General features: G+C 34.6%; 4 protein-coding genes across 4 annotated transcripts; 1 reads left to right on the plus strand and 3 right to left on the minus strand.

Annotated features, from left to right (window-relative positions):
• Positions 1 to 40,955: 40,955 nt before the first annotated feature.
• LOC107187167 (HIV Tat-specific factor 1 homolog) lies at positions 40,956 to 171,614 on the minus strand. Its single transcript, XM_015575218.1, has 7 exons — positions 171,481 to 171,614; positions 170,547 to 170,882; positions 170,105 to 170,461; positions 71,574 to 71,743; positions 52,943 to 53,129; positions 42,315 to 42,451; positions 40,956 to 41,319 (listed from the first exon to the last, which is right to left on the minus strand). The coding sequence occupies exons 2-7, from the start codon at positions 170,838 to 170,840 to the stop codon at positions 41,049 to 41,051; spliced, it is 1,416 nt and encodes a 471-aa protein (XP_015430704.1). The 5' UTR covers positions 170,841 to 170,882; positions 171,481 to 171,614; the 3' UTR covers positions 40,956 to 41,048.
• A 1,465-nt stretch (positions 171,615 to 173,079) lies between these two features.
• On the plus strand, positions 173,080 to 189,858 carry LOC107185762 (X-linked retinitis pigmentosa GTPase regulator). Its single transcript, XM_015573555.1, has 11 exons — positions 173,080 to 173,110; positions 179,274 to 179,399; positions 181,557 to 181,649; positions 182,811 to 182,873; positions 184,459 to 184,782; positions 186,023 to 186,175; positions 187,004 to 187,168; positions 187,582 to 187,703; positions 187,804 to 187,893; positions 188,112 to 189,168; positions 189,737 to 189,858. The coding sequence occupies exons 1-11, from the start codon at positions 173,080 to 173,082 to the stop codon at positions 189,856 to 189,858; spliced, it is 2,346 nt and encodes a 781-aa protein (XP_015429041.1).
• A 1,475-nt stretch (positions 189,859 to 191,333) lies between these two features.
• On the minus strand, positions 191,334 to 197,777 carry LOC107187496 (protein yellow-like). The gene is made up of 6 exons (XM_015575648.1): positions 197,752 to 197,777; positions 195,056 to 195,319; positions 194,438 to 194,637; positions 193,820 to 194,027; positions 192,622 to 192,957; positions 191,334 to 191,530 (listed from the first exon to the last, which is right to left on the minus strand). The coding sequence occupies exons 2-6, from the start codon at positions 195,315 to 195,317 to the stop codon at positions 191,334 to 191,336; spliced, it is 1,203 nt and encodes a 400-aa protein (XP_015431134.1). The 5' UTR covers positions 195,318 to 195,319; positions 197,752 to 197,777.
• Positions 197,778 to 202,041: 4,264 nt separating this feature from the next.
• LOC107185860 (organic cation transporter protein-like) lies at positions 202,042 to 220,236 on the minus strand. The gene is made up of 9 exons (XM_015573669.1): positions 220,188 to 220,236; positions 211,122 to 211,444; positions 209,624 to 209,727; positions 209,354 to 209,508; positions 206,755 to 207,065; positions 205,514 to 205,826; positions 204,463 to 204,644; positions 202,690 to 202,826; positions 202,042 to 202,531 (listed from the first exon to the last, which is right to left on the minus strand). Exons 1-9 carry the CDS (start codon positions 220,234 to 220,236, stop codon positions 202,474 to 202,476), a joined length of 1,632 nt encoding a protein of 543 aa, XP_015429155.1. The 3' UTR covers positions 202,042 to 202,473.
• Positions 220,237 to 261,932: the final 41,696 nt, after the last annotated feature.

Here is a 261,932-nt window from a genome sequence, read left to right on the forward strand (position 1 = left end):
ACTTAGGTGTTCGGTGTTAGATGGGACACCCTGTATATGTGTATAGTGAACTAAAAGTAGTTCTTGGGTTAGTGAGATATGTGACAAATCGCTGGCGAATTTAAATGAGGCGCTTTAGTGTCTCATCCCTCAATTATTCGTCATTCAATGGAATCGCGAAAGGAAGAAAAAGGCGGACGTGAATCACTCTGACCAAACATAGAGAGAGACAAAGATAGAATGCTCGACCAGGTTTTTGTCTATATTTTCTTGAAACTCGGTCCGCAATAAAAGTGTTCTCTCGTGATTTGGATGACGTCATTTTACAATGTGTTATCAGTTTTACATTGTTTGAAAAGTACAAAATGAAAAAAATGGAATTTGGGACAATTGATATTGTCTTGATCGATGTAATCGGGATGTAGTATAAAAATTAATGTATAAATAATTAAAAATAATACTATTACGCCTTATATTTTTTTATTGTGATGATGGTTACGTGGATATTGTCAGATTTTCATTATCTATGGAAGTTCTGCAAAATATTACACGCTTATAATGTTATCCTAAATCGTTCCATCGTGTATTCTATTTTTGTTGTATAAAACGAAAGAATGTGTTATTAAAAATAAAATATCCCAAATACCCTATTTCTTCCTTATTTTTGTTCCAATTGGAAATTCTTCGACGTCTTGCATAAAAATACACGAATCTGATATTTTATGGTTATTGATTCTCTAATACTAGTTCTTTATAGCACTACTTATAAACATTTAACATTATTTTACATATAATAATTTAATTTAATTGTTTATTAGATCTATCTTTTCCAAATATTATCTCTGAATCCTTAACAGTTGCATTTATATTGTATGTATTTTAAGTTTTTAATATTAAGTCCAATGAACCTATCAATGACCACCTAGGTAAGATTTTCATTAACCCCACAAGACTATTAATACTTTGAGGATCAGCATTTATTTCTTAAAAATTAATATTATATACGCTATGTAAATTACTGAAAAGTTGTATATGAGCAATGAATATAATTTAACTCTGGTTTGTGTACATAAATCTTGTATCCTATATGTTCATGTATGTATTGGGTTCCTCATAATCTTGTGGTTTAATCGGATTACGTTTAATAACAGTACCTTCTTTTCATTAAATCCCCCCTTGCACATAACATTATATTTCCATCCTATATTATATTGAATTTTACATATTCTTGTTTAGACTATTCATTTTCATTTTGCTTTATCATTTCTATTTTATTTCTGTCTTACGTTACTTTATCTGTAATAAACACGATGTTATTATTATTAATCCCTGAAGAGTGTAAACGATGTACATTTAAATCTGTACATGTTAAATTTAAATCCGAGTATAAACATTCAAATAGTAGGGTAAAGCCTGCTTATTCCGTGATACTGTTTCATTCATCTTTAACGTGAAGTTGCCAGGCCTAATGTAGATCAATCAAAACTAACAAATAATGTTAATATTCTATGTAGTATATGTCACGATAAAAAAATCAATCTGTATGCGTTCTAGAAGATAAATAGGACATCGAAAATGCTGAGAAGTGATGGTGAAATAACACGTTAACAAGACTTATGTGATCTTAAAATTATCATACAAAAAAGCATCAGTTCTCTTTTTAGTTCTTATCAGTTCTCATCAGTTTCTTACTGCACTGTTCGAGAAAAACTGAAAATATGTACATACCAGAAACAATGACAAAAGAAGAATAAAATAGTAATATGACTAAAACACACTAAAATGATAAACCTAGAATAATCACTTATTAATAATACAATTAAACAACAATAAATAAGTAACTGATGAACATATCTTGACCTAACAAAAACTATCACAGGGTGACCAAACCATTTCTTGAAAATTCAATTTTGTATTTCTTCTTTCATTCAATATACTCAATAAGATTCCCTTAATCTATTACTTGTTTGTATGATATCTGGACCTATCATTATATCCTTGACTCACTTTCAGAATTACGTTAAATATCAGCGGTCAACAGAAAAATTCTAAAACTATCCCAGGCTTACCAGAGTTCACCCTACATCAAATTCATTCCTTATCATGTAACAATCATCATTTCAGTCTGATCACCGTCAAGCGTTTAATTCTTGTCTTCGTATCGCGATCCCGAAAGACATCTTAAAAACGAACAGCGCCGAGAGTCACCTACTAAAACCTCCAACCGTGCAAAGGACGAGCATAGAGAATTATCCCCGGCGGAATCCATGCTCGGCCGCAATAATCGTCGTTCTCTCTCCGTTCCCGCGGCACAAGTTCCCTCCCCGTGCAACACACAGATATACTCACATCACAGACAAACGCATACACACACACCACACATACACAGCCATGGTGTCCGCTCGCAAGGGCTCGCTCGTGTTCAACTGAAATGCTCGCCATACGTCCACACTGGAACAAATTCATTTCAGTTCGCAATTGATCCGAAGACTGACCGCGAGCAGATTGTAAGATAATGAATAGGAAGAAATAAGTTTGCGCAAGTCCTGCTTTTATTGTGCTGAAGTTAACTGCAAAAAATAAAAACCAAGAAAACAAGATAAACGATGGTGGCAAACTACACTGTTTAAAAACAGACAACGGTATTGTGGAAGCCATATGTTAAGGAACTTACAGGAAGAAGATGGATATACAATGTTCCGAAATTTCTGCAGAATGTCGATAGAAAATTTAGAAAAATTACTACAACTTTTAGAACCAAAAATAATTCAAAGTGACACAAACTATAGGAACGATATTCTACGATTCTTGGCTACAGTAAGCCTTGATGAGTTTAATAATGTTTTCATTACACCATTTAATTTTTATTTCACACTGAATGGAACTTTCCCTGGCAGAGCAGTCGAATGGAACAAATGACCGTCTATACCAGATGAGCGCGAGCACGTCTTTCTTTTGATGTACCGACACAAGTCGGATCATTCAGCGAGTACTGAGTAAAAATGCTCGCTCGCTCTTGTTCGCTCGTGCTCGCTCTCTTGGTGAGTACGCGGCTTAAGGCCTACTGTGTCAGGATGACTACCTCGCGCACACAATACGAATAACATAGGATGACTCCGAATCACTGACGAGGTATACACCCCTCCCTTTACGGAATACCAGGGGCCCAGGACTAGGCCCAGACTATACACGGTGGCTCACATAACTCTTAACAGGTCAATATTTCGAAAACTATGCCATGCATTTTAAAGTTCTTAGTTTTAAATTACATGAATCTGAAGGGCCTTCCTAACTACATACACGTGAAGTGGCCCCCCCTTCCCCTTTAAGGGGGGCGGGGGTACCTTTCTAATTTTAAATGGAACCCCCTATAAAACGTTACATATTGAGATTCTATAGGAAAAAACAAATAAATTTTGTCAGAAACATTTTTTTGTCAGATATTTCCATGAGATATAACAGTTTGAAGTTTCGACTTGTAGGTACTTACTTGAAGCGCTCGGAAATTGCGTTATTGAATTATACGCGCCTGAGTCCTTTGCTTATTCGTGAAGAAATAAAATGTTCTTTAAATTAAATGTTCAAAACGTCCACCACGGGCTTGTAAACATTTATTTACACGAAACATCAAAGTTGTTCTAACGGCCCTTCAGATTCATGCAATTTAAGACCAAGAACTTTAAAATCGATGACATAGTTTTCGAGAGATTGAGCTGTTAAGAGTTATGTGGGCCACCCTGTATATTACCTTAGGACACTACACCAGTAGTCATTAAGTTACCGAATCTCTCAGCACGCGCATCCTGTCAATCAGTTCTTGTAAAATACAATTTGAGGATTGTACTCGTTTTCCGACCAATTAGTTGTATCCTAACAATTTATCTCGTGTTACTGTTTGGAAGTAAATATTAGAAAACGGATATCTCCACTTAATTATTTATTCAACCCAACCACGTAAAAACGCGTTAGCGTAGCGTATAACATGACGATTACGCTACGCTTGAGTTTGTGTCCATTTGAGCGTATTGGAAGCGTATAACAAGAGTACAGAAGGCTTCATTTTCCTCATTTGCAAAGATGCCTTATGCCTTATGTTGTAATTATATTCGACGGCGTAAAAGTTGGAAAAAATATTGGTTACATCCTTACATAGAAAAGAACATAAAGTGTAGACTATTTGTTGCTGCGCTGGAATTAGCGAAAGATGATCATGTATTTAATTCTGTCTATAGAATGAGTACGTGCAAGAATTTAGTGCGTTTGGTAGCTCTGCGAATCAAAAAACAAGACACTAAAATGCGATATTGTGTTAGCCATGTACAAACACGGGTATTTTTTCCATTTTTTAAAATATTTTATTGGTAACTTTTCAACAATCTGTACGAATTTCACGGCCGACATATTTCACACTCAAACACAAATGAAAATTTTGCATCCTTCTATTCTGGAAGCGTCCTGCAAGCGTCAAATGTCTATGAAGCGTCTATGACGAGACGCCTTAGTGAACAGTAGACATGGCGTGCAAAGTAACTAACGGTGATTTATCACAGTGATCACCGAATCACGATCACGGTCGTGATTTATCTTCATTTACGACCGTGATTGTAATTTTTTGATCTTGAGTGAATTTGCTCGCTGCGATCGTAAGTCCTCGATCTTTAAACAGAAAAACGTATTCAATATGATTTTACGATAAATTACATTACTATTTGTATTTGTAAAAATCAGTAGAAAAAATAAGAAATTCTAAAAGAATGATTTGCTAGGTAACATGTAGATTATAATTTATAATCATTAATTTATTCATTATTCATCATTGTTTCTAATTATTCCTTCACTTTATACGATATAACTCGAATTTTTGTTTTGATGTCGTTAATATAAAATATACAGATTATGTGTCGCGTGTAAAGAACTGTTAGGTTTCTCCATCAATCAGAAACGATCACGAGAAATCACGAATCACTGTGAAAAATCACTGTGATTGGGAACAAACATGATCGAATGACGAGTGATTCACTAGTAGCAGTTCACGCCATCTCTAGTGGACAGTAGGCCTAAGGGGACACGTCTCGTGCGACGCGCGGCAACTATGAAATTTCAGCGGGGCCGTTACCGCGAATTCATTAAGGGAACTTTTCTCTCTTCGGGGCTATACCTGCATATTAAACGTAATTACGCTCTCTCTCTCTTTCTCTCTCTGCACAGCTTTGCATTCGAATCCGTGCGCGCAGGCACACACACGCATACAGCGAGAACCGGGTGTAATATCGACGAGCACGTGAGCGCATGCGCTCGCTATATATTTTTACGTGCAACCCTCTTTCGGTCCCACCGGGTTTCTGCTGAGAGAGAGGCTTTTAAAGCCCTCCTACTTACTCACTCTCTCTCTCTCTCTTTTTCTCTTGCGCCCCAGGGGGAAACGCTTCTCCGCGCGTTTAATTTATGTAGGAAGCTAGGAAAGCCGACGGAAAAAAGACTGAACATGTGACGCCGCAAAAACCCCGGCCGTCGTTATAATTTATACGCTAAACGCCCGCGTGTAGACGCGCCCGCGCGAGCGCACTTTCTAGCCGGAGGTTTTCGCCCGTTTCGTTGAGTTACACCCGGTCGGCCCCTACGGTTGCCACGTGGTGGTACACTCGCGCGCCGTTTCTTTCCGCCCGTCGAACCACACCACGATGAAACTTCAGTTTCCTCGTGAAACTAGCGATTCTTTCTTTCCACCTTTTGTACAGGAGTTTTCTTTTAGTTTTGATTTTGTCACACCTTCCCCCAGGGGGTTCGACAGGGAGGAATGACAAGTTGCTCGATACGTGTTACTTAACGATGAAACAGGTCTGAATGAAGAGAGAGGTGGAAATTAAAACTTTTTGGCGGGACGCTGAATGGGAGAAAGCTGGAGGATGAAGAAAATCTGGGATTTCGAATGAAACTGAGTCTATGATCACCTGTGATCGTGTTATTCTTGTGTCTTGGTTTCAGTATATTTAACTATTGTGTGTGTACATCTTTTTTTGCAAGTTTGGAGTCGTATCAATCGTAAAGATTGAAAATTGTAGAATTAAGAGGGATGATTCAGCAAGGTTTTCATGTTGTTGAAAATTCGAATACTCTTGCAGAATGTTATCAACGTGTCCTGGTACGATGTCGAGAATATTGCTTCGGTGAGGTTGTCCTTAATATTTAATCTTCTTGTTACTTGGTTATATTTTCCATATTCCAGAATAATGTGTTTGATAGTTATAGGTGTATTACATATTTCACACAACCTGGGAGGGTTATCGTTAAGAATATGTGAGTGTGATAATTTAGTGTGTCCGGCTCTGATTCGAGTTATTGCCATTTGTTCTTTCCTATTAAATTTAGAAATTGTGTTAGTCATAAAACTTAGTAATTAATTTATGGAGTTGGCTTGCTTTATAGTTTTTCCATGTTCGGTTCCAAGAATGTTTACACAATGATTTGACGTTTGTGCATTTTTTGTATGCACAACTCGCAATGATTTTTTATTGTGGCTTATATCTTAACTCTTAAGTACAGATGACTCGTCTTAGAGATGAATAAACTGACAACGACTACTTTGTGACACTTATTAATTAGACGGCGGATTTTTATGCAAAATGACATTTTACAAAGTAATTCGTAGAGACAAGGACAAAAATAGAAGTTTCTACCTCGCCTTATCTTTGTAACACTTTCGTTTTTTATCGTATTCCATAGAGTCTGTTAATAACGAGCTGCATGTTATTTCTCGTGATTGTTTCGGAAATAGTTGTGCTGATTACTGCTAATTAAAAATGCTCGAACGTTTATACACCTTTCAAAATTTTCCACTAACTGGTGATAATGAAAGAATAATTCGCAATAGTGAATATGCTAGGCGTTAATACAAATGTGGGAAACTCTTCACAGGATAGATTCTACAAGCCACACTAAAACGAAAATCAAGAATGACGAAACTGCGTTGAATGCTTCGTTTCTGAGGTATTAATTGTTGAAAAAACAGGCAAAATACGCGTGAAACCAGAAATCTCTTAAAGGAATACTAAGTTGTATGTAGACGTACTATTCAAAGTTTGATGATTCATTACACAAGTGTATTTAAATGTCTAACAAAAAGTACTTTTTCTGCTTCAGAGAAATGTAACACTAGATTTACGAGACGTGTCATTTTGACACATTTCGAATGCCTTCTAATCTCGAAATTCTCTATGTGGTAAACCTATCTCTAGAGATACACGACAATTTGATACTATTGTAAATTTAGTATAAAAAAAATAAGTTGTTTTTTAAAGAAAATATGCGGTTTCGTTGACGCGTGTCCGTAGAGATAGGAGTATAAGAAATGTCCGTAAACTTAGTGTTGAAATATCTCTTAACCATGAATCATCATCAGACACTACAGTTCCGGCCTATCAAAAGAAATAAAATACATTAATGTTCGTTAATGATATTCGAAAAGGCAGTGAAAAGTAAGTACAAATCAAGCAATCATCCAAATGGAAAAACAACTATCACATAATTCGATTTTCCAAAAATGTTTGCTCCCTCGAAGCACATTTAAATCACTTTAAATTCTAGTGTTTTATTGCGAAGGGAATCGAGAAAGCGAAAAGAGGACAAAGTCGTCATCGCTAGAAGATTCTGTTCTTGTAGAGCCGCGCGACCTCAGGCCGCGCCACGTGATCGTCCCTCCGGTTTTCTGCCTTTTTTTTTGTTTTTATAAAAGAAAGAGGAGCGGGAACGGGTCGAGAGGGAACACACGAGAAATGGCAAAAGAAACGGTGTTATAAATAAAACTGAAACTCAGCGGTACATTAAAGTACGTGTTTTCTCCGCGCGTATCCAACCGTTCAACGCAGCGATTTATCCGACAATCAAGAAGCCAGAAGGTGGAATAAAATAGAGGCGACACAGCGAGGAAGTCGCGGCACAAAGAAAATGAAAAGCTGACTGCGCGGCGAGGGACACGCGTTTCCTCCGTGAATTTCCACCGGCTCTGACAAACTGTACCCAACGATCAAGGGGAAATAGTTCAGAACAGAAAAAAAAAAACGTAAAGTAAGTAAATGCGGAGAACGTGTGGTTTCGAATTTGCATAGGAAAATGGTTTCTTAAGGGTTTCCTTTGTGAATCACCGACGGGATAACAAAAGACTTGAATGCTCGGGAAACAGTAGGTTTTTCAGACCCTCGAGAGTATTTAAAAGATCAGTGAAGTTACATACATTATAATTGAACATTCCCTTGAACAATACATCAACGAATCAACGAACTATGTAATTCTAATTCTAAAAAGTAAAACTATTCGTAATTCGTACGAAACGAAAAATTCTGTTAAGACCCGTTTAAGCGCTCGCATAATTTACGCAAACTGACTTGTACATTCATTTTTTCGCAAACAAATCGTTGCGCTTAGATCAGTGATGGGCAACCGAGCCCGCTCGGGCATGTTGCCCGCACGGGCAAGTGGCGGGCAGCCGCGGGCTCCTGTGAAGGCGACGCGAGGCAGGAAACGTAACGACATATTTGCGTATTGGGATTCCTTGACCCTTCTCGCACATTTTAATCTAAACTAGCGTATCACTCGTATAGATTAATAATCATTTATGTTTCTTTTTATTCAAAACAGATAGAAGCAACCTGATCTTGTGTCGGCCACGCGAAAATGGTGCCTTTATATTAAGTAGTATTATGTATAAGTAGTATTTAAAGCAATCGTTATTAAATTTTTACAAATACCATTGTAAATTGTTTTTTTTTTACGATTTTTCAATAAAAAAACAGTCAAACCATACATATGCGTTATTCAATAATACCGCACTATCTACACTCCTATTCCTAATATCAATTAACGAAAAAAGTAATAAAAACTAATAAATAATAACAAAATAATTAATTCTAAAACTTTTAAGTTTTGGAAGAAGTTCTGGAAGTAGTTCCTATTTTCGCCACCAAAGTGGGGGTATTTTAGTGGGGACGCCACGAAATGTTCCATAAATTCCCAAATTTTTATAGCCATACATCCCAGCACTAATTCCTTCGCGTATCAGTTCTGCGAACGAATGAATTCACCGAATCAGCCGAATCGATCATCAATCGCCAAAAGGACACCGCATTCCGCTCAAATCACCGTCATCTAAAAATCGATAAATCACCGAATCAATCAGTGCCATCATCGCGACGGAACACCGTTCCCCGTGTTCGAATCGAAGATCGAGTGGCCGTGTGTAAGCTCGATTAAATTGGCAAACGAGGTCATCGTCTAGTGGACCAGGCAACAGGGACACCGCGCGCAGTTGTCTTTCCCACAGAGACAGAGCTCGGGCGACGGGGGGGGAGACCGTTCCTTCGTTCGTTCCCTCCGGAGAGGAAGAAACGCTGAAGACAACGGGAGCAACAAGACCGTGGGGCGGAAGGAAAAGAGAACTAAGAAAAAAGGCACACCGTGGCAAGAGGCTGCTTTAGGCTGGCCAGATCCCGCCCGGACGATAACGGGAGGACACATCGCCACCTCGACGCGACGATCGTAAAACTTGGTCAGGTAAAGGCGCGGTTCGTTTGAGACCTGCTGCCAGAAGGACGGACGGGAGCTGGTTATAGTTTAGGTATTATAGACCGAACGACTGCCCCTCTCCGCGCAGGGGTCTATCGCGAGGGGTGCGCGCGCGCGCGCGGAGGCTCGCGCTTACCGTACGTGTTCCCTTCGGGGTGGTCCCCGCGACGACATCGGTTCATTAATCGGCGAGATACCCGAGAAAAATGCGCTTTTACGGCCCCTCCGCATCTTCTCTTCGGTGGGCCCCGATCATCCGACCACGGAGGTGCACGCTTTGACGCGAACCACCAGCTCCGTTAGTAGCTGGCCCCTTCCCCCCCGCCTGGCTACTTTATTATCCCCAGGATGATTGCTAGCAGATAACGCTCGATTACACTCGCGCTGTCCATTTAAACAGATCGAATCGGCATAAGCGGTGAATGAAGATCACGTATTACCGACCATCATCCGTTCGTATCCAGCATTAATAGTACTGCTGGAGATCGAGCTCTTTTCTCGGTTGATGTTCCTGGGAGTGCGTTAGGCTGTTGGGTAATTTGAGGCGGATATGGAATAATGAATTTAGTCGTTTCAGTATTTTTTTGGCTACGGGCAAGGTGTTCGATTTTATGTTATTGATGTGTGTTATTATTTTGGATGGAATATTCAAGGTGAAGGGAATTGCATTCTTTTCTAATATCTTACTCCAGTTTTGTCAAGTATAAAGGCAAAAGCATTTGTCAAATTTAAATTACGATATCATTTTATTCACCTATTAACGAGAAATGTCGAGTTATATTATTGCATTCCGTAATTTTCCACGAGCCAAATAATATGCCCAACAACGCAGTAGGTTCACGGGAAAACGATCATAAACCATTCGAAATCGGAATGGAGATACTCTACATTATATGTTAGAGCTTAAAAAATGCTATCGAACTGTAAAGTAATGAAAGGAAAAAATGAGCACAGTCCAGAAAAATTAAGGGCTAGAGAATTCTAGATTCGAGGAGGAACGATCAATGTGCGGACTATAAAAACAAATTTTACTTTCATAAAATTTATGAACAGACTTCTTAAGAACATCCGAAACCATTATAAAAATAGAAGAATATTAAATTTTGGATCGTGTACTATTGAGTACATGATCATGTATTATTGAGTTCATGGAAAATGATAGAATGCAATAATGTAACTGGTCTTCTCTGGTTAAAATTTGATAAATGATTTTGCCCTCATGTTTGACAAAACTGGAATCTTGATTTTCTTGGAACATATACATATAGATGGCAGGCAGGAATTTCTTTCATGGTAAATAGGCGTTTGAACATCCTTGAATTACTGTCGGTCTCCTATAATTGAAAAATACGTAGAACTTTTTCAAAATTTCTTGCAGCGTGATAAAGATTAGATTTTGCAGAAAGACAAAGTTTTGCACGTGTAAATATGAATATTTATTTGAATTAATAATGAAACAATTGAGGTACTTTGTACTAGTATATGATAAAACTGAACCATGAATTCTAAAATATTTAACCAATTATTTTTACTATTCACAAATTTGAACTCCAAAAGCGGAACTTTGTCTTCAGATTCCTTTAATTTAGCATTAAATTCACATATTTTACGAATTCTCATGCGATGCGTGTGATTAGTACTTCTAACGCAATAATATGATTATAGCTGCTTGACGAGCGTACGTACATTAATTAACGAACTGTAACGTGTTCATCGAATGAAGAAAACGGCGTCGCTATTTTTATTGATCATTGGCTACCCTGAAATTCGACTCATCAAACAGGCAGATCTCTCAGAGAGATACATCTTTACGGTTCTCTTCTTCGATAAATTCTAATCAGCTGGCTACCATCTTGAGACGAGGCTATACCAGCAGTTCAGCCAGCAATTAACTGTCATCCGTTAATTATTGGAGACACAGACCACGCCGTATACAAAATCCTGACCATTTTTCGAGCCACCCAATTATAAAGAAAACAATGCTGTTTCGATTCTTCTTTAAGTTTCAGGCGGTAGAGATTTTTCTAAAAATACATCGCTGGTTTCTGTGGATCTTTGATGATTAATTTACCCACAGTGTAACCGAAATTAATGGTATGGTCTTTCAAATGTCGAATATTGTGATTCTTGTGTGTTTTTAGGATGACTAAGATTAATGTGAAATTCTGTTCCTGCTTTCGAATATTAGAGCGTGTATAAATTGAGCTATGCGTCTATTTTATTTTTAGAATAGGGTAACATGCCCGAACAGTTGTAATAATAAGTTAAACATTACAACTTCCTTATTAGTGTTAAAACTTTCCTATGGCAAATTAATACCATACTAACTTTTATATTAAACGATTGACTGTCTACGGAAGAATAATTTTAATAAATTTACTATAAACAATAATGGTATATAGCAAAATAGTTACAATAGTACAATACCTTGAAATTGGTTGAAGCCTTAGAAATAAGTTTTATCTATGAAATTAAACGAAGCGCATATCAACATGTGTTCATCCAATTATTATCATCCCAACAAATTTATTCACGTTAGTTTTAAGTACATGCAGACAATAATTCATGACAAGATCAGTTTTTTTAAATACATTTTGAGGTTCTGGTGAAAGTTGTAAGCCTTTATAATAATATATTAGATAAGACTCCAAATTTGTAAAGAAAAATCTACATTCGTAATCATACTACTGCATTTTTGTAGGCTTGTGGGAATTTGCAAATATATTCATACATTTATGTGTTCTTGACATTACTAATGTGTGAATTTTCTCTCATAACATTGCCTCCTTGATCCCAGAAATTCCCATTCAAGTTTTACTAGTTCCGTAAAAAGAGACTTCAAAAAATGCCTATTTTTTGAGTCTATAGACACAGCAACGTCGTTAACCAATTTTGCTTAGTTTATTATACAGGAAGCAATGTTTGCGGTTAGAAATGCGTACAATCTGCAGTCCAATAAATCCACTGTATAAAACACACGTCACAATCAGAAAAAATCAGATTCGATAGAATTCGTACACCAACCTAACAGAACCCCACAAAAGTAAGCGTTTTCGATCTTTCCTCGATTTCATACACCTCATATCCAAAGCTCCGACTGAATATCACGCCACGCTCTATATGTATACCATTCCCGTGCCCGAGAAAAAATTGTTAAAGCCTACAACAATCAGTAGACTTCCGTAGACACATCCTAAATTCCTGGCAAATAGCACCATCCCAATTAAGACTCCCTCATCGACCTGGAGAACAAACGTAACAATGCCGTGGGGGCACAGCGCTTCAAAGCGAACCGCGTGAGGAACAGCGACCGCGTCAAACCCGCAGAAATGGCAGTTCCTCGCCCGATACGCGTCCGTATCTAAAGAAACGGCAGGCCTCCGTAACGAGAGTGCTAATGAAGGATAGCTAAGTTCTTGCCCAGGCCCCGCGAGCGAAGGCGGCCTGCACCTGTCCTCTCCCTTTGTACACGAAGCTCTCGCGTCCCGATGAGACCAGGGGCCTCGTCGACCGAACCTATACTTCTCTCGGTTTCTTGTTGACTAATTTCTTGCCGGGCCTTCCGCGCCCAAGGAATTTATACGCGAAACGCCCACGTGACGTGCCGATGAACGCAGCCGTGAGTCCCGGGGCCTATCGTTTCGTCGGACCTTGTGAACGCCGAAGTGTCCCCTTTATGACTTTATTGCGCGAACGATCTGGCCAGATTTTATATGAACTCTTGTCCTCGTTAGGAATGCTAGTCGAGAATCACGTCGTTGCCTCTGATGGATTTTTATTGGGCCCCATTCGAAGTTATAATGTACAGTCTGCGCGGGAACTATTCGTTCGATGAACGTGAATGTTACTTTTTGGATCGCTGATACAGTAGAACCTCGATTATGGGAACTTCCCGTTATCGGAACGCTCTGTTAATCGAACATTCTATTAATCGGAACGTTCTGCTAACCGAACTTTCTTTCATGAGAATGTTCTGCTAACCGAACGTTCTTTCATCTGACCGCTCTGTTAAACGAACGTTCTTTCATCGAAACGTTCTGTTAACCAAACGTTCTTTCATCGGAATGCTCTGTTAACCGAACGTTCTTTCATCGGAACGTTCTATTAACAGAACGTTCTTTCATCTGACCGCTCTGTTAACCGAACGTTCTTTCATCTGACCGCTCTGTTAACCGAACGTTCTTTCATCGGAACGTTCTGTTAACCGAACGTTCTTTCTTCGGAACGTTCTGCTAACCGAACGTTCTATTATCCCAACAATGTACTCCAGACTTTAAGTATGTTCCAAACAACACTAGGTATATATCCTGCTACGTACATCTACATCAGTAAACACATTTCCTTTTATGTATACTGGGTATTAAGAAAGATGTGGGACACTTTCACATGATGGTATCTACGTTTCAAATTAAGACGAAAATAAAAAATGACGAAATTACGTTCAGGCTTCGTTTTCGAGTGATTATTATTACCCGCTTCCCAGTTGACACACTGGTTCCATTGAAGACCTACTGAAACTAATGAATAAAATAAAAAGAAATTAATCAAACCAACTCGTGAAACAGTTGAAGGATGCACCTCTTAAGTAGAATAACCCATCGCGTCAGACGTATTGGACGCGTATTTTGCCCGTATTTTCAACAATTAATAACTCTGAAACGAAGGCTCGAAAGCAATTTGGTCATTCTTGATTTTCGTCTTAGTTTGGTGTATAGAATCCACCCTACGATACTGTTCCACATTTTTGTTAACACCCTCTGCATAGAAATACCGATTTGAAACATTCTGTCGTTCGCCACTGTATTTGCACGATCACGAGGAATTAACGTTCTATCCCCTTAAATATTACGAATTGGTTGTCTTGCACGCGAATCACGGTTGCTCGTGGTCAGGAGCCTCTGCGAGCCACGGGAGCCCCGCTGCTATCGGCATTTAACGTTCTCGTCGCTGGCGATGGTAAGATAACAAACGGCGAAGCGTTAAACGGGCAACCACCTGAGTGCCGAAGCCGGGACCCCGGTGGTCGTGGTTCGCGCGGGAGTCCCGTAACGCGATAAAAATGATTAAGATCGAATAACGCGGAGTCCGCGGTGCTATTACGACGGATGATCTATCGACGGGCTTCCGTCCCTCGTATTTCTCCTGTGGCGATACAAACTGCGCAGCCGGACATCGGACATGAAAAATAACGCGGCTGTAAATGGATTTTAATCGCGTGTCGCTACTGATTCACTCCGCCGCCAGGATCGCCGGGAATTAATAATCTCGATTAACGACTGTGTGTGTCACCGATAAGATTATCGTGCAATCGTACCGTTCGCGAAGTTAAAGGATGCGAATCACGACGCTGAATTTCCAAGTTGAATTACGCGATCGTGGTTTTTATCGTTGTTTAATCTGATTTGTTACGACCGAAAGTGCTCGCGACACTGTTAACCTGTTGTATCGTGACGTTTAGTACCTTTCTTCGCGACACGTTTTATGACGCCGGGTTTCTTTGGTGGGCGAATGGTGAATATTGAAGGTACGGTACGTGTTACTTTCGGTTTTCTTCAGATTGCTGGACGTTTACACAGGTTTTGAATAGTTGTAACGCGTAATTCTTAGTGATTAATAAGTAAACTCCGGATGTTTATTGAAAATCATAATTTTGCATACTAGTTTGACTAACGATGCGAGTCCTTAATAGGTCAAAAAGTTGCACTTTCGTGACGAGTACTACTCCTTTCACCTTTGACATTGAGAAACAATATTTCGACCATATATTCTACACCACCTGTAGATGTGCACGATCTATAAATAAGTTCACCACTTTAAAAAAAATTAACATCTTAATTTTTCACTGGCAACTGTACATTTTCCCCTTGATCTGTGATTTGATCTGTGTAACAGTTGTTGGTAGCAAATTTCATTAACATATAAATTAATAATACTTGAAATAAACAATAAACAACTTTATCTCCTAACTAACCAATCGCTATATGTTAGTCCTTTAAGGCATTTGCTGTTTAGCTAGTTATTATAAAAATCAGAATTGAACTGAATTTTCTTTCTTGCACTACGGATTTCACATATGTTATTAGATTGCGGATTTTATGCATTTATAGCCTACAGAGGTCTGTAAAATACAATAAAGGATCAATCTTTTATCACATCCAACGAGTTCTCTTTTCTATTTGGTGCCCATTTGATACTTACGAGAAGAAAAAGATTCTTACATTTGATCTTGCTTCTACGAATTACTTTAGGTAATACCATTTTGCATAAAGATCTGCAGTTTAGTTATTAGTGATACATAAATACTATTAAATTTGATTAAAATCTTTGTTTCAGTATATTTTGCGGGCTAGGAAATTCTATAAATGCATAAACATCCGTAGTACAAATGAGTTTTCTTAATGGTATAAATCACTTGATTTTTATCTAATTGTAAGTTCCGACATTAGTCCAGTTAGGATGACTGGATGTGTAATTCAATAAAACTTCTATTCGATGTATGTTGAATGTTACAAAGTATCTGTGATATAATGATTTATAGAGATGACTCCAGTTAGCAATATCGTTGATACACGATAATGTTCTCGTAATAAAAAGTTCTTACTAATATAGATCATCTCATTCTCACATTCTCACTACTTGAGAAGCGTATAAAGAAATTCTAGACGATCTTAAGACAGATTAATTCACAATTGCAAGTTATTTATACAATCTCAAAACGATTTCAAAACTGTATCTATGGTTATAACCACAATATACAAATGTACAACGTGCTTTAGGATAGTCACGGGTGTCTCTAAAGTAAATGTGCACCACAACTAACAAAAATAAAGTTTTATTCAAACAAAAACAAGAACTAAACAATCACAAACAATAACGAAACTATAACAAAACCAAAACAGCTGATAAAAAATAAGCAATACAATAGTAATAAAACTATGAGGTATCAGACGTTGTTATCGGTTCGGCAGTTGACGATGTTCTGCCCGATCTGCCCGTTTCCACAGTCTTCCCATGGTTACACGAGAAAAACACATGTCTCGTTTTCCCAAGACTTTCCCGAAAAAGAGAAAGTTCTCCTTCAAGCACTTGGGAAGACGGCGACGTAATTCAAACCTACCCTGAACCTCTGCCATGCAGATGTTATGACATGCTAGGCAAAAATGCGAGAGAAACACCGAAACTGTAAAGGTCTGCAACAGTGCAAATAATTTGAATGATCAGTCGCTCGTCGATCTAACCGAAAAGAAACCGTTCATTCCACCCGTCCAATACCCATGTACCCGCCCTTAACATCCTGTAGAATGATCCGAAGCACCAATTCCCTTATCACCGACAACAACCTGACGCGAGAGGCGAATCAACCCCGTGTCCACGAGCTCGTTATCCAGAATCAAACATTCTGGCCGGAGATCCCGGCGGAAGCACCGTTACATAGACCCCAAAGAGGGAGCCGAAAAACGCGTCTCCGTCCTCCCCTGTGTCGGTCGCATTCTCGACGATCGTCGGATAACGGAGGAAGAGAGAGCGTTAAAGCTCGCAATCGCGGGCGCGGCAAGGTCGATCTCGATCCTCGGGACAGGTTTCGCGAGAGAGTTCGGGTTGCGATCTTCACCTCCCGTGGCAACTTTTCTTCGGCTAAAAAACCCCCATCCCCCCCCCCCTTCCTTCTCTTCTCTCCACTCGTTTCTCGCTCGGTGGAAGTTCAAGACGCGGCACGGCGGACCTGGTCCACGGCGACACGAGTTTACTTTTATTTAAACGTTCCTTCCCTTCCTTTTATTTAGGGCCTGACCCGAAGCCGCTCATTTTGTTCCTTTGCCGGCGCTGACCGGTGTCCACCCGGGCTCGGAATTAATAGCCTCGCGTTTTTCGCCGTGCCGACTAATATACGCTTGCGCTGCTCGCTCGCGCGAGCTCGATTCCGTCTTTCTCTTCCATGTTTCCGTTCTATCCTTCGGCTCCCTCTCGTTTTTCTCTTCCTTCCTGCCCTGCGGCCCAATTCTACCATCCTATACGCACAGACGCGACGGTTACACCAGCCCGTTAAGGGGTCATGCTCACTCAGAAATTTTCGATAAATCGATTTTTCATTTTCTACATTTTCTTTAAGTACAACATCTCGAGAATATTCTGTGCAAGTTTCAAGGTAATCCAGTTAAAAATGACGGAGTTACAGGCGTTAAAAAATGAACATTTTATATAAGTGTAAGCTCGACTTGAAACTTCAAACGCGTTTTTCTCGAAACTACATTTTTTAAATCGGTGATCAATATTTCTCGAAAACAACTGTGTCGATTTACATGAAACCTTTTGCGCCTTATTTCAAATCAGGCAAACTTGTCCTTGAACGAAGGATTTTTTTTTCGTTACATACTTTTATTCTAATTGACCAAAAATGAGTGATTTTTAAGTGAAAATCGCACTTTTCAGGAAAATGTCCGCCATTTTGTTCCTAATCAATATTTCGAAAAACCCCGCGTTCAAGGACAAGATTGGTTCTTCCATTACATAAATTTTACTAAATTTTTAATTTCAGATAAACCGTTACGAAGTTACAGTGATCACGGCAGACCACTTTTTGTGAAGAGACATCCGGGAGATCGCTCACCATTTATTCACTAATAAATATTTTTAAATAAAAAAATTACCTCGTAATCTAGAAACTGCAAACTTTGAAACACAAACACATTTTTTGAAAAAGGTCTTATAGTTTTTGAGAAAAAAATTCCCAAAGAACAATCTTTTTTTCGGCCTCCTGTCTGAGCATGACCCCTTAAAAGTGCTCGAGCCGTTTTCTCATGCCACTGCGAAACTATTGTAAGTACACGCGCGCTTTATTGCCCGGAGAACCCAGGGGAAACGACGAGCCTTTTTTCTGCGTGGTCGACCTATTTCGCAGTTACTCATTTTACCGTCGGTGTTCTCTTGTTCCGAGATTCTGTATGGATGATATCCTGTTTTGTTAAACTGTTTCGTGTGATTGAGAATAACTATTGTTTTTTTCCTTGAAGGCGTAAGGTCGCATCAACTACGGAGTTATTAGCGACAGTACAAAACGATCATAACACTGCCCAGAGGAGACCAAGTAGCTATCAGTCGAATTCAAATAGGACACTCCGAGATCACATATTCTCACAAACAACTTTGAAGATAAAAAAGCCACGACCTACTAAAGTTCATCAAAGAAACTAAATTACTTAATAAAATAATGTAATTGTGAAATAATATACTATAATTATATTATAAAATAATATAATATAAGACAATATAAGTACCACATTGCAACACCTGTGTGGCGAAGGCTATATGTGTGTACAGGTTACTTCACGCAACTGGGATAGGTTGTAACTCAAATTTGATAAAAGATAGAAGGAAACTGTCGAGGAAAACAGTTGAATGGTATGGTAGTGTCTATTTTTCTATGAATTCACTTTCTTCATAAGTGCATCGATGCACTCGAAAAATGCAAATGCACTTTCTTTTTAATCCTCCGAGTACTCGACTCGCAGGACGTCCGAAACCGGATCATTTCTGACTCACATCGATAGATTACTAACACAAAGTCACGGTATCTATGTAGAGCTCGGGGCTCATACCGATACTGTAAAAGTTTTGTCCACTAGAAGAAAGGACAGCGAGTCAAAAAGGAAATAAAGTAAGCCCAAGCCGTAAGTCAATGCTCCTGCGGCGTCTTAGCCCGGCCGTTTTCATACAATGTCACACGTCGATCAGTTCTCGAATTACACACAGCTCCATCACTGTGTACGTATCGCTCTCACGAACGTCTGACGTGTGACTGCGGCACCGTCGACGGAGGACTATATGGAATTATGGGTGAAGCCAGGTTATCAGTCAGGGAGGGGCAAAAATATTAACATATCGACTACCACAGTGAAAAAGGCTGTGCGTAGCCAGACACACTTTATTTTGTTTTTAAAGTCATAAATCGTTGAAAATGTATGCGTTTTGTTAATAGACTCTGTTGGTGGTGTTTCAAATTATACTGCAATATTAAATATTTCGCAAAAATTGTACAACCCTGGAATGCGAGAGGGGGAGGGGGCAAAATCCAATTTTTTTTCTTGTAGGGTGGGGCAAAAGCTATTTTTTCCCGTCCAAGGGGGGGGGGGCACTTGGCCACCCTTGGTTACGCCCATGAATGGAATTGTTCTTTTTAACACGTTTCAATTCCTCGTAATATTGTGCCCCCCGCGAGAGGACTGCTGGGACAGCGGCACAGCTCCACGACCAGTTCCGCCGTAGCTAAAGGGTTAAGAACGCCCATCCGCGCAAGGGTGTTTTCTCATGGGCGCGCGCACTAGTCCGCGGTTAGCACCGAAAGTGATTTGTGCTGTCGGTCGTCGGTCCTCGGGACGCGCCTTCTTTCTGGAGGACGTCCAACTACTACTGCCGGGGCCCCAACGGCGGCAACGACGGCGGCGGCGTTCAGAAATTTCTCTTCACTAGTCCTCACCGTATCAACGATCTACGTCGTTTAGATGCAGTTAGATCTGCTGGCCTCTCATTAGCATATTCTCGGCTCGTATAATTTACCGCATGATAAACAGTTTAAGTAGGCAAGCAGCGTGATACCTCATCGTCGTTCCGACATTCCTCTCAATGTCGGCTAAGTAATGCCGGCAGTTACTTATTATTTATCGCTCTCTGCCAGGGCGTATCGGGATTTTGACGATGCGGCGGCTAAGCGCAGCCAGGCTCGAAGAGCACGCGATCGTATCCCCTCTGCCCGCGAGCTGATAACGCGTCTCGTCCCGTTTTTCCCTGGTTCGCGCCTTCTATTGGATGTTTTTCCGCGGTTACGTTGGCTGGCGCGAAACTCGACCCTCGGTCGAAGGGAAAAACCGCGTTTACTCGCTGGGTCGAGCAATAACTGTGTATATGGTTAGATGAAAATATTCGTTATTAGACTGCGGATTTTTATGCAAAAGGACATTCTATGAAATAAGTCATTAAGACAGGAGCAAATGTAGGAATTTCTTTTCTCCCTTAAGTATCTTATTGGGTTCAGAATGAACCAGAAAACCCGTTGTATCTGATGCAAGTTTTGTCTTCTCTTGGATTTCGCAAAGCCCTATAGGCTATAAATGCATAAAATTCGCAGTTTATTCATTATCCTCTTCAGGGACATATTACGAAGACCCTTTCTCGGCTGTATATATTTTAAATTTTTTTGTGAATATTAATAACAATCTATTGGTAGGTTATCCTTTCTTTGTTACGGAATTTCCGAATAAGTGTTTATTCACAATAATATTCATTGCATCTTTGGAATCGTGCGTGAATGAAGGAAAAATTAAATATACACATATGTGCCAGAATCCCTCGCAAGGGTAACAACATTAGAACCACCGACGATAAACGAATATCTATTTCAATTGGCTGATAAAGATGACAAACTTTTAAACATTTAGAAATTCATAAATTTAACGAACTTCTTCACTTTCATATCGTAATATAAGTTGCAAAAGATACAATAATTATGGTTGTAGGATTGTACAGACAAACCATTTTCACTTGTTTGGTGTTGCTAGGGTTGAGGACTTCGGCGCGATCCACGCAGGCGATTTTTATTGTCACGGCCGAACGACCGATAGACATCCGCGAACAAATTACTGGTGAGCACGACGGAACGGCAATCGCTCGTCCCAGTGAGACGTAACGAGCGGCGTATTTGGGCAAACAACGAACGGAATGAATAGGAAAATGTATTGACCGTGGATTCGAGACATTCCGCGGTGCCAGTATTACTACGGTTAATTGTTTTTTTTCTTTTCTCTTGTAAATGAAGCAATTAGAAGTTGCCCAGATGTTAAATTAGTTTGGATAAAATAATAATGGTTGGAAGTTGTAGGTTCCGACATTCTGAGACCTATCATAAGTGTCATTCACCCGAACAATACAGTGTCAAGGAGGAAACTGGCGTCAAAGTCTGTGATAAGTAGCTCTGCAATGGAGCATCTGAGTCCATTTGTCATCCATCAGAGTCTCTAACATCTGACAATGAATATAAATAAATTTCTTTTTTCTAATTTTCCTCACACTAGGTTTTTTTGTATACGTGCGAATAAAATGACTGAAAGGTAAACAAAAAAATATATAACTTGGGGTTTTTGTTAAGCTCGAATGAAATGGTCCACGCTGTTGATCGTGCAATCTTTCAGAATCTTCTGCCAGACTGGTGAACTGGATAAGCATATCGCTTAAACTGGGAAAACCGGACTTGAACCCCATGTTGCTGTTTTCGGTTTCCTTTCCAGTTATTTTCTTCATATGTGTCCAAAAATAACTTAGTCATAAAAATTATGAAAATATTATTTAAATCGATTTTAGGATCTGCTTATGACAGACTTTGACGCCATTTGTCTGGTCGACACTGAAATTCCATACTAGTGCGATAGAAAATTCTTACTTTCTTTTTGCAGTGTTTTTACTTATACTTATCGTTAATCTCCATAGTTTTAGGTATAAAAAATTGTTCCGCCATTTATATTGTCTTGAAGTGTGTAATAAACTGGCAATAATACAAATAGATATAATTCCGTTATGTAAATAAAAATGTCAACAAAAATTCTAACATTTTTATTGTTTCTTCCATCAAATTGAACATGAAATATGAATATTTCCTTCGTATTTTGAATAGTTAGATAAATAATAATATGTATTCACTTAAACCGAACATACTGTATACTGAAAATGAAAAAGAGTCTTACAGTAGTTATACTGATATTCCTTATATTACTTCAAAAAAAGTCTGAACATGTCAATTATTCACAACAAATATCGGACACACTCAGAAAAATGATTCTTTTCACGCAGTTTGCAGTACATTCGCAAACTTAATAGATCTGACGTCGTATTTCGGAATTTGCTTTAATATTCGTATTTATTCGTTACCTTAACTACCCAGTTAATATTATCAGTCACTACAACTAACATTAGGACATACCACGAAGAAAACAATCACATATGTATTTTTCCATCTATTTCTGTAGCTTATATTTAATTAATCGATGTATACTATATAAATGTTCTCTATAAAAACTTTAATATGAATAATGTTCTCGCATATTCAACAGTTAGAGAAATAATAGCGTGTACACATTTAAACCGTACATACCCAAACATAATTGCACGCGAAATCACGAAAACGCAACGAGAAGGAAAGAACGAAGAAGCGGCCGGGGTTCGAGTAATGTGAAAAACGATACACTCGGTATCCCATGGTGTACGGATGAGTTCACGGGAGGGCAAGAAGTACGGGCAAGACCGGCCAGCTGACATATTAAAATGATGCAGAGAGTGGGAGAGAGAGAGAGAGAGAGAGAGAGAGAGAGAGAGACAGAGAGAATCCCCGCGATGAGACTCGCGGAGATTCTCGTTCGGTCCCTTGTCTACTAAACTATTTCAGGACGCCACAGCTAAAAGCGGGAATTCGTGGACCGTGCCTCAAATGAAGCACCCCAGAAGCTCTCTACGGTTGTTTGTAAACATGTTGTACTAATGAGATAGCCGCCGCTGAATGATAACCGACAAAGCAAAGCTTGATAATCTACTTTCTTCGGATCATTGTAGATCAAGCACCGCGAGCTTCGTGTATTGTATTGGGTCATTAAGTATGAAACTTAACGAATAGAGCATAACATCTTTATTTTACCGATTTCAGCCAAATCAGCTGACATTGTGAGCATGGAAACAGTGAATATCGATGCCAGTTCGAGCATACTTTGAGATGGATGGGGTTCTACTATGGCTCTCAGACTTGGTCTCCATCTGACTCATTAGTGAGATTGAAATCCACAATTTGAATATTTTGAATCAATTGCTCACCGTGGCTTTAGTAGTAGATTCTTCACCAAACACAGCGTTGACATTACGGGCTATCTCCAACACTGCGGTTCTACTGCGGAACTCGTATTCATAAACCACACGAATTTTCGATTTTTCTATAATCCTACTAAAATGCGTTAACCAACAAAACTAATAAAGATATTTCAACAAACACGTATGACTTATGAAGGGCAAAGATGCATCTTTAAAATTAACCTAACTTGATACCAAAATTTGGTGCCAATCGAGAGATAATAAATGTCAAAGTTTGCGTTTTGACATTTGTCAAGTATCATACTATCAACGACCTAATATCAGGTGTATAAATCAGTTCTCACAGTTTTATTCGAAAATATATTCATTAATATAAACAGAACGATCCAATAATTTCAAAGTATTTATCTAATTAAAGAATCTACTATTTTCTGCATTCAAGATATCAATGTGAACTGGTCCGAATGATATAACGCGACCAAAAGGGGTGAGATTGATTTTCGATCAACTTAATAGCGGTATCGTTGCGGAGAAACTTTTTCATAAGAAAGTTTCGCATCACCTGACCACCCCATGACCGTTCGAGCCGCTCGTACGAACGGGACAAACTAGTTCAACCAGTTTCGAAACAAACTCCGCTAATTCGAATCCAGTAGTCAACGATTTATGTATAACGCTTAGGGCAGTTCGAATATCGGAAGCAATACTCGCGGGGCGTCATAATCCGGACACGGGACTTGTCCAACGAGATTTCAACTCTCCTGATGCCTATACCTCGATCACCCGTCATATCGTTGCGGAAATGATTTTTTCGTGTTCACATTAAAACCACTGTTACCGAATCGCTAGTTATTCGATGAATTCGATATAAACCTAGCAGCAAAAGAGGTCACCAATATTATAACAAATATTAACGAAACAAAAACTCCCACATCTTTAACTGATGTATAAGAATACTCTTTTAAAAAAGTAAAAATTATTAAGGAAACGGAATGGGAAAAGACAGCACCATCACATATCCAGATAATCAACAGCAATTTCACAAATAAGGAGAATATACCACCAGACCTAGCAGAAAAAGAATAAATTACGATTTCTCTATTTTTATTTACTCTCGAAAAGTAGTACTCCAATTTGGAATAGGTATAACATACAATCACTTAATTGTGCACTGCAGTAAATATTCGATATTACGACGAAAGAACAACGTAAACTATATCTTAAAGAACTTTTTCATCCATAAAAAAACGTCTACTGGTCCAATTCTTCAAAGAAACAAAAGTATTTACAAATGCAATATAGCTGAACAATGTTGTCGCTAATAATCTCTGGTAGTTGATGCGACGCAAAGGAATATGGGAAAACAAGACAATGTAGAAGAGAAGTAAATTAGAAACTTGATAAGACTCTCGTTTATATACATATATGGGTTGTAACAATGAGAAACTCGCAATATTATTTTTTATTATTCCTGTGATGAAATATGAATGTAAAGTATTTTTCTAATCCTTTGCTTGGTAAAAGGACAGAGCATTGGAGAATAAAATTTAGCATTATTGAAGGAATACAGGTTACTGGTTTAATTGAAGAACTTCAAAACCATCATAACGATTATTTTGAGAATACGATCTATTATATATTACTATCTTAAATATTTATCCATAAAATATTTCTTTAGCCTGAAACAATTATCATAACACATTGAGATGTTTATTTATAAATTCTGAACTAAATTTTCTCTATTCAACTGATATGCATTAAATTGACTGCTTTGTTAAAAATATTACCACGGTTTCCATTACTATTTTAATGAAAGTATTTTCAAGGAATATATTATTCCGTGATATTAGAAAAAAGTACCGAATGTAACAACATAATAATTAAAAATTAAGTGTAAGTTGAATTTTTCTGCTCATTATAAAACATCACCGATCTATTTCAACCATGTCAATATTGGATTAAGTCAGTACTAATTTCCGTTGTAAATAATCAGAATTTAATGAACAATATTTAAAGAGTAGCAATATCAAAAAATCTTAAGTTTATAAATATTTAGAAAATACAATAATAACGGACAATATATAGAGCGAGTAAAAGTCAATGCCAATTGAGGGGCACATAACGAAAACGATCCTTGTCAAGTGTCTCCATTTTTGAGATAACAACAAATTCTAGCAGTTAGAAAAATAATTATATCTTCTGCGATATAATTACAAACAACATCAATCACCAACTGTGTAACACGATGAATATTTAAAACAAAAAATTGAAATCGACTGAACCGAAATTAAACATGTCATAGTATTTTTTTTCTCTCCTGGAAAAAAAATGGACAAACGTCGTTTTTATTCTAAGCCCTCAATTGTCCTTAGAGGAAAAGAACTTAAAAACGAGAAATGGAAATTATTCATAATTAAACTATGGAACTTTACGCAAAATAACATTTTTCTTCCATTTCTTAAGGATTTCACTATGACATGAATAAGACAGAAAGCAGTAATAGATCTGACGTTAGGTCTGATCTAGACTCTACCATTGATCATATTTCACACAGTCGTATATGCTACAAATACATATTAATCGGCAATCTATTCGCAACTCAACTCGATATGTCATTCTAAACATGTTAATCTCAATTATCGTAACTCTGTATCGAAATCTGTAGACCAGCAATAACAGTCGACGCGTTAAAAGAATGACCGTACTCCAACCACAATACCATCCCAAGCGAAAGAATTCTTCTCAGGGTAATCGTTAGCATGATTTCCGAGAGCCATTGTTCCAGGGAACCGATGTTCACCAGCCGAAAAAAACTCGATCGGGACGGAACACAGTTGTCCCGAAGAGGATCGAGGGGAACGATTACGCGAACCGACACGTCGTCCAGTCGCGTTTCGAAGCAGTCTCGAAACGACGAGATGAACGGGACAACCTTGCGATCGTCGTGAATTTAGACGTCAACGGCTCGTCAGGATCCCTCGGTCCCCGACACATTATTCATAACCTTACGTGCTGTCATACGGGACGGTGTATCGCTCGCGCGCGGCGCTTGTCTCGGTCCCGAGATTACAAGCTGCCCGAGCGTTTCAGCGCTGATGCCCGCCTCTAAAAAGGACCAACACGGCCACCGGTGCTGACTGACTTGTCGGCGGGCAATCAGATTTGAAATTCGCCGGGTTTTCGAGAATAACGAGATACAGAACGACCTAGATTACCGGTGATGTGAGGACGAGGGTTTGGACAAGTGAACTCTTCGATGATATCGGTACACAGTCGATAAGTTTACGTTTCTTAAACCCTTTGCCTTATAACATCATGTCAGACTCGTGGTGATGATATAAAAATTGATTCAACAAACATAAATATTATTTGTTTTTTTTTTTAGTCGAGGTGAAATCCTAGTTTGGTGATATTAATATTTAACTTATAAAGTTAATCTACAATTGCGATGAATACAAGAATTCCTATTGTCTCTGGGGAACTATTGACGATAAAGTAATTCTGGAGACTGCAGACATAAACAAATCATAGGGCAAGGGGTTAACCTCGAGACGGCTGGAATTTTTTCGTAAAGGAAGTGGTCTTTTTTAGTCAAAATTTATGTACATATCGCGCACTCGAACATGTGAAAGTACGGTTATGTATGCTTAACCCTTTCGCACCGGTGGACGAGATATCTCGCCACGTGAAAGCATATTATGAACGAAATCACGTGGCGAGATATCTCGTCCACCGGTGCGAAGGGGTTAAAGGAGAGCTTATTTAACGGAGAATTCACCGGTGTATAAGACTTACGGAAATGAATCATTTAATGATTTGAAAAAGTGATCTCAGTGTGATTTCGTAGTAGTCATTTATTCGGGCTGGTTCTGTTTTATCATTTGAAATTGTGCACTAGGGCCGAATTAAACTATCCCCCATATTCCACAGAAATCGCGTCTTCGGTCTAACATCTTTTCTTGGCAAAGGACAATCAGTTGCGAAATTGGCGATTCCAAAATCGACAAGACATCAAAAGGGTAATTAAATCGCTTTTTTGATACCAGAGGGTAAAGGTTTGTTATGAAAGAAATAGAAAGGTTGTTACATCGTTAGGTAAAGGTAATGAAAGCCAAAGGTGACTATTTTTCTGAAGTAGGTAAAGTTTGATCCACATTGTGTACCATGTATCTCTATTCATTAGAACGGCTAGAATTTTCTTGGTCACCTAATATATAACATATGCATTGTACTGAATTTCGAGTTTTGTCAATGTCCTAAAAGGGGTACTCTAGTAGCCAGTAACCTAAAGATTAATCTGTTCATCAGGTAATACTTGAAAATACATTAGGTAATAATGAAAAAAGAACGACATCTCCCATGACATTAATACAGTTGACACATCTGTGATGAATACGAAAGCTTGAAACCTTTTTTAATGTCCCTAATTCGAATGTTGTTCAGAGCACTTGTCACACTCTTTGGAATATTGTCGACACCTTTTTTTTGACCAAGAAAGAGGGTGTTGGGATTAGGCACCCACCTTATTTCTTGAATCTGATCCCTACAGTTTCATACTGTTCCCAAAGCTGACAAATATCATGAATGGTTGGAAGAAAATCATTTTCAAAACGTCGAACACATTCTGGAAGAACGTGACGAGTGCTCTGAATAACATTCCAACTATGGACGTTAAAAAAAATTTCTGACTCTTTGTACTACAGATGTCTCGACTGTATTAAAGTTAGTATGGACTACTTTGTAAGATAAAATATAACTGTTTGCTATCCGAGATGTCTGCGTTTTTTTATTGTTGTAGTCTGTAACTTTGTTGTCGGACCATGTGAATATTCCTATCGTCGATTTAAAAATTAACAAAAAAGGTCTTGTACCATGCTATCGGTGATAAAAGTGCATAAGATGTGATTTAGAATAATAAATGGTGTTAAAAGAAGGTCTCAGGTTTCAAAGGTTTACGTCACTAAACAAGAAGTTTGAAAATTGCTTAACATGCATATTGTATAGGTATATTAAAATTATTCTTTTTGTAAAACGTATTTTTTGGCCTGAAAATATGCGACAAAGTTTACAAATTTAACGATTTAATAATAAGTAGAAAATTCGATGCGAGAGTAGATTAGCTCTACAAAGTTAAGAAAATGATTAAATAACAGAAGATTATCACTTATCGTTTTGTTATAATCGCTCCGTTGCCGATTATTCTAATGTAAAATTATAGACATGCACTTCATTGGCAATGATAATATTGATACTTCGTATGTCCAAATGGAAAGAAGTCAAGTCGAACGGCTCCTGTGAACGTCACAATAATGTTTTGTATTTCACGTCGCTACGCTGATATACGTGCCGGCTATGAGTTGAAATGTTATGGTCCGTTTTCATGAATGAAAATTACCGAGAAAGACCCCCAGCTGATGATTTAATCGCAGTTAAACCTGCCACGTTATTATTACATTAGATCAGGTTAACTACTTAACTGCACATCTTCGAATGACATTGAGTTTCTTTAGCTAGGCTAGCTTAATCAAATTGTAAGTAGAGTGAGGTTAGAGCGTTACAATTCATACACTATTGTAAGGCTTATTCAAACGTAAAACAAATGAAATTCGAAATTGATAATCAATTTTGAACATAGGATACGACACAATATTATTAAAATTTTAAGAGTATATTTTTATAAAACTTCACATGTATAGACAACTATTGTTAAAATTTTCAATCGGTGAGACAAATTTTAATCAGCCTGTATTATAATTTCTACGAAAATTAAGCTTAAGTTCTTGTAACGTGTACGCACGAATACCGTCGCAAGAAGTAAACCTGTATCTGTTCCAAACTAATTGTAAACACAAGTCATTACTTAAACTTACTCGAATTTCATCACAAAGAAAACACAGAAAATCATACTAATTCAAAAGCATAGATGCTTTTGTTCAGAACTTTAACCAATATTATAAAACAAATAAATTTTACAAATTTGATTCATTTTTTCTGGATAAATTATATTAAGTTGATAAGTAACTAGTACCAGTGGTATTATTGTAAAAATTATTCAGTTTTTCTGTTTTTTTTTTAGAAGTGAAATAAATTATATTCGATAGTTTCTGTGTCGAATTATATGTGTGATGCGTGTATCAGTTCCAATTATCACAGAGTGTAAATGTCGAATGATGATTAATTCTTCCATACTCATCAAAAACATCTATATTAATTGACGACATTACAATTTAGCTGTATTTTTGTGTATTGTTTTTATAATATAAGGTAAGTTTAATTTCTTAAATATTCCTCATGAACAATAGTTAACTAAAAATTATCCAGTGTTAGAACCTTAATGTTGTAATTTCATTTCTACGCAAACAAAAAAGAAAACGTATTTTGCGTATTGTGTCTCTAATAATTTGATCACCCACTGTATTAGCTTGTAGTAAATACAGAAATAAGTACTACAAGACTGTTTGTAAATAACGCATCTATAAACGTAGTCTATAAAAGTGTATCGGTAGCCGCCAGTATGACGATGTAATCCGTTTAAAATATGCTAACGGGCCGATAAAAGTTCAGATTGGCACGCAAACTTCGCGCGCGTGCTGGACTCATCATTTAAATCAATAACTTAAAACCGCACGTATTATGGTATCAACAGCGTTTCGGTTAAAATACAACCAAAGGAACGTTACCACAATGTGAAGAGTAAAATTAACACTCGACGGATATAATTAAATTACTACAATTACCAAAGCTAAAACCGGCTTACTACTTCTAACAAATAGGCTACTGGATCTCCGGTTACTAAATATTTTTCACTGACTTAGACATACAATTTCTACAGAGTCGAAATCACTTTGCAACGAAACAGACATTCCGTAAGACAAAGATTAACGTTACACTTCTTTTTCCAATTTTCTCGAATTTCGTAATCCATATGTCTGAAACCCGGTTGTAGATGTTCAGGTATAAATGTCTCGTTTGACATTATGAATTATCTTATTGACAGAACTGCCCTTAAAGGTAAACAATTATTTAAAATTAATCGTCTTAATAGTAAAAATCCACTTAAATGTTTATACAATTCAGATTGCTATGAGTCCCTGTAATCCCAAGTGCGTATCAGCTCGATCGCTTGAACCGTCATATTAGCAAATTTAGAGAACAAACGACAAATAAATATGTTCATTAGCACCAGCCTCCTCAAAAGCTATATTAATATCACGTCCAGCTTGGGCCACATAATGACAGAATTTAAACTCCTAAAGGAAAACTACACGGATTTCGTCAGTATTCATAGCACAGTTGCAAAGAGAATACCCAAGACCACTCTACATTGTTTAAAACAAAAGGTACACGAACCAGAAGAACACATATAGACACTCAATTTTGTATAAACCATACTACATGTAAACGACACAATCTATAATCCATCCAACCAGACGAGTCAGCAAAAATAACCAAAACATTCACGTGCTAAGCCCAGGGATTGACAGGCAACTGTTTCTGTCCCTGTCCCACCTAAATGGTCATCATCTCACTTTGTTTACAATTACTGACTCGACTCGTTGGATGTGATATTAGGTGAAGCAATCGACACGATTCCGAACGGTCGTTTCATATGTTACGATCTAATGGAAACAATAGGCAGAAGAAAATAAACAATTTCCACTCACCCTGTCGTATTGATGCGTCGCCGTGGCCGCCGAGAAGGATTGAAAAGGCGCCGGCCTGGCCGGGCTGTGGTGGGCCGCATGCGGATTTCCGTGGGGATGGGTGTGCGGGGCCGCATGAGGGTGGGTCGGGTGCGGCGGCGGTGGTGGCCTCTGATAGAGGTAAGGATAATATTGATACATCACCTCGGAACAGCTCATCACCCCGCCCGGGCCCGGCACCCCAGAGCCGGCCTGCCGACTTGCGTACCCGAACGTCGCACCACCCGTTAATACACTATTTTTTCTTTCCACTCTGTCCACTCTCCGCCTCTCGATCGTCTCTCCACGACTCACCCACTTGCCTCTGTTGGCCGTCTACAGATCTCTGAAAATCCCGAGTCGAACCGTGCGCGCCGGAAACTTCGGGGAAGTTCTGTCAGGCTGAACCTTGCATCCTCATCGTGAACGATTCATGAACGAATGTCATGAAATGTCACTTCTCTCTGGGCCAATATTTCGTGTTCAGAAGTTTTAGACTGTTAGTTTCGATCCTTTCGTGTCTATTGTAGATAACTGTTAACGGTTGATAGGTGAGAATGAGGTTGTATCTGTGTTGACTTCTCGACGACTTTAGGCTGGCTTCCGTTGCACAGGTGTCTGACACTCGAATTCGATGTTATGTTTGTTGTGTAGCAGAGTAATGGTTATTCACTTGATTGGTAAGATATTGTCTTGATACTTGATGCAATGGGATTCACGAACGATTTTAAGATACACAAAATAACGGTGTGTTTGCATACAGGAACGACGGTTCTATCGGTTCACTGTCGATCACGATTAACACTGACTAAGGTACAAATAACTTAAACCTCGGATTCGTTGTCAACGGATGAAGATGACAGCACGACACTCTCAGTCAGATGATACAGTAAAAATCAAGTATTTAAGGGAAAACAATAACGAACGTCCCCTCAGACTTTCGTTCGATATTGTTTAGTTTCGTGGAGGTATCGAACGATCTTCAACTTCACAGTATTGCACTTCTGTTTCTCAAACCTGTCCTTGCATTCTCACTAAATTTCTTCAGAATTATCCTACTTGGTCAGCTTCGATCGAAGCTTCCTCGAAATTCAACTATAATACACCACCTCCATACATACATCACTCTAACCACGAGAAGTCCCAGAAAGGGACCAATCGGAGTAACGTGTCACCGTGCCAGGACACTCGTTCGTAATCATCCAAAACACCTCGTCCCACGTCAGAATCACCTAAATTCTCATTATCCCGCGCGCGGAATCAATCTTTCACTCCAATCCACCCGGCCACACACTTCCGTGACACCACGGTACCGTATCAAATGCCGCGGCTTGCCGAAAACGTCCGTGGGCGCACTGTCAAGTTCAAGGGCTCGGTTCCGTCCAAGAAGCTGATCGTAGTGGTATATCTCGTGGGAACACCTGGTCTGCAGGGAGCCTACCCTCGCGGCGAGAGACGTAACCGGACCGTATCGTGGCTGGTGATGTGTCTCTGATGGGCGAACACAGACTGAACCCCCCGGCCTCGTGTCACCCTCACCGTAGACCGGTCCGCCGTCTTTTTCCAACTGCACGGCCGGCGTTGCCTCCGTCTTTTTCGCTTGCCGCGTGTACCTCTCCTTCCCGAGAGCTCGAGGGTCAGGGCCTGCCTCTCCCCCTTTCGTTCACCCCGACTACAGAGGGGCTAGAGCGAAAGGGACCGCCTCCTGGTAGTTCCGCCGTCGGCCAATCACCGGGCGGGAACCGCGCGTCCAATGAGGCGACGTTTGCCGCTCCTACGCCCAGTCGTCTCTGTATTGATCCCACAATGAACCCGACTGCCGTCGCGCGGTATTAAGAAGTTCCTACTCGGGTTAAACCATCCACCTTCCACCATCGCCTCCACCTCCACCTCCACCACCTCCTCCTCCTCCTCCGACTCTAGACGAACCCGATCTCGCTCCCGTTGCGCTCTGCCTCGGCAAGCTACCGCGCGCTCTCTCCCAACTCCTACGTCTGTTTTCTTCCTTCCTCTCTCTCTTCTTCTGCTCTTCGTGCGTGTGGCTCGGTTCGCCACCCTTTCGCCGCTTCCAACCCCAACACTCCGGACGGCCGGAACGAGCCCGCGCGCATAATTAGTCTTAATTAACAGTTTCGCGGTGTTTTGGGAAGCTTAATTTGCCGCGGCCCGGCGAGCCTCGAAGGAGAGACGAACGGTCCCCCGACCGACTTTCCACGGGAATTTTCTCCTGGTAGGCACTGGAAAATCTGGCTGCCTCCTCCCTGCCACTCCCACCCCCCTGCTGAGACTTCCGTTGGCGATCGGTCTGTCGTGAATTGATTTGACAGGGTGAATGAGAACGGGGATTTTCGATCGAACGACGGTGGGACGTTTTTTTCTGGTTGGCCTTGCAAGAGGAATTGAAGACATTTCATGGAAAAACTGAGGATCTCAATTTATGACCATTTTTAGATTAGAACGGATTGTACTGATAAAAAGGAAACTCCGTTGTTTGGTGTAACAAACGGGGAGATACTTCGAAAATCAACCGTGAAATAGAAGAACTTAACAGTGTCCTTGTTATTCAAAACTCAGATTTATCCATTTGAAATAAGTACGATACAATTTCATTAGAAATTCTTTCCTTATCTCTGAAATATAGAATATCGTTGGAAATTCTCTCGTACTTTTATATATTGGTGACTGATAAAATTTTGCTAAAATTAATGTATGAGATGTAAATCTCATAGAAATAATAGGAACAATCCCGTTTTTCGGTAAACTGTATTTAGTGTACACTTTTATCTTCTAAAATCTATAATATAGAATCTCTGTCGCTTTTGTAATTTTGTAATATAATTGTTTTAAGAATTTTCTACAATTGCTTATTTTTGTCCCAATAGTGGGGTGAAGTGAAACCTACGCGGGGCAAAATGAAACTTAAGGCACAAAAGAAATAAGTCAGGGAAAATGAAATATTTTGATTCAAAGCAAGTTTATAAAAAGTACGTTACAACTTTTTTGTGAAAAATAAAAAAAACATTAAGGATATCGAAAATTGAAAAATCCATAAAACAATATAAACTGCTGATTTGTTTTTCTTTTATAAGTACTGACCGTTTTGAAGTTAAACAAATTATAAACTTATTGCAGTCTTTGAAAGGAAACTGTAGTTTTATTCAAAATGTTGAAACTTCAAACTGTTATATCTCATCATGGAAATATCTGACAAAAAAATGTTTCAGACAAAATTTACTTGTTTTTTCTTGTAGAATCTAAATATGTAACGTTTTATAGAGGGTTCCATTTAAAGTTATAAAGGTGCCCCCCCCCCTAAAGGGGAAGGGGGGCCACTTCACGTTTGCATAGTTAGAAAGGCCCTTCAGATTCATGCAATTTAAGACCAAGAACTTTAAAATCGATGGCATAGTTTTCGAGATATTGAGCTGTTAAGAGTTATGTGGGCCACCCTGTATATGAAATTTTTAAATTTTGTATAAATGCTCTAAGCACCTTGCTTAACTAACAGTTTCGAATATGATAGTGACTTATTTTTGTTAGATTGCAGGTTTATGCACTTATAACATGCACGACTATCTGAGACTCAATACTATAAGATGTATAACAAAAATTAAGGAGGGTTTTATTCAGAACCTTACAGGACCGTCTATAATGAGAACAAATTCTTCTTGGATTCGGTAAACTAGTCCAAAAAAATCTATATTTGCATAAACATGTAATACAATTTACTTATGAAAATAGTCGCAACACGACATTGCTAATAGCGTATGCAAAATTATATTTCACCTTGCCCTGGTTTCCTCTACATATTTGTCCACCAAACTTTGACGCCAAACTCAAGATACTCTTTGTAAAAAACAAGTCACTGATATGTTAACACTAGAACTACCAAGCTCGTCAAAATGATTTGTCAATACACTCTTACAACAACGATTAAAATGTCACGACAATACATTTTCTTAGATCCTTTGCACCTTTTATTACGATACGAAAGTGAAGAAATTAGTCAATTTCTAAATTTCTAAATTTTCAAACGTTTTTCACGTTTATCCACCGATCGAAGCAAATATGCGTTTATCGTCAGTAGTACTAGTGTTAAAATAAAACAAAATACCTTTTTCCAGTATATAATAAATAAACAACGCACCTGCCTGACATTGAAGATTTCTCGGTTCCAGTCCCCAATACGTTAACCATCCCAACAAATAAAATCAGTAACAGGTCAAAAAACCGATCGTCGTCGCCCCATACGTCGAGAATCACCAAACCCGTACCCGTCGAACCCGTGAAAATGATACGAGCAAATAGCATCAGGCTCGCAGACACTTGACCGTGGCGAATCGGGTCGTATCTCGTATCCCGGGCGGCTAATCTCGCGTGTAACTCGAGCAGGTCCGTGAAGAATACGCCCCGTGGTGTCGGCTAAATCCAATAACCGTCCGACAAGTGTGACACGAGCCTCTTTTTTTCTTCCTTCTTTCTCCCTTGTCGCACGTTGTGTCCCGGGGGTTAGGACCGTGGACGATCACCATATACAGAGGGCACATCGCACGAGTCCGGCTCGCCGATCAAACGTTTCGCCTTCTACGGCACGGAACAGTCATCCTGCACGTGGCCACTCGACAATACGGGGGGAGGTGCACCCCCGCTGCTAATAGTCCGGGGCATTAAATTTGTCGGTGATATTGCCGAACGGGGTCGCGTCGTCCCCCTTCGGTTTGGCCCCGTTGAATGGGCAGAGGACGTCTGAAATATGCTTCCTCGCGGACTCACCCCAGAGGGATGCGTGCACCCGGACGAATAGTAGACAATGATAGGGGCGAGGGAGAGAGATAGAGGTGGAGACAAGGGTGGTGGACGATGGATCTTGGAACACGGGGTTGCACGACGGTTTTTCGAGTTGGCCCTTTGAATGGTCCTTTCGAGAGGATGCTCCTCTCTCTATGGTGACTGTAGGCGCCCGATCAGCCTTGTAATAACTGACGTAATTTTGGGATCGTCGCGGGACCAAGGTTCGATGAGTTTCCACGCAGGGGTCGGGTTATTAATAGCGCTTTTGTTCCGATTGTGTATTACGAGCGTCCACCACCGTGTTCGCGCGAATGTAGATTTTCATGGAGTATAATTCGCTGAAATTTGAATTAAACGGCGGTGTGTTTTACTTTATTACGGGGGTCCTATTTTTGGGGGATTGAAACGATGGAATTCTTTTAGGAATTTTCGGAGTGTATGGAATGTGTAGAGTATGTCGGTAGATTTTGTTTCTTTTGTTTCATTGAAATTAGGTTCAGACTCCTAAGAAATATATGTTTAATAGTTAATGATGTACTGTTAGAGGTATTTTTTATAAGGGGATGCGCATCGAAATCTGCAGATATATCGAAATGTTGTCTATAAAAATACAGACAAATTTGCTGAAAACTATATTTAAACGTGTGAAAAAAAATTCGTACATATGACCCACTTTTCAGAGGATAAATTCTTTCTTATGAAAACTAAAAATAATATACAGTCTCCTCGGAAGGTTAGTTAACGACCAACCGTATTTAATAGAATATTTCGTTAAAATACTGCTAAAGTAAATGCCGAATAACTAGTGAATCTTCAATAAATGGGAAAAGACACACAAGAGTCTCGACTCACAGCACTACGATGTTCATCATTGTTTCTGAATTAGATGAATTAAAGAAAGCGTTAATTTATCTTTCCGAGGCGACTGTATGTATTACACAGTTCTATTCATATTTAAGTGATCTTATTATAAAAATACATTGGACATTCCAGTATTTTCTTTAATTAAAATAATGAAACCAACATTGACCGAATTATTTTCGCAACACTGTAAAAATTAATTTCCTAATTAAAAAAAGCTGGAAAGTTTTATTGAAAAATGTGAATTGAATACCTGTATACAGTGGCAGTCGCCTCGAGTTGTAATAAATTCAAGAATAGTGCCACGGGGATTCGATTTAAAATGCACTTATTCGACCATTGTGTTAAATATGGAACTTTGAAGTAGTTATTGCATGCCTGCTGTGCAATTTTCCTCAATGTGTAAACGAAGGACGCGAAGGACACTTTAAGGTATTAATTTCCAACGAGAACGGCATACCAGTCGCATACTTTTGTATTCAACGCTTGAATGTTTCATCAGAAATTCATGTCGCCGAGATGCATTCTTTTTTCCCCTAGATATTGCGAATGATAGTAAAATTATTTTTTCTTCGCTTAAACTTCCATTAAAGCAAGAATGTTATTTTCAGTAAAAATTTTAATTTTGGCAAACCCCTAAAAGTTCTACGATTTCATTCGTTCTATTCTTCCAAGAACAATTTACAATACTTTACTTGCAAAATCTGAAATAAAGGTTTGACTTTATCAAGCATAGGATGAATTTAGTTTCTGTACAACTTATCACATTATGAAAAAAATTATTATCTAGAATCATCGAAGATGATTTTTTTATATAAACAAACAGTTTTATTCAGTGATATATTGACCATTTTGCTCCAACACCTTTTCCATCTTTCAGGTAATGAAGTGATACCACGCTCGCAGAACTTGTCCTTATTAACAAAAAACTAAATTAAGTGGTTTTTCATACCTTCATTTGAATCAAAAGTTTTGCCAGTCAAAGAATTTTGCAGCAACCGTAACAGGTAATAATCGAATGGTGCCACATCCGGTGAATATGGTGGATGCGGTAGCACATCCCATCCGAACTCAAACAATTTCTGGAGAGTCACCAAACATGTGTAAGGTCTAGTATTGTCGTGAAGAAACACTACACTTTTTCTGTTCACCAATTCTGGCCTCCTGCTTGATGGAATCATTCAATTTGTCCAATTGGTGGTACTACAAATTCGAATTAATTGTTTGGTTGTTCGATAGGAACTAATAAAAAAAGCAATCCCTTTCCAATCCCACCAAACAGAGAGCATCACCTTCTTTTTTTGATGGATGTCATCTTTCGATGTGCTTAGAGCTGATTCATTACGCCTGCTCCATAATTGCTTACATTTAACATTGTTGTATACAATCCATTTTTCATCATCAGTTATCATTCGCTTCACAAATGGATCGTTTTCCTCGCGTTTCAACAGCATATCGCAGATGGTAATGCGAAGAATCAAATCTCCTTCTTTGAGAACGTGTGCAACCCAAATATCGAGCTTTGAAATGAAACCAAGTCGTTTCAAAGGCTCATAAACGGTTGAATTCGATAAATTCAACCTCCCAGAAATTTCTCGTGTTGTTATCCCATGAATGTCTTCCACTGTCTTTATTGGGTCTTCAACAGCCTTAACTAGCCTTCCAGAACGTGGTGCATCTTTGACATTGAGATTACCAGAACTGAATTTCGAAAATCAATGTTGACACTGGCATTCACTCAACACATTCTCTTCATACATGGCACACAATTTTTTCTTAGCTTGCACTGCATTTTTACCTTCACGGTAATAAAAAAGCAAAACATGCCGAAAATGCTCACTTTGGTGTTCCATTTTTCAGGCGACAAAAAACAAAAACGTTTTAACAGATTCAACAACAATTTGTTTTAAACTGAAGCTCGAAATGTCAGGTGTTAAAATATATAATGATTTTCTAGATTAGAAAGAAATTGTCTTCTTAATAATATGATTAACGACATCTACCTGAAAAAAAAAACGAAATTACTTTCCGAACAACCCGATAGAAAATGGCGTTCCATCGTGAATGGAATGTGCTGTACCCCATTGAGTCGGCCAGAGGCGAAGTAACCGGGGCTTGTAGGTGTGAAAACCCGCTAGAGCGACGCGGAACAATAGATCATTACGAGATTAAGTTTGTCGGAAGGGTTCGCGCGGGAACGGCGGGCAGAAGACGGATCCGCGTTACGCTAGAGCGGACGAGGACAAAAGCGGAGGAATCGGGCAGAAGAAAGAAATTGAAGGAAGACAGAAGATCTCCTGGAATTCTCTAATTTGCTACAAAAAACGCGATTCCGTCGAGCCCTTCTTCTGTGGCCGAACCGCGAAACGGTCGGATGCTGAGGGCCCCGCCGATGGGAAAGACCGGTTCGAAATCTACGATGAAAACCCTTCAAACGGAAGGAATTCCATGTCCCCTCGGGGGGAGGATACTGCGCCTGTACGAAAATTATACGGGACGTTTGTGAACTATGGATGTGAACCGAACCAGTTCGTACGGTGAACGTCGTAAATACACCATCCCTGGAAAAACGAAATATTTGTAGTTTTATGTAACAGACATTCAGCAAATTTCATTTTTTGTTAGCCCTCGGACACCACACTTGTGTGAATTTGCACCAGCGAAACACTATTTCGTTAGTTCGTTTTGAAATTTACTATTTCTTTAAAATAAATTTTTCTTTTTGACTTTGTCAGGCAAATTTAGTCTGAAAGATATTTTACGAGTTCAATTTGCTGTTATTCTGTTCAAGCTGTTAATTATTAACAATTCAAAATTCCAATTCGCACTAGTGTGGTGTTTACGTATGCCGAGGTGGGGCGTGGTTTTTGAGGGTTAATACAAAGTGCTGAGGAAGTATAGTAAAAAGATATATTCTAATGAATTATAGGTATAGTTATTTTAGGTGTAGAACATTGGTATTTCGTGTGTTTTGTAAATATGAAATATTGGGCGTTTTTGCTGGTCAAAGGAAAATTGTACGTTAATGATGTTCCTACGTTTGTGAATAATTTGTTACTATTTTGGAATGGAACTGATGAGAATAATCTTATACTTATGGAGTATAATACATTCGTGTGACAGAGATGGGCAAATTCATTATCTAGATGAACAGTTTCGAATAACGAATAAAAGATAAAAAAAAAGTACTTCGCCACTTTCAATTGATTAAACGTGGAAATTACAATTTTCGTTGTAATAAAATAATAGTTTTTCTTGAATGAGTAGACACTTGGCAAACAATCGTTTAATTTCATTGATTGTTTAGAGGTCAGCATGACGCTCTTAGATACTGTTGCATTTCACCATGTATTCGAATAAAATTGTGCCCAACTCTGTCGTATGTGTCAGTGCCGGAACCTGATTCTGGTTTACAGATAATGGTATATCACGTTTAGAATAACTGACTTCAAATCTAAATCGTGTTAAAAATTTGTCAGACACTACAACGTGTTTTCTTTAGTAATCACCAATTGTAAAGTATGAACAAGCTAAAAACATCGATTATCCAAGTGTGGGATAGTATGGATAAAAATATTTTAAGAACCTGACTAGGAGTATGACGAGGGATAGGAAGTATAGAATATTTAAAGCATGAAAGGTGATATAACAATTATTACATACAAGTTATTAAATGGAACATTAAAGAAAAATCAGTTTATTTAGAACTGATATATTTGTGACACACTATCGAAACAATATTTTTACAGTTATATTTAATGCCCATGTTAATCCACTGTACTTATTACCGAAAACTTACTGTTTTATCATTGAGTGTTCTTAAAACGTAGAAAATAGACATATCTAGGATTGAGCTTATAAAAATGTGGTAAAAATATGTAAAATACACTGTACAGAAGGTCGAATGAAATATACTCTACCTAAAATACAGAAGACCTTTAAGCTGCTTTTTTCTTTTAAGTAATGTGTGTTGTTTTAGCTACAGTCCAAATTACGTTGCTCATTCATTTCAAATCTTCAATTCAATCCTTGCTTACTTATTTCATTCTTACGTAATTTTCTACAATATTCAACATTCTTCTTACAAGAAAAAAAGGGGGAAATAAGTAAACTGGAAAAGTACAAGCAAAATCATATTCATTTATTCTATTCGAGCAACGGCAATGTATTACGACGTAACTAATGCCACAATATCTGGATGTTCAACAAGCATTACAAGCAGTTATCTTGTAACCTGGAAAAAATATTTCTAATTGCGATCGTCAACGTTACTCTTGGTTAGTCTTGTTTAAAAGTTTTTTATTTTGTTATTCTTCTTTACTATTTTCGGATTATCTAATCCGATCCCTCAGAATTTGACGATGATTCTGCTTTTGGTGTCGTTTTAGGCTTTCTCACATTTTTTAGGCGTTGCTCATCAGTGTTTTTCGATTTTTTCGTCGTTTCAGGTAGGTCGGGTACTTTTGTTTCTGACTTTTCCTCACCTGGCTTCTGCTCTTCTCTTCCCTTCTTACGGGACTTTTCTTCTTCCGCTTCCTCTTCGTCGTCAAGATACTTAGACCACTTATCAATTCGGGCTTCAATTTGTTCGTCAGTTTCATTGACCCTAAAAAAAAAAGTTCACATGAGCAAGGTTCTTAATACACTTTAACTTTCCAGTATAAAATACAGTAAAGTAATAATTTGTGATAATTCAAGATGCAAAGAATAAAATTGTATTAAAAAATCGCAAATATAAACATTAGAAATTACAAGCAATAAGAAACATTTAAGTTAATCAAATGTTTCTCAAGTAACTCAATACAATATTCTAAGTACATTGTTAATTGTATTACATATGATGAATCGAATCACAAGGTTGTAAAATAAAGGTTGGCAAAGGGGAATACTACTTATGGTAACAAAGTGCATTGAGAAATATTGTATAATAATTCCAAATCAATTCAATAAATATTCCTCATATAATGATAATAATATGAAAAAGATATGAGAATGTAATTTTAAATATATGTATAATAAATTAATTTTAATAACTTATGCCAATGTAAGGCTATTATATAAACAATACAAAAGATCAGTACTCTTTGTGTCAAACATTATTTTGCAATGGAAATCAAATACAAATAAATCATACATTTCGCTGTTTTTTAGTATGTTTATAAGTTTATCAGCAACTGGTAATATGTATCTCCCTTTTATTTAATAAAGCAAAAATTTATTGTAAGAATTATAAAAGAATTTAGCAATTTGTTTACAAAGAACGAGTGTCTAGCAGCAAGTTTAATAAATTTTTTGGAAATATAAATAACAAAGAACGATAAAGAAATTAATCTCGAACGTAACCAACTTTTTCATAGGATAGAACATTTTCATTAAAAAAATATAAAGAAACTTACAAAGCACACTAAAATATAGTTGAATTCACCAAAAAATAATAAAAACCAACGTTTTTAGATTAAATAAAGTTTAGTATTGCTGGTAAAACAGTGTTATAGACGCAGAGTGCTACGTTCCACAGGAATCGAATTAACCGGCACAGGGTTCAACATCGGTTGAGTTAGCAGACTAGTCGATAAAGAGGGAAAGCAACCGGTAACTTACTTGTATTTCTTCTTCCCATCCCAGATTTCAGCAGATATTTTCCTCTGACTGAACCAACGGCCGTTCAACAGCTGGACACAAGCTTGAGCTTCTGTAGGTTCACGGAATGTCACCTGTGCAACACCTTCTGGATGTCTCTGCAACCATGCAATAGTGGAATTTGAATTTTCAAGATTGGCCGATATCATAGATTTTCAATAAAAATTTTGTATTAATCAGGAATCGCCTTATTTTACTAGAAAGACATATTTATTGTGCAACTTGTTGCATTTATACGACATTTTATCTGGGGCTGTTAATAAAATGGGAATGAAAACATTTAAATAATTTTTAGGAGAAAAGCTAACACAAAATAATTTGCAAAAGCATGAAAATCAATTTCGAGCTGCAGGTATCACGTTATTATTTTTTTTAAATGAAAGCGTCCACATTTTCATCATAAGTACTTATAATGAACTATGCTTCTAATATTTGTTATGAATGAAGAACGGAGTTTGTGTGTGCATAGTATTTTCAATTATTAGAATTTCGATTTTTGTATTTAACTGAAAAGAAAAACTTTAGTCCAGAATGTTAATTCTTGTCCAGGATTTTTTATCTCTCAAACATTTGGTTAATACAAGCGTGAATTTTCGCAAAATTCAAGTTTAGTTATCAATATGCAAAGTTCAATATTTTCGACAATTTTTCAGTGTTCTTTGTAAAAAATATTTAGTGCAATTTTGACGTGGATAACACGATTGCAAAACTTTAACAATATTCTAAGTACAATTCTTCACGAATAAAGCCAATGGTATCAGAGATATACATCCTTTCATGTGTTCATATTGTTTATATTATTTTTTCTCTTTTACAGTCGATTGGAGGTTCTGCTCTTCAGAGTTTAATCTAACACAATTGTTCGTTAAACGTATACAACGTTAGCCCCTTTTACTTTACGCTCGAAATGGGTGCTGATAAGGTGCATAATTAAACAATGGCTTCCGTAATCACGCGAGGATGGATGCTGGTCGTCTTTTCACTTCCATTACGCGCGCTTTGTTGCTCGACGACGCCGAGTCGTCCTCCCGTTTTACGACTTAAAGCTGTTTACGTCGCCCACAGTTCTCCATAACACTTTTCACGTCCCGACTTAAACCGCAATTTATGAGCCTTCGGTTTCAACATTAATTTTACTGTCTGACCCCGGTCACGACACGATATTCTTTGCGCTCCTGCTACGCCGCGACCCATTCGATCGATCAATTTGTTTCTTTGCCTTATCGTAAACTTATTCCACGATATGTATAACACATATACGGTCTGTCACCACTCTGGTTGTACAATCAATAAAAAACCGATTCTGTGTGCAAAAAATAAATCGAAAATGTATTTGGCTGTTACTGACTGGTATATTTGCTTAGGCTTTCATGGATGAACAATAACAGCAACGGTTCCCACTTACGCGTTGTGTGTACAGTAAAAGTACTGAAAAATTTGATGTAACGAATTATAAAAAATAGTGGGTCAATGTGAAATTCGGCTGAACATTCTTATATTTATCTAGATATAAAAATTTTTAATCGATCTTCAATTTTAGTTTTATCAAATTTCATTTAAGTTTTTGGTAAAAACTATTTTATAATAATGAAATCGTTCATCGGACAGGCAGAAGTGATAAATGTTTCTTAGAGCACAATTTCAAACAGAAAAAATTACTTCTCGGAATTCTAGCTGTTAATAATATTGGTACAAATGTACCTGTTTCGTCAACAAACGTACAAAATCTTACTTAAACGAATGTAATTATTTTAGAAAAATTACTGTGCTTTCATACAAAATAAAGCTGGACTAAAAACACTGACCAGAAACTATTATAATGAATTCTGCAATATTAAGTGGCGTTCAAAAATTTGCCATTTTATATACAATAACGTAATAGTATAATACACATTTACATACAGTTTCGTTTCCGAAATAATAAATTCGAGAGATTTGTGAAGTTTTTTCAAATATTGCGGATATTGTGTACAACTATTGCTCACTATTTCTACAGACCAAATATGTTAATGACTGTACGATATTTACTATTTTATATTTCTCTTATTAGCTCCCTGTCGTCTCAATTTATATCGAATAATCATCAGAAACAGATAATATCACATCGATATACCGATGCTTATAAATATTAAAATAAGTGGATATAATCGGTAATGAACAGACACACAAGCCAGGCGATGTATAACTGCAGGAATAGTCGTTGAAAGTTTAAAAAATATTATTGTATACCCTCGACTTATTTACTCCCCCTCATGTTATTGAAATTTTAATATTCCGTGCCTTTAAAATAACCCGAAAGAAATGAATATGTATATTGCGACAATGGCAGCAGTTCAATGTTTGAATCGTGAGTTTTCAGTTTTCCTGAATTCTCGGTAGTTGAATTTATTAAAATTCTCTAAATTAAGAAACTATGAAAATTATACCTAAAACTGTTTATTATGCTTACAATTTTTAACAGATGATTAGAAAATGTTTTGTATGTCTTCGATTTTCGAGAGAATGAAAAAATGAATTAAAACATTTATAATTGCGCGAATTATTAATGTTATTAGCAACTTTTCTTATTCTGTTCACATTTTATGTTATAAATTAGTGTTCTTCAGGAAATCAAGTATTTTTTCTACGAATACATAGTTACTAGTTCTTTCAGCTCTTTGTTTATTCCTGAGGTCGAACTCGGTCTTTCAAATATTTAACATTCTAATAATATATATTCTATAATGGACTGAGTTTCACATTGATATTTTACATCCATGCGGACTTGTTTGTTCTATAATATTATATAACTGTAACTCATTTTTCTGTGGTCTATTCTTAGTTTTATGACTACAATTTGTTACTTTCCACCACGATTAATCCTACGAAATGTCTCATATGATACAACTCGTTAACATTCATGCAATGACTTACAGAACAGGACAAAAGCAAATCAAAAGGAAAAAATTGATAAAATACTTACTGAAAGAAGCAATTACTAAAAAATGTCACTCCATCGTTCATCATAAATAAACATACAATGCACTCGTACACAGACGCAATCTGTCAAATAAAACATCCACGCTAAAAAAAAAAACGAAAATCGAAATAAAAGAAATACTAGAAATTTTTCCATTTCCTATTAATCGAAAAAAAAATTTCGATTACGATCGTGCGAGCGCGTTTCGTTCTCGAAGCGTTAAAAAAAACGAGAACGGAAAAAATCCGATAAACAAGGGAAACCGCCAAAAATAAAACGAACCAGAGGAGAAATTACGACAAAATGATATTCCCTGAATCGCCATGGGGCCAGGAAGTGCCGTAAAACGCTTCGACCGTGGCCATCGAGGGTCCTTTGAGCATTTTTTTTTTCCTTTTTTTCGACCTAGCGACCTGTGACCTCTCCCGTGTTACACGCGTTCCGAAAAACGGCCGGGAAAATACGGCACGGGACACGACACTCCCGGAATGGCTGCAGCGCAAAAATTTCCTTTTTCGTGCGGCGTTATCGCTTTTGATCTCGGCGCGACGTTTCTCGCGGCGAGCGCGATCAAGGGGGCCCCGTAGACGACGGAATTCACTTTGACATTGAATGGATTCACGGTTGAGACCCGTCGACTGGGAGTGTCCCTCCTCGCGAATTTATGGGGTTAGGTCATCCCCTTTCGAAAGTTTATTTGCGTCGGCCGAGGCAGGACCTTCCAGGCGAGTTCTTTGTGATCGCCGTCTGGCGCGTCTTGTTCCCGTTGGACCGCCATGTTCGGTTGTTCCGTTATACAGTCAGGTAATAAGTTCTGTCCCACACATACGATATCGGCAATAAACGAAAAACGGCCAATATTTAGGGGAAAAAAGTTATTAGAAAATATTTATCATTGTTAACACTAGAACTACCAAACAAGTCAAAATGACTTGTCAGTACACTCTTATAACGATGATTAAAATGTTATAACATTACATTTTCTCAGATTCTTTGCAACGTTTATTGGAACACTAAAGTGAAGAAATTAGTTATTTTATAAATTTGTATATTTTCGAAAGTTTGTCATGTTTATCGACCGATCGAAATAGATGCGTTTATCGCCGGTAGTTCTAGTGTTAAGTGGAGAAAGCAGTTTTATCCGTATTGGCTGCTACTTTTGTTTACAATTTGACGTCGAAAAAAATAGCCGTCACGTCACTTTATTTTAATAATATTATAAGAAAGGAAACACTCGTTTTGTTTTCAAGTATATTTAAAAAATTGGAAATTCGTGTTCAGCTTTTTATAGTCAAGTACTACGTAGCGCGAAAATTTGTGGCCGGTTAAGGGGTTAACACTTTACTGACCGATATTCTGTTAATGGATCTTTAAATTTTAGATAGGACCCTATTAATTTACGCTTACGTCAGGGTTAAAGAAGAAATCGTCAAGTTGTTCTATTAGAGCTCTTACTATTTTTCATGACTGTAATTTTCTGCTGTTATTGAACTGTTTAATAATAGTTCCTTGGTTGGTTATTGTTGGATTCTACTAAATATATTAAATAGCAGCCGGTAGATAATGTGCTAATGTAAGGATATTTATATAAATTATTCGAAATGTCGTCTTTTTGCAGTTACACAAGCTGGTAATCTGTGCTGCCATTTATTACTGCTAAACTATTTTCATGCTTTGACGCTCCACTCGATCATTATTTTCCATTTTCGAAGAGAAACCTTACTGGTTTCGAATACCTAACGACTCGTACATTAGCTCTTCGTGGCCCCCGTTATTTTTACTACCTCGGTCACAACCCTGGGTCCTTTTATATTCAGACCTATTTTTTTATCTTCTAAACTTCAAAAAAATGTGAAAAAAATTTAGGGATATTTCTTAGGGTCGCTAATACATGATCTAAACGTTTTTGACGTTGAATGTTAAAAGGTCTTTTTAATAACAATCCATTAGTTTTGAAGATACTGGAGCGCGAAATTTCGCTTGTGCCATAAAAGATTTAGGGGAGTCACGGAGGGTTAATATAAACAAACCTAAAAATCGGAAACCAGAGCTACCAATTTAAAATTTCATACGTAGATTTTGTGACAGAATTTAATAATTGATTGTACCGGAAATAGCGTCAGGAACGACGCAGAAGTGATTCTTCAGCCAACAGTAAGTCGAAACTGAGAAATGATATTTTATGTGATATATTTTGGAGAAAATAGGTTTAAAAAATTTATCATTGAAAATCGATTTTAAAAGTTGATAATCGCGGCGGTCATTTGTGATCGACATCGTTAAATTACATGAAGATACATTGAATTTCTAAATGGCAATATTTGCAATTTTCTAAATATAATTAATAGTAACGTTTCAATATTCCATCAAATAATGAGCATGTAATTCAATACATAAATGTTTATGTTTATAATTGTATTGTAGGAATGTAAATAGAAGCAGATCATTACGTTATTGTCATAGTAGCACAAAGGTGAACAGTCAACAAGTTGAATACCGGTATAATTGAGTATGACTTGTTTAATGTAACTGGTCGTTGATAGTTTTTGTTTGTGTTACAGTTTATAAACACTGGCAGTATTATGACATGTTCTGAATGCCATAATATTTCAACACAAAATATTAAACAACCGTGTTATTGCCTTCTAACAGGCATTTCCTTCAATATTTGCTTCACAAACTATGTGTTTGGTTTATACAGCAATTTAATTACATACAAACGTGAATTAATTTACTTTAGCCAATCATCAATGTACAAGTCAAAAAAACACTAAAATGAAATAGGTCACGATCGATACGCAATGCGTTAATTAGAGTTCGTCGACGTGTGTTAATACGCTAACACTACTTCTGGCAAAGAAGTATTCAATCAAACGGGTTAATATGATCACTGCATGAACTTTTCACGTACTTACACATTCAACAAGGAATCACACGTAACGGAATGCAAAATGTGATCACGAAATACAGTTTTGAAAAGAGATATTAAAGATGCCTTTGAGGTATTTCCGATTTGTGCATTCCATACAAAGCAGGAACACTGGATTCGTATTAACGGGAAATTCAAATTTAATATTATATAATAGAATTTAAACTAGAAATACAGTTCCAGCTTTCCACTAATGAACGGTCCGTCGTATACTGTTGCATCAATTAAACGAAGTTTTAATGGAAATGCACTGCGAATTCACTCGGCTATTTTTAAGTATCTCATATTAATAATTAAGTTATAATTGGAAATGATTGTTGTATCAGAAGAAATTTCGCATAACGATATCGAGCATATTAAACTGGGTCGATTGCTAGAAGGTGTTACCAAAAAACACATTCGAACGAAAGAAAAAATATTTGACAGTATAGGATAGCATGAACTTTAAAGTATTAAACACAAAATGTTTAGTAGATAGGTATGTCTGAATTATCTAAAAAAATACAGCAATGATTACAAAGGAACGAAGTACCACACTTTATATTCGTACCGTTTTCAATCATTTGATGAATTTGAAGTAGTTGGTACTACATCAAAGTATAATTAATTTATTTACCTGATCATCTAATTACTTTGAACAGTGCATATACTACTCTTAAGGAACTATATCCTAATATTGACACATTTGTAACGACCCTATATATAATTTAAATAAATCTACAAAGTGTGCGTAAAATCTACAGAATGTTGCATTCATCCGATCTCGTACAGTTATTGTAATATTTTCATATAATCATTACATGCTCATAGTAAAAAAATGTTAAAAACTCAAACCACATTCATAGCTATTTATGTTTTACTCTGTTAATAAAAGTTACTCATCGTTCAATATGTCGATTAAATAATAAACTGAATGTGTTTTAAGACACGGAAACAAAACAGGTCTGCACACTGCGTCATCATTGAGACGTACGGTAACATGATTCTATTTTAGTATTGTTTCTTGTACATTACATTGTCGCTGCTGTCCCGAATAGCTACTATATGTCAGAGGGCTTGAAGGAATATGTCGATGATTGAACGGTGACATACGCAGCACAGAATGTTTCAATTGTCAACCTACTCTCAGCAACATTAGGATGACACATGCGCCGTTTTAAAATAAAATGTATTCTTAGTAAAATATGTTCAAATAATATGAAGGCACAAACAATGTTGATAATAGTAACAAATGGGTCTAAGTCAGAAGACCATTGGACCAAGTATTCCAAGCCCATGAACTTCCAATCAAAAAAAACAAAAGTGAAGCTTGAAAACTCTCGACACCGAGTTATAGTACTTCGAATTCAGGGACACATGTTAGGTGACTCCTGACCACAAGTATTGAAGGCAAAGAACTCTTGAACTCAAGGAATCCAATTAGAGTACCCTTGGACTTAAGGATTTAAGCCTGGAGACTCTTCGACGTAATTCTTCGCATGTGGTCAGTGATTCTGAATGGGTTCGAGACGCATTCTGCGGTTCTGGGGCAGTTCCATTCAAGTATTCCGATTCTAGATGGGTTCGAATCAAGTCTTCCAATCCTAGATGGATTCGATTCAAGTCCTCCGATCCTAGATGGATTCGGATAAAGTCTGTCGATCCTAGATGGATTCGAACCAAGTCCTCCGATCTTAGATAGATTCGAATCAAGTCTGCTGATCCTAGATGGATTCGAATCAAGTTCGTCAATCATAGATGGGTTCGAATCAAGTCTTCCAATCCTAGATGGATTCGATTCAAGTCCTCCGATCTTAGATAGATTCGAATCAAGTCGGCTGATCCTAGATGGATTCGAATCAAGTCCTCCGATCTTAGATGGATTCGAATCAAGTCTGCTGATCCTAGATGGATTCGAATCAAGTCTGCTGATCCTAGATGGATTCGAATCAAGTCTTTCAATCCTAGATGGATTCGATTCAAGTCCGTCAATCGTAGATGTATTCAATTCAAGTCTGTCGGTCGTGGATAGATTGAATTCAAGTCTCTTGATCTTAGATGCCACTTAATCGAGTCTGTCAATCACGAGTTCGTCCGAAACATATATTTCGGTCTTGGATAGATCGAGTCTTCTTATCTCGGACGAATGCGATTCGGATCTCTCGATCTTGATTGCCTTCGTTTCCAGTTTCTTGGTCTTAGGTTGATCCAATTTGCGTCCTTCGGCCCTGAATTAATTCAGTTTGTGTCTTTTGATCTTGGATATATAGAACCAGTTTCTACCAATTCTAAATTGACCGAATTCGAGTTCCTTGAACTTGTATTTAGTTTGTCCATCGTGAATTGGTCTGAATGGAGGTTCTTAATTTCAATTTGATCTATTTCGTCACAGCTTGGAGCCACTCCACTCTTGCGACTGTAGATCGATCAGAGTTGAGTCTTTCCATTTTGAATTGATTCGTTTGTCTTTTTCAATCCTAACTTAGTTTGATTCATATCTACACTAACTCTAAACTTGAATACCTACGCTTTCTCAAATTTCAGAATAACTTCAAGAAGTGGCAAAAAAAAACGAACGATCGATAATTTTCTTTTACCGATTGTAACGACGAATTGTTAGAGTATAATATTATGCCATAGAAAAGATATATTCACCTGATGTGGTCACAGAGACAACGAATGTTCTATATTCTACAATTAGCGTTAAACATATTGTGGTCCAGTTTCAAAGATAGTAAAGATGATAATCATTGACTTTTTTCATATACTTACAGTTTAATCCTAGAACTTCACGCAACGACCTCAAAAGATACTAATATTCTCTTTATATATGCCAATGAACGATAAGAAATGTCTGTCATTTTTCATAATTTAAATATTTCATAACATAATAACAAAAGGGGCGAGACTTCTAGATATTTCTATCAATTATACAACCACAGAATTTAATGACCCCAAAACGGTAGAAATTTTGAACAAATAACACGATGTCTTTTAACGGTTTATCATACGGTGTATCAATAAACTATATTATTTACTATAAGCAACAGGAAAGGTGAATAAAGTTTCAAGTAATACACGAAATTCACGCGACCTATTTTAAAGTACATTTTCATAGCTGTTGCTTATTCCCATTCTCGTGAAACCATGAATCCATTAAATGAGAGGAACAAGGTTTTCTACTTCGTAACTGCAAGAAGATTCTTCCGTAGATATCTCCGCTCTACATGGACGAATTCATATTCATACAGCTCTGGTGGTACGTCAAAACTCGTCAACGATGCAATAATCTATGCAAAACGGGGCACGTGGAACGGAGATAACGAGCGACTCTAATGCGCTTTGCTCGTTACGTTTAGCCGACTGTACATTAGGACGATTAATAAAGTCCGAGAGCCTAAAAGACGATTCCTTACTTCTATACTAGACAACCATCTCGTTTTACTTATCTCGTTTAATTGAAATTTTCTGGTTTTGTTTTCGTCCATAGAATTGGATTTGGACGAAATTAGTAGGTAATTATCCTGCCTGATTTGCTCTAACTTATTTATAAAAAATATTTTGCACTAATAATTTCTTCAAAGACATTACTTTTCTATAATATTACTATTCTATAGTAGGTGATGTAGTTTGGCTGTTAATTCCGAAAAGGTCTACACTCCGATTTTGATGGAATTCAGTAAAATTGTTTCAAATACTACGAATTGAACATATGTCAAAGGTTTTTTGGCACATTTCAAAATCAACTGGGATAACGTTAAAATAATTTGAGTAATTATTCATTGTCAATTTAGGTAAAGCCCCTCCCTCTGCACTCCGCTAAAGCGTCTTTTGTATCGCTCCGCGTGGGTGGGTCACAGATATAACAATTGATTTAGGTCAGTTTTAGAAAAAATTATTGCAGTACCACGAGACGTCGTGTGCCATCACTTCAGCTGCAAGGTAAGTGGGTGTTTCTAGGTGCTACGGCACTTCGTGTGTTTAGTATATAAAACTATATTTATTGTTTTCGTGTTATCTCAGCTAATTTTCAATTGCGTCAAAAAGCATTTTACATATGTTCATCTGAGAATATTTGGGAAGATTTCACCAAGTTTCATGAAAATTGGAGGATGGATGTTTTTTGAACTACATACTGTATTTTCAACACCAGAGCTATAAAAGCAATCAAAAGCGAGTGGTTCATGTTTTCTATAAAACTACTAAAATTCTTAACGGTGTACTTCCTAAATCTCCGAAGATTTTTCATGGATCTTACACGAACGCGTAGCTAGTAAATTAATTGCCTTGTTAGCTTGTACTTTCTCAGAATGATTACGGAGGGTTATAGTACTGTACTGTTGCGCGAAAATTTTTATTTTCACCAAGAATTTTAATTAAAATTTTAATTATCGCGGAGTAATGATTACATGAAAAATTAATTAATAAGAGAAGAAAAATGGTACTAAGCCCAAAAAGTTTAGTAAAAACAGAACTAAGGACATAACGAATGTTATGACAATCAATATTTTGAAATGTTCAAAAGGGTGATAATTAATGTTCAAGGCGTGATAACCAAATAAAAACACAGAGTTAGTTATATTATGTTTTGAACTTTAAAGTTGTTCCTCTATAAAATGAGGAAATAAAAAAAAAAATTAATCACAATAGTTAATTGCAGTTTCTACATAGATTAAATATTCTATCTATATACGAGCATCGATTCAAATAAGAGGTACTCACGTCGTAAATAACAACTTTCCGGACATCACCGCATTTTAGGCATTCGGATCTGATATCTTGCTGATATTCGAGTAACAAGGCAACTTCTTTGTCGAAATCCTCCGGCGAAAAGAGATTTTTAATAATTACAACTCTTTCGTGCTTCAGCGGTTCACCTAGTGCACGTTCTGGTCTCCAATCGAACAGTCTGTAACAAAAATATGCGGGTTTCATAAATAATCCGTGAAAACAACCGATTTTCACATTGAAATGAAATGTTTCATGTATCACCCTCTTTTTTATTCAAAGTTGTAGCTATCATTATTTTAAATGTCATCCTTTTGTAGTATTAAACTTTAAATAACGGATGCGTGGTAGTAGTTAAACAAGTTTATATAATAAAAATGCTGAAGGAAGTAAATGTCATCAGTAATTTTGGAAAATACAAATATGTTACCCACAACAAGTTTCTGAATTACTTTTTTTGTAGCAGAGAACGATGTATTTTTTCATGAATATGATGTATTTCTAAGAAAAACGATGCATTTCTGTCACGAACAGAAATGTTTTAAAGACGAATTCATGTGTTAGGTAGCCACTTTCCTATAATATTTTATCAGTGGACTACGAATTTTTTAGTAATTTAGATTTTCCTAAACTATTTTACAAAAATGAGAATTAATCAGAAATGTATTACTTTATTAAGGACATCGAGACGTTGAAAACAAAACAAGAATATTATTTTGTTGTATCCTGCATAGTAGCACCAGCTAGAGGTGCCTAAAATCTTTTTGAACAATTTTGAAGAAACTATAAATATTAATTTTGAACATTTAAAAATGTATAAGTGTTGTAGAATGGTTCCAAAGGAAAGTGGATAAATTTAAATGCAAGCAGGTAAATGAGTTTATCAACCGTACTCTTTTACTAGTTGCTCACCGAATAATTCATTTGTTATTTTATGACTCAACAGCTTTCAAAAAGGTAATATGCATAGATATAACGGGACAATTTCCATTTAAATACAGAGAATAGTATGTAACATGATTTTAAAGTAGATTCTATGTAAAGCATTTTATAAATTGGCACGAATAACGACAGGTTGTATCGAATTGCAGTAATTTTACTGTGACGATATTTGTCCACGTCTTGTTCTATTTGCATTGCAATTATTCCTGCATATCGTGAGTTCTAAATTCCTAGAATAAAAGACAGTGTCAAGAGAAGCATTTACAATACTGAAGATGGTTTGAATGTCCAGTAATGTTAGGAATACACGCCGTTTAAAACTTCATTACATGAAAGGAACTATAAAACGAAGAAGATTGTCAAAATGACCTTAAAATTGCTGGATTAATTAAACGATAATTATATTTTCACGTGACAACGGCTGTGGATTAAATAAACGTAAGTTATAACAATGAAATAAAAACGAATGCTTGAAAAATGTAACAATTCAGTGCACCAGATAAGTAAACCACTATTTCTTAAGTCGGTATTCGTTTCTATGTAATACAAGAAATCAAGGATCTATGCTATTTAAATTATATTCAGAGTGATTTTTTTGCATACATTGATATTCAATTCAAGACCGAGAAAATACTTTCAATTGAAAATATGTCGCCTGACAATTTAAAAAATAGTGGACCAAGTTATCGATACACTTGATACATACATTAAAGTTGCATCACTTGATTTTAAATTCCTAAACTGAGGTCGCCGAAAAATCACAGTATCGTCTGATATTGAATTCGTTTTCACATCAGTTACAATACTCTGACTTTTATGGCGCTATTAAAAGAGATACCGATCATCTTTGATTAACTTTGAAAATAAAGAATAAGTGTGTCCCATTTTGTCCTTTGACACTTCTCTGTAATTTCAAACCTAGTAGAGGTATTTTGGTATTTCATTTAATGTGACTCATCGTGTACTTATACATTCTTATCCATTTTATTCTGTAGAGAACAGGAAGCCTATTTTCAAGCTCCAGAGAGGTGACTCATTTTTCGTAGTTGACAAATAGATAGAAAATCTAACTCGAAAATATAAAAAGTCATTAAACCTGCTTGTCTTCTAAAGGTTAATCCTTTTAAGACTTTCGGTGCATACAGGGTGGGTCAATAAACACTACTATCTAAAATAACTCGTTACTTGTTAATTGTATCAGAAAACGTAATTAATTATGTAGCATTTTAAAAGATGCATCGGATGGATACAATTTAATGTTTTGTATCTTATTCTTTTTTTAGATATCAAGGTGACCTTGAGTTTTGTCAAGGTCAATGCATCTTTTTTTTAATACCACGTTGTTGCCAATAGAAGGAAGAATTCAACGACCTGTAGCATAATGGTATTAAAAGAAGATGCGTTGCCCTCGAAGAAACTCAAGGTCACTTGATGTTTAAAAAAAATAAGACATAATGAAATCAAATTGTATCCATGCGATGCGTTTCTTAAAATGCTATATGTATAATTCATTAAAACGTTTTTTGATACAACTAATAGGTAATGAGTTATTTTAGATAATAGTTCTTATTGACTCACCCTGTATAAACAATGTTACAGCACCAGTAAGTGTGTTTTTCCAGTGACTTTAAATATCCCAATTTGAATTGGTTTATAAGTGTATAGTTGACGGTACTGATATAGTGAGGTAGTAACGTCAGTGGTCCTATAAACAGAAGCTTCTTTTCCGAGGATGACCCAGATAGGGTCCTCAGGGTCAGGACGGTTTTCAATATTTCTATAATTCCGACGACTGGTGCAACAGGAGAACTAGTTTATAATGGACATGCCTTGCACACAACTGACCAAGGTCTGAGTTAGGTATCGCTTGCCTAATGCCATGGTACACATTGATGACCAGCGTACCCAAACCGGTGTTTATGTTCACGCTGTTTACTGATTTCAGTATATCATTACCGTCAACTATATCAGTCGATCTGACAGGTATATATTTCTTGTGCTACCTATTCGATATTTAGGACCTCATATATTCGGTGTACCAATAAGTAATCTTTAAAACGGTAGGAGATAGAAGAAAATTTCATTAGGCAAATTTAAGTGGTATTGTGCGATGCATGACATGGCGCGCGTGTCTACCCCGGAAGTGGAGGCGTTTCAGAGATTTCAAGGTCCCCTCTGTTCTTTTAAATAGAACTATATATTTTTACATACATCAATTGATGTTTTTTTTCTATACCTTTCCGATCTTTTGCCTAGTCAAAATGGCGAAGAATGATGCAAACAAATATTAAATACTGTTAGTACAGCAAAGTGATTTGAATTATTTGGAAACAAACACAGAAATTCACAAAAAATAGTGGGACTACTTATTGGTACACCTTAGTATGTAAGTTTTGACATGTGACAATTAGTGAACGCAGCAAAAAAACATGCAAACGTACCAACAACCAACGAAAAATAACGTTTCGAAAGTGTTGATCATGAAAGTATGTATATCTCTTAATATTGCAAATTTATAATTTTAAACGTAACACGGTTTAAAATGTACAATTGAGTAAGAAATTGAAGATTATGGCTATTTCTGAGCTGACGTTCAAGTGCGTGAAACATTCAAGGTTAGATATGATACAATGATTTGTATAATATTTAGTGCTATGTTCTACATTTGTCTTTATTGTAACCATTATTCTCGCAATAGATCCCCGAAGAACAGATCACGAGCGAATAAAACGATGACGGATCAATCGATTTTTCCAGCTTGTATCGCGAGCATGGATCTTGCTTTATCCTCTCATAAGTACACGGCTCAGTTTACCAGGCCGATTAATGAAGCGTAACATTTCGCGGCATCGTGTGTGGTAGACTCCCAACGAGCTCCCGCATTGTGGGAAGTCTTAACACATTTGTTCGACAACACATTCCAACCTGACCGTTTAACCTTTTTTGCGGTTCGGGGAAATAAAGCTTCACTTCTGTCACGTTTCCAGGAACAATTCATAAACTTTACATTCGTTTTCACGCCTCGTTCGTTCACGTCAGTTTGTACAGTTCTGTATTTTGCAGCATACATAAACAATTGTATCGAATTTGAATAGTATATCTGTCGACTCATAGCTCTGTATGTACATACATCTGTTCGTTTACACAAGAAGGCCATAGGAAAAAAACATGATAAGACCATTTCTGTCGATTTTCTAATTTTTATGTTATCTGATAACTAAATGAGAGTAGGTACTTCAATATGGCATAGGTGGAAAGGGGTCCAATCTGTGAGGTCTAAAGATATAAGCCTTTTAAAACTATATGTGCAGGGAAATAACGCGACAAGCCCAAATGAAACAGGGGAATAATTTTGTTAGTGCATGAAAAATTCAATATTAAAAGCTCAAATTAAGAAGTTAACTGACAATTTAAGGGTAACCTGAGGAATGGTTATTTGAAAATATAAATATTAAGAGGGAGACACCGCTGAAAAATCCACGACGCATTTTAAAAAACCGCAGGCATAACTAATGTCATGGCAATCAATACTTTTGAAACGTTCAGGAGCGTGATCATTAATGTTAAAGAATGTGATTAATCCAAAAAATAAATAAAAAACAGTTTCGATGATATGGGATTGACTGATAGTGTTTTCAATTTTAAAACTATTATTTAATTAACATTGTCATGTTCTTCCCCTGTGATCTTCATATTTGTCTGTTTATTGATCCATGTATCTACTGGTACACTTACCCATTGTTGGATGTCTACATACACACTCACGTATTCACTTCTTTGCCCCATTCACAAATCACATATTGATCTGTTTAACATTTTCAGTCAGAGTGTTATTAATTGATATTAATTAATAAAATTAAAGTTGTCAATATGGAGAATATTCTTTACACTGTGTCACCAAACGGCCAAGAGTACTTAGGCAATGGGTTACAGATTATTACGTGAAAATCACAGAGGAAGAACACCTCCCATTCACGTATCCATGTATTCCATTCCCCTTTCATCCATTCGGTTGTCAATCTATTTACTTTCTCACTCAGTCATCTGCCCACCTATATAAGTACAGGTATATGTTTTCAGTCATTTATCTACCTCATCTACCTACATTCTAGATCAAAACTAGAACACCGAAGCTTGCAGCTCACTCGTATAAACGGAAGAGCTGACGGATATAAATCATCTCCACTTTACGAACCGTCATGCTACATCCTCGCGTCTCAATCCCAGAGACAACTAGACCCTATCCGGATCGATAAATCAAAGATTCCTCGCGATAAAAGAAGAAATTATAATTCAATTCCATTATCCATGCACAAATTTACACGGATAATTAATTACAGATTTGATCCCCGTGATCGATTAAGGAGGCACATACACCTAGGACGGCTAAAAAAAGGTGGATTTATGTGAATTTTTATGGAGAAACTAATACATTTCTTTATTTCTCGTTCTTTCTATTAAGATGACCATATATCGAACAATCTTTACAAAGATTTATATAAGAAAATAACGAAAAATGTCCGTGTTACAACCAGTATACAAGACTTCTTCTTTTTATAACACCTGAACAGTGAACACATCTGAAACATAAATGGTGATCGTACCTTTAAAATATACGAGTAAATTTAGTCCTTAACGTAGGATTTCTTTGATCTGCAGTCTAGTTTCTTTTTCAAAGCCAAAAGTCGAGCAATTTTTTAAAGAAAAATTAATACCTTAAACAGCCACCATTTAGATAGAAATCAATACATCAAAAAACAGCTACGTTAAGGACTAGATTTCCTCGTATATTTCAAGGAAATGATCAGCGTTTATGTTTCAGATGAACCCTGTGAAAATGCTGATTGGGACCGCAAACCGAGTTACCCAAAAAGGGGTCTTGTAAACTTGGCTATAACACGGAAACTGTTCGTTATTTTCTAATATTAAATATATAAGGAGACTAATCAGCTGGTGGAAAAAATTATATAATTGGATTCAACATTTTTAAAGAAAATTTTTTATAAGTACATATAACATTTTTTAGAGTTCAAGGGCATTTCAAGGTCATACTAGTATGTATGGATAAATGTATACTGTAGGCTATAACATACGACAAGCAAAGTTATGTGTATATACGTAAAAAAACATGGGTAACCTTGAAAAACCCATTAAAAAATGACACTTATACAAAATTTTTGCTGCCATCCGATTCGTCTCTTGAAACCATTTTAATTACGTAAAATATATTTCTCGTATGATCACAGATAGAGAATATATTTAGGTGGCCTGTTTTAAGTGGAACAGCCTGTATATAAAAATTCTTTGGTATATTAGCAGTACCTACAATAACAAAAAAAAACAAGAAATTAAATATGTATTAATTTCTCCATAAAATTTACAAAAATCGACCTTCCTTAGACGTTCTGGGTGTACATATATGCGTCTTTGAGAGGATATTGGTTCCAGAATCAACTCAAAACTTTTCTTTTTTTCTATCGTTTAAGTCCCTGAAAGTTAATGAACCATGAAAAAATTATTAGTCATATTTTAAAGTGCCGCTATTTTTTCAATTGTCGATTGTTTTCTTTCGTTCTGGTACCTGTCATAGCCTATCTTACCCCAATTAAGAATCTTTTTTACTTTTTATTTAAAATAAGCAGAACGACAGGAATCACGGACACCGTGTATTTATAAGCGATTGTATACGAAGGCATGCACTGTCACGAATTTTTATTTTCTCTCGACATAAAAAATTACAAATGTTCTTGAAATATGTATAAATATACCCTGAATCGTTGACTGAAAAATGTGTTATAGTTTCCGTGCAAAAAAATCCCAAATGTCTCATTGAAAATGGACGTCTACAGAGATACTACTAGGTCCCCTTAAGCTAATCGAAGATCGAGCGGATATGATATTAATTAAGACGACATGGCGGTATCGCTGCTGATTAGAAAGCCTCTCTCGTGTCGAGACTTCATTGATATTCAATGATTTCCACCGTAATTAACCGAGTGTGAAATCGACAATGATATCACTGGTAATGCGGCGAGCTGCTTCAATAAAGTTTCTGCCCCGTTACCGGCGCAGGTACGGGAGATATATATCGGTAAAGTGTCACCCCGCGAGGTTTATTGAGCCCGTTCGTGCGGGCAGGTTATTAAATACGATAATTTTGTATCGTACAAGATTATACTGATACATGGACACGCACGGTACACCGCGAAATGTGTGTACCACATATGCGCAATAAATCTCTGTCGCTGGAAGGACATTCTTCAGATAGATTTACGATGCTGGACTGACAAGTTACCATATGTGGAGGCTATTTCCCTTTGTTTCCTTTTCTCATTATTTATTGAGCGAGTCGTTCGTACATGAAAAGTAGGTGGTTTGTTAACAGTCGAAAGTGATATTCAAGTTTGTCCTCACGTGATAATTTTACTTCTTACTTATTCATTTACTTAACACTCTCATAACCGTCGTCAATAGAAAGTGGACTCTTACGATATTGCCGCGGCCGGAGCTGTAGGAGAGTAAAATGCTCGGAAACGGCAATACGTCGAAAGGCTCCTTCGTGGCAACGGTGTACGCAACGTGGTGGGAGAGCGAATTTGTATGGGTGAAAGTACGTATGCAGGGGAAGTGCTTCGCGTAGCAATGGGTCAAGCGGCAATATCGTAAGAGCCCACTGTATGTAGTTACAGGAACGATCATCAGCGGGCATTGGCGTAACTAGAATTTTTTTAACAGACTTTCGCCCATAGCACTCCCCATCAGACACCTGTACGTATTTTATACCACGTACGTGAGTTGCACAAAGTTACACATTTTGCAATAATTATTTACATGTTTATTTAACAGTGAGACTAAGAATAGAAGAATATGAACATAACTCTTAAAAATAGAAGAAATTTGAGATTCATTAAAATCAAGAGTATATACTCTTGTATTATGTGCAGATACCTATAATTAAAATGTATCATATATAAGCTTCAATTAGATGTTTTTTTTTCTGCAAGAATATTTTCCACATTCTCGAACGCTAGTTCCCTTAATTGCATCCGACCCTCCAATTGATATTGCAGGATTATTAGTTAAGTAGAATGTAAAAATTAAACAGTTTAATTTTAATACAATTTTACTTAATACTTTAATGTAATGAGAAGAGTATTGTATTTTTTGTACTTAATTGCGTTGCGTATTGTATTTCGGCCTAAGTATTTATTTTTTGTTCCATAAGATTTTACCAACTGACGAATGTTTTTTTTACATATTTCGACAGTACGTATTCTGGGGGGCCAGACCCACCCTGGGCCCTGCGTAGTTACGCCACTGTCGACGGGCCTTTGTAGACGCACGCCTTATGATCGTAATATTTACAGTCAGGGACAAAATTAAGTGGACACCCGTATATTATGGATAAAAAAGAATGTACTTCTGTGATTTTTCCCAGTTAATTAATTTTTTTACTTTCTATTTTGAATATGAATATTTACCAACTAAATACGATTAAAACAGTGTAGACAAAATTGAATGTACATCTTCAATGTTTTGTCTGCACTCTTCTCTCAAAACTGAATGGACACCTTCCTTTAATATTTTGTATTTCTTCCTTTAGCCTTAACGATCGCTTGTAAACAACTTGGAATACTAAATGTTCAATTAGTGGAGTGGAGAAATAGAAAAATCTATTGTTTCTGGTAGTAATAAATATACAAGTATATTAATTAATATTCAATAATATAATATTAAAGAATTGAATACATATAATACATAATATTTGAATGTAATTCAAAGACTGCGAATTCTATATATTTTACGCATATGCCATTGTCCAAAATTCAATACGGATAAACTTTTAATAAACTTTACCGTATTTTTAATAAGGCAAACTTTAATAAGGCAAACAAACTTCTATTTAACTTCAATCTTTATAAGTCAGTCCCCAAACATAGATATTTGCATAAACGTCCGCAGCTTAATAATTAATCATGTAAAAACCAGAGATCCTTTATTTCCACATTCTAACTATATTAAAACTTTTGCTCGTTACTGTATTGTAGTTGGTTGATTTTAAGAATGTATTGAAAAAGTTCGATGAATTAACACAACAATGATACAACGGACAGACAGTGGTGGTCAGCAATGATCGAGTGTGTTAATCAGTCTAACATAGTTGAACCTTTTATCTTAAATAGTTTCCGTTTTGTTAAAAGATATTTTTAACATCGTTCTGAGGAAATCGTTAAAAATCTGCGGTTCGCCATCGTTTGAAGTACAGAAATGGCGATAAGAATCCCGTTCAAACAATATTGGGTCATATGTACATTAGTAACAAGGACATATTGTAGGTAATACATTTACCGGGGAAAGTAAATGTTTGCAGTGATGGAGGAATGTGTGGAATGTGTTATGTAGTTAATTTGCGAGTGAAATCATCGCAGAATTTCAGGTGCGGATGACTCATGAACCCGAAGCTTCGACTTGCGTTTTTAATCATGTCCCAATTATAATTTTAATTTCCACGTCATCTTCATTTTCGAGTAAAATGAAGAACGTTGTGAAATATTATCTTCTCCTATACGATAGGAAAAATTTATAACGTAGCTGGAAGCTTTTTATTCCGTGCATATAAGAGATAATTACATAACATAGTTTTAGACAATTAATAGATTGAGTATGATTATATATCAATGTATTTATGATTTAATCTCTCGCAAAAATTTGTAAAATTGATAATGAAATTTGTAACTAGAATCATAGAATAGAAACTTCATAAGTTGAAGACATGTAAATTAAAAAATTTACTATAATTATACCATGATAAAGGTTAAACGAATACATTTTGGAAAAAGCCTACAAATTATTTTATATTAAATTATTAAATATAGTATGTACGATCTTCAATTTGTGTAAAATTCAAATGGTACAACGGCAATACGATCAAAGAGACACAACTAAATTAAATTTTATATGATACAATTTCATATAAAAACAATTCTAAACGTTGAGACAGTTATTACATTTTTTCAAACTAACGTTCGCAAAACTGTACTCTGCATCATTTTTCAAAGTTAATCCCCAATTAAGATTCCAAAGATTAAACAGCTCCAGAAATTCAAGTTTCATTCAGAATTCAAGTAGATCATCATATGTAGTACCGGACAAATGCTTTCGGACAAAAATCTTTTGCTGTACTATTTGAATTCAAGATACCATTGATGTTCCATTAGTAACCACCGTTTGCCTTGTCTAATTGCTATCTTCTTAGGTCTACCACATTTCGATACATTTTCTAAGTGACCTCGTTGAACAAACCGTTCTTTTATTTATGCTGATAAAAAACCTGGGCCTGCTCCTGTTTTTACCGTGGCAGAAGTAACGGAGCTAGTTACTTGGATTTTTCACTGTTGTGAAAAAGGATTTCCTGTAAGAAAGGCTCAATTACTAGAAAGTGTTCGAGTGATTTGTGATAATTTAAAAAAAAAGAATCCATTTATTAACAATACACCAGGTAGAAACTGGTACAATGGATTTTTAAAACGACATCCAGAAATTGTTAAAAAAATTTCTGAGAATATTTCTTTAAATAGAGCAAAAGTGTCAGAATGCAGTTTGCGTGATTGGTTTCAAGAAGTTTCTGAATATTTTATTAAGGAAGATATCCTAATGTCGATCGAACCAAATAGAGTTTTTAACTGTGATGAGGCATGTATTAAAGAGTAAAATTTATTTAATGTTGGTTTATTGCTTTATAAAAAGAATATATATTATTTATAAGAGTTTCTCTAAATCCAGTGTCTTCTTCAGTGCTTGCACCAAAGTGTTGCAAAAATGTTTATAACATAGTTAATAATAACGAAAAAGCAAACATAACTGTATTAGTCACAACCAATGCTACTGGTAATCTTGCTCCATCATTTATACTTTTTGCTGGAAAATCTTTACCAGATAATGCTTTAGAAATGGCACCTCCTGAATTTGCATTTGGGTTTTCTGAAAATGGATGGATGATGTCACAGAATTTTTATGAATATATAGCAAACATTTTTGAGCCTTGGTTGACAGAAAATAAAATAAAACGTCCAGTAATTTTATTTATTGATGATCATTATTCGCTCCTAACATTACATTTAAATAGATTCTGCTCAGAGCACAACATAGTACTTGTTGCCTTGCATGCAAATGCTACACACATTATTATATAATAAATTAATACTTTCTGTCTTGTATATTATACCACATCCTTCTTACAAATAAAGTTAAATAATTTTTCTATTTACAAGATATAGGTATTTATACTAATATTTTGCTTAACACAAGTCCGCAGTAATATACGCGCAGTAATGGGTATTTCGTTAGTAACTGGCACATAGTAATGCATGCATGTCCGCAGTAATTCCTGCAATGAGATGTGGTTTTAATTTCTTTCATTTCTATTATATCCGTCTATTAGGTACCCCGTTCTCATTTTTTTATGGAATTAATATCATCCAACTTTCTTTAGAAACCAGAAAGAGGGACTTTCATTCATTTGAACGTTTTATCGAGCACTCTAAAGTTAACCTATCCTAAAAGACCGCAGTAATATCCACACTTACCCTATGATGTTCTCATGAAGATATGTTTCAGATTACAATTTACGTTTGCAAATTACCCCCTTTTGACGCCCATACCCTTAAATCGTTATTTCAAAATTATGAAACTTATACAGGGTGAGACACTTAAAACCGGCCACCTGAAATAACTTGGCTGCTATTGGTTATAGGAAAAGATGCATCAGGCCAAAATTATTTGGTATCGAGGGGCTGATCATCCCATGTTATTAGTTGTTTGATAGGTGAAGGCGTCAAGGAGATATGAAGGTCATCTCTGTTTTTTTAAACGGAACGGCATGTTTTTTTACTTACATTCTGAAAGAGTATTTCAAGACGAATACAATGACCTATTGGAAAGCTCATTCGTGGTCTGGGTTAAGCCAATTGTGAAGGAAAATAATTTACTTTAAGGACATGATCAAACACAGTTGATTGATTTATCTAACAGTAATACATGACTAATACAAGTGTTCAAAATGGTGACCTTGAACATTGATGCATGCTTTGAAGCGTTGCTTGACGGATAATTCGGCATGTTGAATTTCAGTTGTGTTTATCGCGGCACAAGCTCTCTTTTATACTCTTTCATATTTTCTTTAGTTGTTGGTATTTCATTATACACTCGCTGCTTTAATTTTCCCCACAAATAGAAGTCCAGAGGTGTTAAATTTTTGTTATCTACACGTCCAGTTTCTGGAAAACTTTTAATAACATTCGTAAATGCAGATCGTGAAGGTGTGACACGTTCGGGAAACCGTTCAGCATACAAACGGACTGTATCTCTTACAATTTGGCGACATTCCCCATAAACGAAAACCATATCTACTTTCTCCGCTATTGAATAACGCGTTTCGGAAACTTGAGATACACTTCGCTCGGTAGAGATTCTCATAAACGGCTAATCATAGTATGTACAGATGAAGCGTACAGCGTGATTGAATGTTTATTTCCATTCAATGACCCATAGCAAGAGATTACGAGACAGAGATAAAGTAATAATATCAACAACCAGAGACGGCAAAGAAGTGTTCGACCATTTCCTCGAAATAAATTATTTTCCATCAGAACTGGCTTAATCCAGACCACGAATGACCTTTCCAATAGGTCATTATATTCGTCTTGAGATACTCTATCAGAATGTAAGTAAACAAACATACCGTCCCGTTTAAAAAAACAGAGATGACCTTCATATCTCCTTGACGCCTCCACCTATCAAAAAACTAGTAACATCGGATGATCAGCCCCTCGATACCAAATAATTTTGGCCCGATACATTTTTTCCTATCACCAATAGCAGCCAAGTTATTCAGGTGGCCGGTTTTAAGTACTTCACCCTGTATATACGTTGTATCTTGTTATTTGGAAGGCGAAAATATAGGTATTAAACCGGCCGACTTTTTAATTTCTTTTTGGAAAGAATACTTGAATTTCTCAACTAAAAGCGTGGAGACCTACTTGATATCAGTGACACTACGGATCCTTGCTGACAAATTTAGACATGCACCCGCGACAGAACTTAGCGCCTTTTTAAAATGAGAGTTGCACCGATGCAACACTGTAAATTAAAGGTTAAGTATCCGAACACATCTGTCCAGCTAAGTACAAATAAAACTCATTTTTTATTTTGGAATATATAGGTATCTCTGTCGACCTTTTACGAAAGCCCGAGTCAGACTAACAATACACACTCCGAAGGTCAAAACTTTCGTAACATCACCATGCAACAACAAAGAAGAAGAAAAACATCCCTGTCCGAATTCATTTGTCCCGGTACTGTAGTCGCTCTAGCATCGCGTTACTCACGCGCACCAGTTCCCAGAACTTCGTTCATTCAACACGAGCAAATGACTCGAGTCCAAAAATAAGTACATACTCAGACCGCGGTGTGTCCCCCACAATACGCCAGAAGAAAGCTGGTTCCCCATATATCTGGCGGCCACACGTCGTTGGGCTACGTGAAACATGCTCGCAATCGAAATTGCCCGCGCGACACCCGTGGAATCAGGAAATTCTTGTGCAACCGACGTCGGAGGAGCCGTTGGTGCACGACTCTTGAAAACGTGGGAATCCCGCGAGAGAGATCGACATGGAGGGCAGGTCGATCGATGTTATAGCGAGGAAAGAAAATCATCTGGATAGGAAATCGCTAGATGGCGATTCGTGAACGGGGAAAAGACCGTTAGAACGAAAGACTTCCGGCAAAGTGAGCAGTCGAGGAGGGCCCGGCTCGGTTCGCAAATAACTGGTTTTCGCGGACCCCAGGCCATCGAACTCTGTGCTCTCGTCCTACGACAGACATCCCGTGCGCGACGATGAAGACGGCAAACGGGCTGGGTAACTGATGATTATGGACACTGCGCAGGGGATAAGGGCCCCCTGGATCACGGTGTACCTGAGGATTTCGTGGCGATACGGCTTGTCCGTCTGGACGCACTGATGAACTCGAGGACACTGGGGCGAATGGTCGTCCAGATGTACAGGCATTCTTGCCGCTCGAGCTCGTATGTATGTTGGGTAGATATAAGCGGTAAGAATTGAGCTGTTTTTTTTTTCTAACCCTCGCACGGTGGTGCCTGGAGCCATATGGACTTGAGTTTTTAAGAACATCATCTAATTCATCAACCTATGAATCGTATCCCAGATAGCATCGTTCATCCGAGGGACGTACGTTTCATGTTCAGTTTATATCCGAATGTCATACGTCCATTTTTAACGTCCCTAGGATGTTCGTAAGACTTAAATTTCGGATGTTCTGGAATCGTTCGACTCGAAAGTGCTACGGATGTTCTCGAGACTTATATTTCGCATGTTCCAGGAATGTTCATTTCTTAAGTGTTACGAATGATCGTAGGATTTAAATTTCGGATGATTTCGTTTAGTAATTTTAAATATTTGCGAAAGGTTTCTTATATGTCTTTTAAGACATTACCACAGCGTTTTTAATAACTCTTTAAATGTTCCCAAAAAGTACGAAGAATGGTACTTTTACATATTCGGAAAATGTTCTGAGAATTTTCACACAGAACGTTCTCAAGACGTTTCATTTTGTAAATTGAACCTTCCTACGACATTTAATGATCTTAACGAGGACGTGGAGGGGACGTGTGTACCTTTTCGGGATATCCTTTTAATGTACAGAACATCCGCAACGGATGTTCTCAGGACATACATACGATGTTTTTGTGCTATTTGGGATTTCAGTTAGGAGTTGCTCATATTAACCCTCGGAAGATGGATGGTGTGACACGAACACGGCAGACGAATGCGGGGTCATTTTGTCCCATAGTTAAATTTTCACTATATACAGGTTTGAAGACGGAATTATGTATAAATTTTCATGTACGTTTTCAAATTCATATATTACATCTACATATAGAGTAGACTCACGTTAAAGTAGCGGTGTGGGGCTCTCCAGGTGGGTTTATCCTGGAAACGCTACTTTAACATAAGCCAATAGGCACGCAGGATTTCGTGGCAGTTCGATCGATCGACCAATTGGATCAGAATTTTGGTTACAGATGGCGACCGATAATGGGGTGCGAGCACGTGTGTGAGTAATGCGTGTGAGCTGGGCGTTTCTACCGCTACTTTAACGTGAGTCTACTGTAACTGCACTGAATATGGCAGTAGCTTCAGATGGGTCAAAATGATCCTGCATTCGCTGTACGAGGATCAACCTTCAACCGCTAACGTGCGATCTGCCAAACACAATCGATCATACAAAGTTTCATTTCGTTTGATACAAAGTATATTCTGTGCTGAAGTATCCTCTACTTTACGATATATCATATAAGTTAATAACTCAGTGAGTTGTTGTTTATTTACTGTAGTAAAATAACAGACAACGGTCTGCGATATCTAACGTTAGTAGTAGTCTGAGAGTTTCAATAAATTGTACGCCCTGCTTTTGCGACATTATATGTTTTTTAACAAAAATATAGCTCATCATGAACGAAAACGTTCTGATGATCCAGCTTTTACAGAATGGACGCAAACTCTTCTCGATGAAGACGATGATAACGAATGACAATTAGATTAAAATAAAGTTACAGACTCCTCTCGATTATCGTTGGGCTTGTTGTACACGATTATTGTCCTGACATTATCCCCACCACTGGGGGCGGAGATGTGTTCGGGACGATAATCGAGAGGAGTCTGTAAAAAGTATAGAGCAAAAAACTGCGTGTTGCTGTCGTTCAAAACCTGTATTACAAACACATTTGCTTATACTCTGCTATAAATAGACGATTAATTGCAAATAAACTTGATACACAAAGAAAAAATATTGACTCAAAGCCATTCGGTCTGTAGCTTTCCAGGAATCCAGATTCGCAGGGTTTGACGGCAATAAGCTAATTTAGACCGTCAAGGTTCTGTAGCCGCCATTTCGTGACAACTTTTTTGTGTAATATTACCTCTGCATAAAATTTCACCCAAGTTGATGCATACAAACTGTATAACGTTTCTCACATAATAACGGGATGTCAAATGTAAAATAATTGAAGTGATTAAGCCAGGTAGATTGGCTGAACGAACCGAAGAATTGCAAGAAAATAGCTCCCACGTCCATCATTAAATATACCTAATTAGTGAGAAAACGTCCGAAAGGAGGCGAAGTAAAACAACCTGTACCGAGACAGCATCGCATGTGTCTGGTGAACACGAGGGGGAGGTGGGGTTGCAGAACAGCGTCTCTTTTTGCTCGTAACCGAGAGGAAAGTGGACGTGTCTAAGAAAGTGCAGCCGGCTGATGCGCCAAGACGCGTATACGTGCGGGCCCGTAGCGTCTTGACGTGAGTAATCGAGTCTCGCAGCTGCTTTTACCGGAACCCGCCAACGCCAAGCAGTCTGGCCGCGTTGCGTTTGGTCCGGGGGCTTCGTAGCGTCCGGTTCGAGTGTGTAAGTCTTTCCGATTCTTTCGAATGAAAGATTCTCGCGGGGAAACCATATGAAAATCAATTTCTAACCGATATAATTAATTACTCATTCGTTTTTTAATACAAAGCACTGCTCTTAACACTAAACATACTGGAGCCTTCAGAGAGATAGGAATTAGAACGACAAAACCGGTCATTTGACCGGTCGTGGTAGGTTTAGTGTTAATTAATAAAATATCTACACCTTCTGAGAGCTGACACTTTAATGCGTGGTTTATAAAAAAGAAACATTGCGACGGCGTTAATTTCTTTCAATTGACGTTGTTTTGAATATGAGTGACAAGACAGTGTACTTTCGAGTAATTACGGTGTACTTTCGAGCAATTACGGTATACTTTCGAGCAATTAAGGTGTACTTTCAAGCAACTATGCTTTTTTATTTTCAGAAAGGATGAGACATGAAACAAACAACAAAAAAGATTTCCTATGTGTACTGTGATGAAGCTATAAAGGAATGAAAATAAAGAGACATGACTGCTCAAAAGTATACCTTCTCGTCACTCATTTTCAAAAGGAGAATTCAAGAAAATGTAACGCCATCGTAAAGATTATTTTTTGAATCAGATGTTGAAGTGTCAGCTTTCAGAATATGTACATATTTTATTAGTCAGGAGCAGTGTTTTATATAAAAAAATGAAGAAGGCCTACTATAGAAATCTGACATTACTTTCTGGCCAACTCAATTCATTTTAAATTGCTAATAAACAATACTATTACTCGACTGTAAATTTTGATGGAAAATCAGATTTTTAGGCGCCTCGGGGTGGTGTTCCCCTTCAAACGATGCCCAGTAACGAGCGGTGAAAATGTTTCAGACGATGTGTTCAGTAAACAGAGGGCCACGGTAAATCTAGTACAGCGATGAAGTGAATCTCGATTTCCCGGAGATTGAGCGGTAAACACACGATACGCATTCTCGGGTGGTCGCCAGCGGGAAGAGATGAATGAACGGGCTTGAATGAATAGAAGAGCGGTAGAAGTGCTCAAGGATGTGATTTCACGGGATGAATCGAGCGTGAGAATTCGCTCTTTCCACGGATTCCTTTCGGATCGAGATGACTGAAAAAACCCGACACCGTTATTCTTTGATCGTACTTTGTTCACGGACGTGAAACGCCTGAATGCATCTTTCTTCATGCTACTAGCGAGTGAAAATTTAAAAAGTACATAAAATAGAGACTACATAGAATCGACGGGGTATTCTAATCTGGAGCGTTACTTTGTAAGCTTTTTCTATTTTTTTCAAAGTAACCATAAGACTTTTTGATATCGACCTTTGCACATATATTTATTTATTTTTTAATATTCACCAATTTTGTTAAGTGAAAATAATCAAAAGTGTGTCGTACTGACTGACACGTTTCCGGCCATTTTGCTTATTTCAAACGAGAAAACCTAAAAAGATTTTTGATTAGTACGAGTGTGTCGGTGGTGTGAACCAGCATGAAAATGAAGTATTGAAAATTTTTAAAATCGCAGCATTTTGAAGTTTGTATATTGATTTTCTTGATTTTTTAAAAACTGAACTTACAAAAATCAGGAAAAAGAAAATCAATTTTTGGTAATGCTGATACTCGATACTAATGATTTGGTGATTTTCATACGATAATCTATATTTTCAGAAAGTGAAAAAAAAATCGATTTTTTCTGAAAGTTTGGGCTAGACTACCTCCCTAAGTATCATAAGGAAACTAAATGCAGGTTGTGTGTTTCGTGAAGCGATCCTTCGCAATTAATTCATAATGAGTGGTTAATAGATAAATATTAAAGTCAATAATTATTTACTTTTCAGTTTTGAAGGGTAATTCCGCCCTCTAAAAACCATACAATTTCACATTTCTATTAATTTTTCTTTCTCAATTGTTTTGTTGAACCGATACCATATTTTATAATTAACGTTGATATGTTACATATCCTAAATTACTATAAAACATTGTAACTGTCATTGAATTCAAATATCTTTATTAACAGTTTAACTTTTAATTGAGTAGAAATTTTTCAATATACGTGATAGACGTTACTTCTGACTCCATTTAACGTAAAAAAGTCTGTTTCAAATTGAATTCACGGGACACGTCACATTGTAATGTACTACAGTCACTGTTTCAAAAGAAACTTGTCCTAGAAGGTTTGTCCGTGAAGTGATTAATACATGCGACTTACTTTTCGTGGATTTTCTTTTGTCTGTCCTTATCCTTCCTTTTCCGCTTCGGTTTCAAGGCTGGATCGTAAGAGTCACCTTTCATTTGAAACTTCGCCCTTTGAACAGACAGCGTTTTACCCCCTATCTGTGAGCCGTCCAGTAACTTCAACGCCAAATCAACTGATTCCACCTGAACAAACAATAAAAATTATTTATTTTTACATATTTTATACTGTAATTAATAAAAATATTTTAAATCGTTGCATTACGAAAACAAAAAATTAATGAAAATATCGCCAATATATTGCCAATTTTAAATCGTTGCATTACGAAAACAAAAAATTAATGAAAATATCGCCAGTATATTGCCAATTTTAAATCGTTGCATTACGAAAACAAAAAATTAATGGAAATATCGCCAATATTTGCTTTTATCAACATCTCGAGTTTCCAATGAATTAGCAATCGGTCAAAGCAAAACACACCCCAAGTACTTTGCCAGCAATTTACACTCGGCTACATTAATTAATTCGTCCTCGCATAACGCTAAAATAAACTGACGTTGATTTACGGTAGACCAATCTGATATGTCAAGACGAAAAAGCGGAAGGAATGGCGATGGCTCTTGCGTGTGGTGCACAGTATCGGTAAATTAGCATGCGACGTAAGAAACCACTTAATTACCATTTCACCTATTGTGTTACATGTTCAGTTGTAATGTTTTAGGAACTTTCACTCAAACGTCTGTTACAAAGCATACATGATAAGAAAGTAAACTGTTTATTGCATTTTAAGTTTCAGGGTTTGAACTATCCTCTGTTATCTCAATGTTATCTTAAAAACAATTTAATATGGAAGAACGATTCTAAATCAAATTTGTATGATTTTCATAGGAAATTAGATTGCGTGGAATAGTGGTAAAATGTGCAACATTTCCATAAACACGAAATTATAAGTTGTTCTTATTTAAATTTTAATACTGTTGTAATTATACATTGTTACACACTGTGCTCTCTCCGAATGATCTAAAACAATCGTCAAATATACATGATTCGTCCTAAACAATAATCGACCTTGTAAAAATAGAAAAAACTAGTAGCGACATCTACACGAAAATTTTGTCGTCGAGAAATACATCCTCTATTGATGTTGTGTAAAAGTTTTATGACATCTGAATCATCAGAAGCCGAGTTAGAACACCCAAAGTGACAGTACTTTTTGTTCGTGGGTTGAAAAACGAGCTTACAACAATACTTCAAAATTAAATTCTGAATTGAACTTGGTAAATCGTTTAACAAAACGCATCAATCGATGCAAAAAAATGTATGGCGATCTTTGTTTATCTCGTACACACGGCTGGTTTAAACGCTTTTAGGCGGGTCGAGAAAACACTACCGACGATAATGGGCCAGTTTTTTCGGGAGCAGAAATCAACGAAGGAAACATTGAAAGCGTGCGTGAAGCAATCAAAATTCATATTATTATTGATTATCGAAAAATACAGTTTATCGCATTTTACCTGAGTATTCAAAACTTCGCAAGGTTTGTGCACGGTTTGTTCCTTACACATTGACTGGTTACCAAAGATTGAATCGCAGTGATCATTCCAAAGCTATTACTAAAACCACTCGTAAGAGTCCAAACTTTCTCAAATCGATTGTTACTAGTTTACTTTTGATTTCTAGATTACTTTTTGTTTTCACGACTCAACACACCCATGAAAGGAAAAGCGTTATGAATACATTCCAAGTCTCCAAAAGCTTGTGACGAGCATCCCCAAGGGCATTTAACAAAAGCACATGGAAAAGTCATTTGGAGCGTTAGGTTATCGTGCAAATCATTGTCTCGCCGCATAAGGAATGTATTTCGCATAAAATAAACCATTTTTCTACGAAAATATCATGTGCCTCGTTATTTTTAAAATGTTCGCATATTTTAGGGACAAACATTGTACTCATAATGTCCAAAACCACTGAACCATTGATATCTCTCTTAAAGTATATTTTACATAGTAATTTTACAATTGTCAGAAAAATAAGTTTCCTTATTTCACGAAAAATTAATAAACGCTTTAAAAGATGTAAAGAAATTTATTCATAATCTGTAAGTATTCCTCTGCTTTTCCACATAATTTCCCACCACTACTTAGATTTAAAAAGAGATGCCAAGCCCTCCGAAAGCTATCTACCTCTTTCTAAACTTGAACGCTCGTTTCAGGAGATGCGGAATCTATATTTCTATGTCTATGACTGCATCGTCAGGTAGACACTGTACCTACTCGTACGAAAATGTTTCGCATTTGTACAAGCGTAGTTATCACACCACCCCAGTTTCATCATCCCAATATAGCCACAAGATGAGAAAAAAAAAACATACTTTTCTAACAACCCACGTATCGAAATCTCTCATCCTTGAAATTATTTTGAATTTTCCCGTCCTACTGCTGATCAGACCGGCAACCGCTGACAGAAAGGTCATGTTTTATTGCGTTCGTAATTGCCGGTAATAGCGAAGCCAGTTACAGGCGCGTTAAAGTAACCACCGGACGTCATTCGTTCGGGTGAAAAAATACGGACGATAAATACGCACTAGAAATAGTTAACGCCTGATAATATCATCGTGCCGACAGAACCGGTAGTTCTGTCAGATTTATTTTCAAGCTGCATGCCAGTCCGGGTCTTATGGCGTCGCGGTACTTTTAACCGTGACTTCATGTCGTCTACCGGATGGCGAGTCTCGCCGAGATGACCGTGTCGGTTTATGAATGTGTATTTTCACTGGATGCTTATTCTCCTGCAACCTGCTGTTACACGATACCTGTATGCCTGTGTGTGTCACGAATAAATCAGTGAACACTTTATCGTTCTTCTAACGGGCACGTTTCGAGATATCGAACTACCTGATGAGGTTCGTTCGTTCGTTCTTCGATATCTCACGACGATGCGCCTAGGAAAGTTCAAACGCGATCCTGAAGTTATTTCCTGGCTGGCAATATATGGGACGGATGAGAGCGTGTGATGTAGGCTACGTGTTTCGATTGAAACATCGCGGGATAAGTTTTCGAGTATGAAGACTGATGGATGACGAGTAATGTTTGGTTGGCGAAGAGGTGCATATTCTCTTTATCACCAATTTTTTTTTTACGAGATTAAACTGATTATCAGTAAACGTCGATTTTTTATTCTTATATGTTATAATTGGACTGGTTAAGCGATTTTATGATGTTGGATGCTGATATATGAAGATTGACATTGGACAGAAAGATCATTTCCTGTATTAAGGTATTTAATGTGTTGGTACGGATACACAAATACTATTACACTTTATTAGAATCTTCAGTTTTATATTACCTACAGTTTGCAAATTGGGAGACACTATAAATGTATGAATATTTGTAATCCAGTAATTAACACATTTGACACGGGTGGAAAATCTCCTCAAAATGGGCGATTCTCGCGGCTGCTTGGGAACTGTAATGCCCACACCTTTTTAACCAAATGCCAGCTTTTGAGGCATTGCGGAGAGGATTTATATGTTTTGTATAGTCACAAGTGAATTTATCTACAGCAATGACATCTAAAGGAACTGTTTGCTACTATTGTTCACGGTTACAAATATTTTAAGGTGCGTATTCACTTGTTGCGTATCACCGTATTGTATTGTATCAGCGTTGTGTATCAATGTGGACGAGCAACCGTTGCATATGACGACGTAACGTAAGGCGATCCGATACCACACGTAAAGGTGATACGACACTAGGATACGCGACAAATGGATATACACCTGTAACGATTGACCTAAACGACAAATCCCACGGACGGATGGGAGCTAAAGTTTCCGTTAAGAAATATTACAGAAAAACATTTTATATCATTAAATGTCTTTTAGAATACTTATAATTACATATTCACACTAAAAAAAAAACATTTTAAAAAAGGAAGATTCATTTCTCCAAGCCATGGGGTCCGAAAAACGATTCCGGCCCGTCCCGAATGTGTTAAACATGACAAAATGTATACGACCATTGTAGTATAAATGGACACAGATCTACTAATCTAAATGAAATAGCCTTAAAAGTACTACAATGGAACCTAAATGGCTTTACCCAAAGGACAGCACAACTTCAACTTTTAATAGGTAATCGCTAACTTTATATCGTTTGTCTACAGGAATTTTACTAAAAGGACAGCACAACTTCAACTTTTAATAGGTAATCGCTAACTTTATATCGTTTGTCTACAGGAGACCAATTTTAAATAACAATTTGTTACAAAATTGATGGGATACACATCTTTCTCCGAGAACTGAGATTCAGGTACTGCTAGTGAAGGTGGGTCTGTCTACGCAAAACACCACTTATTTAGTGAATCCAGTAAATTAGGTTCTAACATCAAAATCGTAACAACTATATACCCGTTTTCTTACTATCTTGTTTGTTAAACTAACTATACGTACTTACTGAAGTAACATATTTTTAGTAACATATTATTAGGTACAGCAGAACGGTGTTATACCGAAAAAGTTACGTCGTCTTTGTGCGGTTGAATAATATTTAACAAATAGCACCCTAGTCGTTATTTTCGATGCTTTTTCTCCGACGACGAATCTCTTTATAAAGAATTTCTACAAACAGCAAATCAAATTTATCGTCCACCAGCAAACAGATCCGTTCGTTAGCTACAAAATTTCTCTATTTAAAGTAAAATTTTCTAGAGGAAATTTGTTGACACGATTTTTCTGGAAAATTTATATAAAATTTAAAAATTCATTTTAAGAGCTTCCAACTTACCGAACAAAAAATGTTAATAGTAATTCAGACATATGTCTAGTATTCAATAACTGTTTTATGCAAATGTATGTATGTTATGGTTTAATCTACAAGACTAGGGAAACTCCCGAGAGGTTTGTAAAACGACAGAACGTTGACGGACTTCTGATGTATTTCGTATTCGTCGCAGCGTAACTGCGACGTGTGCCGACAAACAACTGAACTTTCACAATGGACGACCAGTTGCTCCTCGAGTACAGTTTGACGACATCTTGCAAAGCGCGATTTCCATGCTTTTTTGGTGAGTCGCGTCATCGCGGAAAGAGTCATACAAACGTCGTGCCAGGAATAAGGAATAGATAGCATCGCTGGTCAATAAACGAGGACGAACTGTCCACGTTCAGGAGACGTACAAGACTTTCTGGCTGATAACGATCGCGTAAAGACAAATTCCGCGGTGAACGTGCATACAAATCAACTAGCATAGCTAGACTTTTCCAAAATATTTTTGAGATTTCAAAACATCAGAGACAAAAAGGGAGTAATAATTACTGTCCCACTATGTACATTTCGAACAAAAGCAAGGATATGAATAGATAGTGATCTGTTCAAGCGGAATATTCAAATTTTCTACTGTATTTCCATCCCGAAGGAACTTTCTTGGGAAAATAATTAACTCGATCACGCAGAATGTTTCCTTAACACCGTTCTACTTCTCGCGTTGGTTTAGCAGTTCTGCTGGGAAATTGAGGGAATTATTGTTTTAATAAATAATAATTGAATCGCTCCATGATGATATCACCTTCATGATTTACAATTTGATCAGAGCAAAAGAATCGACACTTTTAACAGAGTTCATTAATAATGGTAAGATATACATATGTAGATTAGTTTATCATGAACTAAATACTTTAGATATTTACTTATTCAGTTCTACAAAAATACTGCCTCAATTCATAGTATTTCTGATTCAATTCTAGAAAACTAGTTACGTAATTCTACATATTTCTCGTCACCTACAGAATGGAATTCAAAAGCTTAACGCCGACGTAATAAAATTTTAGAAACATAGCACACAATCAACTAATGTCATTCAATGACTAAATATGCAAATTTAGTGGCGCCGACGTGGACAATGACGTCGTCGTACCAAGTAAGCGTCTGTTGCAACGATGACCTACAAATTGTTCTCTCGAGTTGTTTGTAAACCTCAAAGGTTACGATGAAAAAATTCATTGAGGCAGATATTTGATTCATTAAAAGTCAATATCGATGTAACAAAGGTACTGTTAGTGATCGAATTATTAGAGCCACCTGCATAAACTGACGATTTCAAGTATATTGCTTTTAATTACATAAGCCGAGTTTAATTTTGTTGTCTATTCTTAGTGAAAAATTGTTAATTAAAAATGCCCAGTGTCAAAACCTTGACATTGTAAGTTTCTTTCTAGACAAACACAAAAAAAAACATATGTTTCGTATTGTGGCTTTCATAATTTCATCGCTATACATAGATACGTAAGGCACTTCGATAATCGTGCTACAACCAGGAAGAGTATTTTATGTGCTGAAATAAATCAAGAATCTACAATAAAATCATCTTTTATGCAATGTTGGTTTCGACGAAACTCAATTTGGAAATTCGTATAAACGTGTTTACGGATATAGCTAGCATTATGTCTGACTAATTTTCCCTATTTCTACTTGCAGTAAAGTAGATAAGACGATGCTACATCGAATGATCCCATTACTCAGCATACAAGAATATACATATGTACTTGGTTTATATCAAACAAATTTTATTTACCCGAACAAATATTTTCGTGTGACATTAATTACTCGGCCTTGTCCAGGAAATTCGTAGCGTTCTTAAGAGCAGAGTTATAATCTATATTTTCCAATCTATATCATATTCTGAAACAGTTCTTGTTTTGCAATTTCTTTCCATTTTGAAATTAATTTCATTGCACTAGTTATGTACAACTTCGATTGTTTTAGCTAAAAAAAACTCTTCAATTTGCTTCTGTTTAAATGGATTTTGTTTATGAAAGTTTCTTCTTGGTACAGAAATTCTAGCGATAAAGAAAATAATCATTTCATGGAGCAAAGTCTAATTAATTGGATACATGCTGCAAAATTTTCCAGTCGGAAAAGTATAATTTTTTTACAAGTTTGACAGAACGTAGTGAAAATGGTCTTTGAGCGTGTTCATTCGTTTCGTCAGTATTACTCGGAGAAAATAAAAAAAAAACCGTGTAACTTGTACAACAAATACATTTAATCCACGCCTGAAACACAGTACCCGTTCCCCAGATCAAACGATTTATCCAGCTAAAAAGTAACGAAAATACTGCTCGACACAGTACGAACTTTCCAGACGACACAATATAAATTGTCGAGCGTGAAATAAAGTTTTATACTTTATAATGAAAATTACAGTCATTGTGAACGAATTTCGATTAATATATCATGTTTTAATGCAATATCGTTGCTTAATTGCTCGGTAATGATTGATTATTCCCTCAATATAAAAACTTGTTGTTATTATATGAACGACTAGATACATTACTGATTTATCTCTTTACATCATAATAAACATTAACACAACGAAATTACTAGCGTGTTTACGTGGAACGTTAATATGCAGTTCTGGAATTGGTTTCATTCTGAAGAGATAGACATTTACAGTACATGCAGACGAGATATTAGTTCATAGTGTTGTATATAATTTCCAGCGACCTTCGATTCTGTAATAAAGCTTGGAATGCACTTTCTGATCATGACCAGTAATTCCGTTGAACAATTGATTGCTTATTAAATTCGATCATACAAGAAAGATAAGTGGTTGGGAGATTGATCGACCGAATCGATTACATTAATGCAAATTGTCGACCTCCAACGCGTGTGATACAGAAAATGCAGACAAAATCTCTATAAACGGTACATGCGTAAAGAAAGTATTGCAATTGTTACACATGTGTAATACATAAAGCACAAAGGGTGAACTTCTGAAAAGCATCCACACTTGATGGCCCTAACCTTTACATGCGTTATCAAGGTCCCTCTCCCGAATAACCTTTAAAAGGTTTAAACTGCCGATCATTCGCTATTAAAAAGTTATTACCAAAGAAAGATTGAAAAACGTACCATAATTTTCCTAGAAATCTGAACTTTAGCAACGTAGTGTCTCTGCAAAATACTGTTCAAAGTATTATATTGGCCTGAGTTAGTTAGAGCTAGTTAAAAAACAAACTGGTAGAATAAATATTTGCTTATTTCGTCATTGAATTCCACCAAAAATCCGCGGTATGGAATAATAATGACACCTTTTTTCTTTAATTGTCTCCAATCAACTTTAATGCATCTTATTTATCAGAGTTGGTTAGATACAGTTCAAGTATTTTGTTTGTTCATAACTTTTTAATAACCAATGATCGACGGTTTAAACCTTTAAAAGGTTACTCGAGAGGGTAATCTTGATAACATATGTCAAGGGCAGGGTCATCTGGTGTGTGTGCTTTTCGGAAGTTTATCCAAAATGAACTTGGCTTGTTTACTTATACACATTTCAATTAAAAAATTTTTAAGTCGAAATATATGAGGCAGACCGTTAAAATTTATTATAGTATCTCGAATATTTCTAGAGAAATATGGACACAAGAAAACAAAAATGTTCAAATAAACATTATTTCGCGTAAAAACTGTTACGTATTTCAGAATGAGATGTTATTCACAACTGTTACTTATTCGAAAAATATTTCTTCTATTCTCATAGTTCAGAGACCACAAATAACTATTACAGTCGTCTGATATGAATCCTTAACGTATTCAAACAACGCCCATAGGCGTTCACCATTAATTGCGGACTCCACGTGAACACCACCGCACACAACAAGACTCATGCTTCTGAGATCCACAGTCATAGGGTTAAAAAAGCGCTGTTCAGAAGGCCTTATTCAGGTGTACTGTTTAGACAATATTAAGAACAACCAGTCAACTAAATACAGGGTGAGGCACCTAACTTAACGATCTCAAATTAACCCTAAATTATTTACTGTACAAAAAAATGTTTAAAGCAAAAATTACACGGTTTTAAGGGGGGGGGGGCATATGCTATTTACACAGCTTTGAAGGTCACCTGCATTTTTAAAAATAAAACACTAAAGTTTTCTAAATGTATGCTAAATGAAAGTGTATAATACATATATTGATATGTATAATATGTAATAAAATATAGCAGAATACAGTACAATGTGAAATGTATAATAAATTGAAAATCGACATAAATTCCGAGACAAGCACCTGTATGGTATCATAATTATAAAATAAGAAACTTGAAATCCATCATTTTGGCGGGTTTTGTTCTTCTGGTGTTAAATGAGCATTATGAACTCAGTAAATAAGTATTAAGTCACAATGGGTTTAAAGTGGGTATTTATCGAGACATTTATAATGAAGGTGTATTGTTGCAGGTGTTTTATTAAACTTTATTGAACTCATGACGATTTCAGAAAACACGCAAGAACCTATTATTAGTGCACGTGCAAAATTCTCTGAAAGTACACAAGAAAATGTGTATACAGTGGACTCTAACTATATTGCCATGGTCGGAGCTGTGGGGGAACAAAATGGCAATGAGTTCAGAGCCCCCTCCATGCTAAGTTCTATCACCATAGCCTCGGCTATGGCGCCTGCGTAAAAGTTGGATTGTATTGGTGCGCCGGCGTACGCAACGTCATGGGAGAGCGCATTCGTGTGCTCGAAAGTACGTGTGAAGGGAAAGTGCCTCTCGTGGCAATATGTTAGGTGGCAACGTAGTAAGAGTCCACCGTACCTCATTTGTCAAACTATTAGATATCTTGTATCAACAATGACGGTCAACAGTTCGAACAATTTTAACAACAAAACTTTCACTGCAAATATCTCAATAAATACCTAGTTTAGACCTACTATTCCTAGATACATGTTACTCAGTTCTTCATGTTCATCCAATTTCCGTCAAGAAATATGGAGTATTGATTCTGACGTATGTCCGATAACGTATGGAAAAATGTTTGTTTGAAACACTTTTTCGTCTAGCACGTAATCTACAAATAATTCGAAATCGCCAAGTCACGTGTATCGCCCTGTACATATCAATCGAGTCGCGTATTACGAAAAGCAAAACAAAAGAGGGGAAAAAAGTAAATATCTAAATATTTTGTAGCTTCGCGCGAGGAGAAATATCACCAAAAAATAACTATTATTTGCGTCTAGCATCCCTATCGCTCGGAATCAATGTGTACAAATGATTTAGTGACGCGTACGCGATCCCGCGGAAGCTGCACTCGCAGCTCACTACGTGGCCTCGTGTATCATCGAGCACCGCACGCGCGATAGGAGATGGAGCTGGGAGGGGAGAAAACCGGGTCATGGAATAACAAAACACAGTTCCAGCCAAACCGACCCACCAACGGTTTATCGTCATATTTCCACCCACGCGGTGACGTACGACCGCGGGGGACATAATATCGGTGACCGTCGACAGGTAACAAAAAAATCGCAAGAGCTCGCCTCACTGAATGAACCCACGCGTGCATCGGTAGACAGGATGCGTCTATCCGTTTTCTGCGCGACGGATTCAACGCCCTTTTGTCTCTCTCCCCGCCGCAGCCATTCTTCGTTCTACGTTTTCACCTGGCCGAGGTGTAGGTATATAAGGTTTCGACGCCCACGATAGACGTTCCCCGGCGTTCAGTTTTATCGGAAGCCTGGCTCCACGGCTACGACGCGGCTTGAGGCGTAAAAGTAGCGAGACAACTATTTTTAGGGGACAGTTGGTGGGCTCGATGACCAAAAATGGTATGTCCTCGCGCAGTCTGCGCCGCGCCCTTCGACCCCGAGGATTTATTCTGTTTGGGGTCAGATGTGTGTTGAACCGGAGGATGCGAAACAACCGGTGCCAATTTCGTTGACTTGACGGGGGTCTTCAAGGATGACGGAATACGACTTGCTGGCGATGTAGAAGATCGGCCGTAATAAGATTAAAAAAAGTAAGGTTTAAACAAACCAGTGTTGGGTAGAAATTTATTGGAATATTCATGAATTGAGGAAAATCATTTAGCGGACAAAATTGCGAAAGGAACAGCCGATCTCACAACAAGACAATAGAGAAGAAGATTGAAGCAAAGAATGGAAATCTACAGTCCAGTATCTAAGATCGACATACTGACTGTTAAATAGTCAATGAGATTAAATAATTGTATGCCAAATGTCTGCTCGTTTAAGGAGAAATATTATTTTAATTAAATATTTACGATAAGGGATCTATCTCTAATTTCGATGATTTTTCAGTATGTTGTCAAGGTCATTGGCGTGAGTAGTGTTGTGAAGGTTTTAGTCGAGGTCACCGTTTGTAAAGATGTTATTATCAAAAGTACTATTTCAGTGAGAAAGGTGAAGTACACTAAATACAAATTCCTCTTTTTCAAGTAGTATCAGTCACATATATATTACTTCAAGTAAAAACTCGTCTATTGTTTCGGGGAAGTTATTATCAGAAAAAGTTACTTTTCCTATTGAACTGTCTCTAACCAACTCTTGTTCAACAATGCTTCATAGTTGGTTAGACAAAATTCAAGAAGAAAAATCATTCAGAGTTGGTTAAAGACAGTTCAGGAAGAAAAAGTCATTCTGAGTTCATTAAGTATATTGATAGTATTAGGAGAAGTTATTGTGGAAGATGCACCGCGGTTAGATAGACCTCCCACAGTTGCAATTGATCAAATTATCGTATTAGTTACAAGCAGTCATGACAGTATCACTTGAGAGGTAGTTGAGACATTGACAATAATGTCGGATACATTAGTGATAAAATGTAAAAATAAACGTTTAATAAGTAGACCTGTATTTTTTTCTTCAAAATTCGAACAAACTTTTGGTTCTACTTAATACATTAGGGCTGAAACATTTCTTCCAAATTCGAGAGAGATACACATTACAATTCGACTGCCGTGTCGACTTCTGATTTGGAGGTTAAAATCTAAATTAATACCAACTGCTCTACTGCTGTCGAACATTTGATTGTTGTCATACAAGGATACATTACTACAGGAATATTACTTGGACATTCGAAGTACAATTTTATCCGAAGGGATATAAACGTGAAGAGTAAGTGAGAACACCAGGCTTAAATATTCTGAAGTAAAATAACATGAACTTGAACTGTCCTTCACATCACAACCGTCCTAATACAAGAAGCTTAAATCAATTTCCAAAATCGGTTATCAAATTCATTTATCTGTTCAACAGGTAATTGCGAAACGAATCCATTGAATCCGTCTGGGCTGTGATGCCAACAATATCGACGAAATCTGTCAATCCCCATTGAATTCAAATAAATCCCCATTATTACACCGGCGCGTTGCGTTACTCAAATTGTCTACCCCATTGTATGCAAATTATGCGAAATGCGTTATGTTTCTCCAGTAGTAATACCTCAAGTTAACATCCTCCACCGTTGTAGAACATCAATAAGTCCGCGGCATTGTTACGCGCAATTTATTCAATTCCCTTATGCGCAGCGAGATCCGTCGGGACAGAGAAAATCAACGGGAAATCAACTGTGCAACTGGAAAACTATGGAACTGCGAGCAGAGATGTGGGCGGATTACGAACCACCGCGAACAGCCCTTATTTCTTCCTACTTCAGCTGATGTACACTCCTACTCATAAGTATTAGACCATTTATCGAAGATGCAGTAAATATTACAAGACATTACGAAATTGTTGACAGTGTACAGGGTTAGCTACAAGAAGCAGAACACTTCAGTTTCTTTGTTGGAATTGAAGATAGGAGAATATGTCCTAGCCAAAAGCTGTATTGTTCAAGGGGTCAAAGGTGGTGATATAAATACTCTTTATGTTTGGTGTTATTTTCAAAGTTATTTGAAGGTCGCAGATGTTTTTTTAAGTGGTATTGTGTAGTTTTAACTTCTTAGCTTTGTGGCTGCTGTCAAGACGAGTTATGCCACATGGAATACACTGATCTTGAAATGACCTTTGATTCAGAAACATAGGTTCGAACAACATAAACATTAATATGGAAAATTATTTTATTTAGAGAAAATGAACTGTACAAAGTGGTGGCCTTCCACAATGATACCAGCATTCAATCATTTTGTCAGGCTCCGAAGTGTTGTTTCAATACCAAGCGTTTAAATCAATTCAAATTTCAATAAGGCAGCACACACACTGTCGCTATGAATGACACCTGCTCAAGAAACCAAAATACACATATTAATGTTTCAGTTGATGAAACCTTGATTTCTGAGTCCAAGGTCATTTCAAGGTCATAGTATGCCATGTCGCTGAACTTGACTTGACATTAGCTACAACACTAAGAAAATAAAACTACATGATGCCATTTAAGAAAACACAGACGATCATTAGATAACTTTGAAAATAATTTGTATGACCACCGTTACACCCTTGAACAACATAACTTCTATCTTGGGCATATTTTCCTACCTTCAATCCCGACAGAAATATTTAGGTGTTTCATTTGTCGTGACTAACTCTGTATAATTTTTGCAAATGATAACATTTTCTTCTTAGAGTTTAGATGCCCTAATATTTATGAATGGTAGTGTATCTTATTCAAAATAAGAATAATTCGTTCAGTAATGTTCTGTACGAACGTAGTGAATGAATACCCCAGAAAGTTTTCAGTATGTCTCGTTGGCGCAGACATCCTGAATCCAATTATACGGGCGTTTAATCGTAAATAAATGAAAAAATTGATTAAATATGGTTTAATGTTCGTCACAGGGTAAAACTGTTCCGACCTCTGGCGGTAATGTCTATTCACGATGTCCGTGCTTGTTAAACTTTAAACGCAGTGATATTTGTTGAGCCGCTGGGACTGTTTCGCGTTTCAATTCAAATTTAATTAACGTTGAACACGAAAGGCAATGTTTGACATCACTTGCGCGGATCTGCTGAAAGGGGTTTTATCGTTTAAGTGCCGTGTTTATTTTGATGTTTTTCTATATATGTATATCAAGATTCTTGAAAATTGTATACAGGTGTGAGAATATCTTCAAGAAATTTAAAAATTATGAGGAAATTCTGTGCTCCGATGAGCCAGTACAATTCGATAAAATTTTACAACAGTTTCTGCAGATATAGTAAATGTAAAATAATGCAAAACTGTCTGCACTCACGTATGTTTTATATGCACTATTGTAGAATTACTAGTGTGAGCGGCATATGTGAGTAATTTAAGCAAATTTGCCAAATTTACCAATAATTTCAACAAACCTAAAATTCAAATAATCACTGACGTCTTTAGAGGTCATTTGAAATCTTCTTTCCTTTAATAGAAAATATCTTACTTCTTACGTATTCGAGTCTAAGCTTGACACAGATAGGTAAATGTTATAAAATAAACAAAAATGAAAATGTTTATGTCATTTGATACATTTATAACATTTACAGCATATCGAAAAACAGTAAAACCAAAGTTATAATATCGGAATGTTTATCCGAATGCATATAAACACACATGACCACAACTGAAGAAAACATACAAATTTCAATAATAAATAGCCTATTTTATTTTAAATCCCACGTATAAATATGAAAATAAAATAATTACTTGATACTATTAACTTTTTAAAATAGTATGTAAAAACGGTATTTTATTTAAGCGACAGTAAAAACAACGCGCGATTGTTTTTAAATATTTTATGTATGCATTTTATTTTATTTTCACAATATCTGACATACAGTCAGTACAATAAGAATTTTTTATTTCTTAAGAACACAAAAATTTATAATTTCTTGTGTTATAATACCATTTCCGACTTCATCCTATTCTTATTGCCAAGAAATATTTGAAGTATGTATATATTTACAATACAAGCTTATTATATTTCATTTTATACCTCTGATTATTAATAAAAAAATTTTATTTGTCAAAATTTTATTTGTCAAAATTTCGCTTCCTATCTAAAATATTGTTTTATATGAGTCGTATAGTATCTGTTATTTAAAATCAGATTTGAAATATAATTCCTCTACATTTTACCCAGCTCTATACATGATTGCTCTCTGTCCCTATCTTTCTTTTTCAATTTCTTACACGCTCTCTTCTCTTTGCGTTATTCACTGAAAGTGCCTGCATAAAAGACTTCACTTCTCCGCCCTGTCCTACTGACTCCTTCAATATCATCTGTTGCTCGACCCGGTTGTGCCAGACGTAGATCGTATCAAATTCATCTGATTCATTCCAGACTGAAAGCTTTCACGGCCCGACATCATACAGTAATCACCGTCGAGATTGTAGTACGTGAGTCGTTTTGGAAAATCGGCCTAACATGTTGTAAGCATTGTGATTTCCTTCATCGGATTACGAGTCACGGGGACAATTTTTTCCAAAGGAATACGGCTTAAGGTCAAAAGTCTTAACGGTGATAACTGTATCGCTCATTCAATTCATTTTATTTAATACATCCATAAAAATATCCGAAAGAGGGCCTCAAGTGGCCCACGATTACATCATTAGTAATTTACAATTTGTCACTACACGTTATCAATTAAAAGGTAAGGAAGATGATGTTCAAGTTAACTTTCATATATAGCTGCATAATTTGTAGAATTATTATATTAGGTATACCAATAAGTTAACTATTACTTGATAAAATTAAAATTAGAAGTCTTTGTCAAACTCGAAGATCTGTAAGTGTTTCATTTGCATTCATAATGCTTCTTCAACATCGTACACCATTTCATTGAAGGAATGGCCAAAAAGATATTTTTAAGATAAAATGTATCGCCTCGTAATTTAAAGAAATGGTCGATTACTTAATGGTACACCCAATAATTGTGATTGGATTAATTTTTGAAAAATATCATTCTGACAAACGGGACTTTCATGATGAAATCTGCGCATGTTTATAGATCGTTATCGTTACATTGCGCCACATCCGGCGTATCGTATAATTTTTTCGTCGAAACAAAAAAAGAGAGAATCGTAAACCACGTGAAAATATATCTGGCAGTTTTATTCCGAATTTACGATTCTCGAAACTATTGATTATTCGACAGAGAATTATGGTAAGTAACAACGAGATTTTTTTTCTATTTTCGTCAGTATTCACCGACATTCTTCATAACAAATATTTTGATTACTATATCCAAAGAATGCAATGTCATAGCAAGATTTATTGTCTTTAATGAATATATCGCAACTGCTTCTACCAACTCGGATCTGTTGCAACTGTTTTATATATGCAGTTAAACGATGATCTTTCTCGTCTCATGACGCCACTTGTCAAACACTGAAATTTTTGTAATTACGCAAATGACGAAGGCACAGCGATTCATGGGGCAAATCATTTGACCTGAGGAACGTCATACCTAGAAAGAGAGCCCGGCAGTTTCATGTACTGATTTTTATGGAGTTGAACAATAGTAGGTACATTGTATCGTAAAGAAATAAGTTGAAACTTAAAGTGTTTTCGTAGTAATTCAAATTCAATTGTAAAATCCATTCGAATTTTGTCGGGTATTAATGTCTAAAGAAATAAAGTAGATCTCTTAAATTAGATGAAAAAAAGAATGTTGTCAGATTGGGTTTAACAGATTAAAAAATGCTCGAACAAATTAAATGCCAACGAAACAATCTTTACTTGCATATTTAATTACTTTAATACACGAGAAAATGAAATGATACGAATATTACAAAAGCAATTTCTATTTCTGGCTTAAAATATTTGGCGCACCATGCATGACTTACTGCTATGCATTTCAATACACTTGTTTATTTACTTATACCACCGAGGCTGCATAAATCATCGACAATCACACCAAGTCATGCATTTCACGGCAATTTATCACGATGCTGCGAAAGTATGTTGAAGAACGACTGTATACAGGATCATTCACGCAACTTTAACAAACCACTCTTTTCTCTGGTTGAAGTTCGAAAAAAAATGTTAGAGAAAAAAGATGAGTGGTTTAACGTGGATAAAAGAATTTTTAAAAATATCTCACGAACTAATCATTTTTCGACCATGTTATCTTAATACTTTTTTACATAGAATGACAACAAGATTCGATGTACGCAAGAAACGAAGGTTTTCATTTTAAAAAAGTAGTGTCATTGCGAAATGCACATGCATTCTTGAACTCGCGAAAAAAATATGATCATGAATATGTAGTTTACCTTCAACCATTCATCTTTTTCTAACTTCAAGCAAAAAAAAAAAAGATAAGACTTGTCACAGTTGCGTGAATTACCTTGGATAATAGTATATTGCCCTTACGTGCCTCAGCGATTAAATATTTATGCACGACCAGTGTGTATCGTGGTTCAATGTTTTCGTTTATGAATTAAAACCACTACCGGAGAAGGTTCACTGTGTTTAGGTGGAAGTAAGTTATAATTCAGGTTTGACAGGTCAATAGAGGTAGGCATTCGTTGCTTAACTGGTTATGACCTAAACCCGATATGGAACACGCTACGACGAAAATTTAAATTAAAGTGAGACAAACCGTGTAACAAACTTCGAAGTAACACGATTTATAAGCTAACTGGTCCATAAATCGTAATATAGAAGTACTCGTTGAATAATGTTTAATCTCAGGCGCCACCGTGTTTACGAAACCAACAGATATTTTCACTGTTTAAACATTAGAACCGTAATTTACGACTTATTTGAGCGCTACGTACAGAGTGTCCCAAGTTTCATCTTACTAGAGATAATCATTGCATTCGAAGTGTAGTTGTGTGAATACACATTTAAATCTGTTAAAATTGCATTAAATGTAACGTACCATGTACACATTATTGCATTACTCGTAATGACCCCATCAATTAAATAAAATTTATATCTAACGTTAGGTACAATGAATCTCGAATTAATCCGTTTTGAAAGTTTCTCCTTGTTCTCGCTAATTTTGTTATCGCTTATGCTGAAGTGAAATTAAGTTACGCTACAGTAAAATTGTATTTTAGCAGCGTTACAAAGCAGTAATTAATTGAAAACGTACGACTGATTATCTGATAAATACGTTTACTAAAATATAATTGGCTTAAACTATATTCCTTGAAATGGAACTTGAACGTTACACGTCGAATGGAGTAACTGGATCGCTTTTGACTACTATTATTTCGTCAGATTTTAAATATCTTTGGGATTCTATAAACGAATATGACTAATCGATAACAGTAATGAGTTAATAACAAATTAGAAACTTCTTACACTGCTGCTAAAGATCAGCTTTTGCTATATTTCACGCATTCCTACATGTTACAAATCGACCAAATCACAATTTATTCGTGGGTATATCGCAACCGCCGCAAGACAAATATTACAAGTCAAAAATTGTCAATTTTCATTTTATCGAATGAAATTGAATAAAATATCTTCCAATACTTAGTTCCACCACCCAGAAAAAATTGAAGCCCAATACTTTAAGCGATATGGTGCTAGTGTCATTTTGTTTAATTCTTTCGATGCGGCAATACTTTTGAGGTGCGTGTGCGCGGAATATTCTACTATTTGCGGCACTACTACTATTCGTGAAACGTGTACATATAAACGTCCATAGCGCTCGTAGCAGCCAATTCATGGAACGTGCATATGAGAAAGCGTTAATGTTAATATATCAAGTGCTACGTGAATGAATCAGTTTCATTTTGCTCCTCTGAAAAGTTACACGTTTTCGACTTGTGACACTTTTCTTGCAGGGTTGCGATATGTCATCGGCTTTTCTGTAATTACTGTCATTTCGAAAAGATTATTAAAAAGAAGTTAGAGGACATCAAAATATAAATATAGCAAGAGGGCCTAGAAAAATTTTCTGATGAACAATATAGGTATAAAATGACCCAGTTCCTTTGCCCGACTAGCAATACCCTCGCCGTTCAACGGTTCAAACTTGTCAGTCAGTTGAAAATGGTCAAACTAGTTTAACGGTGAAAAAAAATCGAAAGTTTTTTTCGCATTTTTCAGTACCTACCTTATATTCTTAAAAACAGGTCACGAGAATGTTTTTTTTAAACTCCAACAAATGATCGTGGTACGTGACTTTGAAGTGAATACGCAAAGAGTATAATACTTCTCGAACTTTAATGCGTTTTTCAAATTGGTGTGCAAGATAACTCAAACAATAATTAACAGAACGACTTGATACTTTGTCTCCTTATGGGAGACACGTATGATGGAATGAAGAAACTAAAAAATAAAGAAAAATATAACAAATTATATATTTTTTAAATAATTTGTTTTTTTTTATATGTTTGAGATGACCACAGAAAGGCCGTCATCATACACGCCAATTACAACGGTCTCTTTTTTACGGACTTGGGTTTGAGAACATGCCACGTGGAAGAATACATGTTTAAATTAATAAAACCAATATTAATCAATAGCTTAATGGTGCATTAATAAATACACAAAGTTCCGAGCGGTTCGTTCGATTGAGTTTTGCACAAATAATTCGCAAATATACGCGTCTTTTCAGAATGTTACACATTGGTCTGACCCCTGAATATTACTTTTGTAAAGAAAAATACGAACCAACGAAAAAAGGACGTCGAGGGCCCCTCTGAATTACAAACACGTAACATGCTATAGGCAAATACAAAATTTAGGGTGGCAAGAGGATGGAGCATTGACGTAGACCCGGAAGACATTTCCAAATTTATGGAACAGTTTGCTATATTATCGCCATTATTATGTTAAGATTCGAGCCCGACATTTTTAGGTTAACGATCGGCCAGCAGACGCTCCGAGGCTATCGACCCGCCATACTATTTCTATTTGTTATTATAAACATCGAAAACCTGTACAGAACTGGCCGCAAGGATTGACCCGTTTCTGCTACTGGCGCACGTCCACGCGAAACTGTTCTTACTGTTGCTAGAAGTAGCATCATTTCTAAGAAAATCGCAACGGTTCAGGAAATATCTATCACGAGGAAAAATAATAGGCTCTGTCAGAAAGAACAGAATGTGACTCTGTAAATAAAAAAAACAACAACAAAAAGTTTCTAACAACTTCTTGCTTGTTATAAACTTACACATCAAAGTATACATATATGACTGACAAAGTAATAGAAAGCTGCTCGAACGTTCATTAATTGTCTGTTCCTGGTTTCAATTGCCAACAAATAAATTGCAAATACTTATTTATATGTGAATAAAGTAGATCGTGTAGTGATTAAATGTGAATACGAAGATGCAAAACACGATTTTTAGAATTATAAATATTGAGTTGTATTTTTGTTTTAAAGAGGCTCTGCAACATTTTTCCTGAAACATGTTGTAGGTAAGCAGATTACAGATGCTTTGCATTCATATCAGATTGGTGGGGAATAAATGTTATATCACATTTCATATCTCTGGTGTTACAATTGTGTACAGTTTTTATAAATCGATCGAAATTATGTTTACTGTCGACCTAACCATAGGTATGCTCTTTCTTCCAGATAGAGCGGATAGTATGACACAGTAGAACATTTGTTCGTTTGTTTCACGCAGTAGAAAAATGAATATGACAATTAGACCGTGGATTTTTATGAAAAATGACATTATATAAAGCAGTTAAAGACAAAAAGAAAAAATACACGATTCTGCAGCGACTGGCAAAGGATGGCTTTCTGCACTCCTTCCAAGAGTGGCAACAGAGATGAAGTAAGTGTAGTGCATCGGTTGGGGGAGTATTTTTAAGGAGATAAAAGTTTGAATATGTAAACTTTGACAATAAATTACTGAAAACATTAGTGCCAGTCTTTGAACATCCCGCGTATTTCCCACCATACTTAATACTATCTATAAATATCTAAAATAAAGGAATAGAAAATTTACTAAAATTTCTAAATAGTTTTTACTTTATTATCACTATTATAAAAATGAATAGGACCAAAAACGGAAAGGCTAAAAAAGACTGCCCTAGACAAAATTAGGGACAGCATTCCTTCAAAGAACCCAAGTCACTAATTAGACGGATTTGAACCAATTATTATGATCAGACTGCGAATAGGAGCTAATGACTCTTGATCTATGCAACAATACATAAACAAATGAAAAAAAAATCTTGGCCAAATCAAAGAAATTTCTATTCAATTTCTGTTTCAGTAAATCAGTCTATGGAAGTATAATTTTCCATAATGATCCACATTCTACTCACTGTCAAAGATTTTTATAATTCGTATGATACTATAATTAGAAAATGTCATGTCCTTTTAAAGATCCTTCAATCAAGTCGCAAAACAGCACACCTTTTAAAAAAATCCACCTTCTACACATGGCCAAAGGATTTCGATAATTCGTATAGTAATTTGAAAAATTACATTTCCTTTCAAAGATTACTAGATAGCCTGGAGAAACAGCATTACGAGTGAAATACATATTTTACTTTCGGAATAGTCTGTGAACGAGGAATACCAATATTTCCCGGATGATCTTGGAATTAAAAGGCGGCGTTAGGGTGCAAGCAATTTTCCGCGCGTGATGCAACCAGGGCTGGCGCGGTGAAATTCTTGCCAGCAGCAGCACTCGCGTCCCGATCCCTCGGATCTAAGACCTAGATCTCACGATCGGACCACCCAGTGCACCTCCCGCGGTCATTCCGCGCTCGCTCGCATTACTGGAACTGGTGCTTCGCGTTAAATTACACACGTTCGCCACCTCCACGCAAACAACACGCTGGCCCAGGTGATGTTCGATCAGGTGGTTACGATAATGACATAGGGGTAATGAGCGAAAATTGAAAAGCGATTAACCGCGATGTTCGGCTGAGATGAGTTTTTTTGTGTATGAGGATATTTAATTGAATCTTAAGGGGTTACATACCTTTGAGTTGTTATATAAAATTAAAAATTAAAAATATTTTTTGTATGTGCAGAATTATTGGATATTAAAAATTCAACATATACATCTTATTATATGTTATTTCCTTAGTAATTTCTAAATAATTGAGTATATATCTATCAACTGAGGAAAATAGCTGCCATTTAAAAGCGTTTTACTCGAAATGCAGTTTTCAAAATCGGTAACAGAAATATTTAAGCCATTATTGAACCAATTTGGATCAAACTTTGTGGTAATATTCTTACGACTAAAATCTAGTACTTGATGCGAATTTGTGATTCATGCATTTTTCTTGTTTTTAGTAACAAAAGAAGTTGAACATTTATGTCTGAAACTAAAAGTTTAACAGCCGCCATTTTGTAAAATATTGATATTTTCAAAACCAACTTCGACAAGTACTAGTTCCTTTTGCCTACTTTAGTATAAAATAAAAAAACTTGCTTCAGGTAGAAGCCCACGGGAATATGGTGTGACACTGGTATCGCAGATGGTATTTCGATGAAACGGGTTATAATTAAACAGCAGTCATTCTCTTCTGTTGATAGGTAAATATATAAGCTCAGGTTCTCAGAAATTACTAAGGAAATAACATATAATAAGATTTATATGTTGAATTTTTAATAAACATAAATTCTGCGTATACAAAAAAATGTTTAAGTTTCCCTCTTATTTAACAGCTCAATGGTATGTAACCCCTCAATGGGACTTCCATGATTGGAAAATCTTGAAGCGACGATCGATCGCGTGGAATAGAGTAACGCCAAGGAGTTCACATGAAAGATCATATCCGATTTTGATAAAACCGGTGAGTATAAAAAATAGAAAAAAATTGTGTGTATCAGTGATTCCTAGACTATGGATTTTATGCATTTAGAACGTACATGATTGTTTAAAATGCAATGTAATGAGAAGCTTAATAATGAGGTTTTTATTTCAATTGGAACCTACATAACACACTGATTAATAAAGTGAATCTTGTATGTAGCTATGTAAGATCGACGATTAGTTGTGAGTACATATTATTACGAAAATTGAGTAGATTGCACTTTAAACGCGTTTTTCTCGAATCGTAAATTTTTCAAGTTGCGGTAGTAAAAACTTGGTCTTGAACTTTAAACACAAAACATTCATACAGATTGAGAATCTTTTTGTATGTTTTGTTCTGAATCTTACTCGTGATTCTACTCCCGCAGTTGAGCTACCATTTGTCAAAACAGCCAGTATCAGCCACTTAAAAAACATTTTAACAACTGGTAAATAAATGTGTTTGTATTATTTTAAAATAGATCAATGAACGAAGAAATTTTTAAGATCGTTGGTCATTATATTCAACGAAAAAAAATTTCTAAAATTTCCACACTTTTCCAGCCAGCACAGCAGAATTAGCCCTTAAAATCACAGAATTCTATATCTGTATAAACGTCTGCAGTCCAGTGTTTTCATTCATTTTCTACCGATAGTAGATGTTTACGAGTAATGAAAGCAGACCAGCATTCAACAAATAACAAGCAAGCAACAACAAACAATCTACGATCAACGAGCAACCTGTTAGTTTGAAGTACCCGATATTTAATAAATCTGGTATCAAGAACGTAGGATTCGAGCAACAAGAAGTTAGGTACACATCACCGGCAAATCTCAGCGGATTGCAGAATGAAATTCAGAACGAATATGCCACTATGCTGAATCAGAAGTCTAGAATCACAATATTAAAACTCGCAATGTATTTCAGGGATTGTATAACTTTATGAGATTTCTAAGAGGTTCAGACGGATTCAAAGATACTAAAAATCTAAACTGTTTCCTGGGTACTCAGAACCATAAATTATTGATTCCTTACATACTCAATATTTTATCAACACACTATAGATTCTATGTATTTATAGAGTAAATTTTATACCATACGTAATGTAGTAAAATATAAGCTTCACTCAATGGTAATGAAGTTTAACACAGACTTCGTCTTCTTCTTCTTCACTTAACCAAACCATTTACTGTCTCGACAGTATTTTTATTTAATTGTAGATCTTGTAAACTAATCTATAAAATATTTTCTTTAAAAATTAGATACAGTCTAGTTATCAATATTATGCCCCTTGAACCTCATGTTTTTTTCAATTGTTTCCGAAGTTCTACATAGAGGGTATCCAGGTTTGCATCAAGTTTCCTGTACCCTCAGAAGTTCAGATTGTATCGAACGAGTCGTGAGTTGACGATATCGCGTTCAATAACATGCATGGAAGTACGCACACATCAATCATTTCTGAATAAATTGACTTGTTTTCGTTTCAATAATCATATATTACTTCCATTTGTTACTGTTAATTTAATTCAACAAGGAATTTTCAGTGAATTAACTATGGAAAATCTAGATAAATATTCACAAAATGTATACAAATTTCGAACGATTACGTATAATATTTTCATCATCGCGATTTCGATGAACATAGTCGCGCTGTTTGTCCAGGGCCTTATGAAAACAAATTCACATTTTTTTAGATTAATTTACATAAACGACAAATTATTCTAATAACTTCAGAGATGAGCCATAAATGACTTCCATAACATACATGGAAAAATTACTAAACCATACTCAAATAAGTTATTTGTATTATTATAATTATATGTAAAGTGTCCCAAACAGACGTAAATTTAAAATGCAGAAATAAACCAAATACTTACAGAGAGAGAAGGAGGTATTCGTACACTGGCAATTCTAATTATTAAGTGACAATGTTGATTTCAATATGCAACTAACAAAGGAACGTATCGAACCTCTACACGCCGATGTTGATGGCATTTACGTACATAGGATATAGTTTACGGAAAAATATTTCACAGGTATTTTTTCATATCAACAGTCATTCATTTAAAGGAGTGAAAACATCCCTCAAAGTTGGGGATTAAAAAATATTGTTCGAATATTTCAGGAACTTTTAAAAAAATCATTTGCAGGATTAAAATCCTCATTCAAAAACACAATTTGAGTTTTTTATCCTCTAGTTCCCGAAATATTCCACAAAATATGTTTTCAACCTGCAACTGTTACGGCCATTTTCACCCCTTCAATATGGACGATTGCAAATATAAAAAAGACATGTCAAATATTTTTCCGTAAACTACCGCGCCACTCAAAAGTACTCGACCATCTGAATTGGTTTAGAAAAACACAAAGAATATCCTATCAATTACACTACCGGATGTTTCTTCCTTCTCGGTGATATTTCACACACTGCTCTTCGATATCTTTAGCTTATTTGCAATATCACCAATCACGAATAAGCTTCACCACTGAGAACACACACTGCAGAACGTTTTTTTAACTGAAATCACTGCAAGTTTCGACATTTTTAGTACGTTAAAGGGTGTTGTTTTTCCTAGGGACGAACAAGAAATGATTAAAGAAAAGCGAATTTCGTATTTATAAGACTCACGGTAGGGGCATGATTCTAAAGAAATAATATAACGGGAAAAAGTTTCTCTACTATATTACGGTCAGCTAGTACGAAATTAGCGGAAATGTCGTTCACTGTATTCACAGGATGGTCTATTAGTGGCAGATTAATATTCATGTTTTATTACGGATTTATGCCAAGCAGCTGACAAAAACGATAAACCCTGTTTCCTAAGTAATACATATCATCGGCTACGGGCCATAAAATATACCTGAGTCGAAACATTGTCATTAACTCTACAATTCATACCGTTAAAATAATTCTGACCGGTAGATACTGTATATCCAATATACATGGCATCAAATTCAGCGTACATGGGTTGGATACGTTCCTTTGCAAGTTAAAAATTATATTCTTTCGGTTATTCCACAATAATTTAGTTCTCCGTCAATGGCATAGTCTAACGGACATAATTACGAACTTAATGTTACACTGAAAATGTTATTTTATTAATGTTATTAATGTTAATCAATATGTAGTAGGTCTCACCGATTTATGAATACTTTTTTTCTGTCACAGAAGATATCACTTCCAACAGAAATCTTATTAGCTCAAAAATGGTTTACAAAATTTGCACTAAATATTACAAAAATTTTTCACAGTGTAATGTATATTTTCGCATACCGTGCAAACGCTTGAAATTTACAATTCACTAGTCTCTAGACTGTGGATTTTCATGCAAATTGACATTTTCTAAAGCAATTCTTAAGAACAAGAGTAAATGTAAGTTTTTTTCTTCTCTTAACCCCTTGCCTTATAACATCGAATCAGACACATGATGACGATTTCAAACACGTGTCTTTAATAAACATTTGATATTATTCGTTTTCTACAAGCCGAAGTGGAATGGTGTTTTACTGGTATCAAAATATGAGATTTGCAGTAAATCTACACTCGTCACAAGAATAGAATTTCTTTTACATCAGGGAAATTATTAACAACGAAGTAATTCTGGAGAGTGGAGTCGTCACGAATAATCATAAGGAAATGGTTATAGAAATGGTTAACTATCTCATTGAGTTCAGAATACAGTAGAAAACTCGTTATATTCTACGATAGTTTTGATTTCATTGTATTTCACAAAGCCGTATAACTTATAAATTCATAAATCCACAGTCTACTAATACAGATAAAATTCTAAAATTATTTACCTTGCATTTCGCTCGGTAGCCGGATCACACCTCTAAATGGAAGCAGGAAGAAAACGGCGTCGCGGAAAAAGGTTTCGTACGAATAATACAAAAGAGGAACGGCAGTCGTAAGTCTCGACTACAAGTGCGCGCGGACAACTGGAGGAAATAGCAAAATCGTGTAAGTTACGGGCCATTCCAAACAGTACCGTAAAGGATCGTCTGATCCTCTCGCGTTCACGCGTCGTGTTGCGGCGGGTATAGTGTAAATTCACTCGGGTGGGCCAAGTTTACCGTCTTCTGTGTATACCTACGCACAAGTATACGCACAGTTTTAGCCTGTCTTACGGAACGTAAATTATAGCCCCGGGGTTGAGTGACCTTCGCGAATGCGATTATCAATGGAGCCTCCCGTAAGAATGAAACTTGATTTATTCGTAACCTGGGACAGTGGCCGTCACGATATTACATACCCCTCTGATGTATTGTCCATCCCAGTTTCGTCTGTCTTCGTGGTACGATAATTTACGCGCGAAATTTTTGACAGTAAAGGAAAGTAACCAACTATAAAATAATATTTTGTTTTTCGAACGTCACTCCTACAAAATCAATCGCAACAAGAAACATACTTTTATGGGTATCCATACATTTACACTCAATTCAAGGGCAGTCTTATATTTCTAACGTCACGAACAATGTTCAATATTAAACTAACATTTAAAAAACATAAATTGTACCTAATGTGGAATAAGTATCCAAATATGGAACACTGGCGTCAAGTACAATACTTTCATGGAAAACGAAAAAAAAATAGTTTCATTCTTCTTATTGATTAAGACACTTTGAAAAATACACACAGAAAAAATAGCTATTTGTAATAGTCACATATCCAAATATCGAACTCTGCACCAGCACATTCGTCATATTCCATATTTGGAATTTCACACAGTTAAAAACACGGTGTTCTGTTTTTCCTTTATTTTTTTTTTAAATCACAGCTTCACAAAACTTCTGAATATTACGGGCACATACATGTATCAACAACAACAACAACAAACAAATAAGCATGATAAAATAATAACAAATACGAAAGATAAATGAAATTTAGACGTTGTCAAAAGTTTTCGAACAGCAGCAAAACAAAACCATCCTGCCACGTCACTAACGTTCGCTCGACTGATGAGTCACACATATGCGATGCCAATATGAGTGACTGACAATGAGATAGCCTACAGTCCTTTGACAGATATTCATTTATCAGATTTTAATAATTGCACTATTCCATATTTGGTCTCGTTTCTCCAAAGAATTTCGTATATGTATTCGAGTAAATGTTTCCGCGTAAAATTTTCGTATTCATTTTAGTCGCTGTAGGAATAACTACGTATCAAGCAACGGAAAAAATTCCTACGATTCTCTGTCAACGATAAATTCGAAGCAAATTTTGCATAAATTTAATGAACACTGATGTTGTCAACACAAACTTTATTCTATTTAGTTTTTCTCTGTGTTGGATATAATTCGAATGAACTTTTGTTCAAGTTCACTCTTCGGGAAGGGAGTTAGTTGCTTCGTACTGATATTATATAAATTACAGTGTTTACAGAACTAAACCACCTTAGACAAATGATTTGTTAGACATAATACACCACAGTATAGTCATTTGCACCAGTACAAAGACTTTTTCCTTTTGTCACAATGAAAAATGTTTTAAAATCACAGACTTTCTGATGATTTTCTCGAAGAAATGATTCTACTAAAGGCAAACTTAAATAATTCACTTCATTACCCGCATAATCATTTGTAAATATTTGCTATTATTTCACTTATGTACAAAAAATTACGAACATTATACATTATATGAAATTCATATCGTAATGTAATAAAATTCACTCTTTTTATCCTGCCTCTCTAATTTCTGCCCATTGTTTATACACGAAACATTTACTCATATAATGGATGATCGAATAAAGCTTCATTCGGAAATAACAATTTATTCGTGAAAACAATTAATTAATTATTCCTCAATCGTCAGTCAGATTGAAATTTTCCCAACACTGGTTTGTCTGTAATGCTTTTATACTACATTATCAGTGCACACTTCTCTCGTTATAAATCAATGAAGTTGGAAGTTTTATCAAACTTTTTCTATAGTGCAGACCTGTTTTAGACCCTAATTTAAATAAAATTATAAGTGCATACTACAGTAATAATATTTTGTTTATATTATTACTCGAAATTTTGTTGTTAACAGATTGCACAATCTTCTAAAATTTTCGAAACAGCTGAAAAATTAAACAGAATTACGTGGTTGAATACAACTATGAAAGTTTTTTGACTATCTGAACTTTGTACTAAAAGAACGCCCAAACTTGTCCGTTACCTAATATTCCCGAAACTTCTACTGAATTTTAAAAATTATTCGATGCCTGGCAAATATATTTTTAGTTCTTCTTTCGCGAAGATTAAATTCGACAAAAATTGCAAAGGATTGAAGCTAAGAATTCAGAAAGATCATTAAGTACAACCTCGTCGTATTTATATATCTTGGAAGAGGGCAAGCAAAAGATTACGACCTAAAAGAAAAAAATGTAACAGAGATATATTAATGTACATAATTATATGTAAGGCATGATACCATAATTTGTGGTACTTCTCAGAAAATGAGGATGAACAGTCTGAATCGAAGGTACCGGGAACTGCATTGGCACAGAAAGCATTTATTTTCATCTGCCAGAAGACGGAATTTGTGGAAATATTCGATTTATGAGCGCATGTAATATTTTCCCTTTATATTGCTACCCAGATAAAACGACGTGCGTTATTCTGGGACGTTTTGTATCATAAAATTGAAGATATCGAATATCATTTGAAATTGAAGATATTGTATTTGAAATAAAGTAAAGTACAGAGATTGAATACCGTAATTTCGTTTTTTTTACTACTTTACGACGAGATGTTTGGAAATATATGAATAGCATTCGAAGATTTTACTAATCGTTTTCCGATATCAGAAACGTCGATACATTTCCGACCATCGTCTTAATATAGATCAAGGCAATGTCGTTACAATTTCTTTGAAGAAAGATTTTCATAAAGCTGCTGCGTATACGGCACTTGATGCCATTAATTTCAACCGAATAACAGTCTTCATTAATAGCCAGCCTTGGTCTATTTGAAGCAAATCGTGGATTGATCGATCATGACACAGCGGTCTGAAAATGCTTCAAATATACTTCCTTCTTAATTATTTCTACAATTTCGTTCTTCAAATTATTTCTGTTTTTATTAAATGTATCTGCGCCATCATTGCACAAAACGATGTATTTATAAAATATGTGAGTATGCAAACCACAAGAAAATAAAAAAAACTGATGAAATGTAATGACACGATAATTTCATTTTTAATATAATAGAAACAAAATTCTTTAAATATGATTCTGTATACACACTCAGAGACTAGCAATTTGTGAAACATTCTGTAATACATATATGCATAATGTTTAATGATAGTCGTAAATTATTTTGTTACACGCATTAACATAAATTTCCCTTGAGCTCAAATCATGCAAAATCACAGACTAGCCTCGGTTAAGTAAGACAGCAATGAAGACAGAAGGAACGACTAAACAACCGCGACAACTGCTTAGAGCAACTAAAAAACAGACTGGCGATAATTTTTCCGAAGCGGAAGGATTGCTATATGAATCACGAATATCTGAATTGAAGTGAAAATTTAAAAAATCTGACATTATTACAGAAAAATTTTATTCTATCACTTCTTGTGCATTTTTCTCGAAACTATGTACTTTGACCTAACCGTCACAAAATCTGCGGATACATGCACCCGATTTTGTTTAAATTCAGAGGAAATATTCTTAATAAAATATTCTACAACGGAACGTAGAATTTCTTCAACATCTCAATTATTTAATTTTTAGAAACGTCTAAAGTAAATTTTTTTGTTGCAGGAAGAAATACTTCTTCAAAATGCCTCCATTCCTGTGATTATTAACATTTTTGAGAAATTCTACGATACATTGTAGGTAATATATTCCTATCTATAAATCCAAACACACTTTTTATTTCGAACGTTTTAGTTCTTGTTGGCGATAGCGGCCAGCAATCGATGTTCGAGCAGGAGAGGGATTCGGAACTACCGAATAACTGTCATTTTGTCACTTTTTACTTTTTAAGAATTGGAGAATAAAGTTGAATGTTACATTTATACTGTCTCAAAACCTGAAACTTTTCATTTCGTAATTACCCATGAAAAACATTCCCAAAATTGAACCTATATTTTGACGCCTCAGAGTGGTGTGCACCCTTAAAACACAAACCCCCAAAAACGTTTTGGCTAATCCAATACTCAAGGGGGTATATGCACCTAGGACAACTAAAAAAACGTCCATTTTTGTGATCTAAAGGCTAGTTTTTTTTAAAGCCAAAAGTCAATCGATTTGTTTAACGAAAAGTTTAACTTTAAACAGCCACCATTTTATTAGAAATCAATTTATAAAAAAAAGGATACGTTAAGTACTAGATTTACTTATATGTATATTGTAAGGAAATAACAACTGTTTATGTTTCAGATGAACCTTGTGAAAATGCCGAGTGACACCGCAAAGCGTATTACCAAAAGAGGGGTCTTGCAAACCAATCTGTAACACGGACATTTTTCGTTATTTTCTTGTATAAATATTTATAAACATTGTTCAATATGGCATTACCATAGAAAAAAAAACAAGAAATAAAAAATGTATTTGGTTTTCCTATAAAAAATTCGTAAGATTCGACCATTTTTTCACCGTCCAGATGTACATGCCCTCTTAACCCTTGTGTAGGCAACTGGATACCCGGATGTACCCAGAAACCCATTTATAAATTTCCTTTCATAATTTTTTATGTTCTTGTTTAAAACAGAACTTGGTACATTCTTGGAAGGGAAAAATAACAGTTTCAGAAAACTATGAAAGTAAAATTATCTATATTTATCTAATCTGTCAGAATAGAAGTATTCTGATTGCTCAATAACCGTGAATTATTTGATTGCCTATACAAGGGTTAACGTAGCGGTATAAGTGCATTGGTTGAGTCGTGCAAGAAAGTGTTCGGACGCACGGATTCGGTTAATCACTGTTCCTTGCGGCAAGTGCAATCAAGGTTAACACGTGGTGAAGTTATCAGAACGCTTTGGTCTAGTATTCGATGCATACGTTGCGTAATAGGAAATTTGTTCAAGCAACGTAACATTACTAAACGCTGGTACGCACAGTCGGCGCTCTGTTCACACGCACCGGCGGAAAGAAAAGATCCCGCGAACTGTGTTGGCCGAGAGCAGATTTCTTACGACACCATCGTTCCCGGTATTAATAATGAAGAACTTGCACCCGGCAACTGAAGAGTATCCACGGTGCAATTGCAGCTGCATTGAATCCAGATACGAGGAGATCGTGTTAATTGGACTGAATGGAATGCAACTCGAAGAGGCACCTATGAAATTAAAAATTGAGGAATTGTTAGAAGAAACGAAACTTCTGGTATTGAAATTCAAAAATGAGGAATTTTGAGAGAAAATAACCTGAAATTAATCGCCGGGGAAGGTGATTCAGGTCACCTTCGAAATTCAAATCGAGGAATTTTTAGAAAAAACGAATCTGAAGTTGAATCTTCTTTAGAGACTGATTCTTCTGGACTTGAAATTCAAAATCGAGGAATATTGAGAAAAAATAAACTGAAAGTAGTCGCCGAGGAAGGTGATTCAGGTCACCTCTGAAATTCCATATCGAGGAATTTTGAGAAAAAACGAAACTGAAGTTGAATTTTCTTTGGAGACTAATTCTTCTGGACTTGAAATTCAAAATCGAGGAATATTGAGAAAAAATAAACTGAAAGTAGTCGCCGAGGAAGATGATTCAAGTCATCTTTGAAATTTAAAACCGAGAAATTATTAGACAAAAAGAAACTGAAGTTAAAATGTTACTCGATTCCTCGAATTATAGATTCTACTAAGATTTTTCTGGACTTGAAATTAAAAATCGAGGAATATTCAATTTTCTTGTTCGGTGATTTCGTTAACCATAATATACCAAAAAAAATTTTAAGCATCCTTTTTTCTTAGTAACATTATTCTATTTAATATCCTTAACAACATTTTATTAGCAATCGTCTCAATGTTTAGCGTGCTTTTTTAGTCATTTTTAACTAATTTTTAGTAACCAGTGCCAGCTATCATTCAACTGTGCAACAATAAAATACAGATACCTGTTACGTGTCTTAATAGCAGAACGGTGGGTATATTCTGGTTGAATTAGCAGAAAACTGGAAAAAACTGCAGTTTAATGAAAGTTTCATTGATCTCTGAGTAAAAATGGTCTATCTTTAATTTTCAAATTCGGTATTTAGGTATTTAGCTTTGAATTCAATGTTTCGACTTGTTTTTAGTGTGGAGTTTAATTTGCTGTAAATTGGTTAACTTTTCATTTTGCAAAGAATGTAAAAGTGCGGAAGAACACTAGTACGTAATTATAATTTAATGAGTATGAGACGATTAACGAAGGTTATCAATCATGATGTATTTTTTCTACGCGGGAGATCACGACACGAACATAATCAATAACTGAAGGTAAAATTTCTCAACGAAAAGAATTTTAACAGGATCCTTGAATGAGTCTGTGTCGATGCAAGTTCGATTATGCGCAGGTTTAATTAGCGCAAGGCAATGTGAGTATACCGAGCCCGAATGTTAATTATCCAAATACGATGCAGATAAATTATTCATTAGTACAATTAAAGTATAATCTCTTGCTGTAATAATAATTTCAGGATGGAAAGCACAAGAGGCAGAATATTCTCGACACAATGTACAATTACAACACCTTTCTGTCACACCTTTTATACAGAATTCTATATTACGAGAAATGTAACCTGCACATATAGGTACAGAACTCTAGTTCTAATCTATTTAACGACGTTTGTGACGCTAAAGTCCCTTCGAAGGAAAGAATATTTAAAAAAAAGTGTAATAAAATGTCAGTTACTCAAGTGTTTGTTACGTATACAAGGTATTTCCGAAAATTATGCACAAATGGACATGAAGTGATTCCTCATCAAAAGATATGAAAAAAATATACAATAAAATTTGTTCATTTTAGGCTCTGTGTTCGAGATAATCGAATTTGAATATGTGCTGGATACGCGTGCAATTGAATAGGACTTTACTACCGCGTCTGTTCACTGCAATCCGTTTCTACTTACTATTATGACGAATACACGCGTTTCAGATTAATGTTCAACATTGATTTTCTCAAAAGCAAAATGGCGAATGAAAAATTTTGACTGTATATTTTCGACTTACTTTTTTCCGTAGAATCATCTTATGTTCGCTTGTACACAACTTTCGATGAGACTCTGTATTACGCGCAAACCGAAAGAACAGAGCAAGAAGTGGGAAACAATAAAATTATCGATCGTTTCCGTTAACTGTTAAGGATTACTTTTAATCGAATTGAAGTTCATTTCACAGACATGTGCACAGAATTTTCTGTAGATTAATCTTCACAAATAAATACAGTCTATATGTATACTGAAAGATATATTGTAAAATTTGAAAGAAGTATATCTAAAATCCAGTATTTACTTCAATTTCAATTGCATTGTAATGAAATAAGAAGGAGACAGAAGAGTTTATAGTTTATTTTAAGTGACCTAAGATCTAAATTGGTTCTAGTATAAATTAAGTCTAGTACGTTCTGTTTGGACTTTGATGAGTATGATATTGTCTGTATTTAGTGTGATGAGTTTGGTAAGAACGCTATCGGATTTGATGACTGACTTTGAAGTTTCTTCGTTTTAGTATGTTTTGCACAATGTTCCTGGAATGACTGCGTTTTCTCTTGGGGATGCAAATTCCTCAAATTCTTAGTGTTCTGCATTGTGTTTAATGAATTTCTTTAAAAGAGTCGCCGTTTTGATTAACAATTAAGAATCAGACAAACTAATTTTGTAATTTCTGTATAATATGACACACTGTATGCGCCTAACGACAATACGAATTTCTGTACGAATATTATATCGAAAACTGCTTGGTCTGGGTTAGGTCTGGGTTAGTTTCCCCCAATGAAATTTTGAGACACCATTGATCACTGTTAACAGGAAGACAGCGCGAGGAGCCTACGAGTACTGTTTTAACTGAACGTGACATCCCCGTTGGCAGACGCAGTTAGCGTATGTCTATCATCATTAAGAAGTTGGCGATTATCCAAATCTGTCACTGGTATACATTGAAGACTCCCTCAGTTGCGTGCAGTGATGTGCAGCGAAAACTGACGTACCGTGCTGTAGCGGAAGTTGTTAAAGCGACGCGTATTGATTAGCTCTATTCTCGACGATTTATTACCATTTAAAGAAATAAACCGTTGCCCGCCTTATCGTGAAATAGTGATCGAAATACAAAAAACTAAACACACTGCACCGACGTTCCTAATTTTTGTTTTCATTTAACAACTGATGTTCAAACAAGAATAAAAACACAGAGCTTTTTTCTAATACTTATACATATAATGAATCGATAACTCGAAAATGTATTTTCGAAATACAACCATCACTAAATATTATCAAAGGGAGATACTTTCTGTTAGAACAACACAGCATGAAATATTAATGTTCATTAGTATAAACTTAAAAATGTTCAATAGTATAAACATTGACTCCACATAAATTTAAACTGGAAATATTATGCTTTAAAAGTTAATGTGAACTGGCATTATAAATTATAAGCATATAGGTCTGACAAATTTTCTCTTAGAAATATTGATTATTGCCTGTCAATCAACGAGATTGGATCGGCATTCAAACAGAACTGCCCTAACGTTACAACGACATAGTACGCCCTTTGAAATCATCTCAAAGTTCTCGATCATTAATTAGCGTAATTGCGACGCATAACGGTTATTAAAATTTTATTACGTGTGCCGTACGGTCTATTCATGATTCGCTGCATTCTCCATCGGAAACGATTGAAATCCGTGTGCTTCCTCGGAAATACCACGTGCGACCCTAATTGCACGTTAATTCGCTAGTAACGCGGCTGAGCTGATTCAGAGCGCACCGGCTACGTTTTTGCGAGCGTTTCTTGCCGCGACATTTGCGTCATTGAACCTCTTAGTTGTTATTCAAACTGCAGTCCGCTTATAGTTGACCAATCATCGTCCTATACAGGTTGTCTCAGCTAACTTGATCACCTCAAATAATGACTTAACGGCATACTTTGATGAAAATGTCGAGGCAGAAAACTTAAATGGCATCAAGGGGCACATAGTAATAAGTACGTGCTTTTTTGCGGGTGGTGGCATTTCAGAGATTTCATGGTCACTTGGATTTTTTTTAACGGAATAACCTATTTTTTGTACCATATATCGATGGAGTATCAAATTCTGAGTAAAAATGTGTTGATCTTCATACGTCCTAAACCTAATAGTTAACGAAATGTTTACAAAACAATCACTGTATTGAAATCGGTGTACTGAAATTGATGGGCATCAGTTCGAGCACCTATAGCTTCCAGATAGTAAGTACGTATTAAATATTATTTTGTAAATATCTCGTTAACTATTAGGTTTAGGGCGTATGAAGGTCAACACATTTTTACTTATAACTTGATACTCTATTGATCTATGGTACAAGAAATAGGTAATACCGTTAAAGAAAATCAAGGTGACCTTGAAATTTCTGAAATGCCTCCAGCCACAAAAAAAGCACGTACCTTATAAGATGTTCCCATTGATGCCATTTAAGTTCCGTGCCTAAAAATTTTCATAAAGTGTACCGTTAAGTCATTATTCGAGGTGATTAACTTAGCTGAGACACTCTATAATAAGCAATATGAATTAATTTTGAATTATATCTTTTGTTCGGTTTTTTGGTTCAGCGTGGGACGCAGAATGAATACTGTGCAACTGGTGAAAAATTTGAGTTAGCGAGGACTCGAAAACAAGACTACGAGTTGTTGCTTATTTGATGCTGTTTGTGTTAATTCACGCGACTGATTGAATTTTCAAGAAGGTGGAAGCGCCTCGAGAATTCGAATCTCTCCTTGATTGGTGGAAGCCTTCGTCGAAGGCGGTTCCGAAATTACGAATTATGGTTGGTTGAACCTTGACGAAGGAGGAAGAATTCTTGGGTTTTTCGAGTTGGCATGCTGGTAGAAATTTCTTCTTCGGAGCGAAGCTTACGCGAGAAGCTAATTAACACTAGAACTACCATATAAGTTAAAATAATTTGTTAGTACACTTACATAATGATGATTAAAAGGTTTTAACAATACATTTTCTCAGATCTTTCGTAACTATTCTTACGAGATGCACGTAAAGAAATTAGATAATATATAAATTTTTAAAATTTTAAAAGTTTGTTACGATTATCGACCGATCGAAATAAATATGCGTTTATCCCCCGTAGTTTCAGTGTTCTGCACGTGGTCAAGATTTTTCTTGACTATGAATGGACCACGCGGCGAATGGAATAAATGATCCTTCCGACCGAACAACGTCTGGTAAATAGGGTGAATAGTACTGTACAGTTTTTCAATCGAATCAGTGCAGTTTTTTTTTTTTCACTTTTCATATAGTGCGTGACTAAAATGTGTTCTGCACTGCAAAATGTCTTGGCTACTTCTTTTGCTATAATTCTCTTTTTGAAGATCAATACGTCAAATACGAAAATTCCGATAAAATCGTATCTTTATGTTCTGGAGGCCCACATTGATGGATAATAACGCGGTTCGATCTTACACGAACAACTACCAACGAAATGTGATAAACACTATCATCCATTCATGATGATGGGTGTAAGAGATAATAACAGGGTCAATGTCAATGAGTACGCAGTTGCCTTAAATGGCGGCCAGCAAAACGAATAAAGTGTCTCTAAATATACAGGGTGAACCACGAATCGTGATCAGTATAGATTACTCTGTTATTAGCAGTCCGATCGAAAATGTTTTTATCATGCATAGCATGGTTTCAAGAGAGCTTTAACGCGATTATAGCAAATTTTTTGACAACTCTTTTTTTTCATGATCTTTCAAGGTCACCTTCAATTTTTTTACAAATACACCCATAATTTTTTTACGCCTATCTGTTAGAGGATTTCAAGACGAATTCGGTAAGTTTCATAACATAACTTTTATCTTAATTTTTTAATTATATATATTATAGTAATTATTATATAAAATAATAATAAATTAATAAAATTGTCAAAAAAGATCGTGAGGCGCGTTTCCGTATCCGCGCTACTATTATCCAATTACTAAATCGAAAGGTGGAGAATCTTCAGAACACTGAAACGTAATTTGAGAAAATTACACAACTCCGTACAGAGTTCGTTAACATTGATAATGTACTACGACAGTGTTGTGATAATAATGACGACTTAACGAAACTTTTCACGAAGAATTTTGCAATAATCAATACCACTATCGTATTCTTTCATTTTTTTTAGCGATGTTGTCGATTCTTCTGATTTCATAAATTGGTAATAACGCAAATCTGGATGACTCAGTTCTCTGTACCAATATTTTGTAATAACGTAGAAGTATTTGGTTGAACCAAACGTTTATTCGAATTTCAAAGAAAAATCCAAGGCTAAATAATACACAATTATTTTTGCGTTTATTCAATAATGTATCTACCAGTATCTTTAGTGGCACAGTTATCTCTCTAGTGACACTGTGTTGATTGCTTGTAGATAATGCGACAATTTCATCACTTTCAACAGTGAAAGATCTCTCTAACTGCGGTGCATTTTCCACAATGAAGTCTTCAGTTTAAAAATCTTCAACCCATTTTTTACACCTACAATCACTCACAGAACTGTTTAAGTACACCGCACAAATCACTTTTTTGTTGGATCTAAGTGGAATTTTTGTCTTTTCAAAAGTAACGAATGAAACATTAGGTGCCGAGAATGCACATTCTGGCCTTCCATGTTCAAATCAATCACACAACGTGTAATTATCCCAATGATCACGATTCGTTTAAAAACTAAAGAAAAACGATTAGAGAACACAATGACATACAGTCTATAGGTTACAATGCGGTGAGTAATACAAAAGGTCAATCACTTTCATTTGTCAGTAGAAAACCAAACGAACTTTTAGTTTAATTCAATAAATCGTATTGGGTAATATGAAGAAGTATCTTGTAATTCATTTTTCTTCTATGTAACTGACAACTGATTTTTTTTGTATACAAGTCATTACAAATCCATTAAAAATGAACATTATTCACACTACCGTAACAAGAATTCCGAATGCAAAAACAATTTGAATAATTAGAACGATGGCACGTGATTATTAGCTTCGCCGCGTAATACACCGCCGCAATCAGTTATGCAAAATTTTTAATAGACCAGAAAATTACATGAATGTCGGTACCGATTCAATCGCCGATGTGTAATCGTATTGCAGACAGCAATGATTGGAAATTCATTAGCCACATTCTTAGCGTCAAAGATAATTGCAGATAAATTACTCATGATAATATTGTCAAAAGTCGAACAAAAATTAATGTTTTCAGAAGACTGAAGACATTAATAATAATTAGACGGTGGATACTTGTGTAAATATAGAGTTTCATGGATTAATTTAAAGAAACTGGAATCAAACTTCTCACTCTATTGAAGGTATTATCAGGATCCAAATACTTGTAGAATGAAAAAACACCATGAAACTTTATTTAATATTTTACTATATCGGTTTATTTTTATTAAATGTATAAGATATATTATTACTTTGTTTAAATGTATAAAGTTGACAGTTTAAAGGCTCCCACAAATCAACGCGTTATATTCGCAGCGATAGCGAATATTTCGCAGCGATAGATTCGCAACAGTTTAAAATGCATGAAATTTTATAAGACTGTTCACACTAATGCGAAAAATTTCCGCCAAAAGTTATCTATTAAAAATCTATCGCCGCGAAATATTCGCTGCCACTGCGAATATTTCGCGTTGGTTTGTGGGAACCTTAATATTAATATTGAAACTTCCTGAATCGAACTCGATTCACTATAGTAAATTAAATAAAAACTTTTCCATATATTTCACTAAAATCTCTCTTCGCTTCAAGATAATAATGGAAAATTAGAAAAAGGTAAGGTTAAGAAAAGATTTTTTTAATTTACCTTTAGTTGTTTAAATAAATGTTATGTCTACCAGAATAGATTGTTCTGTTGCATGTAAAATGATGATAAGCAGTTAGGGTGAATGCGAGGTGATAGAAGTAAAAATTCTTTCAGACATCATAAAAAGTATATACAAAATACACGGGCATACTTTTACACTCATTACATTCAAGTAGGAACGTAATGAAGTACCTAGAACGTTGAACCGCGATAGGGTTCTTTAGAATCCTATAAAAGATTCCCTGTATCACTACCTTTAAAAGTCTTCTATGTCCCTTTTAATATACTTTCCTTATGCGTACTCAACGTGTATTATTATAAGAACGTATCTTTCGGTTTACGATTTCGACGTTGAGAGCCTCGTAAGTTCATGCCGAATCATGAACACACGCTTGGAAACGTAGAGTACAATCTTCCGATATAATGTTTCGAAACAGGTAAAATGTTCAATTAGGAGTTTCATTTTTACATTTTAAAAAGATAAGGAAGGATATCAATCTCATAAATATCCAGTATCACCTTTTTATCCCTTAAGTACGGAGTACGGACGTATGTAACGCTCGGAGAGACAGTGGTGGTTTGGTCCTTTTGAAACCCTATGCTTCCTTCTTTTTAAACATACTTTCCAACGCTATCACTAAAAAACACTTGCTTCTTTCACAATACTAAATACGTACTAAACTCCTAGCTTAAATTACATTTACAAATTGATGAGTTAGATACGATTTTTAAACACTCGGGTCCAAATGGACACGGTCACCGTACTCCAAGGGTTAAATGTCATTTAGATAGGTATTAATATACAGGGTTAGTCACGAGAAACAGAATACCTAAATATCTCTATTGAGATTGAAGATAGGTGAATATGTCCAAGACACAAGTGGTATTGTTCAAGGGAGCAAAGGTGGTCATATAAACAAACTATTTGTTTTGTTTTATTTTCAAGGTTCCAAGCAATAGTCCAAATCGTTAGTAATATCTAATTATCATCGTATTTAGAAACGACTATTGCAGAATATGTTTATGAATACGTTAAAATATAATATTATACATACACGTGTTTTTACAGAGTAGTCCATAATTCATACTAAACATACTTTTTAAGAAAAATAATTTGAAAGAATTAATATTTCACGAGAAGATTGCGAATTTGAAAAAGAGAATTGAATAATCCATTTTAATTATTAAATATTTAAATATTTAATTATTTAATTAGTTTTAGAAATTTTATTTTGAAAATTAAACAGATGACCATCGTGTAATAAGTAGTTCTCTTCAAACTGTATACAAGCATTCCACGTCTGTTTCATTATTTAAATAAATTTTCGAATGAATCCTCAAAATTTTAGTCTCACTCCTCGTAAATCCCGTTCCATTCTTCCACGTAACACGGAACTCAAACACGTCCTTACGCGGACCAACTTGCACAACACCTAAAACGATTGACAATGTTTACCTTTCGCATGCAGGTAGAGGGTGGATCAAGCTACACATCGGAAAGGGGGAGGGGCAGGACTGTTTACATTGTTGCCATTGTAACGAAAACAATATTAAATAATAAATTTAAATAAATAGATTCCTTATTCCTTCATCCTTTTCATATACCGTATGACCGTATAACCATTGTGTGTCCTCATCATGTTTTACCTACATCCCAATAATAATAAACACTTCAGATCAATTTTGAGTAACTTACTCTTTACAATTTCTGTAAGGAAATTCTGTGGAATAAATCTTTTTTTTTCAAGACATTAATACAGAAAAACGATCCATCCAGTGCATTGAATATGATGCACAGTATTCAAAACAGCCGTCCGACCGCGAAAACCTACACTTTTGAAATTTTCCATTACATAATTCTAGGTTTCCTTAACTATCTACATCCGTAAAATTCCTTAATTAGAATGCGATGAACTTCTGAAACAGATCCACACTCGATGACCCTGACCTTGACATATATGTTATCAAAATCACTCTCCCGAGTAACCTTTAAAAGATTTAAACCGCCGATCATTGTTTATTAAAAAGTTAAGAACAAACAAATTTTTGAACTGTCTCTAAACAACTCCGATCAGTATAATACTTCAAAATTGATTAGAAACAGTTCAAGAAAAAAGTAATTCAGAGTTGATTAGAGACAGTCCAAGAAAAAAGGTATCATTATTATCACCGCGGATTTTTGGTGGAATTCACCGACAAAATAAGCAAGTGCTTATTCTACAAATTTGTTTTTAAATAACTCTAACTAACTTAGATCAGTATAATGCTTTGAACAGTATTTTTTCGAAACACTACGTTACAAAAGTTCAGATTTCTGGGAAAATTACGGTACGCTTTCAAATCTTTTTATGTTAATAACTTTTTAGTAACCAATGGATACTTTTCGAAAGTTCACCCTTAAAATGTTATTATTTACCTACATAAATTGTACAAATAGGGTAATACGTACACAGAAATCTGTAATCCCTATCATCTGTAAGAATACCATCTGGCAGTTAGATAAATAAAATACTTACAGTACAATTTCTGAATATTTCTTTTCTTCTACTTAAATAATGCAGTGGTTATTTAAAATATTCCGACTTAATAAAGAGAATAATTTTAAAAAGTCGTAATTTTTAACCCTTTGACTGCGGCGCGCTCGAAAGCAGGACCCTCGCTGTGTATGGTGTTACGATGTTCTTTGTTAACTATTTTAAAAATACCCAATTATTTGTGTAAACTTTATAAAATGTAGCAACTATAGTTATGACAGAAGAAGCATATGATGCTTGCAAAACAACAACAGATTCGAAAGTGGTTATGTCTGTATTTCTTGTTACAACGAATGAAGAACGCCTAAAGGCGCTGTTCGCAGGCAAAGGGTTAACGATCTTACGTGTTCTCAATAACAACTATACCTATCCACACTTTTAAGACAGAATACAGTTTTTCGCGGTCAGACGGCTGTTTAATAAAACGCTTGCACGGTGCGTGGTCAATTCTGGGCCACCTTTTGCATCGTTTAAAAGTACAGATCAAAGGATTCCCATCGATACGCTGCACTGTTGCGCGAAATTGGGATCTCGAATGCAGCCATTATTTTAATTGCACCGGCACGGAACACAGCGTGTCGACGTATCATTCGCGTCGTTGCGTCCCGGCGACACGACTATTGGCAAAAGATAATTACGGGCTTGAAGCTTGGAGAACGTATCGATAAAAGGGGGTATGACGCTGGTTAGACCAGCGCAAGGTACTAGTTAGATTAATTATATCTAAATGAAAAAATCGTGTTATCATCGAGGTATTCTCGCTCGCGACACTGATACGCCTACGCAATTCACCTTCGATACGAGACGAGGCCTGCAATTCCGCGGATGATTCATTCGATGGCATTCCTCTGACCCAGCGGACGCATTAGAAAATCGAAACTATCGAGGAATTCGTATTTACGGACGGTGGATAATGTTATGGGCGAGAAACAGTCATCATTCATCGAACGATGAAATTACGCAGCTGGTACGTTTCGGTGAATTCGTTCAAGAAAATACGATTCTCATGTTAGATGTTAAATGGAACAATAGTACATGAGATCAATATCCCTATTTCTAATCACGTCCCGTTTTCTGCTCAGTACGTATATATTTTATTTAATGTAAAAAGTTAAATAATAAATTAGTTATACAAAAAATTATTTAAATTAGTTCAATCTTTCTGTACAAAATGCTATAACCCACGGTTCAATAGATGGCAGCATTTTAATAGAAATAAATTTAATAAGTCTGTCCGTGAGTTACACGTGGACACTGCGTTTTTACTAATAGAAACTTACGGAATCTTTAATATTGTTCGCCAAAGTTTAGTTTTGGCTCTTCCATTTTCGATGAACAGAAGTAGGGACATTTTATACTTCATATTAAAGTAACTATTATTAAGTTCAAATGTTTTTAAAAATACTTTTATTTAAATTTCATTATAAAGGGAGGTTTAATTTTATATCTAACAAGTTCTTTTGTCGATTGCTGCATAAATAAATAATAAAAATCCATTTTTGCGATAGCAGAACTCTTACATGATTAGGAATTCGGACATTGACCTTATCGGGGAAATGTTTTCGGATAAAAATTTTTTGCTGTATTATTCGAATTAGGGATGCCATTGACGTTAAAGAATAACACTTTCGTGCCCACTGTTGCCAAATGGCTACGTACTCTAAACTACGAAATAAAATGTTGGTATCATGTATTTTTTCATATCAGTGACTATATAATAGTTTTTTCATATATTAGTTATTTCATATATTCTCTAGAATCATCAAATCTGTAGCTTATGTATCATTTAGTGACACATCATTATAATTGAATAATGTTAATATCAGAACGATTAGAAAAAATAATGCACCATCAACCTACGGAACTATACTGAAGATTAAAAACTAAAAAAGAATATAACTGCCGATATACTTCGGAATATGCTGAATAAACCGTTCAAATTGCGATTTCACTATATTTAGATACACAGTAAATCCAGTTTATATACAATATGTAGAGCACATCTCTAACAATCGTTTTATAGTACCGTTAAATTCTTTTACGTAGCAGAAGCGATGAAACAAAAGAGTCGAATGGAGTACTAAAATCTGACGCAGGCAACAATCGGATAAATAACTATGGAGCAAACACCTTCGAGTTTCAAAAAACGTAAAATGCACAACGAGAATGCGCACAAAATCTAAATTAAGAACCTCCGATCTCGTTACTGAGACGGAAGTGAAAATTTATAATCGATAACTTATATATGTATATATACAAGAATTCACAAAAAATATCCGTTTCTGCCTTGAGCCACAACTGCAAAAGAAAAATCTCCACGATCATTCAAAGGAAAAAAACTTCATAAGAAAAAGCCTTTCACGACCGCGAACGTTAACAAAAAGCACATTGCAAGTTATTATTATCGTTTAAAACGGAACATTAATACGCAATCCCGCCAGGCTATTATAGAAAGGCATAATGGTGATCTAGATTCATTCAGATTGCATTGTGACCGCGTACATACGATATCTATACGGTATATACCGTAACCGCGATAAGATACCCATTAGCAATTATGTATGCGGATCGATTAGTTTATTAAAGAGAACCATCTGATCAGTCAAGGGGTCCTGTTCGTTTATGTCGACGTATCTTCCCGCGAGCACAGACTCGAGTGGATCGAGATTGAATCACTTCAACCGAGCTGTTTTCGGATATACTATCTTATAGTAGTCATCCTGATGGAAAATTTAAAAATACCGCAGAAGCAACTGCGTTTGATAATTTGAAATACATAGAACGTTCCTAACCTTTAATAATCGTAAAATTTTATGATGTGCCGTTCTGTGTGAATTGTATACAGCACAGTAGAACCTCGATTATTGGAACTAACAGTGCGACAAAAGTGTTCGAATAACAGAATTTTCGGATAATAGAACGACAACCTTTATCGCGTCAAACATCGTATATTTTAACGTTAATAATAAAAATGAACAAAATTAAAGGGTACGTTGTATGAAAAATTTATAATTTTTCGTTACCTATTTTCGATCCCACTTATCGTAGCTTTCTCGACGCCATATTTTGATGTTAACTTTGTCACAGTGTCACCACTTTTTAATCTCTTAATGATTTCATATTCTGCTTCAATAGATAACTCTATACGACCCTTACGGGCCTAATTTACAATAACAGTACTGAAATAGACACTACTTATCTGTCCTAACGGTTACACTAGACAATGAAAAAAAAATATGAAAATAAGGACTTGAAGCTTACCAGATTTTATGAACTATCGTATGGCAAAAGTTCTGGTCATTTTCGGCAAATTTTCACACCTTGAAAGGTTTCTGAGATGTTAAGCATATTTTTCTGGATTTGAAATTCTAAGGATCCCACAGAACTTTCGTAATTTTCTCAAGAGTTGAGAGACCTGAAACGCACTGAGAAATTTCTGGGGTCATTAAACTTTCTGAAATCTTTGAATTCTACTAAACTCACCAGATCTCTAATACTACTCGTATTTGAAAATTTTTTAGTTTACTTCAATTTCCTGGTTAGTTGCACGTGTAAAATTAAATTCAGTAAAAAATATTTGTTAAACACCCTGGAACTTATGAATTTTAACATTCAGTACTTCGTACTGAATTATGTTTTTTATAAAAAAAATCATTGAAATACCTAAGCAAAATATAAATTGTCCAATTTAAAAGTTATTTTAACGTTATGCACGTTATTAAAATAAACTATATAAATGTTTTCAGTGCACAGCTAGGCAGATCATTTAACAGAATAAAATTTTGCCGGTCGCTCCGGCCTCAAATCCAATTTCGCGGTTCGTCGTGATCCGTAAATATATCGTGCGTAACTAAATTTCAGCGCAGTCGTAGAAAATTAATGCGTCCCGCTCGCCAGCTTGCCGCTGGCTCACTAAAAATTTATACGGCCTCGTAAGTTTTTCAAAAGGTAATAAAAAACAAAACTTTGAGAAACGAAAAATCGTTTTACTGTGTAAAATTCTCGCGAGAATCTGATCAACGCTGAATATTGTGGATTGCACAAGGCGCTCAAAAACAATACTGCCGTCACTCGGATGTTATTGTTATTAGGTTGTTCGGCATTTAAATGCGAAATTTTCTGCAAATCACGTAAGAACAAAAATTCCAATCTCATTTTAAATAACATGACATTCCGTTACACCTACCAGACTTTCTTCATTAAATTCAAAAAATTGGTAGTATGTAAAGCAATGAATCAACTTATAGAATGTTTATTAGTTTCCCTGTATTATAAATTCTTTTCTATTAATCGAATTATGTGCAATAATTTTTCTTCATTGAGAACTCCATCATTTCTCCAAGGGACGAATCAACAGAGCACACGATATATATTTAGTGCATTCAAAATCTAATTATAAATTATAACTTGCATATGCATGAATATCTCGATGTATCATGTTAATTTTATAGTGTCAAAAACATGAATTTTCGATCGATTCTAGCTTCAGTAACAAATTAAAAGATCAGCCTAAGATATTCTGCTTCTCAAAAACTAGTTTAGAGAAGCAGAAATTACGTATGTAGCGCCTTTTACGTACTACAGATTCTATTAGATTAAGAATAGCATATATATGGGTAGTTATGTAGCTATTCTTATAACTATGATAATTCGCTGTGCTATAGCAGAAACCTTATAAATGTACATAGTCTATGAATAACACGAATAATTTGAAGGATACATCAAATATATGTGCCGATGACTGTAAAAGTGAATTAAGTCAATTAAATATTTTATATCAATATTTATATATTCTTATACTTTATATCGATGTAACACGAAATATATGATTTAAAACATACGTTCAATTTTTTTATCTTTTTGACTTAAACCACATTCATAATCGCCAACACATATCGTAATTAACGTGTGGAGAACGATATTTAATGATCGTAATACATAACGCCATGATGACATTTAACCCGATACACTATTCCTGCATAAATTAACGGAGTTAAATACATCGGGCTACAGATCGAAATCTGACTGGTTCGAATATTTTTCAATCGGGAAGTCAACATCGCACTGATAATGACAGCGATGCTCAGGAGCAAAGCCGATTATACTTATCAGAACGAAGTCACTCGTTGCACAATCGACATGAAGGAATTAATGTCATGGTACGGAAAATTCTTAATTTAACCACTTTGAAACGGATTTTTTTAACAATAACTCAATAATATAATAGTACAGGTTATAGTACATTCAGATATGAAGAAAAAAATAGTTTAAGTATAATTTTTAAAATGGGATATACAGTCCTCTACAATGGGACCGTATGTCCCAATAGATCTCTCTAGGAAATAAGTTTATTCAATGAAACACAGACTGTGATCCTGACCTTGACATATGCTCATCAAGCTCACCCTCCCGAGTAACGTTCACAAGGTTTAAATCACCAATCACTGGTTATTAAAAAGTTATTAAGAAAGAAAGATTGAAAAACGTATTGTAATTTTCCCAGACATCTGAACTCTTCCGTACAAAGTACCGAAGTATTTGGGCATACATTTATATATAAAATCACTCTCTGATCAATATAATGCTTCAGAGTTGATTAGAAACAGTTCAAGAAAAAAGTCATTCAGAGGTGGTTGGAGACAGTTCAAGAAAAAAAAAGTCATTCAGAGATGTGGGTGCTTTCCGAAAGTTTATCCAATAAAGAGACCAATTCTACAGCTTGAACATACAGTTAGTCTGATTTTCCGTCTTGGTTCCTGAACATCTAATCAATCTAACACATCTTTCTCTTTATAAACCTTACATACAAATAGAAACAATTGAATTTGGGAGGATATATCCCAGCAGACATTGCACAAGACACCTTGTAACATATGGACCGTTTATTTTGAAAGTGGTGCAAGTCCATTTTCCAATTCCATTTCATTTTATTTTAGTTTACACTAAATTAAGCATAAATTACGTCATATCTTATTTTTTAAAAAAGAGGACTTGCACCACTTTCAAAATAAACGGTCCATATTGTCCCGTCACTCTCGAAAGGGTTAAAGCGAAGATTAAATTACGAAACGCCTCCGAAAAGGCGGGATACACCAACAGTAATAAGAAAGGCCAGCAAAGGTTGAGTATAGCATCGAATCGCCATAAACTCCTTTCATCTTCCGGCACCGCTATAATAACATATAATGCACTTCATACTCAGAAAAGCGTTCGGCTTTCTTGTATGTACTCGCACGATTCAATTCGTTCGATTTATATTTGTATGGAATAGATGGCCAGAAGTATCGGTCACACAAAACCCAACTGATACCCTCTAAAGTTGATGTACAACACACGCGATGATCGTGAGCTACAAAAACATGGAGCTTCTCTCACATAAACTGCGAATGTAATTTCCTTTCACGAATCTGTTGCTTCGACAATAATTGAACAATCGATCGAATGCAGCTTATGAAATCAAAGCGATAAATTGACGCTGCTTTACGATACACAATTAAATGTTCGATTCAGGGGCTGTTGAAAAACTGTTGAACCCACTTCGTAAGTACAGGGTCATAATTTGTCATTAATTTTACGCTGAAGTAATGAACTCTCGACACACTGAAATCAACAAATAATAATATATCTCTTGTCAAAGAAAAACTGTTAGTATTTTCGATTTTATAATACATAATTAATTTCTTTTTGTAGCACTTGAGAAAAATTTCTTATAGAACTTCAACTAACTTTTTCACTAAAAATTACGTAACGCAGGAATTTTTATTCATTCATGGATAACTGAATAATAAAAAGAACAAGAGATTGTACAATTTATTTTCAAAAAAAGAGGCTGCACAGTTTATCTTCAACCTGTCTGTTTATAATTCGTGTTTATCGTCGTACATGACTGTAGGAAATTAATCATACCCTGAAATTAAACCTGATTTTCTGCGAGAGAAATACCAGCTGAAAAAATACGTAACTGCAGTTACGTCATACCAGCATTGATTTTCAAGTATTATCGATTATCGTATTCTCGTCGGCAAGAGTACTCATCAATCAAGTAAATGATTTCCGATTATATAGATTATAGATGTTTAATTCCTTGGATGTGTGTGTTTTTGTAGTAACCTATGTGCGTGAAAATAGGAAATAAATCGCGCAAGAACTAAGGAAATGCTTGTTTCCAATCGATTTTCATCTTTTGGATAAGAAAGTACCAAAAACTAAAACTAGTAAAGTTAAGAAAATGATAAACTGTACATATATATTTTATATAAAATTAAATATACATAAATTATAAGAAAAACTAGTGATGAATTATTAATAAATATTTAATGAAATATTACATTAAAGTAGCACGTTCAATATACAAATTTTAACGTATGAAACATATTTTCACTGAAGAAATAAGGGTTGAACATTTAACGACACGAATTTTCATCATACAGATTCATTATATTGTGATCGTGATAACGAATAACACCGCAAAAGAATTCTCATTTCTGGTAGAAATTAATTTAAACGTCACTTTCTCTTTTTAAGTGAAATAATATTTCGATCTATTTTATTCTGAATTCTATATTATATTTCAAATTACAATTAAGCTTAATAGTATTTTATAATATGTTACATAATGCTATGATTTTATAACTGAAGAAGATCAAATCTTGCAGCAATGTTATTTCAGATGAAACTACATATTTCCCTGGACGATCCGTGTCCAATTGTAGGAGACCTCAGTAGGAGTATGATACAATTTTATCTTTTATCTACTTTTCAGTTCTGCAAGACGAAAACAGCCCTTAAAGGTTGATGTCTCCGTATTTTCTTGCATATTCTGAAAACTGTACTAGATATAGAAGAATTGTTATTGAACTAAATTTAATAACATTGTATGTTGCATGAAACTATGCAATGAAATTATCAAACATTTCTTGTTTAAACAAATTATTAATAATTTCATTATACCTATAGTTTTACAGAGCATGAAAGGCCATTAAATTTTGATTGTAACCATTTTTTTGTGCCTAATATAGTTTCCAAGATATACAGAAACATAGGAAAACACACCCTTAATGTTGAGGGCTGTTTCATTGTGGCGAACCAAACAGCAGCAAAGAAAATTGACTAATATGTACTTCTACTGTAGTCCCCTCAAATCTGCAAAGTTTTAACAAAAAATCAAAGTCTTCGAATTACTAAAGTTCCCTTGCCAATACATTCAAAGTGCATTACTCGTCCGATTCTTGCCACTCAGTTAACAGCACCTTCATCCTCCATCCGCGCAGCATCGAGCACATTCTCAGAAAAACAAACTTTCATCGTAACTAGTTCCACAAACGCTAACTCCATATTCCATCCACCGGAAACTATAACTTACAAGACAGAAACGATGTCGGCGCTAGTTAACCTCGCGTCGATCTTGCACCTTGACACCTGTTCATCTGGTTAACATTTTTTCTCCACCTGGAGGATCGTTAATTCGCGGAGCGAGGTGAAATTCCGCCGCGGTTGTTCACTGGTCTGATCCGGCGGTCTACGTAGCACGGGACGACGGTAAATTATTGATACGCGAATTCCAGTTCTAGCTGAACTGCCTGCCATCGAGCTGCGTCTCTCGACGCCCGACGATCGTGTTTCCTTTCGAGGAAAACGGTCAGAGATCGACCCCGGCAGTAAAGAAGAACGCATCCGCTCAGGTATCCGGTCGCGATGCTCGCGGGATCGAGTTCGTCGCTTCGATTCAACTAGCAGGCTCTCTTCTTCCTAGATGCGACACACCGCTTGTTCGACTCTTGCTCGCCGTCGATAAAAGCTCGTCGTCTTTCATTCCCACGAGGTGTTTTGCGGGACGGAAACGAACCGTGATTTAAGTCTGAATAGGGTACGATAAGTGGGACTAATATCGCCTAGCACGTAATATCTCGTGAAGAAAGTGCTTCAATCTACTGGTAATGAACTGAAATAGTGGCCAAGCATGTGTATGAAGACATACTATGGTTGCAATGTTATATGAGCAATGTGTAGCAAATGAGAAGTGTTTCAGGGAATCGGGATAGTGTAAAAACTTATTGAACCGTCACAATTTTACGTCACTTTAGGAGAAGACACGTTTACAAATTATATGAATGCAGGAACATTTATTGGGAGTATCTAATTATTGGCATGTTAAAGTAATATAATCAATTTGGTTCATGGTGTTGCCTCAGGAAATACAAAGAAGGGGAAAGTACAGTGATTCCTAGATGAATGCGACACGAGCAGCAACGTTATTCCTGCCACTGGGGGGTCACCCTCAGGAATCAATCGAAACAAAGTAAAGAGAAGCTAAGCAGAGGCTCAGCTTATGGTAAAAAAGAAATTTATGAGGGGCTGGAAACCTTTTTACCTTGCCATGAATGCTTCGAAGCGGACCCGAATACGTCGCACTCATGGAGACATTACTGTATATATACAACGACAAAATGGTTGGAGAAGTAATTGTAAGGAAAAATTTAAAGAGTAAGTAAATAATATTAGGTCTACGTGCAAGTTACCATCGTTTCTTTGTGTAGAAGAGGCGTATTTATTTTTTAATAGAATAGCATACAGTGTCGAATATGAATTTTATGAACCTCCATATTTAAGGACACCGAATGGTTTGTTTTTGTCAACTAATATAAGCTGGTACGCACGCAATTAACTGCAGTATTGTTATAAATACTACCTGTGAATATTTAAACAAGAAAACACACGTACAGTGTCTTTTAAACACATTTATTCATAATCAATGGGAAACATTTTCATAGACCTTATGGACTGGAGTTGATGCGACTGAACTGGAAACGAAGAATGACTGAATAAGTTACGTGTTTTTTTTTCTGGGTAGAGGCATTTCGGAGATTTCAAGGTCACCTTGATTTTTTTTTAACGGAAAGACATATTTTTTGTACCATAGATCGATAGGGTATCAAATTTTGAGTAAAAATGTGTTGACCTTCATACGTCTTAAATCTAATAGTTAACGAGATATTTATAAAATAATCGTATTTAAATACATTTAATAATAAGGTATTTAACTATAACGTATTTTATATACATTTAATCAATGTTAAAGCTATAAACATTAATTATAATTTACGTCGGTATGAATCATAATTAATACACTTGAAATTACGATACATTCAATTGAAAAATCATACACAGTCCTTGTAATAAGGAATCGAATCGTGCCTCCAATCTCAAAGTATGGGAGAACTGAACAGCCCTGATCTTAAAATATAGATATTTCCCCAGTTTTATTAATTGAAAATTGCCTAATTCCAATTGTATCGGTACAGTAATAATAAAAATTCAAATTCTTTAATCGAGCATACAAAACATCGTTAAAACAACAATAGTTGAAACAGATTTAGAAAAAATGTTGACAGCCGAGCAGCGAGCGTGAATTCTTCGCGCGAGGTTATAAGACACCTCGGTTTATATGCGACCACGCGGAATAACGTTGAAATCTCACCGCGCCGATAAAAATTTCAGCGAAATCGCGAGTGAAATCACGCGCGGCTCGTTCGTTCGTCCTGAATTCGCCGTGGCCCCGGCCGAACCCGTTAAACGAAACAAGAGAAAAAAAAAGAAAACAAAAGCACCAGGTGAGTCAAAAGAACCGACACGACGCGCGACGGTGCAATACCCAACGGTGTAATGCAACATCTGAATAATCGAGCTGGCGGACAGCCATCGAGAGAAAACTTGTATATTCCTCGCGTGCAGCCTGAGTCATCCAGGAAAGCACCAGTGAATTTATTTACGCCGGGATCGTGTAATACGAATTTCTTCGAACGGTTCATACGTACATAACTGAACCGAAAGTGCTGTGGGACACTCCTCCTCGCGGGAATTCCTTTTCGTTTAAGAAGCTGATGCACTTTTTAATATTGTACACAGGGTGCCTTGAGAATAGTGGTATACTACCCTGCTGTGGAAGTTCCAGCACAAGTTCGTTTGCAAAACGAGGTGAAACGTTACAGGTATCAATTTTTGTTTGTTCTGTTAAGTTGGTACATCTGTTCTTGACGTCGTTGGCTGCTTAACACATTACCTACCACGGCTGTTATTTACAGTAAATCCTTGATAAATGTTCGAAGGCTCCTACGCACTGAACATAAAATTATCTCATAAACTAATGGCGATATGCAACTGAAATAAATATAATTGGCTTCAGAATTACAAGTTCTATCACTGTGCTAAACCACATTAAAAAGTCAGTGTTACACCTGGGAACCGCTCCTTGTCAATGTCGAGGAGCCTTCGAACACTCACCGAGGATTTACTGTAATATGTTTAGTAGATCCAACGATCAACAGCCAAGAAACTATTATTAAACAGTTCGGTCATAGTAAGAAATTATATTTATGGAAAATAACAAGAACTGTAATACAGTACGGTAACCAACGTCTTCTTTAACCCTGATCTAAGGTACATTTATAAAACATCAATAACCGTAACATACACCACCGCTCATAGGTATATATATAGACACCTAGTATGTATGAAGAAAAGTTGACGTTTCGTCAAAATTATATACCGTAGGCCACATTTGTTACTTCATAGTATAAGCTTTGTCCGTTGAGCTTTAATATCCCCTAAACAGTATTTATTTCAGACTTTCAACAATTTCGTAATGCCTGGTAAAATTTACTACATATTCGATAAATGTCCTTATGCTAATTTTTAAAAATTTCCCTCTAATTATTAACAAAATAATTTTATAATTATTCTACCGTATACGTTCGCGATACAAATAGTTTACAGCTTCTACCTTTAGAACAAATTACTTTTAATTATGTACCTACCATAAAGCCTTACAACAGTATTGCATTCAATGAGTATGATACAGCGAAAGCTTTCAAGTGCAACTCCAGAACTGTGTAAAACTACTTTTGCGTCGAAGATACAGAAAAGGGATGGAATATAGGTGACCAATATTGTTCAATTCCAAAAATTGGTTCCAAAAATTATCGTATGAAATTCAACCATCATGAGAGACATGGATCAAGATTCCAATAAGCTATCTTCTCGGTGATCTTGTGTCATTTTAAGTAATTAGCCTAAATGTCGCATTTGAATTAATATTTTAGAAATATTAATTAATTAAAAGACTCCGATATAAAAACTTTCTATACTTCAATGGTCGTATACGAATAAAATTTCATATTTTATACACCGAGTAAATTCTAATTGAAAATTAATTTTATATCAATTGCATGAAATCGATTCACTAATTACTATGGCGATATACGTATTATAGTATCAATATCGTAAAAATATGATAATATGGAAATGAAAGGAGGAGTTATTTCCCCCGCCAGAGGTAGCAAGCTTTGATGTTCGCTAGAATATAGGAATCCTGGAGTTGGTAGTTGTTTTCCACGAACGAAAGAGTTCACGGACGAAATTCTATTCGAATATCACGTCACGTAGGAAGACCAAAGAAAAGAATACCTAACGATGACATTAGGAAGTAACGAAACTCTCCACGTGGAATGATAAATGACGCATGTTTCGAAGATTTTCAAATTCTCTGGCAAGAGTTACGAGATTTTGAAAGGAAATCTGCGTCGATGATCGAGAAGGATGTTGGGCCAACTGATTCGTAACACTGGACATTAAAAATAACTATGAATTTTTCACTTATTTTTCAGAAGTTACTGCCAAGTTATAATAAGGGTTTCATGATGATGAGACAATACCACGAGTTACTGCCTCAGATTAAAAGCTACAACAACACTGCAATTAACAAACTTCTAAACACCAGCCACCGGAGGTAAATCCTCGACAAACAAATCTTGCTACAGACTTTATATAAATATGAAATGATAACAAGAGTAAATACCAATTATTCTTGTTTATTTTTCATCTGGAACTTTTGTTACGATTGTATAATTGCTAGACTTTATAGTGTTCCATTACTGTTTAGAACGATAGATTAATCTGCTTGTGTAATAAATGTAATCACCTGGAGGTCATAACTCAGGCATTTTTCCATGTACTACAAAATACAATAAGCAAAAAAACATATCCTTTCCTGCAAAAAAATACCAGTGACCTTGAAAAAAGGACAGAAAAATGACCTTAAAAAAATATTCTTCTACGTCATTCCTCTTTCAAAACCATTCAAATTGTACGTTCAAAAGATTCCTCATGTCGTTAAAAAAAAACAAAAATATTCAGGTAGTCTCCTTCGGCTGGACCACCCCGTCTAATTATAGCTATTGAATGTTACTGGTAAAATTTTATTTCTAAAATCGTTCCACGGTTTTGTACTTTTTCCCGATGCTTGAACGAAATGAACTGGCTCACGGGTACACGTTACGATATTGCGTTAATCCAGTTTCGACCGATGTTCTTTGACTGTACGTCATCGCGACACGACAAAGCGTACCGACATATGTCGGAATGAAGCGTAAAAGCGTGCTTTTAGAAAATCGAGAATTTTAAATCCACTTCGGATTCTTTCATTTTAGAAGGCGACTCCCTCCCAAGCTCGGTCAGGTCATCGAACACGGCCGAACCTCGAAGATTACAAGGAAGGAGCGAGTCGAAAATGCTCCTCGAAACTCGATTATTCGAATGTTTCTTGGCTAGTTAGCCGAGGGGCCTCGAGACGAGCTTGTTAAATGCGGATTCTTTTCCTCGAGACATCGGAAATAATAAGACGAGCTCTTTCAACTTCGCTCAATGGCTTCCGGAGTTCTATAGCGAGAAAGAAAAAGCCGATCGTTAAAGTACACTGCAAAATTGTACCGTAGTTTTGAACTCCCTTTATGAACCACGCTCGCGAAATAATTTCCCTCGAATTAATTCGTACGTTATAATAATAGCACAGTCGAGGAATTTGTGAATTTCGCGAGAAATAAAATTTTAAATACGAAGCTGTTCGAGAGAACTCGATTGATCTGGTAAAATCCACTGCGTATCCCATTGTGTCTTTTGAAAGCTCCAAATGATGAGGAATTTATAGAAACGCAGACATTTCCTTTGTAAAGATGGCTCGTTACGAAAGTATTTTAAATTTAATTATTCAAGCTAATACTCGTTAGAAATATATATAAATGGAAATAAATTATAGCGAATCGAATGATTAGGAGACTAGAACTATCAAAATAGTCAAAACGACTAGTTCGTAAACTAAAAATTATTAAAATGTCATATATCTGAGATTCTTCGCAATTTTTATTACAACACACAGTGTGTCCAAAGAACTCTGTCCATCTGAAATTCTTCGCTACTTCAAGCAAAATGCGAAAATGTTACTAACGAAAGCTGTAGGATTTAAAGCAATACATAGTATGGTAATATCAGGTACATATCAAAATCTCGATTTTTTTGTACTTCGCGCTAACAAAAAAAAAATATAATTTGTTTTTCTTAATTTTGTAGGTACATCCTTCGATAATATGTGTCTACTAGAAAGAGGCAAAGTATCAAATCGATCGATTAATTACTTTTTTCTTTACCTTGCATGCCAATATGAAAAACATGGTTTCAAGAAAAATACGTGTTTAAAGTTTGAAAAGTGTTATAATACACTGCGTAACATAACTATAAAACCGCCCTCAAATTTTCAATTCTTATGTATTGTGGTTAAAATAAAAACGAACCAAGTATACCATGTCTGAAATCGTATTCAGAAGTAATATTTCTCCAGAAAAGAATAGATAATATTCCCTAGAAAAAACAGTAGTTCGTGTTTATTTTAACCACAATACATACGGATGAAACTTTTACGGTTGTTTTATAGTGGTTTCATGCACCCTTCAATTCAAAATCACCTGCCACAACAATTTTTAGTAATTCCAAAGAAACATTTTGGCGGCATATTTTTAAGACTATGATACTGAAAAATCAGAAAAAAGAATTTTCATTTTTTCTTCCCCGTTACACTGGTCTAACCCCAATTAATAATTGGTATTAACCACCCGCTAATACATTTTAGTAATGTTTCAAAAATATATCTATGAAATTCAACGACATTACCATTGATCATTCATCATTACATTGTAAATAAAAAATATATTTAAGTTAATCGTATGACTCCACTGTAGTCGTTTTTGGTACGTTTGGCAACATTATTTTTGCACGCATATCTATATGTATACGTGGTGCGTGTTCAGATTTCCCGCGTAGTCAATATTCACTATTCTTATATGTAAAGTTAATTATATTCTCGTGCATTATAATTTAGAAATTTAGAATTCAGTAAAACACAAAATAAGTAAAATATTGTTTAAATGTATTTGTATTTCGCGGGTATGACCCTACTTCAGCAATGTTGCCAAATCCTCCACATAGTCCCAACAACCCTCCAATAACCTATATATCCTGGACTTTATTGTCAAATATCTTCCTGGAATGTTCAGCATGGTACAAGATTTAGTTTATTATCAGAAAGATCAGGATTTATACTTTCAGTGCCTAGTTTAAAGTTAACAGTTTTAATTTCGGTGAATAGAAAAGATTATACTTCCGGTAAGTAATCGTAAGACTGCCATAAGAGCTGTGTTGAAAACTCAATTCTTGACACGCTTTTTCTTATTTATTTGATCGGCGAACGAGTCTCATATTTTTTGATGTGTGTATTTCGTTCTAATGAACAATCTGTATGAATTTTATTTAATAATCTAGTCTTTCGAATTTGGCACGAACCACCTTAAATACCATCGTGGCGAGTCGAATAAAACCGACGGAATGGAATCACTTTCTAGACCGCAGTAAACTAAACTTAGGTGTAAACCCACTTCGAAAATACCATGACGGGCGGCCAGCCGCGGAATGGCTGCGTGCCAATTAGATAGACGTTTATCTGACAGCCGCATCTGTGGGACGTTCGACGTTCAATTGATATCGCTTTGGCGAACGCCAGAATCCAGAACGTCGTCAACCCGTTATTCTTCAAGCGTCGACGTGCTCGGACGTCGCTTTCGAGGAATTACGTTCCACGGAGACAATTCCGCGACTAACGAAGTCGTCGTAGATATTTATCAACGTCTAAACGATTGTCCGCGAGAAAATTTTGTCTCGTCGCTGGACATCTTTAACATCGACGGCTGAATCGATCGATAACGCTGCATACGGAATCCGGGAATTTGTATTTTGGAAAATTTATAGTCGTGTTTCGAGAAAACGTGATTCGTTACGGCCAGATTACAGATATTGTATGTATGTAACGTGAAAGCTGTGGGTAAAACGTAATTCTGTAATAATATAAAATAAGAAATTTAATGTTCTTGCTGTTTTATTCCCAGATAGTAGAATTCATGAAAGGAAAAAAGGATTACTGATTGACTACTGTTTTTGTAAAATAATTTAGAAATGTGCGATTCTGCATAAAGATTTACAGACTCCTCTCGATTATCGTCCCGCACTCGGGTCCGCGTCGAGACAATAATCTTATAAGGAGAAATGCTTCAGACCCTCCTAAATTCGTTTTTTGCCCGGAGCCCGACCCTCGGCAACAAAAACGGAGGGGCAACAAAGTATGTATGCGCTTGTCAGGTTCTACTGCCTGTATACGCTTGGACAATAATCGTGTAGAACAAGCCAGACGATAATCGAGAGGAGTCTGTATAGTCTGATTTGATTAACTATTGATCCCACTCAATTTCTGGAATAAAAACAGAACACACTATTTCTTAGCTACAGTCACATCATTCGAAACTAACGACGTAATTGTAGAAAGAAGTAGGTAGTACTTTACGATTATTTCATTAGCTGATGAATCACTTTACACCTTAGCATAGAAAACATTTAATGCGTAAAATTAGTAAATTACACGAATGAAGACACAGGAAAGAAACGTTTAAGCCCAAGTCGAAATATTATACAGTATTGAAAAACTAAAGTTAAAATATCTTTTACACTAATCATGTTTCGACTCAAGTATCTTAATACTTTCTTGCAGAGAGTTGTAATGAATAAAGCAATGTATAATACCATTTGAAGAAAACACACGTACCACCTAATGCATCACTCGAAAACATTTAACTTCTCCCACCGAAATTTGTTCTATCTTCTACCGTTTTAACGTTCTAGCTCGTCCCAGTTGGATGGGACACCCTATATATCATGCACGAGTGACCAACGAAACGAGAGCACGTCGCACGAGGCCATTTTATTCCTCAATGAGAAGCGGGCCAATAAATCACTCCGATCTCGCGGAACAAAAAAAAGAAGAAGAGCGACCATGGAGCCCGGCTGATATTGTAATTCGTGTAATTAAGAGAAAATTACAGCCTGTTAAGGCGCAAACTACAAGCGTCGCAAAACAAGAAACGAATCGACGAACGAACACACGCCCAGCCATGGAACGCGTTGGACGACGGCATCGAGGCGAGAACGAACTGAAATGAAACGGAGTAATTAAGATAGGATCGCGCGACTAAATACGTTCGACGGGTATACGAGCGGCTCGTGGAAACGGGACGCGCATAATAAAAACACACGTTGGCCCGTGACAGTAAATACGAATTAGCTCGAAGCCCCCGCCGCCGCCGCCACAGTTCTCCTGGATATGTACGGTGTTAGAAATGAAAAACAGCGGGAGGAGTATTCCGGTAGAATGCAAACAATGATTAACGACAACTGGCGAAAGGCACGGTCCATGAATGCCTGGAATGGATCGGCAGGAAGCATTCAAAAGACGGAAATAACACAGACCGCCGAAATAGATTGTATTGTGGATAACATGAACTCGGGACATTTGCGCCGTTAACGGGAGATTTTATGTTTAATTTACCATTTATGGGTTAATATCATCGAGCAGCGACGTTAGATCGATGATATCGACTGTAATATACAGGGAGATTCATTTGAGGGGTCAGACCACCTTAGATGAGTTGAAGTCCTAGTCATTGTCGACAATTTTTGGAGAAGGATAATGAAAGATATGAAAAATTCAATATAAAACATTTTATTGTACAACTTTCGACGGAAAAAGTCGTATTTTTCGTTCGTTCTTTTGCTTACTAAATGGTGGCGCTAGAGCCGAAATACGCAACATCTTTTCGAATGACGTTCTCCACGGTGTTCGACCTCACGATTACACCGTTTGATCTGCAGTACAAAATCAAAGTTTTTTATTTTCTACATGTCCAAAACTAAGGAAATACATACAGAATTTCAGGAATATTCATTTGTGTATAAATTGTGAACATGTGAAAAAAAAGTTTTTTCTAAGAAAATTGTGGTGTAATAATGTCCATTGCTGAAAATCTGTTCAAAATATCGAAAAATCCGAATGTATTTCTTTAGTTTCGGGCATGTAGAAAAATCTTTGGTTTTTTGCTCTAGATCAGGCCTGGCCAACCCAAACGTTACAGCGGGCCGTACTTTAGGTAAACATGCTTTTAAAAAATGTAATAAAAATACAAAATGAATAAAACTTTATTGTTATACTATGATTCAATATAATTAACTCTCGGGTCTTAATTAATAAAATATTTGTTTATCCTTTCTTTCACTTAATTTTTGTAAATCTATATTTATGTTCGACGTTGCACATCTTAGCTGGTTTTCTAAATTGGCATCGGTTAATGAAGCACGTGATGAACTCTTTGTAAATTTCATCTTCGAAAAAAATGTTTCACAAATATATGTGGATCCAAAAGCACTTAAATAACTCGTTGTGCAAAATATTTTAAGTTGGAATATCTCTCGGATGTAATATAAGTATTGTCATCATTCCACTCTCCTACATTACTAAGTGCAAAACCGATTCTTTCAGTAACATTTGGCGTTCGTGGATGTCAAATATAGAACTGGAGTTCGTAGTCGCACTTGCGCATTATAACAATGACACATGCAAATTTTCATTTATTTAATATTTTTTTTATATATACAAGGAGAAACAAAAGTTTCAATAGAAATATAAAATCGCCTGGAGGGCCGCACAATTTAACATGGCAAGCCGCGTGTTGGCCAGGCCTGCTTTAGATCGTGTGATGTAGCCGTGAGGTCCAACACCGAGGCTTGAAGACATGTTTGCGCATCTCAATTCTAGAGCCAACATATTATACGGAAAAAAAAATATCACTGTTCCCGTCGAAAATTATACAATAAAAAGCTTTATACTAAATTTTCCATTTATTCCATTCTTTTCTTAAAACAAAATGCCGAAATAACCCCTTAAATCGATCCATTAACCCCTTAAATCGGTTTCATTTATCCTCATTCGAGGATAAAAAAAAATGAAACCGTGTTGGAACCGCAATTGCGTGCTCAGTGAAATGAATATTCAGTCTTACTAGAATTTGCGAAAACATCATTTACGTCTATTTGTCGAATCAATAGCTTCCTCATTACCACAGAGGTACATAGCTATTCGGGAATCATTTGTAATATTTTGTGGATCGATTTCTCTTTATTCAAGGTTCTTAAAACAACGTTTATAGGTATAATTGACGCAGAAATAAATTTTGTACGAAATTCCTTGTTGAAAAGTCTAATAGTTAAGACGAGACTTATTTTAAGTATAAGGTTATTAAATTACTATTATCACTTCTTTTTTAAACCATATTGGGCATTATAATTTTGTTCGACGTGTTGAGTTATAAGCTTTATTTTGAGTATTACTGTTCCAAAATGTGTTTGCTCAATTAATTTTACTAATTTTGATAAAATATCGTAAATCAAACTGAAAGCTATTATGAGAATGTAAAACTTTGTTTTGTTATGGTATTGCGACAGTATACTGAAACATTTATTACAATAACATTTAATGTGAATGAATGAATTTGATAATTCTATGCCTAATTACGTAAATAAGTGTATGTTGTTTAAATAATTGCTAATAGTAGACTTACAAACTAGGAATAATAATAAAAAATATTAAAGGTAATAATGAAATTCATGGACAATTTAAATTTGAATTTATTCTTACCACAACTTTCTGTTCGGTTATTGTTTTTCGAATCGATTACACTATCAGTAGTGATCGATACATTAATTGATATCTGTTTGTGCAATTGAAAATTAATATGGTCTGCGAATATCTATGAAACCGTTGGTGATACCGAAAAATGTCTGATATATGTATAAGTTGAAAGATTTTGAGGGGTAAATAATTTGATGCGAGTAGTTTTTTTTGTAGGTATACGCGTATAAGACACGTGTATTTTATTAAACGGAATTATATATTTTTCTAATGCATTAGTCGTATTAAGCTACTTGTGCCAAAAACCCATTAGTTTTGGGGATATTTTAATTTGAAAACTGCGAAATGGTACTAGTAATTACGGCTTTAACCTTTTTAAAGTTAATGTTTAGAAATATGTAAACGTTTTAGAAGAAACACAGTAATAGTTGTAATGAGATAAAATCATTGGCAGAAGGGATTTTCTATTTGTTTCTAACCTCTATAAATTAATTCGCTAAAACATGAATTGGCATAAATATCCACAGTTTAAAATCTATGAGATCTTACAATAATAGATAAAACCCTGTGACACGAAATGTTACACACGCATTCCACAGATATTTAATTAAATACAGTTAGGAACACGGAAACATTGGCCCTTTCATTCAGTCATCTGCTAAAACTCACGCCTGTCCCTTACTTTACACTTTTCACAAGAATTCTCTATTTTTACAGGTGTAAACGAATGTTTTCATAAAATGCGGATAATCGTTGCCTCTCTGGAGAGAATGTAGTTGCATATTCATCGTATGCACAGGCGATACGCGCAAAGAAGAGCGTGGAAGAGGATAGTATGGGGCACCAACTTGTTGTTCCACCAACATTTATTTTTAGCAATTTTGTTAATGCAAAAATCTATGTACACAGGCCCGCGTAGAGGGGCCGTTTGAGTTCAAGGACGAGGAAGTAAAGATAAAGATAATGATATTTGTTCAGCTGTTGCTACCGGCGAGGCACGTCGGGAACGGTATACCGGAATGTCTGCATTCTGCGCAGTTTTCTTGTGTGGAATTTACGAAATTTTTGAGTAGATCGTCACGGAAAAACAGATTTATCGTTACGAAAAAGTGGCATGAATTCTCCATCGCAATGCATAATTCACACAGAAATATTGTAATATTAAATACTGAAATATTGTAATCAGTGTACATCTAAAGATAGAATAGATCGATTATTGTTTCACTTTTCAAGCATCCATTTAATTACTGAAATGGTATCTTCTTCCGTCTATAATTTGTTATATCTTTAATCACCGTCTATAACCACGACCTTTATGTCAGAACCGCAAACTACCTACCCCATGACTACCTGTACCACAGATTTCGATTAAGACGGGGACTCCTCGTTTCACCCAAAAAGAAGTAACAAACGAACGAATTGCGTAATCGGACAAGAATTTCTTCAGAATACGTTAAAATCTATTAAGGTGATTCACAAACAGCCGTGTATTTAATGACTGCGATGTGAGAATTTTAAGTGAATTTGCTATCGATATTTTATATTATACGAAAACTAAAAGTTCATAGACTATTCTGGTCGTTGGTCTTGGACGAAATTCAAATTGAACTTTAAAACAGTAATTTCAATAAATCAAGACAATAATAACGTGCAAAAATAATCAAAATTAACACCACTATTTTCAACTATTTTTAGTCCTAAGCATGATTATATTTTTCTAGAAGAAGAACTGTGAATATTATCTGGCTGTGCTAGCCGCGTTTGAAAAATTAATGCAATGTTGGAAGTTTGCACTTCTATGTACACTACGTATGTAACCAAAATGGTCTTACCTAATGGAAAGGAACTGAAAATGGCTTAGAAAATTGTAATTTCGAAATTCCACAAAAAACTAGCCTAGTCAATATTAACTAACATATTAGTGATGTTTGTTCTTAAAGTATTCTGTTAAACTTATCTATCTTTGACAATATTCCAGCACGTTATCTAAAATTCTATGAAACTTTTTACCTAAAATATTCTATTAGTTTTTTGTATTTTTTCTTATTAATTTATTATTCCTTATTTCAGTATAATATAATTTTTCCAAACTTTTGGGACGAAGGTCCACCTAAAGTGACTAAGTTTGCTCTTGGTATAAAATATTCATAAATTACCCCCCTTTACTCCTGTGAATAATGTATTTAAAAAGTGCCCCTTTAGAAAGAATATGTTTATTATCGAATACGTGACATACTTCATTACTAAAGTGTAGATTTTATGCATTTATGGTACTTTCAATTGAATAAAATAAAATGTTAACTGCAGTTTAAGAAGCAAGAGATTGGCAAGCTAACTCCAATCAGGGATTTCTTTGAACTATTGTCAGAAAATTACAAAGATACAAAATTACGAAAATTACAAAATGAGGCAGAGACTATCGACAAGCAACTTGTTCTATTTGGAGGAAACTGCTCTTTAAGATACACACGACCTCCCAACCAGCGAAGTATGGAATAAAGAATTGAATGGTATGTTACAAATAAGCATCGTTCATATATTGGTAAATGAAAATCTAGACAAGCTATTCGTCCAAAGGCACTTATATCATGTAAACCAGCAGTGATACGAGCAATAGTGACGACAGAAAGGAAAATGGAAAGACCACCGTTGACTTGAACCTCAACGAATATCGCAACAAAAAGTGGAAGTTGTTTTATCTGCCACAGAAGAAACAATTGGACATTTTCAAAAATGTATAATGCATAAACAATCTGTGTGTAAAGATCTACAGTATCAAAAACACTAGAATATACAAATTGTGCTTGTGATTCTTAAACATTGACTGCTTAATAAAAATGAAAAATATATGGTAAAAAGTTGGGATAATCATGTCTTCTAAGAGGAGTGTAAAACAAATATTTAAGATTACTGTGCAGCACAAGCATAATTACATAAATATTAAAAAAAAAAAAGAAAAAACGATCTGTGTCCTACCTACACAGAGAATTTCGAGGAAAATAAGTAATTACGCTTCATTAAGCCAGCAACGAAATCGAACAGGCAGACATACTTCTTGCATTTGCTTTACATAACCATCCTTCGATAAAAACTGATTACACTTAACACATGTTTCGCTTCACCGTTTCGATGAAAATAATCGTTCGACTCTACACCCGTGAATTAAATCGAACACGATGCACATATGACTCATTTACTTTGCATACTAATCGTCTTTAAAAAAAGGTAAACCGACGGAACCTAACGCGACTATGAAGACGCTTCGAGAAATCCTTAACGAATCATCCATTCAACCGAAGCTCGAAGCTGTTGAATAGCGAATCCACTCTCGCGAGCCATACTTTCGGCGCGGCAATTAAAATGCTCTCGAATCGCTTGAAAGCGGTGCAAATTTCTCCCGCAAAATTGAGCAAGCCGCGTATATACGTGCAATTTACTGACATAATTGGCGTCATTTCTCCTCCCCCAAACCTCGTGGTGTACAGTCATCAGTTATTTATAATACACGCTTGGCGAAATTGGGTGCCCATGAAAGCATAGGAGCACCGAGCACGATCGTGGTTTCAATTTCAAATTCACGGGCATCCTTGACAGACGGTAAATGCCAAACCGAGCTGGTTTGAACTTCTTTCTTATTCAGTTATGACTGTACACGGTGATGCAACGATCGTGCTATTTGCCATCGCGTGGATACGCATAGAATCGGTATTACGCATGTATTTCCATCGTCCCGCGGGGGAAATGCTTGTCAAATGTCATCGTTCAATACTGATTAATATTGTCGCCCGGTGGATCGAGATTCTTTCAGCATTATAATTAGAATAGGGGATATTGATTGCGAATTGGAACCTGATAACCGGTTCACTGAACGGGAAGAATTAACATTTTTGTGAAATGAATATGATCCCTCCTTTTATGACGAAAGAAGCGTATCTATAACCATTAACTACAAACGACTCGTCTGAATATTTATTCCACTACTACAACCTAGTCGAGAATTTTGGGAAGGTAATATAGGAAATACTTCAATTTTCTTGTTTAATCTATATTATTCAGTATTCGTATGAAAAAAAAAATAAACTGAAGCCAGTATGGAAGAAAAATAATAGCGGTTTTGATACTAATTTTTCACTTCTAAAATGTCTTTTGAACTTGCGGTGTGCACATGAGTAAAAAATACTATGAACCCCCGGCTGACAACGCTTCGGTCCTTTTAAACGCGTGCAATATATGTTTACAATTTATATATAGCACACATTCCATGAATGAAAATAACATAATCTGTGTACATTGTAAAAATAGATAACAAATGTTGCATTTTAAAATAATTATGAGTTGTATTTTCTTTTAATTGTTGAGAAAATAATGAACATAAGCAAAAATGAGTTTACAAAATATAAAAAGAGTCGTTTAGAATGTGCATCAGAAAGTTGCTAACTTTGAGTCCGTTTGGGCCTCGACGTAGTCTCCCGTGCGATCGGTCGAACCATCCGTAGTCCGACTGTTAATATGATAATATTGTATCTCAAAAATACTAATAATAATCGCTGAAATACGTAATACCAATAAACACCTAAAAAACAGTCAAACAAAAGAACACTAACGATCGTTTAATATAATTCTTATTTTATTTTTAATCTCTCAGAATCTTCAAACCGCTAACTGCATTTGTTTACTACAGTAGACGTCTACTTTATCACTTTAGTGACAATATCTGGAATATCTCGTGTCGATCGGCAGTACGAAACTTTCTTAAGATTCATCCGAACATTAGAAAACCAATGGTACTGTGGCTACTAGTTCGTAATGTATATCCTTAGCAATCACACCGTTTAAAAACCAAAATTATAATGTTTTAAATAGTCTCAAATGAGCATTGGTTCGTGGTGTGATAAAAAAAATTGTATACAAGTTACCAAAAGGATACAGTGAGCGGGTTAGTAAAGAAACAAAAAATTCAAATAAATTCCTCCTTTCCAAATATACTTGAAAAAATAAATTTTAAATTTTATAACTATCCTATGTAGGTATTACACATTTCAATAGCCGGCCGTGCTATTACCATTTGGATTAAAAACCAGAAATTTCAGCCACCACATTTCAAGTAGAAAACTGAACAGATACCTACAATATCCATTACAAGATTAGATATTTTATACAAGATCAAGGACCAGAATATTCTAAAAAGTTGTCTAATTTGCTACATAGCTTCCTGCAAGCTATAGGACCATCATTTTTCTTGCCTGCCCCTGAACCGATCGATGAACTATACTTCCATTTTTCAGACAGAACAATGTACCAATTACAGGTGCACGTGTTCCAGGTAGAGCAACGTCCATTTGGCAGCGAACGCGTGACAAATTTCTAGCAATACATTCGACCCGTGAAATCCACGAGAGCTCGAAAGAAGTTGTTTCTCGTCCCAATTAGACGGGAACGGAGTCGGATACTACGTTGGCTGTTACCATTCCATTCGGTTACGCGGCGAGAATATTAATGATTCGGCAATGGTACGTGTACACCACGAGACACTCCGATGATTGTTGCCGGTTAGGTCATATGTCGTCCGGGCACAACCGGTCAGAATCTCTAGAGCACTATGCGCAGTATGTGACATAGAAACGGATCGGCAGATGAGATGGCGGTACACTTCACACTTCCCCTCATTTTCATCAACACATTTACAAGTGTACCGTGCATTAATTGTGCATGAAGACAAAGTTAGTACAATAGAACCTCCCGTATCCGAAGTAACAGAGAGACAAAAAATCGAATAAAGGAACTTTTGCATAACAGAACAATCACTTTCTTGATACTAAACTTCATTTATTCACCCTCGCATGACGGATCATAAAAGCAGATGGCTGGGTCACTCGTGACCCATACTAGACGCTAAATGTAGGTACTATACAAAATGTTTACGTTTATTTATAAGAATTTTTGAAAAATAATATTATATTTGAATTTTTATAGAAATATGATTCTGTTAAGTCGTTAGATACATCCTCTTTCCTCGAAACATAAGGGTATACTGAATGAGTGATCTAGTCAGTGATAGACTGTTTAAATATACATATATGGATTCCATATCTTCTTGGCTGCGAAATTACAGAAGTTTCTGAACATAAACGAATGTGTAGAAATCGATCGAACAGAAAGAAGTATAAATTGTATTGTACCTAAGCATGACATATTTGCAACAAGAGAAGGCATCTGTTGCTGATAGACACGGTGTTCGGATAAGAGGACGCCCGAATTAAATTTACGGTATTTGGATGCGGAACGCTCTACTGTACTTCATAAAAAAGTATTGAGTTGACTAAACAACAATGTCGAATTTCTGCGATAGATGATACTTTTTTGATTTCAATGCAAATCGCTGCTCCTGACTAATAGAAGCTGAAATTTCAACGCGCCGTTTAAAAAAAAATCGTTAAGACTCGGTTGAATTTTTTTTAATTGACCTAGTTTTAAAAATAATGCTTGGTATAGAAAAACAAAAAAGTATCTACTGTAGAAATCCAACATTAGTGTTTGGCCAACAAACAATGGTAACAGCTTACAGAAAAGTAAAGTTCCCGAGCAAATATACAATTACCATTAATCTGTCTATTTAATTGTAAGTAAGGAAACTACTCTTTGAATGATATCAGTCATTATTTAACCTTTTAGCTGCGGAGAGACTAATCGGGGCCTTATAAATAAAATGTTATGACTTCGGCATTAATAAAATAATAAAGAAATCGAAATTGTGGTTCATTAAGGGGTTATGCTCAGTCAGAAATTTTCAAAAAATTGATTTTTCACTTTCTACATTTCCTTTAAGTACAACATCTCTGGAATAGTCTGTGCAAGTTTCAAGGTAATCCAATTAAAACTGACAGAGTTACAGGCGTTAGAAAATGAACATTTTATATAAGTGTAAGCTTGACTTGAAATTTTAAACGCGTTTTTCTCGAAACTACATTTTTTAAATCCGTGATCAATATTTCTCGAAAACTACTGTGTCGATTTACATGAAACCTTTTGTGCCTTATTTCAAATCAGAAAAACTTGTCCTTGAATGAAGGATTTTTTGTTCGTTCCATACTTTCTTTTAATTGGCCAAAAACGAATAATTTTTAGGTGAAAATTGCACTTTTTCAGGAAAATGTCCGCCATTTTGTTCCTAATCAATATTTCAAGAAACCCCACGTTCAAGGACAAGATTGGTTCTTCCATTACATAAATCTTACTGAATTTTTAATTTCAAATGAACCGTTACGAAGTTACAGTGATCACGGCAGACCACTTTTTGTGAAGATACATCCGGGAGATCGCTCACCATGTATTTAATAATACGTATTTTTAAATAAAAAAATTACCTTGTAATCTAGAAACTGCAATCTTTGAAACACAAACACATTTTTTGAAAAAGATCTTATAGTTTTTGAGAAAAAAATTCCCAAAGAACACTCTTCTTTCGGTCTCCCGACTGACGAACCTTTCCGCCAAACGATAACTTACATCTAACTTTTTAGAAAAATGGATAATCCAAAAGAATAGCAAATTCAAATATATGTACTTCGCATATAAGACCTTGCCGCCTAGCCTGGATAAAATCAAGTACCATGCTCGATACACCCCCTTAGCACTTGCGGTGACGAAATTCATCCAGTTCATCAGATCCTCAATCACTTTATCACAATTTATTTACATTTTAATACACGACAGATAGCATTATTTATACCAAAATGTACTTACATAACAGTGTCAGTAGTTGTGACGTTTCAAAACGATCGAAAATTACAACACAACACTCAAAAACACAGAAAACATCTCAACCCTAGTAATCACGCGTGTATCGCGATCAGCGTTTATTGATGAACTGATACAAATGACTGCGAAATTGTGGCTTCAATGAGAAGGGGAAATGTAAAACCGTTATGAAAATAATAATAGGTCCCGGTTTTACCCAGGTACCCGGTTTCGGGCGAGTCACCCCTACATACACAACCTCTAATATGTATACATGAATACGTACGAAAAGCGTATAGGGTAAACACACCAATGAATGAACACTTAAGAGATTTTGTAACTATTAATGTCGAATTTTAAATGATAATAATATTACTACATATAAGAAGACAAAATACAGATTTCACCACTGAATGAACATTAACCAGTAAAGGACATTGTATCTGTATAGATGCTATATTTACCAATGGCAGTTAACAGTCAATTACACTTCACATAGACAAGACAATTTGCACAATGCAAAAGCTACTACCAGGATAACATGTTAAGTACAGAAATCACGTCTCTAAGTATTAAAAACGGACAATATTGTTATATACATATTAAAGAAATAAAATATAAGAGTTGATAGTCGGTGTTGAAAATATGTATAGTCGAAATAGTTAACGTTCTGCGCGTTTACCAAATACAAAAAATGTAGTGGTCACTGAAATGACAAAATCATAAGTAACTGTCTGAGTAACATCAGAATATAATAAAATGTTTTTACTTTTCTAAAGAATATGCTTGACAATCGAAATTGTCAGAAAGTTTTTTCCACGCCTGGAGATAGTTGACCAATTTCTTCGATCAATGTTGAATTTCCTCATTGCATACTTTCCGTATAAACAGAGGCATTTATTTTTATATTAATATTTTATGTATTTAAATAAGGACAACTCTTTGAGTCTATTTTCTTTACAACTATTGAAATTATGTTCCCTAGTCAAAATGTCCATAATGTGTGCAACACACGTGTAGTTACACAGATCAAACACTTTTTGCCAGGGGTAATATAAGCGGGTTAAAGCGGGGAAGCTTTTGCGTTATTCTATCTCGCTCACTTTCTACAAATTTCGCGTCAGCAAACGACTTACGCAGACATAAGATGATTATACCCCAGCACAAAAAAGTTGGCGGGTCAGGGTCACTTCCCTGACTGCAAATGACGTCATAAAGCACCTCCTCTCCCGACTTTCAGGAAAGTATCTCAGCGGCGCAAACCTTCGTTTATCAACGAAATTGCCAGTGGATCTTATTTTCCTAGAATGGGTCCCCGAGGAACGGCTCAAATATAGCGGGATCAATAATGGAAACAAACAATCAAAGTGTCTACGGTTTCAGTAACTGGATATACCACATCGTTTTCTGCAATATTGACATGTCTATATAGTTTGTTTATTTTGTAGAATTTTACAATAATATCGAATATAGCTGTCTCCACAGACTATCAACGTTCTAGATCGCTCTAACTCAATGTCAGATAGTTCTCAAAATAGTATCTAAACAGTAAACTTCAAAAATTTGAATCGATGACACAACTGATGGAAAATGGACTGGGTCTATGTAATCACTAGACTGCGGATTCTATGCATTTATAGCCTACTGGGCTCTGTGAAATTCAATGAACGACAAAACTGTCGTCAGATGTAACAAGTTTTATATTTTATTCTGAACCCAATAAGGCACTTAATAGTAAAAAGAAAATCCTAGATTTGCTCTTGTCTTTATGAATTACTTTAAAAAATGTCATTTTACATAAAAATCCGTTGTCTAGTCATCACTTCGTAGAAATGTACTCTACTTACTTCAACTCTATTCTCTTGTGCAACTATAACTGCGTATTTTTTGTTACGACGAATTCTTACCGCCTATTAAGACAACCGGTTGGTATCCTCCGTCGAAATTGTCATCATAGGAACCGCTAGGCGGAGAGTGTGAATGACGACATGCAACACGCGTTAAAGAATACCTCAGATATGGTTAGGCAACGACCAACAACCAATTTAATGGATAATGAAAACCCAAAAAAGAGGAAACAGGAGAGGAAAACAGTATGCAAAGTAGATAATCGGTGTGGTTCGATTTACTCCTAACTGGCCTTCGGCAGGCAACAGTTTAGTATTCGGAATAAGTGTACATTATCGTACAAAAGTCTCCGAACACTTATATGACGATGCAAGTCTATGACATATGTTACGAATATTTATAAATATCTTTTCTGCGCAATGTCTTTAGTGATTTTTATAACTTTGTCTCATCAAAAGTGAATGTATTGTATTAAACTATTATAGAAGAACGTAAGTGATATTTATTAAAAAATAACATCAACAAAAGTAGTATGACCAGAGTTGAATGAGAAAATATACGTAGAATATATGTATATACGGAAGGAACAAGTCCTAGCTGCCTTTTTCTAACTTCTGGTGTAATGCGTTTAGACGAATATTAGTCATCTAAGGCCTACTGTCCATTAAAGCGTCTCGTCATAGACGCTTCATAGACATTTGACGCTTGCAGGACGCTTCCATGAAGCGACCAATGTAAAACAACGGACGTGTGTCCACATATGCTTCAGCGTCGCGTTTTCGTCGCTGCATGCGTTCGGCATGAAGCGCGTCGTCAACGATGTCTACCGCTGGGCGTATAGAAGGACGCAAAATTTTCATTTGTGTTTGAGTGTGAAATATGTCGGCAGTGAAATTCGTACAGATTGTTGAGAAGTTACCTTTGAAATATAAAAAAGATAGAAAAAATACCCATATTTGTACATGGCTAACACAACATCGCATTTTAGTGTCTTGTTTTTTGATTCGCGGAGCTACCAAACGCACTTAATTCTTACACGTATTTTTATTCATTCTATAGAAAGAATGAAATACATGATTATTTATGTTCTATTCTATGTAAGGATGTAACCAATATCTTTTCCGAGTTTTACGCCGTCGAATATAATTACAACATAAGGCGATAAGATCGTCTTCGTCGCCCGACATCTTTACAAATGAGGAAATTGAAGCTTTCTGTACGCTTCCTATACGCTTCCAATACGCACAAATGGACAGAAACTCAAGCGTAGCGTAAACGTCATGTTGTACGCTACGCTGACGTGTCTATGACGAGACGCCTTAGTGAACAGTAGGCCTAAAGCAAAAAAAAGCATGTCGATAAGACGATGCAGGCGTTTGGATAGAATTATTTTAAATTTAACATTTTTCCAAGAGATTGCGAACTTGAGTTCAAATGGAGAAATAAGGAGAGGAATGCCTCGTACTATTATAAAATTAGCCAAAAGAAATTATTCAATTCGGTAAATAGCAAGAGAAATAATAGTTCTACTTTATTGAAATATATCACCATTTTATTATCGACAGTGTACTGTGTCTGGACATTCATGAACGGAAGTGTATTTTCCCTTATATACACATACTCAGTAGTATGTTGTGTGTCCCCATTATAATGACTCTGCAGAGTAACGTGCACACCTCTGTCCACTTAGAAGTGAGTACCTCTGAATTATACTCTCGAGAATGGAAACGACTATAGGGGAATAATAGCTGTCGAAGAGTTACTCTCATGTTTGTGTCCTCCGAGAAGTTTTACTCTGGAGAACAATATTGAACTTAAAACTCTCCAAAAGAGTCGTTCATTACAGGACTACGGATTTTATACAGGAATAGCACAAACAAATTTGTAAAGTATGATAAAATAAAAGTAGAATTAATAAAACCCTAAATTCAGATAACAGATTCTTGCCTAACTATCCTTATCTGAAAACTAGTCTATAAAATTGTAAACTTGTACAAACATTTTCAGTTTACTTTACCTAGCTTGCTTGAAGTCTACAAAATGGAACTTCGTTGAAAAATTTTAATAAAAATACGCGAAGTAATAGAACAGATATCAACTCCATAAATTTTTCCTGAAATGATTCTCTAAAAAATGTTTAATCAAATCTTTCAAAGTTCTGCAATCTTAATGAGCGAGTTCTATCTTGTAGATTTGGCCATCATGCTCTTTTACAACGATTTTACTTTCAGATGAATCATTCAACTAGAATCATGTTCACCACCTTGATGAGTTTTGTGTTACAGCCACTTTGACGATTTGCATGTCCATTAAATTTTAATATTATGCAAGTGTTTTTATTTTGAAATACGTATATATCCATAGTAAAGAATTGTAAAATGTGCAAATGATTCGAGTCATTAGTTGCTTTTCAATCCAATCCAGAATGAACCGTCTGATACCCATATGTCCCCTTAACATTACCAAGTACAGAACGCTAACTGGTACAATAGCCAGATCCGAATACAGTGATTTCTTGATGAATGCGACACGAGCAACGCTTTTTGCTCCCATCACTGGGCAAGTCACTCTGTGGAATCAATCAAAACAGAGTAAACAGAAGCTAAACAGAGACTCAGCTTCGGGAAAAATACAAATTTATGAGAAGCTGCAAACCTTTGTGCTTTGCCACGAATGCTCTGAAGTGGACCCCAATACGTCGTACTCATCGAGACATTACTGTATACATCATCGTTTAGTAAGGGTTAACTCAACTCTTACGACACGAATTCTTCAAGCCTTCATATTTCATTCCAGCTCAGGATACTTTGTATCAATAGCGTGCCAAGTCGTTGAACCAAAAATTGCAACTGAAAAATCACCAACGACAATGCACCGGAATGTCTCTGTTCCCTAAAGATCGATTTCTCTTTAATTGACTCTCGTAACGTCAAAATAAAACTACTTCTCACGGACTTCATTTGCATGAAGACGAATAAGCACGGCCATATTGTGACGTTTTATTTCACTAGTACGTCGCGTGGCGTATTATAAATTTAACGGATATACCCCAGCGACAGACTGTAACGACCCCTTTAATGTATTAGGTGTCCCATAGGGACAAAATACAGTATTTCCAGACGCTATCATTTTTCTACTTGACACCTAGATGGGACCCATTACTATACTCTTCAAGTATGAATAATTTATTCACCATCACGGACGACATACGAGATTAAATCAATTCCATTATACATGTTTAATACAATGCTCCAGATATTATGTTTACAGAGTTTATCTTAACAATTAAAAAGTACAAGGAAAGGCAATGTTCGAGAGTAAAGGGAGATAAATGCTAACTAGTAATATGTACTATTTTTTTCAAGAATTTATGATATATGATATTTTATAGAAGGAAAATTAATTTATTTACCTGGTCCTGTACTTACTTTCAGTAATAACAACTATATTTTCTATTACGCTTTGATTGTACTTTATTAAGTTATTGCACCATTCCATTAAAAGTAATGTTAAATTATGAATAATCAGTGGAAGTCATTTTAAAACTTTTCTTAACCGCTTCAACAAAGTCACGTTACAATTGTATGCCTATTCTTATTGTCTAATGAGTTACAAGATTAACATGTTCTCATTTTGAATGTCACATAGCTCTAAACTTTCGGCATATTTCTACGTATTTTAAAAGGATGCATGAAGTATACTTTTTAGTACTAAAGTATACACTTTATGTATCCTTGCATATTGTATTTATGTCAATTTTGTTGTTAATGCAGTTCTACCACGTAAAAATTGTCACTCACTATTATTGATGTAAAAACGTGAAGGTAAATATTATGTATTTCAGCACGAATCAACTGTAAAACAACGGGTTCAAAGGAATCATGCAACATCTTATTTCAAATCGAATTGGCATGTACAATTTATTTATACTTATTTCTCCTTAAAATATATCTCATGACCTTTCCTGTAATATAAAATCATATATCAAATGCCATTCTATTCCAGTTGTATCGGAAAAAATATGTAGCAATACTTTCCAATGGGAATGATTTTTCTTCGTGACAAATATTTTCCAATGGAAACGCGATTTGGAAACATAAACAATTTTCGTATCGTGGGTTTCCTTGTTCCTCGGCTTGAAACTTTTACACCACGATCCATTACATGTGTTCCTGAACGCTGTCACGGGCCAGATTTATTGTACTACACCAACATTAAACGGGAAATCCCCTAAATCCAGATCCATCGCCGAAACAGTTTTTGCAAACGGCTTACAAGAAGAATAGTACGGGTGCAATAGTAATGGTTTTACAGTACAAAACTTTCATCGCACTATCTTAAGAGCAGCAATTGTTTCCATGATTGATCGTTAAAGAATAAACTAAACGCAATTTCATCACGTGAAAGATTTACAGTAGATTGTTTACAATTTGTATAAAAAATTAATAGTTTCTATAGTGAAACCTCAATCGTATAAATCAATATCAAATAATAAATTTTTTGAGGAAATTAAACGATAAGGGTTTAATCCTTGTCAAGCCTATTCTGGGATACTTTTAACCAATGTTTATAGTCCAAAGTTATTATGTTTATACATTTTCGGATAAACAGCGTTTATTGATTTACAGCACAAGCAAATAATTTACTCTAAGTTGTTATAATAAAAAAAAAAATGAAGAATTAAAGTATAAAACTGATCAATAATTTTTCTGAAGAAGTAATTCGAAATTAGTAAATCGAAAATCCTAACAGAATTAACGTGGTTATATATAACAATAAAATATGTGTATTTCAATGAAATCCAGAACGAAAGGATTAAAGTAAAAAGGTAATCGGAAAAGGAGGAAAGTTCGTATACGAACAGTATAAGAGCAAAAGAGAGAACGCAACGGTAAGCAGCTGATATCGAGAGTGTTACGAATATGGGAAGCTTTTGTGAGATTTTGCGTGAGATTTAGCGCTAATAGGGAGATTTAACGCGTGAACAGCGAGTTTCGCGCGTACCGCTTTACCTCCATTATGCAAACTTTCGTTATCCGAATGCCCCAATATTGGAACGTTCTATCACTCGAACGAAGCATTTCTTTATACAAAATTTTCGTTTCATTTGAAAATATAATATAACTAACAGAAGTAAAATCTGAAACACTTAAGTAATTCAAAAGTAATGACTACGAAATGTGTAAACATAGAAGCATGTAACTACAATTAGTAGAAATAAAAGAATGCAATAAATGTACTGCGAACGAGAATTTTTTCCATATGTAAGTTAGTCTTAAATATTAGAATTATTATTAATTAAGTATATCATAAAAATATAGTCTTAAATATTAGAAGTGCAAACAGCATGTATTATTTCATTATTATTTTTTTAAATAATAAAATTGTTTCTTACCACCATATTGGACACTGGACTGTATCTAACAATTTCGCTCTAAAGAATTAGAAATGAAAACTCATAATACTATCTTAAGATCATAAAGATTGAATTAAAAGCCAACAGCGGATCAAAAGTTAAATCGACTAATTTTTTTACGTTTAGTTATGTTAACTTATGTTCAAAAGTAAATATTTATAAAATAGCATTTACATTTCTGTTTAAGATTATCGTTCATCAATGGTATTATTGACAGACAGGAATCTGTTATGAATATTTACAGAAGTCTATGTCGAAAGTGGCAGAATTATATCCAAAACTTCCACTTCTTATAATATTGGAATGAGTAAATATGTACAGAATCAGTTGAAAGTTACCTCTACCAACGAAATTCTTTTCAAATTTGAGCAAACAGAGCGTCATACTGAACAAATTCGTCACTTTGTGGACAGCAACCGAACAGAAACTGGAATCCTCTCAAATGAGAAGCAAAAAGACATGTAAAAAAAAACGTGCGAATTGCGAATGGAACTGTTACCTTAAGAAGTGAAATGATAAATCAACGTCTTAAATTCTCCTCAAGTTCCATACGTCTCCATTTTAAAAATATAAAATCGATTTCAACATCTTGAAACATTTGTGTATTTGACTTTGTAAAAATAAAGTAAGTCAATATAAAGCTGGCCTAATTAAAAAAGCAGATTCAAGAGGGCTCTTCTAAAACTGTCTTCCATAACTGATTGTTCGTAAAAATTTATCTTTATCATGAACTACCGCATGTTTGAATATATGAACAATAGCGTGAATGTAATAATTAATGTTACCCAAATCAAATAATTTCCTTTCTCGTACTGAAAATATTCGGGGTACAAAAATAATATTCCAATATTATTCTAACATATGATATTACCGAAAAGCTTTGTGATACCAGCTATGTAGGTAATACTAACAGAAACTTTTTCAATTTTTATTGTAATTTCTTTTTTATGTAGTACAACAACTTAGTAAAAACTCGAAATCCACCCAATAAAAAGAAGATAAATCCCCTAGCACCAGAGTTAGGCATTACTTGAATAACGCATTGTATTCCAAACATCATTATTTAAATCTAATGTTACCTTTTGGGACCAGGAATTATTTCCAAATATTTGTATAATACTCTATTATTATGTCCGTATCAAACCCATAAACAGTATACTCTCTAAAACTCAAAATTGTCTTCAAGTTCATTTAAAACAGTTAAAAGAAATATAAAAAACTATTTTGCAAAAATTCAATCCCAGCATAAAATAAAATTAGCATTTCTAAGTTGTTTTTCCGATGAAAACAATGTACATGACACATGACGTCTGAACTGCGGATTTTTATGCAAAACAACATTTTCCACAATAATTCATAAAGACAATATCAAACATAGGAATTTCTTTTTTCTCTTAATATCTTACCGAATTCAGAATAAAATAGAAAACTCATTGCAACCTATGAAAATTCTGTCTTTTACAGCCCACAAAATGACATGCAAAAAAAGACCAAATTTTCAACAAACTGATATAAACCAAATATCATTTTTCATATTGAACTTCAAAGAACGTCTGCCCTGTCTCAAATCTAGTTCATCCAGCCACCTGTGAACGCTCGTGAGACTACAAAAATCCTCGATCCCACGAAGATTGCGAGGGGATTCAATTTTCGGTGACTCGATCGAGATACACGGTGGGGGGGGGGGCACTTCCGTCTGTCGAGAATCCCGAGGGACCTACGGTTTGGCAAACGAAACGGAATGAACGCAGCAGCACAGCTGGCTAGGAGGACCCTGAAAAATGTGTGGAGAACGAGAAAGTATGCGGCGCACACGGTGGAAGTGCGACTCCGGATCGAAAGCTCGGCTCGTACCTTGACGAGCAGCGGAATGGTAGCAGGCAGCTTCAGTCGCTCGCGAACCTCCACCGCGGAAACGTCTGCCCAGGCGCCCAGTTACGGTGTGAACTTGCGCTCGATCGAAAACAGGAGAGATAAATCGGTCGGCGTTCACAGTGATCGTGATCGACGAACAGCCTGATCGATTCGATTCACCTATACATACAAGCTAAGACGCCGCGCGAGTCTTGATGCGAGGTGGCAAAGTGGAACTCGTGAAACGAGGATGAGGACAATTCTGTTTGCACCTTTGTGCCCGTGCCCCGTACACTTTGGAGAGTAAATCCGAGACGAAGTTTCGAACACGATGCGGAGTTGCCTGGTTCTGGTCCTTTGCGCCACAGGTAAAAACGGCGGGTTTCACTTTCGTTCGGGGGCGAGTATCGTTTTAATTCGAAGCTGAATGAGACGGGGTGGAAAGGAGCTGACAAACCGGCATACCATTGAGTAACCAATCGATGAATTAAAAAATGAATTTTCCTCTGAATTATATTTGCTTTTTTTCTCTCGTTCTTATACGTCGCGATCAACTACCAAAGGTTATTACCGACGACAATGTTCAGTTGTATTACTCTCGTGAGTAGTTTTGCTTCCTTGAGGAATTGGAATAGTAGACTAGTGTTTTTTTAGGGTTGCAGTTCTCTTTGAAGTTGTCGCTTGTGTTGTTTTTTTGGTCGTAAATCCGATTATTTACAGCAGTGTATAGTTAAGTGATTGACAGTTATTTGTACGGTACATTTGTCAGAAATTTGAGTGGTCAATTGAAAAATGAATTATATTTTTTTCATTATCATCAAGGGTTTTTAGATGTTTTTCTGAACGAGACTATGGAAATTCGGGCTGAAGAGGAAAAGGAGAATTTTCGAAAACGTATTCGATATACGATCAAAATGGAATCCACTGTGAAATTCTGTTTGACGCGTGCAGTTCGCTTGAACTTTTGAAACGTGACCTTTTTAAGGGAGCTTTGGAAAAAGCTGGTACAGTAAAGAGCTAATTATCAGATTTCAAAGTGAAAACTTCAGAGGAAAGTTCCAGCGCTTTGAAATATAGAGCAACTGGTTATACAAGTGAATTTGATTACTGTGACCGCGTGTTTATTATTTATGTCGTGTCTATTTCATGAATTATACAGGAAAAGATTTCTGTTTCTATCGTCTCACACGATTCCAATTTAATATTATAAAATAAAAATGCACAGGGTAAATTAATTAGGAAAGTATTTAAAAACAATGATCATTTCGATACGAATCGGTAAATCCCTGTCAATTTTGAAACCAATATTGTACGAACACCAACCATTGAGAGATTTAACCATCACGTGAGTTATTCGCTGAAAGAATTCTGATGGCGTGTAAGAATGGGAGCTATTCCCACTGTAATTACTACTATGTAGTGCATTTCGATTCAGCTTCATAGTATGAAACAGGGGGTAACGTGAATTTTTGTTTTCCACGATAGTAATTGCACATTGGAAATAAATATACTACTACAGAAATCAATAAATAAATGAGTAGTGGAAATAAATAAATTTTCTATAAAAAACAGAATCATTCGACGAAGAGAGCTTTGGAATAATTTTATATGTGAATCACTAAATGCTAGACGATGTGGTTACCGATACAGTTATCGATAATTACGCGGCACCTTAATTAATATAGTAGAAAGAATGGTGACTAACGACGGTCTTAAGAGTAACCAGACGACTCGATAACGCAACTTGAAATGCTTATCTCCGTACCTGAACTATTCGGAACGCTGTGAGATAATAGGGAGGAAGCGATGATATAATCGGCATTGTGCACGACCGTGAAGAATCTAGGGTGTCCAGAAGAATTTCTATTGCAACAATTAATGCTTGCACACCCATCCGAACCATAAACAAACAACACAGTCAATGAATTGAGTACGTAATGATAGACCTTGCAAATATACAGTCAATAAAATAATCAACGCGTTTAACATAACACGTTAACTTTAATGCTTTTACCAGTGACCTAAATAAAAGAAAAATTTACACCATCTTTTATGCATAACAATATGTGGGTCATTTGAGAAGTTCTCGGTACAAAGTATAGATAACATCAGTGATACTGAAATATGTAGTTGATCGAAGATTTTCATCTTTTATGCGGATAATTGTAACGTGTGAAGTTAGTATACTACATAGTATTTTATTTACAGCTGCTGGAACAAGAGTTCTTCTATGTCTTGTGTCTTCTGACAATTGATCAGAAGCGAATACAAATAAAAGTTTCTCAAGTGCCTTTAGAACACGTTAGTCTACAAAATTAAGGTATCGTGGGTCAAAGTGCATTGATATTAATGGGATATTCAAAAAAAGATATTTAAAAACAATTGAAGATATCTTTCCATTCCACTTGGAGAACTTTTCAAATGGCCCAAGTACACTCACAAATAAGATAATTCACAAATGGAAACTATCTTGCTGTATGTTATTTAACTTCCAACAAATACAATGTCACTTTAAGCTAATTACTGGCATTCACAGAAAGGAAATTTTCTATTAACTGATATAGAAGACTGAAATACTTTGTCGTTATATAACCAGACATAAGCTCAATAAAAAATAAGGCCACATACACCTATTGAATACCCAGAAGTCCGAAGTGAACAGATCGGCCATCTATTTTTGTTAGAGGGTATACGAATCTGCACGTAGAAGACCAGATACGATGGTACTGCATCACGAATGTGTCACAAAAATAGTATAACTATGACAAACTTTCTGTTGTTAAAACGTTAACGTTAAAACGTAATCATGTAACTTTTATAATTTTCTAATCGAATATATTTTGTATTACTTAAAACTGCTTCGAATGAAACAGAATTCCGAATGATTATGTCAGACAGATTAAGAATATTTATACTTTAAATAAAACACGTAGTTTTTATAGTTGATAACATCAATTTTAACCAACGTTTTCTTATATTCTTTCAAAAGTAGAATTGCTCAATATAAACAGTGAAAATTAAAATGACAAATTGTGACATACAATTTTGTAACACAAACAAATTTAATTTAGTGAATCGTCACGTCATATTATTGTTATACAAATTGGAAAAATTTCTGTAATAAATACTTAGTTACCTAAAAATCATTTGCTATCCGTATTAAAAGTCCGTATCCAAATAAGAAGCTTATTAAAATTTTGTATAAGTTTTTAATTGAAATGTACTAATTGTCCTGTAAAAAATCAAGATATTTCTTCGAAAATGAGACCAGTGGTCTTTGTAACGTGTAGATACATAGGAACACTAAATTTTATATCAATAAACTCGCAATTTAAGGAATCACGACCTAATCCTACAAATTTGCTTTAACAATAACATCAGATAAGAGGAACACAATTTATGAAACGGGTAATAAGAGTTCAATTAAAGAGCCACAATTCATATATCAACAGCAATTTCTAAAAACTACTTTCATACAAATGTTTTACTATAACCGACCAAAACCTCAATATAATACTTCAAAATTTTTTACCAACTTTTACACCCAACAAAATTGAATTAGAGTACGAACAGTTACGAAAAAATAAACTTATTAGTTTTATATGAACATAAACGATTACGATTGTTGAAACGCCTCTTTACATCTTAATCGAAACAAAAAACTTCATATTCATACATTTATTCCTGAATTTTATACTTATATAATTATATGTATAATAAAGTTATATTAACCCTCCGTAGGTAATGTGTGTCGTTAACAACCCAAGCAAATTCCAATTTTTTCTGTATTTTCCCCCAAATTTTCATTTTTATTGAAAAATATAATGTAGCAGATACTTTGACAAGTATCCCAGAATTTTTGCATATTCTTGAAAGCCTAAAACAGTAAGAAAATTAGGCTCGGACATAAATAACTCACTTTGCCTACGGAATGTGCAAACATATGTTTGTCCACAGAAGGTTAATAATAATAATAATTTTCTTCATTATACAAACGTAGAGAATTAAATCAAAAATCAGAAAAGAGGCCTAATACAAACGCGATTATTATACTTCATCGAATGCCACAAAAAACGTATCACTATTATAATGCAATGGTAGGGTAGACAGCAAATGTTTACGAAAATTCACAGTTTCACCATTACCATTTTTACACTAATTACAGAAATGAAAGTTACGAGATAAAAATGTTTGCCATTTTTAAGAGAACGTCAATGGAATATTCACACGAAACGCTCGTCGATGATTCGATGTAAACGAACTACATATCGCATCTAACTTGTCGCAGGAAACACGAAACAATTACGGTGCAACAAGTGTTAAGAGTAGCCTTGTACCGAATGTATCCTACACTTCTTGCTCCAACGACTGAAAGTAAAAATCGTGGGAAGATCAACAATCTTGTTATTCATGAATTCATCATCCACATGGATGCACGTGTATTATGTGCATCGCTTGCATCGACCGAACTCGTAAGAAGAAATTGTTGGAATAACAAGTTCCCGTAATGTTTGAACGGTAATTATCGGCCATCAAGATCGGTGCGGATTTAATTATCAAAGTTCACGAATTGCACAGTTCTGAAAACTCCTAATGTCAATATCTGTCCGTCGTTCAATATATACAAGCCGCTTTTTGAAAGTCTTGTGCCCGTTGTCGCGATTTTGCATCGTAAATAATCACTGATATACGCGAGTGTTGACATTAGATAAAAATCACCAGTGATTCTGTGAAAGCATGATAAAACGTATTCAAGATACTCTTATCATAGTGAATTTAGCAAGGAAATTGTAAATGATTTTTGGCTGTAGTTTCAGGGAATGCTGATTAACGCCAAATTCACACTAGCGGTCAAAGGCACGGTCAGATCATGATCAATCTGAATTTAGACTATATTTCTCTCATTGGATTACGTTTGAGAGTCAAAGACCGCTGCCTGATTTAACCGTACCGTGACTGCTAGTGTGAATCTAGCTTAATACTGCTTATTCATTCGATTCAGATTTCAGAGCTGCTCTTGATAAGAATTTTTTACTATTCAGCAGTGGATATGATAAATGAGTGATGATCGTAGAATGAGCTGTGTTTACTTGAAAATAGACTTTTTCGAACTATGTTGTGGACAATAAAAACGATAGCAATGTTAGGGGATTATGCATTATTTTGTATGTATTACAATTATAAACAACATTTTTTATTTTAAACTTCTTACTCTAAAATTGCTATCGCTTTTATTGTCGACAATATAGTTCGAAAAAGTCTATTTTCAAGTGAACAGTGTGAACACAGGCATAAGAGTTGCTTACACATGACAACGTAGTATACATTTATAATAGTTGTATGTTTGATTTCTTGATTAACAGAATTTTTTGCAACGTAAACTTCATTTTCTGCTTAAATATACTTCGAAAGGACATATACGTACATGAACAGTACATGTTCTTCTTTTAATATTTTTTAACATAAATATATTACTGTTTGAAGAGAAGCATACGTGTCAAATGCAAGTAGAATTATTCAGTGAAAAAACGAACTGAAAATTCAACATCCTAAATTCTCTCCACATTTCATGCAGTCGTCGCCACATTTCGTCCAGTTTAAAAATGTTAAATCAATTTCGACTTTAACGTCATGGGAAATGTGTGCACTTGACTTGGCAACAAATAGTAGAAGTAAATGTGAAACACGTTTTATTAAAAAAGTAGGTCAAAGAAAATTCTTCTAAAATTGCCCCCAGAGAATACATCTTACATATATATTAAAAATTTCAAATTTATTACCAATACTATCTAAATAAATTACTTCTCGTTGTTCTATTAAACGTATTTAAAATCTTCACTTTGCCAGTATTATTTTATCATGTAATACAGCACAAAATGTTTACGACACGACTTGTTTCGTGTAATTAGAGAATGCAATACAGACAATAATGTCTTCACAGAAGTATTCTTGAAATTGATATTTGTGAAGCAGAATAAACCTATTTGTATCTGGGTTATGACAGAAAACCCAAAGTATATCTTATGTGGCCCAGACAAAATTAGACAATTCCCTTAAAAATCTACAAAAAATACAAATAGCAGTCAAATTGTTTCAGTTTTATCTACTCCCTGCTAATACATATTATACAAAACATTACTATCTTCACATATACAGAAGGACAATTTTTTTAAATCTTTAAAAGAATATTTGAAACGGACAGCGTAAATTTCGAATGACTTCTCGAAAGACAATTCTGTTTAAAAAACTACATTTCCTAATTTACATTAGTTCGTAACTTGTACTCCGTATAAATATTATTATTCACCTGTCAAAATATTACTGCGACTCTTCTAGCCTTAGTTTCAAAATATTATATTTTTAAAAGTATCTATAAAAATTCGAAATGAAAGAAGCAATAATAAAAAGAGGTTTAAAAGAAACTATTCAAGATTACTACACTACATCCATATACACAAAAGTTTAGGTACACATAATAAAAAGGACACTCATAATATTGCGTCTTTATTACAATACAATTGAGTATGCTCCAATTTTTTACTGTTCAAATGTACGCACAAACATATCAAAGCAGGTTATGTTAAAAGAAACTTCATATCAAACACCTGCACCTCTTTGCAATTTGTATGTAAATACAAAATATAAAACGAGGTGCATTTTAATATTTAAGCCTCAGTGTTCATCTACGAGAAAAAGAAATAAAAGAAGCATTTGGTGACTTTTAGGTAAATATTCAACAGGTACATGAAACGTTGCAACGAACTGCTGACGAGATAAACGCTTGAACGCACAAGCATAGAAAAATGAAAACCATCGACTAATGCATAAACTGCATACATGTTTGCATGTGTAAAAATTAAAATTGCCTTCCGATGACTCGAAACGCATGGTTGGGTGCGGGGAAACGTTAACTTCGATTATATCAGCCGCTTATTTGTCATAATGCGCCTGGAAGGTCGGGACCATTTGCTCAAGGTACTCGTTGAAAGGCCGCGTTACAATCAATATACACAGTATGTCTGTCAAATAACGGGATTGACGATACATTAATTAAAACACTAATCGTATTTCTAAAAATCGCTCGTTTTATTCAAAGTATGTTCCTATGGTATTAATATAACGCTTGGACACGGTCAACCAATATACGGACCGATTTCTAGAGATCTGATTACGGAATCGCTTTGAGTGTCCATGTCACGGCTCCTTGTACACACAGGATAATGCAAAGCATTAACGATATAAAACAAATGTTTCGAATAACAGTTTAACAGTTTTGTGGAAAACATTGCACTGGACCTGACTTCTTCGTTTACCCATATTAAATATAAAGGGTGTCCCAAGTAACGTGTTACCAGCTATTTCCTCCTGAACTACTGCAGATAACGAAGTGAGATTTTTTTATTTAAACGGTGCAACGGGGCGACCATTTTAAGTGCAATAAAGGGCACGGGTTTCCTAGGACGGGGGAGGGGGTACCCACCCCCTCTTTTTGAAACGGACGAAACAATTACTTATTTGTTATTTGAATATCTGTTATCAAATGCTAGGACGTGTGTGTGAAACATTCTTTGGTATTCTGCATAGTTAAAGAGTTATAGTAAAAAATACTTTTCTCGGGAGGAACTTCGAGGACCAGCGAATGACATTAAAATAAACATAATACGGTTGAAATTCATTTTATTAAATGATTAAAGTGGTGCCCATTACTGTTTAGAAATTTATTTATTATTTTTTATCATATTATTTCGAACACTTGACAACATCGTTGAAGTGATAGATTTGCATGTGTTTTCTTTCCTTTTTTTCATATCTTCTTTTGATGTGCTATAACTATTTAACTATGTGGAATATGAAACAATGTTCCAAACAAATGTTGTAATATTTGACAACAACTATTCAAATAAAAAAAAGTAATAGCCCCTTCCATTTAAAAAAAAGGGGAACAATCTTTACAAATATGATTAGTGTTTGGATTAATATATCGTCAATACCGTTATTTTTCAAACACATTGTGTATGCAGCGTGTGCGCAGAAATATTAACGAAACCGTATTTGAAGCAATGGCGAATGAACGTGCGAAAAAATCAAAGGAACAGCAATGACTGTTCATGACTTCAACTGTCTATGACTCAAGATAAACAAACCGCGCAGGATGTTCCATGATTACGGGATTAGACCGTCTCGACTGGTTCACAAAGCACCACTTTCTTAAGTATTTATGTTGTACTTTAAGAAAAGATTGGACTGCAAAATAATTTTTATGGATGTACGAACAATACAGAGGAATTTTTTTTAATTTTCTGTAAAACAGAATATTCGAAAATTAACTGTTCCTTAATGAAATATTAAATGAAATGTAAGTGTCTACAGTTTGACGTAGTAATGATGTTTTCATTGAGAAATAGAAAAATATTTTCATTCACTCCTAATCGAGTAAATATTAAAATATAGACAAAAATCCTCGATCAGACGACAGACAATGTGCTAACCTATTCAGAAACGAATTTATTAAGACCAGAAAAATTTTTTTTTCTTTTTCAGCTGTATTCGTTTAAAATATATTTATGAATATTAATGACAATGAATTGGTAGGATATCTTTTGTTTGTTGAGGAATTTCCTACTGATTATTCATTCATAATGATGTTCATTGTATCTTTTGGAATCATGCTTGAATGAAAGAAAAATTAATCGTACACATACGCCAGTATCCCGCAAGAGGTTAAAGAATACCCGTGTAAAAGTTTATAAAAATAATTTTATTCAGATGATAAGATACGCTATTGATCCATATGTAAGTCTTTTCGATTCAGAATGTTCTGCTAGATAGTCTACCAGTTACTCCAGCATTTGTAAACAAGTAATATACAAGCAATGAAAATTTTCTCAAATTGACATAGGCTCACAACGAATATAATTGTTCTAGCATAGAATAATCTGCAAAATATGCTAAATAAGTTTGCTGGTTTCACCTATGAACATATCTTATGAATGAAACATATGTTAAGTACTACCTATTCATTGAATGCAAATATTACCGAACAGAAGTCGCGTGTCTCTATTCGAATATTGGAGAAGTTTAAGTAATGACATAATATGACAATTGAATTAAACTGTCGTCTTATGCAATATACTTACGTCTCGTGTAATAACTAATCGGTTAGGTATACGTTACAGTTAGGTCCAAGAGATACCTTATAACCGGGGAAAGTAGTTACTTTAGAAAGATATAAAATAATCCACTAAATTAATTTATAAATTAATGTGAAACTGTTTCGTTAGTTTCTCTGTCTCTCTTTCTCTCTGCGAACGACATCGTTGAATTGCATTCGCACATTTTCACCCTGGCGATTACCATACACGAACAGGATATTACCTTTAACAGATGCACCATAGATGATTTCTCAGATGATATAATTTATGCTCCACGGAACTGACATCAAACGCATTGAACTGGGTTAGGAACACTTCACGATACGCGGAAGTTTAATTCGCGTTAACACTTGAGAGTGAATGATGCAAAGGCCCACTTGAGCATTGCTACCGATGCACCAGTTTCAGAAGCCAAAGGCTATTCCCTTGCTTTAATGCTATTGTTATCGTCATTTGTTACGATTATCGTTACGATCGGCATTGATAATATTAATGACCACTATATTATCGATTATTATGTTGTTAATATACTCCGAGGTACTGAAATATCAAATGCGTTACGAATCCATCCGATAACACAAGAACGTTAATGCTTCAGTAACAATTCGAAATCATTTAAATTCATATTTTATGCTAATCTGCATAACCCATAATAGTAAGTAATACTCAGGCTGTAAAAGTACTGTTTTTATTTTTTTTTACTAAAGAATGTAAACGGAAGATATTTATAAATACTGGCAATTGTTAATGTTTGTTTTTATTCATTTTTAAGTACAGAACAATATAGCAATAAGCATGCATTTGCAATTTCTCCCACTTATAGATTCCAAAGTAGATATCAATGTTTCGTTTAATTTCTTAGTAGAAGGATTATAGTTAAAACCTACAAATTTTAATCATTCTTAAACACAGAAAAAATAATCAGTTTTAAGACTAATAAAATGATTTTATTATTACCATTATTATATAAATTCATTATATACTGATACATTGATATATTGATATATTGATAGAGGATGTACCTATTGTATCAGTGGAAAAGTTTTTTGCAGATGATATGATGGTTATAGTTTTATAAAAAAAAAACAATTACAGTGATATATTATGTCCATGTCAATATAACACAGCTAAAAACTGACGCTTCTGAGAGTGTTTTATTTTCTGTTATGTCAATCCCATTCTGTAGCAAACTGAAAATTTGTCAATATAATTTAATTATAGAAATGTAATAAATAATAATAGTCTAAAAAATTGTTTATCACAATCAAAATTTGTATTAAAAATATATGCTATAAAGGAATCAACATGCATTTCATGAAATTATTATTAAATTATAATTAAAATTGTTATGAGTCTACTCGTTCAGAGCAAAACTCATCAAAACCTATGCACTAACTCAATACCATCACTCAAAACTGTTCACGCTGTTTCATACACACATATACTCTGTCAACAAAAACGTGGAAAATACTTAAAAACTATCTTACGCTGCGTAAGTAAACTATCTACAAAAGGTAAAATTAATTTTGCAATGGGATAAACTAAAGTAGCGATCGTATGTTTCTGTTAAGATAGATTGCGACACAACTATTAATAAATACCAGAGACTATTAACCTTCTTAAGCGCCTGGCACCGTATATAAGAAAAATATACACTTTCACACGATGATTAGACACCACGGTTTGAAACTTGAACGTACAAATAAACTTTTCCGTATTATTTCCGAATATCATTTGAAGAATTGTCAAAGAAATATTAATATAGTTTTATTACGAATATAATAGAACTACATAGGTTATTGTAATAGTAGACCATAATGGTCCCAGTCATACACATGTTGTATTTTAAAACTTTATATCTTTAATTCGAATTGTACATGTTAAGGATAATTTCAGTTTTTAAATGGAATGATGCTACACAATACATAAATAGTATAAATACTACATGGTGTTCCGCTCCAACGTATTTATCCGATTTTGCTTAACCAAATCGTTTGTCCATCATTTCGTCATGCGTTACGAAAAGTAGCACGTTTCATTTGTCTTACGAAGACTAGCACTTCGGACTTTCTGACCACGAAAAACAGCACGTTCCGATTTTGGTCTCGGAAAGTAGCATGTTTTCACTTATAGTAACGAAAACTAACATGTTGTGCTTTTTCGCTATGAAAAATAGCACATTTTCGTAATCCATCGCGAAAAGTAGCACGGTTTGCTTCTAGTCACGAAAAGTAGCACGTTTCAATTCTAGCTACGAAATCCCTCACCTTAGATAAGTTGCTTAGCAGTCTACTGCAAAAATAAAAAGGTAACCGTTTCTTTTTACTGAAATAAACGCCTTTCACCCTTTGAATCTGGGCGACGTATATGTACGTCCTGTATATTTTGGCCAACATTCTCCGGAGCTCCGGAGGGTTAACGAAAGAAATGTAACAATACTATTATAAAATTGAATAAATCCTGTTGGAATGAGACCTTTAGATACCATTTCTAATAAATCATGTGTTTTTTTTAAAGATAGTTCACTTTGAGTACTGTAGGCATTTTGTAACCTATATTCCATAATGTTCTGCTTTGGAACGTACCATTTTAAAATATTCATTTCTATACTATTTTCATTCAAATCTTATTTGACGCTAATTGAATTCCCATCTAGGCACACACGAATCTCTCAAACGGAAGCGATTTTAACAAAAGACCAGGTAAATTTTTTCGATAAATCTTTGAAGTCAAATATGTATATATGCCTGCAACTTTTCTTTAACAATATACCTATGGATTCTGAATGTTACATTCTCTCATAAATCTGCACCACTCATCTTATGTATATACAGATTTGTTTTTACAATGCTGTTCAATAAGGGCATGCATTGAATCACCATCATTTTGCGTATGGCCAACTTCTAAAAATCTAAAATGAAACTAGATGTTGAAATGATGCAAAAATGTATAACATCATGTAAATTGTAAATGTGACCAATATTCATTGCAGACTGTCTGACACTGATATTCCCGCCATTATTATTTGACGTATGAATTCTAATTGAATTAAACGATAACCATATAGGTCCATCAATTTAAACGAAAATTGTAAATTTGAGTAAAGATACCAGAAGCTTAATTTTTACTGTATATTCTGTAATTCTCCACGAACTGATTAAATTGATTATTCTTTTATCTTCTTCCGACTATAAAAATACTAATCAATTTTACACATGATATTACGCTCGTTTTTTTATAATAGCAACATATGTTGTTTTGAAATGCAAACGGAAAATAATAGAATCGAATAATTGACAAAGAAGCAAATGATTGAGTATACATACAACTGTACAAAAAGAGTCAGTAATTGCAATCTATGAAAAGAATTACACACATATCAATTTCACGACCGACTAACATTCTTCTTTCACAATACAACAGAGTTCGGCAAACTTCTTCCATCTGCATAATGCAACCATTTGCAGCTGTTCATCCACGAAGCACATACACACACAGTTACATAATGTTTAAATTGCGTTCAAGGACGAAAGATACAAATGAATCCGCTCGGAACGAACATCGCCGGTCTCTTGTCTATCTTACGATTCGATATTTTATTCGATTTCATCTCGACGGTTTCCATAAAAGGAGCGCCGCCAGACGAAAGAAATGATTGCATGCAAGCGCGAATCACCGTAACAGTGAACTATTTAAATCCAGCCGCATATTACAATGACGCGTGGCGTAATGAATTTCTTACCTACGTTCACCGTATTTACGGTACACCTGACTAGGAACATCTATTATGCGATGAAATGTACAGTATACAAGGAGCTTCATTGCATGTGGTCATAACTCATGACCTTCTTGAGCTATAGGCGTTTTTATGTTCCACGCGATGCCGTGCCATCTTTAAAGAAGTTTATCTTTGAACGAAATAAATGCTCAAAGAAACGAAACAATATTTTAATAGTGACACAAGATATCCGTGAAAAATCTAAAGACTCTCCGTTGGCATGGAAATTTTGAAAAAATATGTAATACTTTTACATGTTTCCGAAGGATAAAACTGGAGGAATACCATTTTTTCTTCTAACAGTTAGTTTTTTTTCTTTATCACAGGAGTTATTCTTTAATAATTTTATTTTAATCATTTTTATTTGCCTGATCTTATGCTGTACGATGCCTATCACTAAACCACATATTGGTATTAGAATTGTTAATCGTGAAAAAAATCAATTATTTCCGTAATCATTGTTTCAGTACGTTTTATTTGTATATAAGAATTGAATGAAAACTATGATATCACTCTTCTCAATTAAGTCGCGTACAATCGATAGTTGCGTATACACTTCTTATATTGTCTTAGAAGATTAAAGGTTCCAATAAGAATATGATTAATTCAGAGACCTTGTATGCTAAGGCATTCAACCCAGTATTCTGATGTGACCTTGAACTTGAAAGTTCAATGTCGAATGGGAACAGACGTTCTCAATTGGTAGCACAACTATTAATTCTTTGCATTCGATCGGTCGGTGAGTTCATAGCGTTTCGAGCACAATGTCTTCCTTACCTTCTTACTGGACGAAGGAAAAATCGTTTGATCTGGTGATTTGAATGTATGGGCTGTACACTGTACAAGTTACGCGTTGTTTTTTTTTTGTGTGTGAAACACCGACGAAACATACAAACAAGCACAAAGTCCATTTTCATTGCATTCCATCAAACTTGTAAGAAAATTGCACTATTTTGATTGAAAATTGTATACATATATATAGCGTCAACTTCGAATACGAAATCTACATATCAAGAAACAGGCTGAAGAGTTTTTTAATCAATATACTCGAAGTTGTAGATAACTAGTATCGTGAAATTAATTATAAAATAGGAAGAAAGTGTAAAAAAAAGTAGTAAATAAAAATATGATATACTCCTCTAAACAACCCAATACGCTCAACCGACAAAGATCATTTTTAAATCTCATAATGAATCTTATATCTAAGAATAGGTATATCTTGACTTTTCTACATTTATTAAACCCTTTCGGTACGACAAATTAAACAGTATCGTCTGTAACTTTAATATTAACTGAGACCAATTTTCTGTAACCGCCAAAAGAAAGTTGTATGTTAACACTAGACCTACCGAAGATGAATGTCTTTCTATTTCAATCACATTAGTAAACGGGACAACTTGTTGAAAATATGTAAATTGATAAATTAACTCACTTATATGTTGCAATAAAAGTTGCGAAGGATCTTAGAATATACACTGTTATGACATTTTAATAATTTTTATAAAACTTCACAAACTAGTCATTTTGATTACTTTGATAGATCTAGTGTTAAGGGATTAAAATGCTTAAAAGAGCGAGAGTGAATAGTCCAACGAAGTCAACTCATCTTGCAACCATATCACTATACGTATAAACTGCAAAACCAACTTACACGTATAATTCGAGAACGAAATGAAATGAATTCATTGGGAAGATTAACACTCACATATTTTGCACCTTCCAGGCATATCAGCTCTCGTGGTACAACCCTACAATGTCAGTATTAATCCACCAGTCGTGAACCATCCGGGGATCTACCGACAGAATGAGCGCATAAAACGCTTCGCATGTCCGATAGGGTTCGTCCGATTGAAAAGGTTCTGTTACTATTTAAGCGCAGGAACAGCGCCATGGAGGGACGCACATTTTCATTGCAAGGATAGAAACGCTACACTGGCAGTCCTCGACAAGAATGGAAAGGATAGGATGTTGAGGAAATACCTGATGGGCGATCAATTCAGTGAGTAACATTTCGTTTCTTTTATACGTATAATTAAAATAGAGGCTGCGGCAGGACACGTTATTCAATCAGAGTGGGGGTAATTCTACATGTGAATATAAGTTGAAAGAAAAGGATAAAATTTTTTCATTCGAAACCTTGTTCTCGAGAAAATCGAGCTGGAAAATTTATCGAGTACCTGTACACCTGACTATTTCAAGGCGTACGTGTGTAGTAATAAGCAGTGCCAATGTCATGATAAATATCCACTGATAATACATTTATAGACAGTTTTATTGATTTACATGTACATTACTGAATGAAGTGTTGAACATGACTCTTTGAATGAGAGAGTCATCGACTGATATCACGTTGTTTTGACGCTTTAACTGATCGAAAGCTTGTATCACTTCTTCTTTCAGATATAGAAGATTTACACTGTTTTCTGCGTATACTATTGATACGACCCCAAAAATAAAAGTCCAGTAGACGGTGATATTGCTAGCCAACGTACTCTATTGCACGCATAATCAACAGATTTTCAAATTCAATTTTCTCGAAATCGAGGCCTCAAGCGAAAAAGTTGTTTTTTTCCAATTTAATTTCACACGTCGAATTACTCCCGGCACGGTTCCATCACGCATCCTACTATACACTGTATAATAAGTGATATCAAATTGTCTTTTATCTACCAATACTATCGCCATAGCACCAAGGGACGTTCCATCCATATACCCAATGCTGCTAGCGTGATTTTTACCTTCTACTTTATGTGTTATAAATTAAAAATTATGATTTGGAAAAGTTACTGCATACATTCTCGAAGCGATTACTATTCAATAAACATTGATGGCTCGTAGTAGGATTGTCTATTGATAAGAATAAAAAATGCTTCGAGCACAAAGTGTCGAAACAGACCTAAAGATACCATAAATTTTAAATATAGTACTTTATGAGTTTTCCTTTCATAAGATAATTGAGAGGAATCTAGAAAAATAGTAACTTAACGAGACTCTCTTTCCTATTAAATAATACCTATATTTGATTGAAAATAACAGAAATTTCCTTTGGATTTGCTGAAATTTTTATTTGACTGAAAATGGATAAATATTCACGAGTTATTTATAGTTCACTGAAAAGCTTCAGAATAAAAGGCTGAAACATCAGAAAATGAATATGAATGAATATGACTCTGAAACTTCTAGCAAAAGATTATTCAACTCAATCATTCATTATTAGATGCGCCAGCAAATAATCCATCGTTCTGTTTTAATACACTGAAAATATAATGCATGTTAAAAATACATTTCGCACCTTTTCCATCGTAAAACAACCTACAGAGTATTCACGAGTAAAAATTTCCAGCAAATTTTTAGTTTCCTTAACAATAAATGTTAAACTTGGCACAAAATAGTGGATTACTTGTTAATAGATAAGTAACATGACGTGTGCAGAAAGTATAACGGATGGTTCTCTCGTAATGTAGAGCATCGATGGTAGAATGTGTGAATATTATTACAGCGAAACTGGAAAGATGGATCGGAGGAATATTCAACTGGCAGAAAATGGCCTGGGAATGGGGTGTGAACGGTGAGAAGATGTCTTTCCAAAATTTCGGCAAGCCTCAATACAGTCAGGCAAAGCAACAGTATGCGTGGCATTGCATCACGATCGATCCCGCTCTAAAATATAAATGGAGTCCCCGAAGTTGCATGGAACGTAAACATTACGTTTGCGAAGTACCAGTTGGCCGCATGGGTAAGATTTGTTCAAGTTCTCCCGTACACTTTTATGATAACCAAATGTACAAAGTTAAAACTAAAAAAAATATCGTCGATCTTTGTACCCTGATTAGACGCGCAAAAAATAATAAAAAATGTCACGTTTGAAATCCAGCTAGAAGACGCAAGAAGACCACGGATCCGTTCGCGCCGCAAAACCAAAGATTAAAGCCCCGAAAGAAGGGTAAAAAGTATTCAAAGGAGCCGCAAAAGCCGGGCAAACAGAATAAACAGCGGAAGGCCCGGAGAAGAAATTGGGCGGAACAGAATACAAATGATTATTGGGCCCATGGTGTGAATTTGGGTTCAAGGCCACCATCCAAGTAAGATTTCTTGCACTCCCGTGTACAAGTTGCACAATCCAGGCCCTGCAAAATTCGTGTATACGTTTTGAACCGCGTGAAACATTTTTATTGAAGATTAATTAACCTTCATTGTTGATAAATGTTCTAATAATTAGAGTTTCTAGGTGATTGCACAAACGGAAACGAAACTATATTATTCATGTCTGACAAGCCAAACTTGAAATGTTGACCCGTCCTAATTGAAAATTCGAATTAGAAAACTGAATAAATCTATTCATTGTTCTCGAGCATCTGTTGATTATACATCTGCTTATTTTATTTGCTCCCATTAGAGCAGCGATCGTGTTAATGTAAAATCTGTTGAAAAGCAAAATTCGAAATTTCTACGATGTACGTGTTTACTTCCATTAAAAATAATAACAATTAACTAAATAGAAATATAAAGCCTTCATTTTCAATGAAATCCACTCTGGTAAACTCTATTTCGATTGAAGCTTATTTCTCAAAAAACTACGAGTATGCATTATTAGTTTGTTTAAATCTTTTTTAAATTTTACTGAGACTTACAGTGATAATAAACAAAAATTTGCATTCTTAATTATAATAGGCCTTCTTCGGACAATATTAGCAAGACTGGATTCCTGTATGGGCTTATTGAGAATTAATGAAGATTTTTAAATAAAATATCTTACTCAATGGAAACTAGTTCACTAATGAAAAATAACCAAATAAGTAACACATGAACATAATAATTTTACCAAATAATAATTGTTACACCTTCCATTACAGAGTGGCGTATCCGAAAACTCGAATGCGACACCACCCTAACAGAACGCAACTGAATTATACCGCGCCGAGGGTGGAACAAATTCTGCCTCGAGGACGAGAATATGCTACATTTTATGGAGATGGACCCAGCAACGGTCCACAAAGTTTAACAGACATGAACAGGGTTCTTTCCCAAATGCCTGGAAAAATCAATGATCTAGCAAGCGAAGAAGTACTTTTGAAGCCATGAACAAAACCCTGCTCGCGATGCAACGACATTACTTTAACTCTTTATTTGGTAATTTTCGATCATTAACGTTTCATAAAACTTCTTTCTATACATTCTTCTTGTATATTTTTTACTGTAAAATGCGTTTTTACCTATTTTTCTATGTTATTTTGAGCTGTCAGGCTATATACATGCGAAACTTGTTCATCGGGAATTGGCCAAATAAAGAGTCAAGGTTCGGAAGTTTCGTTCTTGTGAATACTATAACGCGTTCCAGCAGTACGGATGTCGTTTCAGATGATATTTAAACCGTGCACAGACTGAAATAATTTATTCACGTAATATCGGCGAAACAGTCTCTCATGTTCCTCACTCTGAATAGGCGTTAGATTCTCGAAGATTACTGTCTAGTTAGTAACGTTACCTCGGTTCGGTAGATTAATAACTTTAATATCGGTATATCGTGTACGAAATGTTCAGATTTTACCGAGAGCTCGTTTTTCCTCGTCTTTTCCTATTTAATTTTCACATGCATAAGACGCGAAGAATTAATATTTCGATGTATTTTTCGACGCTATTTGTCGTTTATTCGCTAGGTGTACGACAGACCGAAGGCATTCACGAGAAGAAACAATTTATGCGGTACAAAATAGAGGATAGATAAATTTAAAAAAGTAATTTTTTAAAACCTTTAGTAATTATTTATATTTTATATTTTCATTTCGCTTAATTTAGTTTTCTTTCATGCAAAAATATTTTTGAGGAACAAATTCTTCTCGGTCGAATGTATTCGAGTTTTTAATGAAAACGTAAAAGTCTCTTATATTTATAACACGGAAGCTTCTCCTTCGCATCAAATAAATATTTAGAATTACGATATAATCATTGTACATCATGTACCACAAATAGTCAATCTGCTTAAACATCAATTATCGCATATCAAATGTACTTGTACTTCCATATTATCTTGAAAAAGTATTGTCATATATTTCATTACCAATGAACAATGTACTGACTGCATATCAATATGACTTAGAGAATCAGAAGGTTATATTCGAACATTATTACTTGGTGTGCATTGACAGTATACAGTAATATAATTTGACTACTTTTATGTTTCATGTTTTAATTTAATAATATTGTAATCGTAAGTATAGTAAACTAAAACTTTTTTTACTACTAATATGTATCAGGATTTCAGTTAATAAGTTAATAAGATATCTTTAATTGTAAGTTAATTAATTTTAAGACATCGCGCAATGTGCTTAAATATCTATGTATGTAGGAAACTGTACTCTAATCTGTGTATCTCTAATATTATCTCAGATTAATAGAGGCTCTATCCACTATTATATTATAATATATTGGCTTACATTATTATTCAACAGTACTAATTACAGCAAATAAACTTACTGTATGCTATTATGAATGAATTATCTTGCATCAATTTGTTTGTAAATATTTCAAAAATTAACTTCTACTTTGTCTTTTTAAAATAATGTAAATTGTATCAATAAAAAATCTGTGTCAAACTATTATTCTCTATAGATACGTATACAGTGGGGCTCACTTAACCGTCCAACCCTCGGGACCTTATCTAGACGCTTATCTGGTAGATGTTTCAAGAATTCAACTGAGCGAGAGAGAAATAACAAGTGTAAGTGAGACACTGATATCCGACACAAGGTGACGCGAACACGACTCGGTAGGTCGTGAAAACAAAAATGTTTCCGTGAGCCCAGTTCCAAGAACTGATGGGTATAGAAACGGACGCTAAAGTCGGCATAAATGTGGACACCGCTGTACAATACTATATAACGTATATACATATAGTATATACATGTGAGTAGTTCATAACTCAAATAATAAATAAATAAGCACTCACCTTTATGTAGATACAGAGAGCGTCGCCCTTTGGTTGCCCATTTGAATCTTTGTATAACTTGATCCTGTTCTTTCCTTTCTCATCTCGTGCTATGAGGCCACATTTATTGAAAAGTGCTGTAAGCTCCTCCATGGTGATGTCTAATGGTAGACCAGACATGTAAATAGCAGTATTATGTGCTTCATCTACTTCAAACCAAGTTGGTGGCTCCTGTGCTTTCTTTTTAGCCTCGATTTTCCTTTTCTCTTTCTCCACTTTTGCTGCTTCCTGAGATTGTTCTACAGATTTTGTTTCTGTCTGACTTGAATCTGTGAATCCATAACTCATTTGATATCTTGCCATGAAATCTTCATCTACCTGTAATATAATCATTTACAAGAAATATTATAAAACATTTGTGATAGGTTATTGTGGGATAGGATGTCGTAGGAACACATCTCACCTTTGGGAACCAAGCATTCTTCTCTTTGTCCCAAAAGTATACACTGCCATCATTAGGGTCTGTATATGTATGGGTATCATTTTCAAAGCCAAACACTCCTTCCTTCTTGACTGCATCAACATTTTCATCCTCTGTTTTTGTTTCTATATTTTCTTTCACCACCCACTCATTCTTCTCTTGGTCGAACCTATATACTACATTAGTTGTAGGATCCTTGTATATGTAAGATTGACCATCGAATTCATAATCTTTCATAGCATCGTCAACTGTTTCTGTTGTTTGACAATCTGTCATCTTGGTTGTCAATAATATTGCATTTGAAAAGTTATGGAAGACCTGTTGAAGATATAATTTCAACAATTATTCATACAAATAAAACATAATGATTGAACTGATGCCAAATATATATTTTTTGGCACCAGTCATCTTGTTTATATAAAGAGTATAAACAAAAAATAACCACTTGTTATCTGATAACAGTTAATTTTCAAATAGTCAATAATTTTTAAACTATACTGATCAAACTGAACTATTTTTTCCTAACTAGAGTTACTATTATACATTGCGCTGCAATGTATAAAACAATGTTGATTTTAAATCATAAGTTTTAAGATGGAATACTATACATGTAACATTAATCACTGTATACAAAGCGCGAAATTTTCAAATAAAAGGGATATAACGTCAACTAACAAAGTAATCGTACAGGTTATGCACAATATACTGGAAAATGAATTATACGTATATACGATTTCAAAATTTTGTACTCTTACACATGTTTCGCCTACAATTAACCATAGCTACATGAACTGTTAATTCACACAATTAAAACTCCTTTTTGTCATATCTACACGTTCTTTTAGACTCTATAAGCGTTCGTTTTATAGGTTATATATATGTCATATACAAAAAATAACGTTATCAACGTACTTACCACTTAAAACGCCATTAACTAGTCACGACGTTACTAACATACTTAACAATTAATTTCACTGTCACAGATTTAATTTTTACCAAAAGAAATAAACATTCGTTTACAAATCTTGACAGCAAACCACAGACGCACGCTTTCGTACACGTTTGTGATACTATTGCGATCTGTACAACTTTCTAGAAGCTCCTTCAACTACCTATGTATATGTCGATAAGAAATGTAGCAATCAATATTCTTGGATCCATAATTCTGCATTTGATATTTTTATTAACAAAAACAACGTTTGTATGTGTAATAAATAGAAGATTTACATTATAAAAAATTAATATTCCAAATATTTTAAATATTTTGAAGTAAGTAGACTCAATATTTTTTATTACTACATATTTAATTTCTCTCTAAAGTTCTGCAAATGCCTCATAAAAAATTAATCAAATTATGAAATATATCATATTTCAATCTTATGTTATAAAAAATTCTATACAATAACTGTTTTAACAATTGATATAGATAAAATAAAATATTTTTTATGTCTATTGTTTCTAGTTTTGTTAAGTTCTAAAACCATTGTTAGTAACTGTTCTTGAAAGAGCTACTTCAATGTATGTATAATACAATGTACGTACATACACTTATAATAGTGGTATCCGATATTTTACCAAATTAATAAAATATTAACTAACTAATTTTCAAATCATACTTATCCAGATAGCACATGACGCCTTGACGACGGCTTAAAGGCTCCCTAGACCTAAAATAGCCGTAAAATAGGCGTCTTTAAGGCGTCATGTGCTATCTGGATAGTAATCAATTACATGACTTGAATTCAAACATTCCTTATGGAACAATAACGTTTAAATAAGTTACGACAAATACATCGATATGTGTACATTAAAATACCAAAAAAGCTTAACAAATAAGGACCAGTACTTATTATATTATAGTTTAAATGTTTTCTCCAAAACTGAAATACATTTAAGACATTTTCTTTTGTATTATCATTAATACTAGTTATCAATATAGAATGAAAAAAAAATTATTTCCACTTCTAAGTGTTTAAAAAGATCATTCACAGTTTAAAACATCAAGCATATCTTCACGTTTGAAGTACGCACTTCCCCATGTTCAAATTTCGATCTCAATCGGTCACTTACTAAGAACATGCATAATTATTAAATATACTCCGACCGTTTGTTACTCTAAAATATAATTGAATTCAAAGAAAAATATACACTCGACAATCGAAAACAGGGAACACTAACTAATTGACTAACAAGCAATTATTCTCCTAAAAAAGAGAAGAATTCATCGGAATGTCGTGACTAATGCAACGGCGCGTTGAATATTCGATGACACTCGGAGGTATATAATGGGACACGAAGGAACGCGTGGATAACGTTGCATTGTTTTTAATTTTCACGCGAGACACACCAGCGACGAACGATCGCTCCCATTCTTATCGTTAGAACACGTTCGGTGTGGTTGCCATTGGAAATTGATTTCCAGTTGCCAGGCAACGTTGAGTTTAAGTTGCTACCAGGATAGCCATGCCTGACCGGCAGTTAGTTGGCTGCAAGTTTCGCAGCGCGAAGTGTAAGCATGGGCTTGTCGGATCTAGAAACGATACCCGGTAAACTTTCCACGATATCGCACTCAGCACACACGATTTCACGCACCTAATTTCATGTTCTACGTAATTCACTCTTTACTCAAGCACCGACAGCACTTTCTTTACGTATTTCACTAAGGTACATACGTGCTACTATTCCTGCATGACGCCGGTTCACCGACGTTAGAGTAACGTAGAAAATATGATTTTCGTGAAGAGCATTGTCAATGCACTAATGAATGATTCATTCATATGGTTACCAGTTTAGGTAGCCTTGATTCTTCAACCAGATACTGTGAGCAAAATTGATGTTTCGTTGGAAAAACATACTACAGTGAATCAATGGAATGTTTGATTATATCAGTTCTATAGAATTGTGGCAGTTTATTCAGGAATTCATACAGGACATTTGCATAAGAAATATATCGTTATTTAATAATAATTTTTTAAGGATTTAAGTTTGTCGACTGTCTTCCTTGTCTTGTTTACTCGTCACACGTTGCAACATACGTGACGTGTAATTCGAAAGGAAGCCACTATATGTTGCTATAAACAATAATACGCAAGCATCAGCCCTCGATAATCTAGTACGAATTAATTAGTAATAATCTTCGAAGTAACCTTCGAAATCGTTAAAAAGGTCTATACATATAGTGTAGATTAACACTTTACGAGCTAATAAAGATAAAACTATCTAAAAATTTAATAATATAATCACAACATAATTACCTGCTTAAATATTTTTGTAATCTGTGAGTAGTTCATGCTACAAATGAACAATGTGTTTTAACAATGTATTTATTGCATATACTGTCAGAATTCCTTAAAATTTTATAATGTATTTCTGTTAATGATACATCGCTATGCACACACTATGGATATAAAGGTGTTAATGGAAGAATAATAGTTGTTACGGTCTATACATAATTACAAACATATGTACGTCAGAGATTACAGTGAACTGTTATTATACGTTTATGAATATCTGACACAGATGAGTAGAGGTGCTCATAATTCTATATCTAATAATATCTCAAGATGCACACGAATTATAAAATGAGGTACATTTAACTGTGTGGTCCAGGTTAAAATAGATGCATATAAATTGAAGTCAATCTGAAAAGAATTACCTTCCGTGAAAATTGTACCTATTTGAGAATATGTAAGCATGTTTAATTTAAAGTAGCAATTTGAAATGGATATGAGAAGGTAGTAGATCTGCGTTAATTAATGCGAAAGATTACACATGGACCTAAATTTGTCCATATTAAATGGAATAGATTCACTGTAAAGCTTTTTAATAAATCATCGTAAGATGCTAAAAAATTGGGAGGTTGATGTCAGGGTTCATATTAAGCTAAAACTTAGTTTATTGTAAAGGGTTGTGGTGTACGCGATTTGAATGTGTTATTGAATTTTTAGTATTCAGATTAATAAAATTTTTATTTATTAACCTGCTGGTAATTAATCTATTCAAATATATAACGTATTAATCTGCTGTGATAGAGTAAGAAATCGGTAAATATCTATAGCAATTTTTATAACCTTCCTCTGTCTAATGGCATCTTTCGTGGTGAACTAGCGTGATACCTCCAGTCAAATGAATTCAAATGAAACTGTAATCAGAATATTTTACTGTAAATGACGATGTGTGTCGTCATCGAAATTTTTGTTGGCAGAAAACGAAAAATCAATTTTTTCATTTTATTTTGAAGTAAAAATTAATTTCTATTTTGCAATTAAAATTATAATTTAAATATGAAAAGCAGTACAAAGAAATTAACAAAATTATGGTAGAAAATATTTGAAGAAAAAAACTTATTATTTATCCTTTCCATTGTATGTAAAGGCAATTGACATGACATGCATTGAACAAATTTACAATTAGTAGGTTGATATTGTAAGTACGTGTAATATTTACTTTATCTGAAAATTAGAAATTAAATGACCCATACACACATTAATCATATACCTAGGTACGTATCACAGGAACTAACCGTAATACGACCGTTACGTGTAAACGTTACGCATACGTCAGACGAGTTGAATTTATCTGTAATCATATTCCTGTTTCCTATTTTAACGAACATAGGGGCAACAGTTTGCGTTTATGTATACGAAAAAAATCGTTCTTCAACACGATTATGTCGTAAATTGCTTCCATAGGTGTGAAATTAATTAAATGAGTGACTTCTCGTAGAAAAAGGTCGAAGGACGCATAAACTGTGTAGTTTACTAATTTCGGTATTAAAGAATTTACCTTTTGGATTTGTTTGTCATTTATTATCACGACAGTATCGCGAAAAACAATTTTCATGTCATTTACTCTACATATTCTCATTTATTCTTACCTTAAAAAGTGTAACAAAACACTTTTAAATATGTAGTATTTAATAGAATCAACATTAAAATAAATATCGCAAATGAAAATAATTGTTTTTTGACAATATCGACAATGTAAACAATAAAATTATAATTAAAATTTTTCGCATTTGAACATTTTAAATCAACTTTCAGTAAAGAATACGGAATTCCATTTTCCTAACAGGTTAGTCTGCAAATAAATTGTTTTAAAAAATCGTGTTTTGTGTAAATTCGATTGCAAACGAGATTTGTAGCTCCAACGCATTATAAGAAATGACATTATTATATAATCATGATGCTCGTGTTATCAGTGCGAAAACGGAGGCAATATGATATTGTCTATTTACACGATTGTGAATTAAATATTGGAATTGATTCAGTTGTTGGTCGTATACATTTTAATTCGTTTGCATGACTAGTACATGATGTGTACTCGGGTTAACGACCCGACGGAGTTCCAGCGGGTAGAAAATGAGCGCATCGATGATATCGGCAAAGCGAATTTATCATTTCTCATGCTGCGTCTCAAAACAGGGACACGTTCTAGATCGGAGGATCTGAAGTAATAATTTTCATCATGCTTCACTTGACAATACAGTTTGACGTTTCATATTGTTTGTATAATAATACCCCGCCTTACACTCTCCCGATTTACGCGAATTTGCATTTACGCCATACATTGTTTCCCCTCCTCTCCCATCTCTTACCTCCCACTTGTATGTCACATAAGTATTTTTATAGTTTTGTTTAATGAATGAAACAGGATTAATTGGCAATAAATTAGCATTTTATTTTTAGATCTTCTATCAAAGAACCGATTAGTTCAGATTAATATAAAGCTGTATGGAAATTTGTACCCCGGCTTACGCTTTTTCGACTTACGCCACCAATGCCAGAACCACTCATAGCGTAACTTCGGGGTATTACTGTACTCAGAAATAACGAATGTAAGACAAAAATGGTTGAAAGGATTGCAACACCTACAGTAGAACACCGATTATCCGATCGAATAGGGGGACAAACTCCTTCGAATAAGCGGTCTTTCGGACAATCGATCCAAGAGAACAAAAATTTAATATATGTCATAAAACTATTAGAAATAAAGTATTAATTATTATTAATTATTATTCCAAAATACGTAATTTTGGAAAATGAATGATTATCGAAGACGTACTGAGTACGTAAGCACAATGCAACAAATTTAAGGATGCATTCGTTTCCAAACTTTTGATGTGTTTATTATATATGTTATAATGTATTATTCATTATTCTGTTTGAACTTCTTATAAATTAAACCGTTTATTTGAAGTATCTCGGGTTGCCTGTACGACGTATGGAGGAAATGTTCTGGCACTTTTCACGGTGCCGTATGACGGACGGACTGAACACTCGAAGGGTTAGTCATTTGATGCACACGAGAAATTTGTTGGGTCCAGATAATCGTAGGTTACTTCCGATCTATGCGAAAAGGAATGGCTTGATCTTTCTCTTCCATGGAGTTCGTTCCGTACACGTAAATTCTCCGAAGGGCAAACTTCGAAACCTGGCCTGATAACGTAATTGGCAATTAAAGTCAACGCAGCCGAAGAACACGTTGCACTCGAAAGATAGATGCGCGATGAATTATGCAAAGGAACGGCGACGTTTGAACTTTTGATAACAAGAACATAAACGTAAGTTCTACAAAGGATTTACACCAACCGCTGCATCGTTGACCTTTGGAAATGAGAAACTATAATTACCGTGGCTTAATACATAGACGCCCTCGAACCCATTGATACGTTCATTTCGACGATTAAGTTGATTTTCAACTGTGCTGCTTCCATGAAATTCACGGACGTTCATCCTCTGTCAGTCTCAACAGTCACGATCGCTGAGGTAGATCTTATAAATTCATTCTATTCGACGCTCCATAGCCATAATTGTAACCTTTAACAAGTTTTAAATACGATTCAGAATGATCCATGAAACTCTTCATTCGAAAGCTGTTCTGGTCGTCCACTCCATTATAAATCCTTTCTGACGAGTTCAAATGTAAATGCGCGCTCGCATTAAACGACTCCCCGTCGAGTGTCCTAAAGGATTGTAAAAATTGAATTTGGAATGACTTTTTATAGACGTAACTGAATTTTTAGTAATGTCCATCAGAATTATCATTTTCCACGCAGCAAATGTAATTAACGTTATATGTTCGAGACAAATTAAATTTAAACAATCCTCGGAATTTTCTATATACATTCATAATTATATGCAATGTTTAAGAATACACAGTAAATGGCTAAAAAATGACGATTCTACTTGAAAACAAAACGAAATTATAGAACCTCTTATGTTTACCGTGTCTAAGCTGTAAAATAAGTAATATCAAATAGAATTTTCATAAAGTGATAAATAAATTTTCGAATTTACAGCTGTACAGTATATTTCCCACAATTTTTTTTCTAATCTTAATTCTCGAAGGAACAGTGAAGGCTAGATTTCGTCGGTCTCGTGCACGTAACGTTTGGCTTTCTGGGTATGACTAGCTAAAGGTACATTTAGATCCAAATTATTACAATAATGATTCGTTTATCTGCAATCTGATTAGAAGACTAACGTTCGATATTTAAATTTTAAAGGGATTTCTACTATTCTTGTTTATCTGATTAGAAGACTAACGTTCGATATTTAAATTTTAAAGGGATTTCTACTATTCTTGTTTACATCGAGTGATTTAAGACGAAGCTTACAACGACGTGTGGACGACTTGAACGTTAACAGAATTTGTCTTGGCTTCTCGTCGGCAAATAATTTTCGCACGACCGGCATTTCGTGCCAGACGCGAAAGAAAGAAGCGATTCGTCCGCTGATATCACCTTATCGCGTTAACCTCCTTAAATAAATCATTGGAGATTTAGCGCGTCTGTGCTTTCGTTAACCAGTATTGCAAACTGCGAGATGGTAGATACACAAAACTTAAATTTGGCGAAAAGTAAAATGGACTCCACAATTATTATGGGTGATAAATCTAACAAGTAAAACGCAACCATTCCACCATGTCGGTATTTATTTTTTATTTTAGGAATTTTAGCTGCAATTTTTGGATAAAGGTTGCGCGAATTCATAATAGGCTAGCAATAGAATACTATGTTCACATTGTTATTTTATAATCCATTATAATCCTGGTTTTGTATTTATTCGATAGATTTCTGACTTTTTAGAAATAGAACATTGTGGTATTTCGTAAGATTATATATAGTGATTTAAATGCAAAAGAATTTTTGACTACGTAGTAAAATATATAAAACACGACGAAGGTATTAAAACGGACTAGGAAAATGTCAGTTATTTAACAGTATTTCTCACAAAGGAATTGCATATGATATGGTTCTCACTGTTTTACAAAGTTTCTTATGGAAATGTTAGTAAGTTTACAATTCCATTGCCAACAATTTTAATTAAACGATGTTCAAATGTAGTACATGCATAATATGTGTGGATAATCTTTTAGCAATTTTTAACTTATCCCTTCGTAAAATTCATCATTATCTAATGTTCCTTTTCGTTACTTAAGATTTCGTTTTGTCTCAAAGTAGTTAAAAAAATTAAAAATAAATGTAGGTTGAAAATTCTTAATGTTACTTGAATTATTTTTTTGTTGCTATTACGTTCTTATTTACTAGTTTTGGTAATTATATTATTATTACTTATTTAATAATTTTGTTCTATGTATTATACGAAATTATATAATTATATCACCACTATTATTCACCACATTTTATTCGAAACATTCAAGCTGTCTAAGCCAATGACGTCAAAACCTGTTTATCTAATTTTACAGAAACGGGTGCAGTATTTACAATAGGTCGCAGCCGGTTCGCAGACAACATTGCATCGCACTTCTTCATACGAAAAGACTCGGTGATTTCCATTACCTGTGGTGACGAGCATTCCGCTGTCATTTGTCGTAAGTTAATTAAATCTTTTATCATTCCATAGTAACCATGAAAGGTTTATATTAAATTCTCCAATTACACCGTTTCCACAATAAAATTCTATTGAAAAAATTAATTTCAACTACACACCCAATTATTTTACAAAGTATTTGAAACTACAAAATACTAAAGAATTATAAGCAGTTAAAACGTCTGTTTACAAAGAGTATACTCCGGAAAAAATATAATCTTCTTTTCTATTTTTAGATACATTGTTTCAATCGATGCTACAGAGTCATGTACACGTTTCTATGAATTGGTTTCGCATGTACAATCCACGAATTTATGCTATTTCTTCTTCAATGCTATTCCGTAGTCACAGACCACCTATGCGATAGCTTCTATCTAATAAAACTGTACAACGTGACTCAATGTGCCTTCTTATGACTCGTAATTACGCGTGACTATGCAACCTTCCCTAGATTATGCCCTGTGTTAAGTAGATATTATGTGCGTTGGCCTATTGACTTGGGCACGACTGGTCTTGATTTTAATGGAAATCAATAGACAAACGCGTGAATGACCGTCATCCTTCGGTGATACGGAAGTCACGAGTCGCCATGTTGGTACCATTTCAGCTATGTACCTACATCTATTTTTTTCGTACAGAAATATCTTTCGGTGGCTACTAAAAATATTTTTCAGCTACTTTTTCCACTTATTTTTATCCCGCGACAATGTTTACACTCTCGTTTTAACTTCTTGCATGTCAGACGGTTTCTATCGTACAGTTTACCTGCGTCAAGACGGCGTCACGATTTATAGACTCTGCGAATATTGTGAACCACAGTCTCTATCAATACAAAATTAATAAAAAGCGTAAAAGTCACAACTGGCTAATCGATACAATTTAGAATAGAATATTTATTCGTGAAATTATCATAATATAACCTCTAAATGATGTATCTCACGTATCTTCTAAGAAAATTTTTCCTTTACGAGTCTAGTTCACAATTTACTTTAAATTATTTTTCATTGCCTATAGTCTAATTCAATCACTTGCTACAGGCTATTGATTAGGAGTTTTCGTAAATATTCCCGCGAAATTGTACTCTGATACGTCAGTTTTTACGTAACGTAGAGGGGGGCTAAAGCTCACACGGATAGCAGCTTCTGTAACATGCCTCGCGAAGAAGTTACAATCGATCTGTACTTATATGTATAGGGATAGCCACTGTCCAGTAAATCGATATGACTACGCAGTGCTCGTGCACGTAACATACCAACACAACCAGGGAGGATATACTGTTATTATCAACAGTTCCAGTTAATCGCGGAATAATCTGAACACGTGAACTTTTTTGCTCCGTAAATAAAATACCGTACAGAATAATGCATTATCATACGCCACCTACGGTTTTTGTGGCTTGGTAGAATGGAACGAAAATGAAATGCGCGCAGAGGTTCTTTAGACATTTTTTTAACACCCTTATTCCAACGCAATTACTTATGGCGCCAGTGGGTTTTGGCGTAGAACAGTCAACAAAAACCCAAATTGTTTTATTCAGAGTAAATTACAAATTTTAAACGATGCTTACTTGAAATACTTAATATTTACAATTAGTAACACAATATAATTTAATACCAAAAATAATTCATTTTTAAAACTTTATATTTTAAAGTGAATATGATCATCGTATATTTTAGCGTAAGATTTAAATTCACTCAATTCAAGCTAATTACAAAAAGAAGGTACCGCGTTGAACATCAGAAATCTAATAAACATACAATTTAAACATTTATAACTCACTTGACTGCAGTGAGACATAATTATTGCAACTTACAGAAAAGGAAAACATCGTATGTCCAATTTCACATGTTTACAACATTGTAAAAAATTTAATAGAATTATAATAGAGTGCATACTGAGTCTGTTTAATCTAAAACTTCGTTAATAAACAAAGGATATATCTATTTTTGTGAATGTAATCTAAAAGAATGTGAATTTACATACACCTCCGTAGTGTAATAACAATCACCGTTTTCGATTTATACAAATAATCTCCCACTGTCCGTCGTAGTACTCATATCATGCATAAATAAAAACATTATAAAATTTGATATTTAATATACTAATATTTTGAACCGACGTTTTAAATGAGAAAAATGGTTTCTTTATTCCATTTCAGAGACTGGTAGGCTCTTCATTTTTGGAAGTAACGATTGGGGTCAACTAGGACTTGGTCATAAGAATCACATTAGCAAACCATCATGCGTGAAAAGTATGTATCTCTATACCTACTCTATCATTAGAAATGTATTAAAGGTTTTTTACGAAATTGGCAAAAGTTTCGTTGTATTGTTTATTTAGCAGAATCAAATTAGGTATTCAAAATAGAATCTTTTTACGAATGAAACTTATTTCTTTATATTAACTATCAATTAATAATATTTTCAATTCCTCTACGTAGCAAGTAAATATTAATTAATTTGACAATTTGCGCTCATAATCAGAAACTGTAAAGTTAAGTCTGAAATGATGCATGATACAGTTTCTTCCGAGTGTGTCATAATAGAAGGGTCATTTATAAAAGGGTCTAAAGGAGTACGTACCTTTCGGAGGTTCAAAAAATCGATTTTTTTTATTTGCTTAATTAATCGTATATATTATGAAGAATATTCTGTATAAGTTTTATGAGAAAATTCCGAAAATTGATGAAGTTTTGTTTTAAATTTTAAGAGCGTGTCAGGGCAATCTATAGGGCAGGTGAAACTTTAAACACGTTTTTATCGAAACACACATTTTGAAGACTGTCCGCACCATAACTCTGTCAGTTTTCAATATTTTTCACCAAATTTGATGTACATGCAGCTGTTATGACTATTTTCGACATACCGAGTCATATTTTTGATCTCTTAATTTTTCAGATTTTTATTCATTAATAAAGTAGCGAATTTTTACGTAAAATAAGATTGTATTCTATAAGATGGAGTAATTTAATCAATTTTTCAAAATGAAAAGGTTGGCCTCCGATAGGTCATAGCCGATATGATAAAATTTAATAAAATCCCATCCATTTTCAAATCGGACCACAATGGGAACATCAATTATACTGACAGTGCAGCTATACACATACATATAGTATGTATGTTTATATGTAACATCGACAATTTTATAAAATAATCTTCAATGTATCCCGTTTTTAATAAAGAAGGAAGCTAATTTAGCAAATCAATTCGTCGAATAGTTTTTCTGGAATAAATTTTTGAAAAATGTCCTGTTTTTCACGGTACAAAAGGTATGTACCCCTTTAAAGATAAAACGCTGCATTAGTAATCACACATTTATCCGTTTGAAATTTTGCATACATGCTCGATGTTGGCCGAATTGCAGTATTAATATTAATTAGATAATGTTAAATAAGTGTTCTTATAATTTTCAGTTTTGAAACCGGAAAAGGTTACGCACGTGGCTTGTGGGCGAGCGCACACTCTGATTTGTACAGGTAAGTTATATTCTATGTCGATCTTCATTTCAAACACCGAAATTCTTGTACGTAGGATAACTTTGTGTAATTATGTGCATGACATAGCATGTTGCGGACACTTCTATCACGCCAGTCATTCAACTTTCAATTTATAAATAGTTCCCCAACGATTCTTACCCCGTGGTTGTAGAAATAGCCATTTCACGCATGTTGATTGCAAATGTTAATCTGTTAAACATTTCTTAATCAATAGTACATACCGTTACATAATAATACTTTTACAATACAGACCTCTATTAATGATAATCCATTACTTGTATAAAGAAACATTTATTCTCGCACGACCTTAAAAAACTCTATCTTGGTTATCAACAGGTAATGTGCGTTTCTAAGTAGATAACATAGCTTTTTTTGACGAAGGAAAATCATCAGTTACGTTTTAAGCAACAAAGCATGCCTCAAACACATTTATCATTCTAAAGATTTCTATCTATCATTTCAGACGCCCCATATTATACAGGCGTTCGTGACACCCTCATTTTCGAATGCTAATTACTTTAAAGCCCATTCAATTTTAGAACGCTTATCGAAAGTTAAACTCACTCCAAAACAGCACTAATTACCTCAAGTGTGTCTCGGAAAGGTGAACACTTTCAGTACTTTTATAGTCTTTCATTTTTAAACAGATATGGACACAAGACGCTTTAATGTGTCGAATAATGTAATATTCGGAAAGAAAACAATCTGATCCTTATTTCTACATGTTCATCTTTGGAACATAATTTCACCCCTAATACACGAATGTCAATCGATAAAATAAATATAGTGTAGCTGACTAATTCTAATTGTAAGTCTCAAATGTTTGTTGGATATAAATGGTATTGAGATGAAAAGCACAAAGAATCAGGAAAGAAATACTGCTTTAATTAATAATACATGGACTTTCGTTCAATACTATTCACAGTTAGTCACTACGACTAGTAATACAGTTTAACAACGAGCCTTCTCGTTCGGTCATACAACTTCTGCCCGTTTGTAAATATTATATTTGATATATTTTTCAGGATTTTTAATTTATTTGAAACTTTCTCAAATTTAATATAGAGTGCATGGATAGTATTCTCCATCTTAACGTCGTCTATCTAAGCGTCAACGGTGTCATTACTATGTACATATTAAGTGCATCAATAAGTAATCCACTATTATTTCTAAACGCATGTTTTCTCGGAAAGAGCTCAAACATTTATGCTACGTTCATAATATTTGTTATTTGCCTCCAACATCCTATGTCATTTTAACTAAACGAAAAATTAGAAAGGTATTCTGAATTTAAATAGTCCTACACCTTTACTGTAACCATAATGAATTACTCATTAGTACATTAAATAATTATGAGCGACTTCACGCAATCTCGCTAATTCCGGTACACTGGAATCTGTGAGAGTTACCCTAAATCATACAGTCAATTTCGGAAGTTTCAATGGCCTTAGAAGTTTCAGAAGCTGTCATCAGCTCCAGAGATTTCGACCATCTTCGAATACCTCAAATGCTGCGCAACATCTCTTGGATGCCGATGTTAAAGTGCAAAGTGACGATGTTTCAGGTGCTCAGAAGGTTTTCGCTTGTGGTAGCGACCAGGAGGGACAACTGGGCCGTGGAACTTCCGCGGTAGGAGATTCAGCGAGTTCGCCTGTGCTGGTGTACGACACAGGATTGACTGGACCCAAGATAGTTGAACTCGCAGCTGGTTCCCATCACTCCCTTGCTCTCACGAGCGATGGCGGCGTTTTGGCGTGGGGTAGCAATCTTGAGGGTCAGCTTGGACTACCCGATGTCTCCGGCTTGATGAACAAACCGACAAAAGTGCACATACCTGAACCAGTGAAACAAATCAGCGCCGGCTATTACCATTCGTCTTTTCTAACAGGTGATTTCTTGTTGGAACATATAGAATCTGGACCCCAGAGCCAGAGCATATTAAGTCACACTTACAAAACTATAGAGACGAGCAAATCAAAGACGTAAAAACTTTGTAACTTTGGAATCCTTCGGTAAGAATTCATCGAGAAACAATCGCTACCTTCGAACTATTGAATGGACCTAAGACAATCCTGGATATGTAGAAACGGTGAACATTGCATTAAGAGTACCCTACGTGACGGATTTTATATTGTTTAGTTCGGAACAAAATATGGACTTAATATTTAAAAGTAATTTTGACACTATTACATTAAAAACTAAACAACTTAGAACGAAATAATTTTTACTATCGGAAGCAGTGGAAAATTTGATATGTGAAACATGTAAAAAGTCATTTTTTTTTTAAAGTGTACTTAATACAGTCTGGCTCTGGAGTCCAGATATTCACTTTGTATCCAAAAGTAATACCTCAAAGTATTATTAATATCTGTTAGGAATATAATAATAAAAATCTCGGATCATATCGGATAAACAATTATCGAAACGCAGAACGAGTCACGAATGTTTTTTGAAAGAAATAGTGTAAAAGAAGCACGAAAAAATATACCGTCCATTAGTCTTAAATGAGTTTAAAGTAAATTATGCGATACTTTAATTGACAATACAAGGTATTGGTCTTGAAATACGTAAAGATAATCCAAAATATAAAATTGTAGACGAAGATGATATATTAAGAATAACAAATTACTTTATTTCTCATTGTTTTATGGTATACATATATGTATTAGACTTCGTTTCTCTTGAACCGATTATTATCAAAAAAATTGCTTATCAGACTTGTTTCCCTTTCATTTCGGATGATCGGAGCTCTACTATATTTTATATTTGGTTACATTGTATTGTATCATACACATATTTATTGAACAGAAGAATTAATTACGTGAACGTCGGTGAATTTATTCCTGATTGGAATTTCATATTTTTGATATTATCTTATATAAAATTAGTAATCATTAAACACAAGAACTTTCTCTACATTTTTCGTATACAACGAAAAATCTCAAAATTTCATAAAGAAAATTTATTCTGTTTTTAGACTATTTCTTGCAAACAAATGCATTAGTTATTACAACTAATGGTTCTCGATTACGAAAGTAAGATAAGAAAACTAGGTCGAGTTTCATGCTGTTGTTTATGGAAAATGTGTCACCGTGTTGGAACTTCTAGGGATTGAATTATGTTTCCAGAAAGCGGCCTCGTTTATGTCTGTGGTGAGTCGGAAAGCGGAAAATTGGGGATCGATGCGAAATTTTCGAAGCAGTTGGCACCGAAACAAATGCAATTACCTGTGCCTGCAGTCCATGTAGCTTGCGGAGGTCACCATACTGTTATTTTCGCTGGTATGAGACGTAATATTTATTCATATGACAAAAATTATAATCTTGCCTATGCGTGTTTAACGCTTCTGTTACGCTGAGCGCAAGCAAGGCGACCGCCGTCATTAAATATAATGGACTCTAACTATGTATATTGCCACTAAACATATTGCCACGCGAGGCACTTCCCCTTCACGTGTATTTTCGAGCACACAAATTCGCTTTCCCACCACGTTGCGTACGCCGACGCCTCAACACGATCCAGCTTTTGCGCAGGCGCCGAGACCGAGACTATGACGGTAAAACTTAGCATGCATTTTACTCCCCTAGCCCGACCATGGCCATATAGTTAGAGTCCACTGTATACCACTGCTGCCGCTACGTGTTTTGCTCAACTAAATATTTCGCTTCCTTATTGAAAACAAAACAGATTTTGTAACTTTCTTTGACGCTTTCCCTAATAGAAAGGTCTGCTATATTGCGTGCTGCGGTTAGATTTTCAGACAGACCCATCGTTTTTGAAATAAATTGAAAAGTATAAAAACATGAAAAATATTTAGATGTCTATAATATAAGAAGAATTTATATTATTTTGTTTGGAAGAGTCCAGGGAATTATTTCGTGTCAAAAGCAACTAAATAACTATTACTCCAAAAGCACAACACATTTCTAAAGTTGAATATTTTCAATTTTTTCAACATTGATTTTTTTTAAAATTGTAAAAAATGGTTTGTAGATTCGCATTCAGCTCATAAAGCTCTACCAGAAGCGTCTGTGAAGGTCACAAGGTCGAAAAAAACTTTAAATTTGTTGAACAGTGTTACTAGACCGCTGCGATTTCTTAATTTACAGACAATGGAAGTTTGTATTGTACCGGAAGTAATTCAACTGGCCAACTCGGGCTTGGAACAAACGTTACGGAACTTTTCACGCCGAAACTTCTTCCACGCGGTGCGCTGCAAAATGAAACTGTTAAACAGATTGCTTGTGGAGAAAGTCACACCGCTATTGTCACTGGTAACTCGAAATACTACATAGTTTTTTAATCTCACAGAAATTGTAACAGATTGGTATTACAGGAATGATTAAAAATTTCAGAATTCTGCACCAAAATTTTTCCGAAACATACCCATACAAAAACAGGCAAAGCTTTAATTGGTTAAAAAATCACTGCGACTTAAATGTACAATAATAATATATTTTAAAGGGGAATCGTTTATTCATATCAAATTCATGTTCTATTTTTAAGTTTTGTAGGTTTCTACTGCTTTCTAATTGACCATTTTTCTTTTTCAACGCAACAGTAAGACATTATACGATTATTTTTAAGATTCTACGAAGAATTAAACACATTATCCGTTATCTAATGTTACTTAGTATTAAATGAAGTTCGTGTATTTTTATGTTTGTATTTCCAATTTTCATGCCAGAATCTGGAAAACTGTTCACCTGCGGGGATGGAAGATATGGAAAACTAGGTTTGGAGGAAAATGAGAACAACGTTCACGAATTAACTTTCGCACCGAGATACAAGGAACTCATCGTCTCTAACGTAATTACGTCACAGACATGTTTCCCGCGTGTTTCTAATTATTTCGAACCATTCGACTCGAGTTACATTTGAAAATTTTTCCATGATTCTGAAATTCAAGGTTGCGTGCGGTGGCTGCCATACAATTTTGGTCGGCCGCAGACGGGAGTCAAATAATGCAACAGACAAGGAAAAGGAACTAATACAAACGGTAATTAAAATTCAAATGAGTATTATCTGTCATTCTAAATAATAATCTTGCTGTTTTACGTATTTAAAAAGTCTTATTTCAGTAATGTTTTTCCGTAAATGTTTTGTCCATAAAGTAATTTTCAAATGAACTGGTTACAATGCTGAGTTTCCTAATTAGCGAAATTAGACACATAACTATTACGGTATAAAACAGTATAAAATACTAATTTATTTTAGGAACATGTTCAGAAAAGAACCTCTTTGCCACCCCTGAAAGTTCCATTGACCAGACTACAGAACGATGCACGTGAAGAAAATAAAAACGAAAATGAGAAAGAACAACCGAATCAAGAAGCAAACGTGATAGAAACATCGGCAGGCTCAGCGACGACAGAATCGAAGATGGAAAGTGTTCAAATGGATGCAGAAAATAATCGTGAAAATGTCACGAATGGTGATACCGATTTGACGGACAAAATCATGGAAACCGAAGATAACAAAAAGTCTGCAGAAGATTCAACAAAACAAACGACATTGGAAGGTACATCGAACGAAATATCACCGGAAGTCACGACGCAGGAAGTACACGAAAGTCCCGCGGAAGAATCTAAACCAGAGAATGATAACAAGGAAGCAGGAAATAATAATAAAATGTCAGAAATGAAAGTGGACGAGGAAAACAATATCCAAAAAGCAATGGAAGCTGAAATTATGAATGGTGAGAACGATAATCAAAAGAATAATAATGTAGCGGAAAATGAAGTGACAAAAAATGGCACGGAAAGTAACAAGGAAGTGGTGAAAGGGAGTAATACGTTGGATAATAAAGAGAATGGAAACGAAGAACATAAACCGAAATCGGAGAATATGGAAACAGTATCGAACGATAAAGTTATAGAAGAAAAAGTCTCGGAGATGTCGACTTCCGGTTCTACACCACCGCCGAAACCGCCGAGGCTAAAACCTGGAAGTGGTAATAATTCGCCCACAGAAAGAACATCCTCGATGGAAAAAGAAGATGAAACCAGCGATGGAAACGTGATGACAGAGGAAACGCTAAACAAGGAACCGGACATAGTTAATAACAATGAATCCACACAGAAACATGAATCGGGTTCAGTGAAGTCTTCGAAAAGTGAAAGTTCCAGGTCAACGAGATCGAGAGTGGGTACCGAAGAGACGATAGAAATCGATAAACAAAATAACAAGGAGAAAATCATCGAGGTGAAGAAACTCGCTAACGACAATAGTCAAGATGACGCGGACGTTGTGCAGTCGCCGGCACCGAGAACTGGTAAGAAAATGAAACGAGAGTATTTGAGCAAACAGTAATAATAATTTGATAATAAGGAATGGTGACTTTGAATACTAAAAGAAACTAAGATAAAAATCTTGAACTTACGAAACGTTAATTTAATAAATAACATGATGAATTATGAAAGCATCTTCACATTTTTTTAAGAGTATGAAGAACTTATGGTAACTGTAACAAATAATTCCTTTGATGGATTTTAATATACGTAAATCATAAAAATTCTAGACGGGGAAGACAGTTTTGTTAAATTATATTGAAAATTTTACAGACCTCCTTAAGGATTATAGAAATTCAATCACAATTAATTAACCCTTGGCACTCGACTGTCCCCTCTGAAGGGACAAAATGTATGGAAAATTAGAAATTCCGAGTGGAAAGGGTTAATTATTATGTTATTAAACAGATATCGTAGGAACTCAACGAGATATTATTAATTAATCAAGTTATTATTATAATTTATAGAAACTGTTAATAATATTAATGCTCTTAAATTCATTCACTGAGTTCGTTTAAAATATGATATATTTTTATTATTTCCACTTATTAGCCAAAATGACGAAGATGTTCAAGGGGAAGAGGCAGCAAGCAATGGAGAATGGCAGTAAGATTGCCAGTAGTGTAAACCATAAACCTAAGGTACTCAACAAGTTTTTATTTATCTATTACTGATAGAACGGAATTATCTATTACTGATAGAATGGAAATAACGAAATTCCCACAACTTTTTAGCAGCTCATATATACAATTCTTTCAACATATTCAATATCGGATTATTTTTTGCTGTCTTAACAAATTTTTAATTCTTATTTGATATTGAAAATGTTTTAAAAAATCCGATTTAATAAAAATATCTTCTTCTATAATAATAAAATAATACTTCTAAAATTAATTCTTGTCATTTAGAAAGATAGAAAAGTGAAATACTCTCTATTCTTGAATAATGGAGGTTTTGGTATTTTCTTACTGTATCTTTAAAAAGATTCATTTAACCGATAAATTTTCTTTGATTTCAGTCGAAAACGTGTACCCTCCTGTGATCAAGAGTTCTCCGAGGATGTATTATACTTCATCAGATTTTTTATAATGTGTGTATGATGAGCATATAATCGGGACCAAAGAATAGTAAAGTGATTTCGGTTGCAGCCAATGACATCTTTTCTTTCCACTGTTCATGAAATAACAATGCTCACACACATATCATATCAAAATTGTATTACATTTATTCATATTCCCTCTCTTTTTATGGGACATTCCACACTTCCAAAAAGGAATAGGAAGGATTATTGCGATGTACACGTGTCTGTAAATCGTTAGTTAAGAAGTATTTGTAAATACGAAATAAAGCGTATAACAAGAAAAGTGATCCGACGCAACTGACTGAGCTTGACGTACAAACAAACGGAATTAACGATAACTGTAACATCTTTCAAATTAAAGTTGATCACATCGATTAAATTTTAAGCCACTGTCGCGTGTGATGATTTCAAACATTCTTTTGTATAACCAATATGTACAAATAAAAATAGACATAGAGGGAGCATTATACGTTAATTATGTTCACGCCACTTATTGTAAGGTACATTCAATGAAATAGTAATTCTATATGAAGTTGATTTCATCAATTAAAACTACTCGAATAATCTAAACAAATGATTTGTAGCTTCGTATAACAATTTCTCACCTTTATCACTTTTAGATCTTAAGTGACTTTTACTGCAAGACGTAAACAAGGCAATTAATTAATTTATATTCTTTTTTTCAAAGTCTATCATTTTTATAGCTTCGGTGGAAATAAGTGTACATATGTTAATCGCCGGTGATATTAATGTTAATCTGTTGAATGATCCTTTCGTTGCTGGGATCTTCATTTTTTTATTCACTGTGTACTTTCATTTTTTTTATCACTGCTCAGACCATTTACCTAATATTTTTCAACCCAATCATATTCTCCCCTTTTAAAAAATGTTTCTATATTATATTTGAGAAGAATATAAAGAAATTATTCACTAGTACGTGTATTTCACTTTTCTTATCGTTATTTGAAATGTATTTCTGATCCGAGGACCGTAACAGACTTAAGAATAATTAAGTTTCATAATGTAATCTACGTTTATTGGACGGTATGAAATTCGTTTACTTGATTTCTAGTTCTGTTTTTTACACAGGGGCGTCAACTTCTTTAGGTCTGCTGATGTAACAAAGAAATTGCGCTTTTTCAAGTCGTAACGGGAGAACAGGAACTGTGGCAAATTGTCAGATAGCACGTATAACTTCTTCTGTACTTTGTCGATGGATAAGTCGTTAGGAAAGACCAATGTCGTGTTATCATCAGCGGCTAGTACTGAAAAAGAAAGAGTGGATGTCTATTATAAATTAAAGTATTATTGTGTTTTAAATGCTAGTAGGATTTCTCAGAATCTTGTTACATAATGGTCGATAGCCGGGCTGTAAAATACCTACAAGGAGAAACCAATTTTCTATAATACGATAGATGTTTATTATCTTCTACTAAAAACTTTGTATGAAAGCGATAAACATTACTAATATTTTACCAAAAAAACACAATTATACCGAACATTTAGTAAAAGAAATTAAAAATTTGTGTACCATCGATGTCATGTATACTCCTTTTCAAGAACTTTTCATACGACCCACGTACTTCGAATCATATTCAACTTGTCGTTATTTCCCTCAATCATAATATGTTTCATAATATTAAATAATACATGAAAATGACATTGTATTGTTACGCTACCAACATAATTTCAATATTTTGATACCACACCATTAAGCAGAATTAAAATTTATACACATGAAATTGTTTAACGACTCTCATAATTAGACTTCGGGTGTTTATGCACAAAAAATACACAATATTAGGTATTAGCAAAATACATTTTGCAATTATTGCGGTATATTATAGTTCGAATTACAATAAATTATAAGCATTTTCTCCAAATTCGATTGTGTCAATTGCTGACGTTTCTCTGTGAAAAATTAACATAAGCATATGCATTATGCAACAAATGCAAAATAAAAAATGCATTTTTAGAACTTTCTAACCGCAAAACGAATCCCTGACCCTGTCCCATTGTTTTATCTGTTTCTCCTAAAAACATGCATTTGCCTAAACATTCGGAATCTACTCATAATCAATTTCATACGAAAGCACGAAATCGATACTGTAATAGTAATTGTGGTGTTAATTATGGAGTATGTTTGTCATTTATCTTTTTATAATTCTGTCAATTCCTAGAACTTACAATATGACTACTGTCTTGTTCATCTTTGTTACATATTTTCCAAAACTGTTGTAACAAAAAATTAATTAGAACTGAAACCTTAAACTCGTTGAAGTTTTTTCAGTGCCCAAGATGTAAATTTCACACTTAAAGAAACACTTGAATTTTTATTAAATTATTCAATACTCACCGAATCTTTCCGGGTTCAATTTTAGGCTGGTGTCCCAACAAGCAATTCCGTTTCGATTGACTTGAGTGAAATAATCGATACCGGTCTCCGGATCGATCACGGAGGAAGGTCCCTGTGTATTCGGTCCCTTAGAGCCCTCAATTTTGTAAGCGTAATAGTCCTTGGATTTGTTCAACGTGTCGTCTTGCAGAACTTCCGTGGACACTGAGAACTCTGTGATACCTGACATTGCGTGGAAATACAGCGTTCTGTATTCATCGGTTTGCGGCGAGGACAAAGACAGTCCAAACACACCGTCAGTCCATTGGAAATTATAACCGCTGACATTATAATTGCCTAGAAATAAAATATCATTAACTTTTACAGACTGTTAAAAATCACTAACTGTGTAGGTACTTATGATAGATAGACGAATAGATGAAAAATTGCAATACAATACAATATCATTTAACCAAAATGTACTTTCAGTATATTCTTTTCAGGGTTTAAGAATAAATAGATGCAGAGTAATTTGCTGTTCTTAAGCGAAAAACAAGTAATTGATAAATCTCGAAGTTTAATTATCATCGGGACGAATTATTCAGACGTACTCTGCAAACTGAGTAAAATATGAATTTACTTTGCAGAACAGCAATGCTCACAGAATTTAGAGAAAATGAATTTTAAGATACGTTCGATAAATGAAGGAGAATGTACCAATATAATAGCAATTTTCGAACTTTCGTTTCGTGCTCAGTGAGCCAATAGTGGCCCACAGCAGGCATTCTGTTCTAGTTGTTGACATTTTCAACACATCGTAATATTGTTTAATTCTGAATATTCAATAAAAGAAATTTACTCTGCCAAATATTGTATTTTGTATGTCATAATTTTCAGTTTTATTAATCATATTAACAGCTGTATTCTTGCAAACATATGGAGTCCTACATTATAAATATGATTATAAATGTGAATTGTAGATCATTGATAAGTTACCTATCGACGTTATGTAACATGTAATACAATAGAATCTTTATCTAGATCTTTTCAGAGTTAAATTTTATCTACCAGACTTCAACTACAATGTAAATTCAATTTTTTTGTTAAAAAATGTGGAACTAAATTCATTTTGCCTTGCAGTCACAGATACAATGTTTAGAGGATACTTCCTGCATATTATTATCATACACACATATTATTTTTCTTAAAAATTTTTTACCATTCATAGGATCGAAATAGAAGAAATTGTGCGTAAGTCGCCAGGAATCGTTCTTGGCCCAACTGTAGACTACCAATCCGTAACCACCCAAATCAGAAATATAAACATGGGTGTTCTCGCAATTATTTGCGTCGGTATCAACAGCTAAATCAGCGAAGAATGAATTAGGCGTTTGATCTGAGTCTTTTAAAGTGTAAATCCTAAGTACCTGAAATTGTTATGATTTCAATTACTCATTAACCACGATTAGACTGAAGATGTTTACGAACATTCTTATTTTTCCAGACAAAATTTTCAATTTATTACTATCATCATCATTATCAAGGATTTTACTAAGAGTAAGCAAAAAGTAAAAGGGAATGTGTATAAAACTTTGTTATAAATTTTTATTTTATCGTATTCGTTTACACACTTGCAATTACAACAAATGCATAAAATCCGCTGAGGAATTAATAATAGAATTTATAGTTTTTAGTTATAATACTAAATGTTACAGTTTAAATGATAATAAAGTTTAAGTTTAGTTTAATTAATAATAAATGTAAATATTTTGGAGTTTCAGGCGTAAGTTATTTTATAGCCATTGCGAGAAATAGATTTAACAAGTGAATTTCTTACCTCGTCCGTTTTTAAATCGATCACGAAAATTCTTACTGATTGTACAACCGTTGTATTGCCAAGAATGTTATCGATTCCAGTATCGACGCCCCAAAGTCGACCACACGCGTCAGTTCTTACGCGAAAGATACTCACTATGCTACCTGGCATATGAATGTCATTTGTTTGCCAATTAGGATACGGCGTTAATTTTGGAGATTCTATGGGAAGTAACATATATTTATTAATGAATTGAAAGAAATAGTGACTGTAATTATCTATAGAATTTAAAAATACAAAAATACATTCAATAGTTCCATCGCTCAGGATTTCTGCTTTAATACTGAATCAGTTTAATTGATATCAAAAGATTTTAATCCACTGATAACACATATTCCAATTGTCCATATATGTTTCATTTATAAAATGAGATTACTTTTCATTGGAATAAAATTCTTGTTGCAAACAATTCTAGATCATTACTAGATCAATTTAGTTGATATCAAAAGATTCGGATTCAACGAAAACATTCCAATTGTTCTGATATATTTAATTTATAAAATGAAATTCCTGTTAATTAAGTAGCGAACAATTCTGACGGAAAAGGAATCATCTAAAGTTTATATTGTATTTGCATACTTGACTTATCATCCTTCGAGAAGTAATTCAAATTCGACACCACGCCATTTTTCCATCTTGGCACAGTGATGAAGATTTTATCGTCCCACACTTCAAGTCCAAGGGGCATATTGTTTTCCGGAACATAGTCTCCGCTTGACAATAAAGCGTTGCGAAAACTGTCGTTTGGAAAATTATAATCGACAAAGTCCCAAGTATAAAGTGTCTGAAAGTGATGGCCGCTTGCCACTGCGAGAAACGAAAGTAAGAGGAGACGCTGCATGGCTACAAAAAGAATATATTAATGGGATTAATATTGGGTTGAATCAATAGTTCGTTCAGTTTTTTACTGAAAAATGAAAGTGATTGATCTTTTGCATTACCGACCGTATTATAATCTATAAAACATACATATATTATTGCATTCTCTGATCTTTTCTCTTCAGCTTAAAAAACAAATAGTAAACATTGGGATAATCAAACTTGCGTGTGATTAATTTGAATTTGGAAGACCAGAAAGTCCATTTCCATTATCTAATGCTTTAATACTTTCGAATGGGGAGAGATGCTACTTACAATTAGACAAAAAACAAGATTTATGCGTTGTATGGAAACAATGCTGTGAGTGATCATACATGTCAAATATGGTTTTAAAAATTTTAGACGAGAGATTTCACTATGGTCAGGTAGACTTTCTACTGTTGAAAGTTATCAATTTGTCACATTAGTTACAAACAATTAACACAAAAATAGTAGTTGATACATTATTGACTAAACGCAAAAATAAATGTTCAATATTTAGGTCTGGATTTTTCTTCACTTTTATTATACTTTTAATTCGCATAGTTAGAGGTTCATTGGTGACTTCTATTTAAATCACATTAGTTTTTCTTTTTTAAGAGAACTTTCAAAGTTGCAGTTGCTGCATCTGTTTCTATTATGTTAAAAGAATATCATATATTTAATTTCCATTATTCAATTTTTTTAGTGTTCTTAAATTTTATAATTTCATGATATCCAAACGAAGTACGGTGTAACTGTATTCATAAATACATATGTATAGTAGACATTTAACTGTTAATTAATTTGTCTATATATTACCTACTTTATGAAGTATAATACTTTTGGTTTCAATGATTTTGTTACTTTCTCTAACACAAAACTCTCATCGTGTTTTGAAATCGAATATTCTAATGTACAACATCGTAATACTATTATGTAGAAACCTGTTCCGATGATTTCGTGAATTATTCATGAGTATAAAAATCGTGTATTGAATTTTAACTTCTATCAGGCGATTTGCAGTTTTGATTTCATATTAATAATACAAAATGATAGGGAACTTTAACCGTCGAATATACTAAAATTCAAGAAGTAATTTATATTATAATCCATTAAATTTTATTAACAAATATGTGTCGATATTAATTAAGCAATTTTTATTTTTTCTGTCATTGTTGTCAAGGATACTAATACTTGTGAAACCATTATTTTTTCTATACTTTCTCGAAAATGATTAGTGTCCTACAAAAGAAAGAGTCTTGGGAATCACGAGGGATAAATAGTGTAATTTACTGCTTATTAACAATAAAGTTCGTTAGAAACACTTAACCACATGCACAAACTCAATTTAAGTGTGCCATTCTCGTTTTAAATTGTCGTCAGTAAAAACGTCTTACGAAAGATTTGGTCTGATGCCCGGAGGTTGTAACTGTACTCCGCTTCTACAATTCAATGATTGAAGCCTGGAGCGTCACGCGAACACGTTATAATACATGTTCACCTGTTGTTTGTGATTTTAATCACTTGCATTGCGTCTTGTTCATTTGAATATTGTTTTCTGAATAAACAGGACATTTATCATTTCTAATCCTTTAATCAATCAGATTTTATGTAACAGTTTAACACATTTCTTATACTCCTAATAAATATAAGAAAATTCAACTTTCAGTGTACAAAGTATTAGAATTGTTGAAGGTATACGTACAAGACAAAATAAATAATAAGTTGTTATGAATGTTCCAAGTATTCAATGCTGCAATTAATGAAGAATAGAATTGATAGATTACTTATATTGAGAAATAAATTTAACTGTCAGTGAATGGAATGAAAGACATTAACAATAAAATTGACAATTATATTCCAATTTTATGTATTTAATTCTATTCTGAGTAATAAAAGAAGTTTCGAGCGTAAACTCAAGAGCATTAATCCGACAGTAGTAGCAATAAGAAGCATACGAATAAAAAAAAGAATTAAATTTATCATCTAAAAATTAGAAAAATAGTACTGATTACTGAATTACAGATATTTCTCCAAACACCCATTTTGACAATTTCAAAAGCTACAATAATAAAAAGCGATTATTTCATTTATTTAGAGAGATAGTAAATTAAAAGTTCTAAAGAAAGTTTATTAAACTTCGCTATTTTCATTCATATATATTCTATACTTCCAGTTTCATTATAAATGTGTAAAATCCAGGGTAAATTACCTTGAGTAATTCCTACAAGAATCACAAGGAAAACTAGACTGCTGAATATATGCATGCACAACTATAACAAATATAATAGACGGTAAAACTAACATCAGATTTAATAGATTTTCTGTCTTACTCAATAAAAGTCAAGGAATGGTTCAATCTTCGCATCAATTTTTTTAAATGACTTTCAAAAATATTATGTTTCATAAATTTCCGCAGTCTGCTAATGACCTACCTTTATTTAAACTTCAACTACGTGTGCACAAACCGGAGTAAGCAGCGCAGTGATCGACGAGAAACGATGAACTGAGCCTGGCTTGATGTTAACGTACCCTGGTCACACCGTATACTCTACTCTCGCACCCGAAGAACGAATTGGCCTTCTACTGGTGACCGTCCACGGCAGAATGCCACTATAGTTCATTCTGGTATAGTACTTTATATAGGCAGAAGTCTCCAAACGACTGTCTGCTGGGATGCTTCGAACGGACACAGAAACCAGATAGATATCTCCTGTTTCGTTTTGTGATTATAATTTAAATGTAAATTTCTAAATAAAAGCACAAAGACATTTACATACTTCGGCAATTAATCAAGTGAAAGACGTTTTCAAATCACGTTCGAATAATCAATTTCTTCGAGCTTTACCAGTGTTTCGAATAAATTATATACAGTTTGCCAAGAAATTTCTAAGTAATTACTCGTTTTCTTTAGTAACTTCTCTTATCTAGGGATTGTAAATTTACCGACTTTTTCAATAATCGGAAATTCGGTGAAATTTCCAATCAAAACCGATTTACCGATATTTTTTCAGGTATTGAAAATATAAGAGTAAGTATTATATAAAATACAAGCAAATAAAACTACTTTGAACAGAAAATATAACACGATATGACACAAAATACGAATATTGGTAAACTATTGATAATACTTGTTACATATGAATTTTCACCATGATAACAGTGAAAACAATCTCAGCTTAAACACATAGGTAAATATTTGTTATTTGTCAACCCTTTTTAACAAATAGGCACGCAAAAAACATAATTTGTCTAAACTTTGGTCTCCTGATTGCGATCTAACTTTTGTACAAAACCATCCAGCTGCGGAAAATGCTCTGTCAGATTTTACACTTGTTGGTCGGGTAGTATTAGAAAATCATATGCCATTTGTATATATTTTTCTCTTACTTTTTCTTCTTGAAGATACGTTTGGATCAGAGTTGGTTTTTCATGGGATACTTCTGTGTTCGCTTTTATTAGGAATCGAAGTTTTTCTTTCATTAATATCGTAGTAAATGTCGAAGAAATTATCGACATTAACCTTATAGAAATTTTGGAATCAGAATAGAATCCCTTGCGCCGCACAAGTATTGTATAAAACGCATATAGGTACACGTCATATTGTTATATATAATTTATCCAATTACCGATAAAACAATGGCGAGTTGCCGGTAAAAAATTGAGGGTATTTTTCGCGATTATAATCCCTACTCTTATTGTATTTACATTGTTACGAGCGACATATAATTAAAAGAAAATGAAGAAATGAATCTACACGAGGTAATTATAAACGAAACATGTTCAATTAGAACTGAAATTATGCAAACTCAGTGTAATGTAAAGTATAATACACAGTATAATTCACAGTGAATTGTGCAATAAATTCATAATACATAATTTCTTCGAGGCAAAAGATTAATATATTTTAATTTTAATAATATATGTCTAAGGTAAAGTAATAAGGTACAGAAACTATTGAAAACAAATAGAATTATTCCATACATTTAATACAGATGATTTATTTTAAATACATATTTATTTCAAATGCAATACTTACTTTCCCTTGAATAGACAACTATGGACTGTTACTGGATAACAATTGAATATTATTCAAATGTAGCACGCGATGTGGAAACTACAAATCAAGCAGGATTTATATTCAAGGGACAGTGTTACGTAAAGGACTTTGTCCACAATCGCAATTTCCGTTAATTGTTGTATCTGCGTTGTGTTGTGTTTCTGTAAAATAGTATCAATGGTTTACAGTTTAAACCGTCTCATCCGGTAAACGGAAATGCATTCAATAGCGCACTTGACGCATAACGTTTTACGCTCCTGACAACGCATCGGAACTGAAATCGCGATTTCGCATGGGGATTCCATAATTCCAATAAATATTTTCACGTGAACAAAATCTACAAAATCTGTATTATAAATTTGTGTAATAGTAAATTGTTAGTATTTCACTTTTAAATTCTATTTATGCAAAGAGGAGTGACGAAAATTATACCGTAAAGTTAATTTGTTATCGACTGCACTGGCCCGGAATAATTAGATAAAAATTAGGAAAATTAAAGAAAAATTTAGGAAATCGTGTCAAGTTAATGCCAGTACATAGTATAAGGATTAATGAATTTTCAAATCATATTTTTTAATTTGTTATTATCGTACAATATGATAATTAAATTAGGGGTGCTTTACTCCTCAGTAGTGATGGAAAGTCACAAAGCCATTACTTTATCAGAATAAAATAATTTATGTCTAAAGTTACTTAAGAGTTTAATGACTTATTTTTGTACACGTTTCGAGTATCTTAAATGCGTATTTAATTACGATTACAGGTAATTTAGCCCCTCATAGGGGCGACTGACATACAGCAAGTTATGACGAAAATTTAATTTATATCAAGTTTTATTCAACCCAATGGTATAATATTCTATAAACCAGCAGTAAGAACTTTTGTAGTTCTTCGTATGAACTTTGAGAGGTAGTTTCAGCCCCGAAATATGAGAACGATCCGAAATAAAAAGATATCCAAAATCCAAAGTAACCGAATTCGGATACCTGAAATCCCTTACTTATAAAAACTATACTACCACAATAATAAGTATTGGTAAACAAAAAATATAATTTTCAAAACAATTAATGACCTTAACAGAATGTGTGTTTACGTTGATAAAAATATTTTCCGGTTGATTTCTGCCTCCTTGACTTTAACTAGTTCCGTATCGCCGTTTTCTGTCAAACACGTGACAGTTAACCGGATCACATAAAAGGATATCCCGCATAAAATCAAGGTAACCGAATCAGGTAGAAAACAAAACTGATTTTCATTCCTTGTTTGGTCTCGTTGTCGAATAGACCAGATCAGGTAGAGCAGGTTTGCGTTCATTACTGATCCCAGCCACAAAATAAACAAAAACGTCGCTCTCTGCGGCAATGAAGCATGAAGAAACGACGTTAACCTTGAATTTTTGAGGACAATGACCACAAATGTAACTGAAACCTGACATATTGTTTCTATCAGGTGTAGACATTACGTTTAGGTCTGTAGTAATAATATTTCTTTTTATTAACTATGTAGTTTAACTAACTCTGAAAATGAATTGGTGTTAATTATGATTCATTACTTACCATTGGGAATTGTGCAGTTGGTAACACCCACACGGAAGGAATAACCTTTGAAGTATTCTGCTTTTAGTGAAATACTTAATACATGGAAGCATACTTTTTTTTATAATTATTAATATTTTCGAAGATCATTTTTAAATATCTTTTTCACTGACAAACAGCCTCAGGCTTGCTATACTATTGCCATGTTAATTGAAACCCTGTCCATTTTATGTTTGTCATAAATGATATTAACAAAATTTTAATATATGTATATACGTATGAACTAGACACTAAAAAAATGAAAAGAGAATTGAATCTAAATTTTATAAGTTTTACAGATTATTTTTTTTACATAGGTTAAACAAAGCGTATCTAGAAAAATAAGGTGTTAAAATTACTAGAAGGATTGTATGAAAAATTTGCATTTAGAAAATCATAATAATGGTAATACAACACTAGCAACAACAGTAATTGTTCTCCAGAATACTAAAGCGCAATTCAGATTTCTAGAAGATAATGATTGTATCTGTCCACTTAATTGTTACGTAGTGATTATTAGATTCAAATTACAAGATCACAGAATCACAAAGTATCACTAACGTTCATAGAGAAAACCTACTAATTGATCATTTCTTGGAATGAATCTCTTTGTAAAGTATATAACTCGCATTGTCGTACAGTTTTACCTGCGTTTTAGAAATTCCAATGATTCTTGAAGTAATCACGGTTTGTATTGTATTCATTCTTATTCCCAAGATCTATGCTCGTTATTCTTATGATACGTTCTTTATTCATAATAGATTTGATATATATATATAAAATAGTTCAAATTCATTATGAACCATTACGTTCATTTATTTATTGTTGTGTCTTTTTTAAGCGCACAAACATGTAAAATGAGTTTATGAAATTAAGACAACTTCATTATAAATATTAATAATATAAAAGTACTGCTATAACATTAAGTTCTTCGTTACATGGAAATATCGAAATATGATAAATATGAAATACGATAGAAGGTCTAAAAAAAATTGAAATTCAGTAAAGATTCAAATTAGGAGTGGACGTTAAAAAATGAAATTTATGTTTTATAAAATATAAGATCTATTTATGCATTCGCATACAAATGGTAATACAAGGCACTTGCTTTACAACAGTTATTTGGCAGTAGGTAACATTCTTAATTTCCTTGTAAACGTCGGTATCAAAAATATTTTTCCAGCGGGTCGAATCATCCGATGGAATTCCATCTTAACTAAGAATGTACCATTATCATGCACAAATACAACGATTGAGTTCATTAGACACGAATGAGCAGCGAATATTGCTGGAACACGAAATCGACATGCTCCAAAATCTGTATGAAGAGGAAACAGTGATTCCTCGGACGCCATTAAAAATCGTGGATGTAATGTAATAAATAAGAACACGGAATGATCGCAGTATTACTTATATGTACATCTAATTACTGTATGAAAATCGATAATCTCAATTTCAGTAATTTTTTCGTCGCGGTATTGTTTGTCTCGCAAACACTTATTTATGTGGCCATTGATTTTCGTTCAAAGTGACGCTTCTGCTTCGATGTCCTTCGGTTTCTTCTTTATCTTATGCGCTTTCCTAAAAAAAATGAACAATTTAAATTAAGTAGATTGAAATTTTTACCAAAAAGTCAATGGAAATAAGAAATATGCTACTCAAAATGTAGGAAAAGAAATCGTTTAACATTCGTTTATTAATAATTTCATTATTTCAAAACTAATAGACGCTTCACTCACTTCCCGAATTCCTCGCCATCTTGAAGCGTCTCCGGAAGCGTGCAACCAACGGTTTCTGGCAAGAAGAGACACAACGCGGCACCAATGAGTGGCAAGATTCCAAAGAACGCCGGTGGTAGCCACGTTTGAATGTGATCCTACAATGAAGTACGAAAACATTAGTAATGCACAATACTTCAAGAAGTAAATAAACAAATGTGGACGGTTATTATGTTTAGAATTCCTTATTGTTCCATTAAAATTAAGGAGCTATAAAACTCTAGAAATTGACATATTTATCTACAATTTTGTAGTTTGAGGAGATGAATATAATATGCGAGTTCTCTTCCATCGAACTTTACACTATTAGCCATGGTACAGTTTGTTAAGTGATCAGACCACCATAACGTCATCAAAAAGATACTGCATATTTAGAAATTTATTTCTAAGTGATACAAATATTTTTCTGATCAACATTTGTCGATATAGACAGAGGCATGTATAAACAAAATTTGAACAATAAAATATTAAACAAATCTATATTGTCTATCGGTTTAAGTAGGATTTCCTACGTATTGACATTTTTATCTGAATTATCCGTAAATGAAAGGCCATTTTCTTGCGAAAAGATGAACTTTTTGCTTGAAACTTGAACTTGTCGCCATTTTGTTATTCTTTAACCAAATTGAAAAAGTCCAATGTAGGACGATGGGCAACTTATTTGTTAAATTTATTTAATACTCCATATTTATTTTTAACGAAAAATTGAAAAAAAAGGTTTGCATACGTTATTCATACATGTCTTTATCTTTATTGAAAAATTTCAGTTGAAAAAATGTTTCACCGCAAAAATGCGGTATTTTTTTAAGACATCAAGGTGGTTAACCCCTTAACACACACGGTACACTCGATTGGCTGCGACCTCGCATTGCACGTTTCAGAGCCTACTATGTTAAAACTATCTGATAAGGGAAACTGGACTGGAACTCAGATAAATTATTTGTATGTTTTTACGCAGTGTGTGCTCTACAAGAAATGTGTACACTGTGATGAATATGACAATGTGACTCGTAGAACTGTTTGACCATACGTATTCTGTTTGCGAAGAGATTTTTCTCGGAACACTATTTTCGAAGTGGTATATACAATGAGCTTCAAATTTAGTAAAAACATTGTTTATGTCGTTTCATCTGTAGCAGAAGACAGCAGACAATCATTTAAACTAATAATCCACCGTTTTTAATTTGAAAAAAAAAGAACTGAAAAGTGTAAAATAACTTTTTGACCCTATACTTGAGTCTCTCAGAACTCACTTTTCATAAATTTCATATTTCAATTTCAATAGTTTAATTTGCATATTTCCATGCACTTTACATATATGCATTTTTATATTAAACTTTCACCTTAAATGCTTTACTATGTATCTTTATGACTTCGTATATTTCATCTGAAATTTAAAACAGCAACGTCTGTAGTAAGTATTAATAACTTTCTCTACTTGTCGTTTTATGAAATTAATCAATTCTGCTTCCTGTGATTCAATTATGAGTATACATTACGAAAAATATTTGGTTCCAATATGTTCTAGAAAGTAAATTTTTTGTCCATTCTTTATTTTCATACATCAGTTTCCTGTTATTTCTGTTATTCTCAATGTAATACAATATTCAGAAAGAAACATTTTCTGCTGATTTTCTTTTCCTAATTGCAAAATGAATTTGCATGAAATCAGAAATCCAGATGTAGATTTTATCATTTGTATCTCATGATCATATCGGTCGTGTTGTAACTTACCAAAGATACGACGAAAGGCGCCGTAATGGAACCAATTCTCGCACACATACTGCTGGTGCCCACACCAATATTTCGAACAACCGTGGGGAACAGCTCACCGGAAAACAGGTAAACCGTTGTGAAGGAAACCGACATGCCAACGATGCCAATACAGACTAGAATTAATCGCAGCCATTCGATATCTGCAAGCATGTAGAACAACAATAAATGGTAGAAACATGTATTCATTATTTATGGTAAGCGCACCTATTATCGTCTACTGAAATTCAAATCATTCTCAATTGAAAGGTAGTTAACATTACTGTGCCTAATTAGCTTCAGATAAAAAGGAAATTGTTTGTGTTTCATGTACGGCAGATTAGAACTGTTAAAATCTAAAGATTTTCAATCGTGATTGGAAAAAAACAAGATAAGCAAAAATCAGAATATTCATGAGTTTTTAAAGTTTTATTTATACGTACTTTTATTAGTATTATTAACAATCCGAATATTGTTGGAGCATTTTTCTGAATTTTTCTTAACCGTCATTATGTTTAAAAAGCTGTCTTTATTATACAAATAAAGAAAGACAGTTTCAAAATATTTATGTTATTACATATTATTTTATTAAGACGATCACGTTTATATACTGGGCAAACAAAGTTCAGCTGTGTACCTTTGCAAATTTCATGTGCCCATTTGTAGCAACTGCACGTTCACCAAGACACAACAAAACTGTTTCCGTTAACAAAAATGTTGGAATCGATTAAATTACTTTAGCACGCCAGTGATTAGATACTCCCAGTAAATGTTTATAGAATTTTTGAACTTTGCCTTCCCTTATTGTGGCGGAAAATTGTCTCAGTTCAACAAAGTATACTATCAAGATTCACTAAAATAATTCTCATTTACTACACGTTGCAACCACACTATTAACAGATTTTTAGAACTTTCTTTGCAAGATATTACGAGTGGTGGTGTTAGATGCAATCATTCTACTATGTAATTAAATATCACTGATTCACTTTCACCAAGGCATTCGATTTATAAAAAAAAAAGAAGAACAACTTACCATTTGAAACTACGATAAGTAAAAGGGCAGAGATGCCAGTAATTGTGTTGCTAGAGATCAACGTGATCCTTCTGCCCAACCTGTTCATTGCCCACCAAGCAACGAAGTTTCCAGGTACCTGTATTGCTCCAGAAACTGTGAAATTCAGGAAGATGTTGCCACCAACTTGCCCTATGTATTGAGACATTCCGAACAATCCCATTCCACAGACGACCCAATTGAAGAAGATCGACAAAGACTTTATCCTCATGTTCGGGGTACGGAAGAGATCCAGGAATGATGCTTTGTCATCAGATGCTGATCGCTTGGAATTCTGGAAAAAATTATTTTTTATTAATAGAAATAGAACGGATATTCGTTAAGTTTATTGGTAGCTTTTATTTTTCTATCGTTTTATTTCGCTTATTGTTAGTCCATTCTTGTCTACGTATTTTTGTATCGTGAACTTGACAAGATCGCGAATATGTTGAAAGTAGAAAAAATCTTCACAAAAGGAAGATAAGTTTATGATATTTTTCAACCTTCTTTAGATCATACCGATAGAAGACATTGATCTTTTGCAATAAAACCAAAATATATTGTAAATTTTAATTATTTGACTTAACTCTCTTTTCTTAAATTCAATGAGCTGCTCTTAAGCTGTATACATACAATTTAAGGATGAACTTTTATAAAGATACATATTCTTACTATCTAAAAATTAACTATCAAAATTGTAAAATTGTAGAACTATTATACAGCATGTCCCCAAAATCGTGGTCAAACCGGCAGGATGGTGATTCTACATGCAAAAATAAATCGAAAGAGAAGAATAACCTTTTTTCATTTAAGGTTTTGTTTTCGAAGAAAATCAGTTTGAAAATTTATCTAAATCACGTGTATTTGGGCTGGCATTAAGTAGAAGCAGCCTGCAATGGCCAGACGGGTTAGCCAAGTCCTATTACCCGTGTATCTAACAAATTTTCAAATCTGATTATAACTCGAAAACGAAACATCACTCGCAAAAAGTTCATCTCTTTTTTGTCGACTTATTTTTGTATGTATAATTGCCACCTGACTGGTCAATAACAAATAAAAAGGTACAATAACAAATTATTTTTGAAAAATGAAATTGTACTTTAAATTCTCACAATCGATTTTCCTTTGAAATAATACACAGTTACATTTTATATTTATACTGCAATTATATAAAATCAAATTTTTCATATTTTTATAACGTCTTAAACGATGAAGCTATTTACCTGATGCAAGCAATGCTGCCTGACCAGCTCTGGAATGTCCTTGTTTTGTATCTTATTAATATTAGCCGCCTTTTGCAGGATTTTACAAGCTGCGCGTTGTTTGCCTAACGCCAGCAACCACCTTGGAGATTCAGGTACAATCCACCAGTAGCTCAGGAGAATTACAGAAGGTAGAGTAATTGCGATTTGAAGGTGTTGCCAGTGGCGGAATAAAAATGCAAGACCAGCCAATGACATGTGGCCCAAACTAAATGGAATTTGATAAAGCACAGTGATGGCCGCCCTCCATTGTGTACCAACGATCTCCATACCTACGAAAATGTTGAAAAATTATAAAGATATTGCATACTTATCCAAATACAGGAAAAATTTGGTAAAGTCGATTACTTTGTCCACAGAAACCAAAAATTTATATAAACTTGAAATTTGTACACTTCCATATCGTAAAGTAAGTATAAGATAAACTCAAATTTTGTACATTATAAAAACTTATAATCTCCTATTATGCTAATACAGTATAATATACCTACCCTAACGCTCATAAGTATTGGCCCTACCATCGAAGAAAGGTTTACGTGTTTTTACTGTACCTTTCACTTTAGAAATCTCCAATTTTGCTTACTTTATGACCGTCTTTATGAAGAACGCTAGTTTTTTTCAAAATCTTCGCATAGTTTTTAGTAAGGTGAATCCAATATGGATGGGCAAATACTTATCGTCGCTATAGTTCTTAAGTGTTCTATTTCCATGAGTTTTTAAACTGAGAAAACTGAGTTTAAAGTTTCTGAAGTTTAATATTATAGAAGCAGAAAAATAGCGAAACAATCAAACACATTATAATATCATCTACTGAATACCTATTTATTACAATGTTTAACAAAATTTAATCTTATTATCAACATAAATTTTTAATTATTATTAATGTTTGGAGATACAACCATTAAGAAAAAAACTTTTATAGTTTCGGAGTTAGGACTTTAAAAAAATACTTGTTTTCTACGTTGAATTTTGATTATATTATGGTGAATTTTAATTATCTGTACCCATGAGACGCATGTAAATTGATTAACCAAATTTTGTTGTAAAATGGAGTTAAAACGGTTAAGAACTCGGCCGACTATATGTAGTATGCGTCGTAGTGTACTGAAAGCAAAATTTCACAGTAGCTTCTAGACGATTTATTCTAATCCATGAAGTAGGAGAGAGTGGAGTAAACACGACCGCGGGGCAATCTCGAACGCAATGGTTACGGTGTGTTAAAAACGAAAACTGATTTTTTCCCTCCACTAGCTGACAGTTTAGGTCGTATCCTGTGCTGAGAAAAAAGTAATAAACAGAGACCGCGCACGCCGTTCAAAATAAAGAAAATTGATTATTTTCATCGTTTTTCAAGTAACATTTTGTCCACTTTTAATTGCGTGTAGTTCCTGTTGGATTAATGATACAAATTAGGATTTATTCAAGTTAAAATAAGCACATATTAAATAACATTTTATGACCAACGTGTTCTCTGTTGACTGATTTTAACTCTAAAATAATTTTTTTTTATTTTTTGACTACGTAGGGTATTGGCGAACAAACTGGATGGGGTTTACTGAAGACTGGATCATGTGTTACAAATGTAACTTATGGGCAAATGAAAAATTCTGTAGAGGTGAAAGCGCATGCAGAGACTTTCTGTGCGACTTACGTGATAATTAGTTTTTATTAGCACTCTGTTTGTGATAACCCTATGCAGCGTTCGTGATTATCCCACGGCAGTCGAGTAATCACGAGCACCAAGGGTTTCGTTTTTTGACTAAAAAGTTGATTTTTCATGGTAATTTTCCAAAATTGGAAATTGTAGTTTGTAGATGAATAGTTTAAGTATGTCTATAACTAATAAACAAATTCGTTTCTCATTCAGCTTTCGTTTTGTTTGTTTTTTTGTGTAAGTGTTCGTAATTACCCCACTCACCCCTAACTTAAATTTTGTATGAGATATTGAAACTCTTGAGGAATATGTATATGTTTATACTCCGACATTGGGTTAATCTTTTCTTTTTATAATCCGTGTATTTATCAATGTACACTCCCATCCGTACAACACCGGACACTTACGTTACTAAACAAAGAAAAAGAAATAATACTGTTAAAAAATCACTTAAATTATGCAATAAACCAATTCCTATTAATTTTGCATATTGCAGAGAAAATGTAAATCATATTCAATGTTGTGTGTAATTTCAAATAGGTATGTGTTTTTAGTGTGTTCGTTTCATTCGGGAATATTCATCCAAATGAATTGTAGGACATTAACACTGAATTTTTTTATGTATGTAATTCTTCCCTGATTCTACTCAAATCTGTCTATAATCACTACGACTATTTCTTCGTTAATTTCTGCATTAAATTGGCTCGATTATGGATAATGTTAAAAAATGTGCAGCCGATTATCATTGTGTAGTTTTTGTTAAGTAATTTTGTAAGATGTTTGAGGTATGTTCAGTAAAGTAGAATAAATTCGTGAAACTGCTTGAAGAAATTGCTTTTCCGTTTAGATCTCTAGTTTTCACAGAATAATCAATTGTCCTTGTGGGGGTGTATTATCAGTACTTACAAATGACGTAACTAGTGACCATCGTGCCGCCAGTGGCCAAAGCGCTAAGTAATTTCATCAGCAATAACGCAGGAAACCACGGCACAACGGCGCAGCCAATGCCGGAAACCAGTTGGAGAACAACGGATACGATCAACGGCACCTTTCTGCCATATCTATGGCAGAATAATTCATACACATTAATTTTATCGAATGTTTCAGCGTCAACGATACCGGATTTACTCTCATAGATTGAATGATTACACGTAAATGTGTCAATATTGTCTGTACCTATCTGCTAGATTGCCAAATATAATATTGCCCAAAAGCACGCCGAACATCAAAATAGATTGCTGGATATTGGCGTAATGCGTTCGACTGCATACTAAGTTCCACTGAAATAATGTAATCATAAACAGAAATTTATTTAAAACTGTTTGCACGCTCGAGAATATGAATATTTATGAAACTTTTATTGAATTATGATAATAAACCATGATAATAAATTTCCACGGTGAATAAAATTTTCTTTCCATATCCATGCAACTATTTTTATATAATAAAATTCTTAAAAAAATAAAGATCGAGAAGCTTGTTGTAGTTTAATTAACTTATATTTTACGTAAATTATGACTAGACTGAGGATTTTATGCACTTATAAAATATCTGATTGTCTAAAATTCAATAGAGTAAAAAGATTCAGAAAGTTTATTTAGGTCTTGTTTTCATTTCAAACCTATTAGAATACTTAACAGGGTAAATAAATTTTTCTTTGCGTCCAGGTACGACAAATTTATCCATAAAATTTTATACTTTCATAAATATCCGCAGTTTAATTATAGCAATGAATTGTTCAAGGAGGGTAATCTTGAATCAAGTCATGAGTAGTCGGTCGTAAGTTAAAAAAAATTATTCTGCCAGACTACTTGAAGTATTGGGTCAGTGCAAAAGTTTCGATAGATTTTGTGCGGATGATATGATAGCCATGATTTTGTGAAAACAGTAAACGATGCTATTAGTGTATGGGTGTGAATGTAATATACTATATTCCTATTTGGAACAAAAATTGACGAACTCAAGTGTGTTCTATTCTTTTGAAATAAAATTAAAAATGAGCTTTTTATTTTCAGTTACGTGTTACAATGGCATACGCGTTTTATAGAGAAATAAACGTTAATCCTAATCTGTGATAAATTGTAAAATTTATCATTGAATCGATGCAAGAGTAACAATAACAGTCAGTTGTGTATAGCAATCAAATTTTGTACTGAAACTACATTACTCGTTACAAAAAATTATGTTACAAAAAAGCTATTACGTATGTTATTAAATCATTATTAAATTATAATTAAAACCCGTCAAAGCTTTCACGCTCACCTAATATTTCACAATTACTAAACTCTAACTACTCGTATCTAATCTAATTGTTGGAACACCTAGCTCACTATTGAATATAAAGTACGTGATTGGAAGAAGATACTAACCGGACGGTTGCACTTACCCAGCAATTACCTCGTCAAATGTTAAAACGTTCTCAGTTATTACTGTCCAGTTCGTCATTTATTGTTTCATCGAATAAACACGTTTCCCCGCACACTATTTATGCGCATCGTAATATTATGAAAAAAAGTGTCAAACGAAATATCATTAAGATTAACGTATTAACTCCGTCACTGGAATTTTAAGTTTATTGATTACCGCCGCTTCCGCTACGAGCATTTTACAAATAGAAATAGAGAGACAGAGAAACAGAGAGAGTGAGAGAGACATGAATGGATGCAACAAATACCTGCGATATAACCGTCTCGGAAAACGTGCTTCTATCATATTCCCACTCGGTGCATTCCGCCAGTGTACCATTGACATTGACTATGCACTGGTCAGAAAATTCTGTGCGTGCCGGCGCGGTACAGTTGTACTGTTGATGTGGCGCCATGAAGACGATCGCGAGTTGGTGCCAAGCGATCGGGAACTTGACCAACGAGATCGCCAGACACACGAAAATTTGCCATCTGCCAAGATTCCCGATTGCTTCCTGCACGGCATCGACCTCCTCGCCATCGTCGAGAACTTCCTCTTTGCCGTTAGAGACTTGCTTACCGTTCACTTCCGCTGAAAAATAAAGAAACAAATTTTCACACATTTTTATTAGTTTATTAAGGTGTCCTCGAAATGATATGGAATGTGAAGAAGACAGGTGAGATGGAATAGATCGACGTCTAATGCTTTTGTCTTCTGAACAGTTCATTTGTATAAATATATGCAGTCCTAAATATAGATGACAGTTGCCTATAGCGTATTTTCTTTACAGTTAATGAATATAAGCGATATTGAATGGTAAAAATATAAAGTAAATCATCAATGAGAAGCATAGATTGAAAGTTTCATGATTAGATCCTATTGTGCGCGTGTTACACACATTTTAAAAAATCATGTACGATTGACGTAAGTTGTTACTAATTTATTTTATCTGATAACAATCTAACAACACAGTTTTATTGTCTAGTTTTATATTTTTTTTAAAGTACGTTTCTTGTAGAATATTTTACATTCATTTTATGTACATATCACGTTTATTATAAAGATTAAATTCATATATAAATAAACTGATCATGTTTCCTAAATCGTAACACAAGGGTTCTTGAATCGTGCCGGTACGGCTATATGCTATATAATTTTAAACTATCAGATAACATAAGAGGAATTAAAAAAAAAACATTTTTCACGACATGGCAATTTAGTAGTCATAAATGAAATATGATTTAATGTGTGATGTGTATTAATGTTAATAGAAATGTTAAATCGTAATTATCATATGGTGGATATTTCTTTATTTATTCCTAATACAGTAGCCATTCGTTTATTGTATATTTCGGGGCTGTAAAGGGTCAAAATTCCAGGAATTGTGCAATAAACGTACGCCTCAGCCACATATAGGGCGGGTTGGATGTACGCATTTATTGATCATCTTAATTACATATCCCATTATTTTAAAAGATATCAAAAAGTTTATTCACAGAAGTAGGTTAGTATGGACGGTGTTCCTATTACATAACAATAATAATTTCTTCGTAAGTAGAGAATTTTCTTAAATTTGAAGGTTAATTATGTTTTCATTTTAATGATACTGAAATATTGTGGAATAAAAATATTGTTTTTACGTAAATGGATTCTTCCAAACATTCTGCGTAATAAAATATTAAAGTATTATGTGGAAAAAGTTAATAATTCGTGAGATATTTTATGTACAAAATCTGAAATATGTTATAAATTCTATATGTTTACTTTCTAGATTTTATGAAAAGAGTATTTATTATAGGATTATAATAAGGAAGTTTTGTAATATTTACATTTTAATTTAGTACTGTAGATTTATAACTTCTGTTCTAGACGGCTATTGCTGATTTTAAATGTGTTATAATAGTTACATTACGTAGCAGTGCAAGATAATAGCATAAACAAGTTCTGAGTGAACGATATGGGGTTTAATAATTCAAACACCTGGTTAGTTATTGTCAAAGATTATAAATGTTGCATTCAAAGATATGTTTAAAAAAACTCACATGTTTGGCAATGAAACACGAAAAAAATAACACTTTAATTTTGCACTGCAATAACAGGCTACACTCTGAATCAATCTGGTAAATAGAAAACATGTAATCAATAGACTGCAATACAAGAAGCAATAATGCTTCGGTGGATACACGTGCGGGTTGTCTGTCTCATTCACTCTCGTACACTGTCATTGTTTTCCTTTTTTGAACAAATCACATCGCCACTAACGATCAGTGATCAAAACAAAACGACAAGTCGCATATCAACTACGCTCTACATTCATTTCATATGAGCATGCTAGAAATTTGTTATAAAACGTTAAATTCAAGTAACTTTAACAAGTTGACATATAGTATTTTACAGATATAATCCTCAGTATTGTCTGAGATTCTATGAAGGGACAAAATATTGAAAGAAATCCTAAATATAGTAGATAATACTTTTTAATCAGAACCACATTTTGCACTTAATGTAACACTTTTACCGAGTGTATGATTTATCTAATATTTTAAGGAATTCAAAATATTTGGTAGTTTACCAAATAATAACTGAATTGTCAATCAGCTTGTTTAAATATTTTGAATGGTATATTATAAAATCGAAATTGAAGTATAAACATTCGATATTTACAACTGACGATGATCAGTTAGAAAAATGTTCAAAACGATACGAGTATTAATGGAGCCACACCCGTGACGATTATCAAATGCAGCAAACAAAGGGAACGATTCTTTGACGGTAAACACGGAACCGAAATAAGAACGATTGCGAAGGCTAACTCAATCGAACAATTAAGACTGTGGAGGATTGCGATTAATTGTCACTCAAATGACTTTGACCTCTCCTTTGCTCTTGTTCCAAGTGAAGGGTCAGACTGCATTGCACAATCTGTTCTTTATGTATGCAATTAATTTTTGAAAATCTTCTGATCTAGACTATGAACGTTAATGCATTAGGTGCTCCAATAAAAAAAAACATTGTTCTTTTCATAAGACGGTCAATATGGTTTCAATATGAATTCTAAAAGTATTAGGTTGTTGGATAGTAAAAATAAATGTGGTTTTCTTTCTTCGCAATATAAATAACCGCGGAACAAATTTTTGGAAAAATGATTAATAATGCTAAAATCGTAAAAGGAATTTATTATAATATATTTCAACGAATTTGAAACTGTACTTATTAGAAATTTCAGAAACACTATCGAAACATTATCGATCATTGTTGCCAGTGCTGTTAATTAACAAAGCGTTGTTTATAGGTCTCGAAAAATATGTATATTAGTATATATAGTACCCTTTGTGTTTTCAAACTCCCATTTCATTATTATGTAACGCAAGTTTTGTGATTTACACCACTTATATACACTTTTCGTAAGACGTGTACATAATCCATGTGCGTGTTTTCCGACTTTAATAGCTCCATTTAATCAAATCTGTTTAATTTACATTCGAGAAGAGTGGATGAATTACATAAGCCAGACGCTCAACATCTTCGCAGGTACTTTGTACGCATCTTTGATGATTCAGGCTCAAATAACATGCTAATCAAAGAAACAATAACAGTGAATACATTAAATTGATGAATATTATAAAACACATAAGTAGCTGAAATGTGTCATGAATACTTTAATATTAGACCTTGATAGAGTGAATTCCAGTTAACACTAAACAAGAGAGTTCTGAATGCAATTGAAAAATTAATCCCTCGTATAAAATTTTTAAAAGACATTGTTTTACATCAAATTGTAAAATTTCGCTGAAAATGATAACATAGGTGACCTTGATTTTTACGTTATAAGATTTGTGTCTCGATAGAAAGTTTTAGCAAATTTTCTGAACGATAGACCGACGAACATTACAATGACTGGGAAGTAAACAGATCTGTTTATGTTAAAGCAGAGATATTAAAGAGCAAACTGTCCATAAACGTACTAATAAAACCTTGTGTAATTAGGGCAGTTGTTTAATTGCACCAAAGTGCTTTAATGTCAATGCGGCCCAATTAACAGAATCCATTTTATTACGGCGAATTAACCGCAGCTTATCAACTATTACTCAATGAAATGAAGTTTATTATTCCATTTACTACCAGAATCATATTTTCAGGTCGATATAATGAAAGTCCATATGTATAATGATAATCCTTGAATAAATGCAGATAACCGTCTTCAAAAAATGTTAATCAGCAATACGCTCCAGTTTTAGTTTGTAACAGATATGTATGTATACATAACGAGAAACGAACATCTTACTATTTGCAAAGACTGTTGCATATTTAATGAACTGTTTAGCATCCAAATTGGTATAAAAATAATTTCTGAATACTTAATACTGTCAAAGTGCTTTCGTTAGCATATTAAAAACATAATTTATTAATTTTTTTCTTTACATTTTTAATCTATTAGCTGAAACTTTACATTTAATAACGTGGACAATTTTTTATAAAAGAATTCTAAAATTGTAGGAGTAGAAATTTTAATGATTGCGTAGTAATAACAAAGATAATGTCGCTAGATTATTTAGTCCTGTAGATTTGTAGTGTTATATTTATATTACAATGTCATTTGTTGTTTTAATTAATATTCGACATTAAATATCAATGTGCCTCTATATGTTCTGTGAAAATTGTTCATTTCTATCGAATACAAGAAATAGTTTTTAAGACACCGAATCATGATTCGGATACTTGTGAAGTTAAATAGGACAATGATAATTTAATGTCGTTAAAATCAAACGGCGTATAGAAAAATTATAGGCATTTACAAGAATTTGTAAAAAATAATATAAAGTCTAGATTTTTGTAAACATTGACTTTTCTTCATTCGTCAGATACATTCCCAATCCAGAAACATCGAGGCGTACTGAACGAAGCAAACCAATAATTAATTATGCAAGAATCATGGAACGGTGGAGAAATTACGGACGCTGAGTAATCCTGGACATAGTGATATTCACTTTACGTTTATATGTATATTTATGTAGGGTGTTAAAGAAACCATTCAATATTTATATGGTACATAGACACAACTGTACTAAGTAAAAGAAGCCTTAGTAAACATACGTCGTAAGGTCAACCGTTTCTGAGATATAAACAATGTTGTATGTTAGCATCATGATTGACTTACTAGCTTCTATCATCGCATGCGATATTTACCTCAATGTTTATAAACCGCGTTCTAAATGTCATTTAATTTCCACACATACTTCATGACAGAAGATTCCATGGCATATTTGCAAAGCAAAGTGTATTCTTCGCCGATAAATGACTTTGAAGAATTACGTAACGGAATCCATTATGTTTGTTAAATAATTCGACAGAGATGTGGACTTATAAATTACCGAGAGACTTTTGCGACTCTGTAAGAAGAAGATGCGAAACGTGTATGGTAATTGACGAAGGACATATGGAACACCTTCTGTAAATATCAAAAACCCATTAGTAAGTCAATCATGATGTTAACATACACAAATGTTTATATTTCATAAATTGTTAATCTTTCGACCTATGCTTACTAAGGCTTTATTACTCGGTACACTGTGCCCTAGGTTTGGTTTTGGACGAGGTCACTCGGGAGAGGGGCATTTCGGTACATCCCTCCAAAGCTTGGCTTTGGCACCGATGGCTACCACATAGTCTCGCAATTAAGACTACCGTGGACATTACTCGATGAGATTTTGACCCCGACTTTCCAACCATTCTAACTTTTTAAGACCCGAGTCACATGAAAGAATTGAAGTACTCGTGCGAGGGGCAGAGAGTCATGAGGATCGTCCCTTACCCTACCTAATATGTGACATCTACACTAAAACCCAAATAAGACCATAACTGCGAAATGACGAATTTCGGTCTTATTTGCACATATTCCTCTCGGTTACCTTAGTTACCAACGTCTTAAACAATTGAGCTTCATTATGCCTCGTGTAGCATCATAGATCGAGTGACTGTGAAGTACAAACGTGCCAATTCTAAGTATTTATATATTGAGAAATACTTCATTATGTCACCCGGTGTATGACAAATTCTATCGCCCATGTTACAGAGAAACCTCTGGTGCTCATCCCAGCTGCGCGAAGCAGTTATGGTCTTATTTGGTTTTTAGTGTAGTGATCTAGTGGAGTAAGACGTTGGGGCCACCGATCCTTACACTGTGCCCCAAGTCCCATATAAATATTGAATAGTTTTTTTTAACACCCTGTATATATTTTCTGGATTATTTTTACCACTTTTAACGCCGTAAAAAACAGTCATGGATAGATAATGCATAGAACAAGTGAATATCACTATGTCTAGGATTACCCCGCGTCCGTATTTACCCCACCGTCCTCTAATATCATTATACTCTCTCATGAGTGAAAATTATTACCTTCGACTATAGATTAATAAAACGAAAATTGAAGACCAGAAACGATGTATAGTGCCTCTCCGAGCTATAGTGACTTTAGGTGTGACTCTCTCAGTGGGTGTGCTATGTCACACCGTTGAGGATACACGCCGTTAAATATGTAATTTGCTACTTCTTCGAAAGGCTCTCCCTGGACGCTGAACTAACCACTGAAACCCTTAAAGGTGTGACAGATCCGTACCTCTGCTGTTTTTACGAAGTCACTATAACTCGGAGAGGCACTATAACGGCTTCGTGGATGCATTTGCATTCTCCTTCGCAAAACGTTACGAGTGAAAAAGGAAACAGCATCTCTGAGGCCGTTCCTCGCAATGGTGTGAAAAATGATTCCTTGACTCTAATAATTACGTATTCGCACCAACGCGTCCTGTTAAGCGCAAACGTTTCGCCTGTGCGATCGCTTAATGAGATAGCAGTGAAGGCAATGAAAAAAAGTACGAACCGTCAGCAATTAAATTGTTTACTTCGGATCGATTACCGTTCACTCGTATTCGTCCCACCTCCGTTACTCACATGACGAGGGGGTATCGTCGCTGGAGTTGTCGACGACGTGGTCGGCGCGTATTCTTACGCAACAAGTGGGTGTGCACCGGAAAGAGAAGTGTGATTGGTCGGTTGCGTATTCGCTTATCAAACGCGGCCGGGGCATTGATATACACACGTTATTTTACACATGTTTCGCATGCCAACAGTAGTATCACGCAAAAACCAGATACGTCACTTCTGCACACGGCGGACACACTTACAGTGGGTAAAAAAAGTATTCGTACACCCTTTAAAACAGAACAACTCTTTCAAAATTGGACCAAGTGACTTGACTTTCATTGTGAAGTTAGAAAGATTAGTTTACTAAATGATGTATTACGAAAATTTTTTAAAATTTCCGACTTTTCAGAATGTCGAAGAAAATAGTAAATGTCGTTTTTTTACAACTTTTTTGTCTGAGACTCTAATGACAATTTAATAAATACATTTCGAAGATTATATACATGTTGCAACTTTTATTGCAATCGGTTAATACAAAAACGAGTAACAGGCATCGAAAGGTGTTAGAATCTTTACATATATTACAGTTGTAGGTCAAAAGTCGCGAGAAACTGCGATTTTCAACATTTTTAACCGTTTGTATGTCATAACAACGGTAATCGATTTCGATAAAATTTTCAGCATGCATTAACTAACATAAATCAAAACAATGTATTTGTTAAATTTTCATTACAATCTCAGATAAAAAAGTCGCCACAAGCGACCTTTACTATTTTTTTCGCGATTCCGACCAGTTGAAATGTTTTCAACATTTTGTTAACACATCGTTTAGTACACTAATCCTCCTCAGTTCACAAAGAAACTCAAGTAACTTGGTCCAATTTTGAAAGTCTTATTCTATTTTATAGGGTGTACAAATACTATTTTTACCTACTGTACGAGCAGAGCTCTCGCGGCCGAGCGAAAAAAAGCCTACCGGAAGCGGTAATTAACTTGCCTAGGACATTGTTCTTTATGCAGTTTCATTCACCATGGTAACCCTTGAATGTTCAGTAGAGCTTACCGTATTCGAGCTAATAGAGAAACGCAAGTGTACGGATAATGGAATTTTCGGATATTGGAGCAACCATTTTTCTGATACCAAACCATTATTTATTTAAATCGGCAATTTTTTTTTAAATGAGGGTTAAAAATTAGTGAAATGTAAGGTGTTCTATACCATGTAATAAGGTGATGCCAAATACGAAACTGATGTCGCCCGCTTATCTTAACGACGAGGCCTAGTAATATACATATGTATACATACATACAGAATATCGTTCGAGGAAAGACAATGATGTCAGGGGCATCAACGAGGGTTCGAGATGATGTTTTAAAATGACAAGGGTTAAGTATTCGTCTTGACGACTCGGCATAGCACAGTTATATTGTGCGGATATCGGCGAGAGTTAAAATTATATCACATCATCTTATATTACACGAAATAACTTGTAATTGCTTGCAGAAATTATAACATCATTTTTCAAGAGAACGCTTGAGTTTCGACCCATGGTTCCTGTTACAACATTGGCCTTCACGATGAGTAGAACTCGGTGCAATGAAAAAGAACTTTGACCTTGAAATTCAAGGTCAAGGTCAATTTTGCGGAATCTTTCTTATAGTAATTTCCACCAAACCGTGGGTTAGTATCCAGCTATGGTAGTCGTGATATATAATTCCTTGTGACCTTGTATTTAAATATGTATACAGGAATGTTAATATCGACAAACGAAAGCATGCATAGGTTGCTCATGCGAAAAGAAACGTATTTAAACAAACGAATGATAATTAACACTAGAACTACCAAAGTAGTCAAAATGACTGGTTAGTAGACTCTTATAATGACTGAAATATTACAACAATACATTTCCTCAGATTCTGTACAATGTTCATTGAGATATGAAAATAAAGAGATTACTTAATTCATAAATTTAAATACTTTCAAGTTTATTATGATTATCGATTCGACAAAAATAGACATACAGTAGAAGCTTAATAATTGAGGATCCGTTAATTGATCGCGAAGAACGCGATTTAAATCGCATTTAATGTGTGCAATTTTTTGTGTCGCGTTTAACTCGCATATTTTTCATCACAGAAAGTGCGGTGTATATAATATTGTTCTACTAAAATATTTCAATACTCAATAACTTTCGTGAATAAACTTTCTTCATATCTCTAAATATAACGGAGATAGTAAGGCGATCAAAAAGTGCGTGGATCCAGCCCACCGTATACGTAGCTACGTCGAACAAATGAATGGACGGTCGGTGGGGAGAGCGCGCGAGTGACTGGAGCCAATTAATTGATCAATTCCTGGAAATATGGCCCTCTATAGCACCGAAATGATCAATTATCGAGCTCGTACTGTACCTTTATCGTCGGTAGTTCTATTTAGTGCTAACCCTCCGTTGGCAAACATTTTTTCATACTCTGTAGGTAAGCTGGGTTTATTTGTGTCCAGGACTTTTTTTTCATGGTTTTAGGCCCTCGACTAATCTGAAAAAATTCTGGGGTACTTATCAAAGTGAACGTTTGAGTCATACGTTTAAAACTTTAGTCAATAAAAATAAAAATTTGTAGTTAAGTCTGGGAAAAATGACATATCGCTTGGATCGTCAACGAGCGGCATTACTTACGTAGGGATAATTAAGGACTTTATTTGATAAAGAAAAGAAACGACAAAAATTTATTAAATCAACGGATTTATTAAATTTTGTTCTTTAATGTATTTTACATAGCCCTACGTACCATAAATGTATACAATCTGCAGTCTAAGAATAAGCCATTGATAACGTGAGGATATGTGTGTTTTTCTCTTATTATCGATATAATGGAGCAGGAGAGAGTCTTCATCGAAGAATAAGTCGTAAGTCTAGAATAAAATTGTTGCAGGTAGAACTCTTCGAAAAATATGGCTTGTAAAATATATTGGGTGTACATGTTACTACATGATTAGGACTGGGTTAACGTGTGTGTTCATTATTTGTTGTGTCTACATGCTGCAAATACGAAGACTTGTGTATGTAATAAATTTTCAATGGCGATTTTCTCCAAAACGAATCTTACATGAACAGATTTTAGTCGAAATTTTTAACCTATCCTTCATAAAGATGCGCATCTTACAATTAGTTAGTTGCGGATTACATTGTGGATATATTGTATAATTACAGGTAAATAACGTGTCAAAAGTTTTTACTGGTGAATTTTTTATTTCAAGTTAAAGTTAGTATCTGAAATCTTAATTCCTTCTGCTAGTTAAAGCGATTGAATCCCAAGTTTTGTTTTTTCGAAACTGTAACTAACAATGTTAGTTTTAGTAGAACACTATTGTAAGTTAAAAATTAAATACTTGAAGGATTACTGAGAATGCTCAACTCGTGTTTGGTATGAGTAATTCTTAATATAATGTTGTTCCAGACTCTCTACTAACAATTGAAAGGAAAAATTAGCGGGGTACGTATAATTTCTTTTTCCACTACACAGATATACCATAGATGTATATCAACAGAAAAGGGTAACTACTAGCTCGAGTTTGATAATATATGATACAAAAAACGTGAAATTGAGGAACTTTTTATAAGCCTCATTAACATTGCCTTCCTTAAAACCTACTACGTAATAACTCTGCAAATCAATTCAACCTTAGAATAAATCTGGAAATAGAAATTTCGGTCACGTGACATTGTAGATTCTATACTTCATTTTATGCATAAATTTGTGCCATTATTAAAATTTATTCGTTACACAATAAAACAGATCCATATTTTTATTTGGTACAAGGTTCCTAAACTTTGAGTTATTTTTTTTCCGATACAAAAACAATTTTTATACTCGACTAAAGAATAATAATATTATAAAAAGAAATGATTGTTTTAAATATTCGGAAAATATCAAATATTTAACACATTTTCATCATATCTTTGTAATCATAGAAATTTATTTCGTTTTGAAAATATATTATTTAAACAGCAATATGTATTATACACGAGAAACTCTGATGTTTTGTTTAAAAACCTTGGCAACTAATTACAAAATATTTGCTAATCCTGTTACGTTAATGCTTATACTTTTCATCAATATTTTTTCAATATTTTAAATTACATAATATAAAATAGAAGATAAGTGTTAAAGCAATCTTACATTTACACCGATATTTAGATCGTTATACATATTACCTATTCTACTGGCGTCTAAATTGTGAAGTTTCAAATTTTTCTTTTTCCTTTCTTTTACGTTCAAATGATCTCATCATGCTCAAAACACGTCACACGGTTCTGATATACCAAACAAAGAATATTCTCCAGTTATGAAATTCTCTTACACTGACATGGTTAACGTCAACATGAAGTTGCATTTATTGTTCGACAGTCTGCTGTGTAAATTGAACCGATTGAACTTTCCTTCACCGAACTTTGTCCGGAAAAAATTGAACAAAGTTCCCCGCTGTATGACTCAGAGTTGGATAATTAAAATGTACAGTAATAAAATTCTTGCGTATTCTTACAACAATATTTCCATAAAGGATGCGAAACAGTTTTTAACTATTGAAACATATGTAGTTTCAAAAACTTTCGGTTACAGAAATAAAACTTTAAACAGATTAAAGTATTCCAGATTGGAAGTAATAATTTAGATACCATAAGGGACTTTAGAATTTTAAACAAGTTAAAAAAATAATGAATTATGCATGGCCTATGCCTAAAATAATCAGTGATTATTAATCACATTTCAGTGTGAAGTTAAGTTTCAGTAGTTCAACATATTTCAAGGTCATTACAATCTATGAGGAGGCCCATATTCTATAATCTAGATAATTACCTCACATTCTATGTACGTTTAAACGATTTAAACATTCCGTCAGCGTAAAATGTACAGTAAACAGTCATTTCATGTTGTTCGTTAAATTAATTGTTAATATCTTAATTTTTTTTAATTCCAATCAATTTAATAATTGATAGATGATTGAGCAAGTAATTAATAATTCGTTTACTGTAGATTTAATTAATAGATTAATCTTCATCTATGGTTCTTTTTCCAAGCAAGACAAAGTGTCCGATGTGTAGGTTCGTCCAAAGTCTATTTGTTTGCATATCATTAATACTACGCTCTCTTGTCCACGTGTTATCGATTATAAATGCATTCTTCTCCGGTTGTAGCCTGTTTTATTTAGTGATTCGTCAATGTTACTATTCGTACAGACGACTGAAGATTACGCAGGCAGAATTTGCATTCTCCGCAGTGTACATAGCAGGTAGAACACAAGGTCGCAGCTTTGGAATTAATTTTCAATTGCACAAACAGATATCAATTAATGTATCGATCACTACTGATAGTGTAATCGATTCGAAAAACGATAACCGAAGAGAAAGTTGTGGTAAGAATAAATTCAAATTAAATTGTCCATTAATTTCATTATTACCTTTAATATTTTTTATCATTATTCCTAGTTTGTAAGTCTACTATTAGTAGACGTAATTAGGCATAGAATTATCAAATTCATTCATTCACATTAACTGTTATTGTAATAAATGTTTCAATATACTGTCACAATACCATAACAAAACAAAGTTTTACATTCTCATAATAGCTTTCAGTTTGATTTACGACATTTTATCAAAATTAGTAAAATTAATTGAGCAAACACATTTTGGAACAGTAATACTCAAAATAAAGCTTATAACTCAAGACGTTGAACAAAATTATAATGCCCAATATGGTTTAAAAAAGAAGAAGTGATAATAGTAATTCAATAACCTTTTACTTAAAATAAGTCTCGTCTTAACTATTAGACTTTTCAACAAGGAATTTAGTACAAAATTTATTTCTGCGTCAATTATACCTATAAACGTTGTTTTAAGAACTTTGAATAAAGAGAAATCGATCCACAAAGTATTACAAATGATTCCTGAATAGCTATGTACCTCTGTGGTAATGAGGAAGCTATTGATTCGACAAATAGACGTAAATGATGTTTTCGCAAATTCTAGTAAGACTGAATATTCATTTCACTGAACACGCAGTTGCGGTTCCAACACGGTTTCATTTATCCTCATTGCATAATTCTCATAACACTTCATTTATCTACATAACAAAAGAATAAAATACAATACGTTAAAATTCTACATGTCAAATACACAAAATAAATGAAATCAATACTGTAGTAGTGTAGTACCTTCTGCAACACGGTTAATTAGTTGTAAAACAGTCCACTCTATAGAAAACTGTACATTAACACATACAATGGCTCCAAAAACTATTTGCACACATTCATTATTTTTAAATAATTTTGTATACTCATAGAACTATGTTACAAAAATTCTATGGCCAGACATTAACCTGAATATCATTAAGTTTTCAAATAATGAATTTGTTATTACTATATATTTTTGTTTCTTCTCAATATGATTATTGTAACAGAAGCAGGAATGCAAATAGCTTTACATTCACTGTACAATGAATTAAAAACTAATACCCTATAAATAAATACTTATACTTTTTCTTAAAATATGGAATAAAGGTAAATACCTATTTACCTGTCTATGTAAATACACTACGGTAATGTCTCGATGAATGCGACGGATTCGGATTTGCTTCTGAACATTTATGGCAAGACGGAAAGGTTTTCAGCCCCTCGGACATTTGTTTCTTTACACGAAACCGAGTGTCTGCTTAGCTTTTGTTTACTCTGTTTTGATTGGTTCCAAATGGGGACCCTCTAGTGTTGGGAATAACGCCGTTGTTCGTGCCGCATTCATCCAGGGATCACTGTATAATGTCTTACCAACGAACGCAAGATAAATCAACATTGCGGTTACAATTGCTTTCAACCTTGAAATTTATTTTAAAATAACAACTGCGTCATGCAATAAAACTCGTGTTAATCAACACCATGCTGTGCTAAGTCTTATTATACAGATTAGTCGGTAACTGGTGGTACAACCGTAAAGAGGGTAATTCTACATAAAAGAAAATAAGTTGAAAATGAAGAATAAAATTTTTTCGTACGAGGCTTTGTTTCCGAGAAAATCGACTTTGAAAATTAATCTAAAACGCGTGTATTCATCGTGGTAGTAAGTAGAAACGGAATGCCATGAACAGACGCACTAGTCAAGTCCCATTTAATTGCAGACGTCGCCAGTTCTTTTCAAAGTAGATTTTCTCTAAAATAGAGTATTAAGTGAAAAAATTTCATTCTATATTTTCGACTTACTTTTTCATGCAGAATATACCCTTTCCGATTGTACCTGCAGTTACCGATCACCCTATATGTATATCAAAGATAGTGTAAGTAACGAAACCCTTCAGAGAGATAGGAATTAGAACGACAAAACCGATTGTTTAATCGATCGTGGTAAGTTTAGTGCTAAGGGGGTAGATATTCCCACTCGGAGGCGTCATTTTTAAGCGATTTTGGGAACTAAGAATTAATGGACCACTTAATGGAACCTGTAGTTTTTCGTATAATAAATTTTGTGTGCAGTTATCTTTTATATTCACAAAGTTATTATATGTATTTTGCAGGGTATAGCCTCTAAATGACTGCCACAATTCACGTTGCTGTATTCTTCGGAAAAAAATCAAAGTTAATTTTAATCTACATAAAAGTGACTATTTTGTAAACTGCTATGGATGTAAAGCAAAAATTCATTAAATTTGCAACTTCTCCAGACGATAAAAAGACACTATTGGAGATATTACCATAATAATAGTTTACAAGATAAAGAGACGTCTTTTATATGTATGTCAAAGCTGAAGTAGATTGGTTGACGCATTATTAAGATATCGTGGCAGCTAATTTGAAAAACATGGTTTCGAGGAAAATCGTTCTCTTAAAGTCGCTATAACTTCGTCATTTTAATGAATTGAAGCATATCACTTTGGGAACACAATTTCGAAGTGGTGTGTTTTAAGAAAATCCAATAAAAAAGTCCATTTTTTGACTCCTCTGAAGGGGAATACCTCCATAAAATGGCTCACGCAAATTTTGAATAATTATAAATTTAGTTGCAAATTTATCAGAACATTCCTAAAAGCTTCAACTTTCCATTGCTAGCAAAAATCTCAAAGTTAACACTAAAATTATTGAAAAAGAAATGTCATAGAAATTTCTTTTTAACACGACCTTATGGAACTGTAGTTGATACTGAGAAGTTAATCAATTCTTTTCAGAAGAAAAACAATTACATTTTCATAAAAAATTAAGTGCTTACAGATTTTTTTACAGAGATATAGATGGCTCGGAAAAAAGATACGTTAACGATCAAATAAAACTACAAATTAAGATCAAAGTATGCAAACTTAGGTTTCAATGCGTTTGGTAGTATCTTCTACGCATGTCTGCTATGACCGTCAACGAAACTTGTTTTTTTTTTGGTTTATTCAACAAACATCCCCATTTTTTCTCAAAAATTAAACAAAAATTAAATTATAGTAAGGAAAAAAAAATTTTGTTTTTTCCACTTATTTGTAAGTTTTCTTCCATTCCAGTATTTTGAAGTAGTTTAAAATATTAATCATTCAAATTAAATTGGTAAAACTAATCAAATGTATAAAGCGCCATACAGAGCCCCAGCTAGATACGACACCAAACGCGTGAGCTACCTTATAGCATAATTTGTGTGGTTTCGAAAGAGGAATACCTTCGTAGAAGGTGTTTGAAATGACCACCCTCGGTCTGTGTGCAAGCTTGCACGCAGACGTTATTTTCTATCTTCTATCCATTCCTGAAACGGGTTAGATTACTATACACTCTGTATAATCCAAATAATTCTCGCATAGTCGAAGAAGAAGTCTGTCAGTCATTATAAGTATATTTGTATACGCTTTCTTGTAATCCGCGTAATCCACCGCGTTTCAAGCTGTAAACACCGGCGCTTCTGATTAACGCAGTCTGACGTAAATGAACGTAGATTTCTTTTCTTGTCGGTGCAAATACGATGCGCGCCAAGTCGCAATTCACAAATTCGAAGAACAATTTAATTAATACCATGGTGATTTTCTTACAAATTGCGCCGTGATATCCTGTCTAAGCGGGAACAGTTGAGAATGAATTAATAGTCGATGCAGAATAATACCAGTTTTCCTTCAAATGCAATTATTTATCAGGTAGATCATTGCATCCACGCATCTTATTAACACGAGGAAAAACATATTGTGATTTATTTTATTCCTAGAAAGGAAGTGACTGACGATATTGGAAAATACACTAGAAGATAGGTAAATCCCTCGTATTGACTAATGTTGATGATTGCAATTTCCAGGAATATGTTTACATTTGTGGTGTACATATGTGTCTTTTAAAGAAAAATTAAATATTTTAATTGTATCATGCATTGATATAATTTAAATTGTTAGTGTGAAATAATTAAATTTTTTTATTTAATAGAAATTAAATTTTCAATTCAAATTATATCTTTGGTTAGTGACGCTACAATAATAGACGCAATTTTTGTACACAATATTCTATTTTATCGCAATATTTAATATTTATTCAATTTGCTGTAACAGTTCCTACACCTCTATATGCAGACCATTGTCATTATTTGTATTAGATATAAAACAGCATTAGTAGTATTAGATTATCCATTTACCGTTATTGAGTATTTCTGGTTATTGAAATTCTTCGTGCAATGCCTCAACGTTGGAGAGCACATATAAAAACTCTGATAAAAAGTTGAATGTAATCGCCGGGACTAATTGATTCAGTATTAAACCCGATTAAACGCTTTCAGAAAACTTTCCCAGAATTGATATGACCCACAGAATCAACTGCTACAACTCACAGATTTCGATACACGTACTAATATCTCATTCTTGCTTTTTTTTGGTCTTTAGGTTCCGAAAGTTCTTCTGTCATGTACTTGGTGTTGTAATAACACGAAAGTTGAGTATATGAAAAACACTATGAATCCAGGAGCACCTCCTCTACTAAGAGATTACTGGAGTTTTAACCCTCATTGATGTCAGCCGACACCTAGTCTATTTATCGTACTATTGTTTATTACGTCTATTTATAATACTAAATACTTAATGGGCTAAAATACGTATTACAAATGAGGCCAAGGAGATATTACGGCTCAAAATAAGAAAAAAATTAAGAATTACGAAATTGCGTTAGACGTATCATTTTCCAGAAAATCAAATTTACTTCTTTATTTATTTGGTTATTAAAAGGATGTAAACCCAGTATACATACATAACAATTTAATGAAAATAAAATTAGAAACAGTTACATATAGTATACAGTATGGAATGAATCGTAATAGAAAATTTTTAATTAATCGTTATGTAAGGATTTCTTAAAATAATTTGAATATTAATTGAATATTAATCTGAGACGCGTTGATAAGGTGATAGTAACTAGAAACGGAATGCAATGAACAGACGCGCTAGCCAAGTCCCATTCGATTGTACGTGTAACCAATAGATTTTCAAATTCATTTTTCTCGAAAACTAAATCACAAACGCAATTTTATTATTTTTGGCTTTCATCTTATTTTCAGCCATACTATCTCCTTGACCTCATTTATACCACGAATTTTGACCTACCCTGTATACATAAGATGAAGCAAGCCAAAAAGTCATTCTACATGCGAAAATAAGTAAAAAATGTAGCATAAAATTTCCTCGCATGATGCTTCTTTTTCGAGATAATCGAATCAGAAAATTCATCTAGCACGTGTGTGTGTACTCGTGCTGGCAATAAGCAGAAACTGAATGTAACGAACAGACGTGATAGCCAAATCCTATCCAAAATTGTATTCTAGACTTTCGATTTATTTTTACGTGTAGAATGACCTCCTGTCCGACCGTACCACCTGTCCAGCATACAAGTAATGTTTCATGCACAGTACATATAAAGATGAGATCTATGTGTAGACGCGAAAATCGTAGAGTCGGAATATTTCGTGGCTAACTCGCTTGTCCATAAGTAACTTAATGCTCGTACGAGACAGTTAAACGTACCAAACGTTGCCTTGCCTGTTTATTGAACTACGTTAACTCTTTCAGTTTCTGAATATTCGCATCATTATCTATTAACTAAATTGAAGAGGGTACATACGTATTTCAGGTTCAAAAAATAGAAATTTTGCAATTTTTCATGAAAGCAATGTCTTAGGAATATTTTTAAAAAAATTTCAATGAAAACTTGGCAAAATTATGGAAGTTACAATGTAAAAACTGACGGCAGGACCAATGTAGGTACACATGTATCCAAATTTATAAAACCATTTTTCTCGAAACTAGGTATGTTTCTCAAGACGGTGAACATCGTAACTCGAGAACGCATCGATATTTTTCGTTCCAATTTTAACTGAACCTACAAAACACTTTTCCCCACAAGGAACTCGCTCATTTAGATAGGAAAATCTCGATACAAGTCGAACGGAACATTTTGGAGTCAAATAATCCTGTGTATTTTTCGATGTGTGAGTTGTGGTTTGTAATTGTAAATAATAATTGTAGTAGTAATTGTACAGAAATTCGATGTGAATTTGTTTAGAATTCAATGAACTGTGCCTTTAGAAGGTTGATAATGTCAACTGTAAGTTCCTCGAAGCGTGTGAAACGTAGATCGAATTAAAAACGAATGTTGATAGTAAACTCGAATAATTTCTACTCGTTGCTGAATTGTGTAGGATCGTTCCGTGGTGATTCAAGTCAAAAGTTACTGATCATCGCATCTATTGAATGTTCATAAACGTACATTAGACAGTTCACAATTGACAACCGTTCAAATGTCTGTCATTTCTATTTAAGCGCCCTATACATATAATGTGGTTAGTTTTATGAGAGCCTTCAAGGATTCTTGCAACTACCCAAGTAGCTCTCTCCGCGGTCATTTCTTGGAAAATTGGGAGCAGGATTCCTCGATAATGCGTTCGTACCGTTTTATCTTTTATTACGTTTAAGTATAGCAAGTGACGTGAAAACCAGTTTCGAACAAAAAAGGTGATCGACAGTTCATGCCAGCCGTGAAATGTACGGTAACCTCGAGACAGTGGAAACCAGCCTTCATTCCCCTGTAAGCAACTTCGTTGGCTACCATCTTGGGAGACTTGAAAGGTCGACGCGTACTGCAAGTATTTCTAGAGCAAAAGGCTTCCCTCGTTTTCGATGTACATACTTGCAGTACTGTCGTAAACGAAACGATCGTTGTCATGCGAGAAATGTACCGCGTTTGTTTTATTGATTACCCGAGGACAGACAGGACAAACGATAGTCACCTATTGAAATTGCAAAGGCAACCTACATTTCACCGCAAGAATCATTGCATGATGTAAGTATAGACATTCGAAGACAGGAGAAGACTTTGTTATCATTCGTATCTTCGAGTTTAGAAATTGTTACTTGTGAAAATATGGCATACGAAACAATTTTCCGTGGTGTTTCGGTGGATCTAAACACTGTGGATCTAACAATCTTAGAGAGATGTACTATTTTTATTAGTAATCTATAATTAATGTATTAGGTGTACAAATAAATTCGTGGCCTTCTTTCCATAGATTGGTTGTTTATTTATGAAAAACCAAATACATTTAGTCTTGAAAATATTCCTCATCACTTTCTATACATTTACACTATTTCTTCAAAAAATAGATAGCGGGTTTGTGTCAACAATTAATCGTATAAGTCACGAATTCATTTGTACACCTAATACTTCCAACTTCTGCGTGAATTCTTCAATAGTCACAGATGAAATTTGCTCATCGGTAAGTTGTAAAATGTCTTCATCCAGTTCTATAGGGCCTCTCGACACGAGAGTCTTTATAAGAACGTGTTGGAAATATCTTGAAACTTCGTCAGCAATGAAGATATGTGTTTAAGATATTACTTCAACCAAACAGATCTGGTGACAATCATGTTGAATTAAATTGTTTTAAATTTAAGCCTTAAAAAGCCGTCTAATTTATGGGATGATCTAATAGAAGATAAATAGGAAGATAAAACACACAGATGTAAATGTCTGAGACCCTGTATCTAAATAATATGGTTGAACACAGTTAGTTTTTAATATCTTTTTTACTCAATTTACTGTTTAATATTTTATTACTATCCCATAGCATAGTGATTAAATTCTGAAGCAATTGTCTTTATTGCGAGGAGATTTAATTTCCTGGAAATTTAAAGATTCGTTGTTTAAATCACACCAGATTAAAACCTTTCTGTTAAGAGTGTGATATTCAAGTGATGGACATTTTTCAGGGATTACTATTATATAGAGAGTAAGTAGACATACCATAATTGTTGGTTTGCGTATTCTTCATATCACTGCCTGGCTGTGCAGCTATTTCGTTTCTTTGCGATACGTTCACGTTTTATTTTCGTTAATGTGTTATCTGTAACATACGAATGATGGAAAGATTTGTGAATTGTCTGTTTAGTTAACGAATCAGTTTAATCAACTTAAGTTATCATTTTTGCCAGAAAGTTCAGTTATATAATTCTTTTACCTCGATTCTTAATTTTATTGCGGAATATATTATACAGATGTTTATGAAATTATTTATATATTAATTTAATGTATCAATACATAACGTGGTTTAAGTTGGCTCTACTAAAAATTGGAAGACTTGATAATATTGATGCAATAAAAACAATCTAAACTTTATGAAATTTTTATAAACAGGATTAGGTAAATAACACTGTATCGTCTAACAGTAATTTAGTACAATGCTTATAATAACTTAATTTATTCTTTTATGTTTCACACTACATACTAACTTATGTCAACGCATGTAATTGGATCAAATTTCTTTCGTTATTTCATTTATTGTATAAACCACCTTATCCTGACATCCTGTGCATCGTGCTATGATATTTTTAATTGGATAGAAGTATTTTATATGCGCGCTGATTTTTACTCATAAGTGATAAAATGCTCAGTTGCCGTTAATTAAAAAAAAATCACTCATGAATTATACTCTATACAAATTCTTCTCATTATTACATATATATTCATGTATTTACTGATCATAATTAATTCATGATTATCATGAAACCCGTTTATCCTATCTTATAATACGCGCGTTACTACATAAGTACTGTAATGCGTAAGGAATTGCAAAGTGTATGAAGTAATTAAACGATTCGTCATTTCCTTCATCGAATTCATTTTTTCTGGCCGACAAGGTAATCAATTTAAATGGGAAAACTATACGAAGTACCTGCATTCCATGAATCCCTTTAAAAAGGAACTCGAGATTTTAATTTTAGATAATCGTATCATTTTTAAATATAAACACGTAAATGTTGGGGTTGTTGTTTGATAATACGCGCTCAACTTCTTTGTTGTCATTTAGATAGCACTGATATTGTTCACAGCGAAATTACTTCAAAGAGCAAGATGGAAATCGACTTCAATATCTACATGTTTATCACCAAAGTATAATAGTAAAATATCCACGAGCTATTGAGTGTCCTCGAACTGTAGAAAAAGTTTTATACACGGCATTAATGAAATCAAGGAAATGTTAATTACCCTTTCTTAGGTTTCAAAACGGCCGTGTAGTTGCACATGCAGGAATTCCAGCAGTAATATCTCTATCGGAATAAAAAAGAAAGGAGATACGATCTTTCCGGCTACAAGGATAAATTCAAGCTTAAACAGCTTTATAAAGTTGCCATGTACCTGTCAATTCTGTTTCTAAAACACTTCCTATTGATTTCAAATATGATTAATTATCACGTTGATAATGTTCATCGTGCAATGTTATACTGATTCGATTCGAATGTTTTTTATTTTAGAAACATAAATCTCTTCGGCGAGAATTATGCTAGAACATAGAAGGGAAAGTATCAGTTTAAAAAACAGACCTACACTTTATTATTAATGGTACAGTTTGCAAGAACTGAGGCAAACAAAAGGAAGTAATTTCTATTGTAAGTACAATCGGGAGTAGACTAATTTTTTTAGCAGAACATAGGCGAATTACTCAAAAACAGTAACCGTAAAAAAAATATTTCCACCCCGTTCGCCAACGAATCATCTACGCGACGAAAGTCAAACAGATATCCTATAGGTTCCCCAGTATCTATAATAACCCCCTATAGTATCCCATAAAGGGGTAATAGCGATCACTTAAACAATAATTGCAATATAACAAAAATACGAGATCAAATATGTTTTGAAAGTTACTGTTTAGAAAGATAAATTATTAATTGAATAGAAAATAATCACTTTCGTATTAATTTCTTGGGTAAAATTAGCAGTTAAAAACATAGTGTTTTTGACCGCTATTGTCCAAACTGGTGGGCAATAGCGATCACGTTGCGGACAATCACAGTCCAGTATTTCAAACATCTTTCACAAACATACCGAATGCCATCCCCTGAATGAGCCCGTGAGCTACGTAATTAATTAATCAGTCTATCAATTATGTTAAAATTAAATTAATTGCGTTATGCACGCAAAGTATAACAGCCACTTTCGGCGATACGGTTTTTCGACCGATTCGGTAATAGCCAAAAGTAGCATTCACACGTTCCATCAAACAAAGTAAGAATACCCATGAGAGTTGAATTTCATTTAAAAACAGAAAACCCCTGTTATTCTCGAATCCGTATCAATAACTTAGCTGAGCCGTTGAAGGGTTTAGCGGAGAATGTTAGGGGACGTAAACAAGAACAATTGCATACCTTAGACACCACTTCGTTTATCAATACAACTACTTTATTATAATAACGACTTTGGTTTTATCATAATAATATTGACCGCCATTACCCCATTCTCCCCTACGTAGGGGAAGGTTGCCGATTTTAGACCATCGCCTAGGTTGAACTACTACTGTAACTTCTCACGTGTAAACAATTTCCGCTTTATGATAGACAATATATGTATGATAGTGGTGATCACATTAACGAACTTACTAAAGGGTCTTCCATTAAGACGTGTCATTTTAAATGATAAAGAAAAACGCTGTTTTTTTTAATTATTGAAAGATTTTTGTTAAAATACAAAGCACAAAGTCTACTATTAATCATGGAATACAATATCTTCCAAGTGTCCGCCTAGACTCTTCTTACAGATGGCTATTCGTTTAAGGAAATTTTTCATAACGATTTCGTTAAATCCGGCTCGACTTCTCGAATTACAGTTCTGATATTGTCTTTAAGTGTTAGAATCGTTGCTGGAGCATTGGAGTAGACCTTATCATTAACGTAGCCCCAAAGAAGAAAGTCTAATGGTGTCAGGTCGCATAATCTGGGCGGCCAACTGAAGTCTCCATTTTGAGAAATGACTCGCCCGGGAAATTTCCTGGGCAATTATTTCGCGACTGGTGTGACATGTAACACCGTCCTGTTGTAAATAAAAGACACCTTTGTCTATGCCATCCATTTCGAGCTAAAGAAAAGTTTGTGTGATGCCCATTTGTTGCGAACGTCTTGAAATCGAGAAATTCGGATCTTCTGCAACACTTTCAGCTACTGACAGCTGCTGACTGGCCGAGTACACTTTGGATTCTTTACATCCAAAACTTGACCGAAAAGATCGAAACTTTTTATTAGATTCACAATGCTGTGCGACAAGGAACTTTATTTCAATCGAAAAGTGTACGACATTTACGTACTGTCTCCGCGAAATTTTCACCATTCTTATAGTAAATTTTCACAATTTGAATACGTTGTGCAAGCGTGTATCCTTCTATTTTCGTTAACCATATAGTTCTTGCTACTCAGGCATCGAAGAATGACAGCTGTAACATTCAAAGATAAAAAATAGCGCGAAATTTAAAATGACACCTCTTAATGGAAGACCCTTTATATAAACAATACATATTGTCTACTATACAATGCACATTGCTTAGACAAGATAAGTTACAATAGTGACCCAAACCAAACTCCGTTAGTTACGTGTCACGTAAGAATAACCTCGTTTCGCGCATGGGACGGGATCTAAGGCCGTTCATTGGTAGAAGATCGGCAGAGATAGCGAGCTACGAGCAATCTCGTGCGTCCGAATCGGTCGGCAGTAGTGGGGGCTGCGCAGAACGGTCGAAAACTCGTCCGTGCGTGAGGTTATTCTTATATGAAACGGAGTTTAGACGATGATCAAAATTTGACAACCCTTCCCTATCACCAAAATGCGAGTAACGAACGTACAATGTCCGATTACGTATTCGCTTGTTCACGCAACCGTTCTCCCGTGGGGTTCGATGAAATTCGCATAGATCTCTCGCAACCAGAGGCGAGAATCACGGTAAAAACAATGCTTGTCGTTCTGGGAGGATAGAATGTTGTTGACCCGTCGAGCCGTGACAGAGGGAAAGGAAAAGCAAAAGGAAAAGAGGCTCGGTGAGTTCAACGCGCAACACAGCAAAAGAAAATCGCGGATACCTGATGCCACGCAACCGTGTTCGAGATCGCGGCCCCCGTTGCTGCCGATTATTACCGCGTGATTACTATTATAATCGCAGAACGTGCACGATGCTAATTACGATTAGATCAGCGAGCCGCCTGAAATTCTCTGGAAACGGCGTCGACATTACACCCCAGCCCGACAATTTTCGATGTTTTATAGACGCGTTAATAGAGATCCTTGCATGAAGGAGGAGGGTAATTCGCTCCCGTTGAAACACAACAAACTTTATGTGTGTACAGTAGGATCATGTTAAAGTAGCGATGCGGGGCTCTCGAGGAGGGTTTTTCCTGGAGACGCTACTTTAATACGAACCAATGGGCAGGCAGGATCTCGCGGTAGTTCGGTCGATTCACTAATTGGATCAGAACTTTGGTTACAGATGGCGAGCAACAGTGGGGGGGGGCGCACGTGTGTGTGATTAGGCCTACTATCCACTAAGGCGTCTCGTCATAAACGCTTAGACATTTGACGCTTGCAGGAGGCTTCCATGTAGCGACTAATGTAAAAAAACGGACGTGTGTCCACATACACTTCATTAAGGCGTCTCGTCATAGACGCTTCATAGACATTTGACGCTTGCAGGAGGCTTCCATGTAGCGACTAAGGTAAAACAACGGACGTGTGACCACATACGCTTCAGCGTCGCGTTTTCGTCGCTGCATGCGTTCGGCATGAAGCGCGTCGTCAACGATGTCTGCCGCTGGGCGTATAGAAAGACGCAAAATTTTCATTTGTGTTTGAGTGTGAAATATGTCGGCCATGAAATTCGTACAGATTGTTGAAAACTTACCCATGAAATATAAAAAAGATAGAAACGATAGAAAAAATACCCATATTTGTACATGGCTAACACAACATCGCATTTTAGTGTCTTGTTTTATTATTCGCGGAGCTACCAAACGCACTAAATTCTTGCACGTATTTTTATTCATTCCATAGGAAGAATGAAATACATGATCATTTACGTTCCTATCTTTTACGCCATCGAATATAATTACAACATAAGGCGATAAGGTCCTCTTCGTCGCCCGACATCTCTACGAATGAGGAAAATGAAGCTTTCTGTACGCTTCCTATACACTTCCAATACGCTCAAGTGGACAGAAACTCAAGCGTAGCGTAATCGTCATATTGTACGCTACGCTGACGTGTCTATGACGAGACGCCTTAGTGGACAGTAGACCTAATGCGTGTGAGTTGGGGCGTTCCTAGTGCTACTTTGACGTGAATCTACTGTATATATGTGTGGTTTGGCTTATACAGTAAAGACTCCATGAGAGTTTGAAATTCGGGTCCGCGCTTGAAAACTTTCACGGTTCACCGCGTATCGTTTCAACGCTTCACAAATGTATTCTTTGCCTAAAGCCCGACCGTCGGCAACAAACGCAGAGGGGGGGGGGGGCAATAAATTATGCGCTTGGTACGTTCCACGGCCTCCCCTCCGCAGTAGTGGGGATGAAGTAGAAACTCTCACGAGAACTTCTTACCCAACTCTCATCAGGTCTTTACTGTATTGACTGCCTCAAAAAACATATAATCCTCTTGATCTGTTATACAGCACATTTTCGGATCAAAAGCGCTCCCTAGCTGGGTAGTGAGAAGTGATAAACTGTGAGTTAACTTGTCAGGCTTATAACAAGCTTGAATATTTATAAGGCGTACGCGGTCCACTAAGGCGTCTCGTCATAGACATGTCAGCGTAGCGTACAACATGACGATTACGCTACGCTTGAGTATAGGAAGCGTACAGAAAGCTTCATTTTCCTCATTCGCAAAGATATCGTGCGATAAAGAGGACCTTATCGCTTTATCTTGTAATTATATTCGACGACGTAAAAGTTGGAAAAGATATTGGTTACATCCTTACATAGAATAGAACATAAATGATCATGTATTTCATTCTTTCTATAGAATAAATAAAAATACGCGCAAGAATTTAGTGCGTTTGGTAGCTCCGCGAATCAAAAAACAAGATACTAAAATGCGATGTTGTGTTAGCCTTGTACAAACATGGGTATTTTTTCTATATTTCTATTTTTTTTATATTTCATGGGTAACTTTTCAACAATCTGTACGAATTTCACGGCTAACATATTTCACACTCAAACACAAATGAAAATTTTGTGTCCTTCTATACGCCTAGCGGCAGACATCGTTGATGACGCGCTTCATGCCGAACGCATGTAGCGACAAAAAGGCGATGCTGTAGCATATGTGGACACACGTCCATTGTTTTACATTGGTCGCTCCATGAAAGCGTCCTGCAAGCGTCAAATGTCTATGAAGCGTCTATGACGAAACGCTTTAGTGGACAGTAGGCCTTAAGGGGTCAGTCCACTTTGGAGCCAAAAATAAAAGAGATTCTTTGGCAAATTTTGTTTCGAAAATGATACAGTAAATGGAATTTTTGAATTGGATATTTTCGGGTACAGGAAACCAAATTTTTTTAGAATAAAATGGCACCGCTGACGTTCAGCCACGGCTGTTTTAAGTGACCACCTAATAGGTGTGCAGGATAACTTGAAAACAGGTTGGTCTAGAACGCAAAGCGAAACATTTTTACTTTTTACATGAAAGTTACTAAAAAAAAATGTAGTGATTTTACAATATGTTAACAACTTGCTTTGCTGTAGACATTTTTATACAACATTTTTCGGTTACAAACGATACTGTCTTCTTTAAATATTCACTATTTGCACGGAAAATCACATTTCTGAAGATCCCTACTTATTTGTTTAGTAAGTTTCATGTAGATCATAAAAATGTTTCGGTTTGTATTAAAAGAAATTGCCAAAGAATAGCGTTCATTTTTGGGCTCCAAAGTGGCCTAACTTCTTAAAGTTAATTCTAATGCAAATAGAATAATCAAGCTAACGATAGAAGGATTCGTATGACATATGGAAAACCTGTGACCAGAGTCACTTATAGCTACTAATTGCTTCATTCCATTTCGAAAAAAAATAAAACAAGATAATACTCTTTCGCAATATGCACGTTCGCAAACACTTGATCTTGCGTATAAAGATTCGCAGAATTTGGATGTCGTTACTAACGTTGGACATTGAACACATCGACAATTTTTATGACAACAGTATTTGCTTTCAACACAACGCTGATAAGACGCTTATTTTTCTATAGTATCTTCTCTACTACTTTCCTTGCAAAGATAACTAATTGTTAGACATTGGAATACAATCTTTATCATGCATATTACACCGAATATTCTTATGGCTGATGCACAAACAATCTTAAGTTACATCTTATTCTTAACTAACGATGAATTCATGGATAAAAAGTCAAACGTTGCAACTGTGAAGGTAAAATATTAAATCTGTACAGCTACTCTCAGTCAGTGTCCTACGATTCGAAAGTAGTAAAACTCGATATATTTAAAAAATATACAAACTTTTACTTCCTAGGTGTGTATTGATTGAAGAAAAGGAGTAAAATGGAATCGGTTAGAATTCTGTCTTTACCTAACATTCTAATTAACGTGACTGGTGGTATGTCAGACCGAAGAAAACCATTAAAAGTGTAATTGGTGGTTGAAATTATGTACCGAGGCAGCATTATTTTATGCAACGACTGTTGAAACGAAATTCACTCTATTTCAGTATTGCTTTCGAAATCAATGCAAACTAATAGTCATACTTGAAGAAGTTCAAACCATTTTGCTGAATTTTTATTTTCACGTTTCACACATTAGTCTAATTATTTGTCCATTATTTCTGCGGATGATGAACGTAATTGAAAATACAATCCGATAGTTTCCTTATTAGCTTGTATGGTAAACTCTTAGACTTACACAATATTTTTCTTTGCAAATGCATTTAAAGAATACGTCGCAGAACGTGATGCAATCGTAGATAACAGAATAAAAAACATAAATGACTAAATCTCGTAGATTTTGTCTTCTTGAAAACATCGCAGTAAAAATATTTATCATGCTGACGATGATCGATTATCGTGGGGAATCGAAACATCGATATTCCTTGATTTAACGTGAATTTAAGCAGTAAGATACATATTGGGACGATAAATCAAGTTTCATCTACTATGAATGACAAAAACACTTTCAGTTCGCGATGATTTAACATGTTATTGTAACGCTTCTTTTCACGTTTAATTTATTGGACGTCCATATACTTTCGTACACTTGCTATATGTAATTAATACATCTAGCGCAAAAAACTCCGTGTAGAGTTCTTATTTATATCTAAAGCATCACTCGTTAAATGTATAATTTAAAACATCGTGAATATCTTGATCACTCCACGCGACTAATGCGCTGTTAACGTATCTTGATAATAGGTACTATTCGGTTATTAACTCCATCAAGATAACGTGGAATCTTCAAGGGGCATCTTATAGCGAAGTGTACTGTCAACTTAAATTATCACGACCATCTATTGTATCTCAAGAATATTTGATGGAAATTTTTCAAACAATTAAACACTAATAAAACAAGCATTTGTTTAACGAAGAAAGATAGTCCCAGAGCTAGAGTAATACATTTTAAAGCCGCCTCATTTTTGAGTTCTCGTTGAAAGACGATGATTATTTTAATTTCTGCCGTCATGATGATTATGGTTTGTTTATACAGATACGTATCATTCAAGTTAGAAAATAAAACGTATAATTTGTGAGATTGTCGATACCGTTACAGAAGAATACAAATTAGAAGTTTGTAACTTGATTTCATAAGGTCACGTCAACATCCTCACAAAATATCTGAAATTGTAAAATCGTCTATTTTATGTGATTCTGTAAACGGTCATACAACGATGATAATTAGTATCGGCTCAATATTTCATCATTTATCGACGTAAATATTTGTACAAAATGTCAAAGTCTTCTAACAATCCTGCGTCATTTCAATATTTGATCGTGTGTTCACCGTCTGCTCATGCTTCGAGTATTTGTCAGATCAATCAACAAGTGATATTGTTTTACAAGACAACAGTAAATGTTTACGTAAAGAAAGACATATTTACACTTGCCTTTAATCAACGATATACCGTTCCCTTCATAAGTGTTACCACACCTGTTGTGTTCAAATAACTTTTAACGTTTCATAAATATTGCATATTCCTCATCGCTATAGCTACCTCGTACAGCCATAATGATAGTCTACTAGCTCCTGGCCTAGTAGCATTTATGGTTGGCCAACGGTATCCAACAGTTGGGAGATAGTTGGGATATAGTTAGTGTTTTTGCCTACAAATTCCCAAAACAGGACTTGCGACGAAAAAGTTATGACAATTTGCCAACGAATATCCAATGTTGGGCCTACAATTATTATAGTTTATTAATTAATAAATAATTTACAATGATAATGCAACATTGGCCCACCCAAAGTTTGCCAACTCAATTTAAATATCGTCTTAAAGACGTCAGAAACGTTGCTACAGCCAAAAACTTGTTATTATATTTCAAATTGATTTTTTTGGTTTCTTATTTATGAATATACTCACAATTTGTTACTGTCGCGCAATACGTTTGACATTTGACATTTTGTGAAAATAGAGTCAGGGGACAGAAGATTGGAAATAACTTATAATAATTAATTGTAATAATTAGCTACATGTATAAATTGTACATAATAAATTGTAAAGGTAACATTGCTGGTAAAACACTTGTTTACCTGTTTAATATACATATACAATTTATACATGTATATAATTATTATAAGTAATTATTATAAATATTATTTCCCGTGTTATACCCCTTCAAATATTTGTAAAGGATTTTATGGAAGTGTAGTATAGCTAACTGACTTCCTATTGTTGATTTATTGTAAATACTCAACAATTGGCCCTACAGAAAGAAACCTCCAATGGGTCCTTCGTAGTATAGTGACGTGGGCCCTACGTTGGGCATGATTGTTGGCCCAGTTGCAAAGAAGGATGACAATTCTAACTGTTGGCCAACCAATAGTGCATCAAAGGCCCATCGAAATGCCAATAGTAATTGCTACTAGGGTACAGTCCATAGATGTTTATTGTAAACCTTGAACTACTTGTTGATGTTTCGTAAAATTTACGTAGCATTCGGCAAGTGTCTTGAGTCTTGATACGTATAAATGGGGGTGTAGGGGAGACCGGGGCTAGTTGACTAATGGGTTAGCTGACTAACTCCCTTCAACTATTGTATTATAGAATACATAATGCTTTTATTCGCGATAGTGACAGATATGAATGACTATCTGGTCATTTAAAGTGTCGCCGTGACAGAAACTCGCGTGTTGTATCAATGAGAATAAAAAATCTAAAAACATCGGCGATGAGTAAATATTTTTGTTCTGATTATTTAGGAATCTCTGCCGAATTAAGTACTGCATAATACTTTTTCATATATATTTTATGGAAATGTGATGCATTGACTATAATTTACGGTATTTTATTTTATCCGGTCTATAGAAGTTTTCTACATGCGGCCCTTAACATGTTAAAATGTCGGTCGAGGTTACTTGATTAAGCATAGGTGCGATTATCCTCAGAATCGTAATACGATACAGAATGCTTGGTATTCAATAAACCTTACAGTGATAGCGTTCGTAGATGGACCCACAAAAACTGCATGAGCTTTAATATTGTTTTATGTGTGTCATTATCTGTGACTCAAACGATGACTTGTAGGCCTAATTTGACCTAATTTTCCCTATATATCATCATTTAGTTCGTTACAATAAATATATATGAGCAATTAAATGTTTAATTCTTGTTAATACCATTATTTTGTTCTTAAATACTTATAAGTAAATAGTTAGTCAACTAACCCCACAGCCGGGAGTGGTTGACTTATTGCTCTCACTAATCTAAATATGACAAAAATTACAACCTAGGCTCATTTAAAGTGATTTTCAAAAGTAAGCCTATCTACCCAAGTAAATGTTTGAACTTTTTGTATGCATCAAGTCAAGAAAATATCAATGGTTCATTTATAAAAATCAGACATGTTAAAAATTAGTCAACTAGCCCCGATCTCCCGTATTTTTCATTTCCATCTACGATCATATTCTATGCGTTAATTAACTCCAATATTGTTTGTCTAAAAAGTTTCTACGATTCCGTTTATTTAAAGCGAGACTGAAAAGTGATATTCATTACAGGATTATCTGATGAACGTCTGCCGAAGACGGAAATTTACAACGGAGTACGGAAATAAAGTGGCGAGATGACTTTAACGAGGACAGGGCATTCTTATTGATGCAATTGTTCGTATCTGTTCTCTATTTCGTCGAAACGTCTCGCGTGATTTCCATTTCAGGCCGTGAAACGACAAGTGACCTCAAACTTCTGAACGATAGCGTGTGTGTTGCGGCCACGTGTCAGATAAATCCCGAAATTCCCCTGTCCTCCGCGGCAAAGGGAAACACTTCTTTTGCGCAAACTGATAGAACTATCGTCTGCATAAGACGCTCGGGTTAGACAAAACAAACGCGAGAACGAATCATTGAATGATAAGACAATCCGACCACGCCGCTCGTCTGCATCCAGTAGGTACTTAAACAGACTTTCTACTTCTTCATTCAGTCACGAATGAGCAGGGTAAACGAGCCTAATATCGCCTACCCAAATCCAAATCGTTCTCAAGTGACGGATGATCGATACGTGTGTATGTAATTTAGTTCCGAATTAAAAATAAGACATTGTTCCTGTCATCTGCGGCAGGTTAGACATGTTAAAATCTAAAGATCTCCAATCGTGATTGGAAAAAAAACAAGACAAGAAAAATTAAAATCATGAAAAACTGCGCATAATATCGCCTACCTGGAAAATATTGATTAATTCACGTATTTATGAGACTCTAAAGTTCTATTTCTGGATCCCAGACCCAGAGTGTATTAAGTCCATTTCTTAAACAAATAATATTTTACCCGTTTCTTGTATCAAATATTTCATTCTTTCGTAAAATTTACTTCGTTCTAAGTCGTCCAGTTTTTGATATAATAGTCTAAAACTGATATTACGTTCATATTTTGTTCCGACCCAAATAATATAAAGTCCATCACGTAGGAGAATTAAAGCAAAGTTCACCATTTCTACATATAGAGACTTGTCTTAAATTCATTCAATAGTTCGAAGGTGGCGATTATTTTTCGCTCAAATCTTACTAAACGGTTCCAAAGTTACAAGGCTTTCGCACCTTTGACTTGCTCTCCTCTAATGTTTGAAAAGTGTGACTTAATAGACTCTTGCTCTTATGTCCAGATTTGTATGTGTGTTTATTATTTTTAACTATTTGAATATTTTGGGGGTTTTTTGCCAAACTTTTTCAATTTTGACTAGGTTTAAGAAATGTCTTCATTACAAAAATAAGGAAATGTTATTACACAATATTTATATTATTACATATTATTTTGTTGACATGATCATGTTTATATGCTAGGCAAACATAGTTCAGCTGTGTAGCTTTGGAAATTTCATGTGTCCATCTGTAGCAAATTCACGCTGACCAAGACACAAAAAAACTGTTTCCGTTAACAGAAGTGTTGGAACCGATTAAGTTGTTCAAGCATATTATTAATTAGATACTCTCAGTAAATACTCATGCATTCATAGAATTTTTAAATTTGCCTTTTTCCAATGTGACGGAAAATTATCACGGTTCAATAAATTTTTATATTGTCAAGACTCATTGAAATACTTCATATTTGCTACACGTTACGCATATAACGTTGCAGCCATGACTATGTCTTCCTGTATATGCTTGGCTACTAGTTTGGTTTATTACCAACAAATTTCAACACTTTCTTAACGAGATATTGCTAGTGGCGATATTACGTGAATGTCGCACAGTCAATGCAGGACGGGCGTCAATATATGTATACCGGTGAATATTTATGAAGGAAGGGTTCCAATTTCGAATTCATTAACCTCTTGCTTCAAAACTGACTCTTAATTCTGGACCCCAGAGACAGAGTGTATTAAGTCCAGTTTAAAAAAAAATGACATTTGTCATGAGTCTAAAAATGATAGTAAATATAAGTTCACCACATAGGGGAATTAATGTAAAGTTCACCCTTTCTAAATATATAGAGACTTGCTTTAAATCCATTCAAAAGTTCGAAGGTAGCGATTGCTTCTCGCTCAATTCTTACCGTACGTTTACGAATTTAAATTCGTTTTTAAACAAAATTTGAAAAATATGACTTATGTAATACACTCCAGCTCTGGGGTCTAGAATTTTTTTTCTCGAATTTGTCCTCAAGAAACGAGGTTTGTCAATCTGCTTCGTTTATTTTCGTCAAAATGTTTTTATTTCTTGGCATTCATCGAAGAAAAAGAAATATAACGGTTATTGCTTTTCATGATTTTTTTATGATATTAATTTATTACCTGCAGCTTCTACGGTGTTAGTTCAATACACACCCATATAGCACCTAGCTTCTAGAACACGATTTCAAGTTGAAATTTTTAACCTAAGAATAGGAAGATTAATGACATCATTGCTATTAATAAATGTATTAGTGAGTAATCTACTTTCTTTCTCAAGTTCAATATTTCCTGCCAAGCAGAAATACATGATTTCTTGATACATATTTATCATGTATCTTCCACATTCTTTGGCAATTTTTACCGAATTTTATTTCTAATGAAAGTTAAATTCTTGATAGTAACAGAAATAAAATAGGTCGCTTTCATTAACTTTTATACTGACTTCAACAGCTAATCTTGTATAACACTAGATATCTCATACAGCACAAGGTTTTAGTTTTTCTTTAGTTAAAATTTAGCTTTTACGTGGGGCACCTGTATCTATATTACTGCACGTTCGTTTCACCTCCAAGTATTTCCAGTATGGAATACTTTTACAAGTAAACAGTTTTCAAATTTATATCTGGTATAATCGCTTTTATGTTATCTAAAATGTATGATATCCGATGTGACTTCTTCTTAAGCTTATTTCTTAAGAGATAACTATGGAATGCCAATTTAAATTTACATTAACTGAGTAATTAATTTTAGTATTATTATTGATATTAATTATTGATTATTAATTATTATTGATAGTAATATTAATTGAGTAATTACGAATTAATTAGTAATACAGTAATTAGATAATTTCAGTCATTACTAATTAATTATTAACTAAGTAATTAATGATTACTTATTAATTAAACAACAATAAATAGTAATATTAAATCACTAATAATTTAAGAATATTCACAACCCAGTCATATATATCTTGTAATTTGTAACTGAACTACATAGATATGTATATGTGTGTATATACTTACAAGCATACATTCATTCATAGAATGTATCAAAAGTCAGTACAGCCAAATATGCAAAGATCTATGGAAATATACTAAAACACACTACCTAATAAAACTAGACGATTTTAAAATAAATTTTATCTAAGTTAAAAGTTACTTATTTCCCAGAACTTCAAGTAAAGAGGAATTAATTGTTTCATGTTTTGCTGTCCCACAAGAACGTTGGAATTATATGTACAAAAATAATTGTTATTTTTAAAAAATTCAAAAATAGGTTTAGTTTTTACGCGTTATTAAGATTCTGTCTGTCCGTCTTCGTCTATCATTGTAAACACTCGAAATTCGAAATGAGTGCAGCGTATACTAAACGGTTCGAAGCAATGTTTCTTTGTGGTGTCAAATTAATTTAGAAGTTTCTCTAATAAAGCGTATCATTAAAAATTACAGTTCGAAACAAATGTGCTTTCAACGAATTCTGGTATAACTTTCAGACACTATCTTTGATCAGGGGAGTGCCATGTGGACCTCACTATTCCACGATTTCCGATTATTCTATTGTGAAACTATCATAGTCGTGTCTAATTTTGCTTCTTCTCGCTCTTTCATTTGGCAAGTGTTACTTATGTTCATCTTCTTCTATGAAGCATCCTATTCCCATCATGCGAGGCACATATGTAACGCGATGAACGAGAAGACATTGAAAGAGGCAAAAGTGCTGACGACGTGTTACAAAGTGCACGCCCGTTCTATTCAATTGATTGCATTAACACTGGAGCAATTTCGTTAAGCGCCATCAAAGCTCCGACTTTAATTATTTCATTAATTACTTCAAACAGAGAGTATTCGAGTAATTCGATTTTAGTGTTCCCTGGTTGTCGTTCTCACGCTTTAATTCCTTCGTGATGAAAAATCCACCGAAAAATGAAAAAAAGGTTAAACGTACACTTCGTTTTCTCAAATAGGACAAGTGAAAAAAACAACTAAAACAGAAAGACAAGAAAATATTTCTCCTGTATAGTCACGTGAACATGCGCATTTAACAAATATTAACAGAATATGAGGAAAATTTAAGATTAAGGAAAATTTAGAAGTGAACATCTTCATACTATGATATATCTTCATATTAAATTTTAATTTAAGGAAGAAACGAGTAGTGAAAAGTTGGAATGTAGCACACACCAACCGTTATGCACATACTTTTCTCTAAACATTTTACATTAAATTTAATTTGTACCAATGAAAATTTCTGTAATATTGGCACCAATAATATAATATAATTTATACAAAAAATTCAAGCAACAACTTTACTCTGTAACACTGCACATTACACCAGTGACACTACAGACAGAAACAATTAACACAATTATCCATAATCAATTAAGATTGTCAGTAGATCATGATTAATTGAATTTTTTAATAAGTTAATCCGTCTTAAGTTATCAATGTTTATCTCTCTGAATTTTTCATCTTATCTCGAGTTTCGAAGATCAATATTTGTAGATAAGATTAATAGATCAGACAGGAATTAGTTGTACGATTTATTGTTTCTTTCCTTTTAAAGAAAAAAAAGTGTCGCTTACGGGGTATTGTAGGCTAAACTGTCATTTTTTTAGGTTTACCTTGGAATTTTTTTACAAAGCAACCATAAGATGTTGTGGTACCGGCCTTCTGTTTCAAGAATATTCACTACGTTCGTTAAATGAAAATAATCAAAATTGTCTGAATTATAAACTATTTTGTACAGTCTCTTAAAAAAAGTGTCCGAATATACGATTTCGACCATTCTGCTTTTTTGAAACGAGGAAAAACAAAAAGATTCATGATTAGTGTGAGTGTGGTTATGACGTCAACCACCACGAAAAACATATCGAAAATTTAAAAAATGGCACATTGAAGTTTAAATATCAATTTTCTCGATTTTGTTTGTGTTTCGTGGGTTAAAAGAAATCAGAAAAAAAATTATTTTTGGTGATCCTGGTTCATACCTGGTGTAGTCGAAATGTGAAGTCAATCTGTTAACTTGAATTTGAGATGTCGTGTCAGCCAATTCAAAAAATACGGTTTCGAAAAAAAAAACGTTTAAAGCTTCCTACGTTGCATGCTGCGGGCTGTGTGCTTTCTTCTTTACCACATCTATAACTTCGTTAATTTTACGAATTCGAGAAATTCTTTTTGCAAACATATTTTCGAGAACCTATACTTCCAGAAAGTACAAAAAAAATAGATTTTTGAAATCCAGACTAGAATACTTCCTTAAGTGTAACACGTGCGGTGAACGATTTACGGAAACTGACAGATGATGTCGCTCGTGAAAGTTTGCGACGACATTGAACTTGGTCCACGGGTGCATTTGGCTACAACCGCTGCAGCCGGATCAACTGCGCATATTTTTTGGCGCTTCGTCCTGTCAAAGCCACTAAAATGCTTCTGACCTCGACTAAAAAAAATTACCTATGTAAACACCACACTTCCGAAAAGTTCGAGTTGCATACTCGTGTGAACAAAAAATTGTCACGAAACAACATTTAAATCAATTTCCTTTTAATTCAAATAACACTGAAACAATTTACTTAATGTCAATATTCAAATAACATTCACGTCTATACTACATAATTTATATTATTTTATAGGTTCAATGTTATTTCCCTCAAAATTAACTCAGTCTTTTCTTTGAATAAATTCAATCTAGAAGTGGTCTATAATTTTTTAGTTCATATCGGTATTATATTTTCCGAAGTATGAAATTTCAGAAATCAATACTACGGTTTACTTGTGTTATTACTTATCGACCTTCTAATCTACATTTCAAATTACGGTCAGTTATCTAAGCAGGTAATTCTTGAATATACCGTGTTGTGGAATAAATAAATACGAGAACAATTTATTCAAGCAACTATGTATTTTCTATAATGTGCTGTGTAACATATCACTCCAACGATATGATCTGTTTTTGGAAAATTATGGTGAAGATAATACAAAAATATCACTTTGAAAATTCTTACGTATTTTCTCATTTCGATATTCGTGTCGGATGTGTAGATAAAGAACTATTCCTGTAATTATCACGCCGAGAAAGAAAATCCCATTTGTTAGTACGCTTTATATCGTCTCTCGTTAACCATAAGAAAACCCGATAAACTACCAGTGTTCTGCGCCATTCTGAAAATTGGCAGATAGTCTTTCATTCGCGTATAACCCGGATAAAAATCAAGGTTCCTGTTATAACACAACGAGCGCGTGTAAGACCGCGTGGGTGTCGAAACGCCTTTCCAACAGCCGGGTGTGTAGAATGAATCATTGAAATAGTTTTCCTCGCGATTTCGGGTTTACAGACGAGCATTTTACGGGAAAGTTAAATATTATACAGTTGGAAATAGATTCGTGAAACGACTTCGAGCAACAAGAGGGACACTTTAAAGAGCAACACGAATATATGAAACACGCGTATCGTTTAACGTTTCCATCAAATTTGCAATTACAAATTTGCAGTTACAAATTTGCAATTTACAATCGGCCTATATCAACTGACAAAAAAACTACACTCCTTATTCGTCACAGGTGTCAAATCTTTTTTACATTTATATTCATTTAATGTATCTTTTATAACATTAATTTAAATGAAAGAGATGCTTATTACTGTGCGTACAAGCTTAATTCATCTCGTGATCACTGTAGTGTTTCTCGAAGGAATTTATATGGTTCACCTAATGCTGGAGAATTTAAGAAATCCTCCTTATCTAAAGTTTCCCATGATCCCAATGATCCCCATTTTTTCTTGGCCTTGCAGTAAACCTCGGGTAATCTTAATCCAGGGATTATATAATTGCAATGATAACGGCCAGAGACGAATAGGTATTGTACAGAAGGACCGTAACGCAGATGTGAATTAAGAGGTGCGTGTACATATAGAAGGAAATATTTACGCTATCACTTATCAACGCGTATTTTTAGAGGAACATCTGTCGACGATTATAGTGTAACGCTGATATTGTAGATATAAATGTAAATACTTGCTTTTTATAAATGACGTTCTTCGCTTCGAAGTTTAAACACCTACACTTCTGTGTTTCGTGCAGATTACACTATATTATACTCTAAACTTAACAATAATGAAATTATTACTGTTCGTAGGAATAATAAAATTATTATTGTTTATTAAAGTAACAGAATTCTTATTTGTTTATTTAATCATTTTTTTCAATATTCGATACTGTCAAAATTTACGAGACCCCACCAATTTATGGAAAATCTGTGAAATATAAACTATTAGAGGATCATCGATGAATGGCTGCATCTTAATAACACAACACCAAGCGATACCATTACACACCGAATAGGTCTTTGATCTTAAACATATTGCTCAACATAATCCTACATACTTCTCCACTGATGTGTGAAACATAACGACATAAACGGTCAGATAAGAAATATCGTTACGCCTTTGGCCGTTATCTTCTCAGCCCACAATATTTAATAGCCGCAAAGCATTTACAAACGAATAATTAACGGTTGCCTAACAAACATGATTTTGGTGAATATTTCAAATTTCGAAACAGAATGTGTCAACTTGTAAAATAACGACTTCTTAAACATAATATAAAATTAATCTATACATGATTAGTGAATGACAAAGACATAGTAAAATATGTGACATATTAATTTACACAATACTTTCCTACTGAAAACCACAAGAATGATAAGAAAAATAAATAAAATGACAGAATTTTGTGTAATTAAGCATTCAATTCTAACAGATTTACATTGGGGAGATATTAATCTAATGTTTCATACTTTACTTTATTTCAACTCTAAAACCAAGAATAATTAAAATATACACAGATGAAAATCAATTGTGCTACGAGCTTATTTTTATTTTCTTCATCGATTACATTATCGAAAATAAGGTAACACTGTATCACGGACTTTCACATCCAAGAAATTTTTAAATTACACCACTATTATTTCGTCGCGAAGAAATGCTGTCGAAATAAGGTCTAACCGAACCAAGTCAAAAATACAAAAAAGAAAAACCAAACGTGCAAAAGTTATATAAATGTAATTCAGATTTTATGGAATGTTAGGGAAATCAGGTTGTCCCTTACCTCTTCCTTGAGCCGCAGCGAAACAGGTGTTCCCCAGGATTTTCTCTCGGTCGAGACCGCACACCACTCTTCCGGCGCACCTTCAGTACCGATCTCGACAGGTTTCGCTCAATCTGACACACAATTCGAGTATACCCGTTTCGAATCCTCAATAAAACTCTACCGACACCGTTTCCCGCCTATCTACGATGGCAGGGTGACCTCCAGGTGAGCAACTTATTTTTTCGGCTACCGCAGAACTGTTCAGCCCACAAATAATATCAGAACGAGAAACAAAAATGAAAAAACTGTCGAACCGACCGAAAATAAATGGTCTATCTTCCTGGGCCTCTAAAAAGTCCGGCAATAAACAAGGGTCGTTTCGTGAAACAAAAAAAAATACACTATGATAGAAGGTTCCAGAGTTCAGGTATGGATCGACGAATGTTCGAGATGAATCGGTGTAGTCTAAGGCTCGATTCAACGTTTCCCCGGTTTGACAAATTCTAGTTAAATGATCCCTGTATAGTGATCGTCTCTGGGCACACTCTGTTGTGCGGCAATGCGTCGTGCGCGAGCTGCGGCGATCGACTAAAATGCATAAAGCGCTCGGCTCGCGCGTCTTGTTCGTGCGAAACTGACTCGGGCTGCTCGCTCGATCGTGCGACTCTCGACTTCGAGACCCGACTGTAAATATGTATGTACACGCCTCACAATGTGGAGGAACCGGGGGCAGGCTGCCGATCGTCATTCCGTTCGGATTGTTGCGAGGGTTCGTAATTCGTTGTTAATGAACTTGTAGAAGACTCTGGAGAAATAGCCAGCATGTAATTGGATCGAGATGATGGACGCAGATCTGAAGAACCTATATGTATACCCTGTTAGGGGTATGACTTGATTGGAATAACTAAGTAGTAAATGTGGAGGTCGTCGGTACGATTTTAACGACATGTTCGTTTTATGGTTAACTATAAATATTCCTAGGGGGAGAAAGTGAATTTGTATTTAATATTTGTTACTGTTAGGATAGTCTGTAAACGTGTTAATTTACCTAGGTATCCTCTATAAAAATAACTACAAACGATTACTAGTAAGTATTTTTAGTTATGTTACAGAGGATGCTTAGACAACTTAGGTAAGTATTAGTTACTATAACTGTAATGTAATTATGACAATTCCTGGAACTTGTATTTAACCCCTTGCCCTACGATTTTCTTGACGTCTGCAGGCTCCAGGATTACATTGTTATCGATAGTTTCCCAAAAACGAAAGGAATTCTGTACTTATCACAACTGTAGATTTTTACTGTAAAAATTAAATATTAATGCCAGCAACGTGGCATTTTACTTCGACTAAAAAAAAGCCGAATAATATTCTTCTGTGTTGAATCGATTTTAAAATCGTCAACACGAGTCGGACTTGACGTTATAGGGCAAGGGGTTAATACTTGTTTTTGTTAATATAGTCTGAAGATTCATATTATTTGACAGACTGTTAAATTGTGTACTATCTGATTGATAGATAAAAAATATTGCTTTATTGCGATCGTATTTAACTCGAGCAAGGTCTTCAGAATGTAGACTGTAAGCAGGTATTTAGATGTAATCAATTTATAGTGTAATTTATAAATTCATAAAACCAAATTTTTATTTTAACGAGTCTTGTAGAATGTGCATGAGTTTCGGGTAAAAATTGTTTGCGTTACATTTGACAATTTTTTCCCACCATCCACACAAGCTATATGCACCCTCTTTGTGAAATACTAATTTTTTTACTTGTAAAATAACCAGTTAAAATATTTCCCGTATCTACCGGGTATTTACTTTCTTTTTTAATATCTTAAACTAAAATTGTGATACACGATATCAAAGTGCATCTTTCACAAATACTGGACCCTACGTATATTTTGATCCACGATTACCTTTGGTGTTTTTCAACCGAGCTTGAATTCGTAAAGAAAAACTGTGATATTTTCCTTTTGTAACTATCATTTTTAACTGATTCAGTATCATATAATCAACTTTAATATTGTAATTATCTTGATGGTGAAGAAATGACAAATTCATTAACATATAACACGTATCAATTGAAGGCAACCGTGTATAAAATACATTTTTTTAAGTATGTATACGATTTAAAAACATACAACAAACTGTCCGCGAGACATTAAATTGCACATGTTCATACATACTGTAGAATTGCAGTAAAATTTATTACGAATAAATCAGTAAATCTATTGAACTTTATTCAATTTTGTTTTAAAGCTTCCTTTACAGAACCTGTTATAGGGTGGACAGTACCGCCCTTAGCACCGGGCAAGCGGCATATTTGCCCCGGTTCCTACATTTAGGATCTTCTGCATTTTGTAAAAATGGAAATAGAGAGACAAGATTGTCTGTTTCCAGTTACATGTTTTTAATGATATCGACTTTTTCCCCGGGCGCCCCAAACCCTAGGGGCGGCTCTGAGGGTGGGTATGCTAGTAGGTGTAACGATAAGTAACCCACTATAGTTCTTTAATAATGGAGCGCTATATTTAAATAAATAATGTGTAAGATGTTGGAAAATCCTTATTACTATAAATACAACAGTATAGATCCCTGACTTCTACAGAAATGAATTCTAATTTCTCCAAGAAATAGTGGATTACTTATTGATACACCTAACACAATAAATAGAACTATAAATAAAGTCTCAGTCTTCTTGCCATGATCACTTTTTCCCGATCATATAAATCAACAATTAAAGTGTACCTTAGTTTACAACTTCCATTTATGACTTCATAACTTTTGCATTTATTATACTTTAATTGACTGGATAACGAAGAACTGCAACAGAAGTGGGAAGCCTTATGTGGCTCTGCATTTGTTGCTCCAAAACCGCCGGTTCTCTGAAGTAGTGGTGTCCAATAATGTTGAAAAGAAAGTACTTTCACAAGACTCTCCGCTTACCTGAATCAACAGGTAGACATATTTAGTAATTTTGTACCCTTAAGTACTATATATTCTTCATACGAGAGCAATACAGCTAAACAAAAGAGATATAACGAAACAATTTTCTTAAGAATTGTTAAAACCATTCCAAGAACTCTCTACCGTATTTTAGTGAATGGAATTTCAGATTCCTTTATATGTACTACAAACAAATATAATTTTTAATACACGTATTTGTCATTTTTGTACAATTGGTAATTATCATTGTATTAAGCATTTAAGTGATCGTTACGTAAACAAAAATAATTCATTCGTTTACATTTTATCGATAATTATACTTTTTACAAGCTATGACAGTACATCATTTTGTACAAAATGACAAATAAATAATGTATAACGAATAGTAATATAGGCACAAAATACTAATTAACCTTACAACAAATTATGAATTGCAATATTAACTATACTATAAAGCCTTATTCTAGTTCTTCAATAATAAGCAGACAAATTACTAGCATTCTGAGAACTACAGAGTGCTTCTCAGACTGATAACATTAAATTTTCAACATATATTGAGTTTTGACTCACTTCTTGGATATTCTATATTAATATTAGGATTTTCATTCTAGTTGCATTATCAAAGATTTATCTATAAATTTCGCCAGATAAATATATGTTACAATAAGGAAGTTCTCGCAAAGAACTGAAAAACCCGGGACTATGCCTACGTCTTTATACGTACATATTTCTTTTACCTCGTGTTTATCGGAACACGTGCATTTACCTCTTGCGGCACGTAGATTTTTATTTTTCCGCGACTGCGATCATTAATAAATTCTCTAGCATACGATTTTTCTTTGCTAATACAAAACACTCTTATTCTAAGATTACATAATCATTGATACTTACATAATTGCTTCTCACATTTATTTAGAAATATTTTGAACAATTATTGTTGATAATGCGTAGTGAATCTGTACTGTACACCCATAGTGTACAAAATTCTACGTTATATAAAATGTAAGAAAAACTCTATTTCTGTGAATACATAAAAATATATTTCATGTCATCTAACACATCTTTTTATTAATTTTATTATCACGAAGTTTATAAAATAAAGGAATGACACGTTATAGCGCGTTTCAGGGTGAGAGGTTAATTTCTAATTCGTTCGAATAATACCATCCAGATGAGTCACTTGGATCTCAATTGACCTACTACCTAATTTTACAAGTATATTTAGATTATACATACACATATTATTAAAAATCGTAATAAAACAGTCGATACGTGTTTATGTGTTGCAAAAAGTCACGAACATCTATCGAATTTCACGTAAACCGATATGAAATGCGCGTATTTAACGTTTATCATTTGAACGTTTAAAGTCGAAGCATTATTGCGATGCAGATGTGTCTCCATTAACCCCAATTAAGCTGACACTCCTAAAACTACACGCACGTAAGCGAAGGACAAGAGTACACACGACGGTTGTAACAATTTCCTCGTGCATCATTCCGCAAGTAGATTGATTGTTACAAGTCTGTTGACAACGATCATCGAAGAAACAAGCCGATCAGCATATACCGCCTGCACTTTATATGTCGAATCGTGGACGTACACGATAATGACACGTCATTGGGGATCTAATGACGGTGCATTCATAAATCCCAACACCTTCTCTATTCATACAAGCACCGCATCTAGCGTCAACATATTTTGCTGCATTCTGTGACGTTTGAATGTGTTACGACTGATTACGGATGAGTTACGAAATCATACAGCGTACAATAATTGTTGATACTTACTCACGTCAACTGGCGTTTAGAATAAAACGAAGATGTATCATTTAAACAGTATAATAATAGTCGGTAAACTTTCATGTTACGATTGCAGCGCGTACACCAGCGCTCAATAGTATTCGGGACAGTTGGGTAGATCTGTAGCAGCTCACAAATGACACAAGAATATGTAAATTAATCATTAGAAACTATTTTTGTATCGTACCTGTGACATAAACAGTTTATAAATTCAAATTACGTATTTACAAAACTTGCCGGTAGTCTGTTGAAGTTAAATGCACGAGTTTTCGATGTATGTACTCGCCGCCACAGTGTAACGAAATAGGGAAATATCGATCAAAATTAATAACTCGTTTTTCTTCACGTATAAAATTATCCTTTTTCTTTAATGCACGTATATACCAGTATTCTAGTTATTTTTACAATTAATTCTGTATGAATGAACGTTATTCCAATTTTTTGGTGTACTTAATATGGTGTTATTTTTAATCATTATAAATCAGTTTTACATATGTATATTGGAATAATTTGTGGTTAAATACAAAAATTGGGACTATTTTATGAGTATTCAAATGAAAAGTTGTTATAAATATTTACTAATTTTATTGTGGGTTAACATAAAATATTGTTGTTTTTATGAAATGAAATTTAACTAGGTAAATAAAACAGTATGTAGAAAAAAGATGAATTTAAAAATTGAAATGAACGTCTTTAAAGTAAAAGAAATTTAATATTCAATTAACCTAATAATATAATTTAAATCGTTTTATATAAAAGCGTAAAGGCAAGCTTTTATTGGAAATCATCCGACCCGAACTTCTCTTCTTCTGAATCAAATGATTCGTTGGCATTGCTTGATTCAGAGTAAGGGATATTCAATAACGATATCTTCTCGTAATGTATCTGGTTCATCGGTAATTAAGTATTCTAATATTTCATTACTTAATCTACTTTTTGCTATTTTTTGCTCTCTTCTTGATATAGAAATCATTGGATCAGAAAATAATGAAAGCCACTTCATTAAGTCTAAATTCGTATTTTCTCGTGAGTATTTCCTCGCTTTGTGTTCTCGAGCAAATCATATCTTTATGCCTTGACTATGGCTTCCTCAGAAAACTTTCCAATTGGTATTCTAAAAGATGAAATGATTTGAGTACCGTGTATCAGAAGTTTACGTAGTGCAACGGGCATATAATACCAATTATAATGCAATAAATAACACCTTCTTATTTCTTTAATAAGTTCGTCTATTTTTATCATATTTATTGCACAACTGCTCGCTATCATTTTAATAAAGTAGTCACATTTCTTATTAAATTTTCGTTTAAACCAGTTATTGAGGCAGATTTAGATGGATTTAAAAAAAATTTGTGCCTGCGTTCCCATCATTTGAGGAACCAAAACCTGGCTTTGGTTTATCTATAATGAAACTTATTTCTTCATTGAATGTTTTTTTGAATGTTTTTTTTGTAGGCATTATAAAAAAAACTGGAAATACATTTTTTGGCATATTTGAAGAAAACCTGCATGAAAAATCCATTACGAAATATACCCATATCTTTTATAATTAAGGCACTATTCCGTAATAAACTTACCCATTTTATTCTTATAATACTGTTGATTGATATTATAAACAAAAACTTTAATTACAAATGAACTAGAATATATAAAACAGGAAAATGTACATGAAATTATTTTCGACTACATTTTCCGTCTCCATGTAACTACTGACGATTGCAACATTTAATTGTTTTTTAATATGTTCATAGCAGACAGAAGTGTGGCCAACAATTTTTCATAGAAAAAGTTCCGTAGTAAACATTTTTTTCACTGTGCGCCGGTTTTAGATTTCACTACTTTAATTGGTCGCAGTTGTATCTCTATCAGTCTTTTAATTGTCTATAAATTGACGTCATCTACAAGTAAAGAAGAAGCCTGTTTAATTGACCCATAGCTTAGAAAGACATTCTGAAGATAAACAATATTTTAAGGAAGCGACATTTACGGACTCGAATTTTGTTGTTGCATATTAGTTGAAAGGCTTAAATACAAAAATTGATTTTATCGTATTATTACATCCGGCTCTAAGTACATAGCACTAATAATGGTAAGAAAATAATTTTTTGTTTAAATTTAAATTACACTCTGTCAAATATAAGCAAGTGTCTGAATACATTTGACCGGTAGTGTATATGTATGTATAAGATTGCAACACAAATCGGACATCGAAAATGTATCATATGGAACTACTTTATGCGTCAGTTATATATTACTAATATGTAATTGTTTGCATTGATTGCTATTAGAATAACTTGTAACAGGCATTATTACAGAAATTATGAAACAATTATTACCATAGAAAAATAAGTTTTCCAATACAGGGTGGACCACGAAACGTGATCAGCTTAGATTATTCTACTATTAACTGGTCGATACAAAATTTTGTTGCATGCTTAACCATCGGTACAGACATAAATAGAACTAAGCTGTTGTTTCTTAACCGTCTATACTAAACTGAAGGTGACCTTGAAAAATTGGAAAAAAAGGGTTGACAAAAAATTTGGTACAATCATTTTAAAACTCGTCTTGAATCCTGTTAAACTAACGAAAACATTTTTCGATCTACTACTGATCACGTTTCGTAGTCCACCCTGCATATGTACAGTCGCGCAATATAGAGTAACTCGTAAAAAACGCCATATAGAGTAACATGTGCTAATGAACTTCCATGTATTGAAAAACTGTTATCTGTGCTGTCAAAATAGCAATCCGTACGTACAGACTCCTTCCGATTATCGTCCCGAACTCGGGTCTGCGCCGGGACAATAATCTTATAGGGTGAAATGCTTCAGAGTTTCAGACCATCGTAAATTCGTTATTTGCCCGAAACCCGAGCCTCGGTAACAAAAGCGGAGGGGCAACAAAGCATGCTTCAGTTGCAGCTAATATACGATTTGTCCCATTTCCGAATTGAAGCTAAAATAGCAATTTGTCGTGTGACATTCGCGCTTTTTATCAACAATTATTAAAATTAGTTTCCTTCTGAAGTGATATATGATTCATGATATTTATACAAACACTAGAAACAGCTATGGTAATTCTTTTTCAAAATGGCGAAGAATGAAGTCGTCGAAGCTCCGTAAATGTCAAAATGATTTCAGATTGCTGGTTTTTTGTTTTGGTTTGCAATTTGAGTAACAGATATTAAGTTGATGTAGCTGAATTAGACGAATACAGTGGATAATGAAATTGTGAGATACCTTTTGACACCAAAATGTTGTATAAACTCGTGAAACTAAAATTTTCCTTTCTACCATTTTGAAAAGGAATTATCAGAGCCATTTCCAGAATTTCTATAATTACTGTGAGCAGTATTTTTAAAAGAAAACTATTTTTAATATTTGATGGTGAAAAACATCGTCGTTTTACGGAAAACTCCTGTTTTAATATCAGTTCGGAAAATTTTGGGACAACCGTGTATTAATGTGAAACAAATATTACGTTATGGCGGTGGTTAGTTAAGACAAACGTTCTACAATGTAAATAAGGTTCTATACTATCTGCCGAACGATGCGGACAAATAGACATGTATAATAATATTCCAATCAGTACGGAAAAGACCGGTTGCGCCAGACTCAATTAATCTGCAAAGCTGTCAAAGCCGATGGAAAATTTCTGGTATAATTGAAAGTATCAGGGAAATGCATGTATTATGATTTATCAATATGTGCCAGTATATTAAACCATATAAAAGTATATACTAAATAAATATAATATATTACCAATTCGGTAAATACTTCGGAAAGAACATTCTTTGCGTTAGGTCCTTCTTCGAAATTTTACTCTAAATAAATAGTAGTGAAAATTGTTTTGTCTCTTCCACTTGTAACAGTGAAAAGTATTTCAAATTTTAACAGCGATGATTTTTCTGTTTATGCATATTAAGAAATATACAGATTTTTATGAACTAATTTATAGAAGTTGGAATTAATAGAAATTTTGTTACCCTTATTAAACCGTTCAAAATTCAGAATCCAAATAAAAAAAATCTCATTGAACTTCTTTCAAAGATTTTAGTGCGCTGAATTTCAAACAATCGTGTATGCTATATATAGGGTGCAACGAAAATGTTGTCCGACCCGGAAATGGGGCACTCGGGGGGTGAATTGAAACAACTTTTTGCCCGAACATTTTTGTTACACTCTGTATATGTATATATGCACAAAATCTTCGATGAAGATATATGGAAAAAATGGAACCAAATTCTTCTTACTAAATTTACTCTATTTAATATTAGAAACAAAGGGAAAGACCAATGTAAGTTTAATATAAAGATGTATTTGTATAACATCTGAGACACATTGATATGAATTTCTTTGGTAATTTCACAAATTCAAGGATGGAAGTTCGTGCATTTCTGTGTACATCCGTAACGAAGGTTTAATGACCCTTAAAGTTTTAGAATTCTCCGAGGTGGAATGAGAGTTAATGCAATAACGCTTGAATTGCCACTGTTCAAGTGTCGTTGTAATTTCCGTTAAATTGTTTAGATTGAATCGACAGTCGTTCCCCCGTACCGTGCATTTGTCAGAAAGTAAAGAAACACAACAGTTACGCACTACGAAGGAACTGTACATTGAACTTTATATTCTATACGCAATTATATTTTGCGTAATCCTTCAATATGCACACACATAGTGGGTCATGAACGTATGAAAACACTTGCAGCCAGAATGAATAACAACTAGTATCGAAGTCTTCAGTATATTTTGATAGTTGCAACAAGATGTCAATGAGTTCATAATTATCGGCATTTTTGTATATGTATTATAGAATGTTTCTCAACCCTTAAGTAGGCACACAGGCAAAATCGCACAAATGGCCGCATGGATCTGCACTGACCCTACACTTCTTTTTAAAATGTAAGTAAACCAAGAGTTATTAAAAAATAAAAACAAATCAGTTTGTTAATTAACGTTTATTACTTTTATAAGAAACATAAACCACATAAATTGAAGTGGCTGTGACACCATCCGCCTATTTAAGGGTTAAACAAAGGATAGAAGACGAAGTAAAACAATCGTACAATATCATTTGTAAGAAAAGGTTTTTGTACTAGTTAATGAGAATCTGATAAATACAGTAAAAATTTATTATTTACACGTTATGAAGATGTTATACATTCTCGAAATTGTCACCAATTTTTTACCCCCAGATATTAATTCACCAGAATGGTAATTACATTTCTAACTACAAAAAATGTAATTACATTATAATGTTAGAATATTTAGAAATTCGAGGTTAAAAATTTACAGTGTGTTCAGTAACTATGAAAAATTATAACTAACTGTTGAAAGTATTTTCTTACTGGTTATGAAATTATACTATGGAAACATAGCTACAAAAGCAGAAGAAATGATTATTACAAAACCATCTTCATTAATTACGCGTATAAAGTAACGGTTCGATGTTTTCTTTTCTTTTAACCTTTGGACAGTTCGTATTGGCTATGAGTGTAACGTCAGATGGTTTTTTTTTTCTCAAATTCTATCAACATAACTGTGATGATTATATTGCATTCTAACTATAACTGCACATACTATATTGAAACCTTCAATTAAAATGCGTCTCTTCTTCAACAAAGCATTCAAGTATTTTGTCGAGTCATAACCTTGATCCTTTGTGACCCACAAAAGCAACTTTACAACGTGTTATTCTATAGCGATAAATTTCCTCCTTGTTTATTGAATTTTTTAATTTTCTTATTTTTTTGTTAGTAGTTCATACATACGTCTACGGAAATTTAAAGGTAATAACAGAGGGAATAAATTCGTCACTGGAATTCAGAAAGAGATTAGTTTTAGACACGGGTAATGTCAAATCGCAAGAATTAAATTAATAAATAAATAAATACTTAAAAATTTTCCTTATAATAACGATGTCAACAATTTTTACTTGTAAGAAAATAATTCAATCACAATTAATTTCGAAGTGAAACAAAGCCTAATCCATTGAATTTTGATATTATCATTAACAGCGTGAAATATCCAACAGTATGAGCAAATGGTCACGACATTTCAATACACAGGTTTAACCATGTTAACCTTTAATGAGAAAGGTTTAGGATCCTCCTCTTAATAGTCTCGTTGAGCCAATTTATACGAAAGAAGCATCTCGGCACTCGGACATTAAAAGGAACCATGAAGACAGAAACTGTAAGGGCGCCGTGGTCATCTTACGCCAAGAAAATAATAGAATCCCGGAAATGAGTTCAAATGGTTTAATCGCCTTAACAGTTACGACAAGATGTGTTTACGACATGTTCCAGCAGCAGTAGAGAGATGAATATATTATTTTGTGTCTCTTATTGTACAGATGTGGCAGAACGGAAATAATATACTGCTACCATAATTTTACAGGTACACTTTTCACGGTGTTACCTTTTGTTTTTTCATACAGTGAACATACAACGGTAGAAACTACATTGTTCGAAAGCTTATTATAGTCATTCACGCTCTGTGAAATACGATAAAAGACAAAACTTTCATCGGATCCGACAAGATTTCTATTTTAGTCTCAAGCCAATAAGATACTTAAGAGGAAAAATGGATTTCTACATTTGCTCCTGTCTTTACAAATTACTTTAGAAAATGTTATTTTGCATAAAAATCCGCAGTCTACTTATAACAGATAAGGCAGAATAATGCGATACAAA

This window comes from Dufourea novaeangliae, unplaced genomic scaffold (genome assembly GCF_001272555.1).
Source record: "Dufourea novaeangliae isolate 0120121106 unplaced genomic scaffold, ASM127255v1 scaffold2, whole genome shotgun sequence".
NCBI lineage: Eukaryota > Metazoa > Arthropoda > Insecta > Hymenoptera > Halictidae > Dufourea > Dufourea novaeangliae.

What these genes read in the sequence shown, in the direction of transcription:
- LOC107185860 (XM_015573669.1), bottom strand. Translation starts at nt 220,236, where the DNA reads ATGTTTGCCAACGGAGGGTTAGCACTAAATAGAACTACCGACGATAAA. An exon ending in TAGAACTACCGACGATAAAG is followed by an intron (nt 211,445 to 220,187) that starts GTACAGTACGAG and finishes TTTATTTTTCAG; the next exon opens with CGGAAGTGAACGGTAAGCAA. An exon ending in CGCCTTTCGTCGTATCTTTG is followed by an intron (nt 202,827 to 204,462) that starts GTAAGTTACAAC and finishes ACTTCATTGTAG; the next exon opens with GATCACATTCAAACGTGGCT.
- LOC107187167 (XM_015575218.1), bottom strand. Translation starts at nt 170,840, where the DNA reads ATGACAGATTGTCAAACAACAGAAACAGTTGACGATGCTATGAAAGAT. An exon ending in CTCTCTGTATCTACATAAAG is followed by an intron (nt 71,744 to 170,104) that starts GTGAGTGCTTAT and finishes TTGTTTGTTCAG; the next exon opens with GTGGAATCAGTTGATTTGGC. An exon ending in CAAAAGAAAATCCACGAAAA is followed by an intron (nt 53,130 to 71,573) that starts GTAAGTCGCATG and finishes TTTTTGTTACAG; the next exon opens with ACTGTTCGATTGGAGACCAG.
- LOC107185762 (XM_015573555.1), top strand. Translation starts at nt 173,080, where the DNA reads ATGGGCTTGTCGGATCTAGAAACGATACCCG. An exon ending in GGATCTAGAAACGATACCCG is followed by an intron (nt 173,111 to 179,273) that starts GTAAACTTTCCA and finishes CTAATTTTACAG; the next exon opens with AAACGGGTGCAGTATTTACA. An exon ending in CCATACTGTTATTTTCGCTG is followed by an intron (nt 186,176 to 187,003) that starts GTATGAGACGTA and finishes CTTAATTTACAG; the next exon opens with ACAATGGAAGTTTGTATTGT.
- LOC107187496 (XM_015575648.1), bottom strand. Translation starts at nt 195,317, where the DNA reads ATGCAGCGTCTCCTCTTACTTTCGTTTCTCGCAGTGGCAAGCGGCCAT. An exon ending in CTATTTCGATCCTATGAATG is followed by an intron (nt 192,958 to 193,819) that starts GTAAAAAATTTT and finishes TTTTATTTCTAG; the next exon opens with GCAATTATAATGTCAGCGGT. An exon ending in ATTGAACCCGGAAAGATTCG is followed by an intron (nt 191,531 to 192,621) that starts GTGAGTATTGAA and finishes TTTCTTTTTCAG; the next exon opens with TACTAGCCGCTGATGATAAC.